This window comes from Pleurodeles waltl, chromosome 7 (genome assembly GCF_031143425.1).
Source record: "Pleurodeles waltl isolate 20211129_DDA chromosome 7, aPleWal1.hap1.20221129, whole genome shotgun sequence".
In the NCBI taxonomy this organism is placed as follows: Eukaryota; Metazoa; Chordata; class Amphibia; order Caudata; family Salamandridae; genus Pleurodeles; species Pleurodeles waltl.
Genome location: NC_090446.1, coordinates 11,383,670 through 11,627,462, shown reverse-complemented (window position 1 = coordinate 11,627,462; position 243,793 = coordinate 11,383,670). Strand labels below are relative to the sequence as shown.

Sequence of the window (243,793 nt, the reverse complement as noted above, 5' to 3'; positions counted from 1 at the left end):
AACACCCGCTCCCTTCACAAACATGCCATAGAACTCTGGGACCTCATCACATCACACTCACCTGACATCACCTTCTTCACTGAAACCTGGACCAACCCCTCCTCGGAACCCGACATAGCCATCAACACCCCCAAGGGATACAAACTCCTACGCAAAGACCGCCTCAACAGGCCAGGTGGTGGCATCGCCATCCTACACAGGGATACCATCAAAATCACCACTAGCTCCCAAGACACTATCGACAACACAGAACACATGCACTTCCTAATCCACATTAACAACAACTCCACCCACGGAGGTACACTAATCTACAGACCACCAGGACCACGCCCCGCCTTCTGCGACACCATCGCTGACACCATCAGCTCGCACGCCCTCACCTCCACAGACTGCATTCTCCTCGGTGATTTCAACTTTCACTTGGAGAACCTACAAGACCACAGCCCTACCTCCCTCGTAGACAACCTCACCAACCTCGGACTAAAACAACTGGTCACCACACCCACCCACTCAGCAGGACACACGCTTGACGCAATTTTCACCTCAAGCCAACCCATACCCTACACCCACACCACTGAACTCCTCTGGACTGACCACCACTGCGTCCACTTCTCCTTCACCAAACCCCCCACACACCACCATCAACACACCACACCCTACCGCATGTGGGACAAGATCCCCACAGAACGCCTGAACTCCCAACTGGCTCACAACCCCCCCCCCCACACCAACAACCCCAACACAGGAGCACACACACTAGCGCCCCTCAGAAAACACATTGCCACCCGCAACATCAAGAACGCCCCATGGTTCACCCCCGAACTCCAAGACTCCAAACGCAAATAGCGCCAAGCGGAGAAAATATGGCGACAAGAACCCTCTACAACCAACTCCTCCACCCTCAAAGCCACCATTTGCACCCATCACCAACTCATACGCACCGTCAAAAGAGATCACTACAAGACACGCCTTGACAACAACTCTCAAAACAGCAAAAAACTCTTCACCATCATTAACGAACTAGCCAAACCCAAAGCCAGCAACATAGACCCCTCACACACACAGCCCCTATGTGATGCCCTCTCCAACCACTTCCACCACAACAGCTTCATACCACACACACCCACCACACACACACCCCTCACTCCCTCAACCCAACCCCCACTCATGACCCCCCACCACACTCACCACCTGGGCCCCCACCACACACGAAGAAACCGAAAAAACCATGAACTCCATCCACTCTGGATCCCCCTCCGACCCTTGTCCACATCGCACCTACAACAAATCGAGCCCAACCATCGCCCCCATACTCCGCGACATAATCAACTCCTCCTTCGACTCCGCCACCTACCCAGACCCCTGGAAGCACACGGAAATCACTGCTCTCCTAAAAAAACCAAAGCCAACCCGGAGATCCTCTCCAACTATCGCCCCATCTCCTTCCTCCCTTTCCCCGCAAAGGTCGCCGAGAAACTAGTCAACTCCCGCCTATCCCACTTCCTCGAAGAAAACAACACTCTTGACCCCTCACAATCCGGGTTCCGCAAGAACCACAGCACGGAAACCGCCCTCATCGCATGCACTGACGACATTAGGACCAAAGTCGACAAAGGCGAGACCGTCGCACTCATCCTCCTAGACCTCTCTGCAGCCTTTGACACTGTCTGCCACCACACACTCCGCACACGCCTCCACAACATAGGAATTCGCCACAAAGCCTTAGACTGGCTCACCTCCTTCCTCACTGACCGGACCCAGAGAGTCCGCCTTCCACCTTTCCACTCCACCGCTACCAAGATAATCTGCGGAGTCCCCCAAGGGTCCTCCCTCAGCCCCACACTCTTCAACATTTACATGATACCCCTAGTCAACATCTTCCAATCACATGGAATCACTATCCTCTCCTATGCAGATGACACCCAACTCATCCTCTCCCTCACCCGCAACCCCACCAAAGCCAAAAGCAACCTACATGCTGCTGTCCTCGACACCGCCAACTGGATGACCACTAACCACCTCAAGCTTAACTTCAATAAAACTGAAATCATCATCTTCGGCCCCAACGAAACCATATGGGACGACTCCTGGTGGCCCACCGCCCTAGGCCACGCACCCACCCCCGAAAACCACGCACGCAACCTCTGCATCATCCTGGACCCCTCCCTCTCCATGACACCTCAAATCAATGCTCTAACCTCCTCCTGCTTCCACACACTCCGCACTCTAAAAATATCCTTCAAATGGATTCCCACAGAGACCAGGAAGACAGTCACCCATGCACTCATCAGCAGCAGACTAGACTATGGTAACGCCCTCTACGCCGGCACCACACTCAAACTCAAACGCAAACTCCAGAGAATCCAGAACACAGCCGCACGCCTAGTCCTTGGCCTCCCCCGCCACGAACGAATCTCACCACACCTCAAATCCCTTCACTGGCTCCCCATAGAGAAGAGAATCCCTTTTAAGATCCTCATCCACGCACACAAATCCCTCCACAACACCGGCCCGACCTACCTCGACGAAAGAGTTAACTTCCACCCTCCCACACGCAACCTACGATCAGCCGACCTCGCCCTAGCCACAGTCCCCCGCATCCAACGCACCACCACAGGAGGCAGGACCTTCTCCTACCTCGCCCCCAAAACCTGGAACTCCCTCCCCACCAACCTTCGCAAAACCAAAGACCTCCTGCTCTTCAGAAAAAACCTCAAGACATGGTAGTTCGAACAGTGACCCTCCTGCCCCCCCCTCCCCCACCAAGTGCCTTGAGACCCTCAGGGGTGAGTAGCGCGCTTTATAAAAAAAAATGATTTGATTTGATTTATTTATCCAGCCCTGGGATCTCATCCTACAGCCCTTGCCATGCAGGATTTTGCCAGCCCTTAGTTACATTGTTAAAAGTCATTACTACAACTCCCAGGATGCACCGCCTGTGGGTCTAGAACCACGGCTTTGGCTTATGTGGTGACACCTGGCCCTGCTCCAGGCAGATGGGACCGGTGGAGCTCTCCAACCCACACACCCTCTGCCCCACGTCCCTCCCTCCCTGAGTTAGGAGAGACTCCCCTTCCCTCCGGCTCCTCTCACACAAAGGATGCTGTCACCTCTTGTGTGAGGGACAGAAGGGGCCGTGCGTGTCAGGCCCAGCCTCACCTCTCCTCGCTCACAGCCCTCCTTGGCACACCCTCTGACCCACTTCCCTCCCCCCTGAGTTAGGAGAGAGACACTCTCCTCCCCTCACACAAAGGATGCTGTCACCTCTTGTGTGAGGGACAGAAGGGGCTGTGTTTGTGCTTCAGGCCCAGCCTCACATCTCCTTACTCACAGGCTGCAGCCCTCCTTGGCACTCCCTCTGCCCCACTCCCCTCCCTCCCTGAGTTAGGAGAGAGACAATCCCCTCCGGCTCCTCTCACACAAACGATGCTGTCACCTCCTGTGTGAGGGACAGAAGGGGCCGTGTGTGTCAGGCCCAGCCTCACCTCTCCTCACTCACAGGCTCACAGCCCTCCTTGGCACACCCTCTGCCCCACGGCCCTCCCTGCCCGAGACACTCCCCTCCTCCCCTGCTCCACTCACACAAAGCATGCCGTCACGGTCATCTCCTGTGTGAGGGACAGAAGGAGCTGTGTTTGTGCTCCGGGCCCAGCCTCACCTCTCCTCACTCGCAGGCTCCCAGCCCTCCTTGGCACAGCGCCTCGACCACACTCTGCACAGAGATGGCAAATTTAAAGAGATTTGTGGAAATGAACGAAAAACTTACGGCTGCAGCGAAGAACAAGGCCCCCGAGGAGCTGCTATTTACCTATAACGGGGTGCTGTATCCCAGCATGCTGTGCAGCCCAGAGACCTTCCAGGCGCTAGACACTTTCCAGCTCCGGGCAGACGACCTGCTCATGGTTTCTTACCCTAAGTGCGGTGAGTAAATACACTGTTTATAGTCGTTAGTTATGTTTTTTTCGAATCGGCAGGTTCCGGCCCACATTTTGCAGGCTTGGAGTGTTCAGCTCAAACTATCAATGCTAAATTGAAACTACAAGTCCCAGAATGCACCGTTTAAAGGTAACGGTTATTGACAGATCCCAGTTATAGAATACCCGTCTAAAACCCATACACACGATACTCAGTGGCACAGCCTGTTCGTGAACTCGGACCCCTGTAGTTAGCTCGTGACGTCACTACGCAGTAACTTGTATATTTGAATAGTGACGTCACGGCTTCGGATGCAGAGATGGCAGTGTGCGCATCTGGTACCCACCATTGGCAACTCACTTCCCTGTGAGTTCACCGACATTGGCTGCTAAGGGGACCTTTGCTGCTGTGATTATTCATTTTACTGCTGAGCCCGGCAGGAGGGCTGAGCGCCTGCACATGACAACAGATTGAAAGCAATAGCCTGGCTTTACACCTGCTCACATGGCACTGCCTGGCTTACCATACACGTCCTCCCAGGTGCATCATGGTAAATGCAGTGCGTGACAACAGTCGCCTCCCTCACAAGTATCGAAGTGTTTCCATTCTCGGCGCAGCCCGTGCGGTGTGTCTCACCGTGTGAGTCTCGGCATGAAACGCACAGGGGTTGTGGTGATGGGGCAGGCCGGATGCTGCAGAGAGGGGGGGAGGTTGTGGTCATGTGTAATAATGCACACACCTCCCTGCCCCCCGTGCAGCTTGTTGCAGTGACCTGTGCCAGCACTGGTCTAAGGGGACAGGACTCCTGCTGACTTGCAGTGTCCCATACCCTTGCCACCTGCAGCAGGGGCACCGCCTTGGATGGTTTTTAAAGATGGGTCAACTAAGGTCAAGGGTACGACATATGCTCTGGTGCTGTGCGGTATACTGCAGCTTGTCACAACAGCAAACTGTTTATTGTTACAATAAAACTGGGCCAACCTGCCCCAGGCGCCCTCGAGGCGCATGATGACGCGACCTTCAAGACTCGGCTGCTATTGGTGCAGCCGGTGGCATCACTTCCTGTGGACTACACACTGCCCTTACCACCTTTGGTCTCTGCGGTAACTCAGTCACACCACCATTCAATTACAAACTAATATGTGACGTAATGCGTACATTAGAAAGGCATCCACCTAACTGAGAATATCATCCTTTCCGACAGGTGACCCCGGGATCTCTAAAAGTACCAATGACAAGGGGAACAAAAAATAAACACTCAGCTCCGATGTTGGAATCAATCAATCAATCAATATATTTATAAAGCGCACTACGTACCCGTTAGGGTTTCAAGGCGCTGGGGGGGGAGCGCTGTTACTGGTCGAAGAGCCAGGTCTTGAGGAGTCTTCTGAAGGTGAGTAGGTCCTGCGTCCGTCGCAGGTTGGTTGGGAGAGTGTTCCATGTCTTGGCGGCGAGGTAGGAGAAGGATCTGCCTCCGGATGTCTTTCGGTGGATGCGGGGGACGGTGGCGAGTGTGAGGTCTGCGGAGCGGAGCTGTCGGGTGGGGGTGTAGAAGCTGAGTCTGTTGTTCAGGTAGGCTGGCCCAGCGTTGTGGAGTGCTTTGTGTGCGTGGGTAAGGAGCTTGAATGTGATCCTCTTGTCAACGGGGAGCCAGTGAAGGTTTCTCAGGTGGGGAGTGATGTGGTTGCGGCAGGGTACGTTGAGGATCAGTCGGGCGGAGGAGTTTTGGCTGCGTTGGAGGCGTCGTAGGTGTTTTGTCGGGACGCCTGTGTAAAGTGCGTTGCCGTAGTCTAGCCTGCTGCTGATGAGGGTCTGTGTTACTCTTTTTCGTGTGTCTGTCGGGATCCACTTGTAGATCCCGCGGAGCATGCGGAGAGTGTTGTACCAGGAGGAGGAGACTGCGTTGACCTGTTTTGACATGGAGAGGGAAGAGTCGAGGATGAAGCCCAGATTGCGTGCGTGGTCGGTCGGTGTAGGTGGGGTTCCTAGAGATGTTGGCCATCAGGAGTTGTCCCAGGCAGAGGGGTTGGGTCCGAGGATGAGGACCTCCGTCTTGTCTGAGTTCAGTTTCAGGCGGCTGTTTCTCATCCATTCGGCAACGGCCCGCATTCCCTCGTGGAGGTTGGACTTGGCGGTGTGTGGGTCCTTGGTGAGGGAGAGGATGAGGTGGGTGTTGTCGGCGTAGGAGATGATGTTGAGGTTGTATCGGCGGGCTACTTGGGCGAGGGGTGCCATGTAGATGTTGAATAATGTTGGGCTGAGGGATGAGCCCTGGGGTACGCCGCAGATGATTTTGGTGGCTCTGAAGCAGAAGGGGGAGGCGGACTCTCTGGGTTCTGTCGGAGAGGAAGGATGTAGTCCATTTGAGGGCTTTCTCTTGTATTCCGGCTTTGAGGAGGCGGGTTCTCAGAGTGTGATGGCATACCGTGTCGAAGGCGGCTGATAGGTCCAGGAGGATGAGGGCTGATGTTTCGCTGTTGTCCATTTGGCGTCTGATGTCGTCTGTGGCGGCGAGGAGTGCGGTCTCGGTGCTCTGATTTTGTCGGAAGCCAGATTGGGAGGGGTCCAGGATGTTGTTGTCTTCGAGATGGCGAGTCAGTTGTGCGTTGACGATTTTTTCTATGACCTTCGCAGGGAACGGGAGTAGGGAGATGGGTCTGAAGTTCTTTAGGTCCTGGGGGTCTGCTTTGGGTTTCTTAAGGAGGGGGTTGATTTCGGCGTGTTTCCAGCTTTGAGGGAATGTTGCTGTTTCAAAGGAGATGTTGATGACCTTCCGTAGTTGGGGAGTGATGGCTGCATCTGCTTTGTTGTGCACGTGGTGAGGGCATGGGTCTGATGGTGATCCGGAGTGTATGGAGTTCATGATTTTGCGTGTCTCGGTGTCGCTGACGTTGGTCCAGGCGGTTAGGCGATTGGCGCGGGTGGTGTTAGCCGGGGTGGTGTCTGGCGTGGTGAGGGCGGCTGTGGTGTCGAAGCTGTCGTGGATGTCGGTAATCTTTTGGTGGAAGTAGGTGGCAAGAGAGTTGCAGAGTTCTTGTGAGGGTGGAATGTCGTTGATGGTGGCGCTGGGGTTGGAGAGTTCCTTCACGATGATGAAGAGCTCTTTGCTGTTGTGTGCGTTGTTATCTAGGCGGTCTTTGAAGGAGGATCTTTTGGCTAGTCTGATTAGTTGGTGGTGTCTGAGGGTGGCGTCTTTGTGGACCGTGAGGCTGTCAGGTGTGTGTTCAGCGAGCCATTTATTCTTGAGTCTCCGGCAGATACGTTTGGAGGTCTGGAGCTCTTCGGTGAACCAGGTGGCTTTCTTGGTGACTTGGTTGTGGGTGGACTTCTTGAGTGGTGCGAGGGAGTTGGCGCAGTCGTTGATCCACTGTCTGAGGTTGTGGGCGGTGGTGTCTGGGTCGGCGGGGTCTTTAGACGACTTCTGGGCAAGGCCGTTGGTCAGCTGGTCTTGGGTGACTTTGCTCCAGTGGCGGCGGGGTGGCTGTAGAGTACGGTGGTGCTTGACCTTTTTCTGGAAGGTGAAGTGGATGCAGTGGTGGTCAGTCCAGTGGAGTTTGGTGGTGTGGTCGAAGGTGATGTGGGTGCCTGTGGAGAAGATGGGGTCAAGCGTGTGGCCGGCTGCGTGGGTGGGAGCGGTGATGAGTTGTCTGAGGCCGAGGTTGTCGATCAGGGTGATGGAGTTGACGTTGTTGTTGTTCTCGAGGTGGAAGTTCAGGTCCCCGAGGAGGATGTAGTCTGTAGAGGCGAGTGCGTGGGTACTGGCGAGGTCCGAGATGGAGTCGGTGAGGACCTGGGGGGTGGCTGTGTGGGCGATGGCTATTCCTCCTCCGATTCCGTTTGTGTGATCCCTGCGGGTGATTTAGTAGCCCTGTGGGAGGGCTATGGCGATGTCTGGTGCCGAGGAGTCGTTCCACCAGGTTTCGGTAAGGAAGGCCACGTCCGGGGCTGAGGTGTCGAGCAGGTCCCAGAGTTCGATGGCGTGCTTGCGTGCGGAGCGGGTGTTTAGGAGTATGCAGTGGAGGTGGTTGGTTCTGGTTGTTGGAGGTTTGGTGGTTCTGTCGCAGGTGAATCTACAGTCGTGGCAGGTGAAGGGAACGTGGCTATTTCTTGGTGAGGACTGGAAGCATGCTTTGGAGCGGCCAGGGTTGAGTGCGTTGAGGTAGCTGGCAGTGTAGTGGTGTCTGGGGGTTACGAGGACCAGGGGGGGTGGCGCTGGGCGCGGTCCGGGTGCAGACGGGCTTGCCTCTGGCGCGCCAGCGGCGCGCGACCGCCATTAAGAAGGGGAGGAGGGAGGGAGGAGCAGATGGGAGGCGGGAGGCGTGGACGAATGGGGGCTTGAAGGGGGTGGGGCCGCAGGGACGCATCGGCAGGAGGAGACTGCTCGGGGGAGCCGAGGCGCTTGGGGGGGGGGGGCAGTGTGTCAACATGGGGCAGCGAGAAGAAAACCAAAAGCACAGAGAATACGGAGCAAAACCAGAGAGCTTAAACGGAATAACACACGGAGTGGAAACAGAGAGCTAAGAAAAGGTAGACAGAAAGACACGGGGCAGAAAACAGAGAGCTGGACATGGAAAAGCACACGGAGTTCAAACAGAGAGCTGAAAGGTAGACAGAAAGACACGGGGCAGAAAACAGAGAGCTGGACACAGAAAAGCACACGGAGTTCAAACAGAGAGCTGAAAGGTAGACAGCAGACACGGAAAACACGGAGTGGACTAGGCAGAGAACACGAGAAAACACGGAGTGGACCGTAAAAACAGATGAGGTAACACACAACAGCTGAGACAAGGTAACTCAGGACAGGGTGAACACACACAGCTAAAACAAGACGGCACTTACCACTAGGCACCAGGGATGGCCGAGGGCGGGGGGGAGGACACAGGGACAGCTGGGTGTCGCTGTTCGTGCGGGGAGTGATCCAGTGGACACAGAGGTCAAAGGAATGGGCCCTCTCTGCAGGGTCACCCCCAAACTTTTTGTCTTTACCCCTCTCCTCTCCTGAATTCATTTGTCCACATGCTTCAACACCCTCCGTATACTCTGCAAGACCTTCAGGTGGATTCCCGTAGAAACCAGAAGAACGGTCACCCACGCCCTCGGCAGCAGCAGACTGGACTACGGCAACGCCCTCTATGCGGGGATTACGGGAAAACTCCAGCGCATCCAGAACGCCTCAGCACGTCTCATCCTCAACCTCCCTCGCCACAAGCACATCTCCACCCACCTCAGAACCCTACACTGGCTACCCGTCAACAGGATCCTCTTCAAAATCCTAATCCACGCTCACAAAGACCTCCACAACACCGGACCGGCCTCAACTCTGTCTCACTGGTTCCTGTTCTTCCAGGGGTAGCCTGTCTCTAATCTATACTTCTAGGTGCTCCCTCTGTCTCACCGGTTGCTGTACTTCTAGGGGTAGCCTGTCTCTAACCTATGCTGCTAGGTGCTCCCTCTATCTCACCGGTTCCTGTACTTCTAGGGGTAGCCTGTCTCTAATCTATGCTGCTAGACGCTCCCTCTGTCTCACTGGTTCCTGTACGTCTAGGGGTAGCCTGTCTCTAGTCTATACTTCTAGGCGCTCCCTCTGTCTCACCGGTTCCTTTACTTCTGGGGGTAGCCTGTCTCTAGTCTATGCTGCTAGGCGCTCCCTCTGTCTCAACGGTTCCTGTACTTCTAGGGGTAGCCTGTCTCTAATCTTTGCTTCTAGGCGCTCCCTCTGTCTCGCCGGTTCCTGTACTTCTAGGGGTAGCCTGTCTCTAATCTATGCTTCTAGGCGCTCCCTCTGTCTCACCGGTTGCTGTACTTCTAGGGGTAGCCTTTCTCTAATCTATGCTTCTAGGCGCTCCCTCTGTCTCACCGGTTCCTGTACTTCTAGGGGTAGCCTGTCTCTAGTCTATGCTTCTAGGCGCTCCCTCTGTCTCACCGGTTGCTGTACTTCTAGGGGTAGCCTGTCTCTGCCCATGCTGTCACTGTGCTAATCTGAACTAGAATGGTTTCTGTTTCCGCCACTTCCTGTCTTTCCCCGTCCGCACCAGGAAGCGTTGTCCAGTGTGCTGATGACAGACCTCTGATGTTTTCAAACTTCTTATGATTGAGAAACAAATTACCGTATTTGGTGGCACCATGTTACATGCTGTTTGACACCATTAAAAATACGAAATGTTAAATCAATGAAAATATGAATGTTCAATCAATGTAAAGTGAGTAATATAACACCAAATCCTCACTAACGTAGACTGCTGCCTTACAGAAGTAGTTGAACAGCATTCTTGTGTGTCCAATCCACTGAAGGAGTCTACAGTAGGGCATGCAGAAGAGCTCTTAATAGAGCCACGTTTAGATTTCAAGTTTTATATCAGCACTGTGTATGAGATTAAGCATACTATGAGTCAGAGCATAACCTGACCTCAAAATGTGTGAGTCTCACTCAAAATGAGTGACACTTGAGGTCTCTGTGGGTCAGGGAATGGGAATTCCTCCTTTGTGCATTGCCACAACTCCTCCTAATGAAGGCCTACCTCCCTGCCTTCTCGAGCACGTGTGTAGGAAATCTTTAGAACTCTGTTCACTCTCACCTCTGCTAACCAGTAGTAAAGTGCCTGTGCTCCCCCTTTACACATGGTTACATTGGCTATTCGCTGCCATTACACCAAAGAACTGCACTTTGTTTCAAACTGTGGCCATCACTGCAAGGTCCAGATTACTAAACTGTGTTATTTACACCGTACTCACCTTACACCGCAGAGGCTCAATAAAATATCCTCGTCGAGACGAGCAGCATGCCCAGGATGTGGTGCAGGGGTGGCTTCATTTATGAAAATGGCATGGACGTGTAACAATGTGATGGCCTATTGGAAGGCGATAGGAGCTATAATGTGCTGAGCGACCCCTCTAAAACTTTGCACCACAGTGAATCATTGCCTGCAGCGTATAATATCCAGACCTATGAAATAATACCCCGACCTTTGAAAGGGCTAAAAATTGGAAATAGGTCTGCAGTACTGTGAATGCTTTTGGCAAAGAGACGCACAACCCCACACTGGCTCTCCCACCGCCCCCCTAAACTTCAAACATGGATCCTAGATTGGACAGAATGGGCTGTTGCTGAGGGGCATTGATGCAAGAGGTACCGAGGGATGAGAATGAGGGGCGGATCTGGAAACCTGGGGGAAATGATTACTCTCTTGACAGCAGACCCTGACACAGGTGAGAGACTATAGAGGATTTATTGCAAGCGGAAGAGAGAGATTGACGCGAATACATGATGGGACAGACTGGACAATGTGGGGACGCAACATGGTAAATGTACAGATCGATTTTAAATAATGGAATAGCTGCACTTGATAAGTTGGATCTAATCTAAATAGAATGTAGCAGACTGTAAGCCTAATCAACTGCGAAAACCTGGCTTGTGTCTTTCAGTGCTGTATCACTGCGATTCACGCTTACTGGTACCATGCTATTTTATGTAATAATGGAAAATAGATTGGCTAAAAACAACTTGCATGTAGGTCCCAAACATATGGAGCCAAAACTGCCCATAGGGCCTGGATGTTCAATGCCATTTGTGGACTGCAGCGTCTCTTGTGCCACCCACTGTGGTGCAGTGTACACACGGCTTCAGGCCTACCCTGCGTGGCCTGACTGCTGCAGTGTAGAACCTGCGGTGTGATAAGCCTAAATAACCCCTTGGACAGATAAAGATCTCCCTTTTAAATATTAATGTCACCCATATATATGCCTTTTAGCCTCCAAGGTATGGTATGTGGTATTTAAAAGTGGGACGTGTCCTATGTAGAAAAACAGGGTGCATATTAAAATACTGATATTGCTAATTTGAGAAAGGGGCCTAGAAAAAAATAACTATTTTAAATAATTATTAAAACTGCAAAATATTGGTGAAGTGAGATTTGTAATAAATATTATGGACTAGTAACTTTTGGAACATTACCCATTACCTGCCTGAGCTGTTAGAAGGCGAATTAGCATAAGCCTCTGACTGCGCTCAGCCTGTGCTCAAACCTTGAATAGGTGTGAATAAGGTCTGAAATGCCTCCCGACTGATCTGAACGGGCGGAGATGACTCCTCTGGCTCAACAGAATATTCAGAGGGGGGTTTAACGTCCTGTGACACCACCCTGTCAAATCCTGTTTGTCAGGTCTGTTGAGCCACATGAAACACTTGTGATGCATTTGAAAGGGAGCAACCGGTCTGGGTTTGATGTGGGTGCTGTGCCTGCTTCAAGTTGGATTTTAGTGTTAGATGCGGGAGGAAACTAGGATTACCATAGTATCCTTCACATTCAAACCCCGAGTATGAGTGGAAATTTCATGTGGCTGAAGACGTCCCCATCTTGAAACTGCCCTGGCAGGTGGCATTTTGTGCCTGTATGAGGTAAGGGAAACAGAAACTGTAGAAAAAGCAGGTAGGGTTGGCCGCAGGGAGCCAGTACCACATTGGTTAGGGAGTACCTGAGAGTCTCCTTCCCCCAATAGCTGGTGTCACATTTCAATGTGGCACCCTAGGACACCTCAACAGAACTCTTTCTAGACTTGTGCAAGGTCACAAGAGGACTGCCCCTGCTGTCTCTGATCTGAGATGAGACCTGAAGGACTGGACCTGCTCCGTTTTGTACCCAGGACAACAAAGTAGCTGGCTGGCCTCCTACGCGGCTATAGGGAGACAACAAGCTGTAAAAGGGCTTTTCCTGTAAGTACCCAGCTGACCAGTGGCAACTATTCCCTCGCCTGGACCCTGCTGTTGGCTTCTTCCTGAGAAGGTTATTCCTGTGGTTGTCTTGGCACCGGAAGCAAGCTTGGAAACATTTGTTCCAGACCAGTGGGACTTTTCTGATTTCCAGACTTTCACCTGGATCAGTCTAGTTGATGTATCTGACCTGAGATGTGTTCCGGTTGGCCTGAATTCACTCTTGGCCCCAGTCCACCACGACCATTGAGTATCGTTGCCTCTACTTTGTTCTTGCCAGTATTTTACTTGAAAAATCATATCTTTGGTTCCGTTTCATTTATTTTTTCAGTTTTGGATTTTATTGATTTACATTTAAACTTCTTTATTGATTTGGTACTGCATAAATACTTTACACACTGTCCTAAGTTAGGCCTGCATGCTCTGGGTGATAGATACCAGTGTCTTGAGCTCAGGTGAGTTTAGTAATTTTAAGGGTTCACCCTGACAAGGGTTGTGATTATCCCTTCAGGTGGGTAGTCACCCACCCTGAATAATTGTCCAATTATTAATGATCGGTCTGCAGAAATTGTGGAGGCTCAATAGATATCCCGAGAGATGCCTTGCGGAATCTTCTTAAAATGAATTGTTTCCCTCTGAAGGGATGGCAGAGAGATGTCTGTTTGCAAATCTGAACCAAATTCAATCACATGACCTCTGACCATTTAATATTCATGCCTAATGAAATGAGTGCAAATTTCCCTTCTCTGTCTCTTAATGGTTGCATTGTTATGTTTCAGGTACCAACTGGACCATTCATATTTTACATGACATGATGTACAACATCCATGGCCAGGAGCCGCCGCCCGTCCTGAGCATGCTTGAATTCGGAACCCCGGACAAATTTGAGGTTGGTGCTGAGGAATAGCAACATTATGTATTGTACTCGCAAAACGTAGTCCATTCTGCGTAGAAATCCCACCCATGTCAACGCTGCTCAATAATACTCTCTTTTAACAGGGGGCATGTGCTTGCACCATAACCAGGTCCCAAGCCAGCTCAATGCAGTCTCTAGATTAAGCAGTGCTCATGGAAGAGTTGGGGGTGTACATGTCCGTATAGTTGAGTGCTCCAGTGAAGCACAACCACAACTGGTGAGGGTTGTGTAAACAGCAAACAAGGCAAATAGTCCTGGATTAAGGAAACACCACTATTTGAGTAGCAACGACTCCCTTTGCATTTCCTGGCCAGGTTCATCCTGGTGGACTGTTAGGCAATCCCCTGCCTCTTCTAAGAGATTGTTTCTGAGACAGTTCCCTGAAAGGATTTGACTCTGTAGGCAAGGCGAGAGTGCCCGTCTGCCTCATGAAAGGCCCTTTTCCTGGCATCAGGGTTGAAACACGAAATGAACACTTAAGTGTGAAGGGAGCACATCTTTAGGGAGCGATCTCTAAACACAAGCGTCTAGATTTCCAATCTTCATGGAGAGCACATGGGCTTTGTAGCTTTGTGTAGTATCATGTGCTCAGTTGTCCATCACATAAAAGCAGAGGTCAAAGTGGGTAGGAACTCCTGGGACACAAACCTGTTCCTAATCATTGTTGAAATAGAGGTTGGGCACGCACTGGCATGGATGCATCTGGTGAATCCCCTGCCACGCTTGTGCTTAGAGAGGAAAAGGGACACCAGTGCAGGAGGCCATGCCTTTTCAGAATCCTCTGCTTCTAGTGCAGACATTGTTAAAGGAGAGGTACCGCTGCATGGGGGTCTAATCGTGGGGTCTAGCACATGCGGGTGCCTCCCACTGCGCCAGGCAGTGTGCCTGCTAGCAAGCTCTTTATTCAGGCGAGTCTAAATGTTTGACCAGTCGTAGTATGATGCCCACCTGTGCGCTTCAAAGACCATCTTTGCCATCACCCTCATTACTTTCAATCATGTTGCCTCCAAGAATGTAGTCTCTGCATTTCAACACACATTGGCCTAGCCATTTGGTCCCTGCGTAATGTGCTAACCAGAGGGTAAGCACATTAATGCCAACCAGTATATTTACCTTCAATACAGTTCTGTTTGCTGCTACGTCAAATAAGGGCTGAAGCCTTCATTAGATTCTTTCTTTCGTTTTTATAATACAAAAAATGACAGATTTTATTGAGGAGTTCCCTTGCAGTCAACTTTCAGGTTAGACATAGAAATATAAAAGAGGTCCGTATTAAAGGCAGGGGAGCTTTTCATGTAGACAGCCTTCCAAGTCCATAAAATTGAAAAAGAATATGCGGAGGCAATTGTGAGAAGCAGCTGGGACACATGAGGGAAAAGAGGGAGAGGCGGCTCTCGTTATGGGTAGCAACACACACGAGAGCTAATAGGGAGGAGCAGACAAGAGTAGGACATTTAAGGGGTAGCAATAGTGGGAGAGTGTGGTAGGCTGCTAGTTGCAAAATAGTCCCCTATGCTTTGCAATGCAAGCGCCCCAAAGGAGGGAGAAGGATACACCCACAATCATTCAATTCAGGAGGAACAACTCCACAGAGAAGCTAAAAGCACTTACTATCTGCTTTCAGTGCAAGCGCCCCACAAGAGGGAGAAGGATAAACCCCAAATCATTCAATTCAGGAGGAACAACTCCACAGAGAAGCTAAAAGCACTTTACTGGCGTGCATTCGGGCGTCAAGATGGCGGCCGCGCTTTGAAAGTGCTCTGGACCCCTCCGTCATCCGCCCAGAATAGCCGCCGAAACAGACAAGTGACCGCATCAAAACTCGCTTCTGCAGATGCACCGGCCGGCGGGGACCGCGGAGAGGCGTCGGTGGCGATCGCAGCGCCCTGGTGGAGTCACGGGGCTCGATCGCCCATGGCGACTGAGGCCGGCAAGAGGAACGGAGGCGCTGGCCGTGCGGCGTCCACCTGACGCGGTGGTGCTGCGCGGAGAAGAAGACCCCAGAGGAAGATCCGAGGGGCAGGAGGGGCTCCCGATTGCACCGGGGCCCGCGATGGAGCGCTCCCCACACCGGCTATCTCCCGGATCGCTGCGACGTAAATAACTGGAGGCCCTGCTGGAGGGAGTGAGTGACCCGGGCGGCGCGCACGCACCGTGTGTGTTCCGGGCGGGTTTTGCCGACCTGTCTGATCGGACGCTCCCCGTCTGGAGGCCCGGTTGCGGTGCTGAGGAGAGGGAGCAGCCTCCGGCCGTGCCCGGCGAGGGCATAGGGGCGCATGGGAAGGCGCCCTCGGGAGACCAGCCCTCCCTGGGGGAACCACGGAGCCACTGAGCTTGAACTCCCTGATCCTGGGGCTTCTTCTGGGGGAGCTGCCCCGCATAGCAGGACCGGACGACCAATGTGGTAGGCCCTTGTACCACACACCTCAAGTGATTGCGGAGCACAACGGTACCCGAGGTGAGTGCCGGTGGACTGGCCAGCACTGGTGCTGTGGAGCGAATTGGGGACACAGTTGGTGGCCATTGGCGCGGGTGAACATCTACTGACTCTGGGTCGAGTCCTATCTGAATCCGGGACCGGGAGCCTGGACTTCCCCCCCCCCGATCCGGGTGGGTTCTCTGGAGGCGCTTGGGACTGCTGCCGGGACCGGGCGCAGGGGCACTCGCACCCCCCGCAGTCGTGGTGCATTTCTGCCCCAGATGAGCGAACTTAAACTACCCTGGGCTAGATTGGACCCCTGTACCCTCTGGTGACGGAAGCCAAAGACACCAATTCCTTGGCAGTCTTGGGCGATGCTGCCGGCACCTTGTGGGACCATGGGAAAGGATAAAGCCTCAAAGCACTCAACTGCCTCGCAGCAGAAGATTGACCAATTCACTGCACTCTCGGTTTCCCGGGGTGGCGGAGACCCCCCTATCGAGGGCCACACCTCACCGGACGGGGTGAGTGCCATTCTGCTGGCGATCCAGGCCTCACAACTTGCTGTGGAGACTAAAATCAGAGAGGTAAAGGAAGACGTAGGCCTCATCAGACAGGATCTCAGAAATGCCGTAGGGTGGATTACCACTGTAGAGGTCCGCGTCTCACAAACTGAAGATGACTTGGCTGACCTCAGGACCAAAGTAACCCAACTACTGTCCCACACTGGAGAGCTGCACCGACGAGCCGAGGACGCCGAAAACCGCTCCCGACGCAACAACCTCCGTTTCATTGGATTTCCGGAGGGTGCAGAAGAAAACAAAACACTGGATTTTCTGGAACAATGGATCAAGTCCTGGATGCCGGATCACGCACTCTCGCCATGGTTTGCGATCGAACGAGCACACAGAGCCTTGGGCCCGCGACCCCCCCCCCGGTAGTCCCAGAATGCCCCTTATCGCACGCTTCCTTAATTTTAAACACCGAGACAATATCCTAAGGGAAGCCAGACGTGTCACTAACCTCTGCTGGAACAACGACAAGATCTTAATATTCCCCGACTACACCAGAGAGGTCCAGACTCTGCGTCGGTCATTCGAGCAGGTTAAACAAAAGCTCCGGGCGATGCAACTCCCATACATGCTCCTCTTTCTGGCACGCCTGAAAGTCATCATGGCACGCAAAACATTCTTCTTCAATGCACCAGAGGAGGCGTGGGACTGACTGACAGAGGAATGGGTCCGGCGTCGGAGGGGTCCCCGGTCGAGGGCGTCCCCATAGGGGCCGACCCCGGCCCCCGACTGGCCTCACAAAGGGGCCGCAGGCGCACCAGGTCCAGGCGGGGAGAGATAAGAGGGTCTGCTGTCCAACAGGGACATGAACCCGACGTGGGGGCTGACCCCCGGCCCGGGGGATAGGATTCACCTCTGATCCGTGGTTCTCGGTGGGCGCCGCTTGGCCCTGCTGGACGCCGCCTGACCCGCGATAAAAAACATTTACACTGTTGCTGGCCGGCGCTCTGCCACTGGCTGGTTCGCCACGCTTAACTTTCACTGTCTAATGGTCTAACGATCCGGTTGAATGGAGGGGTCCATCACTTCACTATAGTGACGGCCGATCTGGCCGCGTTACCTAGTTTGGGTAGTTGGGCGACAGATGCTTCTGTGCATACGCCCCCCCAACAAGTTTTGATAATTTCTTGGTTGTGCTCCACTGTGCCTTGGTGGACCTCCCTCAGGGTGCCACTGTAGTGGGTGGAGACTTTAACTCAGTTTTAGACCCCTCATTGGATGTCTCGGGGACAGTGTCAGTCGCCCGCGCTGTAAGGGCTTCAAGCTTGCGTAGATGGGCGGACGGTCTTGGCATGTGCGAGGTGTGGAGAACTTGACACCCAAGAACGAAACAATACACACACCTCGGCAGCACACCAATCACATGCTAGAATCGACCTCATATTTATGCCGGCCCAAGATGTACCCAACGTTGCAGAGATCTTGCCCCGGTGGGGTTTCTGACCACTCACCTTTGCAAATCAGACTAGGTGGCCTGGATCTGACCCGGCGCCCGCTGTGGCACCTAAATGCTTGGCACTTACAAGAAGACGACTACACTCAGGATATCCGAAACCACCTTACCCAATACTTTGAACATAACTTAGGTAGGGTTCGATCCCCAGGCACAATTTGGGCAGCCTGTAAGGCCACCCTTCGGGGTTATGCCAAACACCTTGTTCGTATCCGGGAACGCGCCAGGCACGAACAACTGTCAACCCTAGAAGCTAAGGCACTACGACTTGAACGCCAGGGCGCAGGGGACATGTCCACCCCCATAACGCGACAACTCACTAGGACTAGAGAAGAGATTAAACAACTAACACTCGAATCCGCAAAGCATATCTGGAGAGCGAAAGCTGGCAGGATATACGGCTGGGGGAACAAGAACGGAAAGCTGCATTGGCTGGCCACGCGACCTTTAGCTGACCGAGTCATTCCTGAAATACTTAACGTGTCAGGAACACTTGTTAACTCCCCAGGTGATATTGTACAAACCTTTGCTTCCTACTACGAGCAACTATATGCGGAACGCCCTAGGCCGCCAGCCGAGAGAGAACTCCCCCTCTTGGAGGATGTGGCGCTCCCCCAGATCTCACAGGGGGTGAAAGAGGATCTAGATGCGGAAATAACCTTGGCTGAAATCACCGGGGCAATAGCCAGCCTTTCATCAGGTAAAACTCCCGGCCCGGACGGCTTCCCATCAGAACTCTATCATAGATGTAGTGAAATACTAAGCCCTCACCTCCTCACCATGTACGAAGAGGCTGAAAAAGAGGGCCATTTTCACCCCTGAGATCGACCAGGCTACCATAGTGGTAATTCCCAAGACCCAGCCCTGTCACATAACTGCTCGGCATACCGACCTATCTCCCTTCTCAACACCGAAATCAAAGTGCTCTCAACAATACTAGCCTCCAGGCTGAAACCTGCTCTCTCTACGCTGATACACCCTGACCAATGTGGGTTTATGCCCTCATGCAGCACCAGACACTGCATTAGGCAATTGCACTCGGCCTTAGCATATCGGGAGACCCTATCTCATTCACCACTAGCTCTTCTCCTCCTAGACTTTGAAAAAGCCTTTGATACTGTGGACTTTGACTTGTGGCTTGTGACTTTGACTTGTGGACTTCCAGGTGCTACCTGGAACAAGTCCTCCGACGCAACGGAATAGGACCAAAGTTCAGGGGCCTCGTCAAATTACTCTACTCTAACCCGATGGCCCGTGTCCAGGTAAACGGGGTGGTCTCTGACCCATTTCACATATGTCGTGGCACTCGCCAAGGATGCACCCTATCCCCACTATTATTTGCGCTTGTGATAGAACCCCTGGTCAAAATACTGCGGGAAGACCCCTAGTGGAAGGATGGGCATGGCCGGAGGGCCCAGAAGACAGAGTGGCTCTTTACGCGGACGACGCCCTCATCTACATCTCAAACCCGGCCACCAGCGGTCCACGGATCCTAGAATTATTAGATCTATTTTTCCAGGCCTCTGGCCTGGCTTTAAATCCTGGCAAATCTCTCCTGGTTCCCTTACACCTCTCTAGAGAGTGTATCGACTGGCAAAGCAATATCCCAATCCGTAGAAACAATTTTAAATATCTAGGCATACATGTAGCCTTGTTGCCTGAGCAGGCATGGGAACTAACCGTTACGCCACTCACCAAAAAAATTAAAATGGACCTCCAAAAATGGAAGACCCTGCCCCTTAACTTGCAGGGCAGAATAGCCCTTTATGAAATGATGATACTTCCCAGATTCCTATATCTCCTACAAAATTTCCCACACTCAATCCCTCGAAAGTGGTTTGCCGAAATGGACACAGTAGCGCGCCAGTTCTTGTGGCACAGTTCCCGGCCCAGGCTGGTAGTAGCATATGCCAGAGGGACACCTACGACGGAGGGTTAGGTATGTCCAATATCTATCTTTACTACCTAGCCACTCACCTCCTGGTGATCAATGACTGGTTGGGAGGAGGGTGGTCCCCTTGGGTTCTCTGGAGTCTTTGACACTCTATACGGGGGCTGTGTCCCCTGTGAAACGCCAGACGTCACAAGAGTGGTGTTACTGGTCTGGCGCGCGGCCCAAAGAGTAACGGGATGGGCTGGGTGCCTCACCCGACAGACTCCCCTGTGGCAAGGAACTCACCTGCGAGAGGTCTCATCACTAAAGGGATTCCAAAAATGGGACAATATAGGGATATCCACCCTGGGAGATGTCTGGGGCGAGTCTCATATGTGATCCTTTGCAGACCTCCAAGAAACTCACTCCCTACATGCCACTCAGTTCCACAAATACCTACAACTCAGACATGCTCTTCTGGTACATGTTAAACCAGGAGACAACATCCCTGACAGCAGTCCCATGGAAGCGAGGGCCCTGATGGGTGGTCTGGGCAAAGGAGGTATTTCCCAACTATATCGCTCCTTGCTTTCCCATACTGCCCCCCCCCCCCCCTTGTGGAGCTCCGTCGGAAATGGGAGGGCTGGGTGGGCCCAATTGAGGAGGCAGATTGGACAGAGGCACTTATGGCCCCCAGAACCTTATCAATGTCATCTCGATTCCGAGTGCTACAGACCTTCCTCCTTCACACAGCCTACCTCACACCGGCGCGACTCTTTAGGGCTGGTCTGCGACAGACTCCTGTCTGTCCCCGATGTTCCAGCCATGACTCTGATTTCTTTCACATGACCTGGGCATGCCCCGTTATATCGACGTACTGGAGGGCAATAGTGGGAGAGATCTCAAAGGTCCTTCACTCAGAGGTGGAGGTTGCCCCCCCTTCCCCTTCTCCTAGGGGTAATGGGAGAGATGGATTTAAGGAGAGCAGAGCACACCTTCGTTGGTGTGGCATGTTTGGTGGCATGTTTGGTGGCAAAGAGGGACATCATGGCGGAATGGAAGGCAGAAACGGCCCCACACTGACTAAATGGAAGCGAGGTGTTGATTGGTGCGCACTCTGTGAGAAACCCGTGTACGAGGCCAGGGGATGCCCAGGTAAATATAACAAGATATGGGGGAAATGGGAGTGCACATGATGTACCAGGCAGAGGAAGACATGAAATCCCCCCTGACAGGCTTACAAAGCCGAGATGACCTTCTCCTGGGGGTCCCCTTGCCCCCCGTCTCCCTCCCTGACAACCAAAAGCTCACAAACCACGGCTGGGCCTCTCAGACCCAACACCACACAGCCGAACACTCTCAGGCCCTCTGGGTCCACACAAGACTTTATCCCAAACGACTCAGAATCTAGGCCACATTTCAGTTGTCCCAAAACCACTCTATTTCTATTTCACTGTATTTTATCTTATTACATCCTATTTCACACCACGTCACATTACTTATTGTTGGACATCTGTGTAGGCGGTATTATTGCCATTATCATCATTTTATTTTTCTGCTTTTCTGTTTTTCAGTGTTAAGTGTATGGTTTGTGATATTTGCATTTTGAAATCCTATGTTGTTTCTCTTGTTAAAAGCAATAAAAATATCTTTATAAAACAAAAAAAAGTACTTTACTATCTGCTTTCAGTGCAAGCGCCCCACAAGAGGGAGAAGAATACACCCAAAATCATTCAATTCAGGTGGAACAACTCCACAGAGAAGATAAAACCACTTTACTGTCTGCTTTGCAGTGCAAGCATCCCAGGGGAGGGAGAAGGATACACCTACAATCATTCAATTCAGGAAGAGCAACTCCACAGAGATGCTAAAACCACTTTACTATCTGCTTTCAGTGCAAGCACCCCACAGGAGGGAGAAGGATACACCCACAATCATTCAATTCAGGTGGAACAACTCCACAGAGAAGCTAAAACCACTTTACTATCTGCCTTCAGTGCAAACGCCCCAGAAGCACAAGAAGGATACCCACAATCATTCAGTTCAGGAGGAACAACTCCACAGAGAAGCTAAAACCACTTTACACCACTTTACTGTCTGCTTTGCAGTGCAAGCATCCCAGGGGAGGGAGAAGGATACACCTACAATCATTCAATTCAGGAGGAGCAACTCCACAGAGATGCTAAAACCACTTTACTATCTGCTTTCAGTGCAAACGCCCCACAGGAGGGAAAAGGATACACCCACAATCATTCAATTCAGGTGGAACAACTCCACAGAGAAGCTAAAACCACTTTACTATCTGCCTTCAGTGCAAACGCCCCAGAAGCACGAGAAGGATACCCACAATCATTCAGTTCAGGAGGAACAACTCCACAGAGAACACTGCTTTCAGTGCAAGCGCCCCACGGGAGGGAGAAGGATACATCCACAATCATTCAATTCAGGAGGAACAACTCCACAGAGAAGCTAAAACCGCTTTATCTACTTTGCAGTGCAAGTGCTCCACAGGAGGGAGAAGGATACACCCACAATCATTCAATTCAGGAGGAACAATTCCACAGAAATGCTAAAACCACTTTACTATCGAAGTTTTTATTTATTTATGCTACCGTTATCGGCCGGTGACTACTTAGATTCATGACTCTGTCTAGTCACACCTTCCACATTACGCCATTGTCATCATCCTCCCCACCACCACACCTTTGTGTCGTACATCACAGTTCACAGACTATATTGCACTTAGACCATTGCATCAAAAGCCTCTTTGGCGGTGGGAGGAAGGTGGGTGAGATAAGCCCTTCTTACGTATTGATAGACAAGAAAGAGAAAGAACGCATGTGATGCATTTTGAGAGGGTGGCTCAGTCCACTGAAAATTACACTCAGAGCCTGATTACAACTCTGGAGGAGGGTGTTAATCCATCCCAAATGTGACGGATATACCACCCGCCGTATTACGAGTTCCATAGGGTATAATGGACTCGTAATAGGGCGGGTGGTATATCCGTCACATTTGGGACGGATTAACACCCTCCTCCAAAGTTGTAATCAGGCCCTCAGTGTTTTGGAGGTAATGAGTTGAAAATCGCATCCTGCTGATTCAGTATTCATTCCTTTTGAGGTGGGTAACTTGAGAATCTTAAGTTGGGTAATTGTAACATCTGTTATTTATGGCAGCATGAATGTGGTACTCTATTTAAAGTAATACTTTATCAATACTGTCTCTTACCACATCACCCTAGTTGCTTACCAAAAGGATTTCTGTCCAAGATGAATATTCTCTAATGTAAGTCAATGATGTCCTGACTGCATGGAGTGTGACTTGGCTTTCATTGCTAGCTTAAGGTATAAATGAAATACTAGGCATGTGACAGACTATCAAGGGACTGAAAATCAAGATGGAAATTTGTTAGCGCGGCACTTTGGGGTTAACACATCCCTCCATGTCACTTGGGAAGAGTTTTCGGTGCTTGACTTTCCTTTTGCAAATCCATGTTTTCAAATATTTGAATTTAATGAAGACTACTAGTCTCAAATTGTACGATATGTTAAAGGGATATCAAGAAATGGAAACAAACGCTCAGAATCACTAAAATGTAATGTCAAACATTTACCAGGAAATAGTTAACTAGTTTACATAACTTTCATTCTAAGTGATGTTTGTGTTCAGTCTGAAAAGTAGTGAACTCTTTGTAGAGTTCTCATGAATAAGTTTAATTTGGATTCATTTTTTATACTTGAAACCTTTGTAGAGTTCTTGTGAATGAGTTTCATTTGGATTAATTGTAAATACTTGTATCTTTGTACAGTTTTTGTGAATGAGTTTAAATTGGATTAATTGTAAATACTTGCATCCTTTGTAAAGTTGTTGTGAATGAGTTTCATTTGGGTTAATTGTAAATATTTGTATCCTTTGGACAGTTCTTGTAAATGAGTGTCATTCGGGTTAATTTTAAATACTTGTATCTTTGTAGAGTTCTTGTGAATGAGTTTCATCTGGTTGATTTTAGATACTTGTATCCTTTTTAGAGTTCCTGTGAATGTGTTTCATTTGGGTTAATTGTAAATACTTATATCCTTTGTAGAGTTCTTGTGAATGAGTTTCATTTGGATTAATTTACATAGATGTTCCCTACATAGAGTTCTTGTGACTGAGTTTCATCTGGGTTAATTTTAGATACTTGTATCCTTTGTAGAGTTCCTGTGAATGAGTTTCATTTGGGTTAATTGTCAATACTTATGTCCTTTGTAGAGTTCTTGTGAATGAGTTTCATTTGGATTAATTTAGATAGCTGTTCCCTTCATAGAGTTCTTGTGAATGGGTTTCATTTGGGTTAATTTTAGATACTTGTATCCTTTATGGAGATCTTGTGAATGAGTTTCATTTGGTTGATTTTAGATACATGTATCCTTTGTAGAGATCCTGTGAACGTGTTTCATTTGGGTTATGTTCAGATACATGCATTCTTTGTAGAGATCTTGAACACATGGTATTTTCCCCAGGTCTCTTGTACCCACACTGAACACTCTTGCCCTGGAGTCCATCAATGTTCTCACCACGTTTCTCTCCGTTTGCCTGGTCTGCAGCAGTACAGAGCTAATAAACACTTCTGTTAGTCAGTGTGTCCCCTCTCTGACTTGTTTCAAATACAGCTGAGTAAAGGAGTTCTTACCTCATCTAGACAGTGTCAGAGGGAGGCACCTGTCTCCCTTCATCAAAGCCCCCCTCCTGCCCCTGACTACCTTTTACACAGCAGAGATGAAGGTGCAGAGGCCACCAGGTGAATGGTAGCTCTTGCCACACAAATCTGGCATGGTTAGATGACACACTATGCTGTCCTGTTCTCACACATCAGGGATTCTCACAGGAGATCCAGGCAGCTACCTCTTGCCACATAATGACTGGTTTAAGCCAGTCAGTAGCTCGCGCCATGGGATTTCAGCTATGTGACGTCTACAAAGTTTTCACAACACAGCAGTGAGACAACCTCTGCAGGTACAACTATGAGGCCTCATCACCTCTGTTCTGAAGGTCCTTCGCAGGATCCCTGTTATTAAATATACTTTCAAATATTCTTAAATATGCTCCAGGCCGTAAATGGAACAGGGCAGGTCCATGGTGCCACCACAAGCTTAAAAATACATGACTCAGATTCATTACTGCATAATCTCTACCCTGCATGCAGCACTGATTATGCATGATCTCCAAACAGAAAACTGCTTGAATGCCTTTTCATTCGTCTCAGGAAAGTGGGCAGTGTCAGACTAAAGAACACAACTAGGTAGTTCTCAGGTTTGAAAATCTGTCCCACATGGAAAGGTGCGACGCATGGCACAAACGACACGACAAGTAAACAACTGTGTGCCCAAAAAGGGGTATCCATGCACATAACAACTTGTCACTAGTTGTCTGAAGGCCTCTCAGTAACACACAGTGCACATAGACTAGTGAACCCACATTAGAATAGAGTTATAAAATGCATGACACTGAAATTATACCGCTTGCGTCTCACACCTCTAGATCTGATTAAATCACTTACCCTTGGCTCCCATTATCTGCTGTGCTACCTGTTCACAAAGCGCCGCAGAGGTAGTAAGCGTTTTATACATTCCATAGCATACTATGGAGACACATGGGGAGGAACTCCACTTCTGGTTCAGCAATCCGGGTCTGGCTCGGGAGCAGCAATAGTCTTCAGCCTCAGCATACTGTAGGCCTCAAAGATCCATTGGCATGCTAGGCCTCAGCGTACTGTATGCCTCAAAGGCCCCTTGGCATGCTTGGCCTCAGCATACTCTATGCCTCAAAGGACGTTCTGCATGCTAGGCCTCAGCATACTGTATACCTCAAAGGACGTTCTGCATGCTAGGCCTCAGCATACTGTATGCCTCAAAGGACCTTCTGCATGCTAGGCCTCAGCATACTGTATGCCTCAAAGGACCTTCTGCATTCTGGGCCTCAGCATACTCTATGCCTCGAAGGTCCCTCAGCACGCTAGGCCTCAGCATACTCTATGCCTTAAAGGTCCCTTGGCACGCTAGGCCTCAGCATACTCTATGCCTTAAAGGTCCCTCGGCACGCTAGGCCTCACCATACTCTATCCCTTAAAGGTCCCTTGGCTTCAAACACTGCAGGTCCTCGGCATGCTGGACAGTCTACCTCTGTCTTTGAAGTCACACCAGCTCCAGGTCTTTTCCTCAGGGCTGAGGATTGTCCTCAGCTCCTTCAAGAGAGACAGCCACGCATTGTTACAGTTTTGATAAGTCTTACTTTTAGAATATGTTGCGTGAGGTCTAGCAGTTACAGCCAGGCTCCTGAACCGTCCCAGCTCAGTAGGTTTGCAGTCATGGGGAGACAGCTGGCCCACAATGAAATGAAATGAAATACAGCAGTGTATGGAATTAATGAGTAGCTGCTCAACCAGGGACAATGGGGGAGAAGTTGTTATGAGCTCATCTTGGGTTTTCATAATTGAGCGATGATTGTAAATGCATGTGTGCCCTCAAGGTTGGGCTATTGCAGTGGGATCTGCTTGGGCGTCTTGGATATGCAGAATCTGGATCATAGGAAGTTCAGCATGGAACTGCTCAACTTCCGCTGAAGATTAGACGTTTCAACCATATTACTCTGCAGTCAGCAGACCTTCAGAAGGACTTGTGCATGGCCCAAGGTATTTTGAATACTGGTTAGAGGTTGTAGGATCAAAGCTGATCGTTCATTTACGAATGTCTCTCTTACTAATCCTGGACTGTTCCATACTTTGAATGCACTCATTAAGACGCCACTTCTCCTATTTGAAATCTAAACAGTGGATACTTCCCCGTCTAGCACTAACATTGATAGAAAAACATTTGAATTTAAAACCCTGGATATATCTATCCTTTTACTTGATCCACAGGTTGCCCTCCTAGCAACTAGGCTCTGCATCTATAAAATATATGATAATATATAAGTCATGGGACAATTCCCAAAACAAAATTGGATATACAGCTGTACGACCTGCTCAATCTATCTTCTAATGAAAGTGCCTCCCCTCACTGCAACTCTACACACCAGAAGTTTGAGAATTTATGGTGATGTTTTGAAGAATTCCATCATTATTTTGTTGGCTTTTTCTTTTCTCTTCTTTCCTCGTTCTGCTTTGTTTTGTAACATCATTTTCTCCCATCCCAGGCGCCCCCAAGTCCCACCAGGATTCCCAATAAGGTGATCTTAGACGTCAGAACAATTTTTTGTTCCAGGGCCCAGGACAGGGCACCGGCAGTCCAGCGCCAGTATCTCCTTATTATGGGGCACAGCCAGGCCATGTGGAAGAAGTCAAGTTCCAGGCAGTCACAGCGGAAACGTATGTGTCGAGACCTGGCCAGCGTGCCATAGGCAACGCAGAAGGGGGAGGGGAGGACGTACGTTGTTTGTAAAATACTTTAGCTAGGTCAGCCGGAGGCGGGAGGATATGGCCAGTCCTCAGTGGGTGATATGGGCATCCTGCCAGTCAATGTAATCAAGGAGGCCTGTCCAGCCCTCCCATCTTAGCCTGAGGGATGGAGGGAGTTGGAGGCCTTAACCACTAATGTGTGATATATGTGCGATATGCCTTCCTTTCTGACGCCTGCCATCAGGAGCTTGACTTTGAAGGGGTTGTAGTCCAGGATGAATTTCAGGTTGCTACTGTGAGATGCATTTAAAGTTTCTTTCCTTTCTGTGGCCACTGCTGCCTAAGTGTATTCTGTACTTTTCGACATGACTTCTGATTGGTCCTTACTACAGTTCAATGTGTATTAAAAATTAAGAGGCTACTCAGATGCTGTGTTCTACTACCGTTCTCTGATCCTCGGTCTCACTATGATAAAAAGGGGCCTCATTTAGAGTTTGGCGGAGGGGTTACTCCATCACCAACGTGACGGCTATCCTGTGCGCCGTATTATGATCTCCATAGGATATAATGGGCTTGTAATACAGTGGTCGGCATATCCGTCACATTTGTGGCAGAGTAACCTCATTCGCCAAATTCTAAATCGGGCCCAAATAACTTGTTTTTACATAGAGCTTCAACCACTTTTCTACAGTGTAAAAGTGCTATCAATAGCAGGTGTAATTACTCATTTATTGGTAGTCAATTTATCAACCTCAGAAGGATGACAGGCTGAGTTGCTCCTGTCTAGGTTCAAAGCAGCGATCTTCAGATGTAAGCAGGAAGCATTTAGCTCACTGAGACGTCTTGACAGCGTGGTCCACTGTTTGCTTGCTATGTGAACAACCCGCGACGAGCTAGTAAACATGAGGTATAGAGTGGTACATTCCTAACCTGTAATCGAGCACATCTTTTCTTCCAGAGTTTAAACATGATCCCTTCTCCAAGAGTTCTGATAACACATCTGCACCGTGACAACATCCCCAAGTCCGTGGAGAAGAATAAAGTGAAGGTGAGTTGTGGCCTCAGATGGGTGGTATCTAAATTTCCCCATTATCAATGCATTTATTAGATATTACAACATTGTAATATTGGACGCACCTTTGGTGACAATAGTATGGAAGAGGGTGAGCATACAGATTTTACAGATGGGGGACTGTAAATGACAGATTGAGGGATTCTGAGTGACATCAGATAGAATGGGAGAGCAAAGCCTCATTCTTCTGACGTAATTCCAAACCGTGAGGTGAAAAACATCCCGTAATCCACTGATTGTCTTTCTGTTCCCCCTGTTCGAGTGTGGAATGACTCATTTTAATTGTAATTATATAGTACTTGTTACTCCTGACAAGGTATTGAAGCGTTTTTTGGCGAGTAGCACGCTACTCCAGTACCTAAAAACAATTAGCGGTGGACTAGTATAGGGAAATATAAGTTAATTTGAGCAGAGGACATGCAAGTCTGTTAGTTGGATTAAATAGAATAATGGCGGGATAGAAGAGGGAAGCCTCTAGAAAGTGTTAGTTGGGAGATCATAGTAGTAAGATGAGGTTTGGAATGAGTCAAAGGAGAGGTAATGATGACCTTGAAGCCCTTCTACTTCCGGCTGTACCCATGGTTAAACGCCCTCTGTCTCATTAAAGGCCCTTTCCTGCAGCAGAGCCCTGTAATTGAAATAGGGACCTTTAATATCCACTATAGCCCTCGGCTATAAAGCTACCAGGAAGTAGTTGTGTTGTAGCGCGTCACGCGGCGCATAGTGTTTCAGAACATTGAGTGTGTGCCTTGGGCAAAGAGATCTGAAGTTCTAAGTCTAATATGTATTTGTTTGTAAGACTATTGTTAGCAGAAATATTGTTTCGCAGATATACTGCATCCCAGGTGTCACTAACAAAAATATTTTCCCATTGCCTGTAGACTTTCAAATATTAACTCCAGATGTGCGATTGTTTTGTAACACTATAGTTAGGACACAATGGGTCTGATTATAACTTTGTAAGAAGGTGTTAAACCGTCCCAAATGTGACGGATATACCACCAGCAGTATTAGGAGTTCCATAGGATATAATGGACTCGTAATACGGCTGGTGGTATATCCGTCACTTTACCGTCACTTTTGGGACGGATTAACACCTCCTCCAAAGTTGTAATCAGACCCAATGTTTCTGTCAGACAGTATTTTAGTTACTATATTCCTGGAACATGGCCTCTATTGCCCTGAGGGGTGGCTGTGATCCTGCAGACCACGACAGGCCGACAACCAAGAAAGTTCTGTCTCCAAAATTCAGATTTTCAGAGGAGCGCTGCAGAAGAGCTGAGGCTTCTAGTCGTGTAATGGGACCGTCATACCACACACAGGTGTGCCATGTTTGAAAGAAGGTGTGCTGCACCTTAGACTTTTCATCCTTGGCGTGGTCTCCCTTAACTTTTTGTCTCTGTTCCCCAGGTTGTTCATGTGTGCTGGACTCTGATTTTGCTGGTTTTGTTGCACTGGGTACTTTACCACTGCTAACCAGGGCTAGAGTGCGTATGCTCTCTGTGTAAATTGTATGGTTGATTGGTTTATCCATGATTACCATATTTGATTTATTGGTAAGTCCCTAGTAAAGTGCACTAGAGGTGCCAGGGCCTGTAAATCAAATGCTACTAGTGGGCCTGCAGCACTGGTTGTGCCGCCCACATTAGTAGCCCTGTAATCATGTCTCAGACCTGCCACTGCAGTGTCTGTGTGTGCTGTTTTAACTGTACATTCGACTTGGTACGTGTACCCACTTGCCAGGCCTAAACCTTCCCTTTTCTTACATGTCAGACACCTCTAAGGTAGGCCCTAGGTAGCCCCAAGGGCAGGGTGCAGTGTATGGTTAAGGTAGGACATATAGTAATGTATTTTATATGTCCTGACAGCGAAATATTGCTAAATTCGTTTTTCACTGTTGCAAGGCCTGTCCCTCTCATAGGTTAACATGGGGGCTACCTTTGAAAATTATTAAAGTGTAGATTCCTTTTGGGAGCGGATGGGCATGTGGAGTTTGGGGTCTCTGAGCTCACAATTTAAAAATACATCTTTTCGTAAAGTTGATTTTAAGATTGTGAGTTTGAAAATGCCACTTTTAGAAAGTTAGCATTTTCTTGCTTTTACCATTTTTGTGACTCTGCCTGTTTGTGGATTCCCTGTCTGGGTCAGTTTGACAGTTGGGCTGGTTGCACCACACACTAGACAGTGACACAAAGGGAGCTGGGGTGTAGTCTGCATATCCTGATGAGCCATCTGTGCTAGGAAGGAGGGAAGGAGTGGTCACTCACACCTGAAAGGGCTGTGCCTGCCCTCACACAATGCAGTCTCCGACCCCCTGGTGAGTATCTGGGGCCTGGCCTGAGCAAGGCAGGATTTCACATTCAAGAGAAACTTTGCTTTGAAGTAGGCCTACTTCAAAGGAGAAATTGGGTATAAGAAGGGCACCCAAAACCACAGACTTTAGAACACTTCTGAAAACCAAGAAGAAGAGCTGAAGAGCTAAAGAAGAAGAGTTGCCCTGCCTGTGACTTTGCTTTGTGGAGCTACATTGCAGTTGCTGCTTCTGCCAGAGTAAGAGGGCAAAGACTGGACTTTGTGCGCCTTCCATCTTGTGAAGATCTCCAAGGGCTTGATTTAGAGCTTGCCTCCTGTTTTTTGATGTCTCGGGGACAGCAAAGACCTCTCTCTGCCAGCACCTGGAGTCTCTGGAGAGACTCCTACTCTGCCCTGTGGTGCCCATCCAGTTCTTGGGACCCTGAAAGGAGAAGCTGGCAGCCTAAGAGGAAGACATCCACGCACAGAACGCCGCACGGGGAAAAGATCAACGCAACTCCGATCTGCGGCTGGGAAATCGACGCGCTGCTGGCTTCGAGGCTGAAAATCGATGCTCACCTGTAACGCGACCGAAGAATCAACGCACGGAGCTGGAGAAACACCACGCAGCATCGCTTACGGGGGCTGGTGAGATCACAACCCGCTCTGCATGGTTTTCGGATCATCGTGTGGCTGGATTTCCGGCGCAAACTCTGCTGGGCTTGTAAAAAAACAATGCAAGGCCTGTCCGGACTCGAGAGTGTTGACCGTATCGACGCATCGCTCTCCTGCGGAGAGAAGAAACGGCGCGCCCTGACAAAAGAAGAAATGACGCAAGGTTTTGCTTGTGAGTGAAATCGACACATCACAAGCCCTTTTTGACGCACACTCGCCCGTGCGGGGTTATTTTTGATGCACCCAAGGTACATTTTCATGCTAACAGTGTTAGTGTGTGTTTAAAACTACACGAAGATTCTTTTTGCTTTTTTAATTGATAACTTGACTGGATTGTGGATTTTTGTCGTTTTAGTCTTGCTTTGTTTAGATAAATATTCCCTAGTTTTCTAAACCTGTGTTGTGTCATTTTGTAGTGTTTTCATTAAGTTACTGTGTGTGTTGGTACAATTACTTTACACCTAGCCCTCTGGAGTTAAGCCTACTGCTCGTGCCAAGCTACCAAGGGGGTAATCAGGGGTTAGCTGAGGGTGATTCTCTTTTACCCTGACTAGAGTGAGGGTCCTTGCTTGGACAGGGGGTAACCTGACTGCCAACCAAAGACCCCATTTCTAACAATAATTATAATTGTAATTGTATTTCTTTCGCACTTACGACCCCTGACAAGGCATCAAAGTGCTTTTTGGCGAGTAGCACTCTACTGTAGAACCCAAAAGGATTAGTGGTGGATTAGTATAGGTAAAATGAGTTCATATGAGCGGTGGACATGCAAGTCGGTTAGTTGGATTGTCTAGGATAATGGAGGCACTGTGGAGGAGGCAACACTGTGTTCCTTGTCCAGGTACAGTCTGTTGAAGTAGTCACACTTCGGGTTGCCACTTTTCTTACCGACGTCTGTAGTAAACCACAGGCCAGAAGGCCAGCCGAGGTGGCAGTCCTAGTCCCTGATGTATGGAGTTGTGATATATGGAGTTGTTAAAAGGCACCAACAAGCTGTGGTCAATGAAAACCAGACTACACTGCTGTGTCAGCAGTAGTCAACGCTTGGCATTAAGAGTCTTGCTGTGACTGTGACCTAGGCTGCTTCCTGAGACCTTCACTTTCAACTGGAACCTGCCATGTTCTAAGCAGGACAATAAAACATGCATTCCAGATTCAGAGAAGTGCAGATATGTTGTGTTTTTACAAAAGAAAAGATCAGCAAATATGCCTTGAGATCCAAGTTACACTTTGAGTTGCTGGTCACCGACTCACTCATGGCAGTGGCATGGATGTGATTTAACTAAGGGCCTAGAGTAGCTCAAGTGATGTCATGGACATTCTAACCCCAATGACAATACTTGATGGATCCCATGACCTCAGGGATAGAGCTCAACAGCCTTCAATTAGCCACTGAGGGCTTTATGGAATAACAAGGAGTTGCAATTAAAGAGAGTGAGCAGAGACCTGAGCACTTTTCCTTCTTTCCATTCCAGTGACTGCATTCAAATGCCTTGATGCCTGGGACAGTGAGGGCACCACTCGGGCTTTGTATCTCTTACTTGTCACAGTCTTTATCTTAAAGGATAGAACTAGCAACAAGGGAGGCCCTGATTGAACCCGCAGGCAAGGCAAGTGATCCTGCAAGGGAACGCCCTGGGAAAGGGTCTGGGGAAAGTGCAGCATCACACGGAAACAGATCTCACCACATTTTATAGTATCTCAAAAATGTACGTTAAAATCTGTTTTAATTTTTATAAATTGCATGCTTTATTTGTGAAATACTTTTCACTCTGGAAACTTTAAACAAAATTCAAAAAGAATGATAAACTTTCAACATGTAAAGGGAAACACTTCTCAGGCCTAATTTACTTTCCCCCTGATTGGACCATTTCATTTGTTTCGTTGCCCTAGTCTAGGGAGCGGATTTATGGGTCTCCAGGAGAAGTGTCATGCTAAGTATAACTTCTGTCTCAAATGCCAGTTGAGTGAGTGCTGCAAAAAGCTCATTCCCTAGTGCCATCAAAGCCTCTGTGTCCTACGTTTTTGCTTTGTGGAATGAAGAAGACAAAAAAATCCCAGCAAAAATATCCCTATTGCTTTGCTCTTACTGACAAACTGAGAAGTGTGGGTGTAACATAGAGTAGGAGTGGTATTTAAGGAGTGTAGCAGCACAAGAGGGAGAAAGCTAGAAACACATGCACTCTCATTGAGTGCTGAACAAAAAAGAAAAAAGTAGTACCTTAAATGTGAGCAGTATAAGGATAAAAAGTCAACCAATCAAAATATTGTAAAGGGGTTAAACCCCAGGGGATAGAGACCACAAGAAGAGGGCAGGCCACCAAATAGAAATGAGAGTGACAATAAAGGTAACCAATGGGAATTGATGGGTGAGATGTAAGCTCCTGTAAGCTCACAATTTGTCTTTCACAAACGGCAGCATTGGCTGGTAGCCTCGACCTAAAAATGGGCTTCTAGCAGATTTAGCTATAGATTACAGTTAATTTAAAGGAGTGGCTATGGATTTTCATCCTAGAATGCCAAATAAAGAAGGTTTGGCAGTGTAGAAACAACTTTCATGCAATTCCCGACAAGCTCTACAATGGCAGGCCATTCTGCCAGTTCTAGGGCTGCATGTTCTGGCACCACTCGTGGCAAGCATAATTTTACCCTGTCCACAATCGCAGGATGGGCTTTCGAACTGTGAATGGCAGCTGTGTAGACCACAATGGGACTGGGATATTTGGACTTTCATTTTCTGTCACCGAAAATGTTTAAACTAGTGTCCAGTTATGGACTTTTATTTCGGAACCCAGTGCATTCTGGGAGTTGTAGTTCTGGATTACCACACATAAAACTATGGGCCTGATTTACATATTTCTTATGGGATTTAGGTTTCAGCTAATGGGATATCGGTCAATGTTGGGGCGGAGTAACTCCTCGGCCAATATCTAAATCAGGTCCTATATTTGCAGATTAAAGTGGCTTGTAGGTATGAAGACTGGATTACATTAATGTGCCCCTGATACAGCCATCAGGTCACCTTAACCACACACTCTGTGGGTAGGTTTGTGTTATGTTGCTATTTGTGTTCTGAAGGAGCTGTGGAGCTCAGAGCAGGGTGCAGGCATGACAGGTCCTGCCCATGTCATCTGCTCTACATCCAGGGCCTCTTTCAGACACAACCAGCAGCTGAGAGTGGCCTCCTCACCACCAGGGGACACCGGGGCCCTGAGCACGTCAAACCTCAGTGAGATACCGTCAGAGGAGACCACATGATGGGGCCCCTGCAGAATGTGATGTGGGGCCCTTGGTGTCCCATACAACACACATAGTCTTTGGGATTTAGCTTAAGGGGCCTTAAAAGAGATCCCCTGCAGGCGTCAGGCCCCTGCTAGGAGATAAGCACCTTTCTGTCAAAACAGCACATTTTTCAGCAATAAAAACATTTAAAAATCAAATCAGACTTATAGAAGGAATTGTTTTGCAATTTTAATCTGCCAGTAACTCTTGTGGAACAGCTTTCAAAACTGAAAACTCTGCGTTTGAACCGCCTGCTGCCCGCTCCTTCACGTCATCACTTAACTCTTTGCAGCCTGTGCTACAAGAGCTTAAAAAAACTTTACTTATAATTCACTGTTACTATTACAGTGTGTACCCGATAAGCCTCTGCTCACTCACTTTACTCCACTCACTCAGTCACTTTTAATAAAATTTATTTTGATAAATCTGGACCCTCGGTGGAGCCTCGTCCAGCCCTTATCCTCTCAGAACCTGTTGACCTCATGGGTCTCCCACTGATCTCTGTAGCAGGTCTCTCTACGGCTTCCCCTTCTTGTGAAAAAAGCTGGCGTTTACACAAAAGTTCTTAGTAACTGTCCGCCCCCCCCCCCCCCCCCACCTGCCTTCGAAGGTTTTACAGAAAGAAGTGAAATCGCAGCCTTTCGTTACCTAGAAAGCAGAAGCCTTCTAGTTCCTGTCATTGCTTTGGGCAGAACTAGGTCTATGCTCTGTTTCTATGACCTACAACAGATCTGGTAGTTACTCGGACCGCATCCCAGTCCATTGCTATTCTGCTCACCACGCCACCTCAGGTTGCACTCAGTCATATGCAAATCAGCCTTGACCCTATTCCAACAGTAAGTCCAGCCCGAACTAGCTGGCCCGGTCCTCCCTGAACCAGAACACAAGCAACCCAGGACTAGTTTCACCGTTATTAGGGCTCATTGGCTAGCTACAGCTTGGTTCCAGTGGCACAGTGAGCACAAGACACACGTCAAATCCCAGTCCATTGTTATTTTGACCACCACGTCACCTCAGTTTGGACCAGCGATATGCAAATCAGTCTTGACCCTGCTCCAGTGGAAACAATTCAGAGCAAACTGCCAGGCCATGTCCTTTCTGACCTGGAACACAAGAATCCCAAGACAGGAGGGAGGACCCTGCCAAATACAGATTAGCACAGGGACGTATTCATATTTTGCAAACACATTCCTGCCCCACAGAACCCCTTCCCCTTTGACAATGTTTAAACATTTTTTTAAGATTAAACAGTGGTTCATAAGGACCACTCCCTACTCTCAAAAATTTCACTTCATTTTTTTTTTTCTTAACTCATTTTTTTTCCTTTGAGGAAAACAGGCTGTGTTTAACCAAAAAATGCTTTATTCAAAAGCAATCACAGACATGGTGGTCTACCACCCTAAGGAGGCCACCATTCCTGTGATGAATGTGATACTTAGGTAGTCGTAATTTGCAATCTACCTCATTAATATTCATGAGGTAGGTCAAACTGTGACCCACTCAGAATCTGTAATTTACAAACTTAACTATTAATGCATAGGTCGGTCCACAAATTATCACCTTGATCACAAAAATGCTGGTAGCAGATTGCGAACAATATTTTGTGAGATCTGCTATGCACATCAGGTCCTTAGTCATACTGTTAACTTGGTATGTTGGCCTGTGCTGGAAACTTGTGTAACTAGACCACTGACAGGTGGTCTATATGGTTTTGGATGTTGCCCATCAGAATGCCAGTTATAGCGGTCCATCTCAAGTGACGCTTCTTTCAATGTGGCCGACCGACCTCTCCATGACCAGCCCGTGACACCACTAATGATAGGTGATGGCTGATGAACATGTGTGGGTGCAGGAAGTTTACTGGTACTCTTTTGTCTACATGTGTGGTGGGGTGCATTAGGTTTGGGGGGTGGAAACTAAAGAGGTCCATGTACAGAAGGATACTAAGACAATGTTCAGCTTAAATGCCCATATTGTTCTAGATCCCAATTGGAAAATGCAAAAATTGTTGGCATGTGAGATCTTTTAATTTGCAATTTTTGTATGTCTGCTTTTTAAAAAGATTTATAGCAATCTAAACTCTTCATAATTCTGTTTGTTTCTTCTCGACAGACTTTGGTGGTGTTTCGAAATCCCAAAGATACCGCAGTGTCGCTCTTCCACTTCTATAATAGTCTGCCTCTACTTCCCAACTACAGCTCTTGGGATGAGTTTTTTGAGCACTTCATGTCTGGAAAAGGTATTTTTATTTTTATCCAAAAGGTCTGACAAATGTTTGAAAACCACTTGTCGCTAAGGCCGCTCCAGAGAGCTGCATTGTAGGAGCCCTGTGCAGGTGCGTCATAGCCTGATTCCTTGTCTACTACATAAAATATGTGGTGTCTGGGTTGGGTTGGATAAAGAGTGGGAACGTTGGAGTACATGTCTTGGCATGTGCATGTTCCAGCTCTTTAGGAGGAATTTGGCGCATCGGACTCTTGTTGGCGGTTGGCAAAAACTGGATCCCCCCTCTTCTATTGATCCTGTAACCTGGTGCTCCTGTGCTCTAGTTACTCGTCCTAATAAACCTGATTGATCTGATGATTTTGGCATGATGGGGGTCATTCTGACTCCCGCCGGCCGCGGTAACCGCAAGGCCGGCGGGAGCCGCAAGAATACCGCTGCGCAGTCAGAAGACCGCCGCGGTTATTCTGAGTTTCCCGCTGGGCGGGCGGGCGACCGCCAGAAGGCTGCCCGCCCGCCCAGCGGGAAACCCCCTTCCACGAGGATGCCGGCTCCGAATGGAGCCGGCGGAGTGGAAAGGGTGCGACGGGTGCAGTTGCACCCGTCGCGATTTGCATGGGCACTGCAGGGGCCCCCAGGGGCCCCACGACACCCCTTACCGCCATCCTGTTCCTGGCGGCCAAAACCGCCAGGAACAGGATGGCGGTAAGGGGGTCGGAATCCCCATGGCGGCGCAGCAAGCTGCGCCGCCGTGGAGGATTCCCCAGGGCAGCGGGGAACCGGCGGTACACCGCCGGTTTCCCGTTTCTGACCGCGGCTGTACCGCCGCGGTCAGAATGCCTAGGGATGCACCGCCAGCCTGTTGGCGGTGCATCCGCGGTCCCCGGCCCTGGCGGATTTTACCGCCAGGGTCGGAATGACCCCCTATATCTTGTCTTATCACACAAATATAACACAATTGTTTGTAGCATGTGTGGCTGTAGTTGCACATGCTTTTTTATACTCCTGCCATCTAGTGTTTGGTGTGGACATTACAAGTTCCTTTTCTCCAAAGAAGCTTTGACACATCTGTGATTCCTCCCTTGGTCTACAATGCACGATTGCTGATTCCACCTTTAAATTGTTTGATTGTTTTTTCCATCATTGGGTTCGGTTGTGTGATCTGGGTTCTGAGACTGATGTGTTGCTCACAGCAACTTCGTGTCTTTCTTTAGTTCATAGGTTCTGGTAAAAAAGAACATATGTTTTTTTCATCTATTTGAACTTCGAACACAGAAGATCGATTGGACACTCACTTACTCTGCACAGAGTCTCACTTCTTTCAATTACAGAGGACTTGGCCTTGAAGAATGTTTGCAGATGGAGCCCTCACACTTCTGATTCTACCCACATTGTACTGCCTAGTATCCCTGGGCAGATCACAGAAGGCCTCCATTTTAGGAGAACAGGACCTGCTGAAGACCAAAGAGGAGGAGTTGGGATCCTCAAGCACACTGGCAGCCCAACACACGCCCAGTCCCAAGATGTTATTCTCCATCGCCTAAGAAGAAGAGGTACATCCTTTGGAGTCAATGCCAATGACATCACGCACCATGGTGACCCCGGGGTCCGTGAGTACCACCCCCGGCCAAGTGGTAAAGCCTACCCCCATAAATGGCCCTACACAGAGAGAGCCCACAACCAACCAAGAAAAGGGCCTTTGGTCAACCTCCGCCGCCAGGCTCTGGTCCCCACCAAGGAGTGGTTATGGAGCCAGCCAACCTACACCAAGGACTAATGTAATCACAAAGACCAACCCTATATGCCAACGGGGACTAGGGTAAAACTATAATGATAATCACAAGTGTCCTGTGGGACTCTTTTTCTAGTGGTACCCACACACAATCAATTAGAGGCACTTTCACTGAAGCAATCTATTTAATCATAGTAAACAATACAATATACAGGACTCCATAGTTAACCGCAATACTTTTTTATTATTTTTTGTAATTTTTTTGATATCACAAAGGCAAAAACATACATGAACAGTGCAATACCCTAAAGTGCAGATGGTGCAATAAAAGTGAGGTGCACACATGATTCTATGCAACAGCATCAATCAAAAACATCCCTGGTCGTCTTTATATATGAGTATTGTTCTGTTTCCAATCACAGTTCAGTTAGACACCAATCTCATCAATTAATGACCAGAAGGTCTAATTTGATGTTTCGTCCCTTAGGTTATTTGAAGGGTCTCATCAGGACCAGTCACCTAGAGAACGTGTAGCCTACGCAAGAAAGCAAGAGGCCCAATCAGAATGATGTGTGTACTGTGCCATAGACCTGTACATGGGAAGCAGCCTAAACCACGACGGCGGAACAAAGAGGGTCGTTTCCACAAAAGCTTTTAGGGGTGGGGGGTCAGGGTAGTTTTAGGTTTTAGGAGCTCGGGTCGCTGTAGTTTTAGGGGTGGGGGATCGCATGCTGGAACCACACATGCCATTCCACGCATGCCTTTACCAGGAATACCTTTACAATGAAAAATCGTTGTTAAGGCATTTGTGGTAAAGGCATTCGTGGTGCAACGCAGTTGTTGTTCTGACCGCGTTATTCAGGCATGTGTTGTTCTGACATGCATTCCCTGTACATAAATCAACAATGCACTCACCACGTGAGCTGCCTTTAGACAGGACCCATTGAGTAAATATCTAATCTGTGTTCCTTGAAGTTATAAATGGGTAGGTGGTCATGGGGGGCATCCAGATCTTCTGCTGGGCGATCTTAGATCATCATAGGGTTGTGTAGACCAGAGGATAGGGGCTTCGGGGTACTTGCTTCAGGTGTGGAAAGGTGCCGGTCTGGTTGAGAGGGCTGGTTGCCCGATAGCATCTTTGGCCTTTTCCCAGAAAGAAAGAAAAAGTGGAACCAGAATGAATTTGCCAGAGTTTTAGAATCTTCTCACAAAGATGGGAGCTGAGGAATCCCTCTGGTTTTTGATTTCTGAAAATTATCATGAACCCTCCCAGGCTTGGCATGGAGAAAACGAGAGGATAGACAAACAATATTGATTTTTCTTTTCTGATGTTTGCTCTGTAGATGTGCAGCTGGTGTTTGAATCAGTGTCTGTTGGTTGGACTAGCTTATTCCATCTAATGCGCTCCAATTCTCTATTATTGGCTTCGAGGAACTAGGGCTCTTTGCTGTTGATGTTTCTTCAGAGGGATGGTCGTGGGATGATGGTGCCGAATGTGCATGGCAACCATTTGTTAAATTTGTGGCTTGCTGATAGCTGGCAGCTGAAAGTTTCAGGGTAGAAAGTGCTACAAACTACTGTTTCCTAACTCATGTTTTACTACAGTTATTGCTCCAGTGTTCTCCAGTGTTCTATAATGTGAACCAGTTGCCTACATTTTCCCTTGGATGAGCATTTCCAAACACCTTGTACAGCAGTCTTTAAACCTCTCCAGACCAATATTATTTCTCCAGTACACTTGTGTCATATTTGAACTCTCACCACTAACATTTAACAGCAGCTATTGGCTTTAATCCCGAGGACTGCCACTGTGTTGCAGAAATTGTGGCATGTAGAGGATTCATGTTTTCTTGAAATATGCTGGCACTGAAACTGCATTCACCAACATGCCTTTATGTTTCAGTGTGCTGGAGTTCATATTTTGAACATGCCATCGCCTGGAATGACCATATAGACGATGGAAATGTTATGATCCTCATGTTCGAAGAAATGAAAGCGGTAAGAAGTGCTGACTGGTGGTTTCTGTTACCAGTGTGTCTTTGGTGTGTAACATGTTGAGGGTACAGCTGCCCTGATCACATAAGCTATGTATGTTATGGTTACTTGTGCCCCTTTGGCAAGTGATATGTTAAGGGTACTGCTGTCCTTTTAACGCATACATGACTTGGGTGCCATGCACAAAGTTAATATTACCATGTCCTTACGCGACTAGGTCTAAAAAGCTATTTTCATTATGGCAGTCCAAGCTGTCCTTCACAGAAAGCCCAAGTCCAGATAAAATGCTAATACTGCCAACTCGGGAAAGAACGGTTAGAAAAATAATTAAACAATTATTTCTAATAGGTATTAAAATTCAATTCAATTATGGCGTTGGGTTTTTAATAAGGAAAACTTTGCATGCACATTCCAACTGTAGGCCAGCAAGTGAATAGCTCAGGGGTCTCCAACAAGTAGCTCTGGAGTTACTGGTAGCTCACAGTCACCCACAGAGTAGCTCTCAGAGGTGAAGGTAAGCCCAGTACTTCATTTAGAGGGTCCCTGCATACTAAAGAAGGTGGCACTGCTCCTGTCCAGCCACATAGGAGTTACTTCTGCTCAAGGAAATATCTCATGACCTACTAGCAATGTTTGTCACCATAAAATATTACACTATAACAACCCTAAGCAGGATTGTCTGTAGTGACCTCCAAACATTTCAGATGAGGTTATCAGCAGAAATGCCAGGAAAATGCTTATCAATTTTAAATGTGTCCATCTCAGTAATAAAATGACAGTCAAAGCACCATGTGCCTTCTGGCACAAAGGACACACCTACAGCAGTATGTCTCCCCATCTGAACCTGAAACTTGAAAATATTAACTTTAAATATGTTTTGAAACTCCTGTCACTGGCATATCAAACTAAATTTCCCAGAAGAAAAACCTTTTGTGAAAAAAAAAAATTGTCTTCAAAATATCAGCTTTCATTGTCAGGAAATACATAGTCCTCAAAGGTCATCACTCAAGCGTACAAATGCCTCACATGAACGGATTTTGCTTCAAATGTCCCAGTAGTACAAATATAGGCCATGGGTGCGCACCATTACACCTAGGGTGCCTATATCATGGCAACAATGCCCATTATTACACCAAAGTCACTTAGGGACACAACGCCACACATATGACGGCCACATAAGGTCCACACATGCATATACAGATGAATGACAACAACTGAGTACCCTGTACCCTTATCTCTGGGTAAAATCAATCAATCAAATAATTTCTTGAGCGCACTACTCACCCGGTAGGATCTCAAGGCGCTGGGTGGGGGGGTGGTTACTGCTCGAAAAGCCATGTTTTGAGGTGCTTTCTGAAGGTTAGGAGGTCCTGGGTCTTGCGTAGATTGGTGGAGAGGGAGTTCCAGGTCTTGGCAGCGAGGTGGGAGAAGGGTCTGCCGCTGGAGGTGGTGCGTTGGATGCAGGGGACTGTAGCTAGGGTGAGGTTGGCGGAACGGAGCTGTCGAGTTGGTATGTGGAAGTTGACTCGTTCGTTGAGGTAGGCCGGTCCAGTGTCGTGGAGGGCTTTGTGAGCGTGGACAAGGGTTTTGAAAATGATCCTTTTGTTGATGGGCAGCCAGTGTAGGGATCTGAGGTGGGTGGATATGTGTTTGTGGCGAGGGAGGTTGAGAATGAGACGTGCGGCTGCGTTCTGGGTTCTCAGGCGTTTTCTTTGAAGCTTGGCTGTGGTCCCTGCGTAGAGGGCGTTGCGGTAGTCCAGTCTGCTACTTATGAGGGTGTGGGTGACTGTTCTTCTTGTTTCTAAAGGAATCCATTTGAAAGTCTTGCGTAGAATGCGAAGGGTGTTGAAGCAGGAGGATGATACGGTGTTGATTTGCTGGGTCATGGAGAGAGACCAGTCCAGTATGATGCCAAGGTTGCGTGCGTGGGTGGTGGGTGTTGGGGGTGGTCCGAGGGTGGTGGGCCACCAAGAGTCATTCCATGCTGCCTTGTTGGGGCCAAAGATGATGAACTCTGTTTTGTCTGAGTTCAGTTTGAGGCGGCTTGCTGTCATCCAGTTTGCGATGTCGAGGAGTATGGCGTGCAGGTTATTCTTGGCGGTAGCTGGGTTCCTAGTGAGGGAGATGATGAGCTGGGTGTCCTCAGCATATGAAATGATAGTGATGCCGTGGGGGCGTGGGATGTTGGCGAGAGGAGCCATGTAGATGTTGAAGAGGGTGGGGCTGAGGGAGGATCCTTGGGGGACCCCACAGATGATCTTGGTGGCTGTAGACCAGAAAGGAGGGAGGCAAACTCTTTGGGTTCTTTCGGAGAGGAAGGAGGTGAGCCAATCCAGGTCTTTGTGGCGAATTCCAGCATCGAAAAAGCGTGGGCGGAGGGTTTGGTGGCATACTGTGTCAAAAGCTGCAGAGAGGTCTAGGAGGATGAGGGCGACGGTCTCGCCTTTGTCCAATCTAGTCCTGATGTTGTCTGTACAGGTGATGAGGGCAGTCTCGGTGCTGTGGTTCTTGCGGAATCCAGACTGGGAGACGTCAAGTATGTTGTTGTCTTCTAGGAAGCGAGACAGCTGTACGTTTACTATCTTCTCCACGACCTTTGTGGGTAAGGGGAGAAGAGAAGTGGGTCGGTAGTTTGTGTGGTCTTCAGGGTCTGCTTTGGGTTTTTTGAGAAGAGCGTTGACTTCGGTGTGCATCCAAATATCTGGGAAGGTTACGGTGTCGAAGGAATTGTTGATGACGGCACGGAGCTGGGGAGCGATGATTTAGCTGGCCTTATTGAAGATGTGGTGGGGGCAAGGGTCTGTTGGGGAGCCTGAGTGGATGGAGCTCATGGTTTTGCCAATTTCTTCGTCATTGGTGGGGGTCCAGGTGTTCAGTAGGTTGGTGCGGCAGGGTGTTGTGGTGTTGGTTGGATCGGTGGTGGTGATGGTGGGTACTGATGATGTGAAGTTGTCGTGTATGTCTGCGATTTTGCGGTGGAAGTAGTTGGAGAGGGAGTTGCAGAGGTCTTGGGAGTGTGGAGGGTCGATGGTGCAGGATTTGGGTTTGGTGAGTTCTTTGATGATGGCAAAAAGTTCCTTGCTGTTGTGTGTGTTGTTGTCTATGCGTTCTTTGTAAAAGGACCGTTTGATGGTGCGGTCCTGGTGGTCTGTAGATGCGGGTTCCTCAAAGGGTGGTGTTGGCGTTGATGTGTACTTGAAAGTGTAGGTGTTCTGCGTTGTCTAGGGTGTCGTTGGTTTTGGTGGAAATCTTGATGGAGTTTTTGTGTATTATGGCGATACCTCCTCCTGGTTTGTTGGTGCGGTCTCTACGGATGATTTTGTAACCTTCTGGGATGGCTATGGCGATGTCGGGCTCTGATGAGGAGTTCATCCATGTTTCAGGGAGAATTTGTGGTGAGCAGGTCCCAAAGCTCGATGGCGTGCTTGTGGACGGAGCGGGTGTTAAGGAGGATGCAGTTGAGGTGATTGTGGGGTTTGGTGTTGTTGCAGTGCTTGTTGGTGTTGCTGGTGTTGGTGTGAGTGCAGGAGAAATGGCATGAGTGGCATGTGAAAGGTCCGTGTGTGTGTTTGGGGTTGGCCTGGGCGCAGGTGGGGTGCCGGCCTGGGTTGAGAGCAAGGAATTCTGTGGAGGAGAAGTGGCGCTTGGGGGGGAGTCGGAAGAGCATGGAGCACGGGGAGGGGCGCTGGGCGCGGTCCGGGCGCAGACGGGCCAAGACGGGCTTGCCTCTGGCGTGCCTCTGGTAAAATACCCTAATTTCTTCCTGCTGACCGCAAATCTCTTAACTGTGCCCACCTTGTTCTTAAAAACTTCATGAAACTTTGTGAGCATTGTCTAAGAAAAGTTAGGATCAAGGTTAAGGGCACAGCTCACTTACTACAATGGGAATGTCAGAACCAGGTTTAAGATAAAGGCCTAACCTCGCTAGATCCTTGATGATACACGACCGTTGAGTGCCACAAACATTTTTAATTTGAGTCTTTCTCCCCAAACACTCTAGAGAGCTGAAGAAGAAACCCAGCATCTCAGTGTCGAATTCCCGAAAGCTTTAGGGTTCACATCAGTATCTTTTGGCCAATATTTTTGGAATGTGGTGTCTGCAATAATTGTTATAGGTACGCCTGGATAGTAACACCCCCTCTGGTGGCATCAAATATCAGACCATTCATTTTCTTACGATGTGTTTCTTAAACATTAACATCACAATCTTTCAGGAACTCCGGGTGCAGCACCCCTCAAGATCACGGAATATCTACCTACGGAAGTAGAGTACCGAAGCAGAGGAGCAGATAAAGACATACACCAGGAAAGAACAGATACAGAGTAAAGCACAGGAACAGCCTAGAGAAGGATGGTAACCTCCTGTGAGCAAACAGGGAACAGACCAATCTAGGAAAACCCTCAGGTTTACCACTAGGATTGTACACAGATAAGACTAGAACTTCCCACAGCAGCAGGGAACGTTAATGCCTCTGTGCAGATTACTCTTACAGATAGTCACCCTGCAAGCCCCATAGAAGGGAGGCAGCAGAAGCGATTCTGTCTCTGGACCCTTGGGGTACAAAACATGATTGTACTTACATACACACAACATGCACTTATGGGTCCAGCTGGAGACAAGCAGGGTATTCAAGGAAAAACTAGAGAACAGGTAAGTCAAACACAAGAATTCTAGGAACCGTAACAAGCAAGAGACTTGAACTTCGAGAGAACTAGAGACTGCTTAAGAATCGCACAGAAAGAGAACACGAATTAGGAGCGAAATCTAAGCCACTGTGGAGAAATTACATGGGCTATGGTGGAAGCAAAAGGAATAAGTAATTGTAAAATAATAGCAGGAACAGAAGGAACCAACCAGAAACAGTTAGAAAGGGAGCAGCATAAGGGCTGCATCACTTGTAGGAAAAAAGCCAGACAATCGAATAGGCAAAAGCAAGCAGGGCTGGGAAACTCTGTAGCAGGCTGCACGGGACACAACCTCTGGCGGAAACAAGGCAGGAACTGGACTGGAAAACAAGCCAACAAGAGGTCCAGTACACAGAGGAACAAACTAACACCAGAACAAGGAGCTTCAACAAATGGCAGCTTATAAGCAGCTTGAGGCACCATAAAGCCCAGGGCAGAGCCGCATGGCTTTGCTGCACAAGACTGGTCACATATGTGTGCAATTCCAGTCTCTCAAGTCCTGGAGGAGAGAAGTCTGTGCTGAGTAACCACAGGACTGCTGTCCTGGACAGCAATGGACAGCAGATTCCAGGTCTTATTGAACACTAGGCAGTGCATTATGGACCCTGAACTCCATGGATTCAAACGTAGGTTGTCAATTGCATACAAGATCAAAATGGGGAAAAGGCAGGAGTCGGAGAGGGACTTTGGATGAGTTTTAATGGTGATTTCCAAGCTGCAGATGGTCCACGTAGAGCGTCCCCCAGAGGTGGAACAATGGAATTGTAACACAATCAATTGTAAGTATGAGATCATTCAACCTACTCTCACATTCATTGATGTCCACATTACTGAGCGTAGTGTCATTTTTGATGCGTCTACAAACCAACTGAAAGTGACCAATCTTCCTGCAAGGGCTACATCTTTTTTCTGCAACAGGACAAATCAAACTGTTTCCCAGGTCTGCTTTCGGCCTACACCTAGAGTAATTTGTAGATTTTTTCAACATATTGTTCTTGAAAAGTCTCCCTTTTGTAGCTAGCATACTAAGTGAATCAGAATCACAGACAAAGCAGATCGGGGAGTGTCCTTCAGCTACAGATGGCGCTTTGCTTGAAACCATTGATCTTTCAATGCTCTTAGCTTTATCAATGGTTGCAAAGTGGGATTTCTTCAGGTAAGTAAATGCTCCTGCTTTTTTTAGAGAAGCATTTGAAGACAAACTAGTCCCTGATATAGATGTCTACAGAATGTACAAATTCACAAGTAGAAGCCAAAATGCGTAAGGCTGCTGTATACTCATCTACACTCTCATCACTTCCTTGTTTCCACTTGGAGAAATTGTCTCTCTCGATAATTAGACTTGGTTCCTCCGAAAAATGCTTCCTGAGTCTCTCCTTGGCCTCGTGATAAACGTCATAGTCACCTGAGCGGGTGGTAGATTATCAAATACCCTTTTACCTGCTTGTCCCAGGTGACTAAAAAACATTGCAGTTTTTCTAGGTGCGTCACAATTGCTGCATCAATGCCTACCAAATATATATATATTTTTTTTAATTGATGTTTGGTTTACCAGGTAATTACAGAAAAGAGGGTAGTTGTGGCGTTTGTTGACAGGAGACCATGAGGAAGGAAAATACAATTAAAAAAAATTAAAACACAACAAAGGACCACCCATAGAGGAGTCTTAAAGTTGAAAACATTTCAATAGTTAATGTAAGTATCCTAGGTGCCAAGGAATGAATGATATCCTAAATTAAAACCGAATTATTTGAGGAAGTAGTGATTGCTGCTGTCACAATTAAAAAGTTGCCCAATCCAAGATGGTCCATTGCCTGTGACATCACACACTGTAGCACTGCCTGCAGGGAGTTCTGGCTTGAAAGACTGCAGGAGAGCAAGAACGCTCAGCAACCAAGAGTGAAAGGAGGTGCGCAACAGCGCAAGTAGTGTCCGATCCTTTAAAACGGGTTGAGATCCCAGTGTATTAAGGCTGAATGGCTCAACCCAACACGGTAAGCAAACAGCATAATAATGATTTAGATGGTTGTGAAAGTCTCGCAAAGCTGCACAGCCTTGCCTGGGTATGAGATGTACGTTGTGGTATTAGATCTGTCTCCGTAAGATTACCTTGTTTTTTTACACTGAAGTAGGGTGCATTTATCCTCTTCTGTTCATGTCAACAAGCCTTCGGTCTATCCAATGTCATTTTTAATAATGGTGTCACTGTAAAATATCATGTGACATCACTTTCTATGATGTTACTTGGGAGACCCTGAATACAATATTTCATTTCTATCACTTTGATTTTTCACCTTGCCATTGCTTGTTTGTGAAGCATTGTTAAAAAAAAAGGTACAAAAATAGGCAAATTAGTGGAGGAAAAGCAAACCCATATCTTAAGGTATCTTGAAACTAAACATTGAATAAAATATTTTCCGTTTTTTATACCTGGTTTATTTTCCAAATTTCACGCAGGAAACTCAAAACAGAATTTAAAAAAACATATGTGATGTGACCTATGTTAAAAAACATACACAGAACTAGTTGCAAGAACCTAAAAGAAAATAACAACTTTTTATGGAAGTATCAGGATTTAAAGGAAAATGCTTGCCAGCTACTTTCCTCATGTCTAGGAACTGGAACAAATTCTCCAGACACTTGGTGCTCCGCAGCAGCCTGCGGAGCAGAGTTATGAGCGTTGGGTCACTCAAAGTGCACCTTCAACCTCAAACAAAGGCTTAGTGAGTCTTGTTGCCGTCCCCTCCCCAGCACCATAAATGCTTCCTTTATTTGCCAAGACCTGGGGTGTCTTGCAGCGCGTGGAAGTCAGGAGGAAGCTACAATAAACTCTTCTCAGTAGTCAAACCTGGCAAATATATACCTGCAGTTGTGCTTTTACGCATGAGCTCAGTGGGGTGGAGAGCAATATAGAGTGCCTAGGAAGCTACGGTGGAGGACATGGGCGAGAGAGCTAAAAAACATATGCTGCCTCTCAGAGCTCACAGAAAAGGAAAAAGTAGTACCCTGACATGAGGTGAGGGATACGCACAAGGAAAGGAATTAAAGCCATTAAATGATAACCAAACAATTTGGGTTAAGAAAAAAGCCAACAGATGGAAAGCAGTGGGCTGACCCAAAGCACACTCCACGTATTGGAATTGCACACAATAGCTCTTTGACAGCAGACTGCTAAAAGCTGATTGTACAGACACCAAATGTCACTTCAAAGAGATCTTGTGTCCTCCAGTGATGAGAAATATAAGTCTTGTATTTTATGATTTAACTGACCCTTTTCTCATTTTAGGATCTGGCTGCAGCAGTTAAGAAAATAGCAGTTTTTTTTGGGATAAATCTGACCGAGGAGCAGATTCAATTAATCACGGACCGAGGCAGCTTCAAAGCTATGAAAGAAAGATCCTCAGAGACACATGGGTCCATGGGCTCCAACATTTTCCGAAAAGGTACATTTGCAAATATCTGTTTGGTCAAGAATGGTACCACGGTTGATGGGGACCTGACACCTCCTCCAAAGTACCCTTTGTGTGGTTTCCCGCCTTTGCTCCTGCCAAAAGTGGGGGTTTACAGTGGGGGAGGCCATCTGCTGCTAGCAGCAGGCCTGGGGGTCGAGTTTCAAGGGCGGTAGCCCTTTGAAGCTTACCACCAGGGCAGTGCACATTCCTGAGGGAGGGGGTGTTAGCTCATCCACCCAGGAAGGACATTGTTCTACAAACCGGAGAGGAAGGTCTATCGCCCAAGGTTTGCATATTGGCTGTCTGGAGGTGGCAGGCGGCTGGAACCAGCCAGCAACCATGCCAGGTTAGTTAGCTTTAGCAGGGGTCATCTCTAAGGTTACCCCTGGGTACATTTTATAATAAATCCAGTACTGGTAACAGTTTTGATTTATCATTCCGAGTTGTTTAATACCAAACAACCCAGGGTTCAGAGTGGCCATCGTGTAGCTGGGAAACTCGAGTTGACCAGTGTCCAGCACATGTATTAAAATGGCTGCTCTGTTCACTCACTATGTCCCAGGTTTGGCAAGGACACAGTGAGAGCATATTGCTCATGCAGCTGTGCCCTCACAAATTAATATGGAGCACCCTGTAAGGCCTGCCATAGGGGTGTCTTACCCATAGTAAATGCAGTGCATGGTGGACAGGGCAAACAGGCAGTGTGTCATGTCGAGTTTGTGTTTTAGGTTTCCACCAGGACACTCAGCCTGCTATGGCAGTGCTGGGTGCATCTGGATGCATGGCCCTAGAGGGTGGCACAACCAGTGCTGCTGCCCTCAGCGGCCTATCCATAGTACCACACACCCTAGGTACCTAAGTACCTTTTACTAGGGACTTATAGTGGTAGCTAAAGGTGGATCCAATTACCTCTACAATGTTTTAGGGAGAGAACCCTGGCACTGGGAACCTGGTTAGCAGAATCCCAGTGCACTCCAGTCCAAGCTGCTTTCAGAAACCAGGCAAAAAGTTTGTGTGGGGGGAGAGTACTACAACAAGGTGCCAGTTTCCCACACCGCTGAACGCCCATGATGTTTGCCTATAATTAACATTGAATTATTTATCGTTTTGTCCTGTGCTCTCTGTTGTAGAAGGTAAAATCATGGTTAAATGAGTAGCGGTCTGCGTTAGCCATCTATGAAAGACCTTTCTTTTGTAAGCCTGACACTGCAGTTTTGAAGAGAGTTAATGATACCTTTTTCAGTCCCTAGTAATGCAGCTCAACAGCTATGAGCTGTGCCTCCCCAAGACTCATGAAAACCAGAGGCCCATATTGAGGGGACGGTTATTGATGTCATACTGGCCAGAAGTTCCTTAGTTTAACATCTTCAAAGGCATGGTGGCCATGGTGAGTTTGGGTGGGAGACGGTAGGACATCACAAGAGCTTCCTAGACCTTTTCTGAACTGAGCAGGTAAATGCTGGTTAATCTTAATTTGGGAGGACTGCTTTGATTGCCCCAAGGAGGGGGTGAGTGTTCCCCTTCAAGCTTAAATTGATCAGAGTTGAACAGATTATTTAGGTTACTCAAAGACCCTGTCACATCTTCTAGGAAACATTATATTGTGACAGTAAGTGCTATCTTGCCAACTTTCTATGACTCAAAGCTGGTAGGATTTTTCAGGTTTCAAACACGCTAATTAGTAAAAATATTACATCACATGGCCTTTAACCCAACAAAAATATCATAGGAAATGACATCACATGATGTGGCGCATACAAGGGGCATCACTATGGGGTGCTGTGCTAAAACTGATTGAGGTCTTATTGCAACCTAATAAACACAGTGTAAGGAAATGCCTCCTTGGCATGGTTGCCCCCTGACTTTTTGCCTTTGCTGATGCTATGTTTACAATTGAAAGTGTGCTGAGGCCTGCTAACCAGGCCCCAGCACCAGTGTTCTTTCCCTAACCTGTACTTTTGTGTCCACAATTGGCAGACCCTGGCATCCAGATAAATCCCTTGTAACTGGTACTTCTAGTACCAAGGGCCCTGATGCCAAGGAAGGTCTCTAAGGGATGCAGCATGTCTTATGCCACCCTGGAGACCTCTCACTCAGCACAGACACACCGCTTGCCAGCTTGTGTGTGCTAGTGAGGACAAAACGAGTAAGTCGACATGGCACTCCCCTCAGGGTGCCATGCCAGCCTCTCACTGCCTATGCAGTATAGGTAAGACACCCCTCTAGCAGGCCTTACAGCCCTAAGGCAGGGTGCACTATACCATAGGTGAGGGTACCAGTGCATGAGCATGGTACCCCTACAGTGTCTAAACAAAACCTTAGATATTGTAAGTGCAGGGTAGCCATAAGAGTATATGGTCTGGGAGTCTGTCAAACACGAACTCCACAGCACCATAATGGCTACACTGAAAACTGGGAAGTTTGGTATCAAACTTCTCAGCACAATAAATGCACACTGATGCCAGTGTACATTTTATTGTAAAATACACCACAGAGGGCACCTTAGAGGTGCCCCCTGAAACTTAACCGACTATCTGTGTAGGCTGACTAGTTCTAGCAGCCTGCCACAAACCGAGACATGTTGCTGGCCCCATGGGGAGAGTGCCTTTGTCACTCTGAGGCCAGTAACAAAGCCTGCACTGGGTGGAGATGCTAACACCTCTCCCAGGCAGGAATTGTCACACCTGGCGGTGAGCCTCAAAGGCTCACCTCCTTTGTGCCAACCCAGCAGGACACTCCAGCTAGTGGAGTTGCCCGCCCCCTCCGGCCAGGCCCCACTTTTTGGCGGCAAGGCCGGAGAAAATAATGAGAATAACAAGGAGGAGTCACTGGCCAGTCAGGACAGCCCCTAAGGTGTCCTGAGCTGAGGTGACTCTAACTTTTAGAAATCCTCCATCTTGCAGATGGAGGATTCCCCCAATAGGGTTAGGATTGTGACCCCCTCCCCTTGGGAGGAGGCACAAGGAGGGTGTACCCACCCTCAGGGCTAGTAGCCATTGGCTACTAACCCCCCAGACCTAAACACGCCCTTAAATTTAGTATTTAAGGGCTACCCTGAACCCTAGAAAATTAGATTCCTGCAACTACAAGAAGAAGGACTGCCTAGCTGAAAACCCCTGCAGAGGAAGACCAGAAGACGACTACTGCCTTGGCTCCAGAAACTCACCGGCCTGTCTCCTGCCTTCCAAAGATCCTGCTCCAGCGACGCCTTCCAAAGGGACCAGCGACCTCGACATCCTCTGAGGACTGCCCCTGCTTCGAAAAGACAAGAAACTCCCGAGGACAGCGGACCTGCTCCAAGAAAGGCTGCAACTTTGTTTCCAGCAGCTTTAAAGAACCCTGCAAGCTCCCCGCAAAAGGCGTGAGACTTGCAACACTGCACCCGGCGACCCCGACTCGGCTGGTGGCGATCCAACACCTCAGGAGGGACCCCAGGACTACTCTAAGACTGTGAGTACAAAAACCTGTCCCCCCTGAGCCCCCACAGCGCCGCCTGCAGAGGGAATCCCGAGGCTTCCCCTGACCGCGACTCTTTTGAATCCAAAGTCCCGACACCTGGGAGAGACCCTGCACCCGCAGCCCCCAGGACCTGAAGGACCGGACTTTCACTGGAGGAGTGACCCCCAGGAGTCCCTCTCCCTTGCCCAAGTGGAGGTTTCCCCGAGGAACCCCCCCCTTGCCTGCCTGCAGCGCTGAAGAGATCCCTAGATCTCCCATTGACTTCCATTACAAACCCGACGCTTGTTTCTACACTGCACCCGGCCGCCCCCGCGCTGCTGAGGGTGAAATTTCTGTGTGGGCTTGTGTCCCCCCCGGTGCCCTACAAAACCCCCCTGGTCTGCCCTCCGAAGACGCGGGTACTTACCTGCAAGCAGACCGGAACCGGGGCACCCCCTTCTCTCCATTCTAGCCTATGTGTTTTGGGCACCACTTTGAACTCTGCACCTGACCGGCCCTGAGCTGCTGGTGTGGTGACTTTGGGGTTGCTCTGAACCCCCAACGGTGGGCTACCTTGGACCAAGAACTGAACCCTGTAAGTGTCTTACTTACCTGGTAAAACTAACAAATACTTACCTCCCCTAGGAACTGTGAAAATTGCACTAAGTGTCCACTTTTAAAACAGCTATTTGTGAATAACTTGAAAAGTATACATGCAATTTTGATGATTTGAAGTTCCTAAAGTACTTACCTGCAATACCTTTCGAAGGAGATATTACATGTAGAATTTGAACCTGTGGTTCTTAAAATAAACTAAGAAAAGATATTTTTCTATATAAAAACCTATTGGCTGGATTTGTCTCTGAGTGTGTGTACCTCATTTATTGTCTATGTGTATGTACAACAAATGCTTAACACTACTCCTTGGATAAGCCTACTGCTCGACCACACTACCACAAAATAGAGCATTAGTATTATCTATTTTTACCACTATTTTACCTCTAAGGGGAACCCTTGGACTCTGTGCATGCTATTCCTTACTTTGAAATAGCACATACAGAGCCAACTTCCTACATTGGTGGATCAGCGGTGGGGTACAAGACTTTGCATTTGCTGGACTACTCAGCCAATACCTGATCACACGACAAATTCCAAAATTGTCATTAGAAATTGATTTTTGCAATTTGAAAAGTTTTCTAAATTCTTAAAAGACCTGCTAGGGCCTTGTGTTAGATCCTGTTTAGCATTTCTTTTAGAGTTTAAAAGTTTGTTAAAAGTTTGAATTAGATTCTAGAATCAGTTTTAGTCTCTTAAAAAGTATTCCAACTTTTAGAAGCATAATGTCTAGCACAGATGTGAATGTGGTGGAACTCGACACCACACCTTACCTCCATCTACAGATGAGAGAGCTAAGGTCACTCTGTAAACTAAAGAAAATAACAATGGGCCCCAAACCTACCAAAATACAGCTCCAGGAGCTTTTGGCAGAGTTTGAAAAGGCCAACCCCTCTGAGGGTGGCAACTCAGAGGAAGAGGATAGTGACTTGGAGGACAATTCCCCCCTACCAGTCCTATCTAGGGAGAACAGGGTCCCTCAAACCCTGACTCCTAAAATAATAGTCAGAGATGCTGGTTCCCTCACAGGAGAGACCAACACCTCTGAAATCACTGAGGATAGCCCCAGTGAAGAGGACATCCAGTTAGCCAGGATGGCCAAAAGATTGGCTTTGGAAAGACAGATCCTAGCCATAGAGAGGGAAAGACAAGAGATGGGCCTAGGACCCATCAATGGTGGCAGCAACATAAATAGGGTCAGAGATTCTCCTGACATGTTGAAAATCCCTAAAGGGATTGTAACTAAATATGAAGATGGTGATGACATCACCAAATGGTTCACAGCTTTTGAGAGGGCTTGTGTAACCAGAAAAGTGAACAGATCTCACTGGGGTGCTCTCCTTTGGGAAATGTTCACAGGAAAGTGTAGGGATAGACTCCTCACACTCTCTGGACAAGATGCAGAATCTTATGACCTCATGAAGGGTACCCTGATTGAGGGCTTTGGATTCTCCACTGAGGAGTACAGGATTAGGTTCAGGGGGGCTCAAAAATCCTCGAGCCAGACCTGGGTTGACTTTGTTGACTACTCAGTGAAAACACTAGATGGTTGGATTCAAGGCAGTGGTGTAAGTAATTATGATGGGCTGTACAATTTATTTGTGAAAGAACACCTGTTAAGTAATTGTTTCAATGATAAACTGCATCAGCATCTGGTAGACCTAGGACCAATTTCTCCCCAAGAATTGGGAAAGAAGGCGGACCATTGGGTCAAGACAAGGGTGTCCAAGACTTCAACAGGGGGTGACCAAAAGAAAGGGGTCACAAAGACTCCCCAGGGGAAGGGTGATGAGACAACCAAAACTAAAAATAGTAAAGAGTCTTCTACAGGCCCCCAAAGACCTGCACAGGAGGGTGGGCCCAGAGCCTCTTCACAAAACAATGGGTACAAGGGTAAAAACTTTGATCCCAAAAAGGCCTGGTGTCATAGCTGTAAACAGCATGGACACCAAACTGGAGACAAGGCCTGTCCCAAGAAAGGTTCCACTCCAAACTCCCATCCAGGTAACACTGGTATGGCTAGTCTCCAAGTGGGATCAACAGTGTGCCCAGAGCAAATCAGGGTCCACACTGAAGCTACTCTAGTTTCTGAGGGTGGGGTGGATTTAGCCACACTAGCTGTCTGGCCGCCTAACATGCAAAAATACAGACAGCAACTCTTAATTAATGGGACTAGAATAGAGGGCCTGAGGGATACAGGTGCCAGTGTCACCATGGTGACAGAGAAACTGGTTTCCCCTGGCCAATACCTGACTGGAAAAACTTACACAGTCACCAACGCTGACAATCAGAGAAAAGTACATCCCATGGCAATGGTTACTTTAGAATGGGGAGGGGTCAATGGCCTGAAACAGGTGGTGGTCTCCTCAAATATCCCAGTGGACTGTCTGCTTGGAAATGACCTGGAGTCCTCAGCATGGGCTGAGGTAGAACTAAAAACCCATGCAGCAATGCTGGGTATCCCTGAACTGGTGTGTGTGAAAACAAGAGCACAATGCAAGGCACAGGGTGAAAAAGTAGAGCTGGAGTCTGGAAAAATGGCCCAGCCTACCAAGAGAACCGGAAAGTCAGTTGGGAAACCAACTGCAACACAGCAAAAGAAAGGGAACCTCTCTTCTCAGGAAGAAGTTCTGCCCTCTGAGGGAACTGAGCCTTTGGAGCTTGAACCTTACCAGGTTGAGCTCTTAGGCCCAGGGGGACCCTCCAGGGAGGAGCTGTGTAAGGGACAAGAAACCTGTCCCTCTCTTGAAGGCCTTAGGCAGCAAGCTGCTGAAGAGTCCAAAGGCAAGAAAAATGGAACGCATAGGGTCTATTGGGAGGATGGACTCCTGTACACTGAGGCCAGAGACCCCAAACCTGGTGCCACTAGGAGAGTGGTAGTGCCTCAGCTGTTCAGAGAGTTCATCCTAACATTGGCCCATGACATTCCCCTTGCTGGACATTTGGGACAAACCAAGACGTGGGAGAGGTTAGTCAACCACTTCTACTGGCCCAATATGTCCCACATGGTTAAGGAGTTTTGCCTCTCCTGCCCCACCTGTCAAGCCAGTGGTAAGACAGGTGGGCATCCAAAGGCCCCCCTCATTCCACTTCCAGTGGTGGGGGTGCCCTTTGAAAGAGTGGGTGTGGACATAGTTGGTCCACTGGAACCTCCCACAGCCTCAGGAAATATGTATATCCTGGTAGTAGTGGATCATGCTACCAGGTATCCTGAAGCTATTCCCCTTAGGTCGACTACTGCCCCGGCAGTAGCCAAGGCCCTCATTGGTATCTTTACCAGAGTGGGTTTCCCTAAGGAGGTGGTATCTGACAGAGGTACCAACTTCATGTCAGCATACCTAAAGCACATGTGGAATGAGTGTGGAGTGACTTATAAATTCACTACACCTTACCATCCACAAACTAATGGCTTAGTTGAGAGATTCAACAAGACATTAAAGGGCATGATCATGGGGCTCCCAGAAAAACTCAAAAGGAGATGGGATGTCCTCCTGCCATGTCTGCTTTTCGCTTACAGGGAGGTACCACAGAAGGGAGTAGGGTTCTCACCCTTTGAACTTCTGTTTGGTCATCCTGTAAGGGGACCACTTGCCCTTGTTAAAGAAGGCTGGGAGAGACCTCTCCATGAGCCTAAACAGGACATAGTGGACTATGTACTTGGCCTTCGCTCTAGAATGGCAGAGTACATGGAAAAGGCAACCAAAAACCTTGAGGCCAGCCAACAGCTCCAGAAGTTTTGGTATGACCAAAAGGCTGCACTGGTTGAGTTCCAACCAGGGCAGAAGGTCTGGGTTCTAGAGCCTGTGGCTCCCAGGGCACTCCAGGACAAATGGAGTGGCCCCTACCCAGTACTAGAGAGGAAGAGTCAGGTCACCTACTTGGTGGACCTGGGCACAAGCAGGAGCCCCAAAAGGGTGATCCATGTAAACCGCCTTAAGCTCTTCCACGACAGGGCTGATGTCAATCTGTTGATGGTAACAGATGAGGATCAGGAGGCAGAGAGTGAACCTCTCCCTGATCTTCTGTCATCAGACCCAAAAGATGGTACAGTAGATGGAGTGATCTACTCAGACACCCTCTCTGGCCAACAGCAAGCTGATTGTAGGAGAGTCCTACAACAGTTTCCTGAACTCTTCTCCTTAACCCCTGGTCAGACACACCTGTGTACCCATGATGTGGACACAGGAGACAGCATGCCTGTCAAGAACAAAATCTTTAGACAATCTGACCATGTTAAAGAAAGCATCAAGGTGGAAGTCCACAAGATGCTGGAATTGGGAGTCATTGAGCGCTCTGACAGCCCCTGGGCTAGCCCAGTGGTCTTAGTCCCCAAACCTCACACCAAAGATGGAAAGAAAGAGATGAGGTTTTGTGTGGACTACAGAGGGCTCAATTCTGTCACCAAGACAGATGCCCATCCAATTCCAAGAGCTGATGAGCTCATTGATAAATTAGGTGCTGCCAAATTTCTAAGTACCTTTGACTTGACAGCAGGGTACTGGCAAATAAAAATGGCACCGGGAGCAAAAGAAAAGACAGCATTCTCCACACCTGATGGGCATTATCAGTTTACTGTTATGCCCTTTGGTTTAAAGAATGCCCCTGCCACCTTCCAAAGGTTGGTGAATCAAGTCCTTGCTGGCTTGGAGTCCTTTAGCACAGCTTATCTTGATGATATTGCTGTCTTTAGCTCCACCTGGCAGGATCACCTGGTCCACCTGAGGAAGGTTTTGAAGGCTCTGCAATCTGCAGGCCTCTCTATCAAGGCATCCAAATGCCAGATAGGGCAGGGAACTGTGGTTTACTTGGGACACCTTGTAGGTGGAGGCCAAGTTCAGCCACTCCAACCCAAGATCCAGACTATTCTGGACTGGGTAGCTCCAAAAACCCAGACTCAAGTCAGGGCATTCCTTGGCTTGACTGGGTATTACAGGAGGTTTGTGAAGGGATATGGATCCATTGTGACAGCCCTCACTGAACTCACCTCCAAGAAAATGCCCAAGAAAGTAAACTGGACTGTGGACTGCCAACAGGCCTTTGACACCCTGAAACAGGCAATGTGCTCAGCACCAGTTCTCAAAGCTCCAGATTATTCTAAGCAGTTCATTGTGCAGACTGATGCCTCTGAACATGGGATAGGGGCAGTTTTGTCCCAAACAAATGATGATGGCCTTGACCAGCCTGTTGCTTTCATTAGCAGGAGGTTACTCCCCAGGGAGCAGCGTTGGAGTGCCATTGAGAGGGAGGCCTTTGCTGTGGTTTGGTCCCTGAAGAAGCTGAGACCATACCTCTTTGGGACTCACTTCCTAGTTCAAACCGACCACAGACCTCTCAAATGGCTGATGCAAATGAAAGGTGAAAATCCTAAACTGTTGAGGTGGTCCATCTCCCTACAGGGAATGGACTTTATAGTGGAACACAGACCTGGGACTGCCCATGCCAATGCAGATGGCCTTTCCAGGTTCTTCCACTTAGAAAATGAAGACTCTCTTGGGAAAGGTTAGTCTCATCCTCTTTCGTTTGGGGGGGGGTTGTGTAAGGAAATGCCTCCTTGGCATGGTTGCCCCCTGACTTTTTGCCTTTGCTGATGCTATGTTTACAATTGAAAGTGTGCTGAGGCCTGCTAACCAGGCCCCAGCACCAGTGTTCTTTCCCTAACCTGTACTTTTGTGTCCACAATTGGCAGACCCTGGCATCCAGATAAATCCCTTGTAACTGGTACTTCTAGTACCAAGGGCCCTGATGCCAAGGAAGGTCTCTAAGGGATGCAGCATGTCTTATGCCACCCTGGAGACCTCTCACTCAGCACAGACACACCGCTTGCCAGCTTGTGTGTGCTAGTGAGGACAAAACGAGTAAGTCGACATGGCACTCCCCTCAGGGTGCCATGCCAGCCTCTCACTGCCTATGCAGTATAGGTAAGACACCCCTCTAGCAGGCCTTACAGCCCTAAGGCAGGGTGCACTATACCATAGGTGAGGGTACCAGTGCATGAGCATGGTACCCCTACAGTGTCTAAACAAAACCTTAGATATTGTAAGTGCAGGGTAGCCATAAGAGTATATGGTCTGGGAGTCTGTCAAACACGAACTCCACAGCACCATAATGGCTACACTGAAAACTGGGAAGTTTGGTATCAAACTTCTCAGCACAATAAATGCACACTGATGCCAGTGTACATTTTATTGTAAAATACACCACAGAGGGCACCTTAGAGGTGCCCCCTGAAACTTAACCGACTATCTGTGTAGGCTGACTAGTTCTAGCAGCCTGCCACAAACCGAGACATGTTGCTGGCCCCATGGGGAGAGTGCCTTTGTCACTCTGAGGCCAGTAACAAAGCCTGCACTGGGTGGAGATGCTAACACCTCTCCCAGGCAGGAATTGTCACACCTGGCGGTGAGCCTCAAAGGCTCACCTCCTTTGTGCCAACCCAGCAGGACACTCCAGCTAGTGGAGTTGCCCGCCCCCTCCGGCCAGGCCCCACTTTTTGGCGGCAAGGCCGGAGAAAATAATGAGAATAACAAGGAGGAGTCACTGGCCAGTCAGGACAGCCCCTAAGGTGTCCTGAGCTGAGGTGACTCTAACTTTTAGAAATCCTCCATCTTGCAGATGGAGGATTCCCCCAATAGGGTTAGGATTGTGACCCCCTCCCCTTGGGAGGAGGCACAAGGAGGGTGTACCCACCCTCAGGGCTAGTAGCCATTGGCTACTAACCCCCCAGACCTAAACACGCCCTTAAATTTAGTATTTAAGGGCTACCCTGAACCCTAGAAAATTAGATTCCTGCAACTACAAGAAGAAGGACTGCCTAGCTGAAAACCCCTGCAGAGGAAGACCAGAAGACGACTACTGCCTTGGCTCCAGAAACTCACCGGCCTGTCTCCTGCCTTCCAAAGATCCTGCTCCAGCGACGCCTTCCAAAGGGACCAGCGACCTCGACATCCTCTGAGGACTGCCCCTGCTTCGAAAAGACAAGAAACTCCCGAGGACAGCGGACCTGCTCCAAGAAAGGCTGCAACTTTGTTTCCAGCAGCTTTAAAGAACCCTGCAAGCTCCCCGCAAAAGGCGTGAGACTTGCAACACTGCACCCGGCGACCCCGACTCGGCTGGTGGCGATCCAACACCTCAGGAGGGACCCCAGGACTACTCTAAGACTGTGAGTACAAAAACCTGTCCCCCCTGAGCCCCCACAGCGCCGCCTGCAGAGGGAATCCCGAGGCTTCCCCTGACCGCGACTCTTTTGAATCCAAAGTCCCGACACCTGGGAGAGACCCTGCACCCGCAGCCCCCAGGACCTGAAGGACCGGACTTTCACTGGAGGAGTGACCCCCAGGAGTCCCTCTCCCTTGCCCAAGTGGAGGTTTCCCCGAGGAACCCCCCCCTTGCCTGCCTGCAGCGCTGAAGAGATCCCTAGATCTCCCATTGACTTCCATTACAAACCCGACGCTTGTTTCTACACTGCACCCGGCCGCCCCCGCGCTGCTGAGGGTGAAATTTCTGTGTGGGCTTGTGTCCCCCCCGGTGCCCTACAAAACCCCCCTGGTCTGCCCTCCGAAGACGCGGGTACTTACCTGCAAGCAGACCGGAACCGGGGCACCCCCTTCTCTCCATTCTAGCCTATGTGTTTTGGGCACCACTTTGAACTCTGCACCTGACCGGCCCTGAGCTGCTGGTGTGGTGACTTTGGGGTTGCTCTGAACCCCCAACGGTGGGCTACCTTGGACCAAGAACTGAACCCTGTAAGTGTCTTACTTACCTGGTAAAACTAACAAATACTTACCTCCCCTAGGAACTGTGAAAATTGCACTAAGTGTCCACTTTTAAAACAGCTATTTGTGAATAACTTGAAAAGTATACATGCAATTTTGATGATTTGAAGTTCCTAAAGTACTTACCTGCAATACCTTTCGAAGGAGATATTACATGTAGAATTTGAACCTGTGGTTCTTAAAATAAACTAAGAAAAGATATTTTTCTATATAAAAACCTATTGGCTGGATTTGTCTCTGAGTGTGTGTACCTCATTTATTGTCTATGTGTATGTACAACAAATGCTTAACACTACTCCTTGGATAAGCCTACTGCTCGACCACACTACCACAAAATAGAGCATTAGTATTATCTATTTTTACCACTATTTTACCTCTAAGGGGAACCCTTGGACTCTGTGCATGCTATTCCTTACTTTGAAATAGCACATACAGAGCCAACTTCCTACACACAGTTTGTAGTGTCCAGTTTTACCCTTGTATTAGTCCAGAACCATCGCCCCTTCTGTCTGGGCCATCAAGTGCATCAGTTTCCAGCTTTCTCAGTACTCTCAGGCCCTACAAGGTCTCTACATTACCCTTCCTTGCTCAAGGACCGTAATCGCCGGAAGTGGTTAAATCATTGTCACTAGGTGGGAGAGAAGAGGGGGTAGGATGAGAAAGGGTGAATAGGAGGGACATGAAGGAAGGAATTTGGAGGATGAGTAGAAAAGAAAATATAGCAAGAAAAGGGTAGGTGCAATGATGAGGACGAGAGATGAAGAGAAGATTACAGAGGAGAGGAAGTTAGAAAGGGAAGTGAGAGGGTAGAAAAGAGATGGCGAGCGGGAAGGAAGAAGGTGGAAGTGACAACGAGGGGGATGAAAGAAACATACTAAGGAGGAGGGAACAGAAGAAAGTAGACCCGAGATCAAGGATGAGGAAGTCATAGAGATGATATGTTGAAAAGAGCGAGAGAGAGGCTGATAGCAAAGGAAGACTGAGTGGGAAAAGACGAAAGAAGGAGAAAGAATGGATGGTTTCACAAGAAACTAAAAGATAGGTTCAAAGAGAAGCTTATTAGTGAAGAGGAGGGTGGGAGACAATAGAGTGAGATGGAGAATGAAAGGCTGAGGGAAGAGGACGGGTCAAGAACAAGAAGGCGCAGTAAGGGGCTGGAGGGAGAAAGTGAAGGAGAAGAGATAAGGAGGATTTGTAGAGAAAGACTGAAGATGAGATTGAGACACTGAGATGGTGAGAAGCGAGGAATACAAGAGAGTGAGGGGGAGGAAAAAAAGATGAACAGAGATGACAGGATTAAAGCAGATTAATGAAGAGTTATAAACGAAGGAGAGTGAGACGGGAGGAGAGGTGAGAGGAAACACAAGTGTAGAGTGAGAGGCAGCAAAGGATAAAAGGAAAAGGAAAGCTAAGCCGAGAAGTAGGAAAGAGGAAAGGGGACACAAGATGTTCCAGGAAATAAAGAGCTGAGACTAGTAATCAATGTGAACTCAAATGTCAGAATGAGGTTATGGACGGGCATCTTCTCCAACACCTCGGCTGTCCTTGGTGCCCCAAAGGAGGCCTTTAATGCAGAGCAAACACTATAGTTTTATGCATTTGTAGCTGACAAAAACTATGGATACAATTCTAAAACTCCACTCAAGCTGAAAGCCTTCTGTGATAAAATAAATATATATAAAACAGTGCCTACGTGTAAAAGGCACAGGCAGCGGGCTTAATGCTAAAATAAAGCTGTCCAACTCAGGCGTTAAGGAGAACCCACAACACTCTCTATCTGAGATTTCATATCCTTGTATTAAAATAATGATCATTTAGAATGATCCTGCCGGGTACCCGTGGCATGGCTGGACACTGTGTTCCCAGATTTGTGCAGAAAGAATCGCAATATGGGCACCTACGTGCCCCCGGCACCCCGCAGACAGTGCCTCTGGATTCAAAATGGATAAGTGTGATTACTAAGAAAGTACATTTTTTTCTCTTATTGTAATCTTCATTTAGTATGCAGAAAATTATATGAATACCAAGCATGTGTTTATAATTTCACTACTATTGATGTAAACCTAACCTGTGTTGGCTGTGTTTGCCCAAACTCATCTTAATGCTAACATGCCTAGCATTGCAAAGCCACTAGTATAACATAACAAAATAAAACAGCAGATGCATCATGTTGTATGGCACTGTTTCTGTTGTAAAGGGATCTTCATAGTGGATTCCTTATAGTTCTCCTTAACTGGTTTAACAGCCCCTCCAGTAGGTGGACACTCTGCTGCTCTTGGGTGGATCCATAAAGTATGCCTTTGGTGATTTAACTGGGCCCCCAATGATTGGCCCCAACGAGTGGCGTAACACAACTTGAGGGGGTCCCCTGCAAAATACATCGTGCCCACACTCCGGACCCAGTCAGAGCTCTCAGGTCAGGGGTCAGCCGCTTGTGCACCATGGTGAAGAGGCCCCCCTGGAGCGTTTTCTTTCATAGAGTTATGCTCATTTGCAGTGCATAAAGCATGTCTGAAACAGGTAATGTTTTGTCTTACAGCTTATGGCAAGTGGGGTGTAATTAACAAAACGATTTTTTTTGTTTTTTTAAACATTTACCCTTATGGCGGTTAACTCCGGGATAGGGAGTGATGTGCAGGGGTTTTGGTAACGTGGAAGAAACAATTGAACATGTGGTTTGTGTCCAGCTTTACTTAAGGAACGTAGACCTCTGCTTTAGAGTAAGTGGAAGGAACTGGGGATTCGCTCCTGTCGACAGGCCATTATTAAGTCCTTGGATCCTGCAAATTTAAAGTTGAATGTGTTACTGACTAAATTTATTAAAATCGCCCAAACCAATTAAGGGGCACTGCAAGCAGTGGATAATTATGTTTGGAATTTTCACCCGCTCTTGCCTCTTTGGTCTGTAGTCATTCGTCAGGTTGCTGACCCTCAGTGTTGCATCCTGGGTTGTGATTCTTATTGGTATCTAACTTAATGATCATTTAACGCACTAAGCACTTTAGGACTTTGAGCACTGTGAGCCCTTCTGTTTATTATGCATCATGTGGGGTTCTGGGCTGTGGTGGTCCGGTCTTATTTTAACTGAAGGTTTTATATTATTATGTAGGAATGTTTCTCACTGTGGTATGTGTATTTAAATCATGGAGTGTTTTTAGTACGTTTTTAACATTTGATTGTAAATGTTTTATTGGTTGATCTTTTTGTTTTAAATGTATTGGATTTTATTATCTGTACAATAAACTACTCACTCACGGTAATCAACATAACTACAAGTATCGCAATAACAGCATACATTGATCAGGAAAACAGCAAACACCTTGTAGCAGCAAGGTTTGAAATGTGAGCTGGATGCATACATGCCCACATTTTAGTTCAGAAAGTGTGAGATTTAAAAAATAAAAATGTGTTTCCCTAATTAACTTCTATTGAATCAAAGGCAATTTTAAGTGGTGCACAGCTAAATTAAAGCCATTTTTGGCTTAAAAGTTTGTGAGTCGTCTAGCTGAATCAAGCCTGTTGGCATGTATGTAGACGATTGCAGCAAATTGTCAAAGTGCCTCAGCAGCTTGGTTGCATCTTCCACATAAACTTCCCATTCACTGATTGGCTGAGTGATTGACACCATCTTTATAGTGCATATGTTCGTGCTGCAAATTAATAGATGGACAAAATGAGGTATAGTCAGGGCCACAGACATTATGTGGCAGGGAAGGGCCAAATTATGTGGCAGGGTTAAGTAAATTACGCAGCCAGAAAAGGCAAATTATGTGGGGTTATGTGGCACATTTTGTGATAGTATTACTTTATTATTTTGAAAGTTAACACTGTCTGGGCATTAATTGCACTTCATTAGTATCAGTTTAACATCTAATTATCGCAATAAGCTACAGAAAGGTGGTAAGCCAACCTTTGCAACGGACCTATCACTGAGCAACAACATGTGTTGCTTCGTCTTTAGTAACTTTTGAACCGTTTGAGGTACAAACACATTTTTTTGTTAAAATCTGCAGATTATGAGGCAGATGATGGATTATGTGGCAAATCTGCAATTATGCGAACATCGTCGCAGCAGCAGAACCACATAATTCCAGTGGTCCGGGAGAGAGTAAGAAAGCAAAAAGGCTTTAAATAAGATAAGGAATGAAAGAAGGAAGAAAAGGAAGGAATGAAGGAAGCGTGGAGAAAGGCAAGAAAAAGAAAGGAAAGATGTCAATAAAGGAACGAACAGAGGGAGCAAAGAAAGGAAAAAGGATAAAAAACAAGGAATGGATGAGGAAAGGGAGGCTAGGAAGAAAAGAAAGGGGGCAGGGGAGGAAGAAGGAGAGGAGGCAAGATGTGACAGCGTGAGAGAAGAATATGAATGAGAAAAACAACGATAAATAAGGAAATGAGAAGAAGGACTGAAAATAGACAAGGAAGAGGGAAAATGTGAGGAAGAAAGAATGAAGGAGAGGAAGAGAAAAAAGGATTAAACAGCTTTATTAGAGGAAAAACATGTTTGAGTGCCTAGTTTCAGAGTTTAAATTACAAAGAGAGTGTGTGTGTGTGTGTGTGCGTGCGTGCGTGCGTGCGCGCGCGCTTTTTTTGCGCATGCGCTCGCCCTTGTGTTGCAGGCAGCTGAAGGTGGCAGCGCGTGACCTGAGCGGGAAAAAATAGCCAATCACAGCCTTAGTTATGTCTAAAGAATAGCCAATCACAGCCGTGCTGACATCCCATCGCGCGCTGAGCCTGAGGAGCGCTCGTCGAGAGAGGTGAGGGGGCGCCGGGCGCGGAAACGGTTCGTTGGGACCCGGTAAGGTAGGGGCTGGGGGCGCACGAAGAGGCCGTTTCTGTGGTTTGAGGACGTCCTTCGGGGCACTTTCTAGATTTCAGGTGCGTGCGGCGTTCAAGGTTATTTTTGTGACAGGAAATACCTGTTTGTGTTTCAGTCGCCGTCGACGCTCTGTGTTGGATTCACACATATAAATGACGCATCATAATTCCAGTTCAGTGTAGGAAAAAAATGGATAGTTGAGGAAAAAATTGTTAAAAGCTTATACCTAAAGCGCCGCGTCTGAAGTAAAATAATTGACAGCCAGTGTGAGTTAATTTTATTCTGAAGAGGCGGGGGCCTGCAGCCTCCCCCGGGAGGGTGGACGGGGGCCGCTTTAACTGGGGTTGGGCCCCAGGAGTATTTCAGGCGAAGGGCCAGGGTGAGGGGGTGGCAGAGGGCAGGATCATCAGTGCCGCCAGCATGCAGAGGGGCCGGTGCGTGGGCAGGAGGGGGCAGGGGCGAAGGGCAGGGTATTAGTTGAATGGTCTGGGGCAGGAGGGCAGTGTCCGGATATACCGGGAGGGCGAGGGGCAGAGAGTGCCCGATGGGGCCGGGAGCAGAAGGGACAGGGAGCCGAGACGTAGATGTGACTAAATGGGGCAGGGAGCAAAGGAAACCGCGTGAGGTGAAGGGCAGGACGGGGCAGTGTATTAGCAGTGGCAGCGTGCGGGTAGGTATGTATGGTAGAAGGTGCGGGGAGTAGAGGGAGAGGCAGCGTGGAATGGTCTGGGGCAGTTTGTGAACATACTGGGCAGGGACAAGGCAGTGAGTGCCTAGACGGGATGGGAGAAGAGAGTGAAGAGTTGAAGGGGCAGGGAACAGGTGGTAGATGTGAGTAAAAGGGGCAGGAAGCGAAGGGGACACTGAGTAAATAGTGCAGTGGGGGCTGTGAGTGGACAGAGGCTACAATTCCATGCCAGGACCGGAGGCTCTGATGATGCTTCTCTTTCCATACTTTTAATTTTCAGCAGCCAATAAGAGAACAGAAAAAAACTTCACATCCTGTTACACCATGTCACATGACACCCATAGAGCCAAGCGCTATAAAAGCCCATAATAAATGGAACTCCCCCTCTTTCTTTGCTGCTTCGCAGCCAGTTAAGTGTCCACATTTATATTGGTACTTTATGTGTGTTTGAGGAGCGCGTCGCGTTGAGCGGATTCTGTGTATTTCACTTCAATTATACCTGCTCGCTTGCAATGTGCTCCTTTCAGCCAACTTTATTTATTTATTTTCTGCCTTAGTCTGGGGAGCGTTTTTTCCTCCCCGCAGGGGTTTTTTGTGAACTCCTTGCTTCTGTGTGTGGAGCGTCGGGAGGAGAGCGAGGACAGTGCGTCTTGCATGACGCGCTGTCCTCTTTCTAGTTCATGAGATGCCTGCTTCGTGTGCATGCGTGCGTAAGCCTTTCTATCGGCTCATTCTCCCCTGGGGCTTGTGGAACATGTGAGAGACGTGTGTTCTCGTCTCGGTCAGGTCTCCTCCCTGATATCTTGGAGTTAGGTTTCCAGGCTAAGGCATCGGGTACTCCAGTTAATCCCGAAGTACTGGTTGGTTGGGCTCAGAGGGCCTTATGTTTTTTAGGAAACGCTAATTGTGCCATATCCAGTGAGCAGCGTCGCTCCATTTTACTTAAGATGGATCCCAAAGAGACTGATCTGGCCTCGTCTGAATCAGGACCCTTAGTGCAGGGTCTGCTTTTTGGATCTACCTTCCTCAAGGAACTTTCAAAGTGCGCATCCACTTCTGCTAATCTTGACAAGGCCCAAGGATCTATAAAGAAGGTTCTGCAGCCGCTTTTTTTCAGGGCCGGACGCTACAGAGGGCGAGCCTTCGGCCGTAACTATTATCAAGGCCCCCCAGCGAGGTTCCTACCAACAGCCCAGGGGAGGTTATCAGGATTCCGCCTCCACCTTCTACCCCACCAGGTCACGTGGGAGTCGTAATCGATTCAGAAAAGGAAGATCTAAAGGATCCTACTCCACCTATCGGGAGCCCACTACTACAGGTGAGTTATTTCATGTTCAGAGGTAATTCTGGGAGGCAGGACAGCTTTGTTTGTTCACATTTGGCACAAGATCACGCAGGACCCCTGTGTTCTGGACACCGTTCAGGATTTCAAGCTGGAATTTTACAGCTCACCTGTTCAAGGGGATCCTTCCCCGGAAATGTTTTTTTCCCTACAAGATCGGGAGTTTATCTCACTGGAAGTCTCGACGCTTCTGTCCAAGGGGGTCATAGTGGCCTCATCTTCTCATCCTTACGGTTTTCTCAGTCTGATTTTTTCTGGTACAAAAGAAAGGCAGCGATTTCCGTCTGGTCTTGAATCTAAAAGACTTCAATGGCTGGATAGTTTATCGCCACTTCAAGATGGAGGGCATTCATTTGTTAAGAGACATCCTAAGAGAGAAAGATTGGATGGTCCACATAGATTTAAATGATGCTTATTCGACCATTCCTATTTTCCCCCTCATCGAAGATTCCTGCAGTTCCTTTGGCAAGGCTGTTACAAATACAAGGTCCTTCCCTTCGGTTTGTCCTCAGCCCCTCGGGCTTCCACAAAAGTGATGCGCCCAGTGGTGGAATTTCTTCGGTCCAAAGGGGTTCGTCTGATCATTTATCTCAATAACATTATCCTCATAGCTCAGTGTCCTCTCCTTCTGACGACCCATTTAGAGTGGGCGATCACCCTGCTTCAGGATTTGGGCTTCATCCCCAACAGTCAGAAGTCCATCCTGGTTCCCTAGCAACACAAAAGGATGATTGACGGAGTGCTGAACAATGCAAGCACTCACCCCCAGTCACAGATCTGGGTTTAATCCATTGTTCTTTTGCTCACCATGCCATCCCAGTTTGAACCCAGCCATATGCAAATCAGTTTTGACCCTGTTCCTCATGGGAACAGTCCAGCCCGAACTGCCAGGCCAGGTTCTCCCTGGACCGGAAACAGGCATCCTGGGACCGGTTTCTGGGTATCACCCTTCATCAGCCAGGTTAGCTTAAATCCAGTGGCACAGTGAGCACCATACCAAGAACTTTACTCCTGACAAGGGCCGAAATAGAAGTTGTTCCAGGGTTGGGAACTGTATTTGTAAACACAGTCGATTTTCGCATGAGCAAATCTACGCATGCGTGTTTGCTCGTTCTAAAATGCAGTTCACTAATACTTTCTAGGAGTACTATTTCCTGGTCTACTTCTGTAAATTCTGGTGAATTCATGAATGCCACTAATGCAAAGACATACACCAAGGGTGCACCTTTGTGACTTTCTTCAAAAATGGGGCCCCTAATTGGGTCTGGCTTTAACCAAGACATTTTGTGTTTATTATGATTCTGTTTATCTCACTATTGGCTGGCTCTACTGTGAGTGATCACATTTCTCTCTTCCATAAGGAGCATATTGGCACACAGAGTAGTTTTGATCAGTGCCACAAACTACTGTGGCAATGTGTGTTTTTGTTGTTGGTTTTTTTAAGACTTTTTTTTGCATTTTGCCAATGTTTGTCAATGGTGAGGACCTGGAAGCTCCCATGACAATAAAGTGTTACAAAAGCCATGTCAAAACAAGACACACATTGACAAAACCAAAAGACTGACCATCAGTGTCGGATCGGCTGGCTTTGCCAGTGTTCTTTATTTTCATGTTTCTTATGTATTCCTTGTTGAAAATGGTTACACTGATTTACCAATATGAATAGTTTTTGAAAATATTAACATGCATCATTTTTTGTGAACCTGTCTCCCATGTCTGGCCTATGACTGCACAACAAGTGCAGTGCAGGCTGTAGGGCTGGCCTCATATTGTATTATGTTTCTGTCCTGCAGGCTACGGTAACGTCACTCTCTATTCTTGATCGGTGCCTCACAAAGCTACAGATGCCTTGCCGGCTCCCTGGAAGCTCCGTTGACCTGACCAACCCCTCTCTGACACTATTATATACTGAATAGCTCATTAAGGGCAGATGTTTGCTTTGCATTCTGGAATTTGTAGTTCTAATCCCTCATTAAAAGAGGGTATACGTCCCAGAATACAAAGAGAATATCACCTTGATGAGCTAATCATGATTTGAAAAAATGAATGCACTAGATCATCACCCTAGACTTGTGGAGGTGGCATTGATTGTGGGCTTTGAAGCAGCACTAGGAGTGGACTAGATTGGTATCTGCTGTGTTGACAGTTGTATGATTATGTGCCCTGTCTTCAAAGTCTATCCCAGCCTTGTTTAAGGTTCTCTATTAGATGTTTCAGCCCTAATGTAGTCTTACCCCAAACCTTGTGCCTCACTCCTTTTTTTGCTGAATTCATGTTTGTTAGCCTTAGGACTCTGCACTTTACCACTGCTACCCAGTGCTAACGTGCATGTGCTCACTCACCAAAACATGTTAATATTGGCTTACACCTGATTGGCATATTTGATTTACTTATATGTCCCAAGTAAAGTGGTATACCATATACCCAGGGCCGGTAAATAAAAAGTTACTAGTGAGCCTGCAGCACTTATAACACCCTTAAAACATGTCCCAGGCCTGGTATTGCAGCCTGTGTGTGTGCAGTTTAAACTGTGGAAATAACCATTTTGCCAGGCCTAAATCTTCAATTTTAATACATATGTCACTCCTAGGGTAGACCCCAAACAGCCCATAGGGCAGGGGACATTGTATTTAAAAGGTTGGCCATGCACCTTTGTTTTACATGTCTTCGGTGTGAAAAACTCAAATTTGTTTTTCACTGCTGCAAGACCGACCTCTCCTATAGGACAACATGGGTTACCTCATTACATTTATTAAGTGATAACCCTTGTGTGCAAGCAGGTAGAAATGCCACGTTTGGTGCCTGGGAAATTTTAATTTAAAATCCTCTTCAATGGTACATTTGGATTTTAAGCTACAATTTGGAAATATCAACTTTTATAAAGTCATGTTCTTGTGCTAACCATTTGGTGCATTCAGCCTTTCTCCTCAGTCACATGACTAGGTGTAATCAGCAGTTGGTCTTTGTGTATTCCTCAGAGACAGCCACACAGTAGAGGAAAGGGTGGTAGAAGGATGGGCCATCTCTGGCAGGACAGGAGTGGGAGGGGCGGGCTGAGTACAGTCCCACTTACATTTCAAAGCCACTGTTCCTGTGCACATACAAAGGATTTCACACTAGGCTTTTGTGATCTCAGACTTTCTGGAGTCTGGGCAGGGAAAGGGGACACTTCGATTTATAACAGGTAACCAGTTATTCTCGAAGTTTCTGTTGGGTTTGCAAAGACAAATCAAGAACAGGAAAGTTCAAAAGCAGCTTTTTTTTTTAGGTGGCCTTCAGCAGTGTATAATAAATCAACTTGATAACTTAACCTAGAAATAAGCACTCCCAAATCAAGAAGAACATCACAAATTAGTTTTGGCAAGTTTACAAGAAAGAAAAGACAATTTCATTCTCCACACTTAGCATGGTCCAGTTTACCACCTTTTCCTTACTCACTACAATTGGTTACTTTCTGCATCTCTCCTCAAAGCACTAGGTGCAAATCCGACACCATCCATTCAGGTGAACCCTGACACATGATTTTCTGGGACCACCGCTGGACCTTACTGCGAAGTCTCATCACAGCTATGACCACACTTGGGGAAGCAGCCAATCTAATCAGATCCTTGGAGAATACTATGGAGTTAATCATCAGCAGTGAAGTGAGGGCCCCATCAGTAGCATGTGTTCAAGAGCAGCAGTATTAGCTAGTGGCAGCGATTTTGGCAGCATTGACATCATGATATATTACTGTTAGGGCTCTTTAAACTTTAGGGATTTAGCTTCAGGTAAGCTGTGTGAGGGTTGTTGATTGCTGAGTGTGGCAGTGATCAGTCTGTGTATCACGTTACATATTTTACACGCTTACTCCTCCTTCCACATTGGGATGAACCAGCCAAATTATACCTGCAATGCAGAGGAATTACAGACTCCCCCTAGTAGTGCAAATACTGGACCTTGGCCAGCTGAGGACATGTTGGCAGAAAAATATTTTTTATTCAACATTCAAAGGAGCCCTTATGTTTCCATTGCAGTGGCCTCTTTCCACTGTTGACCTTGCCAGAACTTGCTTTTAGAAAACACAAACGTTATTATGCTGAAACTTACAAAGTAGCAAAGTGGTAATTGAAATTAATCATACCAGTCATCTTATTGTTGCAAATGAAAACTATTGATCTTTGTTTGGTGTTCTCAGCTGAATGCAACTGTTGCTCACTGAGGCCAGCTGTACAAACATATTTACTCACTGCAAACTTTGCGCTTTGATAAGTTGTGTTTCTGACCCATAAATGTGCGTGGGTTTCTGACCCATAAATGTGCTTTTTGAATGTACTAAAGCCTTTAGTCATAACAGGTTACAGAATTGCTAAATGTGTTTGGGAACTCATACCGAATCAGGACTTGAAAGAGATGTGTTTAGGGCTTCCCTTTCAAATAACTATTCCTTATGGTATGTATTAATGATTCACATATGAAATCCAGTCGTAAACATTAATATTTTACTGACTACTGACATGTAGCGGTATCCCATTCAGCAAGCATTGGTAAATGCATTAGGTTTTGCCTATGTGATTAATAATAAGCAATGTTTTGTTGTAAGTTTCAGTTTGGTGAGTAGCTGTGCAATAAAAGTTACTGAAATTCCATTAAAGTGTTATGACTTGAGCTGTTTCAGTGTACATCGTAGGTAGACAAAGTTTTCTTTTATGCAGTAGCTGTGATATATTTTAGTATGCAAATGTGCTACCTGGCCTACACCACGAGTAGATACTAAGTGTTGTAGTGCTTACAAGACCCAGCTTACGTTACGCTCCATTGTAACCAAAAAAGGAGTCTAAACCTTACCACATGCCCCAAAGGTAGAGATGGGCTGTAGCCGTATGCACATAGGAAATTAAGAGCTGATTTACCATGCACCGCATTCATGTGTGAGGTGTTCCAGTGTGCACCAGTTGCAGATGTGATCGATTTCAGTGTGCGCCATGTAAGGCGTGAGGTGTCCTAGTGTGCACACTACCAGGTGCGAGGCGTTCTAGTTTTTGCTAAAGGCAGATTTAAGCTGCATCTGTGTCTCACCGAGGGCATATGGGTGTATGGTACTGAGAAATTTATCCACAGTGCTGAAATATCTTGAAGTGTGAAAAGGCCTAAATGGGGAGAGTATAAGTAAGTGGAAGGGGGTGTTGACAGGTGCACTTCAGTGAGGTGGGTGAAATGGACCACAGTGGGCTGAGTGGGGAGGGAGTGCGAGGAGGCTGTTTTTTCCTCAGCTGTCCCACACTGGCCTATTTTGGTTGCAGATGACAGACTACTCGATATTTGGAGCTCACACACTGGAGTTGAGTCGCAGGGGAGCGCTGCTGATCGAAGGGCCATTAATGTGTGTGGGGGGGTACGTTCTGTTGACTTCGCTTCTTGTAATGCGTGTTTGTTTTTCCTGCTGGTAGAGGGGCAGCATTTACGACAGTCGGGACTATTTTCTAATCAAGGGACTCAAGCAAAACACTTGTACAGCCCCTGTCTCGGAGAAGAGACATAGGCAGCTACCTTGAGGCACCTAGGCACATAGCATAGAAATTAAATGTCCTCTAAAGGCAAAGCGGCTTGTGTACATATTTGAGGACAATTTGACCAGGGTTGGCGGCACAGGATATGGCTGCACGGTAACAACACCACTTTACCGTTTACCCAAATCCAGGCACTGCAGTTACATATGAAAATGCATTGCTCTAAGAATGCGCAAGCCTGAAGCAAATGCTGTACTGGTACCTCAACCGGACAACCTGGGAACTCGGCCTATTCAAATTCTGGGATCTAAAACAAACTAGATTCAGTGGTATGTTGAGGAAATAACAGAAAGGTACAGGAAAGGCAGTCACCTTATGACTGAGATTACTTGCCACTTAAGAGCTCTGTAATAAGGAAACAGGAGAGCTTAACTTGTTATCCATCGATGTAACTATGGTGCTGACATGGCGGAATGCACACACGTCAAAGAGACATTTTCAGAAAGACTAAAGCGCATTGTAAAGCTGTAGACCACAGTACCGTATGAGGGGGAGACAGTTGAGAGCTCTCGGCTATGCGTGCAAGTGCTGTGCAAGCAAAACATCAAAAATGTTTTGCTTCAAAAGTGGATGAAGCCAGTACTTGAGTCTCTGGACACTGATAAGAGCAAACACATAAGGAACAAGCATTGGCAAACGCAGAAAATAGTGCTCCAGCCAATAGAAACAGAGGGAAAGTAAGTGGCAAGCACAGGAACCAGTGAACAGCAAGGAAATCAAGGTGGTGGGATGTAAACCCCTTTTAAGATTTATAGTAAATACAATAGATTTCACAAGCACTGTGCAATTGATGTGAAGGCGAAACCATAAAAATGGGAAGGGATCACAAAGGGACACCTTCCCCTTTGTGAATGATGGGTATTTTTTTTTTTTTTTTTTGCAATTCGCAGTGGTCCATGGGTCTACTGCCTACTCTGAAAAAAGATTTCAAAACTTCTAATTCAGTTTTAGTTTTTTTAAATGCAGCCCACTTTGCAACCCATCTCAACAATATGAGTGAGGCATGTTGGAATCTGTCTCACCTATGATTTGGATTTTTAAGAACAGATCCATTAGTACGTAGTTTGGTTTTAAAATGTCTTTACTGTTTGCAAATTGCAACCAGAATTTTGTGACCAGTAAATAATACAAATGGCCCTTAGTACTCTAATTCAGTGCAACTAGCCTTCATTTCTAATTCACACTGAGTGCTAGTATTTATTTAACGCTCACATTGAAAACTACTAGTCTTTGTTTACTGTTCATATTTAAGATGATTTTTAGGTCGCAGCCTTCCAGACAGCAGAGCTGTGTGGTTTGCTAAAGACATCTTGGAGACATTCAGAAAGTCGACCTAGGAATGCATTCTGCCCATTGGCAATGTAATTCACATTTTCTTACTTTCCATTTGCTGGCTTTATTTGTTTTAGGCCTAGGATCACACAATTTGACACCAGTTTACGGGTCAAGTACATTACAGTTAGGTCGATTAGATTAAGTTACTCGACCTGCAGGTCTAGTAACATTTTTATGATTTTTCGAGGCCTGCTGTATTGCTCCCCTCTATGCCCCACACTCTATGCCACTCTACTCTGTGCCACTTCACGCTAAGCCTCTCTATCCTGTACAACCCTACGCCAATGCTCTGTTTGCCACTCTACACCACTGTGTTTTTCACGACTGCACTCTACAGCACTCCAGTCTAGACAACACTGATATACTCTGCACAACTCCACTCTACGCCGCTGTACTCTACGACAGTCTGCAACACTGCGCTCTATGGCCCTGTTCTCTACACACCAATCCACTGTATGCTACTCTAATCTACTCTGCACCACTGCAATCTATGCCACAGCACTACACCACTTTATGCCATTACACTCTACCTCTTTATGCATCTGTACTCTACCCTGCACTACATAACTCTACACCACTTCGCTCTACTCTGAATGAAACAACCTACGCCACTGCACCCTATGTCACTCTACTCTACTCTACTCTGTACCACTGCACTCTGCACCATTCTACTCTTAACCACTGCACTTTACTCCAGTGCACTCGCCACAACTGCTTTCTACTCTGTATCACTGTACTCTATGCCATTCTACTCCACTTTTCTCTACTGCACTCTGGCACTCTATTCTGCAACACTGAACTTTCACCACTGAACTCTACGCCATTCTACTCTGCACTACTCCACTGTATGTCACTGCACTGGATAGCACTACAGTCTACACTGCATCACACTATGCTACTCTACTCTGCATCTTTCTACGCCACTGCACTCTGCCACTCGATTCTGCACTTGAGCCACTCAACTCTACTCTGTGCCACTGCCCTCTGCATCACTCAATTCTGCACCACTCTGCCACCACCCACTGCGCCACAGCTCTCTATGCCACTCTACTCTATTTTGCGCCACTCCACTCTATAACCCTGCATTGTACGCTGCTGAAATAATGCCACTGCATTCTACGCCGCTATACTCTGCAGCACTCTACGCCAATGCACTCTACACCAGTCCACTGTACACTATGCCTCTCTAAGCGACTCCACACTATACCACTCCAGTACGCAGCACTCTCTGCCACTCTACACTACTCTTCGCCATTGTACTCTGCGATGCTCCACACCACTCTTCTCCACGCCTCTAACCTTTAGCTATGCTGAACAGAAGCCATCCTGGTGTACAACATGGCTAAAATACATTGGCAAAGCCAATAGCTCTTGCTTAGGTGAGACCTATTGGCTTTGTCATTGCTTGTGGTGAAGGCAGCTGCTGCGGACGTTTTTAGCTGCCTTCATACCAGCCTGTCTCTGCACAGCAGAAGAAAGGACCTTCTAAAGCCCATAAGATTGGCTGCTTAGTTACCCCCAAGTGTTACCAGTGCAAGTGGATACTTATCCAATAAGAACCCCTCAGATGGGGTGCAACACAGCTATGCTAAAAAGGTTTTGTTGATGACCGTTAGCTGGGCAGTGGCCTGCAGGTTGTTAATAGTCTTTAAAGACCACACAGTGCTGTGCAAAGTATTAGGATGAGAGAATAAAACCGATAAAGAGAACTGCCTGAAAAGCCACAGCCTACCTCCAAAAGGGAAGAGGCTGGCAAGTATGTTAGAGGAAACACCTTCTTCCTGTACCTCAGTCTCGGACTACCATTAAATCGGTCAGCATCTACTTTTAAAAGTATTTACAATGTTAGGAAAATAAGTGCTAACCCTTTAAAACACCCAGTGTTTTGATTTCTGACCTCTTGTATGTGGGTCTGTACTGTGTGGACAGCCTCTCCACTGGAGTGTCCCACTGTAAACTCTGTTTATCTCGGGTTATGAGCTACAACCTGTGGCGCCCAACTTTTAATATAAGTTCAGCTGTCTGAACAGTTAGGTTGATGGCTCTGGGCAGGCTGCAGGGGACACTTGGAGGGTGTGTTGCCCTGCTTATGTTGCATGTGTAGATTGTGGGAGTATGGAGTGCATCTGTAGAGCTTTACTCTGGGCAAAAAATAATCCATTTTGGATACCCTCTGTGTAGGAGACACAAGATGGAAGATAGAGTGAGCGTGCCAGACACGGTTGTAGATTGTAGGACCATTCAGGAGGCGTTTGAAGTGGTCCAGGATCCTCTGAAAGAATGGAGGTTCACTGATGCCTGTTAGAAGAGTAGGTACCCTCCCTGCTCCTTCCTCGTTACCCCTAACAGATTGAGAGGCAGCTGAGTGAGGTATCTCTCCCTCTTTTGGCCCATTGTTTTGTGATTTTTATATGGAATTCATAGCCCCTCTCTGTTTTATGCTGTTAGTAGAAGACAAAGACTGTGGCTTGACCAGTCTGGGAGAGAATCACAAAATGATCTACTTAAAACCTTTTCCTGTGATGGACCAGAGGAATACACATAGTTGTCTGTAAAATGTCAGTGTGCTATGCTTCTAACTGACCAGTTACTGGACTCACGCAGCAGGATGAGTGGCAATTACTGTAAGAGCCATGCTCTCTGACTGCTTCCTACAAGGTGAGTCAACCGGGACAAGACCTATGCTAGGATTGTTGTAGGCTGCCAGAAGAAAGAAGGAACTGTCCGCTGAAAAAAAATGGGTTCTTGGACTGCTTACACCAGAGAAAAGCCTTCCCCAACTACCAAAGAGTTATTGCATATAACAGCTGCTCAGAGAAATGAGTAGGGCAGTACACAGAGGTACCCACATCCTAATCTCTGGTTGGAGTGAGAACTGGTCAAGTGACAAAGGCTGTCACGTAGGTATGCACTCTAAAGGCAGGTGTTGGGAATAGCACTTTTGCCTTTCTACTCCTATTTTTCTGGCCTTCTTTTTGTTGGCTTTAGGACTCTGTGCACTTTACCACTGCTAATCAATACTAAAGTGCATGTAATCTCTCCCCTAACACTTGGTATAACTGGCTTACACCTGCTTGGTATAGTTAATTTACCTGCAAGACCCTTGTAAACTGATATACCATATACCCAGGCCCTGTAAATTAAATGCTACTGGTGGGCCTGTGGTGCTGATTGCACCTCTCTCAGAAGCAGCCTTTCAAACTTTTCTTAGGCCTGCCACTGCAGTGCCGGTGTGCCCAGTTTACTGCCCCACTGACTTGGCAATTCAAACTAATTGCCAAGGCCTAAACTCCCTTTTTACTACACCTAAGTCACCCCTAAGGTAGGCCTACCTAGCCTTATGGGCAGATTGTTGTGCCTTTAAAAGTAAGTAAGTATGTATACCTTTGTGTTAATTGTCCTAGTAGTTAGAAACAGCCTATTTCATTTGCCACTACTGTGAGGGCTGCTCCTCTCATGGGTTTGCATTGGGAATCCCCTTATATATGTCTAAGTGGTAATTTCTGATCTGTAAGGAGTAGTGTGGGCATGTTTGGAATGGTAGTGTGAAATCCTGCTTACTGGTGTAGTTGGATTTTACATTACTATTTTAGAAATGCCACTTTTAGAAAGTGGGCATTTCCTCTGTGCTTATAACTAGTGTTTTGCAGCCTGACTCCAATCCACGTTTAGGGCAGAGTGACATCTACCCTTGGTGCATACTTTCCAGAGAGCCATCACACAGAAGGGGATTGGTCTGACTGTAGAGGCATCATCTTGAGGAGAAAGAGGGTCATTCAAACCTTACATGTCAATAGGCTGTTCCCTGCCCTCCCACAATGGGCTGATTACCCCCTGCTGATGTCTGGAGTCAGAGCTCGGTTGAAAGGGGGTTGTGTTTCACTTGAAAGGGTTCCTTTGAAGTCACCGCCGCAACAAAGGCATTTTGGAGTATAAGTACAGGGGCTCTGACCCCATGATTTTTAGATCACTTTTGGCAACAGAACACCCTGTCGGGAAAAAGGACCACTGTGCTGCAAGGAATGACTGACACTCTGCACTGCATTGAGGGGTGTTGAACTACTGCTGCTGTGTGCTGGACTGTAGGAGGGACTTCCACTTTGCTGCTGCTCTGTTGGTTTTGACTGCTACCAGCTGCCCCCTGACTCTGACTGCATTGGCACGCCAAGGATTACCAGGAGGAACTGCTTGCTTGTGTATGCTGGCTAGCCGGCCTGCCTCCCTTCGTGGTGAAGCCCCCTCTTCCTCCCCCCCCCCCCCCCCAAACCTCCGCAAGTGCCTCCCAAGGAGTCCAGCACAGGGGGAAGTGCTGTTTCCTGCTCCTTGTTTTGATCAACCAGTGTGTGGTGAGTGCTACATTTTGGGCTACTCTCACTCCGCAATTAGCGCTTGAGGAGTGTGTAGGAAGCCCTCTATATACTGCATTAAAATGAAGTACACTCTGCAGAGGTTCCAGTGGATCCCCAATTGGTTTTTGCAGCGGCAAAAGTAGATGGGACTAATTATCTATTTTGTGGTAGTGGGGACGAACAATTAGACTTATCAGAGGGTAGTGCTAAACATTTGTTGTACTCAGAGGCAATAAATGTGACACACACTCGAACAATAAATCTGAGACCAATGTAGAAAAATAACAATTCTATTTATATATGTTTCAAACCCAAGAACATCGTAATCAGGTAAGTAGACTTTTAAGCATAACTACTTTGCAGGTTTAGAAATCAACACTTAGTTAAATTTTCAGAGTTCTCTCAAAGTTATCCTATGGAGGAAAAACAATGTTGAGCAAACATAGGGTTAACAACGACTTACAAGCTGGAACTCTGGGAGCAAAGGTAAGTATTAGGCACTGATCAGAACCACACTGACAGGTCACACCAGGCGATACTTGAGCGGCCGGGTACAGAGGTGCAGTAAAGTGTCTGGTTCCAAATGGTTCTCTATGGGAGTAGGACCTCATAACATATAGGCTGCAGGCTCCGACTAGGAAGCCAGTCAGGGACAACAAGCAGGTAGGTAGTAGACTTGTAGTGCTCGGGGACGTATGTGCACCTTTGGTCTTCTCCTGTGTCTAGGGGTGATGGATGCAGTGGTGTCTTTAGGCATCAGGATTTCTCGTCTGGGAACACTCGTGGTCAGTGGGTCCGGCATGTTGAGGCTCCAGGTGTCGGCGGGGAGTCGTGCAGGGGTGGACCTAGGGTGGACTCATGCTCTTAGTAACCGGGTGACCTCGTTGGCACCAGTGACCCTCCTCAGATGGGGTCAGGGGTGACAGGTGCTGTAGTTGCTGGAGGTGTTCGGTTTCCTCTCACCTACAAGGCTGCAGGAGAGGGGGACCTGCGTGCAGAGGCTGCAGGTGAGTCTAAGATGGATGAGACCACACTGGCCTCGGTTTCTGGGCAACTGGGGACCCGCATTGGCACTGTTGGTTGGCTTCACCTCAGGTCTTGGATGTCGGATGCAGTGCTCACTTCAGTTGTTGGTTCTTTGGGGTTCCAGCAGCTGCATAGTCTTTTCCTTGGAGTTTCTTGTTGCAGAGGAGGTCCGCTGCTCACAGGAGACTTGTCTTTATTGAAGACTGGCGAGTTGGCTTCTTGGGCAGAGTCCTTTGAGGTCAGCAGACAGTACGGTGTGGGCAGCTGCTTCTTCTTTTCCTCTTCTCCAGATGCAACTCTTCTTTGTCCACGTCTTCGTAGGCCATCAGGATCAGCTCTAGGGTTCAGAGGTGCCACCTAAATACTTAATATAGGGGCGTTATAGGGAGTGCCAGGCGGTAGCCAATGCTCTGACCACCTTTAGGGTAAATACACCCTTCTTATGACCACTTCCGCTGGGAAGTGAGCATAACCCTAACCGTAGTGTCCCAATACCTTCCAAACAAGATGGAAGAATTTAAAAAGTTGTGTCCATTTAAGCTCGTCCAACTTGGGTGTGGGAATAGCATGAAGTGGCACTCCTAATTTAACCAATTTTCCCACCTGTGCTGCTGCCAAATGTGGGATCAGGACCAGGGGGTTATTCCTCTCTGCCATTTGGATAGACCTGGGTTGCGTTACAAAGGTGTCAAAGTCTTTCAAGCTTCCCTTCCTGGAATGGCCATCCTTCCTGGGTGAGGTGATAACACCCCTGCCCAGTGCACACTTTTGTCTCTGGCCTCGAGAGCGCAGGCGCTCACCCTGGGGGACCAGAGCTGATCTGTTTTGGCTGGACTGGTCAGAACTAGTCAGTCAGCACGCTAGTGGTTGGTAGGTTTTCAGGGGGCACCTCTAATAAATCCATCACTGGGTTCAGTGAGGTTTTATTATTTTGAGATGTTTGATACCAAACATCCCAGGATTCAGAGAAGCCATCATGTAGCTGAGGAACTCGTAATGACCAGGATCCAGCGCATTCTTTTAAAATGGCTTCCCTGTCCACTTACTGTGTCTCAGAATTGACAGACATAGCAGGGGCATATCTGCTCATGCATATATGCCCTCACAAATTGCCATGATGCACCCTGCCGTAGGGGTGATTGACACCTGGCACATGCAATGATAGGGGACCTGGCACACAGGGGTATGTGACAGGTCGTGTTTTCAATTTAGCCTGCACTAACTCAAGCAGTCTGCAATTGCAGCAGTCTGAGTTTGGTGAGGGGTCACTGGGGGTAACACAACTGGTGCTGCAGCCCTCAGAGACCTTCTTTAGTGCCCAAGGTACCAGGGATACCATTTACTAGAGACTTAGTGGTAGCTAAAGAGTTTGCCAATTGTGCAAAGCAGCTGTTCAGTTTTGGGGAAAGAGATCTGACACTGGGGACCTGATTAGCAGGGACCCAGTGCACGACCAGTCGAAGCCACATCAGAAACAAGGCAAAAAGTGGGGGCTATACATGTAAAAAAGGGTGTTTTCCTACAGAGTGTTTAACATTTTTTGCTCTATCTGTGGCTGCCACTTGGTGAGCACTTTATATTCCTTCCCCAATTGTCTTATGGCCAATGCCCAGTGAGAGCCTCCTTCTCACCTCCTTATGGTTAGTGCTTCATTGGTTCCCTGCGCACTGAGCTGTCAAGGAGAGCGCCGTGTGTTTGCTTGGGGGCCGTTATCTCGAGGGAATCCCCTCTGGGAGGCCCTTTCTGGCATCTTGACTGCTGAGTCAAGGAGGAGAGCAGTGCGTGTTCTTCTTGTGCTGCTGCGTATCTGGAAGGAGGAGAGCAGTGCCGACCCAGGCTTCGAGAGACTGAATGTGACGCTCTCCCAGGACGCTCCTGGTGAGCTGAGACACCCCTGAGTTTGGGTTTATCCCCACGCGGAGTAATCTGGTGAGTGGGGCCCCAGGGGGAGTTGTGTAGCCAACCCCGCTCTGCCTTAGTGGGCACCTTGTTGTTTCTTCCGTGCCCGGAGGACGCAGCCCGGTGATTAGCCGTGGAGTTGTTTTGTGCCTTTAGCAGCTGTACTGCGTGCTTGCGACAGCTGTCTTTTGTCCACCCTGCACAAGGGATACCCAGTGAGGCCTTCCTGCCAAACCCTAGTGTGGGTGTCTCACCCACCCACTGCACTCCTCCCAGCTTCTCAAGCCCAGACACACTTTTGTTCGGTGGGACACGGGATCACCTGTGAGTACCTTGAGAACCTTGATGGAGGCCCCCGCTTTGCAGCTCGAGAGTCTTCACGCAAAAATTATCATATAAAGTTACTCAGAGCACAGGTACACCTTGCCCTATTATTGTGCCTTATAATGGGGTGCTTTTGAAACGAGGAGATATGTGCACTAATGTAGTGATGGATGTACCTTTCCTCTTTTTCGTAGCCTGTTGCCTTCCATGGACAAAGTATTTCCAGATCTTAGGATGCATATCATGATGATATCTTACATTATCAGGATACTAAGGGCCTGATTCTAACTTTGGAGGACGGTGTTAAACCGTCCCAAAAGTGGCGGATATACCACCTACCGTATTACGAGTCCATTATATCCTATGGAACTCGTAATACGGTAGGTGGTATATCCGCCACTTTTGGGACGGTTTAACACCGTCCTCCAAAGTTAGAATCAGGCCCTAAGTCTTGCTACAGCAATTATATAGTATGCACTGTAATTATGACCTATTGTATTGTTGGTCTGATGATATATTTATAAAATAAGACCTATGTTTTTATATAATCCTGCTTGGAGTCCCTTGGTGTATTTATTGTGTCACTGGTGTGAGTGTGTTGCACAAACGCTTTACACATTGCTTCTGGGAGCACAGGTTATCTTTGGTGTGTAACTAACGTGCCCTGACTAGAGTGATGGGTTCTATCTGGCTGAGGTGCATACCCTAGCCAACCAGAAACCCCATTTTTAACAGTAGGGTACGAATGACATCTGCAAATGTTTTGCATCTGCTGAGGCTTCCAAACACAATTGCCCCTGTTCAAAATGTACATTTGTATATGTAAATTTACTCACATTCAAATCTACTGCGTATAGGGGTAAATCTACACTTTTAGCTTTTTATCAGTTCTGAGTGTAGTTTTACACCTAAGTGCAGACTTGCATGTGTCCACCACTGGAGACATGGGAAAGAATAGGGGAAAAAAAATAAAGTTTATTAATTCTTAAAACAATGTGGACCATCTGACTTTTATACACTAAAACAATTCTAAATTTAATTTAAAAGTCAAAACTGTTTAATTTCTTTAATATTATTCCCTGTGGGTGTTATATTGGGTCCCTGCCTCCATAATAATCTATGGAAGTGTGTTACAGTACCCATGATTGGTCATGTATGACCAAGACTTACTCAAAGGCTGGGCTGGAGTACATTTACTACCGTTTTGTGGCCTTTGGGCTGTGGTATCTTTAGAAGGGTAGTTAGTGAGTAGCAGTGTCTTTTTCCTTTTGTGGATGGGTGTTTGTATTAGCTTGCTAATGTTTGGATACATTTGGGGGTGATTAGCTGCACTGTAGAAATCGACTGACTGATTGATTGAGCATGCTGCTCCCTAAACACTTCATTACACATTTACTATGTACTCCACCGAGACCCTTCCACTCTAAATACATATACCTGCATGTGCGGAGATCTCAAATTATAAAAGATACGGGAAGTTGAGGTCTCTGCATGTAGGTTTGTCAAGTACGTTTTGTCATGAATGAGTACGATTGTAATACCACTTTAAGTACTACAAAATGCAGTTGTGAATAGGCCCTAATATGTGACCTCGGGCACACCTCTGTTTGTCTTTTTATCGTTTTTATTTCTGTCCCAATCCATTGAGCTTCAAAAAAGAGTAAAGACTGGTCCTAATCTTAGTAGTTTGTTGAAATAGCGGATTTAACATGCATTTTACTTAACCCCTAAAAAGGACTAGCAACAATTGTTGCGCTGATTTGGAATCTGTCTGAAAGTCTGTAGTCCACCTTAATGAATTGTGACATTTAATAAAATTATACAGATATACAATTTGTCTGTTTTTAAACTCTGTAGAGGGGTGTGGAATTTAATCAAATATTTACCTGTGTATAGGACAGGCTGCTTTACAAATCTGCTTATTCCGTAAAAATATCCACTTTTCCTTTTGGTGCCATGTAGCGCAGCAACAAATTATGGCAGCAATCTAATTGTCACGTCTGCTGCGATCCATATACAGGATGCGGCAGGAGTATGGTGCGACAAGAATAAAGCCGCTTTCGCCGGTCAGCAAACTTTTGAGTATTGTAGCCTAAGTGTCTGCAGTTTCCTGCCATTGGCTCCCTTACCTTTCCGTATCCGGGTCACAGCACGTCGCATTGGCATTGTCGGCGGTCCTTCGTCGGTTTTCCTCCTGCTTCCTGGGATTTCATGGGCTAGCCGCTCCTGCTTCTCTCCTGTATTTAACCCTGTAAAGACAACAAAGGACAAAGGGGAATTTAAGGCATCATAACCTTACTACTCCATAGCGATAACGCGTGTTGCTCTTATATGATTAATTGACTGCAAATTACTTATCTGATATCATCATCACGCATCTGGGACTTTTAATATTTGGAGCTTGGCGATATTTATCCTGTGAAAGCTAAACAGGACACATTTATTACTGGTTCTAGACTTTTATAGGGACATGGTCCTAAGAACTCCATGAAAGGCTATATAGTTTTTAGCATCGAGCGCGTGAATCGCTCTGTCCCTGGTGTAATCTCTTTATGGACTTTTAACCACGCCCATCAGTTTGCTTGGTTTTTGGGCTTGCCTTTTAAAATTAGTTTGATTTCATTAGTGAAAGGCATCGTGCCTTTTCCGGTGTTTAGCCCTCCTCGAGCTCACCAGCCAACTACTGAAAATTTACGAGGCTTGATGTTTTCCGTATGGTTTCTGGACTGCTTTTTATTTTTATTTCATAGGCAGTGCGATCTCGCTGGGCAGTAATCGAGCGCTTTGCGTGACATCGACCATGTTACATGGATGATTGCACTTTTGCCGGTCCTATGGATAAATGCACTTTTGATGATACGTTTCACTACAAGCAAACTTCTGTTTCCTTTTGTGTGGCTGCTTCGCGCTCATGGCAGCCATTGGCTTGCTTATGTGAAAGTGTTTTACTTTTTAGTTTATGTGGCAAGAAAAGTTCGGTTAGGAGTTTAATACGCAAATAGGTCTAACTTGAGCAAACACGAGACCCACTGCACTACAAATGCTTGTTTTGTTTTGAGTTCTATTATTACTACACTGAACTGAACTTTGTGAGGTATGCTTAGACCCCTCATGAGTGTAGGTGGAAGTTGGGTTTCTTAAGTCTGTTACTATACATCACTTGCTCTCTGTTATATCCTTTTAGATTACGCATTCTACCTTATGCAATCAATTGTCTACCTAAACGGAAGAAGGGTTTCACTCAGGTATTTTTACTGTATATGTTAATTGTTAAAATACTGCACCCGCTGTACTGCATCTATCTACTAGGTAGTTTTACTCATTCCTTCTGTCCTTTTTATTTCACTCAGGAAGGCGTACAGGACTCAACTGGGTACACATGCTTTTCTGCATCGACTCTGTGGGACCTGTGTTTTCTCTCTGTTCCATCCCCTCTTCCCCCACTCAACCTTGATTGGCCTTGACTTATTTGGGCTGACACGGTGGTGAGTGAAGTTGGGAACTTACGTCATGGACTTCCTATCGCTCCTGCAGAAACTAAGGTGAGATCTGACAACGCTAAGACCACGTCAAATTTCTGCCCGATCTGTATGGAAGTACGCAATGTCACTTTAGATGACTTAGTCACAACCAATCATATTGCAGGCTGCTCCTCATAGTCTTGTGTTGACGGTCATGCTCCTTCTTTCTTCATGTTCTTGTAAACATAAGGTGATGTACAATTGCAAATTAAAGTATCCATATTTTAAAATCTTTACCTACCAAGTAATGATCATCTGTCAACTTTATGTCAATTTATGTTATGTTCTGTGTCTGGGAAAAACAAATCCCTGTTCTTCAGGTGGGATACCTTGTTTCCGTTGGAATGGAGAGGTGGATACCCCTCAGTTTCCTCACCAGGGGAGTTTCTCCTACTCTGTGCCTGTTTAAGGGATTGTTCCCACTGGAGATGGGCGACTTGGTGTTCCCTGCCCTGTATGCCATTCCTTCAGATGCAACTCTTGCTAGAAAGTTCAGGATATAGACATCTTTGTCCCCAAGGAATCCTGATCCCTTTGAAAGCACCAACCCATTCATTTTGACCAAGCTAATCTGTACCTCTTGATGGTCCTGTTTGCCCAAGCCCTAGAGAGAAGGTGTTCAGCTTTTGTTAATGTAGGAGGCTGGCCTCTATGTAGTGTACAAAACTAGGCACACTGAGCAGGGGTGTCCAGGCAACCACACATTGGTTTCCAGAGGCAAAAACTAGATCATCTAATGCTCTAATTTTTTAGGTAGCTTGGCGAGCAGTTAGGCTAATCTTGGAGAAGTGAAAAGCATTTGTTGTACTCGCAGTATCAATCATGCACCACACACACTCGGAGGAATAACTCGAGATCAATTTCTAAAAATACTTCAGCTTTTTATATAAATTTTAAGACCAAGATCGTTCAGATTGGTTAAGTACCTTTTAAGATATGATTTTCTGTACTTTTAATAAATGCAGACTTCCTGTGCGTAATTACACACCATATGTGTCAATAGGCAGTCACTTTCAAAAATGCATATAAAATCATACAGTTGCTTTACCAAGTTCAGCTTCTGCAGGTTGGTCGAGGTGGGCACACTGTGCCAGCAGGAGAAGTTCAGGCGGCTCCCAATTCCGTCAGGAGCAACGTTGGAAAGTTTCTTGGAGCTGGTGCTGGTCCACTGTGAGGGACCACTTGGGAAAAGGTCTGCAGTTGCAAAGTTAAAGGTGGTGCCTTTGGATCCCCTTCTAGTGTCGAGGTCGCAAGGGGTGTGGGGCCACAGCTGGTTCCTCGTTGCAGGAGGCTGGGCAGCCGGTGGAGAGTGAGTTGGTGATCCAGGAGCTGTGCGTAACGGAGTCCTTTGGAACTAGAGGTTAGTCTCTTTGAGAGCTGCTTACAAGACAACGGGGACACTCTGACGGGAGGACCGAGGTGTTCCTGAAGCCCCTCGACTGGGGCTTCCTCCTGGTCCGGTTTCAGCTCTGGGGAAGCTGGTTTTCTTATTGTCCGTCGTCAGCTGACCAGTACTCAGGGTATTGGCATGTCTCGGCCACTGGAGGGTGCACTGCCACCAAACTTGGCACACTTGAGGGGTTTGTCCTGGCGGTCGTCGGTGTGCTGTCGGGTCCGGCTGCAACTCCTGGTTCAGGAGATATCGGCCAGTCAGTGAAGTGACACTCACTGGCTTGTTGGTTCTTTGTTTCAGAGTGGTACCTCCACTCAGAAAATAGATCTTGGGCGATTGGTGAAGCCTGGAGGTCCCCTGGGTTTCTTGGAGTCAGTCTAGTGTCCAGCTCCTCTGCAGCAGCGATTTTCGGGTCCTGAGTGCAGCAGGCAGAGTTTGGCGCCTTTTCTTGATGCAGCAGGTTCACAGTTCTCTTGCTTTGGATCTTCTTTGGGGCTGGTCTTCTTTGTCCTGTCGAATCTGATTTCTTGGTCTAGGGATGCCCTCTAAATACTTAATTTAGTGAGAATTTTAGGGGAACCCTGGTAGTGTCCAATGGGACACTTAACTTTGGGTGGCTCCACCACCTTTTGTGACCACCTGTGGGAAGTGTCACTTCTCTAAACCTGATTGACTATTTTCTTTCCATCCAAGATGGGGAAAATGAGAGGGTCCACCTCGCAGACAAAACCTTAGGGGTGGTGCATGCCAGGTGAGGCCACTCCTCCTACCCTTTGTGTGGTTTCCCGCCTTTGCTCCTGCTGAAAGTGGGGGTTTGCAAAGGGTGAGGCCATCTGCTGTTGGCAGCAGGCCTGGGGGTCGAGTTGCAAGGGTGGTAGCCCTTTGAAGCTCACTGCCAGGGCAGTGCACATTCCTGAGGGAGGGGTGTTACCTCCTCCACCCAGGAAGGGCATTGTTTTACAAACCAGAGAGACGGGGCACTCCCCCCAAGGTTTGTAAATTGGCTGGCATGCTGGCTGGAACCAGTCATCAACCATGCCATGTTAGTCAGCTTTTGCAGGGGGCACCTCTAAGGTGACCCCTAGGTACATTTTATGATAAATCCAGTACTGGTACCAGTTTGGATTTATCATTCTGAGTTGTTTGATACCAAACAACCCAGGCTTCAGAGTAGCCATTATGTAGCTGGGAAACTCGTGTTGGCCAGTGTCCAGCACATATATTAAAATGGCTGCTCTTTTCACTCACTATGCCCCAGGTTTGACACAGTGGGGGCATATTGCTTATGCAGTTATGCCCTCACATATAATATCAAACACCCTGCTTTAGGGCTGTAAGACCTGCCACAGGGTGTCTTACCCATAGTAAATGCAGTGCATGGTGGACAGGGGACAAAGGCAGTGTGCCATGTCGAGTTTGTGTTTGGCAGTGCTGGGTGTATCTGGATGCATGGCCCTAGAGGGTGGCACAATCGGTGCTGCTGTCCTCAGGGACCTACCCTTAGTACCCCAAGCACTGGGTACCTAAGTACCATTTACCAGGGACTTATGGTGGCAGCTAAAGGTGTTTCCAATTACCTTTGCAATTTTACGGCGAGAACACTGGCACTTGGAACCTGGTTAGCAGGATCCCATTGCACTCCAGTCCAGGTTGCATTCAGAAACCAGGCAAAAAGTGAGGGGGTGCTCAAACAAGGTGCCAGTTTCCCACCGTCAAAAGGCCAGGGACTTTCCATTGTTCCCTGTAATCCTCCAGGGAAAACGATGTAGTGTGCCTTTCAATATCAGATTGTGAACGTTTGAAAAAGGAAACAAAGTCAGAACCAATCATATTGCAGGCTGCTCATTATAGTCCTGTGTTGACTGTCGTACTCCCTCTATCTTCGCTGCTCCTGCAGCCTCAGTTAAGTGCCACTGCGACTGGCACTCCTTTACTAGGGCCTGGGTTTTGGTGCAAGGGACTTAATGTTATTGAGTATTGTTGCTTTATTTTTTATCTGTTGTCGCTCCCTACGCAGGTCATACCACGGGAACGCACCCTGCGCTCCTTACACATTTTCCTTTCATTGTTGGTCACAGAAGGGCTGAGGAGCACGGGAGGATACTGGTGAAGATTGGGAAACAAGGTAGATGGATTGGAGAATCCTAAGAAAGATCCATCAAACTTCTTAGCAGGGTAACAACTACCAAGTCCATTTGTAGTCTCCGCACCTCAGCAGAGATGCGTGCTATAATTGAAAACGGGGAAAAAGCACCTCCATTGTTCAGTCCTGGCAGCAGGTGTCTGTCCTTGCTGCCTTGGGTCCATGCACCAGCTTAAGTTTCTGATTAACTGGTTATCCAGTCGTGAGGCAAATAGGTATGCTGGGAACGGGTGCCATCTAGATATGATCTGACTGAATACCCTCTGATCTATTTTCCAGATGCTCATGTCTTTCATGAGTTGCGATTGCCAGTCTGCCACCTTCGCCGACCCCGGAAGGTACTCTCCTGTCACTGATATTTGCAATGATCTTATAAATCCCTTGCCAAATCCAAAGGATCCGAGATCTCATCCCCTCTAGGTGATTGATATATCGCATAGCCACAATTTTGTCCATTTTTAAAAGGACACAGCATTAAATCCTATTCTTGGTCCAGCATTGTACTGCAAAGTATCCCACAAGCTCTAGGCAGTTGATGTGTAAGCAATGCTTTTGAGAGGTCAATTCTCCTCTTGTGGAGAACTCCCCTCATCTGACCCTCTCAGCCGCTTCTGCTGGCGTTCAATTCTATGACAAGATCTGTTTGGGGGGCTAATAGTTCTCTCCCTTTCCAGGCCCTCATGTGCCAGAGACACCAGCTTTCCTCTGCCTTAGCCTCCCCTGAGAGCTCCTGTGAATATGTCAGTCTCATCCATAGATGGAACGTTTTCAGACTTGGTAGGGCCCAGTAGCATAAGGGACCTGGGAAGATGGCTTGCATGGATGATGAGAGAAAGTCCACTACTCCTGCGATGTGGAGCAAAGATGTATTGGGTCTAGCGAGCGTCCCTTGTAGCTCTTGTCTGATCTTCACTGATCTGATCTTTCGCAAAAGAAGATGTAGCATTGGCTGAGTGGAGTCTAACATGAACCCCAGGAACTTGATCTCTTCATTTGGGGCTAAAACTGATTTATGATCATTGATAATGAACCAGAGACTCTCTAGGAGGTTGACAATCATTTGGAGCCAGTTTCCTCAAGCATTACTCCATTATGAATGTCATCCAGGTAGAGTATTAGGTACATGCCCAAGAATCTGAGGTGTTCCATCGTCGGTTACAAGACCTTTATGAAACACCAAGGTGCTGAGTACAGTCTGAACGTGAGAGTAATGAATTTGAATGCCTAAAGACCTCAGCTGAATTGCAGGGACCTACCAAGTGGTGGGTAGACAGGAGTCATTGGGTATGCATCTTTCAAGCCCAACAAGACCATCCAATTATTGGGCCTTCGGATATCTCATTGGAGATGTATCTCCATCATCCCAGAAAGGTTGGAACACCAACTGTTTATTGAATTCTTGGAAGTTGATGACGGATTGCTATCACTCTTCTCAACACGAAACACATTGCTTATAATACCCTTGAGGAGCGGTGTCATAGGGAAAATTGCACCTTTGGCCAAGAGATTATGTCCACCTGTTATGAAAATGTAAGGGACTGGAGGATGTGAGGGCTGAAAATGGGAGCCATACAGCTCAATGTGGAAGTCTTGTACTGTCTGCAGAATCCAAGTGTCCGTGGTTAGTGTCCTCTAATTGGGGAGCAAACTTGCCAACCTTCCACCAACTCATGACTGGGAAGATGAGCAAGCACTTGGTTGTTGCCTTTGTGGGAGTCAGAGGCTGTTGCATAATTCTTTCTCTAGGTGCTTCAGTAATCTTTCCGCCACACATTTAGCTTCTATTCCACCCAGATCCCACTTTAAGGAGTTGCGTGGAGGGTGTCCTGTGCCTGGCTGCCCCTGAAGTAGAGGTATTGCGGAGGATCCGGTTAGGTCTTTCACCTGAGGGAGGAGTTCAAAGCACTGGGGAGCCATCTGCTTAAGATTCTTCTCGAGGGGGAGCAAGGCATAAGATACTACCTTTATGGAGTAGCACAATTTAGATTTCATTCTTTGCAGGTCATCTTTGCGCAAAATACACATTTACTTTTGATATTATATTTACTGTGTGCCCTAATAAAATTAACATGTGTGAGTATGTAAATACATTAATGAAATATAACTAGTGAAAGACTGAAGCGTTATAAACGTGCACACTAAGGTTAATTTAAAATGCTTACATGTATCCATTATTTACGTTTTGTATTCACACAATAAGTTCATTCATTTAGAAACACATCAAAAACAATACAGTAAATAAAAATATTATTAAACTAAATTATTTACTTTTGCAATTAGTACATAAAGGCTTTGCAAGTGAATTTTACTACATGCAAGTAATTTCAGGTAATAAAAAACTGACTTAGGTGGGACACACGCAACTAGAAAAAACATTTATGTAAAAACCACCTCTGCAGGCACAAACAACATTACTATGGGGGTCATTCCAAGTCTGGCGGGCGGCGGAGGCCGCCCGCCAGACTTCCCCCCTCCGAAATACCGCTCCGCGGTCAAAAGACCGCGGAGGGTATTCTAAGTTTTTCCCTGGGCTGGCGGGCGGTCGCCAAAAGACCGCCCGCCAGCCCAGGGAAAAACTCCCTTCCCACGAGGATGCCGGCTCGTAATCGAGCCGGCGGAGTGGGAAGGTGCGACGGGTGCTGTTGCACCCGTCGCGTATTTCACTGTCTGCCAAGCAGACAGTGAAATACTTGTAGGGGTCCTCTTACGGGGGCCCCTGCAGTGCCCATGCCAGTGGCATGGGCACTGCAGGGGCCCCCAGGGGCCCCGCGACCCCCCCCCCCCTACCGCCATCCGGTTCCTGGCGGGCGGACCACCGGGAACTGGATGGCGGTAGGGGGGGTCGGAATCCCCTCGGCGGCGCAGCTAGCTGCGCCGCCTTGGAGGATTCCAAAGGGCGGCGGTACACTGGCGGGAGACCGGCGGTACACTGGCGGGAGACCGCCAGTGTTGCCGGTCCGACCGCAGCTTTACCGCCGCGGTCGGAATGCCCTTGGGAGCACCGCCGGCCTGTCGGCGGTGCTCCCGCGGTCCTCCAACCCGGCGGTCATTGACCGCCAGGGTTGGAATGACCCCCTATGTCTGTTAGCAATGTAAAGTGCATTTTGCGTTAAAAAGACTAATATCTAAAAGTCAGACATGAGAAAATATAGAAATTCAATTTCAATATCATATAAAACTACCAAGTAATATCTGTTTCAAGATAAAACCAAAACATCAGATACACCTCTATACTGATGAGACATATTAATTGAGACTTTGAACTAAAAATCGGCTTACTGCAAAAACAATTGGGCCTGAGGTATCTGTTTTAAAATTCTTCATGCAATCAGATAGCGTGTGACTTTTAAATGTAAGCAAACTAGACGTAGCCAACGCCTGAGGGGTTATTAGTAGTCACTGCAAAAGAACAAGACATGTTCCTCTGTTTCTGGGGCCAAGCCACATGCAGGACATTTGTCTGAGGCTTGTTCTCTGGCCCAGTTGCTAAAAGCCCTTAGCAGTAAACAGCCCAAACGGAATCTCACATACAAGCTTTTAGCTAATGCAGGTGAGGTCATATCTAAAAATGATTCAAACTTAGGACTTGGCTTAAAACTCAAACTGGTTGGTTAAGTTTCCTAGATCATATACTTGGACTGCAGTCCTAGGGCTGCAGTGGTAGCATATTGATCATACACACACGCTCAGTACTCTGCCTTTACACTGTCTATCTCTGCCTTGCATATGTCCCCGGGATGTCCCCACAGTTTAGCCAACCCAGGTGACCTAAACCAAGTTGCAACATGCTTTAACCAAGGCATCTTTTTTAGCACTATTTATCTTCAGCAGTTCCCTCAAAGCCTCTTGATAATGAAGTAACTCAGGTGTAGACCTCAGTCATAGGCAATATATTAAGGGCTTCAATGAAGCCACATCAGCAATTCTTTCAATACCTAGGTCAAAAAACAAGGGAATAAGTGGTGTGCTGGTCGGGACCGAGACTAGAGATCTAACAAGGTTGTTCTCGTCTACTTCCAGTTTGAGGGTCCGCATCTCACCAGATTTCAGCTCCTAAGAGCTCAGTGCTTTGGGCTTTAGCATGGCAAACCTCCAAAGCTGGAATTATTGGTTGCGCGTGGGTCTGTTTATGGAATCGCAAAACAGCTTTAGAACTTTGAACTATGCGCAAGTAACTTTTGCTGCGCTGAGGCTCCCAACATAGCCTGTCTGACAACCTGACCCCCAGATAATCAAAGCTGTGGACCCGTTTTAGTGGTTTGTCATCAACTTTAATTGGGCATGGCTGCATTAAGTTCCAAGCCCTTGGAAGAGCACAAAACCAGGAATTTATATTTATTCTGGAGACATATTGGGGTCTTGGAAATCAGTAGAGAATCATCAGCAAACAGCAAGATTGGTGAATCGCTCCTCCAATCTATAAGTTCATTAACCACCCCATTTATGTGCAAAGTGAACAGAGTAAGTGCAAGGACGCACCACCACACTGAATGGCAATTCTGCTCGTTAACACTCAATGTCCATACCCCCCCCCCCCTCCCCCCCCCCATCGGACCTGAGCATAATTGCCTTTGTGCATCCTTGCTATCAAGTTTACCAGATTTGCAGGGCCTCCCATTCCCTATTAATACATTTAATAAATTCTCGCAAGGAACAAAATTAAATGCTTCTCTCAAATCGATAAATGCAACAATCAATTTCCGGTTATTCAGCAGCACATATTTCCAATTTAGTAATGTAAACCTAAAAACATGCTCACTTGTTCTGGTTTTAGAACAGTAGCCCGCTTAACGAGGTGACAGAATACAATTTTCATCCATTCAGGCCTGCGGTTTATCAAATACTTGTCTTGCGAATTTTTGTGTGCAAATTATCTATTAGGCTAATAGGCCTATAGCTCGAAGGGCTAGAAGTTTCTCTTTTTTTATACACTGCAACTCTCTCCACTCCCTTCAGGTCTCAGGGATTTCACCCCCATCAGCAATTGCATTTGTTGAAAATTGATATACAGGGGCCCAGATTAAGGGTTCTGATTTATGCAACTCTCCAGGTATCTGATCTGGGCCGGTAGCTTTTGCTGCTTCTAATCCATGAATAGCCACACAAGTGTCTTCTAGGCTAAAGACAAAATCAATATTGTTTTTAATAAAGGGTATGTCGTGAGTTGAAGTACTTGGCTTCGGATCCCTGGGAGTGGAAGCAATTTTTGCTTTTAGACATAGGGCATGATTATGACTTTGGCGGATGGGATACTCTGTCACAAACGTAACGAATACCCTGACCGCTGTATAACAAGTTCCATTATATCCTATGAAACCTGTAAAACGGCGGGCGGGATGTCCATCATCCATCTGGCACGAAGCGTGGAAAAATGACTTCTCTGGCTGAATATAGTAACATGGAGTGCTAATGCTGTCTAAGCTCCCGTGCAAGACAATGTGCCAGAAGCATCGGTTGTCATTGGACCTTAATGCCACCAGCAGACCCTGCCAGTTCTTATCAACCATTTGTTTTTAGCTTTGGTGAGCGCAGCCTTGTATCTGAGCTGTGTTACTGATATATCTAAATAACTATGCTCGCTGATTGTCCTCTTTACCAACTTTTTATTGACTTAGACTCTGCATTGTACCATTTTCGACCACTCCCTGGAGAAAGTTTATTTTGAGCTGCTTCCTTTTGAAATACTTGTTGCCGCATTTAAAAAAAAAAAAACATGGACAGCTAATATTGGTACAGGAGATAGATGGATGTTTTCAAACTCAGAAAAAAAGTACAAGAACAAGTGATAGATACTAGAGTACAATTGATATTCAGCTAAAACTCTGGGCCATGTGATTCTTCTGTAGTTGTTAGGTAAAGTAGGCTCCTGAACTGCTGTACGGCACATTGACATGCCTCTTTTAAGGGGTTCACCAGCCACAGATAAGAGCAGGGGGTTATGGTCACTATCTAATTGAAAAACAATGTAGTTAAGTAGTGACTACATTCTTGCGTCCAGCAGAATGTAGTCTGTAACACTTCTACTAGATCTCCTCTTCAAAGTAAGCTGTCTTTCTGGGTCTGAGTGAGTCTGGTCATTACAGGCCCTTAGGCTCCTCCTGACCACCAGAGATGCAAGCTGAAGAGCAGCGTTGGAAAATACGTGCTGGGCTTTACCAGACAGTTAGGGCCGCACTAAAGCTCGTCTTCCTCCTCTGTCAAAACATTGAATGAGGGAGACGGCTCATACGATACATTGAAATCCCCTGCAACTGATTTTGACCTGCTGCTGCTAAACGCCAATCAAATCATCTACCATAGCCAATGTTAGTGAATTAGTGCCCGAGGAAACAGATATAGCATAAACATAAAAAACAATCTGATTTATTCCTGAGATAAACTTGAGCTGGAGCCCTTAAATTAGGGGAGGTGATTTTTAACTCCTTGTGGGCACAGGCAATAGCATTTTTCTAAGATTATCAAACACCCCAACTGCTCTCCCTGCTTTCTTTTGGGGGGGGTGGGAGGGAGTTGTTTGCTGGCTTCAACGCTATAAGTTGAATCACCATTAAGAAACACTTTGCCCACAGCCCATGTCTCCTGAAAAACGCAGACATAATTTCTCCCAATAAAAGTAATCCACTCAGGATCTGAAAGTTTAGAGTTGATCCCAGCCAAATTCCATCATATCATAGTCAAGCCCTCTTGCACATCAGTTCCTACCTCATTATACACTCAAAAGCCCCATCCATAGACTGATGAATAATGTCTGAAATAAGAGTGACTTTTCTTTGCTCTGTCTTTAAGCTCTGCTGTGGGGCATCAAGAGTATTATGGGATTCAACATATATAACAGCATGCTTGGCCTTGTGTTCTTGGGATAGTCAATCAACCAAATTTAAACCAGAGCCCTGGTCGCATATCTCAGGACCTAGGCCTTGGCATAGTTTGATATGCAGCCTGCTGCTGGATGGATTTGTGAGCAGAGAGTTTTAACTGAATTGCAGAATTTGTGGGACTATCAAGGTGACATGTACGCAGTTGAAAGCTAATTAAGCCATCTACCAATGAGGAATCACAGAAAGACACCTCTTACACCAGTTGACAGCTGTCGGCCCAATCCTTCCGGCTCTCTTGCAGCACCTCACCAAAACCCAAATAGAAAATGTGATTTCTGGCAGCCTAGTGCCATGGATTCTGAAACATCTTGGGGAAATCGTGGTGGAACAAGGCTTAACCTTTTTCCTCGTTAGCAATGAGAGAGACACACACCACACACACACACACACTCATTTTCAATACATTTATTGAAAGACTGCAACCTGCGATAAAATGCATGAGCTGCAGTGATTAGGATAATGACTAGTAACAATCAGGATTGTGAAAATAAGTGATGTAAATATAAACAACCCCAACATATTGCAATAAATATGAATTTTTCAAACTTCTTCCTAAAGCATACTTTCTTCCCTAAAGAGAGAGCAAGGTGTGCTAAACCTAATCTGCCCATGTCATGTTATGTTATAATTGCTTATATAGTGCTTAAACTGCGCGGGGGCCTCGTAGTGCTTATACTGCAACGCAGAATCGCCATTGTCCATAACTGCATAAGAAATCACACTCTAAATAACCAGGTTAGGGCCTTCCTGAAGGAAATCTCTTGAGAACTTAATCTAGTATTATGGGGAAGACTATTCCAGAGTATTGCATCTTGATAGGACAGTGACCTTCCTCCCCATCTTGCTCTTTTCACTGTTAGAACTGTGACTAGCATGGGTGAGGAACATTTAAGAAGTCTGCCTAGTGCATAGAAAGAGGTCAATGTCCGGAGCACTTTAGGACCTTTATTGTATAAAGCTCTATGAATATGGCATAATGCCTTGAATTGAATCCTTTTGGCTACTGGGAGCCAATGTAGAGAGGAAATTCCAGTTCGTATGGATTGTTGCTTGGGTATTTTTAGAAGCACTCGTACAGCTGCATTTTGTACCCTCTGTAGTCTTTGTATTACGTATCTCGGTGAACCAATAAATAGAGCATTACCATAATCAAGGCAAGATCCTATCAAGGCCTGAACAACCAGTCTTCTGGCGAGAAAAGGGAAAATTGCCAAAACCTTCCTCAGAGTCCTGAGCAAGGCAAAAGAAGTTCTAGCTACTCTGTTGGAATATTGCGACATTGAGGGTTGGGGGTCCAACCATACTCCGAGACGTTTAATAAGGTCTTTAGGGGGCGGGAGAGTGGCCACTCCTGTTGTTCTAGTTGAATTTGCCAGTGAGTTTCTTGGTTGCCCAAAAAACATGACCTCAGTTTTTCCATCATTAGAAGTGCCCCAACCTCCGTTACCTTAGAACAAGGACACCCTCCAGTCTTTATATCATGCTTTGTAGAGACACAAAGGCTGAGGTCTGCCACAAAGTGACGTGTAGTATAGATGCAATATCCTGGGTGGACCCCCTCTAATGGCCTTGGTCTCACAAGGTGTTTTTTTATAAGGCACGTGTTATTGTTCGTGTAGACATCCTGACGTGGCTATGTAGCTAAATGTTAGATTGTGTGCCCATTCCAGTGAAGAAATATATCTTCCCAGGTGGAGAGAATTTGGGATGATGTGGCTTATTGGCAGGGGCTCCCTTTGACCTTAACGGGGAGAGCCGCTCTGTACACAATTATCAGCCTGCCCCGATTTCTGTATATACTGCAAAATACACCCTACAGGTTCCCTGGAGAGGTCTTCCAGAGCATTGAAAGGGAAGTTTGCTGCTTGCTTTGGAATCTGGGGACGCCTAGGATTGCCTTTGCCAGGCTGCAGAACATTGTCTATGATGGGGGCTTGGCTATCCCTGACCCTAGAAAGTATTACTGGGTGGCACACCTTTTGATAATTAATGAATGGATCTTTGCGGATCAACAGGATCCAGTCTACCAGTTCGATAGGAGTATTATGAGTTGGTGCTGGACTTAGGCCTTGTTGGGCGACGCACAACGAGAAAGAGCCCTCCCTCATCATACATTTGCTGTGGTCTGGGCATGGAAGGAGGCAAGTGCATTTCTCCGCTGGTGGGGGAGATTAACTGAACTTTACGCCGATTTGGCATAGTGATCTGTTGTCGGAGGTAAGGGGCCTAAAGGGGTTCAAAAAGTGGTAATTGATAGGTATTGAACATCTGGGCGACATGTGCAGGGGGCCTGCAATCATTAGTTTCGAGGAGCTTCGTCTGGACTTTGGTCTGATCAAGACTGAGCTTTTTCAGTACCTCCGGCTGGGGCACACACTTAGGAGACACATTACGGAAGGAGAACTCCTGCCTAAATCTTCCGCGTCGGAGGGCAGTGTATTAACAGAGCCCACACTTGGAAAAAAAGGGTTTCAGTAATTTACAGGAAACTGGTCAACAAAACAATACCCCAGGCCTATTGGGGGGGGGGGGGGGGGGGGGAACTGAGGGGGGGGGGGGGGGGAACTGAGGGAGAGGTGGTCTGTGGACTTGAGTACCCTCGATGATGAGTGGGAGGAGGCACTACGGGAGCCCCGGGAGATTGCCATAAGAGCTTTTTCAGGTTGGTACAACTACGAATACTACTTCGATCATACTATTCACGTATCCTACACAAAATAGAAAAATTGAATTCACTGCTGTGCCTAAGGGGCTGTGCTGAAGAAGGCACGTTCTTTCATATATTATGGGGATGGCCCCGGGTACAGGAATACTGGCCCAAACTAACCCAGGTAATGTCTCAGGTCGTGACGCTAGCGAACCCTTACAGAGGCTAAGGTTTTACTGTTGGGGATCCATGGGGAGGTCCCGTGGCCAAAGTATCCAGGGATCTGGCTGAAACTAGCCATTGGAGTTGCAAAGCAAAACATAGCGAAGGCCTGGGGCAGACAGGAGGCTCCTGGACTGATCGACTGGGAAAGTAATCTAGATTGGTGCCAAGGGACGGAGAGGGTGATTTACAAGGGGAGGCGATTCCCTATAAAATGTGGGAGAAGGTATAAGGGCGTGGAGGGCCCACAGAGACCTTGATCTGTCAGGAACATGGGGGAGGCAGCTACTGTATGGTGACACTGTAATGAATGCAATATATTGTACTGCCATGACTTTGTACCCTCTCTGTTAATAAAAAAGAAGTTTAAAAAAAAAATTGATTGTGTGCGTAAACTTGTATCGGCAATATCATAACAAATGCCTTGCATGTTTACATTCTGTTCTTGTCCAGCGTAAAACATGATGACAATCAAATACGTACATTAATGATAATGACTTTCACGGAATGGCAACTGATTATGAAATGAAAACATTTCTTCTAAAAAGCAAGCATAGCTAAAATGAATACAAAAGAATAATAAAAACAGAACATGTAATCTAGGTAAAAAGACACAGGCCTGCAAGCCAAAGCTAAGCTAAACTCCTATGCCCAGTCAACCTAAAATGGACCCACTACAAACTGAGGCTGCTGGAGCAGCAAAGAAGGAGGGAGTATAACAATCAACACAGGACTATAAGGAGCAGCCTGCAATAAGATTGGTTCTTATTTTGTTTATTTCCTTTCCTGAGTGTTCATGAGAAAGAAAGTTTTATTGATGTTTCAATACGCCTGCAGAAAAATAAAAATGAAGAAAGTAAAACATAATCCTCACCTTGGTCCCTGCACCTTGGCTAGCTTCTAAGTTTTTTTTTTTTTTTTTTTAAATAACTTTGATTAAATGTTAAAAACCAGAACTCAAATGTAACGGCACACAGGGGCCAGTACATTATCACCAGCATGCAAGCGAACCACATTAAGGTACAACCAAATACAGACAATAAGTGCATCTGACAGTAGCGGCAATGGGACACTACCCCAATGAACTATCAGGACCTTTGGCCCAATCATTTCCCCTGTATTTTAGCATGTTTGCGGGGGCAGCCCGCGCTTCATAAACCAGCTTCTCCTACAGTGCACACCAGTCTACTCCCCACCTCCATCTCAATAGGGTCAGCGCCGCAGACGTGTTCCAACCGGCTGCAATGTCTCTCTTAGCCGCTAGCATTGCAGTTCCTAGGGAAGTGCAGTCCACTCTTGTACCCTCCATATTCTCCATCACCCCCAGCAGTAGTTTGGAGGATAACGGGACCCCCAAACCCACAGTTTTGGTGCGATCATCAAGTACTCTAGACCAGTAGCGTTGAATGGGAGTACACATCCATACAATATTGAAAGGAAGACCCAGCACATCCAAGTGTCCATTAATGTCCACAGAACTATTGTCACATTTCTTCACAAATCATATAATTCAATAAAGTTCTTATGAAAACATTTTGTTCTTTATTCATCCGCAATGACAATAACTAATCCATAGCCAACGCGTTTCGTCCTCACGGACTTCTTCGGGGCTCACGGTTACGGCATGTAACGCACTCCACGGCCGAACGCCATCTGGCAACATACCAGTGAAAGTCCATTCAATTTGATAGAAGTCCGCGGGAGTGGCCTCGCACCTAGGGCAGGCAGGCTCGGGGAGGAAGCCTGCCCAGCGCAATCTAGCAGGGAAGAGATAGGCTTCATATAGATAGTATGTTTGTATTAGCCTGAATCGGGAGGACATAGTAATAACTGGGCTCAATTAGGGTGTCATGCCAATTGTCATCCTCCAGTGAGCCCAGCCACCTTTCCCACCTGCTTCTGATATGATTTAATTCTCCTGGGGCATTGTTAATCAACATTTTGTATATTTGAGACACTCTCCCTTTCTCCAACGCCCCCATAAGCAGCTTGGCCTCCAGTGGGCTATATTCCAGTAAGGGATCAGTACCTGTGTGTGTATGCAGTGTATGGCAGAGTTGGAGATATTTATAAAATTGAGTGTGGGAAAGCTGGTAAGTTGTTTTCAGGTCTTGGAGTGAACACATGCGTTCCATTCCACGCATCCCTAAGGTGAGAGATGCCCAACAGATCCCACCTGTGAAAACATTTCTGCGTTGCTGATTCACAAAGCCTGGTACCTCTCCACAGGGAAGTCTGTTGAGTCAGAGTGTTCGTCCGCTGAGTGTGTCGCAGGGCTGCCCTCCAAGCTGTGAAGACCATCTTGGTCCCTGGGGCCATGATATTGGGGATCAGGGAGCCATAGAGTATATCCAATATTTGAGGGAAGATAAGGGTTGTAAGTTCAAGTCGATATGCCTGGTCCGACCACCCCCATTAAACCAGTCATCCAGGAGCTGGGTCGCCAAGTAGTAAAGATGTAGATTAGTCAGTCTCAACCCACTGTCGTATTGGCCTCTTTGACAATGGTGTATTGCCAGGATATGTCTCCAAAGGATCGATGTTATCACTTTGTCCACAGTGCGAAACCAGGGACGCAATAGCGGAAACAATATGTTTTGAAAGATGTATAAGAACCTTGGGAGGATCATCATTTTAAAGAGTGCTCCACAGCCCATAACATTTAGTGGGAGGGACGTCCATCCCGCCTGATCCGCATCAGCTTGTTGTGTCACGTGTTGAAGATTTAGGGACCAAGCCAGATCAGGGAATAGTGCCACCCTGATACCCAAATATTTGAAACTGAGCCTCTGGATAGGCACCGTATTTCGCCACTCAAAACAATCTTCTAATGGTGACAGGGGTACAAAGGTAGACTTGGAAGAGTTAATTTGGAGACCCGATGCCTCCTCAAAACATCTTAGGAGGTGAAGAAAACGCAGTCCAGAGATCCCCATCCCTTAAAGAGATAATCTCTCCTGATGAGTTGCGCAAATGATTTGATGGCCAGAGGGGAGAGGGGGCAGCCCTGGCAGGTCCCTCGGCAAATTGGAAAGTTGTGGTAAAGAGACTGATTAATCTGGACATGTGCCGGGGGGGGGGGGGGGGGGGGGGGTTTTAACGTATAATGCCTGGACTAGCCTACTAAAGTTAGGCCCCAGTCTGGCCCGGCTCATAACTAATTGTAACTAGTTTCAAACCACCGTATCAAAGGCCTTCTTAAAATCCACAAATAGTAATGATAAATCTGAGGACAGTCAATGCGGATCGGCCAAGTCCTCCTGAAGCTGACGGACACAGTGTCTTGTACTGCGGTTTGCCAGAAACCTACACTGGTCTGGATGGATTAGAAGGGACAGCACACGCTTAAGACGGGTTCCCAAAATTGTGGCATAGATCCTAACATCTCCACTAATAAGTGAGATGGGGTGGTAATCTGTGCAGGCCCCAGGTAGGGGATGAGTCTTTGGCATAACCACTATGGTAGCTGTGTCGAAGCAAGGCCGGTAGTTGCCAGTATGGTCAACTTCACTATAGAGGGCGAGCAGCCCAGGGGTGAAAATCTCTCTCCACGATACATAGTATTTGGTGGGGAGCCGTTGGGAACCAGAGTCTTACCGGAGGCAAGAGAGGAGATCACCAAAGCTATTTCGGCATTCGTTATAGGTTTGTCCAGAAAATCTTTCTCTAGTAGCTGAGGGAGGGGCACCTGTTCAAGAAATTGGGCCGAATAACTGGGGTCAACAGCTGGAGACGCAGCATACAGAACCTGGTAAAACCCAGTAAACGCCTCAGCCACCTCAGAGAGTGTGGTCACAGCAATACCCTCTATCTACAATTTCAGGCACAATTCTGGATAACTGCTGATGGAAGACTAACCAATAAAGTAATTTCCCATTCTTGTCACCCCATCCGTAGACTTGGGCTGTAGAGGCTCGCCAGAGATATTTGGCTGCCTCCATCGAATGATTGTGTATTTCCTCACATATCAACGTCAGTTGATGAGAGATCGTTTCAGAGGGATTTGTTACCAGGGCCTTTTCCATTAGACAGCCTGGGTCTCCAGTCGTGTGATTTGTGTCATACTTGCTCGCTCTTGGAAACATACAGAACTTTTGGTGAGAGCTCTTATTACTGCCTTACTGGCAGCCCAGAGAACTCCTGGAGGTGAAACCTAGCCATTGTTAATGTCAAAGTTTGGTCTGCAAGTGTTGAATGCATGGTTTGTTTTGTAAATGGCAGGTGTTGAGGTGCCATAATGGGCGGAGGGGCCCCCACCCAACGGAACCAATACTTAGGAGAAGTGGGGCATGGCCAGATATGCCTCTGGGAAGAATTTGAATGTGTGAGAAAATACCAGTCAGTGGCGGGCATAAGAATAAGATCTATTCTGGATTTATATGGTGTACTGCACATCTGTGGGTAAATTGTCGACTTCTCAGGTGCCACACCCTCCATATGTCACAAGACCCTAGAGATGCCAGCTAGTCAGAGAGGTGACATGCAGTACCACATCTGGAGATGGAGGGGGGGCTTGAGGTATCATTTACGATGTCTGGGACTGCGTTAAAATTGCTTCTTATCAGTGTCAGTCCATGATGTAATTCCAGTATGACTTAGAGAGTTCTGCCAGAATACCTCACAGGGCTGCCAGGGGGCATACACACTCACTAGATTGAATGCACTCCCTTCCAGCGTGCCCGTTCGCGCCACAAACCGCCGCTGCCTGTCTCTCACCACCTTATCAACCAGCATAGGGAAAGTGCTCATTAGGAGAATTGCCACCCCCTTGGACACCCAGGTAAACCAGGCATGATATACTCTGTCATAGCCTCGTTGAGCCAAGAAGAGGCAGCATTCACCCAAAAGATGAGTAGGAGGACGTCTGGCCAGTGGCGTTGGGCAAAAGTAAGTACTGCCGTGCACTTTATCTAGGAGACCATTACTATTCCATGCGCTTGTAGGGGGCCTACCATCTACCGTGTGAGGGGTATGAATGAGATTTTTTTTGGCGGGGGTCAGCTCTCTTACTGCCCGTCAATATTCATAAAGCCTGCGTGGTCCTCTGGTGTTTCAAGTCTCCATGAAACTATGACTGCCCCTCGTTGGTGTGTGCTTGTGTTTACCAAAGATACAATAAAAAGGTATTGAACATACACCTAATCCAACAGAGGCATAAACACCCCCAACTTGCATTCATTCCCCCCAACTCTTCCCATACTTTCCCTCAGAATCATCTGTTGCCTATATATACCAAACATTCTGTAGAAATCATAATACCAAATAGACAGTGACTGACCCCTCCATAACTTAGGATTCAGTTGTATGATAGAGCACCCCAACAGTGGGTAAGTTTATAGGACAACCAATCGCCAGTCTCAGAAGTTCAGTCTTGGAGAAAAATTAGAGTATGGGGCTGCGGGATAGGTTAGTGTCACTACTTAAATTCACCCGGTCTAGTGAGAGCCTCCCTGTAGGGGAACCCGAAATGGATTTCTGAGCCGTTGTGACTATGGTCTCACCCAGGGGTGCTGCCAGGGGGCAGCCGTCACGAAGCCTGTGCGATGCAGATGTGGACACAGCTCGCCGTGCAAAACCCACGTCTCCAAGAGCCAGGGTATTTCTTCTAGTTCTTGGGTCATGCATCACTGAGACATGAGTCTGCCCTGGTTGAGGCAGAGGGAGGGCTCTGCTCGGGGTGGGCCAGCAGACGTTCCTCTGTAAGCCATGTCCATGTGGATGCCGGCATCTCAAAGAACCATGTCTTGTCAGCATCAACCACTATGAGCCAAGCAGAAAAAAGGAGCCGATAAAGTAGTCCCATCTTCCTCAGCTTCTGTTTAACTTCAAAGCGTTGTTGTTCTAGTTCTTTAGTATAGTCCGGGAAGAGAAGGACTGTGGCTGCTCCACATCGGAAACCTTCCTGGGCCCGGGCTTCATGTAAAACTGCAACTCTGTGACTTAAATTGTAAAAAAAACGGACAATCACTGGCTTGGGAGAGGGCCTCACAGTCAAGGCCCGCTCAATCACAAACCAGGGTGACAGACGAGTGGAGGGAGTGCAGGTTTTGAACCAGCTCTCAAGAAAATCTGCCATAGGTTGAGTCTCCGTACCTTTGGGAATGCCAATTATGCGTACGTTATTGCAGTTTTTTGGCATCTTCTGCATGGCGACGCAGCCCCGAAGTATGTGCCAGGAGAGTTGAAACTTGGGATTTGAGGTTCTTCACTTCATCTTCCACATTGGACAGTCGTGTTCCTGCTTCCGTAAGTCTGGCTGTTGCATTATGAAGATCTTGGCGCAGTAGTGCGATGTCAACCCTGACCTCCCCAATCTTTGTTTCAAAGGCCTCTCGTGTGGATTGGATCACCTGGAGGATCATAGCGAGGTCCTGGATGGGTGAGCCATCGTTTCGGAATCAGCCGATTCAGGCCCCCCGTGGGGGTCAAAGACAGGCCAATAGTGTATCGGTCCATGCGTGTCTGAGCGGTCGAGGAGTGGTACGCCTTATCTCTACCCACGAAGGGCCTCAGCCGCTGTTCAACCCGCTTGACTATCGCTCCTACCCTGGGAACCAACTTCAGTATAGCGCCAGAAGAACCCCAATAAGCCAGGCTCCGGGGGTGCCCCCTTGAGTTTCTCCAGGGGTGCGCTGTCAAAGCAGGCGATTGTGGGCCCCTCATCGCCACTTAATGCCAGAAGCTACTCTCAGCGTTCCACGCTTCAGGCTATCCCGTCTGCATCACTCTGTGGCTGCCCAAAAGCGTGCCTCTGGGCTCGACCCGCTTGCCGCACCTATGGCAGCACGAGCAGTGGAGGTTGGAGGCCCAGGCAAGCTGTGTCCAACAGGGGAAGAGATTCCTAGTGTGCATAGATAGTGCCCTCCTTGCATAATCCAGTCTACAACGGTTCAAGGACCCGAGTTCCTGCACTGGTGCAAAACTGGACAAAGGAAAGGGGAGTGACCACTCCCCTGACCATCACCACCCCCCTGACCATCACCACCTCAGGGGTGGTGCTCAGAGCTCCTCCAGAGTGTCACTGGGTTTTGCCATCTTGGATTCCAAGTTGGCAGGGCACTCTGGGAGCATCTGAGTGGCCAGTGCCAGCAGGTCTCGTCAGAGCCCTCCCCTAGTAGGTGCTTACCTGTGTAGCTGACCAATCCCCCCCTCCAGGGCTATTTAGGGTCTCTCCTCTGGGTGTTTCCTCAGATTCGCATTGTAAGACTCCAGCAGGAATCCTCTGCATCCTATACTTCACCTTCTACCGACGAAACTGCTTCTGGACCCTCAAGGAACTCTAGAAACTGCAACAAGGAAGCAAAGACGACTTCCACAGCATTTTATCTTAAGCTCCTGCCAGCAAATGCAACTGTTTCCAGGTCGTGCATCCTCCGAGGACTGCCTGTCTTCAGCCTGCACCAGAAGAACGAAGGAATCTCCCTTGAAGTGAAGGAGTCACTTCCCTGCTTCAGCTGACACCACTCTGCAGCGACGACTGGTGGCTTGGGTCACCTCTCCTGAAGAAGTGCGTGGATCCAGCAACATGGGTGGTGGACTGAAGTGGTCCAGACAGTCCTGAAGTCCAACTGTCCAACTTTTGTGGAGGTAAGGGCTTGCCTCCCCACGCAAGACAGTACCCCTGTGCACCGCAAGTTTTGCAGTTGCCAAGGCTTGTTGGCATCTTCCACAACGTTCTTTGTGCACCATGCAGCTCCTGACCCAGCACTGTATCCTGTGGCGCACAGCTTCCTGAGTGGTTCTCCGGCAGCGTGGGATCCCTTAGTGTAGTGCTGCGTGGGCCTCCTTTTGCACCTTTGTCCCTGTGCTGTGAGCTCGCTGCCTGGTCTTCTGAGGGCTGTCGGAGTTGCTGAGAGCCCCCTCTGCCTCTCCCTCCTGGGTAGAGACCACCAGGTCCCTCCTGGTCCCAGGCAGCGCCATTTTCCAATAACCGCGAGCTTTGCGTGTGCCAAGGCTTGTTAGTGGAATCCAGCGACGCAAACCAGACAGCAATCATCCGTCTGGCGTGGGACATCTTCTGCACCAACCAGGAATTAGACCATCTGTCTTCTTGGGTGCATAACTGACTTTGTCTTCTCACCGGTGGTTCTTCTTTTGCACCTACATCTGGGTCCATTGTTGATGTCATGCAGTCTCTTCTGGTTCTTGCAAAATCTTCTATCACGTGTTCTTGTGTGTTCTAGGAAAGTTACTGTGATTTACTCCTGCTTTCCTGGGCTCTGGGTTGGGTTCTATTAATTACCTTTTGGTGTTTTCTTACACTCTCAGCGCCCTTCTACACACTACACTTGCCTAGGTGGGAAACCAGCATTTCACATTCCACTATTTTAGTATATGGTTTGTGTTCCCCCTAGGCCCATTGCTAACTATATTGTGTTTTTCCCTATTTGCACTCTTTTCTAACCGTTTTCACAGCTATTTCTGCATTCTAGTCTATATACTGTGTATATTACTTACCTCCTAAGTGAGTATAGTCTCTGGTATTTTTGGCATTTGTGCCACCAATATAAAGTACCATTATTTTTGTAACACTGAGTATTTTCGTTCATGTTTGTGAGTACTGTGTGATTAGTGGTATTGCATGTGCTTTGCATGCCTCCTAGTTAGGCCTTGGCTGCTCATCCACACTACCCCTAGAGAGCCTGACTTCTAGACACTGACTACATTTCACTAATTAGGGATAACTGGACCTGGTATAAGGTGTAAGAATATTTGGTACTGCAAACCCCTGGTGCCCCACACAAGCCGCTTCTGCAGCCTTCTGTTGAGCAGGAGAGGGCCTGGCGATGTACCTGTCCCCTTCTAACCAGCCACAGGCCTGCTCACCCCAGCTCGGCCCTGCTCCCTTCAAGCCGGGCCAGTCGCACAGCAGTACGGGTCCAGCTCCTCCGATCCTCGGGCCTTTGAGAGAGGGCCAGGCCACATACCAGTATTATAAGGGCACCTGGGCCCAGGATTAGCATCAACCACAACGCCCCTGCATGCGGACCACCACCTTGCCACCAGCTTCGCGGCACCAGCCTGCGCTGCAGCCTTGTGCTCAGTCCTCTCACCCCACTGGTGACTCACACCTGCAGAGGGAAGCCGTTCAACGAGGGTGTGGGGGCCACTAGGGGCCTCCCCGCCGCTTTCACTGGGTTCATTAGATGTACGGCGGGGCCACCACAGTCTTCAGCGTTGCCGAATCAAGCCCGTTGGGCGGTGCCGATGCCGGCCGCCGTTTTGTATCGTGGCAGGGTCCACGGACAGGAGAGCAGCCACCCGCGATCAGTCCCAGCCCTTTTACCACTCCAGTTAAGGCCATCAGTGGTCTAGATGCATTCAGGGAGCTAGGGCATACCAGGGAATCCGGCTGTCAAGGCGCTGATGGAGGCGGATTGCAGCGAGGTCAAGAGCATGCCATCTTGATGCCTCACCCCCCCCTCCGCAGCCCCCTGCCTAATTGGTGTCTTCTTTCGAACATCTAGCGCCAAGAGACCTTCAGGCGAATGTGCCATTTACAAGTTAACATTAACATAGAATTCCCATTTTTTAGGCACTGGGATGTAGGGAGTTTAAGTGATTTGCCCAGAATCAGTCAATGTAAATCAAGCTGCTGAGGGTAGGATTCGAACTCGGGTTCCAAGGTTGGCAGCTCTAGCCATTAGTCCCCATCCCCTTCCCACATCCACCATGTCAGTCAGTCTTACCTGTGGAAAGTTTATTAGTTGAAGTATTTGTGTTTTCTGTGGAACAAGGCTAAATGACACATTTTCTTTCTGCCTTTGACATGTTGTTTATTCCTACAAAAAACACATTGATGGCTTATTCTTAGCAACAGACATTGACGTTTTTGCATATGCCTGATCTGCGCCAGTTGTGTTTGAATGTTTTCTCATTGATGTTGAAACATGCCAAATTGTCTGTGTCTGGTTGTTTTTGACTCTAGCAAGAATCTTTTCAGAAGATACTTTCTGTACTCGTCTGTTTCCCCCAATTTTCACAAATGCATTATACCCTGCAACCTCTTTTTTCCCCAAATGACTTTACAGATGACTTGTTACATTTCAGTGCGTTCCCCGTACCGCATTTCTTTCTGTCCTTTTCTTCTCTGTTTGTTTTGTTTGTGAGGAACCCCATGCACTCTTGTCTCTTTTCTTCCTCCCTCTTCCTATTCCACATCCTCCACCTTCTCCATCAATTGCATTATCTTTTACCTGTGTCCTCAGTATCTGCTTATACCCATACCCTTGTATGTCTACCACTGCCCAAGCCCTACCAAATCTCCCGACCCTTGAGACACTCCATCTGCCCAATACCCTAGTACTCCCATCTGCACCCTAGTACCTCTCATGCTGCCTATATCCTGCTACTTATACCCTTGATTACATTTTAGAGCCTTTATCCTCACTCATATATCCTAGTATCTCTGCCCTTGTATATACCCTAGTACCTCTGCCTATACCTAGTACCTCCACTTCTACTTATACCGTAGAACCTCTACTCATACTCTAATAAATATACCTATTTTAGAACCTCTACTCCGGCTCCTGCACCCTAGTACCTCTCGCACTGCCTATACCCTAGTAGTTCTACTCTTAACTGTGCTTAAGTGCATTTATCCCTCCCCACAAATCCTAGTATCCCAACCCTTGCATATACCCTAGTAACTCTGCGTTCGATGGCCTCTGTCACTGTAGATACACATGTTGTGCATAGCCCGCCATCTGGTGTTGGGTCAGAGTGTTACAAGTTGTTTTTCTTCGAAGAAGTCTTTCGAGTCACGGGACCGAGGGACTCCTCCTCTTTGTCTCCATTGCGCATAGGCGTCGACTCCAACTTCGATTGTTTTCTTTCCGCCATCGGGTTCGGACGTGTTCCTTTCGCTCCGGGTTTCAGAACGGAAAGTTAGCTCAAAATCGGAAAATTACGTCGGTATTGTTGCGTTCGGGATCGGGTTAGATAGCATCGACATCGCATCGATACAATAACATCTCCGTTGCCCTTCGGGGTAGTTTTCGATCCCCCGTCTGGGCCTGGTCGGCCCGACCGCGTGTGACATCGACGCTGATGGAACGGACCCTGTTCCGTTTCTGTCCTAAATGCCACAACAAATACCCATATACAGACCAACATTCGGTCTGTAACCTGTGCCTGTCGCCCGAGCACAGGGAAGAAACTTGTGAGGCCTGTCGTGCGTTCCGGTCCCGAAAAACGCTCCGTGACCGCCGAGCCAGAAGACTGCAAATGGCGTCCACGCCGACAGGACACCGAGATTTCGAGGAACAAGAAGAAGTAGAAGCCTTCTCGATCCATGAATCGGACTCGGACGAATTCGACGACCATGAAACAGTGAGTAAGACGTCGAAGATAGCACATAAGAAAACTGACAAGGCCCAGGGGACGCCACTGCCATCAGGCCATGGCTCAACCCATAAACTCGGTGACCGACCATTGGCACCAAAGAAGGCCGAAATAGTGCCGAGATCGTCCGACTCGGGTCGAGACACAGGCACCCTGCCATCTCGGGACCGAGATAGTGCTGCCGGCAAAGATCGACGCCGAGATAGCGGAGCCGAAGCTGCTCGACGCAGAGACAGCGGCACCGAGGAGGATCGACGCCGAGAGGGTTCGACTCCGAAAAAGAGGAAAGTCGCCTCGGAGCCGAAAAAGAGCGTGGACATGGTTTCGGTGCCAAAACGACCCGCAACCGAGCCAACTACCGGTTCCTATTCAGAGGAACAATCACTGTCCTCTCAAATGCGAAAGCATAGATTCGAGGAGGAATTACAATCCACCGAGGTGGACCACACTTAAAAAAGGATTTTTATACAGAGTGGAACAGGGAAAATAAGCACCCTTCCCCCTATTAGGAGGAAGAGGAGACTGGAATTCCAACAAGAACAAACACCACAAACAAAACTGGTGAAGAAGGTAACTCCGCCACCCTCTCCTCCACCTGTGGCTCCCGTTTCACCGGCACAGACTCCGTCACATTCACCGGCTCACACCACCTTAAGCCAAGGTGACCAGGACCAAGATGCTTGGGACTTATACGACGCCCCAGTGTGGGACAACAGTCCCGAGGCGTATCCTACAAAGCCCTCACCACCAGAAGACAGCACAGCATATTCACAAGTGGTGGCTAGAGCAGCAGAGTTCCACAACGTGTCTCTACACTCTGAGCCTGTCGAAGATGACTTCCTCTTCAACACCCTCTCTTCCACACATAGCACCTACCAAAGCCTGCCTATGCTCCCAGGAATGCTAAGGCACGCAAAGGACATATTCAAAGAGCCTGTCAAAAGTAGGGCAATAACACAGAGGGTGGAAAAAAAATATAAAGCACCTCACAACTGCCACCAGATTCGGTTGTGGTAGGGGCGGCTCGCAAGAGAGCAAACTCCCACACATCGGGCGATGCACCACCCCCAGATAAGGAGAGCCGAAAGTTCGATGCAGCCGGTAAAAGGGTCGCAGTACAGGCTGCAAACCAGTGGCGCATCGCAAACTCTCAAGCGCTCCTAGCGCGATATGACAGAGCCCACTGGGATGAGATGCAACACCTCATTGAACATCTACCCACAGAACTACAAAAGAGGGCGAAACAAGTGGTTGAGGAGGGCCAAAACATCTCCAATAACCAGATACGCTCCTCTATGGACGCAGCGGACACAGCAGCAAGAACAGTTAACACGGCAGTAACCATCCGAAGGCACGCGTGGCTACGAACATCTTATTTTAAACCAGAGATACAGCAGGCGGTGCTCAATATGCCATTCATTGAGCAACAATTGTTCGGACCTGAAGTGGACACGGCAATTGAGAAGCTAAAAAAGGACACTGACACTGCAAAAGCCATGGGCGCGCTCTACTCCCCGCAGAGCAGAGGCACTTTAAACACCTTCCGCAAGACAACCTTTAGAGGGGGGTTTCGGGGTCAATCCACACAATCCAGTACCTCACAGTCAACACCGTCCACCTACCAGGGACAGTACCAAAGGGGAGGCTTTCGGGGCCAATACAGAGGGTGACAATTCCCTAGAAGCAGGGGAAAATTTCAAGGCCCCAAAACACCTACAAACAAACAGTGACTCACACGTCACTCATCCCCTCCACACAACACCAGTGGGGGGAAGAATAAGTCAGTATTACCAAGAGTGGGAGAAAATAACAACAGACACTTGGGTCTTAGCAATTATCCAACATGGTTGTTGCATAAAATTTCTACAAATCCCTCCAAACATACCACCAAAAACACAAAATATATCAAAACAACATTCGGACCTCCTAGAAATAGAAATTCAAGCATTACTGCAAAAGAACGCAATAGAACTGGTACCAGATACACAAACAAATACAGGGGTTTACTCACTGTACTTTCTAATACCAAAGAAGGAAAAAACACTGAGACCAATCCTAGACCTCAGAACACTAAACACATACATCAAATCAGAACACTTTCACATGGTCACGCTACAGGAAGTGTTACCATTGCTAAAGCAACAAGATTACATGACAACCTTAGATCTCAAAGACGCGTATTTCCACATACCAATACATCCGTCGCACAGGAAATACCTAAGGTTCGTATTCAAAGGAATACATTACCAATTCAAAGTATTGCCGTTCGGTTTAACAACTGCACCAAGAGTCTTCACAAAGTGCCTAGCAGTAGTGGCTGCACACATCAGAAGGCAGCAAATACACGTATTCCCGTATCTAGATGACTGGCTAATCAAGACCGACTCACTGACAAGGTGCTCACACCACACAGATCAGGTCATACAAACCCTCTACAAACTCGGTTTCACCATCAACTATGCGAAATCACACATTCTGCCGTGCAAGGTACAACAATACCTAGGAGCGACAATAGATACAACAAGAGGAATAGCCACTCCAAGTCCACAAAGGGTTCAAAATTTCCAAAAGATTATACAACGCATGTATCCAACACAAAGAATACAGGCGAAGATGATATTACAACTCCTAGGCATGATGTCCTCATGCATAGCCATTGTCCCAAACGCAAGGTTGCACATGCGGCCCTTACAACAGTGCCTAGCATCACAATGGTCACAAGCACAGGGTCAGCTTCTAGATCTGGTGTTGATAGACCGCCTAACATACCTCTCGCTTCTATGGTGGAACAATATAAATTTAAACAAAGGGCGGCCTTTCCAAGACCCAGTGCCACAATACGTGATAACAACAGATGCTTCCATGACAGGGTGGGGAGCACACCTCAATCAACACAGCATACAAGGACAATGGGACGTACATCAAAGAAAGCTGCATATAAATCACCTCGAACTACTAGCAGTTTTCCAAGCATTAAAAGCATTTCAACCAATCATAACTCACAAATACATTCTTGTCAAAACGGACAACATGACAACAATGTATTATCTAAACAAACAGGGGGACACACACTCGACACAGCTGTGCCTTCTGGCACAAAAAATATGGCAATGGGCAATTCACAACCACATTCGCCTAATAGCACAGTTTATTCCAGGGATCCAGAATCAACTTGCAGACAATCTCTCTCGAGATCACCAACAGGTCCACGAGTGGGAAATTCACACCCAAATTCTAAACACTTACTTCAAACGTTGGGGAACACCTCAAATAGACTTATTTGCAACAAAGGAGAACGCAAAATGCCAAAACTTCGCATCCAGATACCCACACAGGCAGTCTCAAGGCAATGCCCTATGGATGAACTGGTCAGGGATATTTGCGTACGCTTTTCCCCCTCTCCCTCTCCTTCCATATCTAGTAAACAAATTGAGTCAAAACAAACTCAAACTCATACTGATAGCACCAACATGGGCAAGGCAACCATGGTACACAACACTGCTAGACCTATCAGTAGTACCCCACGTCAAGTTGCCCAACAGGCCAGATCTGTTAACACAACACAAACAACAGATCAGGCATCCAAACCCAGCATCGCTGAATCTAGCAATCTGGCTCCTGAAATCCTAGAATTCGGACACTTAAACCTCACACAAGAATGTATGGAAGTCATAAAGCAAGCTAGAAGACCATCCACTAGACCCTGCTATGCAAGCAAATGGAAAAGGTTTGTTTGCTACTGCCATCATAATCAAATTCAACCATTACACGCATCTCCAAAGGATGTAGTGGGTTACTTACTACAGTTACAAAAATCGAACCTGGCCTTCTCTTCCATTAAGATACACCTAGCAGCAATATCTGCATACCTGCAGATTACCCATTCAACTTCACTATTTAGGATACCTGTCATTAAAGCGTTTATGGAAGACCTCAAAAGAATTATACCACCAAGGACACCACCCGTTCCTTCATGGAACCTCAACATCGTCTTAACAAGACTCATGGGTCCACCCTTTGAACCTATGCACTCTTGCGAAATACAATTCCTAACCTGGAAAGTTGCATTTCTCATCGCCATCACATCTCCAAGAAGAGTAAGTGAAATTCAGGCGTTTACAATACAAGAACCTTTTATCCAACTACACAAAAATAAAGTAGTCCTAAGGACCAATCCTAAATTTTTGCCAAAGGTTATTTCACCGTTCCACCTAAATCAAACGGTAGAGCTACCAGTGTTCTTCCCACAGCCAGATTCCATAGCTGAAAGGGCACTACATACATTAGACGTCAAAAGAGCACTAATGTACTACATCAACAGAACTAAAACCTCACGCAGGAAACCCAATATCGAAACAGGGTATAGCCAGATGGATAGTTAAGTGCATCCAAATCTGCTACCTTAAAGCAAAAAGACAACTGCCCATTACACCAAGGGCACACTCAACCAGAAAGAAAGGCGCTACCATGGCCTTCCTGGGGAATATTCCAATGCACGAAATATGTAAGGCAGCCACATGGTCTACGCCTCACACATTTACCAAGCACTACTGTGTAGACGTGCTATCAGCACAACAAGCCACAGTAGGTCAAGCCGTACTAGGAAACCTTATTTCAGACTACTTCCACTCCTACAGGCTGAGCCACCGCTTTTGGGGAGATAACTGCTTACTAGTCTATGCACAACATGTGTATCTACAGCGACAGATGCCATCGAACTGAAAATGTCACTTACCCAGTGTACATCTGTTCGTGGCATCAGTCGCTGAAGATTCACATGTGCCCACCCACCTCCCCGGGAGCCTGTAGCCGTTTGGAAGTTAGTTTCAACTTTGTACATTTGTAAATATATTAAATCTTAAATAGGTACATACTTATTCACTCCATTGCATGGGCACTATTACTAACAAACAACTCCTACCTCACCCTCTGCGGGGAAAACAATCGAAGATGGAGTCGACGCCCATGCGCAATGGAGACAAAGAGGAGGAGTCCCTCGGTCCCGTGACTCGAAAGACTTCTTCGAAGAAAAACAACTTGTAACACTCCGACCCAACACCAGATGGCGGGCTATGCACAACATGTGAATCTTCAGCGACTGATGCCACGAACAGATGTACACTGGGTAAGTGACATTTTCATTACACCTAGTACCTCAACCCCTGTTTATATACTAGGAATAGGCAGAGACAGGGGTACTAGTATTTCAACCCCTTCCTATACCTAGTATCTACTCTTTCCTACACCATAGTTCTGCTACCTCTGCTGATACCCTAGTACCTGCACCCCTCCCTGAACCATCATACCTCTGCTCACATCTTAATAAATCTACTTACCATTGTAGCTCTAGCCTTAATCCTTTACCCTAGTACCTCTACCCTAGGGCTATACTTAGTACCTTTCCCACTGCCCATGTATCCTAGTATCTCTGCTCATGCCTATACCGTAGTATCTCTGAAAGGACCTTTCTACCTCTAACCCTGCTCCTACGCCATTATATCTCTGCCCTTGGTTACATCTACCTCTGTCCATACCTTATTACTTCTGCTTACCTCTGTACCTCTACTCCTGCTCCAGTACCACAGTAACTCTACCCACTACTTAGTAACTTTCAAATTGCTTACACCCTAGTACCTCCATCCTTGACTAGAGTTTAGTACATTTACTCCTGCATGCAGAGACTAGTACCTCTAACTTTAACTACACTTTAGTACCTTTACTCCTGCATTTATAGACTAGTACCTCTACCCTTGACTATTCTTTAGTACCTTTACTCCTGCATGCATGTATTAGTACCTCTACCCTTGACTATGCTTCAGTATCTTTACGCCTGCTTGTAGTCTTGTACCTCTACACTTGACTACATTTCAGTACCTTTTCTCCTGCATGTAGAGACTAGTACTTCTACCATTGACTACACTTCAGTACCTTTTGTTCCTGCATGTAGAGATTAGTACCTCTACCCTTGACTACACTTCTGTACCTTTACTCCTGCATGTCGACTAGTACCTCTACCCTTGACAACACTTAAGTAACTTTACTCCTGCATGTAGACTATTACCTCTACCCTTTAGTGCACTTTAGTACCTTTACTCCTGTATGTAGACTAGTACCTCTACCCTTGACTGCACTTCAGTACCTTTACTCCTGCATGTAGAGACTAGTATCTCTACTCTTGACTGTACTTTAGCACCTTTACTCCTGTATGTAGAGTCTAGTACCTCTACCCTTGACTACACCTTAGCACCTTTACTGTAGGAGGCTGACTTTCTGTATAGTGAGCAAAGCTAGGCACACTGCAGAGTCCAGGCAACCACATGTTGGTTTACAGAGGTGAAAACTAGACCACCTAATGTTCTAATGTTTATGGTAGCTTGGTCGAGTTATGCTTATCTTGGAGAAGTTCAAAGCATTTGTTGTATTCACAGTATCAATAAAGGAAGACACACTCAAAAGAATAACTTGAGACCAATTTACAAAAATATTTCAGATTTTTATAAATTTTTTAAGACCAAGGGAATCAATATCGGGTAAGTACTTTTTAAGTTATGGATTTTTGAAGATTAATAAAAGTAGTCTTTTTGTGCTTATATTACGCAGGATAGGAATCAATGGAGAAATACTTTAAAAATGAATATACATTCAGGCAATGCGTTTACCAATGTCTCCTTTTGCAGATATGTTGAGGCCGTCGGTGGCCTTCACTAGGTCTTTGGTTGCAAGAGAGTGATGCCTTCACTCTGGAGGGAGATCTATGGCGATTTTCGAATTGTGGAGGTCATCTGTGGGTTGGTAGAGTCCGTCCAACGTCGAAGGAACCCCTCAGCAGCGATTGTCCTGTCCTGGGTGCAGCAGATAGAGTTGAGCGCCTTCATCTTGAGCAGCAGGACTTCAGTTCTCGAGCTTTGGGTCTTCTTTGTTCTGGTCTTCTTTTGTCCTTGGAATGTGATTTCTTGGTCTAGGGATGCCCACTACATATTGTATTTAGTGGGCGTTTACAGGAGTACCTAGTAGTGACCAATAGGTCATTTACCTGAGGGTGGCTACACCCACTAAGTGACCACTTCCTGTGGGCAGAGGTCACTTCCCTACACCTGATTGGCTATTTTCCTTCCATGGAAGATGGAGGGAAATGAAATGGAGGGGTCACCTTGCATGCAACACCTTAGCGGTGGTGCAAGCTGGGGCTGACCACTTCTTTTGTCCTTTGCGTAGTTTTCCCGCCATTGCTCCCGCCAAAAGTGGACATTTGCAACGGGGGCAGCCATCTGCTGCTAGCAGCAGGCTTGGGGGTCGAATTTCAAGGGCGGTAAGCCCATTGAAGCTCGCTAGAAGGGCAGTGCACATTTCTGAGGGAGGGGGTGTTGGCACCTCCACCCAGGCAGGGCTTAGTCCTGGGACCCAGACAGCAGGATCTCTCACCCCAGGGTTCCAGAATCTTGTCTGGTGGCAGCAGGCTGGTTGTGACCGACCAGCAACCATGCCAGTGTTAGTTAGCTTTGCAAGGGTCACCTCTAAGGTGGCCCCTGGATACATTTTGAAATAAATCCAGTACTGGTACCAGATTGGATTTATCATGCATGTAAAATGGTTGCTCTGTTCACTTATCACTTACTGTGTCCCAGGTTTGGCAAGGACACAGTAGGGCCATATTCCACATTCATTTATGCCCACATACACAGTATAGTGCACCCTGCCTAAGGGCTGGAAGACCTGCCAGAAGGGTGACTTACCTATATTGCATGCAGTGTGTAGTGGACAGGGCACACAGGCTGTGTGCATTGTCCAGTTTGCATTTTAGGATTGTACCAGGACACTCAGTCTGCAATGGTAGTGCTGAGTGCATCTGGATGCATGGCCCATGAGGGTGGCACAATCTGTGCTGCTGCTCTCAGGGACCTACCCTTAATACCCCATGCCCTGGCTACCTAAGTACACTTTACTAGAGTCTTATAGTGGTAGCTAAAGGTGTTGCCAATTGTATCATTAACTTTTCAATTTTAGGGAAAGAACACTGGCACTGGGGACCTCGTTAGCAGGATCCCAGTGCACTCCAGTCAAAGTTGCATCCCGAAACCAAGCAAAAAGTGGGTACTGCAACAGGGTACCAGTTTCCCACACAACTCCCCACAGGCCAGGAGACTCATACCAGGCAGTAAGTGGGGCTAACCATGACAAAAGAGACCTTTTCTCACATTTACACCTGCATGTATAGACTAGTACCTCTACCCTTGACTACTCTGGGAGGCTGGCCCTCTGTGTAGTGTGCAAAGCATTGTACACTGTGCAGAGGGTCGGGACAACCACACGTTGGCTCACAGAGGTAAAAAAAAAAAGACCTTCTAATGCTCTAATTTTTATGGTAGCTTGGTCGAGCAGTTAGGCCAGTCTTGGAGAAGTGCAAAGCATGTGTTATACACAGTATCAATAAATAAAAACACACATTCAAGAGAATAAGTCGAGACCAATTTACAAAAATGCTTCAGATTTTTATAAAAAATTTAAGGCCAAGATCATCAAAATCGGGTAAGTACTTTTTAAGGTATGAATTTTCAAAGTTTAGAAAATGTCTCAGCTCTGTGCCTAAATACATATCTTAGGAATCAATGGTGAAATACTTTAAAAATGCATATAAAATCAGGCAATGTCTTTACCAATGTCTCCTCTCGGTTGTAGGTCGAGGTCATTGGTGGGCTCTGTAGACCAGCTGGATAAGTTTGGGCGCCTCCCGGTTTTGGCGGGAGCAGCTGCAGAAAGTCTTTGGAGGTGGTGCAAGGCCATTGCGGGGGACCACTTGGAAAGGCACTGCACAGGTGGACTTCAAGGTGATTCCGGTGGGGGACCCTTGAAACGTAGCTGGATCTTCGGTACAGGGCAGCTGGATGTGGAGCGAATCGGTGAGCCAAGATCTGTGCACAAAGGTGCCCTTAGAAGCAGGAGGTAGGTCACTTTCAGGATCGCTTGCAGGTCAGCAGGGTCACTCCGGTGGGAGGTCCAGGTGTTTTTCTGAAGTCCTTCGATTGGGGTTTCCTCCTGGTCCTTTTGCAGTCCGGAGGGGACTGTATTTTTAGGTTTCTGATGTCAGAGGTTCATTACCCCTGGCTATTGCACGGTTTAACCACTGGAGGTCGCAGTACCACCAAATTTGGCACACTTGCAGGGTCCTCCTCTGGGTTTATCAGGTGAAATTCGGCCCGGCTGTGGCGTCCGGTTCCTTGGTCAGCAGCCGGTCAGTGAACTGAACTTCACTGACATTTGGGTGTTTGATGCAAAAGAGTGACACCTTCACTCTGAAGGGCGATCTTCAGTGTTTTTTTAAAAAATGTTTTAGAAGAGTGGAGGTCCACTGTTTTTTTTTGGAGTCTGTCTTATGTCCGAGCAACCCCTCAGCGGCGATTGATGAGTCCTGGGTGCAGCAGTCTTTTTCTTGATGCAGCAGGACTTCAGTTCTCATGCCTTGGGTCTTCTTCGTTCCTGCTCTTCTTGTATCCTTGGATTCTGTATCTCTGGTATAAGGGTGAATACTGTATTTAGTGGGCGTTTAGGGGAGTACCTTGTAGTGACCAATGGGTTATCTACTTTAGGGTGTCTACACCCACTATGTGACCACTTCCTCTGGGCAGAGGTCATTTCCCTATCCCTGATAGGCTATTGTCCTACCATGCAAGATGGAGGACGATGAAATGGAAGGGTCAACTTGCATGCAACACCTTAGGGGTGGTGCAAACAGATGGTGGCCACTCCTCCTGTCCTTTGTGTGTTTTCCTGCCATTGCTCCCGCCAAAAGTGAAGTTTGCAACGGGCGATCATCTGCTGCTACCAGCAGGCCTGGGCGTCGAGTTTCAAAGGCAGTAAGCCCTTTCAAGCTCGTTAGCAGGGCAGTGCGCATTCCTGAGGAGGGTGGTGTGACACCTTCGCCCAGGACGGGCTTTGTTCTGGGAACCAGAGAGCAGGATCTCTCACCCAGGGTTCCAGAATCTTGTCTGGTGGTGGCAAGCTGGTTGTGACCAGCCAGCAACCATGCCAGCATTAGTTAGCTTTGCAGGGGTCACCTCTATCATGGCCCCTGGGTACATTTTGCAATAAATCAAATACTGATACGAGATTGGATTTATCATTCTGAGTTGTTTGATACCAAACAACCCAGGGTTCAGAGTAGCCATCATGTAGCTGTGAAACTCATACTGACCAGTGTCCAGCACATGCTTTTAAAATGGTTTCTCTTTTCACTTACTATGTCCCAGGTTTGGCAAGGACACAGTGGGGGAATATTGCTCATGCATCTATGCCCACATATACAGCATAGTGCACCGTGCCTTAGGGCCGGAAGGCCTGCCAGAGGGGTGACACCTATATTGCATGCAGTGTGTAGTGGGCAGGGCACACAAGCTGTGTGCCCTATCCGGTTTGCATTTTAGGATTGTACCAGGACACTCAGTCTGCAGTGGGAGTGCTGAGTACATCTGGATGCATGGCTCATGAGGGTGGCACAATGTGTGCTGCTGCTTTCAGGGACCTACCCTTAATACCCCATGCCCTGGATACCTAAGTACACTTTACTAGAGTTGTATAGTGGTAGCTAAAGGTGTTGACAATTGTATCAATACCTTTGCAATTTTAGGGAAGGAACGCTGGCACTGGGGACCTCGTTAGCAGGATCCCAGTACACTCCAGTCCAAGTTGCATCCCGAAACCAGGCAAAAAATGGTTGGGGTGGGGGTACTGCAACAGGTTGCCAGTTTCCCACAACTACACTTACCTTTTACTCCTACATGTAGAGTCTAGTACCTTTACCCTTGACTCCACTCCAGTACCTTTACTCCTGTAAGTAGAGTACCTCTACATGTGCCCTGCTACCTCCACATCTGCCTATACCCTGGTACGTTTAGCTCTAGACCCCAGTACCTGTACCTTAGTGCATTACCAACCCCTAGAACGTCTTTCCCTAGCTATACTCTGTTTCTTTATCCTAGTAACAACATCCTTGTTACTAATGATGCCCTTTTTGTTCCTTACTTGTTTTCTTGCACCATTTTATTTTCCTACATGTCCCGTTATTCTGGTGTTATTGTCGAATTTCCTCAAATTTGAGAAGGAAAGGCTTTTCCTCATTTCGACATATTATCAAAATCAAGTTTCACCTATCTGTTGCCACATGGTTGGGATTCTGCATTTTGTTTTTTTTCTTCTCAAATGAGTTACGGCCCTGTGCCCTTGTCATCGAGAAAAAAAAAGAGATTAATATATAGTTAACGATAATTAATATGATTAATATTCTGATTAGTTGTTTTATCAGGGAAAAAGGCCCAAACCCAAAACATATTAGTTTAAACTGTAGCCCACAGTGAAAGGGTGGTTACAATAATCTTCCATATCCGCATGTCTGTTATTATTTAGTGATGTAAGTACACCTGCCAATAGATAATATTCATTGTTTTTACAATCACAGGTGATGTCGGAGACTGGAAAAACTATTTCTCTGAAGCTCAAAGCCGGGCGATGGATGCAAAATTTGAAGAGTGTTTAGGAAGAACTAAACTTGGGGAAATGATGAATTATAGCGTTCACTGCAAGACCTAAACATTCATTTCCACACTGTCCTTTTACGTCGTTAGTCCAAAACCATGCCTAGCCTAAAGTACATGATCTACATTGATAATTCTTCTTTTTATGCTGAGATCATTAATTTGATGAATAAAAACATTTTTGACAATACACTACAGCTATTGTATTTATTATTTTATTAGTACTCTGGAAACTTACTTTTAGAAATATTCCATCATGGAAAATAAAAATTGTTCTGAAAAAGTAAATTCCCGATATCCTTTAAGCGAAGGGTCCCTTTGAGATTCACTTGGACTGCTTGCCCTTGTTAACAATCAAGCAGAACATGATGGTCTTAGATTCACCTTACAAACCCTCACTTCTTTTTCAGTACGTTCTCTGTTTCGTTGTTGTGTTATTCTGCTGTCTATAGAACTAAGGTTGAGCAAAGTTAACATTTTCACCTGCAAAGTTTTCAAAATTTGCACTGCTTGTATGTTTCAAAGTTTGTCCACTTTGCATAACATCTGCTGCATATAAATATTCCTTTAAAAAGGTTTTTGCTCAAGTATGTTCATGCAAACACTTTTTTGCCAGATTAGTTATTAATATTTGGGCAGGGGTCAACATTGTGCACGATGGCTTCATCTGAGGTACCATTAAGCAACTTTTTGAAAATGTCGAATCTTTGGATAAATGTTCTTTTTGCAGGGCTTTTCATTGCTCTGCAAAACTGCAGTTTGCAACGTTTTGGGAAAAAGCTTCAGGAATAAAAGTTTTATCACATCTAAATACAATCTTTTCTGTCTTTCCTGCATTAGAATGCAGTGTTCCTTTACGCCATTCCGATTTCACTCCCCCAGAGGCCATAGTGCTATACATTTTACAGTTTAATTTCTGTGCATCTGTTTTTGGCACTCTGGATCCAGGACAGTTTGTCAGGGTCTGTGTCTGAATATATAGTGCGGGAGAAAGGGGTAACTGCTGCATAGAATTCATAGGGTACTAGGCCATTACACCGTGAGGAAAAGGGGATATTGTCATGGGCCTGGAGAAAGCATACAATGTATTTAATCTCGGAAGGGGTCTGAAATAAGAATCGGTGAAGTCATGGTTTCTGCCTGCCTGGGAGTTGTGTTCTGATTGGTTGACTGCATTAACATTTGTCAGAACCTGCAAGGGAATGGAGGGGTCACAGGGCAGTCAAGGGCTACAGAGTCCCGACCATGGTGTTTGAGGTTATATGTCCTGGGGCCCATCCTCCTGTGGCACTGCAAACTGGGCCAAGTAAAACTTTTCACACTTTACTCTCAGGTTTTCGAGGGTGAGCAGTCACAGACTTTTCATGGAGGTAGTTTGGGGTGCCCAAGTGGCATGGTCATCTCAAATCCATGCATGTCACCCCTCCTGAACCCTTAAAAACTCCTTTACCCACCTGGAATGCAGCGTGGACTGCCCAGGTACATAAATGGCAGCTCAAGCTCCTAGGAGATGTTTCCAAAGAGTTTGTATGATCAAATGACCCAAGTTAATGGTGCAATGCTGATATTAATGTGGTTCAAGTTGCTAATGCAGTGTAGATGTTTACTTTGGGCCCCACATGTTACTAGAGGTTTAGCTCGTATTAAATAGAACATTGGCTTTGTAAAACTCTGTGGAACTTTCTGGGTCTCTCTGGAGCTTTCCGGAACTGTCTGGAACCTTCCAGAACTTTCCAGAACATTGGCAACTATCTTAGGTCCGGGAGGGTCTAAATACTGCTCCATTTAGAGCACACCCCTGCTAGACAATCTTGCTACCTGTAGAAGACGGCCCTTCTCTCAGTGGACTTACTGAGGCACAGCAGAGCGTTGCAGTTCATCCATCCAATCCCTCCTGGCTAGCAATAGCAGTAGCTCTTTCTTGCCTCTTCTGGAGTGGGACATCTATATAACTTCGACGACCAAGGAAGAAAGAAAACCAAGATAAATTTAAGTGCCTTAGAATCAAGTCTCGCAAGCGCGCGCATCGGAAAGCAAATTAAAAGTTTCTAAGACAAACCCAAGGCTACCACAAAAGACAAAACCTATTTTTTTGAAAAAGTAACGGTTCCAGGGAAAGTGTCCATTTCCCAAACCTGTGAAAATCACTGATGAAGTGGTACTAAAGAGGCTAAGGGCAAAGTAGGTGACTCCCGTGCCAACCTACATGTACAAGTAGCCAACAAAGAGATTGATAATTATACAGCCATATGAACATAACATGTAAAATGTACTTGTTGACTAATCAGTGACTAGATAACGTAAATGTACAGTGATTCCAACTGTTTATCTTTTACATAGATACAAAAAAACGGTATTCAGGATATAGTGAAGAAAGAACCTTGGTGGTGAGACCATAAATGATCATCAACCGCACAGGGAGCTGGTTGGCTGTCTTTCATTGTTTCATCACTTTTCCCCATTCCCCTCGGTGACCTACCTAGGTGAGCGGTTCTATCACTCTCGGCCGAGCATCTGGGGGGTGACGGACTGTCTTCATCCATTACTTCTGCTGGGCTATTGTCATAGGTTAGTTATACTAGATCTTACACCAAGCTCAGCACCTAACAACCAACAGTCACAATAACTTCAGTTTTCAGCCTAGTGCTTGTCTTTTAAGAAATTGGATAGTACTTTTGAATAGCACAGCAGCGCTAAATACAACACAATCCATCTTAGTGTACAGGGCCGTGACCCTGGGTTTGATTCCCCCATATAGTGCTGCACCTGCTGATTTCACTTGAGCTGATCCCACCCAGGTGACACCTTGATGGCTGGTCCCCCTGAATAGTTCGGTAAAATCATGAATCAAGCTTGGCGGCGGTCTCAGTTTCCCCCACAAGTCAAGTGCACTATCATTTAACTAATTCTTTCAAATATTACCCCTTGTGGTGTAGCAGACAGGCTATAAACCGTTCCTTACTACTCTTGAGCAGACCTGATGGCCCTTCTGCACTTTCAACCGTGGGGGCTGCAGCAAATGAAAATAAGTATGGATATTCAGGAGATTGTGTGGAATTTCCACAGCCACAGTTGTTTTTAAATCTTCCTTTGTGGTTTTTGATACCACTATATTCAACCAAGTTCACTTGCAAGTTCAAAAGTCTACTTGCATTGTGGTAGGTACTGTTAAAGCATAGCTTGTTATAAATCAGCAGTCAAATAATGAGCCAATCCTCATAGCGGACATATACAACATAAGTGGTTGTGCATGTGACATCTATATAAACAACTCTATAAAATACATTGTGTTCTCCAGTATTGGGGTATCTTTCATAGATTCACATGCTTGAATCATTCCCCGTCGTCTAACTGGGAGTCCCACGGTACATACAAAGCAATAATCAGAGAAAAATTTCTTCTTTAAAAAAAAAAAAATATATATATATATATATATATATATATATATATATATATATATATATATATATATATATATATATTGAAGTCAATAGGAGAAACAACTTCAATTGTAGAACTATTAGCCTCTTTAGAAAGAGCCCAAATTTCAGCCAATCGGGCATGACCACCCCTTTAGAATCCTCAGCCTCTCAGATTTTGTACCGCACGTCGTGTGTAAGGGAGTCTCCCTGAGCTCTGCTCAGTTTTCTCTCTCTTCAAGAGAAAATCTTAAAAACTTTCACTTTGCTGTTACTGCAAACATTTTCCATCATGTCTGCAGTAAGAAAAGGTCTGTTTAGACCTTGTGGGACCTGTGGGAAACTGAGGCTTCACTGTGAGGACCCTCACAAGGAATGTATCTACTGCCTGCATCCAGAGCATAAGGTCAAGGACTATAAGATCTGCAGGACCTTTCCCAACAAGACTCTGAGGGACAGAGAAGCCAGGCTCCTACTGTGGCTCCAGAAAAGAAAGGCCAGGGAAGCTCTTTCTGAGGAGGAGGAGAGTGACACTTCAGTGACCTCAAAGAAAAGAAAGAGGTCTGTGGAGAGCCTATCCCCTAAAAGCAGTAAGTCAGCTAAGAAGCTACATGCATCTAAGGACAAGCCGGAGGAACTACCTTCAACATCCAAGGTAGTATGTGGCAAGGTTCACTCATAGCCATCCACACCTGCTTCTTCATCAAAGAAGCTCAAAAGGCCTTCAAGTTCACTGCCACCGTCGGCATCCAGAAAATGTACACCGTCGACGACACCGTCGATGAGCGCTCCGTCGTCGACAGGCCTTCCTTCGACGACGGCCACGTTTACGGCTCCTCCATCTCCGATGATAGTAACTTCGTCTCCGCTGTCATCTACGACGATAACGTCGGTGAGTTTGAAGTATGGCCCATCGTCGTCTCACATCCTGAAGATCACAAAGAGGCCGTCGACGCATTCATCGACGAGTAAATTCAGAAAATCTCCGTCGATTTCACCGACGAAGGTACCGACGACGCACCTGTCGGCGACAACCCCGTCGACGGATGGCGTGGCATTATTGACATCGTCAACGGCAACTTCGTCGACGCTGGCGGCACCGATAGCGACTACACCGACGACGGCTCCGTCGATGCCTACACCGTCGACGAGAACACCATCGACGAGTGCTCCGCCGACGGCGGCTCCGTCGACGACTCATTATCCTCACTTTGGAACATCTCCTTACTTGCCGCAGAGAATTTTACCTATAAAGAGCAAGTCTTCTTTATTGCTTCCATCACATACATCGCCCAGTAAGGTCGCACCAATTCCTCCGCAGCATCTATTTGCTGACGAAGATGATGACGATGATGTTTATTCTGATGATGGCTTTTTTCCGGTGGCACGTAGTCCATCTGTACTACGCATTAAGTGCCAAGAGGAGGATGAAGAGGAGGATCTCCAGCCTTATTCGGACCAGCAGGATCAAAGTCATCTGCAACTTCAGGCACAACAAGAACAGACAGTTCAGGTGCCGGTCTCGTTGATAAACAACCTTCAACAGATGATGCAGGATTATTATGCGAGATTTCCTCCAGCTGGTTCTTCTAAACCGGTACAACCTCCACAGACACCAGTGTCCACTCCGGCTAGACCTTCAGAATTTCCGGACCCTACCACAGTACCTTCATCTGCTCAGGGTATTGCCTCACCTTCATCCGATGACGAGCAAGAAGAAGGTGAGATACAGGACTCGGACTCTCTCATTCCTGAATGAGATGAGTATCAAATCCAAACTCCATCTCCTTCTACACCACCACCAGTGGACTCTCCACCGCAGGACATTGTTGGATTCCATAGTGTCATGGAAAGAGCTGCGAAAAGATTCCAGCTGCCAATTACTTCGAAGCAGTCAGACTGTTTTCTTTATGACTTTAAAGAAGATACTAGGAAGTCTATAAGGGCCATACCCATTGTTGATTTCATTTGGGAGGAAGGCTTCAAGGTCATGCAGACTCCATCCTCCATTCCTGCAGTCTTGCCGAGACTCGAGAAGAAATATAAGGCGCCAGACAACTCCCCAGCATGTTTGATTAGCCATCCTAAACCAGATTCGGTCATTTCGCAGGCAGCTCAGAGGAGGTCCAGGAATCCATCAGCTTCTCTGACTGCCCCCCCAGACAAGGAAGGACGTTGTTTAGATTCCATAGGCAAAAAGTTTTCAACTATGGCGGCCACCACTGTGAGAGCAGCTAACTCTCTAGCAATCCTGGGGAGATACGATCGACAGATGTGGTCTGACATGTCACAATTCATAGATATGTTACCTGAGGACAGTAGAGTAGAAGCACGTAAGATTCTACAAGAAGGTGAAAAGATTTTGGCTGAAATCATAGACTCTGCTATTGATGTTTCCTCTACAGGTTTTCGTCAGTTGGCCGGGGCGGCCGTACTCAGGCGCCAGGGGTGGCTCAAGGCTACCTCTTTTAGGCCTGAAGTGCAATTAAAGATTCTGGACATGCCGTATGATGGCGAGCTTTTGTTTGGCAAGCATGTCGATGATGCGTTGCAGTCTATTAAAGCAGACACTGAGACAGCCAGATCTCTGGCAACGCTACAATACAAAAGACAACCCTTTCGGGGAGTGAGAGGGAGAGGAACCTTTTCATATAGAGGAGGCTCTCAGCAATATCGTCATTACTCCTCTTACCAAGGCCAATTTCGATCAACCTTCGGCCAGCAACAACCGCATTCCTTTCGTCAGCAGTCATCCGCTCACTTCAAGCAACAGACGAGAGGAAAGTCGGCTTTCAAGTCCAAGGAGACGGCAAGGAAGCACTGACCCTCATCAAGTGTCTGCACCCAGCCCCTATATCAACACTTTTATAGGGGGCAGAATTTCCAAATTTCTACACCAGTGGTCCAGAATAACTTCAGACAAATGGGTACTGGATATCATCAACCGGGGGCATACACTAGAATTCAACCAACCTCCCCCTTATGTACCACCAAGAGGTCCCCCGCCAGCCCATCTCAACAAGCTTATGGACCAGATTGCTATTTTAATAGAGAAGGGAGCAATAGAGATCGTACCAAGGAGCCAGAGGGGAACAGGTTTTTACTCCCGCTTTTTCCTTATCCGGAAAAAGACAGGGGACTGGAGGCCCATATTAGATCTTCGTTCCCTCAACAAATACCTCAAGAAACAATCTTTTCGCATGATCTCCCTGCAAGACGTCCTGCGCCTGCTCAACGAGGGGACTTTATGACATCGTTAGATCTTCAGGACACATATTTCCATATTCCCATTCACCCCAATCATCGGAAATTCTTGCGATTCAGGGTTGCAGGCATTCATTACCAGTTAAGAGTGTTGCCTTTTGGCCTCAGGTCAGCCCCAAGAGTATTCACCAAGGTTTTGGCACCGGTGGCAGCCCACCTCAGACAATTAGGGGTACAGGTGTTCCCGTATTTAGACGACTGGCTAATAAAGGCACGAACAACATCAAAGGTTGCCAGAGACACGGAGACATGTCTATCCCTTTTCGGAGCTTTGGGCTTGACAGTCAATTACCCCAAGTCTCACCTAGATCCTACCCAGAATATCACGTTTCTAGGAGCCATCTTGGACACTGTTCACGCGAAAGCCTCTGCCTCACAGAACAGGCGAAAGAAACTTCGAGAGTTAGCAGCACGTCTCCGCAAAAGAAAGTCCGCTTCAGTACGGACTTACAAGTCTTTTCTGGGGATGCTGTCGTCTTGCATTCCATTAGTAAAGAACTGTCGTCTGCACATGAGGACACTTTAACAGCAGTTAGACAATCAATGGAAACAAATAGAAGGCTCTTTCGACGATGTAATCAGAATAACCCCATCAGCAAAGCAGGCTTTCAAGTGGTGGAAGGATACTCCCCTCGTCTCAGACGGTCTATCATTTCTGAAAGACAGAACCATGCACGTAATAACAACAGATGCATCCCTAGAGGGATGGGGTGCTCATTTGCAGGATCTTTCAGTGAGGGGGAAATGGTCCACTCAAGAATCGACTCTACACATAAATGTATTGGAGTTAAGAGCGGTCACCTTGGCACTCAAATGCTTCCTCATGAACATCACGAATTCTTCAGTTTTGATAAGAACAGACAATACCACGGTCATGCATTACATCAACAAGCAAGGAGGCACAAAATCTCGAGCATTGTCTCTAGAGGCGCAAAAGCTGTGGCATTGGGTAATTCGACATTGAATCTCTATCAGAGCAGAGCATCTCCCAGGGATCACCAACACCTGGGCAGATGCCCTAAGCAGGACTCGAACCAGCTGCCACGAGTGGGAACTCTATCAGTCAGTTCTCGACCGTCTCTTTCGTCTTTGGGGCAAACCCAGTCTAGATCTGTTCTCGACCAGAGACAACAAGAAATGCCAACACTTCGCAAGCTGGCGACCGCAGAAGGGATCAAAGGGGAATGCGTTTTTGATCAGATGGTCAGGGATTTATGCATACTCTTTTCCCCCGCTTCCACTCATCCCGAGACTTCTGCAAAAGATGAAAAGGGAACAATGCAGGGTTCTATTAATCGCTCCCAGATGGCCACGCCAGTTCTGGTTCGCAGAACTTCTATTACTTTCGGAACAACCTCACATTCGACTAAAGGCAATACCGGATTTGTTAACAATGAACCAGGGTCAGGTTCGTCATCCCAACCCGACACCTCTTCGTTTATCAGCCTGGCTCCTGAATTCTATGAATTCGATGGACTAGATATCCCTCCAGATTGCAGGGAGGTGCTTGCCTGTGCCAGGGCTCAGTCTACAAACCGAACATACAAGTTCAAGTGGAAGAGGTTTTGCTTATGGTGCTCAACTTCCAACGTTCATCCTCCAACGTCTTCTCCTGAACAGATTATGCCATATTTATTGCATTTGGCTAAATCCGGACTTTCACATTCATCTATCAGAGTGCACCTGGCTGCCATATCCCGTTTCCGACGGACAACTCAGTCACCTTCTCTATGGTCCTCCAGAATAATAAAACAATTTCTCAAGGGTTTATTTAGGATGTTTCCACCAATTCATCGTCCTGCGCCGCAGTGGCATTTGAACGTTGTGCTCTCCCAATTAATGAAACATCCGTTTGAACCCATTCATAGGGTGGATCTCAAATTCATTTCTTTTAAAACAGCCCTTCTTTTGGCCTTGACCTCAGCGAAAAGGGTCAGCGATATCCAAGCCTTCCCAATTTCTCCACCTTTCCTCCAATTCAAGCCGGAGGTGGTCATTTTGAGAACTAATCCTAAGGTTCCATCATCTTTTCACCTAAATGAACCGGTGGTTCCAAATCCACAAACTGCAGCAGAACGAGCTCTACACTCTCTAGACATTAAACGCTGTTTAAAATTTTATATACAAAGGACAAGCGACTTCCGTAAATCTGAGCAACTATTTATCAGTTATGGAAAGATCAATAAGGGTAAAGCCGTTACTAAGCAGACCATAGCGCGCTGGATCTCTTCCGCCATACAGTTGTGCCACCAGTTGGCAGGGAAGCCATTATCATCCAGTGTCAGAGCGCACTCCACTAGAGCGGTATCCACTTCAGCAGCTCTGTTCGCTGGAGTCCCTCTAGACCAGATCTGCAGGGTGGCAACATGGACACGCGCTCACACTTTCACCCAGCACTACTGCCTAGAGGCTACGGACAGAGTGGATGCTGCAGTAGGACAAGCGGTATTACGTAATTTATTTGCATAAGGTGAGCCAATGACCTCTTACCCTCCATCCTCTATGTACTGTTTGAGGGATAATTTCAGGTATATGGATCTATGTGTGTGTGTATAGGTATATATTTTTATATACATTTATATATAGATATATATATATTTTTTATATAGTTTATATAGCTAATATGTTAGCGGTTAATTTGCAAATGTTAATTACCTATATGAGTTCAGATAGCATGCGTTATACACAGGCATACTATTGATGTTACAGAAATCAAACATTTTTTCTTACTGCTGGCTATTCTGATTCAAGCATGTGAATCTATGAAAGATACCCCAATACTGGAGAAGAAAATGAGTTTCTTACCTGTAACTGTGGTTCTCCAGTATTGGTATCTTTCATAGATTCACATGCGACCCACCCTCCTCCCCAGAGGGGCTCACCTCCTTTGATTTTTTTCCAGTAATCTCGAGTGCGGAGAAATCTGAGAGACTGAGCCTCTGTGCTGAGGATTCTAAAGGGGTGGTCACGCCTGTTTGGCTGAAATTTGGGCTCTTTCTAAAGAGGCTAATAGTTCTACAATTGAAGTTGTTTCTCCTATTGACTTCAATATATATTTAAAAAAAAAGAAGACATTTTTCTCTGATTATTGCTTTGTATGTACCGTGGGACTCCCACTTCGACGACGGGGAATGATTCAAGCATGTGAATCTATGAAAGATACCAATACTGGAGAACCACAGTTACAGGTAAGTAACTCATTTTCATATGCTGCAGCTGTGTTCAGAGAGCGTAGGTAGGGAGAGGGAACGCACTCAGGCACACCTGTCACGGCGTATCCACAGTCACACACGCCTGTCCACATGACAGTAGGAGACCGTGACCAAACCCTTCATAGTGCATCTGACCCGAGGCTGTCCTAGCACTTAGCCACTGCCCGATGCAACAAGAGGTACTTACCCTAACATATCTCTGCCTTGAACAGCCACTCATGCACCAGCAAGACATCCGAAGATAAACAATTTACCCACCCCACCCCCACAGCAGTGTTAGGCCGTCTCGAGGGTTTTTTTTTGTCTGTTTTGTCTCCCAGTACCCTCTTTAGCCATCAAGAGAAGAGTGTTTGCTTCGCCCGTCACCCTTCAAGTTTCTAAATTAGGTTTTAATGTAGGGGGCAGGGGATTTCCAGGACATCGCAATACAGCGTTTAAACAGAACAAGCACCAGAACGATTAATTGAAGGGCATACCTGTCTTTGTCTGCTGTGGGCATTAAACCCCCAGCAGGCAGGTCTCTATGTCCAATTTAACTGCTCAGTCCGTCAGGTCCACCACTACCTCTAGAACCATCAAGTTCCAAATTGATTAGGCAATCCAGCCTGTGCCACCCAACCTCTCCATCCACACCCACCAGTAGAGACCTTTGGTAGAAGAAAAGCTAAAAAGATTAGGACAACTGAGAGTGATAGAGAAAGTATCAGGTCCAACCCCCCGGGTGTCCCCATGGGGGTTAACATTTAAAGCAAAACAGCCAGGAACCGTAAGGCTGTATATTAATGTGAGACTTTCTAGCCAAGCAATCTTGAGGGAACGGCAAGTAACGCTATGATAAATGACATAATAGCTGATTTAAAGGGGGAGGGCTGGTTCTCCAACTTGGACCTTAATGCAGGATACCATCAGGTAGTGCTGGATCATGAGTGTAGATACAGCACCCCCTTCTCTACTCACCTGGAACTGAGATGATGATGGAGGTGAACTCAGCATACTGGCAAATGCCTTCCTGTTGAGAGAACTATGCATTGTGATGCTGCAAGTGTTATGGAAGCCTGTTATTGAGCTGGCTCATCAGGAGTATCAAGATGCTACCAAAACTAAGGCCTGCCTCCGGGACAAGGCTTGGTTCCCGAGCATTGATGCAGCAATAGAGGAAAAGGTGAGTGCCTGTTTGGTCTGCTAGATCACTGCAGGAGCCCCTTACCCGGCCCTGTTGATGGTCGAATTTTTATGTGAAAGCTCATGGACAAATTTAAGTATGGACTTTGTCAGCTGACTAGAAAAAAGAATAACTATAGTCATGATGGACAGCCACTCAAAATTTCTGATAGTGGAATTAATAGCACCCATGACATGCTCAAGGGTTTGGCAATCGATCAAAAACAAAATTCTGCACAGCTGGTGGAGGTAAAGACAGATTAAGGACCTCTGTTTCTTGGGCCAGAATTCAGGGACTACCGGGGGAGGAGGATGATGCAGTGACCCCAAGCCAAGGGGACCTTAAGCAAGTCACTCCGGATGAGGCTCAAGCAAGGGGAGGACCAAGAGTAGTGCCTGGATAACTTCCAGAGGATATACCAAAACACTCCTCACAGCATCACACAGTTCTCACTCATGGCCCTGATGTTCATCAGGCCCACCTGAGAGAGTATCCCTGCAGGACCTAATTGGTGCCTGGCACCACATAATGTGGGTCAGGTGCAGTTTTGTTGCTGGGACTGTCGTAGTTGGACTCTTGCTCTAGGCAAGACTGCTGGTTTTGGGATGACAGTACTTTTGTTTGTAGGCAACTAGGCCCATCCTACAACAAGTCACAACTGTCGGCCCAACCCTTCCGGCTCACAAGCAGGCCCTCATCAGAAACCCAAACAATAAAAGGTGATTTGTGCCAGCCTATACGCATGGACTAAGGAGTGCGACATCTCAGAGGAGTCGAGGTTAAATAGAGATTACCCTTTTCTCACATGAGCAACAAGTCTCAGTCACACACAGGCAATAAAGGAGATGCAGTAAAGTTTTCTACAATCTACTATAAGTTTCAAAGGCTGCAATGGTTAGGATAATAAACAATGCAAGAAACAGAATTGTAAAAACGAGAGTCATGAATATAAAGACCCCCAACATCTTGCAATAACATGAGATGTGAAATCTGCCCTAATACCCTAGCATGATGAACGTAATCTAACCTTAGGAGAGCTAGGTGTGTTAAATCTAATCTGCCAGTACCATGTCCATGAGAAGAGCCCCTCAACCCTTCAAGGCGGCTTGTAGCATAGATAGCGTTGATGACATCTGCTAGGAATCCCTCTAATAACCTTGTCTGTGAGAGATGTATTTATACAGATCTGGTAGGACCCCTGATGCAGGTATGTTCCCAAACAATAGATATGAAGGCATGCTTGGGTCAGCAATTATTTAAGCAATTCCTTGAAAAGTACATTATGGCCCTCATTACAACTGTGGCGGTGGTGATAAAGCGGCAGTAATCCCGCCAACAAGCCGGCAGTAAAAAAAAAAAAGGGATTATGACCACGTCAGAAACCGGCCACACAGACAGCCACTTTAACACACCGACCGCCGCGGCGGTAGCAACAAGCACCGCGGCGGTAACCGCCAACAGCCAGGCAGAAGACAATGTACCGCCCACAGTATTACAAGAGGCCTATCTGCCACCTTTTCTGGGGCGGTACCAACATCATTAAAAGCACGGCGGAAACAGAACACAGAAGTCAAAGGACTCACCTCTGAACTCTCAAAGAAGAACCACGCCGCCATGGATCCCGAACTGCAGGTGTTCCCCATGCTGGTCTACCTTCTCCTACACCAGGAATACCAACGCCGGCGCCGACGACCACGGTGAGTACTGCCGTCTAGCACACAGGGGAGGGGGGAGTAAAAAGAGATTGACACACACATACACGCAACAGCCCCACACCCAACACCATACACACTAACAGATGCAACAACATTACACATCCACCCCGTACCCTTCCGGAATAACGCAAGGACAAAAGTAATTGATTGAAGTGAGTGTAATAAGATAAAATACTAGAAATACGTCCTCAAAAATCAAAACAGTATTTACATATATAGAAATGGAGGGACACTGCCCAGTCCATAATGTTCGTGGGCCACATCACATAGGCCAAGGCCCCACCTTACTCGTGCATCAACACAGAGAGAACACTGCCGGGACATCAGAGGCACCTCAGGGGGAACGGGGGGGAACCTCAGCCTGAATATGGTACAACACCACGTCCTGGAGGGGGCAACATGCCCACTGCTTGGTCCTGGGGAGTGCAAAGCCACAGTCTCTCAAGTGGGTGGTTTGCCCACTGCTTGGTCCTGGGGAGTGCAAGGCCACAGTCTCTCAAGTGGGTGGTTTGCCCACTGCTTGTTCCTGGGGAGTGCAAGGCCACAGTCTCTCAAGTGGGTGGTTTGCCCACTGCTTGGTCCTGGTGAGTGCAAGGCCACAGTCCCTCAAGTGGGTGGTTTGCCCACTGCTTGGTCCCGGGGAGTGCAAGGCCACAGTCCCTCAAGTGGGTGGTTTGCCCACTGCTTTGTCCTGGGGAGTGCAAGGCCACAGTCTCTCAAGTGGGTGGTTTGCCCACTGCTTGGTCCTGGGGAGTGCAAGGCCACAGTCCCTCAAGTGGGTGGTTTGCCCACTGCTTTGTCCTGGGGAGTGCAAGGGCACAGTCTCTTAAGTAGGTGGCTTCTCCACTGGTTCTGGAGGGGGCTTTGTGCCCAGTGTGCTTCATTCTGGCAAGGAGGGGGTGAGTGGATGCCTTCTTCCACTGGTTCTGGAGGGGCTTTGTGCCCAGGATGCTTCATCCTGGCAAGGAGGAGGTGAGTGGATGCCTTCTTCCACTGGTTCTGGAGGGGGCTTTGTTCCCTGTGATGCAGATCTTGGGGAGTGCAAGGTCACAGTCTCTCACAAGTTTTAATTGCCATGAAATGATTGCGCACACTGTAAGCGATCTGAACACCTAGGTTTAAATGCGGGAAATGAATCGTGCACACTGCCGATTCCAACAAGTATATACAAATGCCATGAAATGATTGCGCACTCTGTAGTGATCTGAATATCAAGGTTTAAATGCGATCCCAACAAGAATATGCAAATGCCATGAAATGATCGCGCACTCGGTAAGCGATCTAAACATCAAGGTTTAAATGCGGGAATGAATCGCTCGTCTTGCTGATTCAAATGCCACCATGCAAATGCCAAGAAATGGTCGCACACAATAAGTATCAAGAGTTAAATGCAAGGAATGAATTGCGCGTCTTGCCGATTCGAATGCCACCATGCAAATGCCAAGAAATAGTAGCGCACACTGAATAACTAGAGTTTAATGCCAGGAATTAATTGCGCGTCTTGCCAATTCGAATGCCACCATGCAAATGCCAAGAAATGGTAGCGCACACTAAATAACAAGAGTTTAATGCCAGGAATGAATCGCGCGTCTTGCCGATTTGAAAGCCAATATGCAAATGTCAAGAAATGGTCACGCACACTGTTGCCGACCCAAATCTCATAAGTCAAATGCCAAGAATGAATCGCGCGTCTTGCCGATTCGAATACCAAATGTAAATGCCAGAAACCACAAGCACATTCACACTCACAAGGAAAATCTTTCAACATGAAAACTAGGCCCGAGGTCAAAGTAGGCCTCCTGGAACAGGAGCTCAGGAAGTTGCTGCTGCTCTCCACCGGGACCTCTGAATAGTGAGCACGTGGAGCTGGGCTGGCTCCCTTATATAGAGTCTGGCCCAGCCCACAACCACACCTAGTCATGCTGCAGAGAAAGCTTCTGGAAGGTCCTAGAAAGGGACCAAACCCTAATACACTCAGTAAGTCTGCAGCAATACCAAGCAAAAGAACAGTTATTGCAAACATCATTGTTGGACCTGGCTTTTTGACAGGGACATCCCCAAACTTTTTGCCTCCTTCCTCCTATTTTTTCTGACCTGTTGTTGTTGGCTTTTGACCTCTGGGCACTTTACCACTGCTAACCAGTGCTAAAGTGCATATGCTCTCTGTGTAAATTGTACTACTGATTGGTTTATCCATGATTGACTATTTAATTTACTTGTAAGTCCCTGGTAGAGTGCACTACATGTGCCTAGGGCAGGTAGATTAAATGCTACTAGTGGGCCTGCAGCACTGGTTGTGCCACCCACCTCAGTAGCCCCTTAACCTTGTCTCAGGCCTGCCATTGCAAGGCCTGTGTGTGCAGTTTCACTGCCACTTCGACTTGGCATTTAAAGGTACTTGCCCAGCCTAGAACTCCCCTTTTTCTATACATAAGTCACCCCTAATGTGTGCCCTAGGTAACCCCTAGAGCAGGGTGCTGTGTGGGTAAAAGGCAGGACATGTACTAGTGTGGTTATATGTCCTGGTAGTGTAAAACTCCTAAATTTGTTTTTACACTACTGTGAGGCCTGCTCCCTTCATAGGCTAACATTGGGGCTGCTCTCATACATTGTTGAAGTGGCAGCTGCTGATCTGAAAGGAGCAGGAAGGTCATATTTAGTATGGCCAGAATGGTAATATAAAATCCTACTGACTGGTGAAGTCGGATTTAATAGTTCGATGGCATCTGTCGCTGTAGATACACATGTTCTGCATAGCTCGCCATCTGGTGTTGGGTCGGAGTGTTACAAGTTGTTTTTCTTCGAAGAAGTCTTTCGAGTCACGGGACCGAGTGACTCCTCCTTCTGTCTCCATTGCGCATGGGCGTCGACTCCATCTTCGATTGTTTTCTTTCCGCCATCGGGTTCGGACGTGTTCCTGTCGCTCCGAGTTTCGGAACGGAAAGTTAGTAAATATCGGAAGATTTTCGTCGGTATTGTTGCGTTCGGGATCGGCGTAGTTAGATTCAACACCGCATCGAAGATCGACGCGCTCCGGTGCCCTTCGGGGTAGTTTTCGATCCCCCGTCGGGGCCTGGTCGGCCCGACCGCGTGTCGAACAACGCCGATGGAACGGACCCCGTTCCGTTTTTGTCCCAAATGCCACAACAAATACCCGTATACAGACCAACATTTGGTCTGTAACCTGTGCCTGTCACCTGAGCACAGTGAGGAGACTTGCGAGGCCTGTCGCGCGTTCCGGTCCCGAAAGACACTCCGTGACCGTCGAGCCAGGAGACTTCAGATGGCGTCCACGCCGACAGCGCACCAAGAGTTCGAGGAACAAGAGGAAGAAGAAACCTTTTCGATCCACGAATCGGACTCCGAGGAATTCGACGATCAAAGAGCCGTGAGTAAGACGTCGAAAACAACACATAAGAAAAGTGACAAGGCCCAGGGGACGCCACTGCCACCAGGCCATGGCTCCACCCATAAATTCGGTGACCGACCATCGGCACCGAAAAAGGCCCAAACAGTGCCGAGATCGTCCGACTCCGGTCGAGACACCGGCACGCAGCCTTCTCAGGATCGAGAAAGTGCTGGAGAAAAGCAACGACACCGAGATAGCGGTGTAGAAACGGCTCGACGCCGAGACAGCGGCACCGACGAAGATCGACGCCGAGAGGTTTCGACTCCAAAAAAGAAAAAAGCCACCTCTGAGCCGAAAAAAGATACAGGCAGGGTTTTGGTGCCGAAACAACCCGTAACCGACCCAGGTCCAGGCTCATATACAGAGGAGCAATCACTGTCCTCTCAGATGCGAAAGCATAGGTTTGAGGAAGAGCTGCAATCCACCGAAGTGGACCATACGCAAAAACGTATTTTCATACAGCAGGGAACAGGAAAAATAAGCACCCTTCCCCCTATTAGGAGAAAAAGGAGACTGGAGTTTCAAACAGACCAGGCGCCACAAACAAAAAGGGTGAAAAAGGTGACTCCGCCACCCTCTCCTCCACCTGTAATTAACGTCTCACCAACGCAAACTCCGTCACATTCCCCGGCTCACACCACCAAGAGCCAAGGTGACCAGGATCAAGACGCTTGGGACTTATATGACGCCCCAGTGTCGGACAACAGTCCGGAGGCATATCCAACAAAGCCCTCACCACCAGAAGACAGCACAGCATATTCTCCAGTGGTGGCTAGAGCAGCACAATTCCACAAAGTAAACCTCCACTCAGAACAAGTCGAGGATTACTTTTTATTCAACACCCTCTCCTCCACCCACAGCTCCTACCAAAGCCTGCCTATGCTGCCAGGTATGCTTCGGCACGCAAAGGAAATCTTCAAGGAGCCGGTCAAAAGTAGGGCAATAATGCCAAGGGTGGAAAAGAAATATAAGGCACCTCCTACAGACCCTGTTTTCATCACCACACAGCTGCCACCAGATTCCGTCGTAGTAGGAGCAGCTCGGAAAAGAGCCAACTCCCACACATCTGGGGATGCACCACCCCCAGATAAAGAGAGCCGCAAGTTCGATGCAGCTGGGAAAAGAGTCGCAGTACAAGCTGCAAACCAGTGGCGCATCGCTAACTCTCAAGCACTACTTGCGCGCTATGACAGAGCCCATTGGGATGAGATGCAACACCTCATCGAGCATCTACCCAAGGAACTACAAAAAAGGGCAAAGCAGGTGGTTGAGGAAGGACAGAACATATCAAATAACCAGATACGATCTTCTATGGACGCAGCAGACACAGCTGCAAGAACAATTAATACATCTGTTACCATTAGAAGGCACGCATGGCTAAGAACGTCTGGGTTCAAACCAGAGATACAGCAGGCAGTGCTCAATATGCCATTCAACGAAAAACAACTGTTCGGACCAGAAGTGGACACGGCAATCGAAAAACGTAAAAAAGACACTGACACTGCTAAAGCCATGGGCGCACTCTACTCCCCGCAGAGCAGAGGAACCTACAGCACCTTCCGCAAGACACCCTTTAGAGGGGGGTTTCGGGGTCAGGCCACACAAGCCAGCACCTCGCAGGCAACACCGTCCAGCTACCAGGGACAGTACAGGGGAGGTTTTCGGGGCCAATACAGAGGAGGGCAATTCCCTAGGAATAGAGGAAAATTTCAACGCCCCAAAACCCCTACAACCAAGCAGTGACTCAGATGTCACTCACCCCCTCCACACAACACCAGTGGGGGGAAGAATAGGTCATTATTACAAAGCATGGGAGGAAATAACTACAGACACTTGGGTCTTAGCAATTATCCAACATGGTTATTGCATAGAATTCCTACAATTCCCTCCAAACATACCACCAAAAGCACAGAATTTATCAAAACAACATTCCGAACTTCTGGAAATAGAAGTTCAAGCACTATTGCAAAAGAATGCAATTGAATTAGTACCAAACACACAAACAAACGCAGGAGTCTATTCACTGTACTTCTTAATACCAAGAAAGGACAAAACACTGAGACCAATCCTAGACCTCAGAATACTAAACACCTACATCAAATCAGACCACTTTCACATGGTCACGCTACAAGAGGTGTTACCATTGCTAAAACTACAGGACTACATGACAACCTTAGACCTCAAAGACGCGTATTTCCATATACCAATACATCAATCTCACAGAAAATACCTACGGTTCGTATTCAAAGGAATACATTACCAATTCAAAGTATTGCCTTTTGGTTTAACAACCGCACCAAGAGTCTTTACAAAATGTCTAGCAGTAGTGGCTGCACACATCAGAAGGCAGCAAATACATGTATTCCCGTATCTAGACGACTGGCTAATCAAAACCAATTCACTAACAAAGTGCTTACAACACACAAATCAAATCATACAAACCCTCTACAAACTAGGTTTCACCGTCCACTTTGCAAAATCCAACATTTTGCCGTGCAAAGTACAACAATACCTGGGAGCCATAATAGACACAACAAAAGGAGTAGCCACTCCAAGTCCACAAAGAATTCAGAATTTCAACAAGATCATACAACGCATGTATCCAACACAAACAATACAAGCAAAGATGATATTACAACTCCTAGGCATGATGTCTTCATGCATAGCCATTGTCCCGAACGCAAGACTACACATGAGGCCCTTACAACAGTGCCTAGCATCACAATGGTCACAAGCACAGGGTCACCTTCTAGATCTGGTGTTGATAGACCGCCAAACTTACCTCTCGCTTCTATGGTGGAACAGTATAAATTTAAACAAAGGGCGGCCATTCCAAGACCCTGTGCCACAATACGTAATAACAACAGATGCTTCCATGACAGGGTGGGGAGCACACCTCGATCAACACAGCATACAAGGACAATGGAACGTACATCAAACAAAACTGCATATAAATCACCTAGAAATGCTAGCAGTTTATCAAGCATTAAGGGCTTTCCACCCAATTATAACTCACAAATACATTCTTGTCAAAATAGACAACATGACAACAATGTATTATCTAAACAAACAGGGGGGGACACACTCAACGCAGTTGAGCCTTCTAGCACAGAAGATATGGCGATGGGCAATTCACAACCACATTCGCCTAATAGCGCAGTTTATTCCAGGGATCCAGAATCAACTTGCAGACAATCTCTCTCGAGATCACCAACAGGTCCACGAATGGGAAATTCACCCCCAAATTCTAAACACTTACTTCAGACTCTGGGGAACACCTCAAATAGACTTGTTTGCAACAAGAGAGAACGCAAAATGCCAAAACTTCGCATCCAGATACCCACACAGGCAGTCCCAAGGCAATGCCCTATGGATGAACTGGTCAGGGATATTTGCCTACGCTTTTCCTCCTCTCCCTCTCCTTCCTTATCTGGTAAACAAATTGAGTCAAAACAAACTCAAACTCATTTTAATAGCACCAACTTGGGCAAGGCAACCCTGGTACACAACACTGCTAGACCTATCAGTAGTACCCCACATCAAATTGCCCAACAGGCCGGATCTGTTAACACAACACAACCAACAGATCAGACATCCAGATCCAGCATCGCTGAATCTAGCAATCTGGCTCCTGAAATCCTAGAATTCGGACACTTACAACTTACCCAAGAATGTATGGAAGTCATAAAGCAAGCCAGAAGGCCGTCCACTAGGCACTGCTATGCAAGTAAATGGAAGAGGTTTGTCTGCTACTGCCATCATAATCAGATCCAACCTTTACACGCAACTCCAAAGGATGTAGTGGGTTACTTGCTTCACTTACAAAAATCTAACCTAGCCTTCTCTTCCATTAAAATACACCTTGCGGCAATATCTGCATACCTGCAGACTACCTATTCAACTTCCCTATATAAGATACCAGTCATTAAAGCATTCATGGAGGGCCTTAGGAGAATTATACCACCAAGAACACCACCTGTTCCTTCATGGAACTTAAATGTTGTCTTAACAAGACTCATGGGTCCACCTTTTGAACCCATGCACTCTTGCGAAATACAGTTCCTAACCTGGAAGGTTGCATTTCTCATCGCCATTACATCTCTAAGAAGAGTAAGCGAAATTCAGGCGTTTACAATACAAGAACCTTTTATACAACTACACAAAAATAAAGTCGTCCTAAGGACTAATCCTAAATTTTTACCAAAGGTTATTTCACCGTTCCACCTAAATCAAACAGTGGAACTACCAGTGTTCTTCCCACAGCCAGATTCCGTAGCTGAGAGGGCACTACATACATTAGATGTCAAAAGAGCATTAATGTACTACATTGACAGAACGAAAAACATCAGAAAGACTAAACAACTATTTATTGCATTCCAAAAACCTCATGCAGGAAACCCAATATCAAAACAAGGTATAGCCAGATGGATAGTTAAATGCATCCAAATCTGCTACCTTAAAGCAAAACGACAACTGCCCATTACACCAAGGGCACACTCAACCAGAAAAAAAGGTGCTACCATGGCCTTTCTAGGAAACATCCCAATGCAAGAAATATGTAAGGCAGCCACATGGTCTACGCCGCACACGTTCACCAAGCACTACTGTGTAGACGTGCTATCCGCACAGCAAGCCACAGTAGGTCAAGCCGTGTTAAGAACATTATTTCAAACCACTTTCATTCCTACAGGCTGAGCCACCGCTTTTGGGGAGATAACTGCTTACTAGTCTATGCAGAACATGTGTATCTACAGCGACAGATGCCATCGAACTGAAAATGTCACTTACCCAGTGTACATCTGTTCGTGGCATCAGTCGCTGGAGATTCACATGTGCCCACCCACCTCCCCGGGAGCCTGTAGCAGTTCGGAAGTTAGCTTCAACTTTGTACATTTGTATATATATTATTTTAACCTTAAATAGGTACATACTTAGTCACTCCATTGCATGGGCACTATTACTACAACACAACTCCTACCTCACCCTCTGCGGGGAAAACAATCGAAGATGGAGTCGACGCCCATGCGCAATGGAGACAGAAGGAGGAGTCACTCGGTCCCATGACTCGAAAGACTTCTTCGAAGAAAAACAACTTGTAACACTCCGACCCAACACCAGATGGCGAGCTATGCAGAACATGTGAATCTCCAGCGACTGATGCCAAGAACAGATGTACACTGGGTAAGTGACATTTTCATTACTATTCTAGAAATGCCACTTTTAGAAAGTGAGCATTTCTTTGCACTAAAATCTTGTTGTGCCCTTCAATCCACGTCTGGCTAGGTTTAGTTGACAGCTCCTTGTGCATTCACTCAGACACACCCCAAACACAGGGTACTCAGCCTCACTTGCATACATCTGCATTTTGAATGGGTCTTCCTGGGCTGGGAGAGTGGAGGGCCTGCCCTCACACAAAGGACTGCCACACCCCCTACTGGGACTCTGGCAGACAGGATTGAACTGAAAGGGGGCTTGGTGCATTTCTTAGACACTCTTTGAAGTCACCCCCACTTCAAAGGCACAACTTAGTATAAAACAGGGCCTCTGCCCTACCTCATCAGACACTTGCTGGAGAAGAAACCTGAACCAGAAACTACATCCTGCCAAGAAGAACTGCCTGGCTGCTCAAAGGACTCACCTGTCTGCTTTTCTACAAAGGACTGCTGCCTTGCTGTTGGCCTGCTGCCTTGCTGAACTCTTGTCTGGCTGTAAAAGTGCTCTCCAAGGGCTTGGATAGAGCTTGCCTCCTGTTCCCTGAAGTCTCAGGACCAAAAAGACTTCTCTCTTCCTCTTGGACGCTCCGTGCGCCGAACTTTTCGACGCACAGCTTGTTCCGCGGCAAGAAAAATGCTGCACACTGACGCTGATCGACGCGACGCCTTGGGGACGACCGAAACTTTGACGCACGGCCACGCAAGGACACCGCCGCCCGACTTCCCGGGAGAAATCGACGCAACGACTGCCGTGAGATCGAAACTTTGACGCACGGCCTCGCAAGGACAACGCCGCCCGACTTCCCAGGAGAATTCGACGCAACGCCTGCCGTGAGATCAAAACTTTGACGCACGGCCTCGCAAGGACAACGCCGCCCGACTCCGCAGGAGAAATCGACGCGACGCCTGCCGTGAGATCGAAACTTCAACGCACAGCCCCGCAGAATGACGCGCAGCAGGAAAACAAGCAGGAAAATCCACGCACAGACCCGGGACATCTGGTACTCCCCGCAAACCACAGTAAGAGACTGTCCGCGCGCCGGAAAACGACGCACGACTCCCCACGTGGAAAATAACGACGCAAGTCCGTGTGTGCTGAGGAGAAATCGACGCACACACCCGTTTTCCACGCACCTCTTCTCCTGTGGCCCTCTGAGGAGATTTTCCACCAGAAACCAGGTACTTTGTGTTTGAAAGAGACTTTGGCCCTCATTCTGACCCTGGCGGTCAGTGATAAAGCGGCGGCCAACCCGCCAACAGGCCGGCGGTCCAAAATATGCAATTCTGACCCTGGCGGGAACCGCCAACACAGCCCGCCGCATTAACACTCCGACCGCCACGGCGGAACAAACAAACAGCGCGGCGGTCCCCGCCAACAGCCAGGCGGCAGACAATGTACCGCCCACCCTATCACGACCCACCAATCCGCCACCTTTTCCGGGGCGGGGGCACCGCCGATAAAAACACGGCGGAAACAGACTACGAACGGGAAAACGCTCACCTCCACATACTCCACGCGAGATTCCGGCAGTATGGAACCCGAGTTGCAGGTCATCCCCGCACTCCTATACCTGCTCCTGTACCAGGAGCACGCCCGGCGGCGCGGAAGACATCGGTGAGTACTGCACCTACGACACAGGGGAGGGAAAAGATTACCGGCACACACCCACCCACCCACACCCACTACAACACACACATCAATGCATTCCCACAGATCACTGTCACAACCCACAAACCCCCCCTCCTAAATAATGCAAAGACCAAAAGAAGAGATCTTAAACGGGCAGATATATTGAAAAATGGACAGCAGTAATCCCAATAAATAAATAAACTATGTACAAAATATATACATCTACTAAATGTAGTCCAACCACTGTCCGTGGACCACAGGGGTCCTGAGCAAAGGGGCAAGGCCCAGTCCCACGACAAGAACTCCACGGAGAGAACACTGCAGGGGCATCAGAAAGAAAAAAAGGACAGGCACCTCAGGGGGAAGGGAAGGGGGGGCACCTCAGCCACTTGAGTACACGACGCCAGATCCACGAGGGGACTCCATGACCACTGGCCCATCCTGGGGAGAGCAAAGCCACAGTCCATACAGTCCATACAGTGGGTGGCCTGCCCACTGGGCCATCCTGGGGAGAGCAAAGCCACAGTCCATACAGTGGGTGGCCTGCCCACTGGGCCATCCTGGGGAGAGCAAAGCCACAGTCCATACAGTGGGTGGCCTGCCCACTGGGCCATCCTGGGGAGAGCAAAGCCACAGTCCAAACAGTCCATAACAGACTCCACTGCCACTGGAGGAGGCATGTTGGCCAGAGGACATCCTGCAGCCCTGCCCGAGACAGATCCTGCCCTGCCACGTCTGCCAAAGGGCCAGCGGTTCCTGCCTGGAAGGGCCCAGTTCAGCGGTCCTTGCCTTGAAGGGCCCAGTTCAGCGGTCCTTGCCTTGAAGGGCCCAGTTCAGCGGTTCTTGCCTTGAAGGGCCCAGTTCAGCGGTTCTTGAGACGGCGGTCCCCTGCGGAGCGGTGCTGGAGACGGCGGGGCCCAGTTCAGCGCTTCTTGCCTTGAAGGGCCCAGTTCAGCGGTTCTTGCCTTGAAGGGCCCAGTTCAGCGGTTCTTGCCTTCAAGGGCCCAGTTCAGCGGTCCTTGCCTTGAAGGGCCCAGTTCAGCGGTTCTTGAGACGGCGGTCCCCAGCGGAGCGGTGCTGGAGACGGCGGGGCCCAGTTCAGCGGTTCTTGCCTTGAAGGGCCCAGTTCAGCGGTCCTTGCCTTGAAGGGCCCAGTTCAGCGGTCCTTGCCTTGAAGGGCCCAGTTCAGCGGTTCTTGAGACGGCGGTCCCCAGCGGAGCGGTGCTGGAGACTGCGGGGCCCAGTTCAGCGGTTCTTGCCTTGAAGGGCCCAGTTCAGCGGTTCTTGCCTTGAAGGGCCCAGTTCAGCGGTTCTTGAGACGGCGGTCCCCAGCGGAGCGGTGCTGGAGACTGCGGGGCCCAGTTCAGCGGTCCTTGCCTTGAAGGGCCCAGTTCAGCAGTTCTTGCCTTGAAGGGCCCAGTTCAGCGGTCCTTGCCTTGAAGGGCCCAGTTCAGCGGTCCTTGCCTTGAAGGGCCCAGTTCAGCGGTCCTTGCCTTGAAGGGCCCAGTTCAGCGGTCCTTGCCTTGAAGGGCCCAGTTCAGCGGTTCTTGCCTTGAAGGGCCCAGTTCAGCGGTTCTTGAGACGGCGGTCCCCAGCGGAGCGGTGCTGGAGACGGCGGGGCCCAGTTCAGCGGTTCTTGCCTTGAAGGGCCCAGTTCAGCGGTTCTTGCCTTGAAGGGCCCAGTTCAGCGGTCCTTGCCTTGAAGGGCCTAGTTCAGCGGTTCTTGAGACGGCGGTCCCCAGGGGAGCGGTGCTGGAGACTGCGGGGCCCAGTTCAACGGTTCTTGAGACGGCGGTCCCCAGCGGAGCGGTGCTGGAGACGGCGGACATTCTATGGCCAACTGCTCATTGCCTGGTGGTGCCCTCCTGGGCAGCGGGGATGGTGCTCCTTCAATGCCCACCTGGGCTGTGGTGGTGGGGCCCTCCTGGCCAGCTGGGCTGGGTCCTCCCTGGGCAGCGGCTATGGGGGTGGTGGGCTCTCCCGGGGCAGCTGTGCCGGTTCCTCCCGGGGCAGCGGCTATGGGGGTTGCGGGCTCCTCCTGGGCAGCTGTGACGGGTCCTCCATGGGCAGCAGGCCTGCTGCCTGACTTCTCCGCCTTGCTGCCCTTGCCCTCCTTAGTCGGGAGTCTGTGGCCCTTTCCTCCCTTTGGAGCTGTGGCTGTTGACGGTGGCTGGCTAGTGTCCTGGGGGGATATAGAATCCGGGCTCCGGCGGCGGCCCTTCCGCCTTCTGCTCCTCTTCCCAGGGGGTGGGCTGGCTGTCCCCTTGCTGCTGGGCGAAGATCCAGACCTGCGGGCTGGTGGGCTCCAATACCCCTGCACCCTTGTCAAGGGGGCTGCAGGGCTGGTGGTGGCTGAGGTGCTCTTCTTACCCCGACGAGAAGGAGGGGGGGGCTCAGGGTCAGGAAAGAAGGTAGCAGTAGAGAGATAGATTTTCTTGGGACAATGGATAGTGGTAGGTACAGTGGGTATGGGAGTGGAGGGAGAGGATGTGGTTGTAGGCGAGACAAGTTTGCTGTCTTTGGGTGCAGGTGCAGGAGCGGGAGGCTGTCGTGAGGTGGATGGCTGTTGGGTGGGTGGGTGGCTGCGTTTGTGTGGTGTGGAAGAGGGGGTGACAGACACAGTGGGAGAGGACACAGGGGACGTGTAAATGGCAGTGGGGGTGGTGACTGCACGTGTGCGGACTGGACTGGAGGGTGTGCTGGTGATGGAAACACTGGCTGATGGTGAGGTGAATGAAGGTGTGAGTGTAGACGTCACAGGGAGGGAGGAGGGAGACGAGGAGGTGGGGGTCACAGAGGTGGTAGTGACTGTTGGCATGTCTGCATCGGAATGTTGCTTGTGTGAATGTCTGCGTGATCTGTGGTGCTTATGTTTGGATGAGCTGCTCTTGGGTGTTGAGGTGTGTGCAGGCTGGTCTGATGGTGTGGGTGGGACAGGCAGAGGAACAGGAGACTGGGAGGAGGGAGTTAGTAGAGGGAGGCAGGAGACAGGGACAATGGCTGCCGTCAGTGCTGAGGCCAGAGCCTGGAACGATCGCTGATGGGCAGCCTGACCCGAATGAATGCCCTCCAGGTACGCATTGCTGCGATGAACCTCCCTCTCCACCCCCTGGATGGCATTCAAAAGGGTAGTCTGCCCAACAATGAGCGTTCGGAGGAGGTCAATGACCTCCTCACTGAGGGCAGCGGGGGTAACAGGGGCAGGGCCTGAGGTGCCTGGGGCGAAGGAGATGCCCGGCTTCCTGGCAGAGCGGGCACGGGGCGAACGCTGAGGGGCTGCTGGGAGGGCGGAGATGGTGCGCTGGGTGGCGGCTGTACCTGTAATGGCGGGGGGCACGGATGGTGCCACCCCCGCAAGGGAGCTCCCTTCCGAGGACGTGTCCGTGTCGCTGCAGGGTCCAGTCGTCCCCGTTGTGGAGCTCCCCTCGCCCTCCGTCTCACTGGTCCAGTCAGACTCTGTGGCATGGCCCTCCTGGGTCATGTGAGATGCAGCTCCCTCCTGCCCCGATGCCACTTCTCCTCCGCCTGATGATGCTGATGCACACAAGCACAGAAAGACAAACAAAAAGGGGGGGGGAGAGAGAAATAAAGAGATTTTGAGTACATGGATCACCGGTACAGTTAGCGGACATGACACACAGATGCCCCCTGCACTAAGTTGCGCACTTGGGGTCCGCTACGCATTCTGTGGAACATGCCCTACACGCCTAGAGTTGACAACTGCACCCATGGATGACACGGCCCAGGGATGGCTGTACTGACACACTACTGAGGGTGGTGGCTGGGGACACAGGGGCTTACGGGGGTGCCCAGCCTACAGATATCGCCCTGGCCTAGGGGGACCCCCAGCCCTCCTCCCCCACCCAGACACCTCCACTGCGCGACAACAGAGTAGATAATGCTTGTACTCACCCCCTTGTGTCTGCTGTGCTGCCCTCACGCGCCCATCCAAATCAGGGTAGGCCACCGCCAGGATCCGGAACATCAGGGGGGTCAGTTGACGGCAGGCACCCCGCCTACGTTGGGAGGCCATCCCCAGCAGAGACTCGGCGGTCTTCTTGGTCCCACGGCGGATGTCCTCCCACCTCTTGCGGCAGTGGGTGCCCCGTCGATGGTGGACCCCCAGGGTCCGGACTTCCTTGGCGATGGCACGCCAAATCCCGATCTTCTCATGGGCGCGGACCTATGTGACACGTACAGGGAGGGAGAAATACCACGTTCAAGTTTGTCTGCATTTTCGTTGCCAGTGGCCCAACGCCCCCCATCCCCGCCAGGCCCCCCGCCAGGCCCAACATGCCCCCCATCCCCGCCAGGCCCCCCGCCAGGCCCAACATGCCCCCCATCCCCGCCAGGCCCCCCGCCAGGCCCCCCGCCAGGCCCAACATGCCCCCCATCCCCGCCAGGCCCCCCGCCATGCCCCCCGCCAGGCCCAACATGCCCCCCATCCCCGCCAGGCCCAACATGCCCCCCATCCCCGCCAGGCCCCCCGCCATGCCCCCCGCCAGCCCCAACATGCCCCCCATCCCCGCCAGGCCCCCAAGGCAGCCAGTGGCCCCAAATCCATATTGAATTAAACTCACTTGTTGGTCTGGAGGACCGTAGAGTAGCGCATACTGGGGGAGGACCCCATCCACAAGTTTCTCCAACTCCTCTCCAGTGAAGGCAGGGGCCCTTTCCCCAGTCGCAGCAGCCATTGTCCCTTCCAGACCGAGGTCACAGCAACACTTGCAGTATAGGTCCTCTCCTGTGAAAGTTCAAGTCGCAAGTGGATAAGTAGATAGAAAATGGCGGTCACGTCCGCGGCGGTGCGTACCGCGGCGGTGCGTACCGCCACCGCCGGCGCCCTTCGCCATTGGCTCCTGAAACCCATAGGCTTCAATGTTAACCAATGCGGCTTCGCGCCGCGGTCTTCGACCGCCGACCGCCGCGGTGTGCCACGCCAGCGCATTGACCTCACATCCCATTGTCACACTTCACAGGTCAGGCAGCCGCCATTTCGAGGGTCCACATGGCTCAATTTCAACTGCGTCACACAGGCCTAGGCCTTGCATAGCCACTCAGACACGCCATTCACTGCATAGAGAATCGTTTACTGTGCAAGCTGTGAGTACGTACCTGTGGGTTGCTTGACTGTGTGCTTCATGTTGTCCTTCCTAGGCACCGTCCGCTGGGTTTGGCGAGGAGACGGATGAATCCTCGCGTGTACCGACCGCTGGTGGACCTGTCGACAATGGAAGAACGCCACATTATCCTGACCTACCGGCTTGACCGTGCCACTATACATGAACTGTGTGCCCAGCTGGAGCCCGACCTGATGTCCCCCATCCGCCAACCCACAGGGATTCCCCCTCTGGTGCAGGTCCTGTCAGTACTCCATTTCTTGGCAAGTGGGTCATTTCAGACAACAGTGGGAATTGCTTCTGGGATGTCTCAGCCCATGTTTTCGAAGGTGTTATCCAGAGTGTTGTCTGCCCTGATGAAATACGTGAGGAGCTACATCATTTTCCCTGAGGTGGGCGAATTGGCTACAGTGAAGGGTGATTTCTACGCCCTTGGACATATTCCCAACGTCATTGGTGCCATTGATGGGACCCATGTGGCTTTGGTTCCCCCAAGAGACAGGGAGCAGGTGTACAGGAACAGAAAAAGTTACCATTCCATGAACATCCAGGTGGTGTGTTTGGCTGACCAGTACATCTTGCATGTAAATGCCAAATTCCCAGGGTCAGTGCATGACGCCTACATCCTGAGGAATAGCAGCATCCCTTACGTGATGGAACAGCTAGAGAGACACCGTGTATGGCTATTGGGGGACTCTGGGTACCCCAACCTGTCGTGGCTACTGACCCCAGTAAGGAATCCCCGGACCAGGGCAGAGGAACGGTACAATGAGGCCCATGGGCGTACTAGGAGGGTGATCGAACGCACCTTTGGCCTCCTAAAGGCCAGGTTTAGGTGCCTGCATATGACAGGTGGATCCCTAATGTACTCACCTAAGAAGGTGTGTCACATCATCGTGGCCTGCTGCATGCTTCACAACCTGGCTTTGCGCCGCCAGGTGCCTTTCCTGCAGGAGGATGGTCGAGACGGTGGTGTTGTGGCAGCTGTGGAACCTGTGGAGAGTGACGAGGAGGAAGACGACGGGGCTGAAACAGACAACAGGGACAGAATCATTGAACAGTACTTCCAATAGGACACAGGTAACAATTCAAACATAATTTAGTAAATGTGAACTACTCTCCTGCATCTCTGCTGCCTGTCTATTTGCCCCAGTGTATGATGACTGAGTTGTGGCTTTTCCCTCCCTATTTCAGATCTGGGGTCCCCACTACGAGTCCTGTGCTTCGTTTCCCCATGGACTACAGCTTTGTGGCAGCTGTTTGTTGACTTCACTATGTACAAGGACATATTTGCACTGTCATGTCAATTACAATATTTTGAAATCACAGCCAGACTCCAGATAGTTTTGTGCAAAATAGGTGTTTATTTCAGTGCTCAAAATGGGATGGGTGGTTTCAAGTGGGTGGGGGCTATGGTGAAGGAATGTCCATGGCAGAGTCCAGAGTAACAGTCACACAGGTGCATTGTCCAGAGGCCTGTGGAGAGATGGAGCATGGGCAGTTCAAGGATGGACAGGGTGACAATGTGGGACAGTGGGATGCCATCAGGTGGTATCCTTTGCTGGCGGGGGTCTTGACATCCTACTCTGTCTTCTTGCGAGATCTCAGGGCCCTCTTGCGGGGTGGTTCTTCTCCTGCAGGAGGTGGGGGTCTGGTGGGCTGCTGTTGTGCGGGGGCCTCCTGTCCACTAGCGCCGGCGGAGGTGGTTGGCTGTTCTTGGTCCAGGCTAGTGGCAGGGGCCCTTTGTTGTTGTTGAGTGTCCGTCCTGGTGTTGATGAGGTCCTGCAGCAGCCCTACCATGGTAACCAGGGTGGAGGTGAGGGCTCTGATGTCCTCCCTGTACCCCCGATAGTGTTCCTCCTGCAGTACCTGGATCTCCTGGAACCGGGCCAGTACCGTCGCCATCGTCTCCTGGGAGCGGTTGTATGCTCCCATGATGGTGGTGAGGGCCTCGTGGAGAGTGGGTTCCCTGGGCCCGTCCCCCCCCTGTCGCACAGCTGCCCTCCGAGTTGCCCTGTTTCCCTGGGCCTCTGCCCCCCCTGGCCGGTGTGCCCACTACCACTGCCCCCAGGTCCCTGTTGTTGTTGGGGTGGTGGGTTATCCTTGGTGCCCTGTAGTGGTAGACACACCGCAGATTGACGCGCCCTGGAGACAGAGGCATGGGCCCGCTGGGTGGGAGCTGTGCTGGTGTTCCCAGAGGGGTTTGGGTCTGTAGTGGCCTGTGCCTGTGTGAGGGGAACCGACTGTCCAGAGGTCCCCGATGGTCCGGGCTGGTCATCAGTGTCCAGGTCGACAGAGCTGCTGTCATCGCTGACGGCCTCTTGGGTGGGGGGTGTGGAGAATTCTGGGCCCTCCGTGGCGGTGTGTTGACGGTCGGGTCCTGCAGGGGTATAGAGGTATGGTTATAGTTTCAATGTGTGGCATATGGGTGTATCTGTGGGTTCCCGTGTCCCCAAGTGCTGGCATTCGTGTGTGGGGGCTTTGGTGAGGGTGGCTTGTGGGGGGGATGTGTATATGCATTGGGCATGCTTTGGTGATGGGTGTCCATGCTTAGTGGACGCATGCAGGCCTAGGTTTTGGGATGTGTGGGTTGTGATGGTGAGACATTGGCAGGGAATAGGTGTGCTGGGGGTGAGGATGGTGGTGGGGGTGAGGATGGTGGTGGGGGTGGGGGTGAGGGTGGGGGTGAGGATGGGGGTGGGGATGGGGGTGGGGGTGAGGGTGGGGTTCGAGGATGGGGGTGAGGGTTGGGGTATGATTTGGCATGCAGGTGGGGGGGAAGCAGTAGTGAAGCTTCAACTTACCAGTATCCATTCCTCCGCCGACTCCTGCGAGGCCGTCAGGATGCAGGATGTTCAAGACTTCCTCCTCCCATGTTGTAAATTGTGGGGGTTGAGGTGGGGGTCCTCCGCCAGTCTTCTGCACGGCGATGTTGTGCCTGGATACCATGGAACGCACCTTCCCCCGTAGGTCGTTCCATCGCTTCCTGATGTCTTCCCGATTTCTGGGGTGCTGTCCCACAGAGTTGACCCTGTCGACAATCCTCCGCCATAGCTCCGTCCTCCGGGCAATGCTGGTGTATTGGACCTGTGTGCCGAAGAGCTGGGGCTCTACCCGAACGATTTCCTCCACCATGACCCTGAGTTCTTCGTCTGAGAAGCGGGGGTGTCTTTGGGGTGCCATGGAGTGGTGTGTATGATGTGTGGGGTGGAGTATGTGTAGTTAAGTGTGTTGAGTGTGGTGGTGTGTGTTGTTTTGTGTGTGGATATTGTGTGGGTGATGGTGTAGTGTGCCTCTGTGTGATGGTATTCTGTGATCGCTGATGTGTCTCTCAGTGCTTCTTTCTGAATTTTTGGTCGTAGGGGTTTGTGGGTGATGTGGGTGTGTGTTTTATATTGTATTGTGTGTGTGGGAGTGGTGTGTGTATGTGTATCAGGTGTGTGGAATTCAAATCGTCCAATGTGGCTGAGTTTTGTTCGTTTGTGTGTATTCTGACCGCGGTGGTGTGTACCGCCAATGGAAAACCGCGTTTGAAAGACCGCCGCGTGGATTCGTGGGTCGTAATGGCATGGGCGTATTTCTGTTGGCGTGACGGTGGAGGTTTGGTCACCTCCACTTTTCCACCGACCGCTGGTCTGGCGGTCTGTTGTGGCTGTCGGATTTTCGGAGGTTTGGCTGCTGCGGGTCAGAATGACCGTGGCGGGTTACCGCGACCGCGGCGGAATTATGGAGGATTTCTGACCGGCGGTAGGCGCCTTTTACCGCCGAGGTCAGAATGACCACCTTTGTTTACTTTCTAAAGACTTAAGACACTTTGTATAACTTTTCAGTGATATCTTTACAAATTCGTATTGCAACTTTGATCGTTTTGACCTGAAGATACCCAGATAAATATTTTATATTTTTCTAAACACTGTGTGGTGTACTTTTGTGGTGTTATGCTATGGTGGTGTATGATTTATTGCACAAATGCTTTACACATTGCCTTCTAAGTTAAGCCTGACGGCTCGTGCCAAGCTACCGGAGGGTGAGCACAGGCTGATTTTGGATTGTGTGTGACTTACCCTGACTAGAGTGAGAGTTCTTGCTTGGACAGAGGGCAACCTGACTGCCAACCAAAAACCCAATTTCTAACAATCATTAATAGAGTTTTTCAAGGTTAAAGTCTGCAATGCAAAAGGTTAACATACTGCATGTAAACACAATGCATGAATTATGCTCCTGCATAAATGCTGGGGTTTTGCATTTTAATCACCCATAGAGTGCACACTGCCCTGATGTTGACAGATCTCAGGAGGTCAATAGCCTCCTCACTCAGGGCAGCAGGGCTAACTGGGGCAGGGCGTGAGGTGAAGGAGATGCCCACCCTCCTGGGTGAGTGGGTACGGGAAACTCACTGAGGCGCTGCTGGGAGGGCAGTGCTGGTACGGGGGTGGCGGCTGTACCTGTAGATAGGGTGGGCACAGAGCTGTCCACCACCACTAGGGAGCTTCCATCGGAGGAGATATCACTGTTCGAACTGTCCCCTCCTGTCTCCGCCGTGGTGCTCCCCTCACCCTCCGTCCCACTGGTGCCCTCACCGTCAGTGGATTCGGCCTCATGGGCCGTGAGGGATGCAGCTCCCTCTGTCGCCGGTTCCTCTGCTCCTCCACCAGATGATGCTAATGCACATAAGGGCAGGATGACAAATCAAAAAGGGGGGGGAAGAGACAGGATACACTTGGCCAATGGTAGCAATAACGCCATTGTTGGCGTACACGACACACACACAGGGAACCTCCCTATGCACTAGGCAATGCACTACCAGTCACAATGCTAGTCACCATGCCATGAACAGTAATACCGAACGCCAATTGCAGCATACCTGAGACCCACAGAGCCCTGCCCAGTAGTGGATGCCCACTAGCTTGACTGGAGGTGGAGTTTATCAGCCTCTTCCCAACATGGAATCTACCCGGCAATGTCCAGCCTGGCCTAGGGGCACCAACAGGCCCACATCCCCCACCTGAAGGCCACTCCACCACACACAAGTGATATAATGTGAAACTGTACTCACCCCCTTGTGCCTGCTGTTATGCCCATCCAGCTCCGGATAGGCCACCTCCAGTATGCGGAACATCAGGGGGGTCAGGGTTCGGGCACCCCTTCCTAGGTGGGAGGCCATCCCCAGCTGGGCCTCCGCCGTCTTCCTTGCCCAGCATCTCAGGTCATCCCACTGTTTGCAAAAGTGGGTGCCCCGCCTGCCGTAGACCCGCAGGGTCCGCACATCCTTGGCGATGGCACGCCATATACCCTTTTTCTGATGGGTGCTGACCTGCAGAGAAATACACATAGAAAAAAGTATCAGTCATACTGTCCAGCTTGTTACACTAATGGCCCACCATATCCCTCCCATCCCCTTATGCACATACATTGCCCACCATACATGCAGCACGCTGCCCAGGACCCCTCAACCACCTCCCCACCCCCCTTACATGAGGCCCTCACATACAGCACTCCATGCATTCATGCCCCATGCATCGTGCTCACAGTGTACTCACCTGTTGGTCTGGAGGCCCATACATCATTCGGTACTGGGGTAGGACCGCATCCACCAGTCTCTCCAACTTTGCAGCGGTGAAAGCAGGGGCCCTTTCCCCAGTGACATGAGCCATGGTAGGTTCCAGACAAGGGTCACAGCAGCACATGCAGTGTAGGTCCTCTCCTGTTGAAGGTCAGGTTGCAAGTGAGTGAACAGATAGAAAATGGCAATCACATCCGCGGCGGTTTGTACCGTCACCGCCGGCGTACATCACCATTGGCTACTGTAACCCATAGGGCCCAATGAGAACCAATGAGGAGTTGCACGGTGGTACTCAACCGCCTCCCGCAACGGCGCACGTCAGCGGCATTTCCTCATTTCCACCTGTCCATCCACACAAATCAGGCGCGTGCCATTTCAGGGGAGGGCAGGCCATGGCACCTAACTGCGTCACAGCACATAGGCACCATTTGGGCCTATGCAACAACATACTGTTTCAGTCACAACATGCAATGCACTGTACATTTTGGAAATGTTGAATACTGACAAGATGCTCATCGTTTTGCCCCCTAGATTACAACCGCTGAGGATCAATAGGAGATGGAGACATCCCCCGTGTACAGGCCCCTGGTGGACTTGGCAACAATGGAACACAGGCACATTATCCTCATCTACAGACTTGACAGGGCCACAATCCAAGAGCTGTGTGCCCAATTGGAGCCAGACCTGATCTCTGCTATCCGTCACCCCACTGGGATCTGCCCTCTTGTGGAAGTCCTATCTGTGTTCCATTTCTTGGCAACTGGTTCTTTCCAAGTGACAGTGGGCTTGGCTGCAGGAATGTCCCAGCCAATGTTCTCAGTTGTGCTAACAAGAGTGTTGTCTGCCCTGATTAAACACATGAGCAGCTACATTGTTTTCCCCCAGGTGTAGGATTTGGCCACAGTAAAAGCTGACTTCTATCCAATGGGACATATCCCCAACAATATTGGGGCAATTGATGGTACACATATTGCATCCCCCCACCCCCCAAGAAATGAACAGGTGTTCTGAAATCGAAAGAGCTTTCACTCCATGAACGTGCAGATACTCTGCCTGGAAGACCAGTACATCTCCCATGTCAATGCAAAGTATCCTGGGTCTGTGCATGATGCCTTTATCCTGAGGGATAGCAGCATCCCATTAATGATGGCTCAACTCCAGGGGCACCGGGTTTGGCTCATAGGTGAGCCTATGGTCCCCACTCAATATATGTTGGTGTATGGGTATGGGGTTGGCCCTAAGGGTTTGTGTCTGGCTAACAGGTATCCCTCGATATTTGCAGGTGACTGGTTACCCCAACCTCTCATGGCTACTGATCCCAGTGAAGAATCCCAGGAGAAGGGCAGAGGAACGTTACAATGAGGCACATGGGCGAACAAGAATAATAATCGAGAGGACATTCGGCCTCCTGAAGGCCAGGTTTTGGTGCCTCCATCTAACAGGTGGTTCTCTGTGCTACTCACCCAAGAAGGTCTGCCAGATCATCGTGGCATGTTGCATGTTGCACAACCTTGCCTTACGTCACCAGGTGCCTTTTCTGCAGGAGGATGAGGCTGGAGATGGGCGTGTGGCAGCGGTGGAGCCTGTGGACAGTGACGAAGGGGAGACAGAGGATGAGGATGTGGACAGTCGAACATCAATCATACGACAGACTTCCAGTGACACACAGGTAAGACACTGTAACTTCACCTTCCATTGCAGTTTTGTATTGTAAATTGTCACTGGCAGGCTGATATTCCCACTACTATGGCCAATTACTGTACCCTTTGACATGTCTATTTATAGATATATGTGGCCCACTCTCGCTCCTGGTGTATTGACTGCTGCAAACTACAGGTCATACCTATGTATTCATTACTGTACAGTTGAATTGCAATGTCTACAGATTGTTAAACAAATACGTAGTTCAATCACTTGACAGACTCAATACTTGTAATTTTTACAAGGATGTTTATGTGCTAACAAGTGGATGGGGTATTGCTATAGGCTGGGGGGTGGTGGACGGGAGTCCAGGTAAGAGTTCCAGTCTATTTGTATCACAGGTGCATTGTCCAGGGGGGCATAGGAAGGAGAGCAATGGCAGTTCAAGGTGGACAGGGTGACAGAGTGGGACACAAGGGTGACAATCAGGAGAGTCTTATTTCCTGGGGGGGGTCTTGGCAATGTTCTCTGGCTTCAGCCTGTATCACAGGGACCGTTTGCGGGGTGGGTCTCCTTCTGCAGGGGGTCGGGTGCTGGTGGCCTGTTGGTCCTGTGGCGGGGCTCCTGTCCAGTAGTGGTGGCGGAGGTGGAGGGCTGTTCATCGGTTTGGCTAGTGGTAGGGGCCCGGTGGTGTGCCACTGCCTCCCTCAGAGTGTTGGCCATGTCTGCCAGCACCCCTGCAATGATGACCAGGGTGGTGTGGATGTCCCTCAGTTCTCTTCCAGGGGATCCTCATCAATAGTCATAAACATTGAATATTCCCGCCCTTGTGCCGGGACCCCGGAGCATATATCAAATACACACATATAAAGTATGAAATATGCACGAAAAATATATATATAGCATTTTTAGTAGACATAGCTTTCATACTAAACTCATATATACATGTGTAAAACGGTAATGCAGGCTATAATCATAAACAGGCTAAAATGCTTTATTTCTATGAATTTTTTTTTTTTTTTTTATCATAATAAAATTACAATAGAGAATAAATATCTACCCAAGCCCCCAAAACTGGGCTTAGGGAAATAAGCAGTAGTAATCACTAGAGAAAAAAGAGAAAAAACTACATTGAAAAACAATGGAGCATTCTTAGCCAATAGGCTGCATGCAGGTTAAGACAGGAGAATCATAAACACTTTGGCACCGTGCCTTTAAGACCCTGAGCACCTCCAGTATCCCACCATGCCTCAGGGGTGAAGGAGAGGTGACAGTTGGTTCACAGTTAGGTCAGTTCTTTTTTCCGGCTTCTTCTGAGAGGATCCTGGAGCATTGAGCTCTCAGTTTTTCTGAGTTTTTCTCAGAAAAATACTTTAAAACAGCGTTTTTTCCTGTTTTACTCGACATCTAACATCATTGTCTGAGTTTGGCAGTTTTTTCCTGACAGAAAAATGCCTTCCCTTTTTGTCAAATGCCCTTCTTGTGGGAAGAAGAAGGCCCAGTCAGATCCACACACTCTTTGTATTGTGTGCCTGCCTCAGAGTCACTGCCTGGACACTTGCAAACACTTCAAGAATATGTCAAAGAGGACACTGAAGGACAGAGAAAAGATCAGGCTTCATGGGCTTCATGAGAGGCAGAAAACATCATCCTCTTCGCTTCCCAGGCAGCCAACAGGCCACTCTCAGGAGAGAATGGCTAGGTCGACGTCAGCAGGTAGGAAAGTACCTGTTTGTTCCCCGTCGACGTTGTCGCTGCCACCATCTCACCGCCATAGGTCGACGGCGACCCGCCCGACGTCGAAGGATACGGCGTCGAGGGAACATGGCCATCACAGGGGCATTTCTCCGTCGACGGCAGCCCGCTGATCGACGTTGAGCCATCACCGGCGTGCCCGTTCGCCGCCAAAGACCTCACGCCCCCCCGACGTCAAGAGACACGACGTCGAAATCGCCACGGCGGCAAGAGCGACATCCACCGTCGGCCGTCCACCGCTCCACGTCGAGGCACACGACAGCGAGTAGGTCGAGGTCCAGAGATCGCCGTTCGACGTCAAGACATTCTTCGTCGAGGCACTCAACGTCGAGGCAAGAACAACCGGCGGCGCACCCTTCGACGTCGACACAGCCGTCGACATCGACACAGGTTTTACCTGTCTCGCAGGGAGTAGAACATCGCCTCCCTCCAGCAGATAAGGCCGCTCCATCTCCAGTGGTCTCCATACGGAGCGATTCATCTCGTTCGAGAGCGGCATCATCGGGGCATGTTTCACCCATCAACTTGTCACCAAGATGGTTGGAGAGCCTTAATAGACCAGCGGCCTCCCCGGATTCGCAGTATTCACGAATGTACTCTCCTACTGCCTCTCTCCCGAGAACACCATCACCGACAGCGCGGGCAGGACGGGCTCGTTCTGCTCCGTGCCAACCGACCACGAGGCCTGGGCGCTCTGTTACACCGTCTCGCAGCAGGTCACGTTCCCAACGACGATCTAGGTCACGATCACGACACAGAAGATGGCCCTCTTGGTCGTCGTTAGGATCATCCGTCGGACGTTACTCCCCCAACTTAACAGATTCTCCACCAGCTCGGGTCTCACCGGTGGATGACATCACCACTTTTAATGAGGTACTTTTAAGGGGAGCGCAGAAGTTAAATATAGAGGTTCCAGAACCATCTACCTCCTTGTCAGTCATTTTTGAGACTCTGCAACATAGAACAGTTTCAAAAAAGCTACTGCCGCTAGTGCCTGGTCTGTTGCAGCCAACCATGGATACTTTTTTGGCGCCAGCCACCCTCAAATCTGCTCCGGCTAGGATTTTGAAAAAATATAAAGCGCCTGAACAGGACCCTTTATTCCTAAGAACGGATCCGCCACCGGACTCAGTAATATTGGCCGCAGCCCTAAAAACCCACTCGGTGGCATCATCCTCCACGGTCCCACCGGACAAAGAGAGCAGGCATCTAGACTCTCTGGGGAGAAAAATGTGCGGCACGGCGGCATCTATAATGAAGGTCTCCAGCGCTTCTGCACTCCTGGGCAGGTATGACCGTTCTCTGTGGGACTCCCTCAACAGGTTCACAGAAAAGTTGCCCAGGGAAGACAGACATGACTTCCAAGAGATCCTGTAAGAGGGATGTCTGGTATCCAACCAAGTCATCAGCGCAGCGGCAGATGAAGCAGACTTAGCTGCACATGGGTACGCACATGGAATCTGTGCAAGAAGGTCTTCCTGGCTGAGACTGACTGGTTTAAAACAGGAAGCACAACAGCGCATCTTAAATCTCCCATTCAACGGGAACTCGCTGTTTGGTACCCATACGGATGAAGAAATGGCACGCATGAAGACCGAAGTGGACACCATGAGGGCAGTAGGCCTGGAGAGGAAGAAGGACTCCAGGCGGAGGTATAGGCCTTGTGACAGGCGCCCTTTCCAGCAGAGGTTTCAACCCCCTCACTGGTCCCAGAGGCCACAGCAAAGACAGGGACGCCCTCTTTTCCAGGCTCGTAAGGCCACAAGGGAACAAGGGTCAAGTAGACCTCAACAGTCCACACCGAAAGCGCCGGCCAAACAATGAGATCTCGCTTCCCTCGACACTGTACACCACTCCGGTGGGGGGAAGTATCACAGATTTTCTTCACGAGTGGCACTCTATCACAAAAGACAAATGGGTGTTCAACATTGTCGAAAATGGCTACTCTCTTCTTTTCAGACAACCTCCACCGCACTTGCCACCAGCCAAATGCAATCCATCTCATCTCAGCCTGCTGCGCAAAGAGGCTCTCGCCCTCTTACGAAAGAAGGCAATAGAAAAGGTTCCACTTGCGCACAGAGGAAAGGGGGTTTACTCCTGTTATTTTCTAGTGGCGAAAAAAGGCTGAGAGGGCGTTTTCAGACCAATTCTGGACTTACGGCTGCTGAACAAGTACATAAGAAAACAGAAGTTCAGGATGCTGGCTCTTCACCAGATTTTCCCTCAACTACATCAGGGAGACTGGATGTGCTCCATCGACCTGCAGGATGCATATTTTCACATCCCGATAGCTCTCAAGCATCGGAAATTCTTGCGCTTCCAGATAGCCTCACAGCACTATCAGTTCAGAGTGCTACCATTCGGACTGAAATCTGCCCCCGCGTCTTCTCGAAATGTGTGGCAGTGGTAGCAGCACATCTTCGAAAACAAAAAATCTTCATCTACCCATACCTATACGACTGGTTACTGAAAGCTTCCTCTCCGGATCAGGCGAGAAGCCATCGGGACATTGTGCTCAAGGTTTTCGAGTCTCTAGGTCTTCAAGTCAACTACCAAAAGTCCACCTTGATTCCAACACAGAACCTCCACTACCTGGGAGCTATACTAAACACAGAGCTCCAAAGAGTGTATCCTTCGGAGGAACGACTATTATCAATAAAGAGGAAGTGTCAAGACCTGTTAAAATCCGACGCACCGACGGCCCGTCAGGTGACATCTCTGCTGGGCTCCATGGCATCATGCATTTTCATTGTTCCTAATGCCAGGCTGCACATGAGGCCCCTCCAAGAGGTGTTGGAGAACAACTGGAGCCAAAGGACAGGTCGCTGGGAGGACAGAGTGCGGCTACCGATAGCGGCACGTCAGTCATTGCAATGGTGGATGCACAGACCTCACCTGTCAGTAGGTGCTCCGTTTCACCAGGTAATTCCATCCGACATTCTGGTAACGGATGCATCTCTTCAGAGATGGGGGGCTCATCTGGGTCCCCTTCAAGCTCAGGGCCTGTGGTCCGACAACGATCAATCTGCTGGAGCTCAGAGCGGTCCATCTGGCTCTCAAGTCTTTTGCTCCATCGATTCAGGGGAAATCTCTCCTAATACAAACGGACAATACAACAACAATGTATTATTTGAACAGACGGGGGAACGAGATCCCTACCCCTATCTCAAGAGTCCCAAACAATATGGCATTGGCTCCTGGCCAGAGGAATGTCACTTACAGCGGTTCACCTGCCAGGTCAACAAAACGTGGAAGCAGATTTCCTGAGCAGACACCTAGAGGACGCCCACGATTGGGTCCTACACAGCGAAGTCGTCGAAGACATCTTCGCTCTATGGGGTCGACCTCAATTGGATCTCTTCGCAGACGAAGTAAACAAGAAATGCCCAGACTTCGCATCCAGGTTCTACCGTCCGGGATCTCGAGGGAATGCCCTGTTGATCGACTGGTCAGGGATATTTCTCTACGCCTTTCCACCGATTCCCCTCATACCAGTAGTGATCAACAATTTTTACATATCCTGCACCATAATGATTCTCATAGCACCGCAATGGCCCCGTCAATTCTGGTACACAGATCTCCTCAACCTATCGAAACAACCTCACAGGAGGCTGCCGTGCAGACCGGATCTTCTGAGCAGGATGGAGGGCAGGGTTCTGCATCCCAACCTACCCTCTCTGAGCTTGACAGCATGGCTCCTGAATTCCTGCAGTATGGGCACCTAGGGCTCTCACAGGAGTGCATGAACATCTTGAAAGAGTCCAGACGACCTTCCACGCGGCGTTCTTACGCTTTTAAGTGGAAGAGGTTCTACATATGGTGCTGTCAACAAGGTCAGAATCCCATACGGGCTCAGGAGGATGTCATATTGTCGTACTTACTTCATCTGGCAAAGTCCGGTCTGCAGGTATCATCTATTAAGGTACATTTGTCTGCCATTACAGCCTATCGTAAGTCACCTTCTCATGAATCCTTCTTTACGAAACCAGTAGTCAAGGATTTCTTAGAAGGTTTGAAAAAAGTTTTTCCGCCCATTCGGAGACCCTCTCCTCCATGGGAACTGAACATAGTGTTGTCAAAACTTATGGGCCCTCCTTTCGAACCTATACACAAAGCCTCTTTGCAACACCTTACGTGGAAGACGGCTTTTTTGGTAGCCATTACTTCCGCGAGGAGTGTCAGTGAAATTCAGGCTTTGTCTTCCAAAGAACCGTACACAGTTTTTCACGACAATAGAGTGGTTCTGCGAACTCACCCATCATTCCTACCGAAGGTGGTGTCAGAATTCCACATCAATCAGACTATCTCTTGACCGACTTTCTTCCCCAATCCGGAGACTCCGGCGGAGAAGGCGTTGCACTCCCTAGATTTGAAAAGAGTGCTGAAATTTTATTTGGATAAAACAAAATTGATTAGACATTCCAACCACTTGTTTGTAAATTATGGTCATTTGAGGACAGGAGAGGCAGCATCTAAACGAACAATATCAAGATGGATAGTTTCTTGTATTGTTAATGCTTACCAGTTGGCTAACAAACAACTACTAGCTAGACCTAAATTGCATTCCACAAGGGGAAAAGCGGCTACTGCTGCCCTCCTTAACAATTTTCCAATATCTGAGATTTGTAAGGCTGCTACATGGAAGTCTGTACATACATTTACTAGACCTTACTGTTTGGACTCGGATGCAAGAGCAGATGCCCAAGTGGGGCAGGCCTCTCTGAGAAATTTATTTGCATGATACGTATCTATTCCTGCACTTCTATTAGACAGTCCACAGAGTTTAGGGATGGGCTTGCTAATCTATTCAATGTTTATGACTATTGATGAGGATCCCCTGGAAGAGAAGGATAAGTTACTTACCTGTAAATCCTAGTTCTCTTCCAGGGGTATCCTCATCAAAGTCATAAACAACCCACCCTCCTCCCCGGACGCACGTCTCCTAGAAGTGCAGACAGACTGTCTTTCGAATCAGTTACACAGATTATCACCGTAAAAAAGTACTGACCTAACTGTGAACCAACTGTCACCTCTCCTTCACCCCTGAGGCATGGTGGGATACTGGAGGTGCTCAGGGTCTTAAAGGCACGGTGCCAACGTTTTTATGATTCTCCTGTGTTAACCTGCATGCAGCCTATTGGCTAAGAATGCTCCATTGTTTTTCAATGTAGTTTTTTCTCTTTTTCTCTAGTGATTACTACTGCTTATTTCCCTAAGCCAAGTTTTGGGGGCTTGGGTAGATATTTATTCTCTATTGTAATTTTATTATGATTAAAAAAAAAAAAACTTCATAGAAATAAAGCATTTTAGCCTGTTTATGATCATAGCCTGCATTACCGTTTTACACATGTATATATGAGTTTAGTATGAAAGATATGTCTACTAAAAATGCTATATATATATTTTTCGTGCATATTTCATACTTTATATGTGTGTATTTGATATATGCTCCGGGGTCCCCGCACAAGGGCGGGAATATTCAATGTTTATGACTTTGATGAGGATAGCGCTGGAAGAGAACTAGGATTTACAGGTAAGTAACTTATCCGTCCTCCCTGTTCCCCAGGTACTGTCCCTCCTGTAGCCGCTGGGTCACCTGCAACTTGGCCAGTAACTGTCCAATCGTCTCCTGGGAATGGTGGTATGCTCGCAGGATGTTGGTGAGTGCCTCCTGGAGAGTCTGTTCCCTAGGCCTGTCCTCCCCGCCGCACAGCAGTCCTCCCAGCTTCCCTGTTGTCCTGTACCTCTGTCCCCTGAACCGTGTGCCCACTGCCACTGACCCCAGGTCCCTGATCGTCCTGTGTTTGTGGGGTTGCCTGGGGTCCCTGTAGTGGTGGGCTCACTGCTGATTGACGTGTCCTGGGGACAGAGGTATGGCCCGCTGGGCAGGTGCTGTGGTGGTGTTTCCTGAGGGGGGAGACTCTGTGGTGTTATGGGACTGTGCCTGGGTAACCGACTGTCCGGAGGTCCCTGATGGGCCAGGTTGGTCATCCAGTTCCAGGCGTGCAGAGGTACTGTCATCACTGTGGGCCTCTTCTGTGGGGGGACTGGATGTGGCTGGCACCTCCTCTCTGGTGACATTGTGTGGGGAACCTGTGGGGATTGTGAGAAGGTAGCCTCTTTCTAGCCTTGTTACCCCCACTTTTGGCCTGTTTGTGAGTGTATGTCAGGGTGTTTGCCACTGTCTCACTGGGATCCTGATAGCCAGGCCTCAGTGCTCATAGTGAAAACACTATATTTTCAGTATGGTTGTTATGTGTCACTGGGATCCTGCTGGTCAGGACCCCAGTGCTCATAGGTTTGTGGCCTATATGTATGTGTCACTGGGACCCTGTCACACAGGGCCCCAGTGCTCATAGGTGGGCATGTATATGTTCCCTGTGTGGTGCCTAACTGTCTCACTGAGGCTCTGCTAACCAGAACCTCAGTGGTTATGCTCTCTCATTACTTTCAAATTGTCACTAACAGGCTAGTGACCATTTTTACCAATTTTCATTGGCTTACTGGAACACCCTTATAATTCCCTAGTATATGGTACTGAGGTACCCAGGGTATTGGGGTTCCAGGAGATCCCTATGGGCTGCAGCATTTCTTTTGCCACCCATAGGGAGCTCTGACAATTCTTACACAGGCCTGCCACTGCAGCCTGAGTGAAATAACGTCCACGTTATTTCACAGCCATTTTACACTGCACTTAAGTAACTTATAAGTCACCTATATGTCTAACCTTTACCTGGTAAAGGTTAGGTGCAAAGTTACTTAGTGTGTGGGCACCCTGGCACTAGCCAAGGTGCCCCCACATTGTTCAGAGCCAATTCACTGAACTTTGTGAGTGCGGGGACACCATTACACGCGTGCACTACATATAGGTCACTACCTATATGTAGCTTCACAATGGTAACTCCGAATATGGCCATGTAACATGTCTATGATCATGGAATTGCCCCCTCTATGCCATCCGGGCATAGTTGGCACAATCCCATGATCCCAGTGGTCTGTAGCACAGACCCTGGTACTGCCAAACTGCCCTTCCTGGGGTTTCACTGCAGCTGCTGCTGCTGCCAACCCCTCAGACAGGCATCTGCCCTCCTGGGGTCCAGCCAGGCCTGGCCCAGGATGGCAGAACAAAGAACTTCCTCTGAGAGAGGGTGTGACACCCTCTCCCTTTGGAAAATGGTGTGAAGGCAGGGGAGGAGTAGCCTCCCCCAGCCTCTGGAAATGCTTTGTTGGGCACAGATGTGCCCAATTCTGCATAAGCCAGTCTACACCGGTTCAGGGACCCCTTAGCCCCTGCTCTGGCGCGAAACTGGACAAAGGAAAGGGGAGTGACCACTCCCCTGACCTGCACCTCCCCTGGGAGGTGTCCAGAGCTCCTCCAGTGTGCTCCAAACCTCTGCCATCTTGGAAACAGAGGTGCTGCTGGCACACTGGACTGCTCTGAGTGGCCAGTGCCACCAGGTGACGTCAGAGACTCCTGCTGATAGGCTCCTTCAGGTGTTAGTAGCCTTTCCTCTCTCCTAGGTAGCCAAACCCTCTTTTCTGGCTATTTAGGGTCTCTGTCTCTGGGGAAACTTTAGATAACGAATGCATGAGCTCAGCCGAGTTCCTCTGCATCTCCCTCTTCACCTTCTGACAAGGAATCGACCGCTGACCGCGCTGGAAGCCTGCAAACCTGCAACATAGTAGCAAAGACGACTACTGCAACTCTGTAACGCTGATCCTGCCGCCTTCTCGACTGTTTTCCTGCTTGTGCATGCTGTGGGGGTAGTCTGCCTCCTCTCTGCACCAGAAACTCCGAAGAAATCTCCCGTGGGTCGACGGAATCGTCCCCCTGCAACCGCAGGCACCAAAAAGCTGCATTACCGGTCCCTTGGGTCTCCTCTCAGCACGACGAGCGAGGTCCCTCGAATCCAGCGACACCGTCCAAGTGACCCCCACAGTCCAGTGACTCTTCAGCCCAAGTTTGGTGGAGGTAAGTCCTTGCCTCACCTCGCTGGGCTGCATTGCTGGGGACCGCGACTTTGCAAGCTACTCCGGCCCCTGTGCACTTCCGGCGGAAATCCTTCGTGCACAGCCAAGCCTGGGTCCACGGCACTCTAACCTGCATTGCACGACTTTCTATGTTGGTCTCCGGCGACGTGGGATTCCTTTGTGCAACTTCGGCGAGCACCGTTTCACGCATCCTCGTAGTGCCTGTTTCTGGCACTTCTCCGGGTGCTACCTGCTTCAGTGAGGGCTCTTTGTCTTGCTCGACGTCCCCTCTCTCTGCAGGTCCAATTTGCGACCTTCTGGTCCCTCCTGGGCCCCAGCAGCGTCCAAAAAACGCCAAACGCACGATTTGCGTGTAGCAAGGCTTGTTGGCGTCCATCCGGCGGGAAAACACTTCTGCACGACTCTCCAAGGCGTGGGGGATCCATCCTCCAAAGGGGAAGTCTCTATCCCTTGTCGTTCCTGCAGTATTCACAGTTCTTCAGCCTAGTAAGAGCTTCTTTGCACCAACCGCTGGCATTTCTTGGGCATCTGCCCATCTCCGAGCTGCTTGTGACTTTTGGACTTGGTCCCCTTGTTCCACAGGTACCCTCAGACAGGAATCCATCGTTGTTGCATTGCTGATTTGTGTTTTCCTTGCATTCTCCCTCTAACACGACTATTTTGTCCTTAGGGGAACTTTAGTGCACTTTGCACTCACTTTTCAGGGTCTTGGGGAGGGTTATGTTTCTAACTCTCACTATTTTCTAATAGTCCCAGCGACCCTCTACAAGGTCACATAGGTTTGGGGTCCATTCGTGGTTCACATTCCACTTTTGGAGTATATGGTTTGTGTTGCCCCTATCCCTATGTTTCCCCATTGCATCCTATTGTAACTATACATTATTTGCACTGTTTTCTAAGACTATACTGTATATTTTTGCTATTGTGTATATATATCTTGTGTATATTTCCTATCCTCTCACTGAGGGTACACTCTAAGATACTTTGGCATATTGTCATAAAAATAAAGTACCTTTATTTTTAGTATAACTGTGTATTGTGTTTTCTTATGATATTGTGCATATGACACTAAGTGGTACTGTAGTAGCTTCACACGTCTCCTAGTTCAGCCTGAGCTGCTTTGCTAAGCTACCATTATCTATCAGCCTAAGCTGCTAGACACCCTATACACTAATAAGGGATAACTGGGCCTGGTGCAAGGTGCAAGTACCCCTTGGTACTCACTACAAGCCAGTCCAGCCTCCTACATTGGTTGTGCAGCGGTGGGATAAGTGCTTTGAGACTACTTACCACTCTTGTCATTGTACTTTTCATAAGAGAAAAATATACAAAACAAGGTCAGTGTATATACACATAGCCAAAAAGTTTTGCATTTCCTCTTTTCACTCTTTTCTAAGTGCTGAAAAGTACTTCTAAACTTTCAAAAAGTTCTTAAAAGTTTAAAAAGTTTTTTTCTGTCTTTCCAAAAAAGTTCAGAAAACTTTTTTCTCTTTGTCTATCACTTTAACTCTCTCTAAAAATGTCTGGCACAGGAAAAAATGTTGAACTGTCCAAACTTGCATATGATCACCTTAGCTGGAAAGGAGCAAGGAGTCTCTGCATAGAGAGAGGTTTGAGTGTAGGGAAGAATCCTTCCTTAGAACTGTTAATTAATATGCTTAGAGTACAGGATAAGGCCATAAGTGCCCAATCTGTAGAAAAAGTAGCTAATGGTTCTCAATCTGATCCAGGGACTCCCCCAGGAAAAGGTTCAGGAAAGAAACTTCTCAGCCTGCCCATTACTAGACAGTCTAGCATAGTTGGTACAGAGGTTGAATCACATCATACTGATGATGTGCTCTCACATTATGCTGGTAGCCAAGCTGTTAGGGTGCCCTTGGTAAGGGACAGGTCTCCTTCTGTTCATTCCCATCATACCTCTGTATCTAGAAATGTCCCTCCCACCCACCCTGATGACAGATTGTTAGAAAGGGAGCTCAATAGATTGAGAGTGGAACAAACCAGACTGAAGCTCAAGAAGCAACAGCTGGATTTGGATAGACAGTCTTTAGAAATAGAGAGGGAAAGACAGAAGTTGGGTTTAGATACCCATGGTGGCAGCAGCAGTATTCCCCATAGTCATCCTGCAAAAGAGCATGATTCCAGGAATCTGCACAAGATAGTTCCCCCTTATAAGGAGGGGGATGACATTAACAAGTGGTTTGCTGCACTTGAGAGGGCCTGTGCTGTACAGGATGTCCCTCAAAAGCAGTGGGCTGCTATCCTATGGCTATCATTTAGTGGAAAAGGTAGGGATAGGCTCCTTACAGTGAAAGAAAATGATGCCAATAATTTTACAGTTCTTAAGAATGCACTCCTGGATGGTTATGGCTTAACCACTGAACAGTACAGGATAAAGTTCAGAGAGACCAAAAAGGAGTCTTCACAAGACTGGGTTGATTTCATTGACCATTCAGTGAAGGCCTTGGAGGGGTGGTTACATGGCAGTAAAGTTACTGATTATGAAAGCCTGTATAACACAATCCTGAGAGAGCATATACTTAATAATTGTGTGTCTGATTTGTTGCACCAGTACCTGGTAGACTCTGATCTGACCTCTCCCCAAGAATTGGGAAAGAAGGCAGACAAATGGGTCAGAACAAGGGTGAACAGAAAAGTTCATACAGGGGGTGACAAAGATGGCAATAAGAAGAAAGATGGTGAAAAATCTCAAGATAAGCATGGGGATAAGGGTAAAACCAAAGATCCCACTTCAAATCTTAAACACTCTTCAGAGGGTGGGGATAAAACAAATTCTTCCTCTTCTTCCCAACCTGCACACATTAAAAAGCCTTGGTGCTTTGTGTGTAAAAATAGAGGCCATAGGCCAGGGGATAAGTCCTGTCCAGGTAAACCCCCTGAGCCTACCACCACTAATACATCAAGCTCTAGTGCCCCTAGCAGTAGTGGTACTAGTGGTGGGACTGCTGGCAACAGTCAAGCAAAGGGTGTAGTTGGGTTCACTTATGGGTCCATAGTGGAAACTGATGTAATCAGTCCCAAGACAGTTTCTGTCACACCTAGTGGCATTGGCCTTGCCACACTGGCTGCTTGTCCCCTTACAATGGATAAGTACAGGCAGACAGTTTCAATAAATGGTGTTGAGGCCTTGGCCTACAGGGACACAGGTGCCAGTTTCACTTTGGTGACTGAAAACCTAGTGCCTCCTGAACAACACATCATTGGACAACAGTATAAGATTATTGATGTCCATAACTCCACTAAGTTTCTTCCCTTAGCTATAATTCAGTTTAGTTGGGGTGGAGTTACTGGCCCTAAGCAGGTGGTGGTATCACCTAGCTTACCTGTAGACTGTCTCTTAGGTAATGACCTAGAGGCCTCAGGTTGGGCTGATGTAGAGTTTTATGCCCATGCAGTCATGCTGGGCATCCCTGAGGAATTGTTCCCTCTCATTTCTACTGAAATGAAAAAGCAAAGGAGAGAAGGCCTGAAAACTCAGGATCCCTCTCCATCAACAGGTAAAAAGGGTATCACAGTATCCCCTAACCACCCTACCATTCAGGATACTATTCCTGTGGTGGGAGAAACCTCTCCTAGGGTGGCACCTGTTCCAAGGGAATCATCAGCTGGCAAAGCTGGACTCCCTGAGGTGGAAGTACCTCTCTGTGGGATAACTAACATTGGTGAGAAAAACAGCACCATTTTAGTTAACATGGAGCATCCCTCCAACCCTCCCAGAGAAACTTTAGTGCAGGAACCCTGCACTACCTCACAACACTTAGGACAGCATCCCTGCCCTAGTGTGGAGCTCATAGGACAGCATCCCTGCCCTGCTCCAACTCAAGAGAAACAGCATCCCTGTTCTCTCTTCCAGCCAGATGGACAAAGTTTTTGCCCAGCTATGGCTTTTCTGAGACAGCATCCCTGTCTGGCATTTCCATCACTACAAATAGGTTCAGTGGACAATTCCCACTGCTCTAAACTAAAACTTACTGATAGAAACTCTGAAAATACATCTTCACATTGTTGCTTAGCTAAAAAACTTCAAACAGGGTGGTTTACATCCCCACAGGGAAGTAACCATACAGTGGATGATAAAGGGAGTAACCAATCTATTGCAGAGCTACTCTCTACTTATCACCACTTAGACAATAAAGTCTCAACTGGCCAAGGTTAGCCTTATTGTCCTTCGTTTGGGGGGGGGTTGTGTGAGAAGGTAGCCTCTTTCTAGCCTTGTTACCCCCACTTTTGGCCTGTTTGTGAGTGTATGTCAGGGTGTTTGCCACTGTCTCACTGGGATCCTGATAGCCAGGCCTCAGTGCTCATAGTGAAAACACTATATTTTCAGTATGGTTGTTATGTGTCACTGGGATCCTGCTGGTCAGGACCCCAGTGCTCATAGGTTTGTGGCCTATATGTATGTGTCACTGGGACCCTGTCACACAGGGCCCCAGTGCTCATAGGTGGGCATGTATATGTTCCCTGTGTGGTGCCTAACTGTCTCACTGAGGCTCTGCTAACCAGAACCTCAGTGGTTATGCTCTCTCATTACTTTCAAATTGTCACTAACAGGCTAGTGACCATTTTTACCAATTTTCATTGGCTTACTGGAACACCCTTATAATTCCCTAGTATATGGTACTGAGGTACCCAGGGTATTGGGGTTCCAGGAGATCCCTATGGGCTGCAGCATTTCTTTTGCCACCCATAGGGAGCTCTGACAATTCTTACACAGGCCTGCCACTGCAGCCTGAGTGAAATAACGTCCACGTTATTTCACAGCCATTTTACACTGCACTTAAGTAACTTATAAGTCACCTATATGTCTAACCTTTACCTGGTAAAGGTTAGGTGCAAAGTTACTTAGTGTGTGGGCACCCTGGCACTAGCCAAGGTGCCCCCACATTGTTCAGAGCCAATTCACTGAACTTTGTGAGTGCGGGGACACCATTACACGCGTGCACTACATATAGGTCACTACCTATATGTAGCTTCACAATGGTAACTCCGAATATGGCCATGTAACATGTCTATGATCATGGAATTGCCCCCTCTATGCCATCCGGGCATAGTTGGCACAATCCCATGATCCCAGTGGTCTGTAGCACAGACCCTGGTACTGCCAAACTGCCCTTCCTGGGGTTTCACTGCAGCTGCTGCTGCTGCCAACCCCTCAGACAGGCATCTGCCCTCCTGGGGTCCAGCCAGGCCTGGCCCAGGATGGCAGAACAAAGAACTTCCTCTGAGAGAGGGTGTGACACCCTCTCCCTTTGGAAAATGGTGTGAAGGCAGGGGAGGAGTAGCCTCCCCCAGCCTCTGGAAATGCTTTGTTGGGCACAGATGTGCCCAATTCTGCATAAGCCAGTCTACACCGGTTCAGGGACCCCTTAGCCCCTGCTCTGGCGCGAAACTGGACAAAGGAAAGGGGAGTGACCACTCCCCTGACCTGCACCTCCCCTGGGAGGTGTCCAGAGCTCCTCCAGTGTGCTCCAGACCTCTGCCATCTTGGAAACAGAGGTGCTGCTGGCACACTGGACTGCTCTGAGTGGCCAGTGCGACCAGGTGACGTCAGAGACTCCTGCTGATAGGCTCCTTCAGGTGTTAGTAGCCTTTCCTCTCTCCTAGGTAGCCAAACCCTCTTTTCTGGCTATTTAGGGTCTCTGTCTCTGGGGAAACTTTAGATAACGAATGCATGAGCTCAGCCGAGTTCCTCTGCATCTCCCTCTTCACCTTCTGACAAGGAATCGACCGCTGACCGCGCTGGAAGCCTGCAAACCTGCAACATAGTAGCAAAGACGACTACTGCAACTCTGTAACGCTGATCCTGCCGCCTTCTCGACTGTTTTCCTGCTTGTGCATGCTGTGGGGGTAGTCTGCCTCCTCTCTGCACCAGAAGCTCCGAAGAAATCTCCCGTGGGTCGACGGAATCGTCCCCCTGCAACCGCAGGCACCAAAAAGCTGCATTACCGGTCCCTTGGGTCTCCTCTCAGCACGACGAGCGAGGTCCCTCGAATCCAGCGACACCGTCCAAGTGACCCCCACAGTCCAGTGACTCTTCAGCCCAAGTTTGGTGGAGGTAAGTCCTTGCCTCACCTCGCTGGGCTGCATTGCTGGGGACCGCGACTTTGCAAGCTACTCCGGCCCCTGTGCACTTCCGGCGGAAATCCTTCGTGCACAGCCAAGCCTGGGTCCACGGCACTCTAACCTGCATTGCACGACTTTCTATGTTGGTCTCCGGCGACGTGGGATTCCTTTGTGCAACTTCGGCGAGCACCGTTTCACGCATCCTCGTAGTGCCTGTTTCTGGCACTTCTCCGGGTGCTACCTGCTTCAGTGAGGGCTCTTTGTCTTGCTCGACGTCCCCTCTCTCTGCAGGTCCAATTTGCGACCTTCTGGTCCCTCCTGGGCCCCAGCAGCGTCCAAAAAACGCCAAACGCACGATTTGCGTGTAGCAAGGCTTGTTGGCGTCCATCCGGCGGGAAAACACTTCTGCACGACTCTCCAAGGCGTGGGGGATCCATCCTCCAAAGGGGAAGTCTCTATCCCTTGTCGTTCCTGCAGTATTCACAGTTCTTCAGCCTAGTAAGAGCTTCTTTGCACCAACCGCTGGCATTTCTTGGGCATCTGCCCATCTCCGAGCTGCTTGTGACTTTTGGACTTGGTCCCCTTGTTCCACAGGTACCCTCAGACAGGAATCCATCGTTGTTGCATTGCTGATTTGTGTTTTCCTTGCATTCTCCCTCTAACACGACTATTTTGTCCTTAGGGGAACTTTAGTGCACTTTGCACTCACTTTTCAGGGTCTTGGGGAGGGTTATGTTTCTAACTCTCACTATTTTCTAATAGTCCCAGCGACCCTCTACAAGGTCACATAGGTTTGGGGTCCATTCGTGGTTCACATTCCACTTTTGGAGTATATGGTTTGTGTTGCCCCTATCCCTATGTTTCCCCATTGCATCCTATTGTAACTATACATTATTTGCACTGTTTTCTAAGACTATACTGTATATTTTTGCTATTGTGTATATATATCTTGTGTATATTTCCTATCCTCTCACTGAGGGTACACTCTAAGATACTTTGGCATATTGTCATAAAAATAAAGTACCTTTATTTTTAGTATAACTGTGTATTGTGTTTTCTTATGATATTGTGCATATGACACTAAGTGGTACTGTAGTAGCTTCACACGTCTCCTAGTTCAGCCTGAGCTGCTTTGCTAAGCTACCATTATCTATCAGCCTAAGCTGCTAGACACCCTATACACTAATAAGGGATAACTGGGCCTGGTGCAAGGTGCAAGTACCCCTTGGTACTCACTACAAGCCAGTCCAGCCTCCTACAGGGATGTAAATGCAGTGTTCTAGTTTCTGCGTGTGACATCTTGTGCATGGGTGTGTAGCCCTGTATGGCTGTGATTGCCCTTGCAGATTAGGCTTGTGTGAGTGGTGATTTGGGTGGATAGGTGATTGTATCAAGTGTGCATGCTTTAGTGATAGGTGTCCATGCAGGTCTGTGAGTGGTGTCCATGCATTGGTGTTGCATGCAGGGCTTGGTAATGGAAGAAGTGGGTTGTGTTGGTGGGGTGTATGTGAGATGGTGGAGTGAGAGGGGTGAGGGTAGTGGTGGGGGTATGTGATGGCATGCAGGTGGGGGTATGGATGGCATGCAGGTGGGGGGGTGATAGTAATAGAGGTTTCACTTACCAGAATCCAGTCCTCCTGCTACTCCTGCCAGGCCCTCAGGATGCATGATTGCCAAGACTTGCTCCTCCCATGTTGTTAGCTGTGGGGGAGGAGGTGGGGGTCCACCGCCAGGCCTCTGTACAGCTATCTGGTGTCTTGCTACCACAGAACACACCTTCCTGCGTAGGTCGTTTCACCTCTTCCTGATGTCATCCTTGTTCTGGCGGTAATGTCCCACAGCATTGACCCTGTCCACGATTCTCCGCCATAGCTCCATCTTCCTAGCGATGGATGTCTGCTGCACCTGTGATCCAAATAGCTGTGGCTCTACCCGGATGATTTCCTCCACCATGACCCTTAGCTCCTCCTCTGAGAACCTGGGGTGTCTTTATGGTGCCATGGGTGTAGTGTGAGTGGTGTGTGGGTGATGTGTTTGGGTGTGTGCCGTGAGGTGCCTGGATGGGATGGTGTTCTGTGGCTCTGGTTGTGTGGGTGCTCTTGCTGTATCTCTCTCTAGTGGCAATTCTTTCTAGTCATAAAGGGTTGTGGGTAGTGTGGGTGGGTGTTTTATAGTGGTTTGTGGTGTGTGTAAGGGTGTCAGGTTTGTGTAGTTTGAATTGTCCAATGTGGTGGTGTTTTGGATGTGTATGTGTGTATTTTGAGCGCAGCGGTATGTACTGCCAGTGGTTTAACGCGGTTGAATGTCCGCCGCAGTGATTTGTGGGTCATAATGCTGTGGGCTTAGTTCTGTTGGCGTAATGGTGTGGGTTTTGGTACCGCCATTTTATCACTGGCCTTTGGGCTGGCGGACTTATGTGTGTGTCTGTATAGTGACGTATTGCTATGTGTGGGTCATAATATGGGGAGCGACAAACTGCTGCGTTGGCGGTATGTTGGCGGCAGTCGGCATGGCGGTAAGCGTGACTTACCGCCAATGTCATAATGAGGGCCTATGTAAGTGTGAAAGTACATGATGTGAATACCTACGTATATCACTTGTCTTTGACGCTGATTGTGATGCCTTCACAGAGTGTCACTGATAACATGAAATCAAAACATCTTCCTAACTATAAACATAGCAGCCATCTTGGAAGAAATAATTAAATAAATGCACTAAAACAGAGCAGGCTGAGTAGGTTAAAAGTCACTAGGTGACGGGGGCACAGGCCTGCAAGCCAGAAGGCTCAATTATCTCCTGATTCCCAATAAAACCAAATAGGATCCACTACACCCTGAACAAGTATGATTCCATAATGATGATGCCAGAGAAGGTGAATGAACCCAAGCTAAAGTGCTCTGGACTAAAACAAGCTAAAATCACATTAAAACATAACTAAAATCTCATTAAAAACTTGTTAAAAATAGCTAAAACTTATGAAGAGACAAAATGTCGACCATGACATGCACAGCAGGCCAAAGTTAAAGGCAATATTGGCAAAACTTTTAAACTTTAGAATAAGTCAATGGTCAAAAATATACAACAGAAGTCATTATCTTGAAGAATGTCTACGAAGCCATCAAAGGGCATCTAAAAAAGAGACCACATCGTCAGGTCGATGACAGGATTGGCAGACGGATCCACAGAGCAGTAGTGTGCAGCAGCCTCAGGCGCATGATCACCCATGAGAGCAGCACTATTCAAAGTGCCAAAAGGAGCAAGATAATCCACCAGGGGCGGCTCAAAAGTGGCCTCGCGAATCAGCCTTAGTCTCATGGGGCACAGCTATGAATGAACCCTCATAGAGGACATCACCAGTTCTTGTCCACAAAAGGCACTGGCGGAACAGCAAGGTACACCAAAGGTAGATGTTCGAAGAGGCACCACGTGCAATGAAAGACTGGTTGCACACACCATAAGACTGGTTGGAATGACAGTGACCAATCATTCTCCACTTCGTCCAGCAACGAAGCACCTAAGAACTGTACCATGCGATGAAGGCACAGCTGGGCTGGTGGTAGTTGCTCCTTCATTCCGCTCAGCTAGGAAGGCACAACCACTGCGCATCAGGAACAACAGCAATAGTATCCCGCTGATCAATGCCAAAGTCACAGGAAAGCCACCAAACACACTTGAAAAGAGTGAATGGATGGCTGAAGGAATGACTCCGAAGACAGTCTGAAAGATGTACACGAATCCAGACCGACAGCCTTAAAGAAGTGCACAATCCTTGTAGTGCTTGAAGCATTGAATATTCTGGATACCTGCTCTCCAAAGTGCTTGGGGAAGTTGGTATTTAATAGGGATTGTATCTCGGCTTATGATCTTGCTATCTGGAGAGCATACATCTCTCTAGCCAATGCTAACACAACTTGTTTCTGGGACACTAGCACCTTTAATCTGCTCAGCTTGTCATAATTGACATTAGTAGTATCAATGTGAGGCCACATTTCTGCTACTCTTATCTCGTGGGGGAGAATAAAACATGTCCGCAGCATGTTACAATCTTAGAGACTGAAATTGCGAAGGCAATTCCTGGTCTCATACTGCAACAGCTTTGAGCGTTCAGGACCACATAACTTCCATTTGAAAGTGTATGAAATGCTGGACGAATCAAAGGGACAGGAGTACCCTCCAGAAAACAGGCCAAATTTGTGACCCCCTCATTGCAAGGCCATGAAGGGACACCTGTTTGCAGATCATGATGAATGACTAACAGTAGTCTCACAATCGCTTCCACTGAGAAAGACCTCTGTTTCGCCGGTCATACCTTTATATTCAAAGGTCAACTCCCACTCTTCTTTAATATAGCTATCGCCTAGCCGCTCGTATCTGCCCAGGGCAAGATGTTTTAAGCATTTTGAAAAGTGAAAGGTGGAAATGGGCAGATTTATAATGCCATGTATAAGCCACGTTGGAAAGTACCCTCTTTCTTGGTATGGTTACCCCCTTTTTCTGCCTGATGTCAGTGTGTTTGACTGTGTTCTCTGGGATCCTGCTAACCAGGACCCCAGTGATTAGGCTCTCTCCCAAACTCTGTATTTCATCCCACAGTTGGCACACTGGTTCCTCACTGTAAGTCCCTAGTATATGGTACCTAGGTACCCAGGGCATTGAGGTTCCAGGGGATCCCTATGAGCTGCAGCATATATTTTGCCACCCCTAGGGAGCCCAAGCACAGGGTTCTGCAGGACTGCCATTGCAGCCTGCATGAAAAGGTGCAAGCAACCTTTCACTGCCACTTTTCCCTGCACCAGGTTGTAAGAAAATGCCTTCCTTGGCATGGTTACCCCCTAACCTTTTGCCTTTTGTTGATGCTAGTTATGATTGAAAGTGTGCTGGGACCCTGCTAACCAGGCCCCAGCACCAGTGTTCTTTCCCTAAATTGTACCTTTGTTCCCACAGTTGGCACAGTCCTGGCACACATAAGCCCCTTGCAACTGGTACTGTGGCCAGGGAAGGTCTCTAAGGGCTACAGCATGTATTATGCCACCCTGGGGACCCCACACTCAGCTCATGCACACTGCCTCACAGCTTGTGTGATGTGTGTGCTTGTGGGGAGAAAATGACTAAGTCGACATGGCACCCCACCAGGCTGCCATGCCCACATCCCACTGCCTGTGTCATAGATAAGTCACCCCTCTAGCAAGCCTTACTGCCCTAAGGCAGGGTGCACTATAACACAGGTGAGGGCATAGTTGCATGAGCACTATGCACCTACAGTGTCTAAGCCAAATCTTAGACATTGTAAGTGCAGGGTACCCATAAAGAGTATATGGTCTGGGAGTTTGTCAAATACGAACTCCACAGTTCCATAATGGCTACACTGAAATCTGGGAAGTTTGGTATCAAACTTCTCAGCTCAATAAATCCACACTGATGACAGTGTGGGATTTATTGAAAAATGCACACAGGGAATCTTAGAGAGCCCCCTGTATACCAGTCCAAACACCAGTGTTAGGCTGACCAGTTCCTGCCACAACCAGACGGGTTTCTGACCACACAGGGTGAGTGCCTTTGTCACTCTGTGTCCAGGAACAAAGCCTGCACTGGGTGGAGGTGCTTCTCACCTGCCCCTGCAGGAACTGTAACACCTGGCGGTGAGCCTCAAAGGCTCATGCCTGTTGTTACAGCACCCTAGGGCATCCCAGCTAGTGGAGATGCCTGCCCCTGCCGGCACAGCCCCCACTTTTGGCGGCAAGTCTGGAGGAGATAATGAGAAAAACAAGGAGGAGTCACCTACCAGTCGTGACAGCCCCTAAGGTGTCCTGAGCTGAGGTGCCTTAAGAAATCCTCCATCTTGTCTTGGAGGATTCCCCCAATAGGAATAGTGATGTGCCCCCCTCCCATCTGGGTGGAGGCATAAAGAGGGTGTAGCCACCCGCAAGGAGAGTAGCCATTGGCTACTGCCCCCGACCTAAACACACCCCTAAATTTAGTTTTTAGGGGTGACCATGAACCCAGGAAATCAGATTCCTGCAACCTGAAGAAAGAAGGACTGCTGACCTGAAAGCCCGCAGAGACGACTGGGACGACAACTGACTTGGCCCACCCCTACCGGCCTGTCTCCAGACTCAAAGAAACCTGCACAGCGAAGCATCCAGTGGGACCAGTGACCTAAGAGGACTGACCTGCACCTGAAGGACCAAGAACCTCCTGAGGACAGCGGCTCTGTCCAGAAACAGCAACAAAATTGCAACAAAGAAGCAACTTTAAAGAGACTCTCACTTTCCGCCAGAAGCTCTGCACCCGATGCCCCCGGCTCGAGTCCAGGACAACCAACACCGCAGAGAGGACTCTTAGGCAACTCCAGGGACGTGGACACCCCGAGTCAACCTCCCTGCACCACCACTGCGACGCCTGCATAGAGGATCCAGAGGCTCCCATTGACCGTGACTGCCTGGTAACAAAGGAACCCGAAGCTTGGACCAGTACTGCACCCGCAGTCCCAAAAGACTGAGAGGAACCACCTACCAGTGCAGGAGTGACCAGCAGGAGGCCCTCATCCTAGCCCAGTCGGTGGCTGGCCCAAGAAGCCCCCCTGTGCCCTGCCTGCATCTCCAGTGTGACCCCTGGGTCCCTCCATTGTTTCAATAGCAAACCCGAGGCCTACTTTGCACACTGCACCCGGCCGCCCCTGTGCCGCTGAGGGTGTGTTTGTGTGTGCCCCCCCCCCCAGTGCTCTACAAAAACCCCTGGTCTGCTCCCTGAGGACGCAGTTACTTACCCGCTAGCAGACTGGAACCAGAGCACCCCTGTTCTCCATAGTTTTGGGCCCTATTTGACCTCTGCACCTGACCAGCCCTGTGTTGCTGGCGCAGTGGCTTTGGGGTTGCCTTGAACCCTCAACGGTGGGCAGCCTATGCCCAGGAGTCTGACTGTGTAAATGCTTTACTTACCTGAGAAACTACTGTTTACTTACCTCCCTCAGGAACTGTTGATTTTTGCACTGTGTCCCCTTTTAAATTAGCTTATTGCAATTTTAACCAAAACTGTGTGTACTGCTCTTTTAAATAAAAGTTTTATACTTACCTGTGTGAAGTACCTTTGCATTTAATGTACCTACCCCAAATTTGAATCTTGTGGTTCTAAAAATAAATTAGGAAAATATATTTTTCTATATAATAACCTATTGTCCCAGAGTTAAGTCTTTGAGTGTGTGTTCCTCATTTATTGCCTGTGTGTGTACAATAAATGCTTAATACTACCCTCAGAGAAGCCTACTGCTCGACCACACTGCTACAAAATAGAGCATTAGTATTATCAAATTTTGCCACTATCAATCTCTAAGGGGAACCCTTGGACTCTGTGCACACTATCTCTCACTTTGAGATAGTATATACAGAGCCAACTTCCTACAGAGGTCACTTATAAGTCACCCCTGTGGCAAGCCTTCTAGCCCAGAGGGAAGGGTGCAAAGTACTTGTATGTGAGGGCACCCCTGCACTAGCAGAGGTGCCCCCACAAACTCAAGAACCATTTTCCCAGACTTCGTGAGTACGGGGACACCATTTTACGCGTGTGCTGGACATAGGTCAATACCTATGTCCAGCTACATAATGGTAACTCCGAACATAGGCATGTTTGGTATCAAACATGTTGTAATCATACCCCAGTGCTATTTCCAGCATTGGTTGTATGATTTCATGCATTCTGGGGGTTCCTTGGAGGAACCCCAGTATTGCCATTACAGCCTTCTGAGGTTTTCCAGGAAGCCCAAGCTGCTGCTGCCTCACAGCCCGGTTCTGCCCTCCTGTTGCTTGAGCAGTTCAAGCCCAGGAAGGCAGAACAAAGGATTTCCTTTGGGAGACGGGTGTTACCCCCTCTCCTTTTGGAAAAAGGTTTTACAGGCTTGGGAGGGGTAGCCATTCCCAAGCCCCACTGGTAATGCTTTGAAGGGCACATTTGGTGTCCTCCTTGCATAAACCAGTCTACACTGGTACAGGGACCCCCAGTCTCTGTTCTGGTGTGAAACTGGACAAAGGAAAGGGGAGTGACCACTCCCATGTCTATCACCACCGCAGGGGTGGTGCTCAGAGCTCCTCCAGAGGGTTCCTGGGTTCTGCCATCTTGGGTTCAAGGTTGGCAGGGAACTCTGGGAGCATCTGAGTGGCCAGTGCAGTGAGGTGATGACAGAGCCCCCTCCTTATAGGTGGTCACCCAACTAGGTGACCAATCCCCCTTTCAGGGCTATTTAGGGTCTCTCTCTTGGGTGGTACCTCAGATTCGGCTTGCAAGACTCCAGCATGTTTCCTCTGCAACGTCCACTTCGACTTCTGACCGCATCTGGATGCTCCAGGACCCGACAAGCTGCAACAAAGAAGCAAGACGCTTCCTGCAACATTGTATCCATGGCTCCTTCCAGCAACTGCAACATTTCCCTGGTCGTGCATCCTCTAAAGGACAGCCCGTCTTCAACCTGCAACAGAAAGAAGAAGGAATCTTCCTTGGGGTGAAGGAGTCTCTCCCCTGCATCTACAGGCACTAACTGCAACAACGACCGGCTGCGTGGATCCCCTCTCCTCCTGTGCTGCGTGGATCCTGCATCACGGGTGGTGGACTGAAGTGGTCCCGACAGTCCTCTCTTCCAGCTGTCCAACTTGGGTGGAGGTAAGCCCTTGCCTGCCCACACAGGACATTACCCCCATGCACTGCGTCATTTCCAGCTGCCAAGGCTTATTGGCATCTTTTCCAAGGGATCTTCAGGCATCTTGAAGCTCCAGCCCCCAGCACTCCATCCTGTGACGCAAAGCTCCCTGAGTAGTTCTCCGGCAGCGTAGAATCTCTTTTCATAATGCTGCTAGGGGTCCTTCTTTAACATTTGTGTCCCCGTCCTGTGGGACTCCTGTGTGCGCTGCCTGTGCTTCTGTGGGCTCTGTGTCGCTGAAGGCCCCCCCTGACTCCCCCTTCTGGGTAGAGTCCACCTGGTCATTCCTGGTACCCGGCAGCTCCACTTTCCATCAACCGCGAGTCTTGCGTGTGCCAAGGCTTGTTGGTGGAATCCCGAGACCCAAACCTGACTGCAATCCTCCTTCCGGCATGGGACATCACTTGCATCCTTCAGGAACTTGACTTCATCTTCTTGGGTGCAGTACTGAGTCTCCTTCATCACCGTCGACTCATCTCTTGCACCTTCAGTCGGGTGGGTACGGGCTCCTGCCCTTCCTGGACTCTGCTGTTTTTGGTGGACTTGGTCCCCTTCTTCCACAGGTCATCTTGTCCAGGAATCCACTGTTGGTGTCTTGCAGTCTCTGCTGGGCTTTGCATTATTCTTTTCTTCCAAGTGGGTGTTCTGGGGAATTTACAGTGATTTACTTCTGTTTTCCTGGTCGCTGGGGGGTGTTGTGGTACTTACCTTTGGACTTTTCTAGTACTCCCAGCTCCCTTCTACATTCTCCACTTACCTAGGTGGGGGACCGACTCTCGCATTCCCTTTATTTAGTATATGGTTTGTGCTCCCCCTAGGGCTATTTCTCTCTATTGTGATTTTCACTAATTGCACTGTTTTCCAAAGGTTTTTTATGCCTATTTCTGCATACCAGTGTATATATTTTGTGTATTACTTACCTCCTAAGGGAGTATAGCCTCTATGGTATTTTTTCTATTTGTGTCACCAAAATAAAGTACCTTTATTTTTGTAACACTGAGGGGGTCATTCTGACCCTGGCGGTAAAAGGCTCTTACCGCCGGTCAGAAGACCGCCATCATCCCGCCGCGGTAAACCGCCACGGTCATTCTGACCCACAACTGCCAAACCGCCAAAAACCCAACATCCACTGAAGCCCGCCTCATCAGCGATAAACTGGAGATGACCAAACCTCCACCGTCACGCCAACACAAACACGCCCATGCCATTACGACCCACGAATCCACGCGGTGGTCTTTCAACCGCGGTATTCCATTGGCGGTACACACCGCCGCGCTCAAAATACACACACCTTTACAAAACACAGCCACATTGGACAATTCGAAATACACACACCTGATACACATACACACACCACACCCACACACCCATCACCATATAAAACACACACCCACATCACCCACAAACCCCCACAAATCGAAATTCAGAGACAATGCGCAATACACAGAGAGAGAGCACAGGGAACGCAAACCACAACACACACAGGAACCCAACATCATCACCCACACCACCTCTACGCACAAAACACCACACACCACCACACTCATCACCACAAACACCAACCCACACCTCATCCACACCACCCCATGGCACCCCAAAGACACCCCAGGTTCACGGACCAAGAACTCAGGGTCATGGTGGAGGAAATAATCAGGGTAGAGCCCCAGCTCTTCGGCACACAGGTGCAGCACACCACAATAGCCAGGAAGGCGGAGCTATGGCAAAGGATCGTCGACAGGGTCAACGCTGTGGGACAGCATCCCAGAAATCGGGAAGACATCCGAAAGCGCTGGAACGGCCTACGGGGGAAGGTGCGGTCGATGGTGCCAAGATGCAACATCACTGTGCAGAAGACTGGCGGCGGACACCCACCCACTCCACCCGAATTCACAGCATGGGAGCAAGAGGTCTTGAACATCCTGCATCCTGAGGGCCTCGCTGGAGTAGGCGGAGGAATGGACTCTGGTAAGTCTAATCTCAACTACTTCACCCCCCCAACCACCAGCATGCCAACCCACTCCCCCACCCTCACCCCTAACCCCCCAGCACACATACCCCCTGTTAATGTCTCACCAGCACAACCCACCCAACCCAACCCAAACCCCTGAATGCCAACACAAACCATGGACACCCATCACCTAAGCATGACCACTGCACATACCCATCCCCCCCCACAAACCACCCTCACAACTCCTCCCACATGGGACTGCCAGCACTGGGGGACAAGGGCACCCACAAATCGCACGCCACGGCACACACAAAATCAATAACCATATTCTTTTACCCCTGCAGGGCCTGAACGCCAACACACCGGCCAGGAGGGTCCAGATTTGTCCATCCCACCCCCAGAACAGGCCCCCAGTGATGACAGCAGCTCTGTCGACCTAGAACCTGATGACCAGCCCGGACCATCGGGGACCTCTGGACAGTCGGTTACCCTCAGTCAGCCCCAGGCCACAGCAGACCTACCCCCCTCAGGAAACACCAGCACAGCACCCACCCAGCGGGCCCATGCTTCTGTCTCCAGGACAGGTCAAGCAGCGGTGTGTCTACCAGTACAGGGCACCCAGGGTAACCCACAACCCCAACAACAACAGGGACCTGGGGGCACTGGTAGTGGGCACACCGTCCAGGGGACAGAGGCCCAGGAACAAAGAGGAACTGGGAGGGCTGCTGTGCGACAGAGGGAGGACAGGCCTAGGGAACCCACTGTCCAAGAGGCCCTCACCACCATCATGGGAGCGTTCCACCACTCCCAAGAGACGATGGTGACGGTCCTGGCCAGGTTCCAGGAGATCCAGGCCATGCAGGAGGGCCAGTACATGGGGTTCCGGGAAGAACTGCGCAGCATCAGTTCCGCAATGGGTACAATCGTGGTGGCACTCAACCAGATTGTCACCACATTGCGGGACCATGTGGCCCCCCAAAGGGCCCCTGCCACTAGCATGGAGGAAGAACAGCCCACCACCTCCGCCAGCGCTAGTGGTCAGGAGGCCCCAACACAACAGCAACGGCCCTCCCGGACCCCACCCCCTGCAGAACAAGAACCACCCCGCAAGAAAGGCCTGAGATCGAGGAAGAAGACAGAGTAGGATGTCAAGACCCCCGCCATGCACGGAAACCCCCGGATGTCATCCCACTGTCCCACTTGTTTACCCTGTCCAACCTTGAACTGCCCCTGCTCCACCTTCCACAGGCATATGGACAATGGACCTGTAGGAACGACAGTCTGGACACTGCCATGGACATGCCTCCACCATCACCCTGTTTGAACTATACACCTATTTTAAAACTTCAATAAACAAAATTATTGCACATTAACCAACTGGATTCTGCTATCTATTTATTTAAACCAAATGTATTCGATATAACCAACAAAACATTTCTAGTTACATTGTGATGACAACATATCAGTGTCACACAGCGGTAGTCCATGGGGAAAAAAAACAGAGGGCACTCCGTGGGGATCAGATCACTGAAATAGGAAGTGATATACACAACTAAGTTACCATACATTGGGGTGAAAGGTCAGACAGTAGAGAGCCACTACAGTTACAGATATAATACAATGCAGGAGTAGATTATTACCTGTGTGTCACTGGAAATACTGCAGTATCACTCTGTCCCTGTTGTCTGTGTCGTCCTCTTCGTCTTCCTCCTCTTCACTCTCCGCAGGCTCCACAGCGGCCACAACACCACCATCTGGACCATCCTCCTGCAGGAAAGGCACCTGGCGTCGCAAAGCCAGGTTGTGAAGCATGCAGCAGGCCACAATGATATGACGCACCTTCCTTGGTGAGTACATTAGGGATCCACCAGTCATATGCAGGCACCTAAACCTGGCCTTCAGGAGGCCGAAGGTCCGCTCAATCACCCTCCTAGTCCGCCCATGGGCCTCATTGTACCGTTCCTCTGCCCTGGTCCTGGGATTCCTCACTGGGGTCAATAGCCAAGGCAGGTTTGGGTAACCAGAGTCACCAATTAGCCACACACGGTGTCTCTGTAGCAGTTCCATCACATAAGGGATGCTGCTATTTCGCATGATGTACGCGTCATGCACTGACCCTGGGAACATTTAAATGGGAGATGTACTGGTCAGCCAAACAGACCACCTGGACATTCATCGAATGATAATTTTTACGGTTCCTGTACACCTGCTCATCGTCTTTTGGGGGAACCAAAGCCACATGGGTACCATCAATGGCACCAATGATATTGGGAATGTGTCCAAGGGCATAGAAATCACCCTTCACTGTAGGCAAGTCACCCACCTCAGGGAAAATGATGTAGCTCCGCATGTATTTCATCAGAGCAGACAACGCTCTGGACAACACCTTTGAAAACATAGGCTGAGACATCCCAGATGAAATGGCCACGGTAGTTTGAAATGATCCACTTGCCAAAAAATGCAGTACTGACAGCACCTGCACTAGAGGCGGAATCCCTGTGGGTTGGCGGATGGGTGACATCAGGTCTGGCTCCAGCTGGGCACACAGTTCCTGTATAGTGGCACGGTTGAGTCTGTAGGTGAGTATGACGTATCTTTCTTCCATTGTCGACAGGTCCACCAGCGGTCTGTACACGGGAAGATTCCTCCGTCTCCTCGCAAGTCCCAGCGGACGATGCCTAGGAAGGACAACATGGAGCACAGAGTCAAGCAACCCACAGATAAGTGCCCACAGCATGCCCAGTACACGAATCTCTCGGGATTGAATGGCTAGTATGATTGTCGGTGCAAGGCCTAGCCATGTGTGACGCAGTAGGAATGAAGCCATGTGGGCCCTTGAAATGGCGGCTGCCTGACCTGTGAAGTGTGACAATGTGAAGTGAGGTCATTGCGCAAGCGTGGCACACCGTGGCGGTAGGCGGTCGCAGTCCGCGGCGCAAAGCCGCATTGGACAACATTGAACCCTATGGGTTTCAGGAGCCAATGGCGGTGAGCGCCGGCGGTCGCGGTACGCACCGCCGCGGTACGCACCGCCGTGGCCGTAACCGCCATTTTCTCTCGGCTTGATCACACGAGACCTGAGCATCCACAGGAGAGGACCTATACTGCAAGTGCTGCTGTGACCTCGGTCTGGAAGTGACAATGGCTGCTGCGACTGGGGAAAGGGCCCCCGCCTTCTGTTCCGAGGAGTTGGAGAAGCTCGTGGACGGGGTCCTCCCCCAGTATGCGCTACTCTACGGGCCTCCAGACCAACAGGTGAGTACACGGGGGGGCATTGCATAGTGCCCAATGCCTGGGCTGAGTGGGGAGGATGTACGATGGAGGGGAGGGCAACAAATGACGAATGCATGGCACAACAGATGAGAGCATGTGCCACAGGTTGGGGAGGGGGGCCACTCACATCGAGCATGCAGAAAAGTGATGATGTTTCTCTTCCCCCCCTGTACGTCACATAGGTCAGCGCCCTTCAGAAGATTGACATTTGGTGTGCCATCGCCAAGGACGTCCGGGCCCTGGGGGTCCACACCAGAAGGGGCACCCACTGCCGCAAGAGGTGGGAGGACATCCGCCGCGGGAGCAGGAAGACCGCGGAGGCTCTGCTGGGGATGGCCTCCCAACCTAGGAGGGGTGCCAGTCGTACCTTGACCCCCCTGATGTCCCGGATCCTGGCGGTGGCCTACCCCGATTTAGATGGGCGCTTGAGGACATCACAGCAGACACAAGGGGGTGAGTACCAGCACATTCAGCTATTTTGCGGGCAGTGGAGGTGCCTGGGTGGGGGAGGAGGGCTGTGGGTATCCCTAGGCCAAGGCGATTTCTGTAGGATAGGCCCGTCCGTGAAGTATGGTCCTGTGCCCCCGCCCCCACCTCTGTAGGGTGCCTAGTAAAGCGATTCATGGACCAGTGTATACTGTGTGGGCAGTTGTCGCCCATAGGCTTGTAGGGCATGTCCCAGTGAATGAGTAGTGTACCCCAAGTGCGCAGCGTAGTGCAGGGGGCTTCTGTGTCTGTCCTCTCCGCCAACGGTGTCCCCAATGCATGCACTCAACTTGTCTTTATGTTTTCCACCCCCCACCCCCATTTTCTTTGTTTTACTGTGAATGTGTGCATTAGCATCATCAGGCGGAGGAGAAGTGGCATCGGCGCAAGAGGGAGCTGCATCTCACATGGCCCCGGAGGGCCATGCAACGGACTCCGACATGACCAGTGAGACGGAGGGCGAGGGGGGCTCCACCACGGGGACCCGTGGAGATGGCAGCGACACCGACACGTCCTCGGAAGGGAGCTCCCTTGCGGTGGCGTCAACATCCGTGCCCACCGATCCTACAGGTACAGCCGCCACCCAGCGCACCAGCTCCGCCCTCCCAGCAGCCCCTCGGCCTTCGGCCCGTGCCCGCAAGGCCAGGAAGCCGGCCATCTCCTTCGCCCCAGACACCTCAGGCCCTGCCCCAGTCACCCCTGCTGCCCTCAGTGAGGAGGTCATTGACCTCCTGAGGACCATCATTGTTGGGCAGTCTACCCTTTTGAATGCCATCCAGGGTGTGGAGAGGGAGGTGCATCAAAGCAATGCATACCTGGAGGGCCTTCATTCGGGTCAGGCTGCCCATCAACGATCGTTCAACGCTCTGGCCTCAGCACTGACGGCAGCGATTGTCCCTGTCTCCAGCCTCCCTCTTTTGACTCCCTCCACCCAGTCCCACTCCCCTGTTCCTCTGCCTATCCCATCCACACCTACAGACCAGCCTGCACACACCTCAACACCCAAGGGCAGCTCATCCAGACATAAGCACCACAGGACACACAAGCATTCACCCAAGCAACATCCAGATGCAGACATGCCAACAGCCACTACCTCCTCTGTGTCCCCCACCTCCTCGTCTCCCTCCTCCCTCCCTGTGACGTCTCCACACACACCTGCAAGCACACCACCATCAGCCATTGCACCCATCACCAGCACACCCTCCACACCAGTCCGCACACTTGCAGTCACCACCCCCACTGCCATGTACACGTCCCCTGTGTCCTCTCCCAGTGTGTCTGTCACCCCCGCTTCCCAACCACACAAACGCAGGCAGGCACCCAAACAACAGCCATCCACCTCACGTCAGCCTCCTGCACAAGCACCTGCACCCAAAGACAGCACACTTGACTCTCCTACAACCACATCCTCTTCCTCCACTCCCATACCCACTCCAGCTACCCTTCCCATGGCTCCAAAGAAAATTTTCCTCTCTAAAGTGGACCTCTTTTCCTCACTTGACCCACCCCCTCCATCCCGTAAGAGTTCCACAAACACCTCAGCCACCACCAGCCCAGCAACTCCAAAGAACGTCGTGCCTGGTTTTTGGAGTCCGCCCTTTCCTTGGGCTGGGACATCGTCCAGCAGCAAAGGCACAGCCAGCCCCCCCCTGGGAAGAGGACCAAAAAACTGAAGGGCAGGCGCGACAGGCCTGATACGCCTGCCCCCAAGGAGGGTAGCCTTGCACCGTCACCTGCCACATCGGGTAAGGGAGCCAAGGGCCACGGACAGTCTGCCAAGGAGGGCAAGGGCAGCAAGGAGCAAAAGGCAGGGAGCAGCCGACCTGGCCATGAGGGCCCCACCAGCCCCATTCCGGGGGTATCGAAGGAGAGCCAGGGCCCCAGGACTCCATCACAGGAGGGCCCCGCAACGGAAAGGTCCGATGCAGACTGAGCGGCAAGTATTGGCCAGGTGTGGTTCACTGGAAACACAAGACAGGCACCGCTGAACAGGGCCCCGCCGTGAGGAGCACCGCTGAACAGGGCCCCGCCGTGAGAAGCACCGCTGAACAGAGCCCTGCCGCGAGGAGCACCGCTGAACAGGGCCCCGCCGCGAGGAGCACCGCTGAACAGGGCCCCGCCGCGAGGAGCACCGCTGAACAGGGCCCCGCCGCGAGGAGCACCGCTGAACAGGGCCCCGCCGCGAGGAGCACCGCTGAACAGGGCCCCGCCGCGACCAGAACCGCTGAACAGGGCCCCGCCGTGAGAAGCACCGCTGAACAGGGCCCCGCCGTGAGAAGCACAGCTGAACAGGGCCCCGCCATGAGGAGCACCGCTGAACAGGGCCCCGCCGTGAGGAGCACCGCTGAACAGGGCCCTTCCTGTCAAGCACCGCTCCGCTGGGCCCTTCCTGTCAAGCACCGCTCCGCTGGGCCCTTCCTGTCAAGCACCGCTCCGCTGGGCCCTTCCTGTCAAGCACCGCTGGCCCATTGGCAGTCCCGGTTCTGTGTCGGGCAGGCCTTCACGACACACTCTGCCCACCATGCCTCCTCCATGACCAGTGGTCTTTGTAATCCACCTGATGGACTGTGGCTTTGCACTCCCCAGGATGTAACAGTGGGCAATCCACCCACTGTAGAGACTTGTGAGACTGTGGCTTTGCACTCCCCAGGATGCCACAGTGGGCAATCCACCCACTGTAGAGACTTGTGAGACTGTGGCTTTGCACTCCCCAGGATGCCACAGTGGGCAATCCACCCACTGTAGAGACTTGTGAGACTGTGGCTTTGCACTCCCTAGGATGGCACAGTGGGCAACCCACCTACTGTGGAGACTTGAGACTGTGGCTTTGCACTCCCCAGGATGGCACAGTGGGCAACCCACCCACTGTAGAGACTTGTGAGACTGTGGCTTTGCACTCCCCAGGATGGCACAGTGGGCATGGAGGCCCTTCGTGGATCTGGCGTCGTGGACTCATGTGGCTGAGGTGCCCCCCTTCCCTTCCCCCTGAGGTGCCTGTCTTTTTATTTTAGTGATGCCCCAGCAGTGTTCTCTCCAATGGACTCGATCTCGTGTGTGGGCTTTGCCCATGTGTTGCTGCACATTGGCCCACGGACATTTGGACTTTGAATGACTGGGCCGGACTTTTGCTACTTGTATGGATAGAGTTCTAGATGTGTATTCATTCTTCATATATTGCTAAGGTCGCTATAATTTATTGTTGCAATAATATGGTTCTACTTTTACATTCATTGCCTTTTGTCTTTGTTTTTTGGGGGGGGTTGGGTGTCACTCTGACTTTTTTATCTGCATAGGTGTGTAGGTATTTCGGTGGGGGTGAGGGTGGGGGTGGGTGTGTGGCGTATGTGTGTGCCTGTAACCTTTCCTCCTCCCCCCTCCCCTGTGTCGTAGGTGCAGTACTCACCGTTGTCGTCTGCGGCGAGGTTCGTGATCCTGGAAGCAGAGCAGGAAGGCAGTGGCTGGGAGGATGTGGAGTTCGGGTTCCATGCTGTTCCGATTCCGCGTGGAGTGTGTCGAGGTAAGCGTTTTCCATTGGAGATGTCTGTTTCCGCCGTGTTTTTATCGGCGGGGCTCCCGCCCCTGAAAAGGTGGCGGATTGGTGGGTCGTGATAGGGTGGGCGGTACATTGTCTGCCGCCTGCCTGTTGGCGGTGACCGCCGCGCTGTTTGTTTGTACCGCCGTGGCGGTCGGAGTGTTAAAGCGGCGGCCTGTGTTGGCGTTTCCCGCCAGGGTCAGAATTAATATTTTTAGGCCGCCAGCCTGTTGGCGGGTTGGCCGCTGCTTTAACACTGACCGCCAGGGTCAGAATGAGGGCCTGAGTGTTTTCTTTCATGTTTGTAAGTACTGTGAGTGACTACAGTGGTATTGCATGAGCTTTGCATGTCTCCTAGATGCTCATTCACAGCTGCCTCTAGAGAGCCTGGCTTCTAGACACTGACTACACTACACTAATAAGGGATACCTGGATTTGGTATAATGTGTAAGTACAATAGGCGCCACCACACACCAGGCGAGCCTCCTACAAGCCATACTGTCGATAAACTTTCTGCAGCTGTGAAAGGCAACTTCTCTAACTTTTCTACATGAAGCATGGTGAAACTCGCTTCCCTTTTAGCTATTGTCTGTTGTTCCATAGATAAATTAAAAGAAGCAAACAGGTCACTACCGTTAATGTATTTCCATGGAATGTGGCAATTTTTCAGAATCTGTAGTGTCCAACCTAGCTGCATCATGGAATGCAGTTGACTTTGTCCATGGTATAGAAGGGACATGTTATAACTCCAGTATTGGAACTTTCATAGATTCACATGCTTGAATCATTCCTGTCCTCAAGATGGGAGTCCCCGGTGCAATACAAAAAGCCATGCTCAATTTAATATAAAGCTCTAAAGGCACTAGGCCTCTAATTTAGTAACATATAGTCGTTTAGTAAAAATTGACCAAACATAAAAGACAACCAATCAGTTCACACCATCCTCTAGAACCCTCCTGTGAGGAGCTGTTTTCCTCAGACTTTCCACTGCACGTTGTGCTAAGCAGTCTCCCTTGAGCTCTGCTCAGTTTTTCTCTCATCTTTCTGAAGAGATTTGGATTCTTTTTCTCTTCAGAACTTATTCAAGGTAGGTGAACCTGACTACCATGTCAGAGACACCTAAGAAAGGGCTTTTTAGAGCCTGTGCTACCTGCATGAAGAAAAGGCTGCATGTGGATGACCAGCATATGGACTGCATATATTGTCTCTATTTTAACCATAAAACTAGAGACTGTAAGGTATGTAGAACCTTTTCTAATAAAACACTTAAAGATAGAGAAGGTCGTCTTCTAATCTGGCTACAAAAACTGAAATCTAGAGACAAACAGCTTCTGTTTCTGTGGTAAAAACACTTGTGAAAAGGCAAGCTGAAATTTCTTTAGAAGAAAAACCCATAAAAGCCTTTAAAAAATCTGCTCAAGTGTCCTCAACAATTTGTAGCCCTTCAAGGATGAAAACTAAAGCTTCAGATTTAAAAGCTAAAAAGAAGCCTCTGTCTGAGTGGTCAACACCACCATTGAAGGTAAAACATACCTTCAAGAAGCCAGTGTCTGTGCCATTGACAGGATCATCATCGACAGTAGCACCGTCTACGGCTCATGCCTTGACGACGACATCCACCGTCGCCACACTGTCTGTGTCAATGGCAGCAACCGGCTCTTTGTCGACAGTCTGCTCATCCTCGTCGACGTCGCGCCCTATCTTTTCACCGTCGGCACTGATACAGTCACACTTCAATTGACGGAGCACCTATCGGTGATGACCCCGCCGCCGACGGCCTCGTCGACGCTGCTTTCACCGACGGAGCAACAACCGTCAATGGCATCGTCTACGACAGTCTGGCTGTCGACGACACTCCAACCGTCGACACACCTACTATCGACGACGGTCGATCTGTCAATGCTCTCGTCGGCGATGCCTCCGTCGACACCACCACCGTCGGCGGTATCTCATCTTTAGTCGACGATGAAGACCACAGCAAAAGTGCAGAAACCATGTTCCTTGCCTCTGTTTTCTTCGACGGACCAGGCTGCACACACAAGGGTGAAGAACTATCATTTGACGCCCTCAGTAACATCCCCTAGCAAGGTTTCGAGGGGCGACGCTTAGATAACATCGGCAATCGTTTTTCCTCAGTGTCTGCTATTGTAGTAAGAGCGGTCAATTCCCTTGCTCTACTTGGCAGATATGATCGACAGCTCTGGTCAGACATGTCTCAATCCCTGGAAAAGCTTTCGGAGGGTACCAAAACAGAAGGAAGAAAGGTGCTCATGGAGGGCCAACAATCTTCAGAAGAGATCATTGATTGTGTGCTTGATATAGCAGCAATTGTCTTCAGAGTACTCGCTGGGTCATCTGTTTTGAGGCATCATGGTTGGCTCAAAGCCACCAACTTTCATCCCGAAGTACAGACAAAGATTCTGGATCTTCCATATGAAGGGGGGAGCGCTTTTTGGGAAGCATATCGACGACGCCCTTCAAACTATTAAATCGGATACGGAGAAGGCAAGATCATTAGTCACTCTACAATACTGGAAAGTTCCCTTTCGTGGTGCCAGGGGCAGAGGTCAGCCTTCCTTTCGCGGAGGATACCAGCATTATAAGTATCCATCCTACTCCTCCACATTCCAGCCTTCTAGGCCACAATACCAGCCGAGGCAACCGCCTCCCGCGTGTTACACTAGGCCCTACCACAAGAACAAGTCGGGCGACAATCTAAGGAGTCTGCACGTAGGCAATGACTGCCTAACCCCACTTCCTCTGCACTCTTCTCCTACATTTTTTACGGACTCTTAAACAATCCTATCTAGCACTGGCGACAAATAACGAAAAACAAATGGGTGCTGGTTGTAATCCAATTTGGGTACCTGTTGGAATTCATTCAGATTCCTCCATCAATGCCTCCAATCCCAGACCCAACAGAAACATCTTCGTCTGCTCCGCTTGGAGGTGACAACCATGCTAAAGAAAGGGTCTATCGAGGCTGTTCCATATTCCCAGAGAGGGAAGGGTTTCTACTCCTGCTTCTTTCTCATCTGAAAAATCTTGCTTATTGAGGCCATTCCTGGATTTGCTGGAGCTGAACAAGTACCTCTAGAAACAAACATTTTGGATGGTCACCCTGTAAGACGTCCTCCAGCTTTTAAACAGAGCAGACTACATGGCCTCTCTAGACCTTCAGGACGCGTACTTTCACATTTCCATTCCTCCACTACACAGAAAGTACCTGAGGTTTGTGGTCAGTGGCAAACACTTCCAGTTCGAGGTCCTCCCCTTTTGGCTACTTTCAGCACCACAAATCTTCACCAAATGTCTGGCACCAGTGGCAGCCTACTTAAGGAGAAACAAGCACCAGGTTTTTCCCAATCTCAATAACTGGCTAGTGAAAGCTCCAGATGTTCAGTCAGCACGAAACTCAGTCAGGGCGACTGCGCCTTTTCAAGGACTTAAGCCTGACACTAAACAAAGAAATAGTTCCTTCAACCGTCCACTCGGTTAGCCTTCCTAGGGGCTATTTTAAACACGCAAGAGGCCAAAGCCTATCCAGCACTGGACAGACAAACAAGGTTAATCTCCCTAGCAGAGCACTTCCAAAGATAAAGGTGTCTTTCGGTTCGGCAGTACAAGTCCTTACTAGGCATGATGTTGTCATTCATAAACCTCATTCCATACTGTCGGCTGCGCATGCTTCCAGTTTAAGAGGAGCTGGACAAACAATGGACGCAGGCGCGAGAATCCTTGAGGACACGGTCCTCATAACACTGCACATGGTCCACTTTCTAGATTGGTAGACAATTCCCGAGAACATTTCAAAAGGTCTCAGCTTCTTGCCACGGATTCCTCCAATGATTGTAACTACGGACGCATCACTCACAGGATGGGGTGCATGCCTGCAAGACCTTCGGGTAAGCGACAAGTAACCCCCTTCTCACCATCTTTCCCACATAAACCTTCTCAAGATGAGAGCGGTCTATTATGCCTTGCAAGCCTTCCTTCTGAGGATACGAGGGTTAGCAGTGCTTGTCAGAACAGACAATACCACCACAGTGCACTACCTCAACAAGCAAGGAGGAACACGTTCCCACCTACTCTCTCGAGAAGCGCAAACCAGCTGGAAATGGTGCATTCACCACTCAATCCACATAACAGCGGAGCATGTCCCAGGCCCACAAAATACCATTGCGGATTTGTTAAGCAGGTTGGAAGCATCCTCCCACGAGTGGGAATTAGACCAGTGGACATTAGATGGAATATTCGACCAGCGGGGAAAACCGAATCTGGACCTATTTGCATCTTCCCAGAACGCCAAATGCCAACATTATGCAAGTTGTTATCACCAACAGGGGTCATGGGGGGATGCATTTTTGATCGCATGGTCCGGGATCTATGCGTACGCTTTTCCTCCGATCCCTCTCCTCGCAAGGGTGATCAGGAAGATGAAGTCGGAACCCTGCCAGATGATCCTAATAGCTGCAGCGTGTCCGCGCCAACCGTGGTACACTGAGTTAATTCTCCTGTCTGCTTGTCCACCCATCAGAATCAGACCAATTCCGGAGCTGCTTACCATCAACCGGGGACAAGTGAGGCACCCGGATCCCAAGTCTCTGAGTTTGTGTGCATGGCTCCAGAATGCAACAAATTTGGTCATTTAGATCTACCAGCTGAGTGCAAGGAAGTGTTAGCTAAAGCACACGCAGTTAGCACCATCAAATCATACTGCCTAAAGTCGAAACTATTTTGTTTGTGGTGGGAAACCCAGAGTGTACCCCCTCTCTCTTCCGCACCGGAGGTGGTGTTGCTATACTTCTTGCAGCTGGCACGTTCTGGACTTGCACGTTCTGGACTTGCCCATTCGTCAATTAGGGTCCATTTGGCAGCTATATCTAGATACAGGAGAGTACCAGGTAAACCATCCTTATGTTGTCTGAGATTAGTCAAGCAATTCTTGAAGGGTCTCTTTAGATCCTTTCCTCCAGTAAAACCTCCACCTCCGGCCTGGCACCATAACGTCGTCCTTGGCCGGCTCATGAAGGAGCCCTTTGAGCCTATCCACAGGGCGGACATCAAATACCTCACTTGAAAGGTGGCTCTCCTTCTCGCCCTTACTTTGGCACGCAGAGTTAGTGAAATTCAAGCTTTCACTGTACAAGAACCTTTTTTGCAGTTCAAACAAGATAGTGATTCTACGCACCAGTCCCAAATTAATTCCTAAGGTGCCTTTGGAATTCCATATCAACGAACCAGTGGTGCTAAAATCTTTTTTCCCGTACCCACAAACTACTGCAGAAAGGACCCTGCATTCACTCGACCTTAAGAGGAGCATAAAATTCTATCTGGACAGAACAAAGTCATTGCGACAGTCCAATCAGTTATTTATAGCTTTCAGTGCTGCTCGGAAAGGACACTCTGTGACAAAACAGACTATTTCCCGATGGATTAAATACACAATCGTTTTCTGCCATCAGAAAGCAGTTAGACCATTGCAAACAAGTGTGAGAGCACATTCTACCAGAGCTATATCTGCGTCTTGTGCGCTGTTTGCCGGTGTGTCAATTAAAGACATCTGTAGGGCTGCGACATGGAGGACAACTCACACCTTCACGCAGCATTACTTCTCGGACACAGTCACTTCAGGATGCAGCCGTCGGGCAAGCGGTCCTTATAAACCTGTTCCAATGAAGGTGAGCTAAACGATTCCATCCCTCCATCCGCTTATTTTGTATTATCTCACATTTTCTTTTAAAGTAATTCTGCAGATTGCAAATGTACATATTGTCTTGCCGGTTCGCATTTCAAAGTGCTATGTTACTATCTGCATGTCGAAAATGTGTTATTCACTGCTTACTATTCTAATTCAAGCATGTGAATCTATGAAAGTTCCAATATTGGAGTAAGGAGCAAGTTACTTACCTGTAACTGTAGTTCTCCAGTATTGGAAGCTTTCATAGATTCACATGCGACCCATCCACGTCCCCGGGGCGCTCACCTTCATTTCCTCAGTCCTAGCTGTATTGCTACACTTGTGCTTTGAAAATCGGAGGGACATCAGCTCCTCACAGGAGGGTTCTAGAAGGTGGTGTGAGCTGATTGGTTGTCTTTTAGGTTTGGTCCTTTTTTTTACCAAACAACTATGATATGTTACTAAATTAGAGGCCTAGTGCCTTTAGAGCTTTATATGCAATTGAGCATGGCTTTTTGTATTGCACCGGGAACTCCCATCTCGACGACGGGCATGTGAATCTATGAAAGTTTCCAATACTGGAGAACTACAGTTACAGGTAAGTAACTTGTTCCTTCTGAATGATGTCTATTGAGGATGACACTGTTATTAAGAGAAAATATTGGACAGAGCGTTCATGCCATTATCGACAACAGCTAAAGCCTTTTCCAAATTTTCCTTATCTATCTGCCTTAAACGCTCAGCTGCTTCCATGTGAGAAAGCTTCCAAACCTCATTGAATATGGCACAGGTGAATCTTTTAGAGCCAGGCTTTCTTGGACCTAACAAGAAATCTTGTAAGTCTATGTCTTCAGATAGCATATTAAGATGCACATTCATTTCCTTTATGTTTGCTAACCCTAGACAGGATGTCTTTTGAATTGTGTAATTTAAAAAGATCATAGGATTCCCTACCCTGAATTTGCCTATCTTGTGTTCCCCATGCACTCTTTACATCAATAGTGTTCTTCCAGTATTCGTATCCTTCAACTGCAAGATGCGAAAGAAAGGAATCTGAATAAATCAATTTAGTGTTTGTTAGCAAGCGTTTCCTAATGTTAGAAGGTGGTAACTTGAAGTAGTATGATTCTGCATTCTTAATGTCATGCCCAGAAAAATATGTAAATGTATCCGTATAATGCTTTGGGCTCCCCACAGGCGAAGTTGAACAGTGTTCCCACTATGTATAATTAAAAACTGATCTGTGTCTAGTTGCTCAGTGCAGGCAGGAAAGTCCCCAATTCTTATAACAGAACATTTCCACATAATTCTTTGTGTTAGTGTACACATCATCATTTTCAAATACAGTGTAATCCTGCAATTCAGCTAGCATGGAATGAACCGTTTGAACATCCCAGTCATCAGAAACAACCCCAGGTGTAATTACATCAGTCTTTGAAATTTTGAAAACATATGGAATTTGAATGACCTCAGTAGGCCCATGCATATCAAATGGAACTTTATCCACACAATCCCATCAGGAATTGGTACTGCTGAAATGTTCACAAGGGACAATTCTCTTCGAACCTTATGTGAGGTATGATATGGAGTTAAAGCTTCATCCACAGGCTCAACAGAAGAGCGTTCAGGAAGATAATGACCATTTATAAGAAGAAAGAAAACAGTCATGAAACCAATCCATAATAGGAAGACAAGCAATGTCAGAAATATCCACAGATAATTCAGTGGATAAATTAAGTAGTTATTTTTAAGCCATATGTACAGCTTACATGTCTTTGAAACAGCTTCATTTGTAGGTGCGGATAAAGTCTAAGAAAAGTCATCAAGGTCGATGAAATAACCAGAATCAGTTTCTGCAAACACAGGAGCCAATGCATTACTGGTGGATGGATCCACTTCTCGTGGAGGTTCATAGTAGACAGTGTTGTCAGTTTGTGTGGAGTTGGAGTAGAAAGCAGCCACGTCTTGGACAGTTGTAGTTGGTGACGTTGTAACAGGAATCGGCAAAAGCTCATTTTCCTCCCTCCCCATGTTCGAGGAGGCATTTATAGCATTGTTGGACATGCTTGTGTAGTCAGAAGTGTTGTTGTTTCTTCTTTGAAGACGTATGTGCTGTTGGGCAGTGAAAGGGGTCCGGGAACTACCCAAGGGACCTCGGGGTCTACTGCGCAGGGTCGGCCACATAGTGTAGTTTGATTTTGTTAATTGGAACCAGGCAGCGGTGGTAGGATGACAGTTCTGGTACCTTGTATTCCCAGGACTTGGATCATGCTCTGTGTGATTGTCCAAATTCCTTCCTCACAGCAATCTTCTCACGAACCAGATCCCCAACTTTAGGAATCCAGCCAGTAGAAGTTGTTGGCAAATCCCTTATTCCTAAGGTAGCAGCACTGGTGGATGCGTTATCATCTCGAAATTGCTGAAGCTCCTGTCCGACAGTGAGACATTCATTCATGTCAAAAGGTGTATCTGCTGCCACCAAACCAGGGCCATCTAGATCTGGAACATACATAGGTATCCCAAAGAGAACCCTATAAGGAGTGCATCCTCCCAAGGACCGTCCTGGCAAATTATTCAGTGCTCTCTGGACCCCATATAGGTGATGAAGCCAACTTCGACCTGAACCTAATACTCTAGCTGTTAAGGACTGCTTTAGATCTCGGTTCTTGCTCTCCACAACCGATTTTCCCCCGAGACGGTAGGGTGAGGAGTAATGAAGTTCAACACCCATTGTCCTCATGGTGTCCCTGAATGCCTTAGAGGCAAAGGCAGGGCCCTGGTTCGAATGCAATGCTGTACCCGCATACATACTGATAAAGACCAGCAAGTCTTTTATAATCATTCAAGCGTCAGCCGACCGCTGTGGCCATACCCACAGGAATCTAAAACAAGAATCAACGGCGACTAAGATGTATTTGTATACACCATCTGGTTGTAGGGGACCACAATGGTCCAGGACACTAAGAGGGATGCCTGAGGAGGGCGTTTAATGTTGGAGTCCTAAATTTGCTGGCAAATGTCACAACAAAGACATATTGCTTGGTCTGTTTATATGGACCTGGCCACTAGAAGCATTTTGGTAAGAGTGATATTGTGTCTGCAACACCAGCATGAGCAGATGCGGCACCCTTATGTGCTGCTTTGATGAGATATAATCTCTGGTCTTGGTTGGGGATTGCTTGAATTCCAACCCCAGGAAGGGTTGCAAAGGCAACATTCTGTGCACTGATGTGGTATGACTATTTTGTGGGGTATGCTGTTGGGAGAGGCTTGCCTTCAGCCGTAGCTTTCGCTGCAGCCAACATTTCACTATCCAATCTCACCTGGGAACGAGTCACTGCAGCAGCAGAAGCCGTAGCTACTGTGGATTTGGCTGCTTCATCAGCCAAAGTATTGCCAATAACGTGTACTCCATCACATTGGACTACATAAGCAGTAGGTAGCTTATCCTTAAGATCAGCTACCCTCCCCCACAGAGTTCTGTGTTTTATGGTGTTCCCCTTTGAGTCTCTGAACCCGCTCAATCGCCAATGATTAAGATAACCATTGTAGGACTGAACTCAGTAGTATGAGTCACAGACGATCAACATGAGATGTCCTGGATCCGTATGTTCTAGCTCTAGGATAAGTGTTTTAAGTTCAGCCAGCTGAGCCGTGCAGTCCCCTAGGGTCTGCATGTAGGTATTGTGTGGGTGGAATATACCATCCTTCATCACTTCGCTCACAGCTGAACTAGCGGCTGAGTATTGATGTTTAGTACCTACGGTTGGCTGTGCTGAACTATCAGTGTAAATTACAGTACGGTATCTAGAGGTGCGGGGTACTACTGTTCGTATTGGAGAAATTCTTGTGTTTGAAGTTTTGGATCAAAGATGTAATCCACATCGGTGGCAGTCAGGGAGGTTGCGCATTTAATCCAACGTGGATGTAATGCTTTAGCGTTAGGAACGCTTGCTTTGGTGATGGCCTTCGAGGCTGGCACCAGGGTAATGAAAATAATTCGTTTCCTTTGGGCAAGTCGCCTCTCCTTAATGACAGCCATCTGTACTGCAGTTAGAATTTTACTGTGGGTGCAAAGCATTGTTCTGCATTGGAATATAAATATGATTTATATGCTATGGGCACCGTGTCGCCTTCGTTAAAAGTGACATAAGTGAACCCAATGGCACCAGCAATTATTCTGATGACCAAATTTGTTTTGTTGTCACAGGTGTGTGAATGTTTTGCTTCTAGCATGTCCTTTTGCAGTCCTCTAAGGATGCCTGTGAATTCTACTGTCCAGTGTCTGCTAGAAAAATCGGGGCGTATTACGTCATAAAGTGGCTTAATATTTTGTGCACTATCAGGAATATATGTTCTGCCAAAGTTAAAGAAACCTAGTAAAGACTGTAATTATTTTATAGTATTTGGTGGCTGGAGTTGAGCACATTTCCATAAATGTCTATAAAATGTCTCTGGATCAATATCATGCAATATTGATGTTACGGGGGCTGAGAACGGCCCTGGGCTTTTCTTGTAGCCTTGGGCAAACAACAAAAGTGTTTTTGTGAGCCAAATGAGAATGCAGTCAGGTCCTGACTTTCGTGTGTTAAGTTTTGGCAGAAAAAAACATTGGAGATATTCAAGGTTGTTTTGTAGTTTTGACACACTTTGTTGTTAATTAGTGCTGTGCTGCCTCAATTTTGTATTGCGTATATGCGTGATTGACTGTTTAAGTCTGTAATTTTATAGCTCAGCACCAAGTTATTCTGCTGCAGGGAACATGGGCACCCTCAGTGACCCACAGACCAGGCTACTTGACTTTTCAGAAGGCTGCTCTCCCTTCCTCATCTGGGAGAGCTTCGGGTGGATTAATAACCTGGTTAAAACATGACTTGTTCCCGAAGGCAAAAGAGTTATCTTGCCCCTCCAGCGATCTATTGGCAGTGGAGCTGGGAATTTGAAATTCAAGGGTGTACACTTGTGTAGTAATTGTAAATATCTATATCAGACCCGGGTCACGAAGTGCACAGATTGCTATGCTGAACCTCCTTTCAGATTTTTTGATTCAGCTACCTGGGGGGATAGGCCTAATTTTAGCAGGCGATTGTAATATGCAACTAAATGGTAAGGCTGGCCATCCTCGAGCAGGAACCCATTACGCAGATCCTTGGGATAGATCAGGCCCAGTCCAGGAAACGATAAATCAACCTGGGGGAGCGGGAGCCCTACTAAAGAACTTAATAACAAACGTGGGGCTAAGACAAGTAAATGGGAACACCAAGTCGGATACCCCGGCAATGCCCACGTATAAAAGATGATCCTTTGAGAGTCTCCTTGACTATATTTTTGTTGATGATTCTCTCTTGCATTTCCTTAGCGATATGGCAGTTATTCCCAGGGCGGATAGCGACCATCAAGCCCTCTGTGCAGTATTTATTCCCTCCACATTTAGTAGTAGTAACTTGTCGCAGTGGGTGATGGGTAACTATGTAACGGTGTCTAATGATAACAAGAACGTTAGATGGGCAGCGGTGGCAAAAGACATGAAGACTCAGGTTGCAATTTATGATGCAGTTAAAACGACCTTGCTCCCTCTGAAGTATATAGATTTCACATTAGAGGTTTTTATTCACCTACTCTGCTCCCTGAAGAGCCGATTAAGGCCACTTTTCCTTGTAGAGAGAGAAAGAGGGAATGCTACGGGTAGACCATTGAGGTGGTTCTCTAGCTCTTGCCGACAGGTCAAAATGCAGCTGCTTGGAACGTTGCAAACAGGGAATCGTCCCGAGATAAGAGCAGCGAGGAACTTAAATAAAGAAACCTTCAAAAATACTAAAAAGGACTGGGAAAACAAAAAATGGAATTCCCTGGTTGATGCTCTTCAAGAGGGGGACACAAAATTGTTTTGGAAAATAGTGGCAGAAAAAAAAAGACCCCCATAGAGATGAGGACGATCCAGCAATCTAGCCAGCAAGCTGGGTGCTACACTTTGAGAACCTCTACAGGATGGGTCCCTGTGCTTCCCCTAATCCACTCTCTAGAAACACTAATTAGTCAAGTTTTGGTTTGAGCTCTTTCTTTCTCCTTAAAAGAAATCACGTTGGCTCTTCAGTCATTGCACAGGCTCCAGGTCCAGACGGCATCCCAGGTGATTTGTATCTATCACGACCCGGAACATGGTCGTTGTACCTAAATATTCTTAGCAATGCCATCCTTATGAGAGGTGACCTCCCCCCCTACATGGCGAGGTGCAATAATAGTCCCCATTTATAAAAAAGGCGCAAGAGTTACTAGCTATTTATAGGCCAATAAGCTTAATCATTGTTAGCCAGAAGGTGTTTTGTAAGCAGGTCCTGGCAAGACTCCATTCTTGGATCAATGACCACCAGATTCTTTCAGACTTTCAGGCGGGATTCAGGAAAGGGGTTAGAACAATAGATCAGATCTTCAAATTTAAACTCCTCTGCTGGAAATATCTAACGCTAAGAAGGGACCACGTGTATGTCGCTTTTATCAACCTAAAGACTGCGTTTGATTTGGTGCTGCGTGGTGTGCTATAGAATACTTTGGAACTCCACAACCTCGACAGCGAACTGTTGAGGCTGATAAAGCAACTTCACCAGGGAACTTACGCACGGGTCCGATGGATCCAAGGTGGTGATTTGACCCGTGCTATCCCCATTGAGAGAGGGGTTAGACAGGGGTGTGTTTTGTCCCCTACCCTGTTTAGCCTCTACATCAATGGGGCAGCGGAACAGCTGATGTGGTGTAACCATGATGCCCCCAAGCTAGCAGGAGTGTCTGTTCCGATTCTCATGTTTGCAGATGACACTCTACTGATCTCAAGAACCCCATTGGGTCTCCAAAACAAATTAGACGCTTTTGCTACGTTTTGTGAGAAGAGGGGCCTTGAAATGAACAGAGAGAAAACTTAAGTTTATGGCCTTAAACCCACATAAGACCTTCAGGGGGGGGAATGACCATTGGTGGCCAACCCATAGATCAGGTTAGCCAATTTGACTACCTGGGGATTAGACTATCAGATGACCATCAGTGGTCGGCACAAATTGAGAAAAGTGTCACTGCCTTACAACAGCGGTCAGTGACGATAGGAAGAAACATTAAAAACTCCATGGGAGGGCAAATCTCACCGGCTATCACTGTATACAAGGCTGCGGCAGTGACGGGTGCAGCCTATGGTGCCGAGCTCTGGGGCCATTGTAACTGTAAGAATCTGACTTAGGTTGAAAATAAATTCATACGCTTTCTGTTACACCTACCGATGGGTACATCTCTTACCCCGCTCAGATTTGACCTAGCGTTTACCCAGATTCATAATGAAATTGCCTTGAGACCTCTTATATATTATTGGGTGTGTCGTTGGTCCTCTGAACATTTGGCTTCCTACCAATCAGCTGTTGCAGAGTTATTATCCCTTAATGGAGTGGAGTTAATCCCTTGGCTTAAATATATTCGCGATATGTGCCACTATATTAAAATGGAGGAGGTGTGGCGAGCTCCATGTGACCTAACAAAGGAAGTGATACCACGTATAAAGCGATATTACAGGGAGATGGTCTTGATGCAGATATGGTCTAGCCAGGGACAAGGTAGTAGGTAGTCTAGCCGGGACAAGGTAGTAGGACAGTTGAATTTTAAATCACAAATGTTCACCGAAATTTGAAACCTATATTGGTAACATACAACCAGCCTACATCAAAAGCCTTTATATTAAATTCAGACTGGGGACTTGGCCATTGAAATCTTTTACCTCGGGGTGGCATAAGGCTGATTGCACCTCAGGTAGAAGAAAGTGGACTCCCCTATGTAGACTCCTTGGAATAACGAACCAAAGGGAATCTCTCTGTATATTGATAAGCGACACAAGTGATAGGGTAGTGTTCGCAGTAGTGAGGTATCTCCAATGTGCTTGGGCCGCAAGATCCAGAGAGTTTATATCTGATTGGCTAGTAACCCTATAAAATGCCTGGTGAGACCATTGATTTGCTAAGATGCTATAAATTGCTAGGTTATTAACTGTGTGCTATCACAAATCGATTTTAACTAAATTCTGTTTTTAAGATTTATTGTATATATGTATCTGTTATCCTATAAATGTTTTAGGGTTTGGATAGTATACCAACTGCGTGATATTTTAGACCATTTTACCGATGTCCTATATTTAAGATTAATTAGTATATTATTTATTCTTCAAATGCTTTTATGGCTCTCAGCTGAAATAAAGATATTTGGACTGTTTAAGCCTCTATAATATAAGACTATTCTACATGAATGCTCAGGTTTTGCAATGGGGAATGACAGGTTATTCATTGCTGAGACACAGGTCTCAATTACTCCCTGGTACTCGAGCTGAGTGAGGAACTCTCTCACTGGAGCTTTAGCTTTGTGTTTAACAGGATATTAGGGCTGAGTCTGGGTGTAGACCTGATCAGTATTACATGGTAAGGAGAATCCTTATCCCAACCTACATGATTGCGCTAAAGCCCAATAGACATCGATGGCTTGTTTTACCGCTTCTGGAACAAGGTCAGAGAAAGAAGACAAAAATAAATCTTCCCGATGTGGGAGCTTACGGACGTGCTCAGGTGGCCAGTCTCTTTTGGCCAGTAGGATAGCACAACTAAGTTCATCCCAGAATATTACACTAATGGTGTGCTCTATGTCTCCCTTAATTTGGATGTTTAAATCGTAAACCCTGTTGGGTGTCTGCAGTTTCGACTGCAATAAAGTTTCTAGTTGCTGTCGCATCCAGATGATCTTTCAGAGTCTGGTGACATATTGTGACTTCTGCCTCGCTGTCGAGCAGTGTCACTGCCCACATCTTGTTCTTCAGCAATGTTCTCAAGATTGCTGGCATTTTTAACTGAAAGTGCTGCCACCTTTTTCTTTTTCAACTGTGGCATTTGTTGTGGGGACTTGTCTTCTTTTTTGTCTGAAGACCGTGGTGAGTCTTTCTTCTGTTTCTTGTAGCCAGGATGTTGATCTGACCGGTCCACTCTCTTGCTACATCTTGCACTTCTTAGAACTCTCTTGTGCTTGTTTAGTACCTTCTTTAGGGGTGGTACTCTTTATTTCACACTTTTTCGGCTTGGCTCCCAAACTATCCCGTCCTATACTGGTATAGGTATTGGAAATAATTTTCGGTAGCTGTTTCTCCTGTTCAAAGTGTGGAATCTCTCAGAGCCGCTGATGTATAGCTAATGCTGCAGCTTCCCCTTTAATATTACTAAGTATTTTTTAGGAGACTCCGTCAAAATTATGCATTCATTTCATCCCCAAATGTAGGGCTGCAACAGCCCCGTGTTCGTTCTAAATTTGTTTCAACACTTCCTGTAAATCGGCAAGTGTCGGGGTACCACGTGTGGTAGTATATAAATTGCAGCTAAGACTCTACCCCCTGTGCGCAGTCATCCACTGAGGGAACCATCCCGAATGGTAAGCACATTGTGAGAATTTTATGTTTTTCCTGTGGCTCCTTATAGGGAAACACAGCTTCCAGCTGATTAGTTTCCTGGGCTATCCAGAATGGGATTTGCTCTCGTTCTTTAGACACTTTGCCCATGATAGAATGTACTGTTTGTCGATTAATCCCAGTAGTAGCCAGTTGATATCCAGTGGGTGCTAGTAATGCTGGACGCGCTGGTGTGTTCAGAGTTCGCATTACAAACTGAACAAGTTGTCTATATAGTGTTACTATCTCATTGTAAGTATTGCGCAGATCAGCTGCCTGCATGTTTTGTACACCGGGGTGTGGTGTTTGCATGTCTGACATTCTCAGGAATGTCTATGGCATTAGCCATATTTTTGAAATGGGTAAAGAGATGGAACACCAAATGGGGAGAAAGTCTTTTTAAGAGTTCGAGCTCGAACCACCTTGTTATGTATATTGGTGTAACTGGAATGTGGAATGCGGGGCTCGGGTGGTGGAATGGGGAGCTCGCGGGGATGGATCGGCGGTTGGCGTGGAGCCAACAACACGTGTTGAGGGTGGCTCCTGTATTTCTGATCGAATAAACATATATTTACACTTACCTCGTTTTGCTGAGTCACTGAACCGCAACATAATTTTGGCGACGAGCGGTTGGAGCGATCGGAGCCACCTCAGAACCTACGCGAGGCTGCAGCACACTTTCCTGACTCCGACGCGGCACGGATGACCTGACTCAGATGGGGCACGGACGACTGAGGAGAAAACATTTCGCTGTCGGAAGGGTGAGATTTTGCCCTCGACTTCATCGGAAGTTGTATTCTTTGACTTTTGGCCTTTTTTTCCACATGTGTGTATGGCAAGTAATATTCTGGTATGAGTGCACCGAGCGCGAGCAGAGGGTGCGCGCGAATTCTTCCTACTTGTCTATCACGTGGTTTATATTTATTCTGTAACCTAGCAACTTGAGAGCTCACACTGAAGAGCCTTCTCCTGTGGAGCTGCAGCTAGGCAACAAGAGGAAATTTTTGCTGTTATGTTTATTCTCCATCTGAATCTGTTCACGTTTGCTTTTGGGAAACAACTGTGCCAAAGGAACACAAATTAAATTGAATTTATAACATTGTGGGGCAGCCTAAAATTAAAACGAGCCTGAAAACGACTGTGCCAAAAGAGCAGCAATATTGAACATATGAACTTGTGGGGCAGCCTAAAATTAAAACGAACCTCCCATAGGCACAGTCAAGTTGATTTTAAAGAATTGTGGGGCAGTTTGACAGTGATTTGCTGTTTCTTATTTACAACATATTATCCATAAATCAGCAAAAATTAAGGAATAACGTGACTTGCACAATGCAGTCTGTCACTGCTTCTCGACCATTTTTAGAGACACCTGGAGAACCACCTGTGTCATGGTCTCAATGGTTCGATGCGTTTGAAACTTATTTAGGAGCTATTGGGGCCTCACGTTACAGACCTAAGAGGAAAACGTTTCTATTATTACACTCCCTAGGATTTGAAGGCCGAGAAACTTTGAAACATCTTCCAGATGGACGAATATCAGGAAACAGTAAAAAAAAAAACTTGTTCTGAGATTTGACAAACAGCGGAGCCTCGTTGTATTACGCCACAAATTCTTTAATAGGGCCCAGTTACAAAGTATCTATTGATGAGTTGGACAGTGCACTTCGTAAATTGTGTGCACAATGCCATTTTGGCGCATTCCAGGATCAACTTGTCAGGGACCAGCTTATAGGGAATTGTGTTGACAAACACATCCAGCAAAGACTACTTACGATGGGGGACCCTTCACTTGAAGAAGTGATCAAGCAGGCTAAGAGCATTGAACTGGCTCCAGCATCTCTTAAAGCACTATCGGCTCAACCCAAGGAAGAAGAAAAAGTTAGTGTCAGCGTCGTCTCTACATGCAAAGAACATAAGTCTATGAACAATCAATTTTTCAAACGAAACAATATTTGTTTTAGATGTGGAAAGTTTCCACATGCAAAAGATTCTAAGGGTTGTCCAGCTAAGAGTGTTGTGTGTCACAAATGCAGTCGTATAGGCCACTTTGCTAAGGTGTGTCAGAGTGCTGTAAGCAAGAATGTCAAAGTTAACAGTGTGTGTGAAGCCAGTGAGGTATCAGACCAATATTTGGAGAATGAGTTCCGTGATATGATTGTAGTGGTCACAGATGAACAAGCTGTCTCAGGGAATCCTGAGGAGTGTGTAGACCCCTATGCAGATATTGCGGTGGGTGGCAAAATGCTTCATCTGCTTGTGGATTCTGGTGCACCTTTCACCATGGTGATGTCAGACTTATTTAAGAAAACATGGGGTCCAGGAAATTGTTTCCACCTGACAGAGCTTCGGTTTCCTGTGAAGGTAGGAGGATAGAACTTGAGGGTTTCATTGAAGATATATTGGAATTCAAGGGGCGCAAGATCTGGGTAAAAGTGTATGTTGCTTGCAGTCAAGGGACTTAACATTTTAGGTTGGTTCCACCAAGGCCTCTTTGGTATGGTGCTGAGACTGGGTACCAGTGAGCAGGTAATGGTAGTTAAAGACTATGGTGGCTTAAATCTGCAAACCCTGCATAAGATATTCCCTGGTGTATTTGAGAAACAATTGGGATGTATCAAGGGCTTCAAACATAAAATCTAAATCAAACAAGGCGCCATTCCCATTAAACACAAATTGAGAACGATCCCTTTCAGCTTGAGGGAGGACCTTAAACTGGAGTTGGAAAAATTACAATTGTCTGGGGTAATTGAACCGGTGGAGTCTAGCCTGTGGTTGTCCCCCATTGTGGTAGCTTGCAAACGCAGTGGCGAAATGCACTTATGTGTTGACTTAAGGAGTCTGAACAAGGAGATCTGGGTTGACTCTTTTCCATTGCCCAGAATTAATGATTTGTTAGAGAAACTCATTGGTGCTGAGTGGTTTTCCAAGATTGACTTGGCTGCGGCGTACCACCAGGTGATCCTTGAAGAAGACTCTAGACATTATACTGCTTTTAACACGCCTTTTGGTACTTTTCAATTTCGCAGGATGCCCTTCGGTCTTGCTTCAGAAGCTTCGGTTTTCCAGCGCATCATGTCACAACTATTGAGGGATATTGAAGGGGTCCTGGTGTTCCAGGATGATGTACTTATTTTTGCCAAACAGTTAACAGAACACGACACAGTGTTTAAGTTAGTTTTACAGGTTTTTGAGGAGAATGGTGTGGTTGTAAAAGATGAAAAGTGTGAATTTTGGAAGAGGGAGATTGAGTTTTTGGGACTCGTTGTTTCGTCAGAGGGCGTCAAACCAAGACATGGGCTAGTTGATGCTGTTCGTAATTGTTCCCTCCCAAAAAATAAGGGCGAGCTGTGCTCTTTTTTGGGGTTATGTGAGTTTTATTCCAGGTTTATTCCTAATTACGCCTCCAAGATGAAGTGTTTGTCTAATATGTTGAAAAATAGTGTTTCATTCATTTGGGACAAAGATTGTCAAGACACGTTTGATTTAGTGAAATACGAATTGACCAATGCTAAAGCACTACGTTCATACGATCCCCTCTTGACGTGTAAAATAATGGTTGATGCCAGCAAGTATGGGTTAGGTGCTGTTCTAGTCCAAGATACTAAACAAGGAGAAGCCACTATTAGTTATGCATCTAGAGTGTTGAGAGAAGCAGAGTTGAATTACTCTGTAATAGAAAAGGAGTAATTGGTGTGTGTCTGGGCAAGTGAAAAGTTCAGAAGTTATGTTTGGGGAAGAAGGTTTGTGATTGTGACTGATCACAAACCTCTACTTTATATTCTGATGGTGATAAAACTAATAACACTACCCCGCACATTGCTCGACTTACTACAAAACTGTTGCAATACGACGTAGAGATTACGTTTTTACCTGGTAAACTTAATGTAAGAGCTGATTTCCTCTCTCGATTACCCATTGAGGAGTTGGATGATTTTGATTCTAAAGATGATAGAGAAGATTGTTTTGTTGACAGTGTGGATCTTCCTGTGTTGAAGGCTTATGGCAAAACTGATTGGGAGATAGCGGTCCGTAATGATCTGGTTTTAGCCCAATTTAAGGAATTTGTGACCAATGGGTGGCCGACAGAAAATGTTTCCTTACCTTTACAACCGTTTTGTAAAGTTGTGGACGAGATTTCAATAGAAAATCAGATACTTGTGAGAGGTGTATTCCTCCTTACGGTATTCGTTTGGGTTTGATAAATTCGGCACATGAGGGTCATTTTGGGGCGACTATGACCAAAAGGAGGTTAAGAGAGAATTATTGGTGGCCATCTATGGATAAAGATAGTCAAAGGGTGTGTGATTTGTAATGTTGCTGAGAAGGGGCTGAAAGTATGTATGCCGCCTTTGCACCCTATTGATGTTCCAGAAAGACCTTGGTCAAAGCTTGGCATTGACATGATTGGGCCATTTAACTTTCTCCATCACAATTTGCGATATGCTTTTCTTCTCCTGGATTACCACAGTAGATGGCCAGAGGTTCGTTTTTATGCCGCTCCATCAGCGATCGGTGGTTGGCGTGGAGCCAACAACACGCTTTGAGGGTGGCTCCTGTATTTCTGATTGAATAAACATATACTTACACTTACCTCGTTTTGCCGAGTTACTGAACCGCATCAAACCTACAGTGTAGTACGGTGTTCCCTGTTCAGCTGAGGAGGATCATCCCAAAGACCGCGAACGTCTCCGTATAATGGTACTTAGGGTACCTGTTGTATGTGAGACAGTGATACACAGGGCATCCCTAAACTAGTGCCAAAACACCATCATTGGTGGGGCCATGTTGTAGTTGGGCTCTTGCTCTAGGCAAGACTGCTGGCTTAGGGATGACAGTACTTTTATTTGTAGGTAACTAGGCACATCCTTCAACAAGTCACATCTGTCGGCCCAACCCTCCTGGCTCACAAATAGTTCCTCACTAGAAATCCAAACAGTAAAAGGTGATTTGTGGCAGTCTTTACGCATGGACTCAAGAATGCGTCATCTCAGGGTAGTCGTGGTTAAACGGAGATTACCCTTTTCTCACATGAGCAACAAGTCTCAGTCACAGACAGGCAATAAAGGAGATGCAGTAAAGTTTTCAATAGGCTTTATTATCAAGACTGCAATCTACTGTAAAATGCATTGGCTGCAATGATTAGGATAGTGAACAATGCAAGACACAGATTTGTAAAAAGGAGAGTCGTGAATATAAAGACCCCCACCATCTTGCAATAACATGAGATGTGAAATATGCCCTAATACCCTAGCATGATGAAGCTAATCTCTAAACTAAAGAGAGCTAGGTGTGTTAAACCTAATCTGCCCGAAGAGCCTCCCAACCCTTGTTACCTTGGAATGAGGTCTCTAGATCAGACTCCGTGGGGACAGGAAGGCTGGGTCTGCATCAAGGCGATATGTAGCATAGATAGTGTCGATGGCATCTGGTAGTAACCCTCTGATAACCTTGTCTGTGTGAAATGTATTTATACAGATCTGGTAGGACTCCTGATGCGGGTATGTTCCCAAACAATAGATAAGAAGGCATGCTTGGGGCAGCACTTAAAAAAACAATTCCCTGAAAAGTACTTCTCTTCCAGGGGATCCTCATCAATAGTCATAAACATTGAATATTCCCGACCTTGTGCGGGGACCCCTGAGCATATACAAAATACACACATATAAAGTATGAAATATTCACGAAAAATATATATAGCATTTTTAGTAGACAAATTTTCATACTAAACTCATATATACATGTGTAAAACAGCAATGCAGACTATAATCATAAACAGGCTAAAATGCTTTATTTTGATGGATTTTTTGTTTTAATTCTTTTCAAATTACAATAAGAGAAAAAATATCTACCAAAGCCCCACACAGGGCCCAGAGAAATAAGCAGTAGTAATCATTAGAGAAAAAAGAGAAAAAACTACATTGAAAAACAATGGAGCATTCTCAGCCAATAGGCTGCATGCAGGTTAACACAGGAGAACCATAAAAACTTTGGCAGCGTGCCTTAGACCCTGAGCACCTCCAGTATCCCACCATGCCTCAGGGGTGAAGGAGAGGTGACAGTTGGTTCACAGTTAGGTCAGTTCTTTTTTCCGGCTTCTTCTGAGAGGATCCTGGAGCATTGAGCTCTCAGTTTTTCTGAGTTTTTCTCAGAAAAATACTTCAGAACAGCGTTTTTTCCACCTTTACTTGACATCTAACATCATTGTCTGAGTCTGGAAAATTTTTCCTGACTGAAAAATGCCTTCACTTTTTGTGAAATGCCCTTCCTGTGGGAAGAAGAAGGCCCAGTCAGATCCACACACTCTCTGCATTGTGTGCTTGCCTCAGAGTCACTGCCCTGACACTTGCAAACACTGCAAGAACATGCCAAAAAGAACTCTGAAGGACAGGTAGAAGATCAGGCTTCATGGGCTTCATGAGAGGCAGAAAACATCATCCTCTTCGCTTCCCAGGCAGCCAACAAGCCTTTCTCAGGAGAGACAGGCTAGATCGACGTCAGCAGGTAGGAAGATACCTGTTTGTTCCCCGTCGGCATCGTCGCTGCCTCCATCTCACCGTCATAGATCGCCGTCGACGGCGACCCGACTGCCGTCGAAGGATACGGCGTCGAGAGAACATGGCCACCACAGGGGCATATCTCCGTCGACGGCAACCCACCGATCGATGTCGAGCCATCACCGGCGTGCCCATTCGCCGCGAAGGCCTCGCACCCCTCGACGTCAAGGAAGGCAACGTCGAAATCGCCTCAGCGGCGAGAACGAGGACATCCGCCGCCGGCGGCCCACCGCTCGACGGCAAGGCACACGACGGCGAGCAGGTCGCGGTCCAGGGATCGCCGGTCAACGTCGAGGCACTCAACGTCGAGACAGGAACAACCGTCGGCGCTCCCTTCGACGTCGTTACAGCTGTCGACGTCGACACAGGTTTTACCTGTCTTGCCAGGAGCAGAGCATCGGCTTCCGCCGGCGGATAAGACAACTCCATCTCCGGTGGTCTCCATAAGAAGTGGTTCATCTCTGTCGAGAGCTGCATCGTCTGGGCATGTCTCGCCCATCAATTTGTCACTGAGGTGGTTGGAGAGTCTTAATAGACCGACGGCCTCCCCGGAATCGCAGTATTCGAGGATGTACTCTCCTACTGCCTCTCTCCCGAGAACACCATCACCGACAGCGCGGGCAGGACGGGCTCGTTCTGCTTCTCACCAGTCGACCACGAGGCTTGGGCGCTCTGCTACAGCATCTCGCAGCAGGTCACGCTCCCAGAGACGATCTAGGTCACGGTCAAGACACAGAAGGTCGCCCTCTTGGTCATCGTCAGGGTCATCTGTGAGACAATAGGCCTGGAGAGAAAAAAGGACTTCAGGCGATGGTATAGGCCTTACGACAGGCGCCCTTTCCAGCAGAGGGTTCAAACCCCTCATTGGTCCCAGAGGCCACAGCAGAGGCAAGGACGCCCACTTTTTCAGTCTCGTAAGGCCACAAGGGAACGAGGGTCAAGTAGACCACAGCAGTCCACACCCAAAGCGCCAGCAAAACAATGAGAACTCGCTTCCCTTAACACTGTGCACCACTCCGGTGGGGGGAAGTATCAAAGACTTTATTCACGAGTGGCGTGGTATAACAAAAGACAAATGGGTGCTCAACATTATTGAGAATGGGTACTCTCTTCTTTTCCGGCAACCTCCACTGCACTTGCCACCAACCAAATGCAATCCGTCTCACGTCAGCCTATTGCACAAAGAGGCTCACGCCCTTTTACGAAAGAAAGCAATAGAAAAAGTTCCAGTCGCGCACAGAGGGAAGGGGGTATACTCCAGTTATTTTCTGGTAGAGAAAAAAGGCAGAGAGCGTGTTTTCAGACCGATTCTGGACTTACGACTACTGAACAAGTACATAAAAAAGCAAACGTTCAGGATGCTGGCCCTTCACCAGATTTTCCCTCAGCTACATCAGGGGGACTGGATGTGCTCCATCGACCTGCAGGATGCGTACTTTCACATCCTGATCGTTCCCAAGCATCGGAAATTCCTGCGCTTCCGGATAGCCTCACAGCACTATCAGTTCAAGGTGCTACCATTCGGCCTGAAATCTGCCCCTCGCGTTTTCTCGAAATGCGTAGCAGTGGTAGCGGCACATCTACAGAAGCAAAAAATCTTCATTTACCCATACCTAGACGACTGGCTACTGAAAGCCTCCTCTCCGGAACAGGCGAGAAGCCATCGGGACATTGTGCTCAAGGTTTTCAGGTCTCTAGGTCTACAAGTCAACTACCAAAAGTCCACCTTGATTCCACCGCAGAATCTCCACTCCCTGGGAGCAATACTAGATACAGAGCTCGAAAGAGTGTATCCTTCGGAAGAACGACTATTATCAATAAAGAAAAAGTGTCAAGACCTGTTGAAGTCCGACGCACCTACGGGCCGTCAGGTGACATCTCTACTGGGTTCCATGGCCTCATGCATTTTCATTGTCCCGAATGCCAGGCTACATATGAGGCCCCTCCAAGAGGCGCTGGAAAACAACTGGAACCAGAGCACAGGCCGCTGGGAGGACAGAGTGCGGCTGCCGATAGGAGCACGACAGTCATTACAATGGTGGATGCACAGACCTCACCTGTCAGTAGGAGCTCCGTTTCACCAGGTAATTCCATCCGACACTCTGGTTATGGATGCGTCTCTTCAGGGATGGGGGGCTCATCTAGGTCCCCTTCAAGCTCAGGGCCTGTGGTCCGACAACGAAAGGGAGTACCACATCAATCTGCTGGAGCTCAGAGCGGTCCATCTGGCTCTCAAGTCTTTTGCTCCATCGATTCAGGGTAAATCTCTCCTAATACAAACGGACAATACGACCACAATGTATTATTTGAACAGACAAGGGGGAACGAGATCCCTACCCCTATCTCGGGAGTCTCAAACAATCTGGCATTGGCTCCTGGCAAGAGGAATGTCGCTTACAGCGGTTCACCTACCAGGTCAACAAAACGTGGAGGCAGATTTCCTGAGCGGACACCTCGAGGACGCCCACGATTGGGTCCTGCACGACGAAGTCGTCGAAGACATCTTCGCTCAATGGGGTCGGCCTCAATTGGATCTCTTCGCAGACGAGGTAAACAGGAAATGCCCAGACTTCGCATCCAGGTTCTACCGTCCGGGATCTCGAGAGAATGCCCTGTTGATCGACTGGTCAGGGATATTTCTCTGCGCTTTTCCACTGATCCCCCTCATACCGGCGGTGATCAACAAACTTTACAGATCCAGCACCAGAATGATTCTCATAGCTCCGCAATGGCCCCGTCAGTTCTGGTACACAGATCTCCTCAACCTATCGGAACAACCTCACAGGAGGCTGCAGTGCAGACTGGATCTTCTTTGCAGGCTGGAGGGCAGGGTACTTCACCCCAACCTACCCTCTCTGAGCTTGACAGCATGGCTCCTGAATTCCTGCAGTATGGGCACCTAGGGCTCTCGCAGGAGTGCATGAACATCTTGAAGGAGTCCAGACGACCTTCCACGCGGCGTTCTTACGCGTTCAAGTGGAAGAGGTTCTACATATTGTGCTGTCAGCAAGGTCAGAATCCCAAACTGGCTCAGGAGGAGGTCATACTGTCTTACCTACTCCATTTGGCAAAATCCGGTCTGCAGGTATCATCTTTTAAGGTACATTTTCCTGCCATTACAGCCTATCGTAAGTCACCTTCTCAGGAATCCTTTTTTACGAGACCAGTAGTCAAGGATTTCTTAGAAGGTTTGAAAAAAGTTTTTCCACCCATTCGGAAACCCTCCCCTCCATGGGAGCTGAACATAGTACTATCAAAACTTATGGGCCCTCCTTTCGAACCTATACACAAAGCCTCTTTGCAACACCTTACGTGGAAGACGTTTTTTTTGGTAGCCATTACTTCCGCAAGGAGGGTCAGTGAAATTCAGGCTTTGTCCTCCAAAGAATCGTACACAGTCTTCCACGAGAATAGAGTGGTTCTACGAACTCACCCATCATTCCTACCGAAGGTGGTGTCAGAATTTCACATCAATCAGACTATTTCTCTACCAACTTTTTTCCCCAATCCGGAGACTCCGGCGGAGAAAGCTTTGCACTCCCTAGATCTGAAAAGAGTGCTAAAATTTTATTTGGATAAAACCAAGCTGATTAGACATTCCAACCACTTGTTTATAAATTATGGTCATTTGAGAACAGGGGAGGCAGCATCAAAACGAACCATATCTAGATGGATAGTTTCTTGTATTGTTAATGCATACCAGTTGGCTAACAAACAACTACTTGCTAGACCTAAAGCGCATTCCACAAGACGGGACAAATAAGCAGCCTTCAACTTAACCCGATCAATATGAACTAATATTTGTATCAGAAGATGCCATTATCCAATATATCCTGCCTTGAGAAAGCCCTGGCTCACCTGCAATAAAGGGCGAAACACGTGTTGGCTGTCTTTTGGAAGAATTTTGGTTGAACATCTATGTGTTGAAGAAGAATTTATACAATAAACAATACGTTGAACTTGATTGACGAAATTTTCCGAATGGGTTTTTCACCATTTCTTAGCCAAGTACTTCCATATGAGGAGGGTTAGGGCCCAGGCCCTTCGGTGACTAACTCCCACTATTTCATAACGGCATTCTCACAGGAAGTCTCTCGTTTGGACCCTTGTACTTTTTAACGCATTCCACAAGAGGAAAGGTGGCTACTGCTGCCCTCCTTAATAATGTTCCAATCTCTGAAATTTGTAAGGCTGCTACATGGAAGTCTGTACATACATTTACTAGACATTACTGTTTGGACTCAGATGCAAGAGCAGACGCCCAATTGGGCAAGCTTCTCTGAGAAATTTGTTTGCATGATACATATCTATTCCTGCACTTCTATTGGACTGTCCGCAGAGTCAAGGGATGGGCTTGCTAATCTATTCAATGTTTATGACTATTGATGAGGATCCCCTGGAAGAGAAGGATAAGTTACTTACCTGTAAATCCTAGTTCTCTTCCAGGGGTATCCTCATCAAAGTCATAAACAACCCACCTTCCTCCGCGGACGCACGTCTCCTAGAAGTGCAGGACAGACTATCTTTCGAATCGGCTACACAGCTTGTCACCGTAAAAAAGTACTGACCTAACTGTGAACCAACTGTCACCTCTCCTTCACCCCTGAGGCATGGTGGGATACTGGAGGTGCTCAGGGTCTTAAAGGCACAGTGCCAAAGTTTTTATGTTTCTCCTGTATTAACCTGCATGCAGCCTATCGGCTAAGAATGCTCCATTGTTTTTCAATGTAGTTTTTTCTCTTTTCTCTCTAATGATTACTACTGCTTATTTCCCTGGGCCCAGTTGTGGGGCTTTGGTAGATATTTTTTCTCTTATTGTCATTTTGAAAAGAATAAAAAAAATTAAAAAAAAGAAACTCCATAGAAATTAAGCATTTTAGCCTGTTTATGATTATAGTCTGCATTGCTGTTTTACACATGTACATATGAGTTTAGTATGAAAATTTGTCTACTAAAAATGCTATATATATTTTTCGTGCATATTTCATACTTTATATGTGTGTATTTTGTACATGCTCCAGGGTCCCCGCACAAGGGCGGGAATATTCAATGTTTATGACTTTGATGAGGATACCCCTGGAAGAGAACTAGAATTTACAGGTAAGTAACTTATCCATTCTGTATATCACTTGTCTTTGATGCTGATAGTGACACCTTCACAGAGTGGCACTGATAATGTGAAATCAAAACATCTTCCTAACTATAAACATAGCAGCCATCTTGGAAGAAATAAATAAATGCTCTAAAACAGAGCAGGCTAAGTAGGTTAAAAGTCACTAAGTGATGGGGACACAGGCCTGCAAGCCAGAAGGCTCAGCTATCTCCTGATTCCAATAAAACCAAATAGGATCCACTACAGGACAATAATGACGGAGCCAGGAGGGATCAAGCCTCTGCTATTCAGGTGGGTGATCTGATGCTTATGAAGGATCGACACACAAGATAGAAACTTAGCACATTGTTCAAGAGCGAACCTTTAACTGTTGAAAAGCTACAAGGGTCCATAGTGTCGGCCTTGCAAGGTGTAGAAGTGACTCATGCAATGTGGCATGGTTCAGAAAGGCCCTCCTGGACACCGTCCCCAAGGAGAGCGAAGGGGATCAAACAGAGATAAGAAGAGCAGATGTAATCCTAGAGTTGTAGATCCACACTAGGGTGGCATTAAGTGTGAGAATGTGGGAGCACATGGTAAACTAGTGAGTCCTCACCATTCAGCAAACTGACAGTAATCAATGTCCTAGGGAGCACATAACCAGGGATATGATTTAAGCCCTAATATTACTCCACGTCAACTTTTAAAGGACTGTTCCTCCCTACATGAGATTATCTGCCCAGGGTTGCCGACATCTAGATCAGTCACAGGGTCTTTCTAACACAGGGAGGAATGCAGTGAGCCGCCCACCTCTGATCTCATCCTGTATACATGCACTTGGCAACCCAAAAGCCAGTCGCAGTTGAGGGTTTAAGTAAAATGTACCGAGACCACACAACTAGCCTTCTCTGTGTCTGAGTACCATGGTTCGTAAGGGCCGGCAGGACACACATTACAGAGCTGACTGCCATTAAGCTCCGGTTCTCTAACTCACATCTGAGGTTTTCTTCCCTCAGTTTCTTGGATATTCCTTACTCACAGTAGTGCCAGATAGTCTCACGCCACCTCCACGCGCTCTTTTCATTCCATTGCCTTCCCAGTAATTCGCCTTCCTTGGCTCTATTGATACTGATAGCTATATTCAGCCTACTTGTGCAGATGCTATTAAATAAGAAGCATGAACTGTCATTGAAGGTGAAGTAGACAATAGTCGGCAGGATTCAAACCTGTGCAGGGAGACCCCAATGGATTTCAAGTCCATCGCCTTAACTACTAAGACACAACTTCTTTAAGGCTTTGGAGCATTTTCATCTTCGCTAGTTTCTGCTTCTGCTGGTGGTCTAGACTCTGGCCACAATCAGTCGTTTTCTGGACAGGCAGACCAGGATGGCCAAGTCATGTGGCAACGGCTGAGCCCTCCCAGGCCTCTGACAATATGAATCCTGCCTTTGAAGCTTACGTCTACACAAGAAGGTATTTAAAGAATTATGGAACAATACTATTAAAATGAGGACCAGCGGAGTTGTCAAAATTAAAACCTCCAAGGGGATACCCCACTGGATTTCCAGTCCATTGCCTTAACCAATCGGACACGACTACCCATGCTCTTGTATATAAACATGCCACTTTACTGCCATCCAAAAGTCTGTTTCCTTTCAGTTCACTCTGCTGCGTGCCTGACTCTCATCTCCATCATTCCTTTCCACAGAACACTCTCCAAACGCTCTCAAGCTAAAAGCAGGTATGCATGTAAAATAAGCACTCCTTGCACATGTTTGTTTTTGGGCGGGGGAAAAAGAATCAGGCCGTAAGAGGCAGTAGCTTTAACGCCAGAGAAATGGCAGCTGTGTTAGGCACCATTGCCAAACTCCTGGCTTCAAGGACGTCAATGGACACCACAGAGAGACGGGGTGGTCTTTACAGGTGATAAATGAAGTGCCTTGTCCAATCTGGGGCCTGAGGCCAGGATTTTCTTGAGCTGCATTCACCTTTGAGAGAGGGCACATTTAGTTTCACTGCAGACTAGTGCCTGACAGGTCAGGGTGGGGGAGGAGGATGCATTTGGCCTGGGTTTGAATCCTTCTGAGGAGTTGTGCCTCTGAAAGGCTGACAGGCCCTACCACTCTTTATATTTTGATATTAACTGTGGTCTGGAAACTGGCCAAAAGCCAAATGTTTTCTACCACACCTGTCGCTAGGCCTACGCCAAGAAGCAAAAGCAGAGAACTTCCTTTCTGTGCTTCCCACCAACCTCCTAAATTGACCCCTGTAGAGGAGCTAGCTGCCTTGTCCTTCCCAACAACAATTTATCCAGGCACCCACCCCAGACAGCAGGCTCGAAAAGCACAGGCAAGGCTTCTCTGCAACTCCCCAAAATAGACAGATACAGTGTCTGAGAAGCTGTAGGCCTGGGCAGCGTACTCCTTGAGAGTTTTCATGCTGGCATTGCACAGTGCATTGTTTCACATTCTTGTCTTTGTTTTACCTGTGCTCTCAACGTTGTTGAATAATACATGCTTATTCCTGGGAAAGGAGGCATCCAAGGAAAAACCTAACACATCATTGTGAAAGAGCACCAACGTAGTCGGTAGGATTTGAACCTGCGCGGGGACACCCCAATGGATTTCGAGTCCATCGCCTCAACCACTCGGCCACGACTACTCACGAGGGTTGGCTGCCACTTAAGCTGAGGTTCCCACTCTCACAGCAGTCGTTTTCTTTCCCTCAGTTCACTCTGCTCCACTGCCTTCCCATCTTTGCCTATCAGTTCTACTGCAAAAAACACACTCGGTCCATACCTGCATACTGACGTGACTCAAAGGCACTATTATAAAGTTCATGTTCCTGGCCAGAGAAAAGCAAAAAGGAGGTTGTAAAAGAATGCAGTTATGACACTTTAGGAAAATAATGACACTGTAAGACGCCACAATAAGGCTACTTCCTTCATGCATCTGATACCTCAGATGGAACTTACTGGCGAGATGATAACTGAAGTTCTTTCCCAATCTCCTTGGCTATTACTCGACATGTGTCTTCTCGACAGCTGGGGTGCACAAGTGGCAGGAGTGCCAGACAGGTAGTCTCATGCCTTCTCCGGCCACTCTTTTGATCCCATTCCCTGCCCAGTGTTTCGCCTTCCTTAGCTCTATTGAGAGTGATAGCTATATTCGGCCTGCTTGTGCAGATGCCATTTAATATGAAGTATAAAATATCACCAAAGGTGAAGTAGCACGTAGTCGGCAGGATTTGAACCTACGCGGGGAGACCCCAATGGATTTCAAGTCCATTGCCTTAACCACTCGGCCACGACTACTTGCTTAAAGCTATGGTCCATTTTCAACGTAGCTCGTTTCTATTTCTGCTGGCGGTCTAGCCTCTGGACAGAAGCAGTCCTTTTCTAGAGAGGAAGGCCACAATGGCAAAAGTTTGAGCCCTCCCAGGCCGCTGACCCTATTAGTCCTGCTTTTGGAGCCCGCATTTATGCCAGAAGGTATTTCAAAGAATTATGGGAAAATACTGTTCACAAAAGGGACAGCGTGGTTGGCAGGATTCGAACCTGCGCGGGGATACCCCAATGGATTTCTAGTCCATCGCCTTAACCACTCGGCCACAACTACCCACACAAGTGAATCTCAACAGGGCACTTTACCTCCATCCGTAGTCTTTTTTCTTTCCGTTCACTGGACCATTTTCCTGCTCTCCTATACATCATTCCTATTCCACAGAAGACTTTCTAAAGCGTCTCAAGCTAAAAGCAGGCATGCATGTGAAATTATAACTCCTTGTATGTTCATGTTTTGAGACGGGGGAAAAAAATCAGGCCGGAAGAGGTGGTAGCTTTAACGTCAGGGAGATGGCAGCCACGATAGTCACCATGGCAAAACTTCTGTCTTGGAGGCCATGAATGGACTCCACAGAGAGACGGGTTGGTCTTTACAGGTATGAAAAGAAGTGCCTCGTCCAATCTAGGGCCTGTGGCTAGGCGTTTCCTGAGCTGAATTCTCCTTGGAGGAGAGTGGGCGCGTTCAGTTTCTCTGCAGACTAGTGCCTGACAGGTGAGGGAGGGGGAGCAGGATGCATTTGGCCTGGGTTCATATCTTTCTTCTGTGGCTTTAATGGTCTTTGCTTCATATTCTGTTTTACTGACTGCTTTGCATAGAGGCTGCTCCCTTGTTCTCCCACGCAGGAGGCCCTGAAGAGGAATCCCAAAAATGTCATCTGACGTAGTCGGCAGGATTTGAACATACTCGTGGAGACGCCAAATGATATCTAGTCCATCGCCTTAACCACTTGGTAACGACTACTTGGCTCTGCAAGCGGTGCCCCTTTCAACATAGCCCTTCATGTCTTCACAGGCAACCTCACTGGCTCCTGTCATTCCGCTCTGCTCCTTCCTCTTCCTCAGCAATCCTTTGCACTGGCAAGGTGCTTCTCAAAAAACAAATATAGGCACTCCTGCCAATCCACAAGTATTCCGAAGGCTTTGCTGAGGCCCTCTGCAGCCCTTCTTCTTTACAGCACATCAACTGCTGACCTTTGTTTGCCCTAAGGCTTCTGCTTCCATATTGGAGTCATCCCAGGCTTTGGTGATCCCAGCCGTCAGCCCAGCAACTCAGTTGAGCCTTTGAAAGGCTGTCAGGCCCTGCTCCTCTTTCTGTCTTGATATTCTAGCCACATTACTTAATAGGTGAGTGGAGGCGGGCCCAAGAGAGGGTAGTCTCTATGCAAATGAAGTGCTTGGGCATACCTGGGAGTGTCCTTCTGCAAGCCATTCAGCCTCCCGGCTGGTGGCAGGTTTGTTGAGGAGAGCAAGGCCGTGTTGGGCCAGTCCCAAAGCAAAGGCGAGCTCCTTCAGCAGGAGTCCATTTATGCGAGGGACCCTAAGTTACTCAGGCATATATAATAATCACCTTTAGCCCTTATAGAGAGGTTTTGGCCGATCGGGGCCAAAGGGGCGGTGGGGTCAGAAGGCTCAGGGTAAGGGCCTCAGTAGCCTCACCTCTCTTGTTGCCCTAGGTTGCACTGTGGTCTGGGACCTGGCCAAACGCCAATCCTTTTTAACCACACCTGCAGCTCTGCCTAGGCCGAGAAGCAACAGCAGAGAGCTTCCTTCCTGCCCCTTCCTGTGCTTCCCACCAACCTCCTAAATTGACCCCTGTAGAGGAGCTAGCTGCCTTGTCCTTCCCAACAACAATTTATCCAGGCACTCACCCCAGACAGCAGGCTCGAAAAGCAAAGGCAAGGCTTCTCTGCAGCTCCCCAAAATAGACAGATACAGTGTCTGAGAAGCTGTAGGCCTGGGCAGCGTACTCCTTGAGAGTTTTCATGCTGGCATTGCACAGTGCATTGTTTCACATTCTTGTCTTTGTTTTACCTGTGCTCTCAACGTTGTTGAATAATACATGCTTATTCCTGGGAAAGGAGGCATCCAAGGAAAAACCTAACACATCATTGTGAAAGAGCACCGACGTAGTCGGCAGGATTTGAACCTGCGCGGGGACACCCCAATGGATTTCGAGTCCATCGCCTTAACCACTCGGCCACGACTACTCACGAGGAGTGGCTGCCACTTAAGCTGAGGTTCTCACTCTCACAGCAGTCTTTTTCTTTCCCTCAGTTCACTCTGCTCCACTGCCTTCCCATCTTTGCCTATCCGTTCTACTGCAAAAAACACACTCGGTCCATACCTGCATACTGACGTGACTCAAAGGCACTATTATAAAGTTCATGTTCCTGGCCAGAGAAAAGCAAAAAGGAGGTTGTAAAAGAATGCAGTTATGACACTTTAGGAAAATAATGACACTGTCAGACGCCCCAATAAGGCTACTTCCTTCATGCATCTGATACCTCAGATGGAACTTACTGGCGAGATGATAACTGAAGTTCTTTCCCAATCTCCTTGGCTATTACTCGACATGTGTCTTCTCGACAGCTGGGGTGCACAAGTGGCAGGAGTGCCAGACAGGTAGTCTCATGCCTTCTCCGGCCACTCTTTTGATCCCATTCCCTGCCCAGTGTTTCGCCTTCCTTAGCTCTATTGAGAGTGATAGCTATATTCTGCCTGCTTGTGCAGATGCCATTTAATATGAAGTATAAAATATCACCAAAGGTGAAGTAGCACGTAGTCGGCAGGATTTGAACCTACGCGGGGAGACCCCAATGGATTTCAAGTCCATCGCCTTAACCACTCGGCCACAACTACTTGCTTAAAGCTATGGTCCATTTTCAACGTAGCTCGTTTCTATTTCTGCTGGCGGTCTAGCCTCTGGACAGAAGCAGTCCTTTTCTAGAGAGGAAGGCCACAATGGCAAAAGTTTGAGCCCTCCCAGGCCGCTGACCCTATTAGTCCTGCTTTTGGAGCCCGCATTTATGCCAAAAGGTATTTCAAAGAATTATGGGAAAATACTGTTCACAAAAGGGACAGCGTAGTTGGCAGGATTCGAACCTGCGCGGGGATACCCCAATGGATTTCTAGTCCATCGCCTTAACCACTCAGCCACAACTACCCACACAAGTGAATCTCAACAGGGCACTAGACCTGGAACTCCCTCCCCACCAGCCTCAGGACCACCCAGGACCACTCCGCGTTCCGGAGACTCCTAAAGACTTGGCTGTTCGAGCAGCGATAACCCCCCCTTTCCCCCCTAGCGCCTTGAGACCCGCACGGGTGAGTAGCGCGCTTTATAAATGTTAATGATTTGATTTGATTTGACTTTACCTCCATCCGTAGTCTTTTTTCTTTCCGTTCACTGGACCATTTTCCCTGCTCTCCTATACATCATTCCTATTCCACAGAAGACTTTCTAAAGCGTCTCAAGCTAAAAGCAGGCATGCATGTGAAATTAGCACTCCTTGTATGTTCATGTTTTGAGACGGGGGAAAAAAATCAGGCCGAAAGAGGTGGTAGCTTTAACGTCAGGGAGATGGCAGCCACGATAGGCACCATGGCAAAACTTCTGTCTTGGAGGCCATGAATGGACTCCACAGAGAGACGGGTTGGTCTTTACAGGTATGAAAAGAAGTGCCTCGTCCAATCTAGGGCCTGTGGCTAGGCGTTTCCTGAGCTGAATTCTCCTTGGAGGAGAGTGGGCGCGTTCAGTTTCTCTGCAGACTAGTGCCTGACAGGTGAGGGAGGGGGAGCAGGATGCATTTGGCCTGGGTTCATATCTTTCTTCTGTGGCTTTAATGGTCTTTGCTTCATATTCTGTTTTACTGACTGCTTTGCATAGAGGCTGCTCCCTTGTTCTCCCACGCAGGAGGCCCTGAAGAGGAATCCCAAAAATGTCATCTGACGTAGTCGGCAGGATTTGAACATACTCGTGGAGACGCCAAATGATATCTATTCCATCGCCTTAACCACTTGGTAACGACTACTTGGCTCTGCAAGCGGTGCCCCTTTCAACATAGCCCTTCATGTCTTCACAGGCAACCTCACTGGCTCCAGTCATTCCGCTCTCTCCTTCCTCTTCCTCAGCAATCCTTTGCACTGGCAAGGTGCTTCTCAAAAAACAAATATAGGCACTCCTGCCAATCCACAAGTATTCCGAAGGCTTTGCTGAGGCCCTCTGCAGCCCTTCTTCTTTACAGCACAACAACTGCTGACCTTTGTTTGCCCTAAGGCTTCTGCTTCCATATTGGAGTCATCCCAGGCTTTGGTGATCCCAGCCGTCAGCCCAGCACCTCAGTTGAGCCTTTGAAAGGCTGTCAGGCCCTGCTCCTCTTTCTGTCTTGATATTCTAGCCACATTACTTAATAGGTGAGTGGAGGCGGGCCCAAGAGAGGGTAGTCTCTATGCAAATGAAGTGCTTGGGCATACCTGGGAGTGTCCTTCTGCAAGCCATTCAGCCTCCTGGCTGGTGGCAGGTTTGTTGAGGAGAGCAAGGCCGTGTTGGGCCAGTCCCAAAGCAAAGGCGAGCTCCTTCAGCAGGAGTCCATTTATGCGAGGGACCCTAAGTTACTCAGGCATATATAATAATCACCTTTAGCCCTTATAGAGAGGATTTGGCCGATCGGGGCCAAAGGGGCCAAAGGGGCGGTGGGGTCAGAAGGCTCAGGGTAAGGGCCTCAGTAGCCTCACCTCTCTTGTTGCCCTAGGTTGCACTGTGGTCTGGGACCTGGCCAAACGCCAATCCTTTTTAACCACACCTGCAGCTCTGCCTAGGCCGAGAAGCAACAGCAGAGAGCTTCCTTCCTGCCCCTTCCTGTGCTTCCCACCAACCTCCTAAATTGACCCCTGTAGAGGAGCTAGCTGCCTTGTCCTTCCCAACAACAATTTATCCAGGCACTCACCCCAGACAGCAGGTTCGAAAAGCACAGGCAAGGCTTCTCTGCAGCTCCCCAAAATAGACAGATACAGTGTCTGAGAAGCTGTAGGCCTGGGCAGCGTACTCCTTGAGAGTTTTCATGCTGGCATTGCACAGTGCATTGTTTCACATTCTTGTCTTTGTTTTACCTGTGCTCTCAACGTTGTTGAATAATACATACTTATTCCTGGGAAAGGAGGCATCCAAGGAAAAACCTAACACATCATTGTGAAAGAGCACCGACGTAGTCGGCAGGATTTGAACCTGCGCGGGGACACCCCAATGGATTTCGAGTCCATTGCCTTAACACTCGGCCACGACTACTCACGAGAGGTGGCTGCCACTTAAGCTGAGGTTCTCACTCTCACAGCAGTCTTTTTCTTTCCCTCAGTTCACTCTGCTCCACTGCCTTCCCATCTTTGCCTATCCGTTCTACTGCAAAAAACACACTCGGTCCATACCTGCATACTGACGTGACTCAAAGGCACTATTATAAAGTTCATGTTCCTGGCCAGAGAAAAGCAAAAAGGAGGTTGTAAAAGAATGCAGTTATGACACTTTAGGAAAATAATGACACTGTCAGACGCCCCAATAAGGCTACTTCCTTCATGCATCTGATACCTCAGATGGAACTTACTGGCTAGATGATAACTGAAGTTCTTTCCCAATCTCCTTGGCTATTACTCGACATGTGTCTTCTCGACAGCTGGGGTGCACAAGTGGCAGGAGTGCCAGACAGGTAGTCTCATGCCTTCTCCGGCCACTCTTTTGATCCCATTCCCTGCCCAGTGTTTCGCCTTCCTTAGCTCTATTGAGAGTGATAGCTATATTCGGCCTGCTTGTGCAGATGCCATTTAATATGAAGTATAAAATATCACCAAAGGTGAAGTAGCACGTAGTCGGCAGGATTTGAACCTACGCGGGGAGACCCCAATGGATTTCAAGTCCATTGCCTTAACCAAACGGCCACGACTACTTGCTTAAAGGTATGGTCCATTTTCAACGTAGCTCGTTTCTATTTCTGCTGGCGGTCTAGCCTCTGGACAGAAGCAGTCCTTTTCTAGAGAGGAAGGCCACAATGGCAAAAGTTTGAGCCCTCCCAGGCCGCTGACCCTATTAGTCCTGCTTTTGGAGCCCGCATTTATGCCAGAAGGTATTTCAAAGAATTATGGGAAAATACTGTTCACAAAAGGGACAGCGTAGTTGGCAGGATTCGAACCTGCGCGGGGATACCCCAATGGATTTCTAGTCCATCGCCTTAACCACTCGGCCACAACTACCCCCACAAGTGAATCTCAACAGGGCACTTTACCTCCATCCGTAGTCTTTTTTCTTTCCGTTCACTGTACCATTTTCCCTGCTCTCCTATACATCATTCCTATTCCACAGAAGACTTTCTAAAGCGTCTCAAGCTAAAAGCAGGCATGCATGTGAAATTAGCACTCCTTGTATGTTCATGTTTTGAGACGGGGGAAAAAAATCAGGCCGGAAGAGGTGGTAGCTTTAACGTCAGGGAGATGGCAGCCACGATAGTCACCATGGCAAAACTTCTGTCTTGGAGGCCATGAATGGACTCCACAGAGAGACGGGTTGGTCTTTACAGGTATGAAAAGAAGTGCCTCGTCCAATCTAGGGCCTGTGGCTAGGCGTTTCCTGAGCTGAATTCTCCTTGGAGGAGAGTGGGCGCGTTCAGTTTCTCTGCAGACTAGTGCCTGACAGGTGAGGGAGGGGGAGCAGGATGCATTTGGCCTGGGTTCATATCTTTCTTCTGTGGCTTTAATGGTCTTTGCTTCATATTCTGTTTTACTGACTGCTTTGCATAGAGGCTGCTCCCTTGTTCTCCCACGCAGGAGGCCCTGAAGAGGAATCCCAAAAATGTCATCTGACGTAGTCGGCAGGATTTGAACATACTCGTGGAGACGCCAAATGATATCTAGTCCATCGCCTTAACCACTTGGTAACGACTACTTGGCTCTGCAAGCGGTGCCCCTTTCAACATAGCCCTTCATGTCTTCACAGGCAACCTCACTGGCTCCTGTCATTCCGCTCTGCTCCTTCCTCTTCCTCAGCAATCCTTTGCACTGGCAAGGTGCTTCTCAAAAAACAAATATAGGCACTCCTGCCAATCCACAAGTATTCCGAAGGCTTTGCTGAGGCCCTCTGCAGCCCTTCTTCTTTACAGCACATCAACTGCTGACCTTTGTTTGCCCTAAGGCTTCTGCTTCCATATTGGAGTCATCCCAGGCTTTGGTGATCCCAGCCGTCAGCCCAGCACCTCAGTTGAGCCTTTGAAAGGCTGTCAGGCCCTGCTCCTCTTTCTGTCTTGATATTCTAGCCACATTACTTAATAGGTGAGTGGAGGCGGGCCCAAGAGAGGGTAGTCTCTATGCAAATGAAGTGCTTGGGCATACCTGGGAGTGTCCTTCTGCAAGCCATTCAGCCTCCTGGCTGGTGGCAGGTTTGTTGAGGAGAGCAAGGCCGTGTTGGGCCAGTCCCAAAGCAAAGGCAAGCTCCTTCAGCAGGAGTCCATTTATGCGAGGGACCCTAAGTTACTCAGGCATATATAATAATCACCTTTAGCCCTTATAGAGAGGTTTTGGCCGATCGGGGCCAAAGGGGCGGTGTGGTCAGAAGGCTCAGGGTAAGGGCCTCAGTAGCCTCACCTCTCTTGTTGCCCTAGGTTGCACTGTGGTCTGGGACCTGGCCAAACGCCAATCCTTTTTAACCACACCTGCAGCTCTGCCTAGGCCGAGAAGCAACAGCAGAGAGCTTCCTTCCTGCCCCTTCCTGTGCTTCCCACCAACCTCCTAAATTGACCCCTGTAGAGGAGCTAGCTGCCTTGTCCTTCCCAACAACAATTTATCCAGGCACTCACCCCAGACAGCAGGCTCGAAAAGCACAGGCAAGGCTTCTCTGAAGCTCCCCAAAATAGACAGATACAGTGTCTGAGAAGCTGTAGGCCTGGGCAGCGTACTCCTTGAGAGTTTTCATGCTGGCATTGCACAGTGCATTGTTTCACATTCTTGTCTTTGTTTTACCTGTGCTCTCAACGTTGTTGAATAATACATGCTTATTCCTGGGAAAGGAGGCATCCAAGGAAAAACCTAACACATCATTGTGAAAGAGCACTGACGTAGTCAGCAGGATTTGAACCTGCACGGGGACACCCCAATGGATTTCAAGTCCATTGCCTTAACCACTCGGCCACGACTACTCACAAGGGGTGGCTGCCACTTAAGCTGAGGTTCTCACTCTCACAGCAGTCTTTTTCTTTCCCTCAGTTCACTCTGCTCCACTGCCTTCCCATCTTTGCCTATCCGTTCTACTGCAAAAAACACACTCGGTCCATACCTGCATACTGACGTGACTCAAAGGCACTATTATAAAGTTCATGTTCCTGGCCAGAGAAAAGCAAAAAGGAGGTTGTAAAAGAATGCAGTTATGACACTTTAGGAAAATAATGACACTGTCAGACGCCCCAATAAGGCTACTTCCTTCATGCATCTGATACCTCAGATGGAACTTACTGGCGAGATGATAACTGAAGTTCTTTCCCAATCTCCTTGGCTATTACTCGACATGTGTCTTCTCGACAGCTGGGGTGCACAAGTGGCAGGAGTGCCAGACAGGTAGTCTCATGCCTTCTCCGGCCACTCTTTTGATCCCATTCCCTGCCCAGTGTTTCGCCTTCCTTAGCTCTTGAGAGTGATAGCTATATTCGGCCTGCTTGTGCAGATGCCATTTAATATGAAGTATAAAATATCACCAAAGGTGAAGTATCACGTAGTCGGCAGGATTTGAACCTACGCGGGGAGACCCCAATGGATTTCAAGTCCATCACCTTAACCACTCGGCCACAACTACTTGCTTAAAGCTATGGTCCATTTTCAACGTAGCTCGTTTCTATTTCTGCTGGCGGTCTAGCCTCTGGACAGAAGCAGTCCTTTTCTAGAGAGGAAGGCCACAATGGCAAAAGTTTGAGCCCTACCAGGGCGCTGACCCTATTAGTCCTGCTTTTGGAGCCCGCATTTATGCCAGAAGGTATTTCAAAGAATTATGGGAAAATACTGTTCACAAAAGGGACAGCGTGGTTGGCAGGATTCGAACCTGCGCGGGGATACCCCAATGGATTTCTAGTCCATCGCCTTAACCACTCGGCCACAACTACCCACACAAGTGAATCTCAACAGGGCACTTTACCTCCATCCGTAGTCTTTTTTCTTTCCGTTCACTGGACCATTTTCCCTGCTCTCCTATACATCATTCCTATTCCACAGAAGACTTTCTAAAGCGTCTCAAGCTAAAAGCAGGCATGCATGTGAAATTAGCACTCCTTGTATGTTCATGTTTTGAGACGGGGGAAAAAAATCAGGCCGGAAGAGGTGGTAGCTTTAACGTCAGGGAGATGGCAGCCACGATAGGCACCATGGCAAAACTTCTGTCTTGGAGGCCATGAATGGACTCCACAGAGAGACGGGTTGGTCTTTACAGGTATGAAAAGAAGTGCCTCGTCCAATCTAGGGCCTGTGGCTAGGCGTTTCCTGAGCTGAATTCTCCTTGGAGGAGAGTGGGCGTGTTCAGTTTCTCTGCAGACTAGTGCCTGACAGGTGAGGGAGGGGGAGCAGGATGCATTTGGCCTGGGTTCATATCTTTCTTCTGTGGCTTTAATGGTCTTTGCTTCATATTCTGTTTTACTGACTGCTTTGCATAGAGGCTGCTCCCTTGTTCTCCCACGCAGGAGGCCCTGAAGAGGAATCCCAAAAATGTCATCTGACGTAGTCGGCAGGATTTGAACATACTCGTGGAGACGCCAAATGATATCTAGTCCATCGCCTTAACCACTTGGTAACGACTACTTGGCTCTGCAAGCGGTGCCCCTTTCAACATAGCCCTTCATGTCTTCACAGGCAACCTCACTGGCTCCAGTCATTCCGCTCTGCTCCTTCCTCTTCCTCAGCAATCCTTTGCACTGGCAAGGTGCTTCTCAAAAAACAAATATAGGCACTCCTGCCAATCCACAAGTATTCCGAAGGCTTTGCTGAGGCCCTCTGCAGCCCTTCTTCTTTACAGCACATCAACTGCTGACCTTTGTTTGCCCTAAGGCTTCTGCTTCCATATTGGAGTCATCCCAGGCTTTGGTGATCCCAGCCGTCAGCCCAGCACCTCAGTTGAGCCTTTGAAAGGCTGTCAGGCCCTGCTGCTCTTTCTGTCTTGATATTCTAGCCACATTACTTAATAGGTGAGTGGAGGCGGGCCCAAGAGAGGGTAGTCTCTATGCAAATGAAGTGCTTGGGCATACCTGGGAGTGTCCTTCTGCAAGCCATTCAGCCTCCTGGCTGGTGGCAGGTTTGTTGAGGAGAGCAAGGCCGTGTTGGGCCAGTCCCAAAGCAAAGGCGAGCTCCTTCAGCAGGAGTCCATTTATGCGAGGGACCCTAAGTTACTCAGGCATATATAATAATCACCTTTAGCCCTTATAGAGAGGTTTTGGCCGATCGGGGCCAAAGGGGCGGTGGGGTCAGAAGGCTCAGGGTAAGAGGCCTCAGTAGCCTCACCTCTCTTGTTGCCCTAGGTTGCACTGTGGTCTGGGACCTGGCCAAACGCCAATCCTTTTTAACCACACCTGCAGCTCTGCCTAGGCCGAGAAGCAACAGCAGAGAGCTTCCTTCCTGCCCCTTCCTGTGCTTCCCACCAACCTCCTAAATTGACCCCTGTAGAGGAGCTAGCTGCCTTGTCCTTCCCAACAACAATTTATCCAGGCACTCACCCCAGACAGCAGGCTCGAAAAGCACAGGCAAGGCTTCTCTGCAGCTCCCCAAAATAGACAGATACAGTGTCTGAGAAGCTGTAGGCCTGGGCAGCGTACTCCTTGAGAGTTTTCATGCTGGCATTGCACAGTGCATTGTTTCACATTCTTGTCTTTGTTTTACCTGTGCTCTCAACGTTGTTGAATAATACATGCTTATTCCTGGGAAAGGAGGCATCCAAGGAAAAACCTAACACATCATTGTGAAAGAGCACCGACGTAGTCGGCAGGATTTGAATCTGCGCGGGGACACCCCAATGGATTTCGAGTCCATCGCCTTAACCACTCGGCCACGACTACTCACGAGGGGTGGCTGCCACTTAAGCTGAGGTTCTCACTCTCACAGCAGTCTTTTTCTTTCCCTCAGTTCACTCTGCTCCACTGCCTTCCCATCTTTGCCTATCCGTTCTACTGCAAAAAACACACTCGGTCCATACCTGCATACTGACGTGACTCAAAGGCACTATTATAAAGTTCATGTTCCTGGCCAGAGAAAAGCAAAAAGGAGGTTGTAAAAGAATGCAGTTATGACACTTTAGGAAAATAATGACACTGTCAGACGCCCCAATAAGGCTACTTCCTTCATGCATCTGATACCTCAGATGGAACTTACTGGCGAGATGATAACTGAAGTTCTTTCCCAATCTCCTTGGCTATTACTCGACATGTGTCTTCTCGACAGCTGGGGTGCACAAGTGGCAGGAGTGCCAGACAGGTAGTCTCATGCCTTCTCCGGCCACTCTTTTGATCCCATTCCCTGCCCAGTGTTTCGCCTTCCTTAGCTCTATTGAGAGTGATAGCTATATTCGGCCTGCTTGTGCAGATGCCATTTAATATGAAGTATAAAATATCACCAAAGGTGAAGTAGCACGTAGTCGGCAGGATTTGAACCTACGCGGGGAGACCCCAATGGATTTCAAGTCCATCGCCTTCACCACTCGGCCACAACTACTTGCTTAAAGCTATGGTCCATTTTCAGCGTAGCTCGTTTCTATTTCTGCTGGCGGTCTAGCCTCTGGACAGAAGCAGTCCTTTTCTAGAGAGGAAGGCCACAATGGCAAAAGTTTGAGCCCTCCCAGGCCGCTGACCCTATTAGTCCTGCTTTTGGAGCCCGCATTTATGCCAAAAGGTATTTCAAAGAATTATGGGAAAATACTGTTCACAAAAGGGACAGCGTAGTTGGCAGGATTCGAACCTGCGCGGGGACACCCCAATGGATTTCTAGTCCATCGCCTTAACCACTCAGCCACAACTACCCACACAAGTGAATCCCAACAGGGCACTTTACCTCCATCCGTAGTCTTTTTTCTTTCCGTTCACTGGACCATTTTCCCTGCTCTCCTATACATCATTCCTATTCCACAGAAGACTTTCTAAAGCGTCTCAAGCTAAAAGCAGGCATGCATGTGAAATTAGCACTCCTTGTATGTTCATGTTTTGAGACGGGGGAAAAAAATCAGGCCGGAAGAGGTGGTAGCTTTAACGTCAGGGAGATGGCAGCCACGATAGGCACCATGGCAAAACTTCTGTCTTGGAGGCCATGAATGGACTCCACAGAGAGACGGGTTGGTCTTTACAGGTATGAAAAGAAGTGCCTCGTCCAATCTAGGGCCTGTGGCTAGGCGTTTCCTGAGCTGAATTCTCCTTGGAGGAGAGTGGGCGCGTTCAGTTTCTCTGCAGACTAGTGCCTGACAGGTGAGGGAGGGGGAGCAGGATGCATTTGGCCTGGGTTCATATCTTTCTTCTGTGGCTTTAATGGTCTTTGCTTCATATTCTGTTTTACTGACTGCTTTGCATAGAGGCTGCTCCCTTGTTCTCCCACGCAGGAGGCCCTGAAGAGGAATCCCAAAAATGTCATCTAACGTAGTCGGCAGGATTTGAACATACTCGTGGAGACGCCAAATGATATCTATTCCATCGCCTTAACCACTTGGTAACGACTACTTGGCTCTGCAAGCGGTGCCCCTTTCAACATAGCCCTTCATGTCTTCACAGGCAACCTCACTGGCTCCAGTCATTCCGCTCTCTCCTTCCTCTTCCTCAGCAATCCTTTGCACTGGCAAGGTGCTTCTCAAAAAACAAATATAGGCACTCCTGCCAATCCACAAGTATTCCGAAGGCTTTGCTGAGGCCCTCTGCAGCCCTTCTTCTTTACAGCACAACAACTGCTGACCTTTGTTTGCCCTAAGGCTTCTGCTTCCATATTGGAGTCATCCCAGGCTTTGGTGATCCCAGCCATCAGCCCAGCACCTCAGTTGGGCCTTTGAAAGGCTGTCAGGCCCTGCTCCTCTTTCTGTCTTGATATTCTAGCCACATTACTTAATAGGTGAGTGGAGGCGGGCCCAAGAGAGGGTAGTCTCTATGCAAATGAAGTGCTTGGGCATACCTGGGAGTGTCCTTCTGCAAGCCATTCAGCCTCCTGGCTGGTGGCAGGTTTGTTGAGGAGAGCAAGGCCGTGTTGGGCCAGTCCCAAAGCAAAGGCGAGCTCCTTCAGCAGGAGTCCATTTATGCGAGGGACCCTAAGTTACTCAGGCATATATAATAATCACCTTTAGCCCTTATAGAGAGGTTTTGGCCGATCGGGGCCAAAGGGGCGGTGGGGTCAGAAGGCTCAGGGTAAGGGCCTCAGTAGCCTCACCTCCCTTGTTGCCCTAGGTTGCACTGTGGTCTGGGACCTGGCCAAACGCCAATCCTTTTTAACCACACCTGCAGCTCTGCCTAGGCCGAGAAGCAACAGCAGAGAGCTTCCTTCCTGCCCCTTCCTGTGCTTCCCACCAACCTCCTAAATTGACCCCTGTAGAGGAGCTAGCTGCCTTGTCCTTCCCAACAACAATTTATCCAGGCACTCACCCCAGACAGCAGGCTCGAAAAGCACAGGCAAGGCTTCTCTGCAGCTCCCCAAAATAGACAGATACAGTGTCTGAGAAGCTGTAGGCCTGGGCAGCGTACTCCTTGAGAGTTTTCATGCTGGCATTGCACAGTGCATTGTTTCACATTGTTGTCTTTGTTTTACCTGTGCTCTCAACGTTGTTGAATAATACATGCTTATTCCTGGGAAAGGAGGCATCCAAGGAAAAACCTAACACATCATTGTGAAAGAGCACCGACGTAGTCGGCAGGATTTGAACCTGCGCGGGGACACCCCAATGGATTTCGAGTCAATCGCCTTAACCACTCGGCCACGACTACTCACGAGGGGTGGCTGCCACTTAAGCTGAGGTTCTCACAGCAGTCTTTTTCTTTCCCTCAGTTCACTCTGCTCCACTGCCTTCCCATCTTTGCCTATCCGTTCTACTGCAAAAAACACACTCGGTCCATACCTGCATACTGACGTGACTCAAAGGCACTATTATAAAGTTCATGTTCCTGGCCAGAGAAAAGCAAAAAGGAGGTTGTAAAAGAATGCAGTTATGACACTTTAGGAAAATAATGACACTGTCAGACGCCCCAATAAGGCTACTTCCTTCATGCATCTGATACCTCAGATGGAACTTACTGGCGAGATGATAACTGAAGTTCTTTCCCAATCTCCTTGGCTATTACTCGACATGTGTCTTCTCGACAGCTGGGGTGCACAAGTGGCAGGAGTGCCAGACAGGTAGTCTCATGCCTTCTCCGGCCACTCTTTTGATCCCATTCCCTGCCCAGTGTTTCGCCTTCCTTAGCTCTATTGAGAGTGATAGCTATATTCGGCCTGCTTGTGCAGATGCCATTTAATATGAAGTATAAAATATCACCAAAGGTGAAGTAGCACGTAGTCGGCAGGATTTGAACCTACGCGGGGAGACCCCAATGGATTTCAAGTCCATTGCCTTAACCACTCGGCCACGACTACTTGCTTAAAGCTATGGTCCATTTTCAACGTAGCTCGTTTCTATTTCTGCTGGCGGTCTAGCCTCTGGACAGAAGCAGTCCTTTTCTAGAGAGGAAGGCCACAATGGCAAAAGTTTGAGCCCTCCCAGGCCGCTGACCCTATTAGTCCTGCTTTTGGAGCCCGCATTTATGCCAGAAGGTATTTCAAAGAATTATGGGAAAATACTGTTCACAAAAGGGACAGCGTGGTTGGCAGGATTCGAAACTGCGCGGGGATACCCCAATGGATTTCTAGTCCATCGCCTTAACCACTCAGCCACAACTACCCACACAAGTGAATCTCAACAGGGCACTTTACCTCCATCCGTAGTCTTTTTTCTTTCCGTTCACTGGACCATTTTCCTGCTCTCCTATACATCATTCCTATTCCACAGAAGACTTTCTAAAGCGTCTCAAGCTAAAAGCAGGCATGCATGTGAAATTAGCACTCCTTGTATGTTCATGTTTTGAGACGGGGGAAAAAAATCAGGCCGGAAGAGGTGGTAGCTTTAACGTCAGGGAGATGGCAGCCACGATAGTCACCATGGCAAAACTTCTGTCTTGGAGGCCATGAATGGACTCCACAGAGAGACGGGTTGGTCTTTACAGGTATGAAAAGAAGTGCCTCGTCCAATCTAGGGCCTGTGGCTAGGCGTTTCCTGAGCTGAATTCTCCTTGGAGGAGAGTGGGCGCGTTCAGTTTCTCTGCAGACTAGTGCCTGACAGGTGAGGGAGGGGGAGCAGGATGCATTTGGCCTGGGTTCATATCTTTCTTCTGTGGCTTTAATGGTCTTTGCTTCATATTCTGTTTTACTGACTGCTTTGCATAGAGGCTGCTCCCTTGTTCTCCCACGCAGGAGGCCCTGAAGAGGAATCCCAAAAATGTCATCTGACGTAGTCGGCAGGATTTGAACATACTCGTGGAGACGCCAAATGATATCTAGTCCATCGCCTTAACCACTTGGTAACGACTACTTGGCTCTGCAAGCGGTGCCCCTTTCAACATAGCCCTTCATGTCTTCACAGGCAACCTCACTGGCTCCTGTCATTCCGCTCTGCTCCTTCCTCTTCCTCAGCAATCCTTTGCACTGGCAAGGTGCTTCTCAAAAAACAAATATAGGCACTCCTGCCAATCCACAAGTATTCCGAAGGCTTTGCTGAGGCCCTCTGCAGCCCTTCTTCTTTACAGCACATCAACTGCTGACCTTTGTTTGCCCTAAGGCTTCTGCTTCCATATTGGAGTCATCCCAGGCTTTGGTGATCCCAGCCGTCAGCCCAGCACCTCAGTTGAGCCTTTGAAAGGCTGTCAGGCCCTGCTCCTCTTTCTGTCTTGATATTCTAGCCACATTACTTAATAGGTGAGTGGAGGCGGGCCCAAGAGAGGGTAGTCTCTATGCAAATGAAGTGCTTGGGCATACCTGGGAGTGTCCTTCTGCAAGCCATTCAGCCTCCTGGCTGGTGGCAGGTTTGTTGAGGAGAGCAAGGCCGTGTTGGGCCAGTCCCAAAGCAAAGGCGAGCTCCTTCAGCAGGAGTCCATTTATGCGAGGGACCCTAAGTTACTCAGGCATATAATAATCACCTTTAGCCCTTATAGAGAGGTTTTGGCCGATCGGGGCCAAAGGGGCGGTGGGGTCAGAAGGCTCAGGGTAAGGGCCTCAGTAGCCTCACCTCTCTTGTTGCCCTAGGTTGCACTGTGGTCTGCGACCTGGCCAAACGCCAATCCTTTTTAACCACACCTGCAGCTCTGCCTAGGCCGAGAAGCAACAGCAGAGAGCTTCCTTCCTGCCCCTTCCTGTGCTTCCCACCAACCTCCTAAATTGACCCCTGTGGAGGAGCTAGCTGCCTTGTCCTTCCCAACAACAATTTATCCAGGCACTCACCCCAGACAGCAGGCTCGAAAAGCACAGGCAAGGCTTCTCTGCAGCTCCCCAAAATAGACAGATACAGTGTCTGAGAAGCTGTAGGCCTGGGCAGCGTACTCCTTGAGAGTTTTCATGCTGGCATTGCACAGTGCATTGTTTCACATTCTTGTCTTTGTTTTACCTGTGCTCTCAACGTTGTTGAATAATACATGCTTATTCCTGGGAAAGGAGGCATCCAAGGAAAAACCTAACACATCATTGTGAAAGAGCACCGACGTAGTCGGCAGGATTTGAACCTGCGCGGGGACACCCCAATGGATTTCGAGTCCATCGCCTTAACCACTCGGCCACGACTACTCACGAGGGGTGGCTGCCACTTAAGCTGAGGTTCTCACTCTCACAGCAGTCTTTTTCTTTCCCTCAGTTCACTCTGCTCCACTGCCTTCCCATCTTTGCCCATCCGTTCTACTGCAAAAAACACACTCGGTCCATACCTGCATACTGACGTGACTCAAAGGCACTATTATAAAGTTCATGTTCCTGGCCAGAGAAAAGCAAAAAGGAGGTTGTAAAAGAATGCAGTTATGACACTTTAGGAAAATAATGACACTGTCAGACGCCCCAATAAGGCTACTTCCTTCATGCATCTGATACCTCAGATGGAACTTACTGGCGAGATGATAACTGAAGTTCTTTCCCAATCTCCTTGGCTATTACTCGACATGTGTCTTCTCGACAGCTGGGGTGCACAAGTGGCAGGAGTGCCAGACAGGTAGTCTCATGCCTTTTCCGGCCACTCTTTTGATCCCATTCCCTGCCCAGTGTTTCGCCTTCCTTAGCTCTATTGAGAGTGATAGCTATATTCGGCCTGCTTGTGCAGATGCCATTTAATATGAAGTATAAAATATCACCAAAGGTGAAGTAGCACGTAGTCGGCAGGATTTGAACCTACGCGGGGAGACCCCAATGGATTTCAAGTCCATCGCCTTAACCACTCGGCCACAACTACTTGCTTAAAGCTATGGTCCATTTTCAACGTAGCTCGTTTCTATTTCTGCTGGCGGTCTAGCCTCTGGACAGAAGCAGTCCTTTTCTAGAGAGGAAGGCCACAATGGCAAAAGTTTGAGCCCTCCCAGGCCGCTGACCCTATTAGTCCTGCTTTTGGAGCCCGCATTAATGCCAAAAGGTATTTCAAAGAATTATGGGAAAATACTGTTCACAAAAGGGACAGCGTAGTTGGCAGGATTCGAACCTGCACGGGGATACCCCAATGGATTTCTAGTCCATCGCCTTAACCACTCAGCCACAACTACCCACACAAGTGAATCTCAACAGGGCACTTTACCTCCATCCGTAGTCTTTTTTCTTTCCGTTCACTGGACCATTTTCCCTGCTCTCCTATACATCATTCCTATTCCACAGAAGACTTTCTAAAGCGTCTCAAGCTAAAAGCAGGCATGCATGTGAAATTAGCACTCCTTGTATGTTCATGTTTTGAGACGGGGGAAAAAAATCAGGCCGAAAGAGGTGGTAGCTTTAACGTCAGGGAGATGGCAGCCACGATAGGCACCATGGCAAAACTTCTGTCTTGGAGGCCATGAATGGACTCCACAGAGAGACGGGTTGGTCTTTACAGGTATGAAAAGAAGTGCCTCGTCCAATCTAGGGCCTGTGGCTAGGCGTTTCCTGAGCTGAATTCTCCTTGGAGGAGAGTGGGCGCGTTCAGTTTCTCTGCAGACTAGTGCCTGACAGGTGAGGGAGGGGGAGCAGGATGCATTTGGCCTGGGTTCATATCTTTCTTCTGTGGCTTTAATGGTCTTTGCTTCATATTCTGTTTTACTGACTGCTTTGCATAGAGGCTGCTCCCTTGTTCTCCCACGCAGGAGGCCCTGAAGAGGAATCCCAAAAATTTCATCTGACGTAGTCGGCAGGATTTGAACATACTCGTGGAGACGCCAAATGATATCTATTCCATCGCCTTAACCACTTGGTAACGACTACTTGGCTCTGCAAGCGGTGCCCCTTTCAACATAGCCCTTCATGTCTTCACAGGCAACCTCACTGGCTCCAGTCATTCCGCTCTCTCCTTCCTCTTCCTCAGCAATCCTTTGCACTGGCAAGGTGCTTCTCAAAAAACAAATATAGGCACTCCTGCCAATCCACAAGTATTCCGAAGGCTTTGCTGAGGCCCTCTGCAGCCCTTCTTCTTTACAGCACAACAACTGCTGACCTTTGTTTGCCCTAAGGCTTCTGCTTCCATATTGGAGTCATCCCAGGCTTTGGTGATCCCAGCCGTCAGCCCAGCACCTCAGTTGAGCCTTTGAAAGGCTGTCAGGCCCTGCTCCTCTTTCTGTCTTGATATTCTAGCCACATTACTTAATAGGTGAGTGGAGGCGGGCCCAAGAGAGGGTAGTCTCTATGCAAATGAAGTGCTTGGGCATACCTGGGAGTGTCCTTCTGCAAGCCATTCAGCCTCCTGGCTGGTGGCAGGTTTGTTGAGGAGAGCAAGGCCGTGTTGGGCCAGTCCCAAAGCAAAGGCGAGCTCCTTCAGCAGGAGTCCATTTATGCGAGGGACCCTAAGTTACTCAGGCATATATAATAATCACCTTTAGCCCTTATAGAGAGGTTTTGGCCGATCGTGGCCGATCGTGGCCAAAGGGGCGGTGGGGTCAGAAGGCTCAGGGTAAGGGCCTCAGTAGCCTCACCTCTCTTGTTGCCCTAGGTTGCACTGTGGTCTGGGACCTGGCCAAACGCCAATCCTTTTTAACCACACCTGCAGCTCTGCCTAGGCCGAGAAGCAACAGCAGAGAGCTTCCTTCCTGCCCCTTCCTGTGCTTCCCACCAACCTCCTAAATTGACCCCTGTAGAGGAGCTAGCTGCCTTGTCCTTCCCAACAACAATTTATCCAGGCACTCACCCCAGACCGCAGGCTCGAAAAGCACAGGTAAGGCTTCTCTGCAGCTCCCCAAAATAGACAGATACCGTGTCTGAGAAGCTGTAGGCCTGGGCAGCGTTCTCCTTGAGAGTTTTCATGCTGGCATTGCACAGTGCATTGTTTCACATTCTTGTCTTTGTTTTACCTGTGCTCTCAACGTTGTTGAATAATACATGCTTATTCCTGGGAAAGGAGGCATCCAAGGAAAAACCTAACACATCATTGTGAAAGAGCACCGACGTAGTCGGCAGGATTTGAACCTGCGCGGGGACACCCCAAAGGATTTCGAGTCCATCGCCTTAACCACTCGGCCACGACTACTCACGAGAGGTGGCTGCCACTTAAGCTGAGGTTCTCACTCTCACAGCAGTCTTTTTCTTTCCCTCAGTTCACTCTGCTCCACTGCCTTCCCATCTTTGCCTATCCGTTCTACTGCAAAAAACACACCCGGTCCATACCTGCATACTGACGTGACTCAAAGGCACTATTATAAAGTTCATGTTCCTGGCCAGAGAAAAGCAAAAAGGAGGTTGTAAAAGAATGCAGTTATGACACTTTAGGAAAATAATGACACTGTCAGACGCCCCAATAAGGCTACTTCCTTCATGCATCTGATACCTCAGATGGAACTTACTGGCGAGATGATAACTGAAGTTCTTTCCCAATCTCCTTGGCTATTACTCGACATGTGTCTTCTCGACAGCTGGGGTGCACAAGTGGCAGGAGTGCCAGACAGGTAGTCTCATGCCTTCTCCGGCCACTCTTTTGATCCCATTCCCTGCCCAGTGTTTCGCCTTCCTTAGCTCTATTGAGAGTGATAGCTATATTCGGCCTGCTTGTGCAGATGCCATTTAATATGAAGTATAAAATATCACCAAAGGTGAAGTAGCACGTAGTCGGCAGGATTTGAACCTACGCGGGGAGACCCCAATGGATTTCAAGTCCATTGCCTTAACCACACGGCCACGACTACTTGCTTAAAGGTATGGTCCATTTTCAACGTAGCTCGTTTCTATTTCTGCTGGCGGTCTAGCCTCTGGACAGAAGCAGTCCTTTTCTAGAGAGGAAGGCCACAATGGCAAAAGTTTGAGCCCTCCCAGGCCGCTGACCCTATTAGTCCTGCTTTTGGAGCCCGCATTTATGCCAGAAGGTATTTCAAAGAATTATGGGAAAATACTGTTCACAAAAGGGACAGCGTAGTTGGCAGGATTCGAACCTGCGCGGGGATACCCCAATGGATTTCTAGTCCATTGCCTTAACCACTCGGCCACAACTACCCCCACAAGTGAATCTCAACAGGGCACTTTACCTCCATCCGTAGTCTTTTTTCTTTCCGTTCACTGTACCATTTTCCCTGCTCTCCTATACATCATTCCTATTCCACAGAAGACTTTCTAAAGCGTCTCAAGCTAAAAGCAAGCATGCATGTGAAATTAGCACTCCTTGTATGTTCATGTTTTGAGACGGGGGAAAAAAATCAGGCCGGAAGAGGTGGTAGCTTTAACGTCAGGGAGATGGCAGCCACGATAGTCACCATGGCAAAACTTCTGTCTTGGAGGCCATGAATGGACTCCACAGAGAGACGGGTTGGTCTTTACAGGTATGAAAAGAAGTGCCTCGTCCAATCTAGGGCCTGTGGCTAGGCATTTCCTGAGCTGAATTCTCCTTGGAGGAGAGTGGGCGCGTTCAGTTTCTCTGCAGACTAGTGCCTGACAGGTGAGGGAGGGGGAGCAGGATGCATTTGGCCTGGGTTCATATCTTTCTTCTGTGGCTTTAATGGTCTTTGCTTCATATTCTGTTTTACTGACTGCTTTGCATAGAGGCTGCTCCCTTGTTCTCCCACGCAGGAGGCCCTGAAGAGGAATCCCAAAAATGTCATCTGACGTAGTCGGCAGGATTTGAACATACTCGTGGAGACGCCAAATGATATCTAGTCCATCGCCTTAACCACTTGGTAACGACTACTTGGCTCTGCAAGTGGTGCCCCTTTCAACATAGCCCTTCATGTCTTCACAGGCAACCTCACTGGCTCCTGTCATTCCGCTCTGCTCCTTCCTCTTCCTCAGCAATCCTTTGCACTGGCAAGGTGCTTCTCAAAAAACAAATATAGGCACTCCTGCCAATCCACAAGTATTCCGAAGGCTTTGCTGAGGCCCTCTGCAGCCCTTCTTCTTTACAGCACATCAACTGCTGACCTTTGTTTGCCCTAAGGCTTCTGCTTCCATATTGGAGTCATCCCAGGCTTTGGTGATCCCAGCCGTCAGCCCAGCACCTCAGTTGAGCCTTTGAAAGGCTGTCAGGCCCTGCTCCTCTTTCTGTCTTGATATTCTAGCCACATTACTTAATAGGTGAGTGGAGGCGGGCCCAAGAGAGGGTAGTCTCTATGCAAATGAAGTGCTTGGGCATACCTGGGAGTGTCCTTCTGCAAGCCATTCAGCCTCCTGGCTGGTGGCAGGTTTGTTGAGGAGAGCAAGGCCGTGTTGGGCCAGTCCCAAAGCAAAGGCGAGCTCCTTCAGCAGGAGTCCATTTATGCGAGGGACCCTAAGTTACTCAGGCATATATAATAATCACCTTTAGCCCTTATAGAGAGGTTTTGGCCGATCGGGGCCAAAGGGGCGGTGGGGTCAGAAGGCTCAGGGTAAGGGCCTCAGTAGCCTCACCTCTCTTGTTGCCCTAGGTTGCACTGTGGTCTGGGACCTGGCCAAACGCCAATCCTTTTTAACCACACCTGCAGCTCTGCCTAGGCCGAGAAGCAACAGCAGAGAGCTTCCGTCCTGCCCCTTCCTGTGCTTCCCACCAACCTCCTAAATTGACCCCTGTAGAGGAGCTAGCTGCCTTGTCCTTCCCAACAACAATTTATCCAGGCACTCACCCCAGACAGCAGGCTCGAAAAGCACAGGCAAGGCTTCTCTGCAGCTCCCCAAAATAGACAGATACAGTGTCTGAGAAGCTGTAGGCCTGGGCAGCGTACTCCTTGAGAGTTTTCATGCTGGCATTGCACAGTTTCACATTCTTGTCTTTGTTTTACCTGTGCTCTCAACGTTGTTGAATAATACATGCTTATTCCTGGGAAAGGAGGCATCCAAGGAAAAAGCTAACACATCATTGTGAAAGAGCACCGACGTAGTCGGCAGGATTTGAACCTGCGCGGGGACACCCCAATGGATTTCGAGTCCATCGCCTTAACCACTCGGCCACAACTACTCACGAGGGATGGCTGCCACTTAAGCTGAGGTTCTCACTCTCACAGCAGTCTTTTTCTTTCCCTCAGTTCACTCTGCTCCACTGCCTTCCCATCTTTGCCTATCCGTTCTACTGCAAAAAACACACTCGGTCCATACCTGCATACTGACGTGACTCAAAGGCACTATTATAAAGTTCATGTTCCTGGCCAGAGAAAAGCAAAAAGGAGGTTGTAAAAGAATGCAGTTATGACACTTTAGGAAAATAATGACACTGTCAGACGCCCCAATAAGGCTACTTCCTTCATGCATCTGATACCTCAGATGGAACTTACTGGCGAGATGATAACTGAAGTTCTTTCCCAATCTCCTTGGCTATTACTCGACATGTGTCTTCTCGACAGCTTGGGTGCACAAGTGGCAGGAGTGCCAGACAGGTAGTCTCATGCCTTCTCCGGCCACTCTTTTGATCCCATTCCCTGCCCAGTGTTTCGCCTTCCTTAGCT

The 243,793-nt window shown here is 48.3% G+C and overlaps 1 protein-coding gene, 1 long non-coding RNA gene and 25 other non-coding genes across 27 annotated transcripts; 2 read left to right on the top strand and 25 right to left on the bottom strand.

Moving 5' to 3' along the window:
* Positions 1–3,424: 3,424 nt before the first annotated feature.
* LOC138303547 (sulfotransferase 6B1-like) lies at positions 3,425–121,657 on the top strand. Its single transcript, XM_069242789.1, has 7 exons — positions 3,425–3,921; positions 13,402–13,511; positions 28,192–28,281; positions 36,667–36,793; positions 40,413–40,507; positions 48,477–48,633; positions 121,392–121,657. The coding sequence occupies exons 1-7, from the start codon at positions 3,723–3,725 to the stop codon at positions 121,520–121,522; spliced, it is 909 nt and encodes a 302-aa protein (XP_069098890.1). The 5' UTR covers positions 3,425–3,722; the 3' UTR covers positions 121,523–121,657.
* On the top strand, positions 65,195–121,385 carry LOC138303548 (uncharacterized). Its single transcript, XR_011205411.1, has 4 exons — positions 65,195–65,221; positions 84,980–85,040; positions 85,146–85,337; positions 118,619–121,385. It is a non-coding gene; the product is annotated as an uncharacterized lncRNA (long non-coding RNA).
* A 98,273-nt stretch (positions 121,658–219,930) lies between the features above and the next one.
* TRNAS-CGA (transfer RNA serine (anticodon CGA)) lies at positions 219,931–220,012 on the bottom strand. The gene has a single exon. It is a non-coding gene; the product is annotated as a tRNA-Ser (tRNA).
* A 570-nt stretch (positions 220,013–220,582) lies between these two features.
* Positions 220,583–220,664, bottom strand: TRNAS-UGA (transfer RNA serine (anticodon UGA)). The gene has a single exon. It is a non-coding gene; the product is annotated as a tRNA-Ser (tRNA).
* A 222-nt stretch (positions 220,665–220,886) lies between these two features.
* Positions 220,887–220,968, bottom strand: TRNAS-AGA (transfer RNA serine (anticodon AGA)). Its single transcript has one exon. It is a non-coding gene; the product is annotated as a tRNA-Ser (tRNA).
* A 1,851-nt stretch (positions 220,969–222,819) lies between these two features.
* Positions 222,820–222,901, bottom strand: TRNAS-CGA (transfer RNA serine (anticodon CGA)). Its single transcript has one exon. It is a non-coding gene; the product is annotated as a tRNA-Ser (tRNA).
* Positions 222,902–223,471: 570 nt separating this feature from the next.
* Positions 223,472–223,553, bottom strand: TRNAS-UGA (transfer RNA serine (anticodon UGA)). Its single transcript has one exon. It is a non-coding gene; the product is annotated as a tRNA-Ser (tRNA).
* Positions 223,554–223,775: 222 nt separating this feature from the next.
* On the bottom strand, positions 223,776–223,857 carry TRNAS-AGA (transfer RNA serine (anticodon AGA)). The gene has a single exon. It is a non-coding gene; the product is annotated as a tRNA-Ser (tRNA).
* Positions 223,858–225,897: 2,040 nt separating this feature from the next.
* TRNAS-CGA (transfer RNA serine (anticodon CGA)) lies at positions 225,898–225,978 on the bottom strand. The gene has a single exon. It is a non-coding gene; the product is annotated as a tRNA-Ser (tRNA).
* A 570-nt stretch (positions 225,979–226,548) lies between these two features.
* On the bottom strand, positions 226,549–226,630 carry TRNAS-UGA (transfer RNA serine (anticodon UGA)). Its single transcript has one exon. It is a non-coding gene; the product is annotated as a tRNA-Ser (tRNA).
* Positions 226,631–226,852: 222 nt separating this feature from the next.
* On the bottom strand, positions 226,853–226,934 carry TRNAS-AGA (transfer RNA serine (anticodon AGA)). The gene has a single exon. It is a non-coding gene; the product is annotated as a tRNA-Ser (tRNA).
* A 1,852-nt stretch (positions 226,935–228,786) lies between these two features.
* TRNAS-UGA (transfer RNA serine (anticodon UGA)) lies at positions 228,787–228,868 on the bottom strand. The gene has a single exon. It is a non-coding gene; the product is annotated as a tRNA-Ser (tRNA).
* Positions 228,869–229,436: 568 nt separating this feature from the next.
* Positions 229,437–229,518, bottom strand: TRNAS-UGA (transfer RNA serine (anticodon UGA)). Its single transcript has one exon. It is a non-coding gene; the product is annotated as a tRNA-Ser (tRNA).
* A 222-nt stretch (positions 229,519–229,740) lies between these two features.
* Positions 229,741–229,822, bottom strand: TRNAS-AGA (transfer RNA serine (anticodon AGA)). Its single transcript has one exon. It is a non-coding gene; the product is annotated as a tRNA-Ser (tRNA).
* Positions 229,823–231,675: 1,853 nt separating this feature from the next.
* On the bottom strand, positions 231,676–231,757 carry TRNAS-CGA (transfer RNA serine (anticodon CGA)). The gene has a single exon. It is a non-coding gene; the product is annotated as a tRNA-Ser (tRNA).
* Positions 231,758–232,327: 570 nt separating this feature from the next.
* TRNAS-UGA (transfer RNA serine (anticodon UGA)) lies at positions 232,328–232,409 on the bottom strand. Its single transcript has one exon. It is a non-coding gene; the product is annotated as a tRNA-Ser (tRNA).
* Positions 232,410–232,631: 222 nt separating this feature from the next.
* Positions 232,632–232,713, bottom strand: TRNAS-AGA (transfer RNA serine (anticodon AGA)). Its single transcript has one exon. It is a non-coding gene; the product is annotated as a tRNA-Ser (tRNA).
* Positions 232,714–234,564: 1,851 nt separating this feature from the next.
* Positions 234,565–234,646, bottom strand: TRNAS-CGA (transfer RNA serine (anticodon CGA)). The gene has a single exon. It is a non-coding gene; the product is annotated as a tRNA-Ser (tRNA).
* A 564-nt stretch (positions 234,647–235,210) lies between these two features.
* Positions 235,211–235,292, bottom strand: TRNAS-UGA (transfer RNA serine (anticodon UGA)). Its single transcript has one exon. It is a non-coding gene; the product is annotated as a tRNA-Ser (tRNA).
* A 222-nt stretch (positions 235,293–235,514) lies between these two features.
* Positions 235,515–235,596, bottom strand: TRNAS-AGA (transfer RNA serine (anticodon AGA)). Its single transcript has one exon. It is a non-coding gene; the product is annotated as a tRNA-Ser (tRNA).
* A 1,849-nt stretch (positions 235,597–237,445) lies between these two features.
* TRNAS-CGA (transfer RNA serine (anticodon CGA)) lies at positions 237,446–237,527 on the bottom strand. Its single transcript has one exon. It is a non-coding gene; the product is annotated as a tRNA-Ser (tRNA).
* Positions 237,528–238,097: 570 nt separating this feature from the next.
* On the bottom strand, positions 238,098–238,179 carry TRNAS-UGA (transfer RNA serine (anticodon UGA)). Its single transcript has one exon. It is a non-coding gene; the product is annotated as a tRNA-Ser (tRNA).
* A 222-nt stretch (positions 238,180–238,401) lies between these two features.
* TRNAS-AGA (transfer RNA serine (anticodon AGA)) lies at positions 238,402–238,483 on the bottom strand. Its single transcript has one exon. It is a non-coding gene; the product is annotated as a tRNA-Ser (tRNA).
* A 1,861-nt stretch (positions 238,484–240,344) lies between these two features.
* Positions 240,345–240,426, bottom strand: TRNAS-CGA (transfer RNA serine (anticodon CGA)). Its single transcript has one exon. It is a non-coding gene; the product is annotated as a tRNA-Ser (tRNA).
* Positions 240,427–240,996: 570 nt separating this feature from the next.
* Positions 240,997–241,078, bottom strand: TRNAS-UGA (transfer RNA serine (anticodon UGA)). Its single transcript has one exon. It is a non-coding gene; the product is annotated as a tRNA-Ser (tRNA).
* Positions 241,079–241,300: 222 nt separating this feature from the next.
* Positions 241,301–241,382, bottom strand: TRNAS-AGA (transfer RNA serine (anticodon AGA)). The gene has a single exon. It is a non-coding gene; the product is annotated as a tRNA-Ser (tRNA).
* A 1,845-nt stretch (positions 241,383–243,227) lies between these two features.
* Positions 243,228–243,309, bottom strand: TRNAS-CGA (transfer RNA serine (anticodon CGA)). The gene has a single exon. It is a non-coding gene; the product is annotated as a tRNA-Ser (tRNA).
* Positions 243,310–243,793: the final 484 nt, after the last annotated feature.

Coding starts and splice junctions, on each gene's coding strand:
- LOC138303547 (XM_069242789.1), top strand. CDS start 3,723: ATGGCAAATTTAAAGAGATTTGTGGAAATGAACGAAAAACTTACGGCT. Junction 3,922..13,401: donor GGTTTCTTACCCTAAGTGCG/GTGAGTAAATAC, acceptor GTTATGTTTCAG/GTACCAACTGGACCATTCAT. Junction 36,794..40,412: donor GCACTTCATGTCTGGAAAAG/GTATTTTTATTT, acceptor TTTATGTTTCAG/TGTGCTGGAGTTCATATTTT.